Genomic DNA, 280440 nt, shown 5'->3' with positions numbered 1-280440 from the left:
CCTTCTTTGGAGGTCTTTAAGCAGAGGCTTGACAACCATATGTCAGGAGTGCTCTGATGGTGTTTCCTGCTTGGCAGGGGGTTGGACTCGATGGCCCTTGTGGTCTCTTCCAACTCTATGATTCTATGATTCTAAGGACACATGAAAGTAGAAGTTCTGTACTGTACTTGTGAGTTTTGTCCAGTGGGGGAGGAATTGGGTCAAGGGAACTTCTATGGGGAGAAAGGGTTCATCCGCTTGCCCAAGCACTGTGGCTCCAATCCAATCCGGCAGTGACAGCATTACACTTCCAGCAATTAAAAGCCATTGGCGAAATATCATTGCTACTATAGGATGGCAAACAGTCGAAAATGAGCCGGGGGGTGGGGAGGGAATGAAGATAAAGAGACAAGTATTTTGAAGAGTAAGAAGAAATACAATCTGTGCAGTTATAGAGCAGGGAGACATTGGATATGTGTTCAGAAGCAACAGTGATGAGCCCAGTATAAAAGCTAATCCCTAGAGAGCAGTTCAGACAGACACACATGCGAAAGGAGGGGTGTGTTTCTTAGTTCACAGTACATACATTGCAAACAGCAGCATGTGCTGGAACATATTGTTTCTATTTGAAGAACCTGAAAGTTGCGCCGCATAGAACATTGCTTCCTAGTATTGACTGAGTCATTTTATCAGGTGCTTAGTTACAGGGCAACTGTGAGATCATTGTTGTTGCTGTTTTCCTTTAAAAACATAAATATCTTAAAAGACAAGGAAACCCACTTCTCTTTTCAGTATGAGTAGGGGTGACTCCAGAAGCCTGACAAATCCAGAAGGGAGGTGGGAAACTAGAAAAATCTTTGAGCATTCCTTGAGGCAGTGCCTGGATATAATATATTTTACTATCACTCCAGGTCATATTTTTAACAAGTGTGTTTCTTTTCTGGGGGTACTCAAAGGTAGGCAATACTGGCACTAAAAAATGTAACCTGTCAAATGCCACAAATAGCCAAAAACTTAGTACAAATTGGTGGCTTAACACTAAGCAATTCCAAAATATGTCTGGAATAAAATGGGCTATTTAGAATAGATGTGCTTGTCAATGTGCATCATCGGGTACCAGAAATATCCCTCTCTGGCCTAGTTTTCACCTGTATCTGCGCTGTATAATTTCAGACTTTAGGTGCAGGATCATGTGACAAACAATTTTCCAAACATTTATTTTTCTGTGTACAAAGGAATATTTTTAGAGAAGGAACCCCCAGCTATCGTCTCTAAAGTGATGCAGCCCAGATACAGCTTTACTACCAGAACCAGATAGTGTGGCCCACCTGCACCATAAATTTTAGCCCACTTGAAATAGCCATGGCTCCCCTTCCCCCCGCAAAACAACCACAATTATGAGGGTGATGGAGATAGTAATAATATGCTTCTGAATACCAGCTGCTGGGGGCAAGCAGCGGAGGAGAGTTGTTGCCAACAAGTTGTTGCTTGTCATGAACACACCAGCTCCAAGTCTAATCTCACAGCCGGCTGCAGAATGCAGTCAGGAACAGGGAGGCTGGGCTTTTACGCCGGCACAGGAGAGCCTGCAGCTGCCAGCATCGACTCCCCCTGACCTAGGATGGCCGGCTGATAAGGGAGGAATGGAGAGCAGACTGGAACACAGCCAAAGCTCCCCAGAAGCCCAAACAGGCACGGAAAGCCACAGAGACAGCTTTTTGGACCAGGAAGGGGCTGCAGCTGACCAAATAAGTCTGAGGCATAGGCATATATGAAGGCTGCTAGAGAAAGGAACACGACAGGGATGCCCTATCTCCCCTCTACTTTTCATACTGGTCCTGGAGGTCTTGTTAAATATGATTAGAAAGGACCAGTTGGTTAAAGGAATTCAGCTCGGAGTGAAAGAGTATAAACTGAGGGCATTTGCAGATGACCTAGTTTTGACTCTACAGCAGCCAAACACTAGTACAAAAAGAGTTTTAGAACTGATTGAGATATTTGGTCAAGTTGCAGGATTTAAATTGAATAAACAAAAAACTAAAGTGCTGGAGAAAAACCTAACAAATGAGGAAAAAGAGACATTTCAGAATGAAACAGGTTTGGAGATAGCAAAAAAAGTGAAGTACTTGGGGGTGAACTTGACAGCAAAAAATGTGAACTTATTTAAAGACAATTACGATAAATGTTGGACAGAAGTCAAGAAAGATCTAGACATATGGTCAAGGCTGAAACTTTCCTTGTTAGGCAGAATTGCTGTTATCAAAATGAATGTATTGCCTAGAATGTTATTCCTGTTTCAGACACTACAAATAATAGACAAGATGGACTGTTTCAAGAGGTGGCAGAAAGACATATCGAAATTTGTTTGGCAGGGCAAAAAGCCAAGAATAAAATTTAAGACATTAACAGACGCAAAAGATAGAGGAGGTTTTGCCCTGCCGGACTTAAGACTTTACTATGAATCAGCAGCGTTTTGCTGGCTGAAAGACTGGCTGCTCCTCGAGAATACAGACATTTTGGATCTTGAAGGGTTTGATAATAGATTTGGTTGGCATGCATATATATGGTATGACAAGGTAAAAGTGCACAAAGGCTTTAAGAACCATATGGTAAGGAAAGCTCTGTATAATGTCTGGATAAGGTATAAAGATTTGTTTGAAAGCAGAACCCCTAGGTGGCTGTCACCAATGGAGGCAAAAGAGGTGAAAAAATTGAATATGGATTCTAATTGGCCTAAATATTTTGAAATGATAGAACAAGATGGTGAAAAAGTTAAATTGCAGAGTTTCGAGAAACTGAAGTTTAAGGTAAGAGATTGGCTACATTATCGACAGATAAATGAAGTATTCAAACAGGACAGAAAGAAAGGCTTCCAAGTGGAGAAGTCAAAACTAGAAACAGAACTGTTAGAACCCAATACTAAAAACTTGTCAAGAATGTACAATCTGCTGTTGAAATGGAATACTCAAGATGAAATGGTGAAATCTAGTATGATTAAATGGGCACAGGATATAGGGCATGACATTGAGCTTGCTGACTGGGAGCAGTTATGGACCACTGGTGTTAAATTTACGGCATGTAATGCCTTAAGAGAAAACATTATGAAAATGATCTACAGGTGGTACATGACTCCGGCTAAGTTAGCAAAGATTTATCATTTGCCCAATAACAAGTGTTGGAAGTGTAATGAAACGGAGGGAACCTTCTATCACCTTTGGTGGACCTGCCCGAAGATTAAGGCTTTCTGGGAAATGATCTATAATGAAATTAAAAAAGTTCTGAAGAGAACTTTTAATAAAAAGCCAGAAGCCTTTCTCCTGGGTATGGTGGGCCAAATGGTGCCAAAGAAGGATAGGACATTCTTTATGTATGCCACAACAGCAGCAAGAATCCTTCTAGCAAAGTATTGGAAGACACAAGATCTACCCACGTTGGAAGAATGGCAGACGAAGGTGATTGACTATATGGGACTGGCAGAGATGACTGGCAGAATCCGAGACCGAGGGAAAGAGGCGGTGGATGAAGACTGGAACAAATTTAAAGTTTACCTTAAAAACTGTTGTAATCTGGAAAATTAGAGGATCAGGGTTATAAGAGATAAAGAACTACAGTTGTTTTAAATATCTTATGGAAGTTAAATTTACGAAATAGAAATAAGTTTATTACAAAAGGGTTGCTGAAAAAATCTTGAAACAAGAATGCAGAAAAGGGGTGGTACGGGGAAGTCGTCTTTGTGTTTATTTATGTTTTTGCTTTGTTTTCTTTTTTACTTATGGAAAATCAATAAAAAATCTATATAAAAAAAATATATATGAAGGCTGCTAGACAGGAAGCAAAATAAGAAACATAAAGGTCGAAGGTTCAATCTCTTCTGTCGACACAGGAAGAACTCCTCAGAAGGGTCAACTGAGTGATGGGGGCTGGAGGCTTGCTAGAGTCGTCCGGAGATAATTGCTTGGTTTTTTGCAATAATTTCCCCTTTCTAATTAATATGCTTACTGTGTTATCAAGCTGGGAACCTGGACTCCTAACATTGCTTGTGGTTTCCTCAGAAGGATCTGGCTGGCTGTTGTGTTGTGTAGGAGCCTAGGCTAGAAGGACTCTTCGTCTGATCCAACAGAGCTCTTCTGACGCACAAACACCAATCCAGCATTCCGCCCCCTCAAGTCACTCTCTGAACTGTAGAGCATGTGGAGCCCGCTCCACACCTTGGGGGATAGAGGCCATTGAATTGCTGCTGGTGAAGCTCCCTTCCCAATACAGAGGCAGTGGCTGCTCTCCTTCATTCCTCTTACCTAGAAGCAGGCAGCAGCAGCAGCAGCAAGATAAAAAAGGCAGCCAAGCTGGCAGGCAGTGGTGTTGGTTCCTGGCATGGCCCCATACTAGGAATCCACAGATTTAGAAAGTCCTACAATAGTTCTCCTGAGGTGAAGATGAGTCCTCCACATGCCGGTCCACAGGCCCCAGAGCCTGCGTCTTGGCAGCTGCTTGAATTTCCGTTGCTCAAAAATGGAAGATGTTGCATAATTTACAACGGTCTTTGTGGTGCGATAATATCTGGAATTTGGCAACATCTGAGGAAGGGACACATGGTTTAAAAGCCTCGAAAGGATCCAAAGACGTGGAACCATTTGGTGGAGGATTTATCACTTACGTTACTGCAGATGATCTTTCGCTGCACCGGTGCGTGAAATTTGCACCTCATGACTGTGATTTATGAAAATTGAAGTCCTCTGTTGATCTCGCTCAACTGCTAACTCCAGATGAGTGTGTCTGTAATGTGACAATGAAAAGCAATTACTCTTTGATGTATATCCCCTAGTTGCGCTTTAACTGTATTGGTTACCTTCTTTTTCTTTTATAATTGAATGAAATCTTAAAATTTAAAGAAGGGAGAAAGAAAAAACAGAGCCAGAATCTTGTCCCCTGAACCTCAAGGTAACACTTCTGCCACCAGGTTCCTCCCTGGAAAATGTTGTTGTTGTTGTTGTTGTTGTTGTTGTTGTTGTTGTTGTTGTTGTTGTTGTTATGCCATCCGTCTGACTGGGTTGTAACTTCCCTATACAGGGCTGCCTTCAGATGTCTTCTCAAAGTCAGATCATTGTTTATTTCCTTGACATCTAATGAGAGTGTGTTCCGCTACCAAGTAGGCCCTCTGCCTGGTTCCCTGTAACCTCTTTTTTCACAGTGAGGGAACCACCAGAAGGCCCTCAGAGCTGGACCTCAGTGTCCAGGCTGAACGATGGGGGTGGAGACGCTCCTTCAGGAAACATCAGAAGCTTCCCTCCACACACACACAAAAAGTCCTTATGACTTGAAACTCCATTGACTAGAACAGAACAAAAGCAGACCCTCCAAATCTCCCTATTTTCATGACCGGCAGAATCCGAGATCTGGGAGAAGAGAGAGTTGAAGAAGACTGGAAGAAATTCAAGACTTATTTACAAAAATATTGTAATTTGGCTGAATGTTGACAGGGATGCCAGAATAGAAATAATTGTCTATCACTAAACTAGACTTGAGTTTAACTATATTTAAATGACTGAAACTAGAGATTACGAACAAAATGATAATTTGCTTGGGAATTACTCTATAACGATGCAAGTGTGTGGGGGAAGAGTGAGGGAGTCCAAAGATATGATGAAAAGATGTTAAATAATTAATGTTGTTTTACTAAATATGTCTTTTTATATTGAAAAACCTTAATAAATATATAATTTTTAAAAAAAACAAATCTCCCTATTTTCCAGGGACTTCACTGATTTAGAGAAGCCATCCCGGTTTCTGATCTGATCCCAGAATGTCCCACTTTTCCTTAGGATGTCCCTATTTTCATTGGAGAAATGTTGAAGGGTATGGAGTTATCTGACCCCTGAGCTGTCTGAAGGCAATCCTGTATAGGACATGTTTAATGTTTTATTGTGTTTTTATATATGTTGGAAGCTGCCCAGAGTGGCTAGGGCAACCCAGTAAGATGTGTGGGGTATAACTAGTAAAATTATCCTTATGGAATGGGATGTCCCTATTTCCATCGGAGAAATGTTGGAGGGTATGCAAAAGGGTGACAGACCCCTTTGAGAATCTGATGAAAGCTGTGGAGCATCTTTTCTGAAAAATGCACGTAATCACATGCATTCCGCAGTACATTGAGCTGCCGCTTGACATTCGAAAATAGGTTTTATATATAAAAATGAATTAGGATCACAGAACATTCTAATTCACTCCATGGATGGCTGAGGAGGAGGAGGTTCAGGTTGTATTTGAAAGATATGTTTTATATTGGTCTATGGAAGCATGGCAGCTTCCTAATGAAGTTCTCTTTCCATCATGTTGTCAGTTTTCTCTTCTTAATGCACAAATCTGCTTATTAGGTCAGGCTTACTGATGTACTTTGCATTTTGCTTGTTTCCTATTCCTACGCCCGGATGGAGGCGGACAAAGAAGAAGCAATGTTACAGAGTGCAGTTTTAATTTCCTGGAGGCATTATCTCCTGTGGGATTTCTTCTTCATCTCCGTTAGTGCTTTTAATTAAACAGATTGCTACGTTAACAATGCAAATTTTAATATAACATCAGAGACAGCGCCAGCTATCATTATGTTTCAAATGGTTTAAGCGCCTAAGGAGATTATTTAAACACTGAAAAGGGGGCTACGGTTGGCTATTTAGTTGGTGAAGCTAAAATGGATCCCCTTTCTCAGGCATTTGAGCCTAGACTAAAGCCCTGCCCCCTCCATTGTGTTTCCAGTGACCATCCCCCACTCTGGACTCAGCTACATTGGCAAAGAAAAAACGTTATATATGCATTCTTTATGCATTATGACACTGTGGCACCAGATGGCGCTGTGGAGTTCCGTTTTTGCCAACGCAATTTCTCATGCAAAGTTTGCAATGCTTTTAACTGAAATGCTTCTTTGATGTGCCTAGATGCAGCCATGTTTGGTCTGAACTTCTGACAGGAGTGGGCTTGTGTAATATGGCACCCTGTGCAAGGCCAACATTTGGCACCCCCAAACAGATCTTCTCCATTATGGATCTTCTCAATTTTGCGCCCCCTTGGTTCTGCACCTGGGGGGGGGACTGCCTGCACCACCCAAAACCCGGCATTGCTTCTGAAGTGGGAAGCCAGCTGTGGTTGTGGAAGGCCCACCATGCCATTTAGGACCCCACATTATTGTAGTAGTAGTAGTAGTAGTAGTAGTAGTAGTAATAAATTTTATTTATACCCCACCCTCTCCAGCCAAGACTGGGCTCAGCTTGGCTGTCAGCATCGCCCTTGAGTCAGTGCTACCAACTGGACTTATACACTTCAGCCCCGACTGGGCTAGGCGAGCTGGGTAGCACTTCCAGAGACCACCTTCTGCACAGGAACAGGTCAAAGTGCTGTGGACTCACAGCTTAGAGATTCACTCCAACAAGAAGACAGTCGTCGCACAGCAGAGTATAGCAGAGCATAAACGACTCGGAGAGCAGATCTGCAGAATATCTTCTTTATTCTATCTATAACTATAATACACAACTATATACAGAGCTAAATGAGGTCTAAACGAAAATGCTGAACTGCACTGAGTGTCTGCAGCTGCTCTTAGCAGCAACCTTATCTATACACACGATCTCTCTCTAACACTCAGTCTCTCTCTCTCTCTTTGATTTGAGGCTGGAGCTGAATAAGTAGAGAGCAGAAACCGCCCCCTCCTCTCTGGAGAATCAGCAGAGAACATCAGCAGATTCTTGGATATGGGAGGGGTGAAATCTCCTAAGTCTCCTCAGTGGCTAACACCCGATATAAAAACAAATTGATTGAAATACAACTTAAAAACAAGATTAAAATACAACATTAAAACATTAAAATGCAGCCTCGTTTCAATGGAAACTCAAATCAAAAACTTTTTGGGGGATGAAAACATCAAGTCTTCACCAAGGCTAACTTTCCAGACTGGTCCTACATGGGCCAGAAAACTTTTGAGAGGAGAAGTGGATTCTTGCTGCAAGCTGGCTACACTGACTATCAGGGCGTCGGCACGATTTCAGACAAGGTTCTCTCCCAGGCTCGCCTAAAGATACTGAGAATTGAATCTGGGACTTTCTGCATGCGGAACAGATGTTCTGCCATTGAGCTCCAGCTCTTCCCTAAGAATGGGAAGTGGCAGAGGCAAATAGCAGCCAGGGAGGAGTTTTAGATGGAAACCAGCATGGAGACAAAAGAGTTAACTCCCCCATGCCGACATGCCATGCACCCCAATCGCAGCCCTCAGCAGCTGCTTTTTCTTGAAAGGGAAATAAAAGAAAATAGCCTGGAAGGTTTTTTTGCTGTTAGCAAAATGTACTTTTACGCTGGAAGTTGCCGATGGTTCATCATTTCCTACTTGCTTACTAAGCTTTTCACAAGGAGTTGTCATTGTTGATGCTAAGCATGGGCAATTTTTGAAAGCACTGAGACTTGCAATGTTATCAAAATACAGGGTCTGTCTGGGTATGTTTCCAGTTAGTGGGAAAAGGTGAATAACAAAAAAAGGCAACATATTTCATATCCTGTGGCCTTAGTGAGTTGAAAAATATGTTCAAAAGGAGCTTTGCCCTCCACATAGAGGCCTAGCCTCATCAATTCTAATTTGGCGATATAAGAGGAGGCTTCATTTCTTAATTTGAAGCAGGCCTTTTGTTTGCATTCATAAACAAGGAAAACATGAGGTTCCTCTGTGTGATTATCTTCCTTGGCATGTTTTCATATTTTTTTAAAAGCCATGTCCCTTGGTTTAATAGTTTTATTTTACTTATCTAAATGATCTTCCTGGCTGAAAATCTATAAATGATGGATGTTGATGGATTGATCTCAATTCCTTTTCTTTCCAAGTGAAATAGTATATGCTGTCTTGAACAACGTCCAACAGCTCGTCTAAGGAACGCTGTTCGGGTGGAGTCCATCCTTTTTGCCAGTACTAAGTATCTTGAGAGAAAGATGGTTTCTGGCTCAGGCAGAGGTTAACTCTTTTCCTCAGTCATTACACAAACGCTCCTTGTTCTATTGTTCCAACAGACAGTTGGCTTCATCTGAACTAGGGAGGAAAGGTGGGGGGGAAAGTCTTGTTTGATTTAGGAGACCGGGAGTGGAACCAACAGACTCTCATCAGATCAAATCAGAGGCCTGTTTCAAGGAACACCTTCAGGAAACTGAAGAAGCTAAACCTTTTGGCATAACAGAGCGTAGGCGTAGGAATGCGGGACGATTTCATTTTGAGTCACAATTTGGGATGAACCTTACCAGTCAACATCCTAGATTGTGCTTGGATTGTGCATGGATACAATCCTTTCTGAGCACGGTTTGCCTATATATATATATATACACACACACACACACACACACACACACATACTGTGTGTGTGTGTGTGTATATATATATATATATATATATATATATATATATATATATATATGCTTTCGTAGATTTTCACGGGTACAGGAATGCAGGTTTAGGTGTCTTCGGGTGTCTTCCCGTGTAAGAGTTGGGGTGTCTAGGCGACGTTTCGACGAGGTCTCACTCGTCATCTTCAGGCTGGTGCTTTCGGCTTCTTGTTACTGGAACAGAGCAGGATCTCAGTGTTTGAGTTCCTATAAATACTGTTGAGGGGGTGTGGTGTATAGCCTCCAACGTTCTGGGCAGAGAGGAAGTTCCCAGGTTAGTGTGCCTTTTCTTCTTTTGTTCCTTAATTACTTGAGGGATATCTTGAGTGATTTCTTGAGTGATATTCTGAGTACCACTTAGGTGGGTCATTAGGTGTGGATTAGTTGCTAAAGCTTTCGTGTCTTGACCTCTTGAGCTTGTGAAGAGTTTTTCTGAGAAGATGGCTGTACTGCACTTAGTTGTGCTCTGGCTTGGCTTCGTGTATAGGGGCGAGCTGTGGTTTTGTGCCCTGTGCCAGCCAGATCTGTGTAGGGATTGCAGGGGGGTGCAGCATCCGGAGGTGCCACTATGGTTTGGCTACTGGATGGTGTCTGTAATTTATCTGTGGAGAGGGTCTGGGTTTGGGTCTGGTGTGGTTGATTGGTGATGGCGTTCTGTGTGCCTCTGGTTCTGGTGTCGGTTTTTGTGGGGAGGGCTAATTTCCAGATGTCTGGCAGGCGGGACGTGTCGTCACGCTTGTTCATGTTGTGAGGGTGTTTCTCTATCTCGATGGCTTCCATGATTATTCTCTTGTGGTGATGTTCCATGTTAAAGAGCAATTTGGAATCTGCAAAATTAATTTCGTGTCCTGTTTCTTTCATGTGTTGGAAAAGAGAGGAGGTTTTTTCTTCTTTTTTGACGGCATTCTTGTGTTCTGCGATACGTGCATTTATAGCCAATATCCTCAGAAACCCCAAAGATAAAATCCAGTTGGAAAACCAAGGGGTCTATGAAATACCCTGCAAAGTCTGCCCAGCCACGTACATTGGACAAACAAACAGACGAATAAATGCACGTATCGCAGAACACAAGAATGCCGTCAAAAAAGAAGAAAAAACCTCCTCTCTTTTCCAACACATGAAAGAAACAGGACACGAAATTAATTTTGCAGATTCCAAATTGCTCTTTAACATGGAACATCACCACAAGAGAATAATCATGGAAGCCATCGAGATAGAGAAACACCCTCACAACATGAACAAGCGTGACGACACGTCCCGCCTGCCAGACATCTGGAAATTAGCCCTCCCCACAAAAACCGACACCAGAACCAGAGGCACACAGAACGCCATCACCAATCAACCACACCAGACCCAAACCCAGACCCTCTCCACAGATAAATTACAGACACCATCCAGTAGCCAAACCATAGTGGCACCTCCGGATGCTGCACCCCCCTGCAATCCCTACACAGATCTGGCTGGCACAGGGCACAAAACCACAGCTCGCCCCTATACACGAAGCCAAGCCAGAGCACAACTAAGTGCAGTACAGCCATCTTCTCAGAAAAACTCTTCACAAGCTCAAGAGGTCAAGACACGAAAGCTTTAGCAACTAATCCACACCTAATGACCCACCTAAGTGGTACTCAGAATATCACTCAAGAAATCACTCAAGATATCCCTCAAGTAATTAAGGAACAAAAGAAGAAAAGGCACACTAACCTGGGAACTTCCTCTCTGCCCAGAACGTTGGAGGCTATACACCACACCCCCTCAACAGTATTTATAGGAACTCAAACACTGAGATCCTGCTCTGTTCCAGTAACAAGAAGCCGAAAGCACCAGCCTGAAGATGACGAGTGAGACCTCGTCGAAACGTCGCCTAGACACCCCAACTCTTACACGGGAAGACACCCGAAGACACCTAAACCTGCATATATATATATATATATATATATATATAGTGTGTGTGTGTGTGTGTGTGTGTGTGTGTGTATCTCGCCCCAACAAAAATAACATCCCCTAAGAATTACCCAGCTAGCTACATGTATGCAAGCAGAGTTGCTATTGAGTTTGGAGCCCCTTTTCTGGGGTTCAGGACTTTTTTTTCAGCCAGAACTTGCCACAATTCAATTCTGGCACCTCTCAGGTGGGCGCCATTGCCATTATAAAAGAACATCGTCAGTTCAGCACCTCTTTTTCTAGAAAAATAGCACTACTGGTGTTTCTGAACAACATGGACCTGCCAACAGTGTTCATAGTGTTCCTTCTCTTTACATAACCTCTTGTTTTGGCTTCATCATGTTGAAAGTGGCAGTACATTATAACATCCCTATGGAGGCAGCCATCTTTTTTTCCTTTGCAGTGACCCTCATAGGCTTACAGGGTCATTGTATGTCAGGGACATTTTGAGAAATTAAAAACCTAGCTGGCTGGCACGGCTGGGAGTGCTTTGGTCAGAATGTTTTTTAAGGGCAGTGCAGGGCAAGCATTAGCGCCAGGCTGCCAGGGTGCTGAGGACCAGGTTTGTACCCAAGGATGCCAGGTATTGACTCCAGCCCCATCCCAGTCCTGAGTGAGGAGCCGTGAAGCTGGCAAGGTGATATCATGTTGAAAGAGAAGGATTCATTCCTAAAATGGGTAGGGGAGAACATAGAGATGAGAAATTGCTGGAGTGGCCTATAGAGAAAAAAATTATGCACTCCAGACTCTGTGCAAAGTTGCAGGACTGTTGGGGAGACTGAAGAATTCTTCCATCTTTATTATTAAAGTAGCTGTAAATAAGCTAATTTCGAGTTCATCCACACTTCTGCTTCTCCCATACCTAGAAAGCATGGGTCCGAGGGGTTTCCCCCTTGCCACACTCCTTTCCCAGTGAAAACCCGCTCTTTAGTGCTAAATTGGAACAAACCTCAATCAGGAGAAAAGCCAAATTGCTGTTTGCTCCAACTGAGTGCTAAAGAGCAGTTTTCCCTAGAGGAAAGCAGCAGAACAAGAGGGAGTATGGATAAGGCCTTTATTTTCTGAGGTCTGAAAACACATAAGGAAACACAGATGGAGGGCAACTTGTTCAGAATGTCGTGCAGACGCCCCAAAAATAATGATTAAACTCTATTCCACAATAAATGCCCACTGTGGAAGCAGCCAAAATCAAGTTCTGACCTATTTTATTCAGTACTGTAGTTAACCATCTTTTGGTAGACGCATGAAGCATATAATGGCTGTTTCTGGAGATACTTTTTTCTGGCATAAGGAATGAGCTCTCTCTGCTGGAAATGCCAAATGGTCAATTTGCAATGTAATAAATGAAAAATAAAATAAAATAAATGTGATCACTCATCCGCAGTTTCCTTCCTGACAGAGAATTATTGTCCATTATCAACAAAAAGAAAGCCCCCCCACCCCACCCCAGCTTTGATTAACAATTTATCATGGTTATGACATTCACCTTAAGTCATGACGCTAACGTTTGATTGAGACTGAACATGCTGTTTTAGGTGCAAGAAGAGGTCCTTTGCAAAATGGCTTAGGCGAGCCCCACACCACTGTGGTATCACAGAAACTCTTGTGGGATTCTCATTGCTTTTTTGCTTTTTTTAAAAAAGTTTAGGGGTACTCTCATTTTCCTACTCATATTGAAATACTGCCCCTCAATAAGGCCAAACTTAGATTCCCAAAATGTTTAGGGGTATGCGTCCCCACCCCCCAGAAAAAAGCACTGGGGATTCTAGTTTGGAATGGGCCTCACGAAGAAAGCCGGAAGTGGGAGACTTGCAAAGATGGCAACTGAACACATTGCAATTGTTGCAGAAGATGCAGGTGCTTCACTGCAGCAAAAGTGCGCAGTGTGAAAGTAAAATGTGCGCGCATGTACATATCTTTAAGCACCCAGACACATGTGCATGTCTGTTTAAAGATGCACATGTACACATAATTTATTTCCACGCACTATCCATTTGCTGCAAACAGCACTAGTGTAACAGCTACCTTTCCTGCAGCTTCTGAAACATGCGGCACTGCCTTCAGTTACTAGTTGTGGAAAGGTAGGGGGAGAAATATATAAACAAGATTACTTATGCTGACATCACTCGTCTCTAAATTTATTAACATTCATTTGGTTGGCATCCGTCTGCCTTGGGAGACAATGGAGAAATGCACCTTTAAGAGCAAAGTCGAACTGTTGGAAGGTTACAGTGCCTGCTGTGGCTGTAGCGACCGATATGGGAGAGACATGTTTTGTTGCAGCTGGGGCAGATAAATGGGTTCAGTTGTGCTGACGCAGGTATACCATGGTGTTTCTTCTTTCTGCACTATCCACCTTTCCTCCAAGGAGCTCTAGGTGGTTCTCCCCATCACCATTTTACCCTCACAACAACCGGTGAGTTAAGTTTGGCTGAAAGACTGTGCCTGGCCCAAGGTCACACAGTGAGCTTAATGCCTGAGTAGAGATGTGGACGCTGGCTGTCTATGTCCTAGTCTAACACTCAAAGTAAGATGGCCTTCCGTTTCAAGAGATGGCAAAGGCAAAGTGTAAAAACAACCCTATTTGTCCCTGTTTCACTACTATCCAAATTCTTCAAAACAGAGACAGCAACAGCAATGTCACTGTAGCACTATTTTTATAAACGCATTAAGTGTTCCAACCAGAGAAAGTTTTTCATCAAATGTGTTTATTTAGATCAGCGTTTGGATTGCATTCCAGATATCTGAAATGTTATCCTTCCTTTAAGTCACTGTCTCCTTATCTTAGTCCTAATCATAAGCTTAATAAAAGATATATTTGCACAACTCATGAATGTCTGTTTCCTAGAATTACTGCTAAGTCTCTTGCTGACATCAGCTGCGAGGAATTTCTTATTTGGTTTGAATGATGTAAACTTAACTATGTCTCATTGGAAGAAACCTAGCTTGAATTACAGTAATGTAATGCTTTCTACATTTTTCCAGATAATTGCAGCCTTGGTTGTTTATATATTTAATAAGTGGAGTTGGCTATTGAATTAGTGATAGGAATTGCCTTTGTGCTTTATCAGTGACATCACTCTGAAGCAGGCAACAGGTGCCGCTGCCCTCAGGTTTCCTCTCAGCTCATGGACCCGGCAAGCGTAGGGTTAATTCTTGTGTTTGTACCTTTACTTGATCTCTCAGTGCTTGATAACTTGCAGGTGAATGTGTAAATTGAAAAGCATGTTATTAGGTGATATGGAAGTTGTGCCTGTATGTTCCATCCCAGGTGGTGTCCTCAGTCAAAGTGGGGGCTTCTTGGCAAGTTACAGCAAAAAAAGTTAGGCAAGCAAAACAAGGCAATTGGCTTGTTTGGCAAAGCAAAGTAAGGCAAAGCTTAGTTTCCAGTGTTGTTGTTGTTTAGTTGTTTAGTCGTGTCCAACTCTTTGTGACCCCATGGACCAGAGCACGCCAGGCACTCCTGTCTTCCACTGCCTCCTGCAGTTTGGTCAAACTCATGCTGGTAGCTTCGAGAACACTGTCCAACCATCTTGTCCTCTGTCGTCCCCTTCTCCTTGCGCCCTCCATCTTTCCCAGCATCAGGGTCTTTTCCAGGGAGTCTTCTCTTCTCATGAGGTGGCCAAAGTATTGGAGCCTCAGCTTCACAATCTGTCCTTCCAGTGAGCACTCAGGGCTGATTTACTTAAGAATGGAGAGGTCTGATCTTCTTGCAGTCCATGGGACTCTCGAGAGTCTCCTCCAGCACCATAATTCAAAAGCATCAATTCTTCAGCCATCAGCCTTCTTTATGGTCCAGCTCTCACTTCAATACATCACTACTGGGGAAACCATAGCTTTAACTATACAGACCTTTGTCAGCAAGGTGATGTCCCTGCTTTTTAAGATGCTGTCTAGGTTTGTCATTGCTTTTCTCCCAAGAAGCAGGCGTCTTTTAATTTCATGGCTGCTGTCACCATCTGCAGTGATCATGGAGCCCAAGAAGGTAAAATCTCTCACTGCCTCCATTAGTTTCCAGTAAGGCATGGCAAAATTCAGGTTCCACAAAGCACCCTGGATAGCTCCACGTGGACCCCAGATAGAGATTCATACAAGCAGGCTCAAACATTGCGTCAGCAGCAAACAATCCCAAACTAAGGACTTATCCTGCACTTGCCAAGCAAAGGTCTGTGCTTTAAAGTTCCATGTCCTAGTGCTCTCCCCCCCCCCCCACATTTTCCCACTAAAACCTGCTTTTTAAAGCTGCAGCACAACAAATTTTCTGTGGATTGCCATTTGTTCCAATTCAGCTGGAGAGAGAGAGAGAGAGAGAGAGAGAGAGCGCGCTTGGGCATAGAACTTTAAAGCATAGACTATCCCTGGAAAGGTAGGTAAAGGTAAAGGGACCCCTGACCATTAGGTCCAGTCGTGACCAACTCTGGGGTTGCAGCACTCATCTTGCTTTACTGGCCGAGGGAGCCGGCGTACAGCTTCCGGGTCATGTGGCCAGCATGACTAAGCTGCTTCTGGCGAACCAGAGCAGCGCACAGAAATGCCATTTACCTTCCCGCCGGAGTGGTACCTATTTATCTACTTGCACTTTTGACGTGCTTTCGAACTGCTAGGTTGGCAGGAGCAGGGACCGGGCAACGGGAGCTCACCCCGTCATGGGGATTCGAACCGTCGACCTTCTGATCGGCAAGTCCTAGGTTCTGTGGTTTAACCCCCAGCGCCACCCACGTCCCTCCCTGGAAAGGTAAAAGTGGATAAACCCTTAGATGTACATAGGACTTCAGCATATTTTGAGTGCTTAGCCCCTTCCAATTAAAGAAGCCACCTGCAGAAAACCATTGTACTGTTTGGCTGGAGAGAGTAGTATAACCTTCTTAGGCTGGGGAGTGAGAGGGGCTTTTTGCAAGAGGCCCACACTGAAGGCAATTCCCTCTCCAACTCAAATCCGTCCTTTGAGTCCATAAACATAGGGAGTCAGAGCCCAGGATATGACAATGTGCTGTGAGTTTTATGATGGCATATCAAAGGATGAAAATTATGTGTGTCTTATTGTGGAGTAGGCAGAGACCACAAGCAGCCTGGAAGATGAGCAGCAGAAGCTCTTAAAGAGGCAGCATTTTGCCTGTCCATATTGGACAGGCTGGTGCTGCAATTGCCTCTTATTCTGACAGCACCACAAAAACCAGATCTGAAGAAACATGGGAGAAAAGCACGAAAAATGCTAGGCTGTGGTGATTTGACAATAACATCGTCCAATGTGTCACAAAATGTGAGTGAACAACGGGTGGAAATTCCAGAGCAAAGGCAAAGCTGATATATTGTCTAAATAAGAGGCTAGGAAAGAAACATGGAGCTGTCATACTTTGAAACCATAGAAAGCCAAATGGCAATCATCTGGTCTGAATTTGTGAAAAATGCAGGCCATAAAATTTTGCTCACTAATTCCTGCATCAAGCCAAATAATCTCTTCAGATGAACCAGAAAGTCGCTCGCTATCCTTCATAAATTCAAGTATTTATTGTTCGCATTCCTCAAGTTAGACTACATAGCTCTAATGTGAATTTGCCTAGTTTAATCTCTTGCCCCCATTTGGTACGAATAGGGCAGGATAACATATGAACCAGCCCCAAGAAACACCCCATTATTAGATTCTCTCTCTTTCTCTGTGTGTGTCTGTCTGTACCTGTACATACAGGAGAAATTCCATTATTTGATATGCGTGTGTGCGTGTGTGTTTATTGGGCACATCATTTGCCAGCTCATTTCTGAGTCCAATTCAAGGGTTTCAGGCTTCTGCTTAAAGCCATAAGTGATTTAAGCTCCAAAAATCTGAAAGCCTCTCCTTCTTCCCTCTTGGGTGTTGCAACCGGCAGTGGCAGCCCTCTTTGTACTTCCTCTGGCCACAGACATTTGCAGGGGTGACCAAGGGGGGCCCCTCTCTGTGGCAGCTCTTGAGTTGTGAATTCCCTCCACAGAGAGGTGCATTTGGTGCCTACATTATATAGCTTCTCATTATATGCTGAAGGTGGACCTCTTTACTCTGGTTTTTAGCACTTGAGAGAGAGATCTTTGGGATGCAATCTAGTTGTGGCTGTAATTTGTTTTAAACTGTTTTCAAGGCTGCATTTTACATTAATCCAACCCGCCATGGGAACTTCTGGTGAAGGGTGGGCAATATATAAAAAATAAAATAATGATGATAAAATAATAATAATAATAATAATAATAATAATAATAATAATATAATGTTACAGCATTCACTTACTGCTACATTGGCAGTGCTACTAGAGTAACTGTGCAATTCTATGCATGATTATTCATTGGTAAGGCCCACTGTGTTCAATGTAAGTGTGTTTAGATTACAGCACAGTTACTCTTTCGCACAGTATACCTGTTTAAAGAGGAACAATGGACAAAAGGACAACCCAGTGCCAGGATCACATCTGATACGACACAGATGTGGACACCATTAGTGCAAGAACATGTGGGGGCCAATTGTGCTTCCAACCAGGAACTTGGCCTGCAATGCAGAGCAGATCAAGCAAGTTAGTGGAGCATGCAATGCACAGTTGACCCATGGATTTGCTTTGGTGAATAAACAGCAATTAATTTGTCTCTTTTAAGCCCTCTCCCTATACTACTATCAAGTAGAGAGAAACTATAATGGAGTGATGGAGAACCTCTGTTCAACACTTGCCTGTTGTCTGGGAAGCTGGTAAAGGAACAATTTGTAGGGAAGTGCAGGAAATAGATTTTGAAGAACGGTAGTGTGGGAAATTAGCAGCCAAATCTAAAGGGTTAACAGGGGTCAGCAAACTTTTTCAACAGGGGGCTGGTCCACTGTCCCTCAGACCTTGTGGGGGGGGCGGACTATATTTTTTGGAGGGAAAATGAATGAATCCCTATGCCCCACAAATAACCCAAAGATGCATTTTTTTAAAAAGCACACATTCTACTCATGTAAAAACACACTGATTCCTGGACCGTCCATGGGCTGGATTTAGAAGGCGATTGGGCCAGATCTGGCCCCCGGGCCTTAGTTTGCTTAGCCACGGGTTAAGACAACAGCATTTTATTGCTGATAGGCAGAGACTCAGACCGTAGAAATATAATTGGTAGAGAGGGTTCTATGTGATGTCATTTCCCCTCCTCTCTTGAGTAGGAATAATCAAGGAAGCAGCTCCTGTTCCTTCCCCGCCCCTCTTTCTCTTTGACCAGTGATGGGAGCAGAGGTATATCCAACTGCTCCAGTCTTAGGCACACGCCTGAGGCTGCTTATATTGTAAATGTAACTTTTGCCTGCATTTACTTTACTGCTGTTGTTGTTGGGAGTGAAGGCAAGACTACGAGTAAGTAAATAATTCTTTAAACTTACTTCTCAGTCTGTTGTCTGATTCTTTGCTAAATGGGATAAGGAAAGGAGGAGCCAGTTTGCTTCACAGCTGGACTTAATTGAAAGAAAGCTTCACAACCTTTTCCTATATGCTTTCCATTTTTCTGTTAAGGATGGGGCTTTAAACTCTGCTCAGTGTATGTTCAAACCACACGTAGGGGCCTGGCATCATAAACTGAAATTAAGGTAGCAGAGAAAAGAGAACAGAATTGTAAGAGGAATAAGAGGGTCTAAACAAATGGAAGTTGTCACAGCCTAATTAATGACTGCTGGCATGTGATAACACAGAAGCTGCCTTTATCACGGGTAACCCGAGCGCAGTGGAATGCAGTCACTGTTGAAATATGAGAGGCCGCATCTTTGCAAATTCCCTTCTCCTTTCACACACCAGAGATTAACATGCAGCAGCAATTTCTGCTTCCTTTTTCTGTTTTTGGTGGAATTCTTCAACATCCCTAGACAGAGACTTGTGCACCCAAAAACCACAGGCTAGCTTAGACAGGGCAGGGTAGGTCATGTGGCACAAGTCGCTCCACCCTCTACCATCTTCTTACTGTTCCCTACCCTGTAAAATCCGCTGCCTGAGGTGGTCGCCTCACTCTGCCTAATGGTAGGGCCAGCCACGTTCATGGCTCAATGGCTTAGTGACATTGTCCTTATATTAAAGCAGGGCCGGGTTGGATGAGACTGAAAAGATAGGTAGCTTGTCAAAGGCTGCCTAAAGAATCATATAAGCCAATATTTGATCTAGGGGTATCCTATTTTGCAGCTCAGTACCTTAATTACCATGCTATGCTAGCTCTCTCAAATCTTTTCTGAAAGCTCTTGAAGAAAATGAGCTGGAGAACATTTGCAGAGGGGTTTGCTCCCTCCACCAGTGACCAACACTTTGACTGTATTGTGTTATAGACACTTACCGTTATTTAATTTGTACAAATGGATTGCAAGCACAGCGAATGTAAACGATGTGTTTCCCAGCAGCGCCTCACAGCCCTTGACAGCATTTCAATCTTCCATCCAACAGGACTCGTAATGCCACTATAATTGAAAATTAATGTGTTTAAAAGGTAAACATGGTATGCTTCTAATCAGAATTCCTTGGTGGAAGTGTACAAGAAAGATTTTAATCTCAACAGTCCACAATTAAATAGATTAAAGCCTTCCTATTGTGATACACGGTGAAAGGGGGGGGGGGGAGAGAGAGACTTTTTATTTTAAAAAAATGGCTTCCCTAGGTCATAAATGCATCTTGGTACTGCCACTGAGACTGGAATTATGTGGTTGGCAGCAAACAGGACATTCCCAACCCTGTGTTTGCTGTTGATGAACAAAACATGTCTGTGTGATTGGAGGAGGGAATTTAAGAAGAAGAAGACGAGGAGGAGGAGGAGGAGGAGGAAGGTGGTAGAAGGAGAGGAGAGAGTGGCTGTGTTTGCCATCAAGGGACGACTGTTTCCACCAGCTATGCTTCCACCACCTGCTTTCCCATCAGCCAGGACATATAATGAGATATATTTGCTACTAAGTGTGAAGAAGTGCCTGGGAAAGCACAACCAGTTGGGCTCAACATTCTCAAGCCAGCCAAGTGACCCAGTGCTGGCTCAACACATTTTGCTGCCTGAGGCAAAAGACAAGATGATGGCCCCATTATACCTACAAAAGCCAACTGGCTCTTACTTCAATCCCAGCCATGAGATAGCGTCCTTCACAGCATCTGAGGCAGTAGGACAAAACAAGGAGGCAAGCAGAAGTCAGGCAGCAACAGAGGAAAATCTGGGAGCTGCTGCTGCTGTCCTCAATACTTGCTGCTTGAGGCGGCTGCTTCACTTGGCCTAATGGTAGGGCCGGTCCTGCAGCCACCTTGCCATTTGCAAGGGAGAGTAGCAGGAAGCACTTGAGATGGTGGCTTCACGAGTTAGTTGTTCGACAACAAACAAACAAACCCAAAACAGGTCAATAGATGCACGCACACACGAAGTAATTTCACATTGTTCTCAATATTACAACATAGTTACCAGTGCATGGGGAAACCTCCTGTGCAATCTTTACTTAGGCCTGTTCATTTTTTATTAATCTGATTTATGCAAAAATGTCAACAGCTTCCCAGGGTACCATCAAGTTGCAATCAAACTAATTGAGACAAAGAATAAGACACATCATTGCTTCCTCCCATTTTGCAAGAGGAGCTGTGTCGCCAAGTGAAGTTCCTCTTGTCCAAAGGATAAAAGGAAGGTAGCATTTATGCCCCTAACAAAAGTAATGCCAAAATAGACTGGGAACTTGCTTAGTACATTGGTGTACCCATTGGCTTGGCATTTTTGCTCCATTTCTTCTCATTGGGTGTGGCCCTAATATTTGTCTTCAGTTGTTAGGCAACCACCAAGTATCTGCTTCTGGTCTATATGCCAATAATATTGCTGTAGCTCGTTGCTCTCATAGGTATGTGACAATATATTTTTACATTTATTTATAACTGTTCATTGAAGAATACTTTTAGTACTTCCTGCCTTGCCAAGTGATCCCAGGGGACTGGGTGGGATACAGTAAAACCAGAATAATGATCCATCAACATGAAATAACATGGCAATAAATAGTTGAGTAAAGCATGTGAGAGGCCAGCAGTGGCTGCAGCCAGATTCCACACACCGGAACCAGCCTGACCAGATGTAAACACAGACAGGCAGGAAGTGACACTGGGTGACATATGGCTACTCAGGACACTCTTGCTTCCCGTGCCAGTTTTGGGGAAGGGCACAATATGGCCAAGAAGATCAAACGCATCCATTCTTAAGGAAATCAGCCCTGAGTGCTCACTGGAAGGACAGATCGTGAAGCTGAGGCTCCAATACTTTGGCCACCTCATGAGAAGAGAAGACTCCCTGGAAAAGACCCTGATGTTGGGAAAGATTGAGGGCACAAGGAAAGGGGACGACAGAGGACGAGATGGTTGGACAGTGTTCTCGAAGCTACCAGCATCAGTCTGACCAAACTGTGGGAGGCAGTGGAAAAGAGGAGTGCCTGGCATGCTTTGGTCCATGGGGTCATGAAGAGTCGAACACGACTAAACGACTAAACAACAACAACACAATATGGCCACGGGAAAAGCACTCAATCAATCAATCAATCAATCAATCATTTTATTTGTATGCCACCTTTCCCCAGTTCAAACCATCCTCTCCTCAAGGCAACTTGCAACTTATTAAAAATTGCATTACTAAAAACATTGCAAAAGTAGTAGAAAACAATAAACAAGACATCAAAAAGTACTCAACCAAATTGATCAATTTCCACATAAATCATGATACAAAATAATAATTATTTTTTTTAAAGCAGCTACAAAAACTGCTAAACAATAGCCCAGCCCAAGAGTCTGTTCAGCAGCCTCAGCTTTTGTAGCTGGAGTCAGTTCCACGGCAGGTGGGGGAAAGCCTGCAAGGCAAGGAGCAGGTCTTCCAGGACTCACAGCCAAGACGGACCAAAGGAATACCAAATAACACTATGGATCCATTTAGCTCAACAATGTCTGCACTGGCTGGCAGAAGCTTTGAGGGGTTTCACCCAGAGATTCTTTTACAGCCCCATCTAGAAATACCTGCAATTGGACCTGGGACCTTTTGCATGGAGGAACAGGGATGCTAGCTACCTCTCTCACACTACTGTTTTCAGAGGAAGGTTGTCAGGAGCCATGAAGGAAACCACCTGGAAACTTTTTCTGTGTTAAAGGATCTAGTGGTTTGAGCCAAGACCAGCGATCAGTAGGACTAAGAAGACATGGTTAGGATTCTGCAGTTAAGTAGGAACAAGGGGCTTACCAAGCTGCCTATGAAATAAGGTACAGGAGTGGAGTGCTGAGGGCATTCCTATCACCACCACCACCTTTGCTTAGAGGAGCACTTTGAGACACATTTTTTCCGAGCTAAATCTGGAGATATAATTTCCCCGTAGGAATCTGTAATTATGCAACAAATGCATTGTTGCTCACAGTGTGTATACTCATGCCATGATTGTCTCCATACATGACCTGTTCAGGTTTTTGTAGTGCTTAAAAAAATAGTGCAAGGCAAAATAAATGACTTTGACCACCATAGCCAACTATGGCTCTACTTTGTCTTCTTTAATTAGTTCTCTCTAGTGTACAAGTCTGCTTTATGCTGAGTGGGACTAATTGGCCTCATCTGTCTGCTTTGCCTTGCAATGGCTCTCCAGGGTCCAGGCAGAAGACGTCTTACTGCTTCTGATCTTTTTTAAACTGCAAATGAAAAGGTTTGAGCCTGGTACCCTCTGCATACAAAACATGTCCTCAACCACTGATCTCCTCTTAGAAAATTATTGTATGCATTTGCAGCTAATTTTGTATGAGGACATCCTAATCTCTGGCTCATAATTATAATTCAGTTTTGCTTGTAAATGGATTGTTGGCGATAGAATGAATGATCTTCATTGAGCAGCACGGAATATATACAATAAACACTGTAGCTCTTGTGCCCTTCCATCAATTTAGGCGAAGCCAGGCTTATTCAACCTGGTGTCTTCCAGATGTTCTAGACTACAACTCCCATGAGTCTGAGCCAATGTGGACTGGGGCCGGTGAGAGACGTGATTCAAAACATCTGGAGAGCAACAGGTAGTGAAAGGCTGGCCTAGACTCCCCCCCAGTTGTAAGTTAAGTTTAGCAAGGTGTTTAATGTTGAAATGAAGACACCTGAACTTCAAAGGAGTTGTGGAAGAAGCTACTCAAGTGTCAAAACACAGCAGCAGGCCAGAAGTCTAGACCTTTCCTGGATTATCTGTTGGCTATGTTAATACAGGCAAACATGGCTGCATAGCTCCTGTCTAAACAATGTGACTGAATCAACACCAGCATGGCTTCTTTCAATCTGTGCAAATACATTTGAATTCACTGACCGCAAAATTGGAAATAAATGTGTGAGTCTCAAAGATAACACAGCGCAGGTATGTTTTCATTTTCCCTGAGCAGTCTGACGGTGACCTACATACGAATGAAACAACTTTGTCTGAGCAGGGAGAGATCTGTCCATCTGTCCTATAACTTCCAACTTTTCACTGAAGAAAATAAAGATGTAATGGCACTCCTTATACTTGAATGGCTTTAGAAGAGAGTTTAGATGCATTCATGGAGAACAAGGCTATCAATGGCCACAATGTCTTCATGGAGGCAGTATGTTTCTGAATACAAGGGAACGGCAGAAGAGGAGAGTGCTGTTGTTCTCACATCCTACTTGTGGGTTTCCCTTACACATCTGGTTGCACACTGAGAACAGGATGCTCCAGGCTCCTCCAAGCTCTCCCTATGTTCTTATTAAGAAACCAGGGACAGGGCCTCTCCAGACATCCTTCTCATTATCGTCTACAAAGACATAACATGAAAGGAAAAAGGATTGGGGAGGTGGAGGGGTAATACCTCTGGTGGGGGGACACGTCATGCTCCTTCTGGAGTAGTTTGTCCACCTTTGGTCCTCACCTTGCACTCAACTCTCACCTGTGGCCACACCTGGGGAAACAGCTTTGACTGGCTGGCTAAACCAGGTGAGGGGACCCAATGGTTTCTGTGCATGCTGTAGCGGGAAGTGAGAGGCAGATGGGACTTGTCAACCTAAGAAGGTAGCCCATCAAGGAGAATGAAAACTCTAATCCTAAATGTCCACTGCCTTGTGGCTATGAGAAAGTATTTGGGAGTAAACCCTAAGGAAAAATGAAAACCCACTGCCTTGTTGAACATCTTCAGGAAAAGAAAAGGCTAAGGAGTAAACCCTACACAAATCTGGAGTGGAGTCCCTAAGATGGTTGGATGGCATCTTGTACACCTCCTTCCGGCAACTCCTGTAGCCAAGCTGGTGCCAAATGTATTGCTCTGCTTTCCTTTGGACCACAGCAGTGAGGCTGAGTCTTGTCATCTGGGCAGCCCAGGACTTCCATATAAACCGCCCATTCTTGCACCCTAGAGTCATCACTTCAGTGCTGCTAACACAACGAAAACAATGATGTAATCTCTCTTTCAGAGATGGGTGTTTTCTCATTTTCCCAAAGTTAAATTCAGTTCTCCACATTTCTGCAGCAATTTGCAGTTTGTTTTTTTAAAAAACCATCAACAGCATTTTAAGGCAAATTGCTCCTAACATACATATTTTGTATGAAGTTTTGATTAATACACAATTTTTACAAGCAATTTCTTGCTAATATGATTCATTTCCATATGCTATATTCACGAATGTATGCATTCTTATGCACACTTCCCCCTAATGTGTATATTTTTGTACACATTGTATAGAGAAGTGTATAACAAAATTCAGAGAAGTATGGATTTCAAAACGTATTCGTTCCAGAAGTGTGGATTAGGTAGATTTTCATTGAAATGCAAGAAAAGAAAGAAAGAAAGAAAGAAAGAAAGAAAGAAAGAAAGAAAGAAAGAAAGAAAGAAAGAAAGAAAGATGATTTCTTCCCCATAATGATTTTTCCCATCCCTCCTTTCTCCATCTCCCTCCCTCCCTCCCTCTCTCTCTCTTCACAATGGTGGCAGTTAAGAAGGAAATCAGTAGCTGCTTCATTTGGCAAGCCACCATGATAGACTGGAATGGCTCTGGATCTTAGCAACAGGGTCCCCAGTTTGTGATGCTTGGTGTATGATTTTAAAAGGAATGCACAAATGGAATTCTGCCTAAGCAACAGTGCAGCAGCAGGTTTCTGTGGAGCACTTTGTGCTGAATTTTGACTGGTACATTTTTTACCTACCTACTTTATCGCTCATTTAATGGCACAAATTCCAGCAACGTTTGTGTTTTGGGAAAACACAATGCGCGTTGGCATATTTGCAAGAAATTGGCAGCATCTCAACCCACTTCCTAAAATAGAAGTTGCTATTTCCAGAATGTCACTGCAGCATCCCTAGCCAATAACCCAATTAACTCTTTGAAATGTGACTTTGCTTCACAGCTGACCTTTCCGATCAAACATCTGGGCAAATATTGCAGAATATTAAAACCTTGTCCTGTAAATTGTGAAACCGGGTGTCTTGCGAATGAAAGCAACAACAGGATAGAGAGCTCTCTACTGAGAACACCTGCTCCCTGTTTCCAAATATAGGGTCTAAGAAGGCTTCTTAATGGAAGACATTTGGCTTAGAATGCAGCTGCCTCTTAGGCTTTAAAACTCTTGCTTTCAAACTGTGTGTATGAACCCTGGTATGTTGCAAGAACTTACCAGGGGGTTGATGATAAGGATCAGCTAATGGTCAGGATAGCCTTTGAAAGAGAGCACATCCAGTGGCATAGAGTGGGTTGCTAGTGCCCAGGGCTGAGTGGAGTGGCGAGAGGGAGGGAGGGAAATAGAGGGAGCAGGCAGGCATATTCAACTGCCTAATGGCATCCGCGTCACTCAGGAAATTCCAGCCACAAAGATAAGAAAAGAAGAGTCATTCTGTTGTCTGGAGAGGTCACTTCCTGGTTTGTATGGAGAAGCCATTTTCAGTGGAGCCCAGCAACGGAAGTGTTGAGGCAGCACTGTTGAAATGTTGTGTCCCTAACAATTTTGCACCTGGAGCAAATACCCTAGTGTCGTCGTCCCCCCACGCTACGCCACTGAGCACACCCACCCAATCTTGACCACTACCAGTCTTCCCTGGAATGCACAGCTGTAGGGCACACTCCCCACTACTTTAATCCATGCAAATAAAGGATTAAATGTGGAATAGTTATGTCAGGGTAAGTACAGTGGTACCTTGGGTTAAGAACTTAATTCATTCCGGAGGTCCGTTCTTAACCTGAAACTGTTCTTAACCTGAGGTACCACTTTAGCTAATGGGGCCTCCCGCTGCCGCCTCTCCACCGCCCCACGATTTCTGTTCTCATCCTGAAGCAAAGTTCTTAACCCGAGGTACTATTTCTGGGTTAGCGGAGTCTGTAACCTGAAGCGTCTGTAACCCGAGGTACCACTGTAGTCTGAACTCCAGCACTCAAGGCAAAGCTTCAGTTCCCAATTTAGATAATTAACATTTAGTTATACGCTTAAGAATGCATCACTTTATTTGCTTTGGTTTGTTTACAATCTCTCTATACCATCCAAAACCAAAAGGTTATTAGAATGGATTACAGGGGTTTATTATTATTATTATTATTATTAAAAGCATAATTTTAGGTAATCCTCCTATACCTATGGCCCACCATATTCCATATAAGCTAATGTCTGCATACAGGTGTACAGTAAAGTACTAGATATAAAACTCATGATAGAGTATCTTGAAATCCAAGTGTCAGGGAACTTTTGAATGTACAGGTCTTTACCATGGCTAGTAGTTGCAGTAGGAGTAGTATATATTTTTATCATTTGCAACAATGAATAAATTATGATAATGCTAAATTAATATAAATATTAGAGCAATCTTAACCTGATAAACTACTGGGAATGCCACCTGCACATATAAAATTGAACAAAGTTTCAGCTACTGCAGAAATATGTAAAGGGAACCACAACTTGTGCAGGAGTGTGGTTGTGCTGCTGCGCACAACCCATCCATTTCAGTGTGCTATGTGTTACTAACTGCGGGACTGCCAAGGATTTCGCCCACTGACCTGTCTCTTCCGCTTACAGAAGGACCAATCCAGCTGAGCCATGAAAGTCTAGACATTCAATTCTCAGCTCACCCCAGAATTCCGCCTCCCTTTCGTTCAGAAAGAGAGAGTCATTTGATAAGTATTATGTATTGAAGTTCTCATCCTGGCCACCAGGAGTATCATGTATATAGTTTTCACTCAGGTCCATGTCAGTTACTTTAGGCAGGAAACCCTGGGTTGTTGTTGCTACAATGTTGACAGCCGGTTGCCTATAAAAGCAGGCTGGCTGAGCTGTTTGCTGTTCAATTCAGTTCTGTTCCAGTTTACAAATAAAGAGCTGCTTTGGAGAAATCGCTGTGTCGTCTGCTATGTCTACCCACTATTCAACAATAAGTACAGTGGTACCTCGGGTTACATATGCTTCAGGTTACAAACTCCGCTAACCCAGAAATAGTACCTCGGGTTAAGAACTTTGCTTCAGGATGAGAACAAATCGTGCTCCGGCGGCGCAGTAGCAGCAGGAGGCCCCTTTAGCTAAAGTGGTGCTTCAGGTTAAGAACACTTTCAGGTTAAGAAACAAATTAAGTTCTTAACCCGAGGTACCACTGTACTATGAGATCCAATGTTGCCACTGGAGATTCAAATGACTAGAGCATTTTGCTGCCAGTTTAGGCTGAGGTGTCCGCTGCAACATCTCCAGGTCAGAAACAGCCCAGCTGTAAATTTCCCTGGACCAATAACTTCAAGGGCTTCAGACACCCACACATTGAAAGAACACACGAAGGGATTTGAGGGAAGGGCATGCATGGAAACCAGTCCTCACAATGGTCCTTGCAATATGTGCTGCATTTATGTGTCCAAGAACTGACAATGTATGAGCAATGGCATCGCCACCAGATCTCTATTCATTAGTGAGGTGTTGAAGGTGAGAGCATTCTCATTTATGCAAAGGTCACAGACTATATTAGCATTTGCAGTTTAACACATTTTGTATTGATCAAGAGGCTGCGCTTGTCAGACAAGATTGAAGAGAGACAAGTTAGCGTCGCTGCAGTTTCCTTTATTAAGAAATCATAAGGTGAGGAGGGGCAAGATAAAGGTGCAAACGTAAAAAGTGTCCTAAGGGTCAGATCCTGCTTGGTGGATCCCCACAGCAAACTGGCCACTGTGGCAGAGGGATTCTGGAGTAGATGGGACCTTCCGCCTGATCAGCTCTTCTTATGTTATTAAAAGAGAGCACCAAAGGCCTATGCTGCCTAACATTCCATCTGCTAGGGTGGCCAAGCATGAATGTGGAACTACTGAACAAACCCATTTATCTCATTCTATTTGTTGTTTGATTATTCTTTACTTGGTGGAATGTAGTTATGTCTTGTGACAGTTACAGGGAACTAGGCCTTCTTGGCAGTGGCGCCCGCCCTATGGAACACCCTCCCATCAGATGTCCAGGAAATAAAGAACTACCGTAATTGACTTTTTAGAAGACATCTGAAGGCAGCCCTGTGCAGTATAGGGAAGTTTTTCATGGTTGATGTTTTACTGTGTTTTGAATATTTTTTTGGGATCTGCCCAGAGTGGCTGGGGCAACCCAGTCAGATGGGTGGCATATAAATAGAAGAAGGAGGAGGAGGAGGAGGAGGATAAGGAGGAGAAGAATTAGTATTAGTACTAGTACTGTTATTAGTATTAGTATTAATACTACTATTAGTATTATTAATACTACTACTACTACTACTACTACTACTTTTGCCCCTTGCTGTACTTGTCGTTTTATGGGGTTATTAATCACTTGCATTGCATTTATGCCCCGTGCTTCTTTACTCTCCATTTTATCCTCAGAGCAACTCTGAAAAGTAGTGACATGCCCAGTGAGACCTTGATGGATGCACAGAGATTTGAACTGAGTCTCCCCAGTCCAAAACTCTTATCATTGTACCGTGTTTGCTCTCAAATGGATCTTGTGCTGGAAGTGATGGGATTTCAACTGGAAAACACCAGGAGGGGGAATGATAAAATACTTGTCTTCTAGCACTGCTGTTCTGATAACAATTGGACTGTGCAAATGTGCAAACAGTGGTACCTTGGGTTACAGACGCTTCAGGTTACAGACACTTCAGGTTACAGACTCCGCTAACCCAGAAATAATACCTTGGGTTAAGAACTTTGCTTCAGGATGAGAACAGAAATTGTGCGGCGGCGGTAGCGCGGAGGCAGCGCGAGGCCCCATTGGCTAAAGTGGTATGCTTTGCCTATAGAAAGTGCCAGCACTCCTGCCTGACCTGATACCCTGGAGAGACACTGGCACTAAGTCCAGACAGTACTGAGCTCGGTGGATCAATGGTCTGACTCAATATAGCATAGCTTCCTATGTTCCTGGCTGCTGCTTTAAAGTAAAAACAAAAGCATCATGAAACCCAGTCATAGATCTCAAGGACAATTTGTTCTTTGACCCTAAGGCATCATATGTCCTACTATAAATCTCTACAGCTGCTCCACACACATCAATGAAGTAATCTGAAGCAAGTAAGGATATTTCCAAAGTGTGCCTGAGAACCTGACAACGATCACCTTTAAATTCAGGTGCTTCTCAAAAATTGTTGTTGTTGTTGTGGTTTTAAAAAAGCTGGCTGTATTTTGAAAAGGTGTGCAAGCAACCCAGTGCAATTCCACATATGTCTTTAAAAGATCCTGCCTCTTACCTAATATTCATAGAAAGCACATGTCTGTAATATTAATCACTTGTTTTATCCTTGTGACTTTACATAGAAAGAAAACACGGGTGGAATTTTTTCATGCACATTAGGAAAAGGGGGGAGGGGAAATGTTGCTAAGTGATGAATGAAGGGTAGGAATTGGACAGGGTTTTTTGTTTTATAGTTCCTGATCTTTACAGATCTTTGCAGTCAAGGATGCTGACATTTAGATCTTGATAATAAGCATGACATTTTCAGAGTTACGTTAACATCATGAAATGTCAGAACAGAGTACCGCAGTCACAACAATCACAACAAAACGGCCAGTGAACCAGGTTGTGGGGGGCTGATAAGCTGCTGCCCTTTACACCAGTCTTTTGCCTGTGTGACCTTGTTGCATTTCATGGAAATAAAGTGATACTGAACTAGCATAACCAAAGATTAGTGAAATGGGTCCAGCATGATGAAAGTGTATTATTCTTGCTACAGGCTTGAAAATCTTTCCAGTGGTTATTACTGTACCACAAATTTGTCAGAAAATCACCCCAACTTTCCTGTGATGTTTTTAAACAGCAGTGTGTGTTTCTGGAGCACATTTCAAAATTTAAGAAAACATGGCTATTTTTCTGGTGTCTGGGACCTTATTGTATTGATGACCCTGAATCAGATAAGTGCTGGAGATACAATGAGGTTGAGGGTACATTCTTTCATATGTAGTGGACCTGTAAAAGCGTAAAAGGGAAATAGTTTATAATGAATTGGAAAAAAATTGTTTAAAATGCTTTCCCAAAAAACCCACAAAAAACAGTGTCCATTCTATTGGGGATAATTCAGACGGAAATTCCCAGGTGTCAAAAAAATGTTATTTATGTATGCTACTACTGCGGCCCGTGTTTCGTTAGCCGAAAAATGGAAAACGAGCGAGGTCCCAACCGAAGAAGAATGACAACTTAGACTGATGGAATATGTGCAGCTTGCGAACCTAACTTATAGAATAAGAGAACAAGAAGAACACCCGTTTAAAGAAGGTTGGAAAACGTTTATTGAATATATGGGGGGGAATGGCGTACATTTGAAAACGTTGTCAGCATTAAGATAAATTCAACAGTGTAAATAAGTTTTGATGGAAGTAATAATGAAATACTGAATGGTTAAGTTTATATAAAATATGCAGGGATTTATGTTATGCAAAATGAACTATGGAAAGAGAAAAAGGGAAGTCATTGACATTTTAAGGTTGTTTAAACGAATATTTTAAATTGTAAAACAGAAAATTTAATAAAAATATTAGAGAGGGGGGGGGGAATAAATAATAGTTTTCCCTCCTCTCTCTCGACACTATAACTAAGGAACCTGCTCCTACGGGAGGCAGTGATGGCCCCCAGCTTGGCTGGTTGTAAAGATTAGACAAATTCATGTGTGTGTGTGTGTGCAACAAATGTACGCAAATTAAGTACTTTTCACATTCTTAACCCTGAAAGAATCCCAGAGATGGACTCGGCCCATTGTTGAAATCTTAAAATAATGGAAATCTGAAATGATGGTCCTGAATCCAATAGTTATCCTGTTCAATGAGCAATTGAGGATCCAGGCTTCCAATTTTTTTCTCCAGCCTTTTGTATCTAACACATTTATGCCAGTGGTACAGCCAGGACTCTGTGTTTCAATTTGTCTGACACAGATTAGGCAAAGGCTCATTTCTAGCGTGAGCAAGGATGGATAGCTCCTGTGAGCAGCAGAAGTACTGACCTCCAAAAGCCCTAGTTGTTTAGCAAACTTTTCACCTTCCCCTGCAAAATGTAAGATGCTCCATTTGGAATTAATTTATTTCTGCTGATTCTATTAGTTAATGTTTCGCATGTACCATTAACAAGGGTTTCAACTGACTATCCATTTATTATTCTTTCTTTGGCTCAGTGCAGTGTTGATTTTTTCGGACCGCAAATTAAATAGTTACATATGAATTGTGTAAGATAACATATGACAATAATACGGGGGGGGGGTGTTTTGATACAACAGACAAATTTGATCTTGCGTGTTTCATTTTTTAAAAGTGTTGTCCCTCCTTCCCCCCCCCCCCCGAAAAATCTGGACACCTTAAAAATAATACATTAATTGTTTATTTTTCCACTATGTTTTCCTAGGATAAAATTAAACCTTCAGAGTGTAACCTTTTCATTTAAACACTGAGATTATGGGCCTCACAGCCTAAATCAGGTGTAGATGGACATAAATTGCATTCTCCTGGGTTCCATGAACTCTTTTTCCATTGGAGGGGTTGGAGATGCCTGGGGAGCAGCCTTAATCATTCCCATCATTATCAACTTTTGACCACATATGCAGCTGTCTCCATTAAGCACAGGCGTCCTAACTGCATTCATGCACATTGCTAAGAAGAAGAAGAAAAACCAACTACCGTGTGACTGTACAGCATTTAGCTCTTTCCTAAAATGTTTGCCTGTGTACTCGGTATACCAAACAGAAGATAAATAGCTTGTTTGAGCAGAACGACGCTTCCTCTACGACCAGCATGGAAATGTAGACTGCAGAAGGGTACAGAGTGGCACCTTCCTTCTTCTACCTGCCCACTTGATAGTCCTTTCTTGAGAGAGGAACAGGAGGAAAGAGACCCTGGGCAGTATTCAACTACTGATAACTGGTCCCAATGGGGCTTTCCCCCTAATCTCTATTGAGCTTATTAATTTTACGCATGTGGAAGCCACTGGATGAGCAAAACTGACTCTTGTATTGAGGGAAAAAATTATCCAGTTGAAAAATATGGTTCCAAAGCTTTATTCACAGAATTTAATTTCAAACAACTTAAAAACAAATGAAGTTACATTCACTTAGTTGCATGGCTCTTGCACAGCACTCAGCATACGGCATAATAACTTTGTTTATGCGTAACTGGAGACAGAGAAAAACACATCCATTCTCTTAAGTAGCTCAGAACAAAGATACACAGCACCCAACATGGATGCCTGCAAATTAACATATGCATAGGCTAAACTGCATGGAACTGCTTTCATGGGACTGCTGGAGTTGATGATCTTGTGACTAAGCCACAGAGATACAACCCCATGATACAGCTCCATTAATGATTCACCAGGTAGGCTTTTCTCTAACTTCATGGAAATTTCCATTCAGGCTTCACAGTCTACAAGATGAACACAATATATATTTCCCATTTCAATGTACATGAAACAATTATTCCATACCTTCAACATTTTGGAATGGCAATTCGGGGCACTCCCCCACCATCCCACTGACTCCATCGCTTGCCCCCTCCCTGCCGCCGCTTGCCCCTCTGCTTTTGTCCATTGTTTTTGGCTTTCATGAGGGAACATGTTGGAGGGTATGCCTTTGTGAAGCACTCATACCACTCTTTATTATCTGTTCAATGAGGCATTATCAGTGTTCAGGGACGCATTCCAGCTAGGCAAAATACTGACGAGAAAACTGTGCTGAAGACCAAAGACCCTCCCAGTCTCATTTGATCAGCAGAGTAGCAGTAATTTTCAGACGCGTGGATTCCAAAAACACACAGAAAGCCGAAGTTGTCTTTGGTAAAAGATCCACTAAGGTATAAAACATACAGTTTGTTGCTAGCTCCCTTGCAAGGCAAAACTTAGCTCATGTAGTGCAAATCCAATTTTCAGCAGTAGAAAAATCACACCACACAATATAAATATAAATACAAAAGCGAAAGTAAGAACAGTCCAGTCAGAAAGAAGAGAGGGAGAATAACAGAGTTCCCCAGTGGACAGTACATACAGGCTTTATCTGGAGGAAATAACCTCAAAGTATAGAGATAGCTCACAGCTTGGTAAACAGCAGCTGTACTCTCTCTGCTTTGGAGAAGACTTGAGATATTATAATAATCATAATTTATTATTTATGCCCCGCCCATCTGGCTGGGTTTCCCCAGCCACTATGGTCGGCTCCCGATAGAATTCAAAAACACAGTAAAACAGGCATAGGCAAACTCGGCCCTCTAGATGTTTTGGGACAACAACTCTCATCATCCCTGACCACTGGTCCTGTTAGCTAGGGGTGATGGGAGTTGTAGTCCCAAAACATCTGGAGGGCTGAGTTTGCCTATGCCTGCAGTAAAACATCAAACATTAAAAACTTCCCTAAACAGGGCTGCCTTCAGATGTCTTCTAAAAGTCAGATAGTTGTTTATTTCCTTGATGGGAAGATGTTCCAAAGAGCGGGCGCCACTACCAAGAAGGCCCTCTGCCTGGTTCCCTGTAACCTCACTTCTCGCAGGGAGGGAACCGCCAGAAGGCCCTCAGAGCTGGACCTCAGTATCAGGGCTGAACGATGGGGGTGGAGACGCTCCTTCAGGTATACTCGGCCATGGCCGTTTAGGGCTTTAAAGGTCAGCACCAACACTTTGAATTGTGCTTGGAAACATACTGGGAGCCAATGTAATTCGTTCAGGACTGGTGTTATGTGGTCTCAACTTTTAAAACCTTAGAATGCACCAGAACGTTCTGGTGACTTCTGTACTTCATAAGACGTATTCCTTGACTCAAGGAAGATGCAAAGCAAGTTAAGGATGTAGCCTGAGAAGAGTTCAAAGGGCCAGATAGAGAAGTCTGGAGGGTTGCATTTGGCCCTTGGGTATGATGTTCCCCATCCCTGGCTAACCTAGGCCTTGAGGAGGAAAAGAGAAACCAACTCCTTCAGTCCTTGAGACTGTATACATATATATGTCACTCTGTGAAAGAGTTAAGTTGTGGTGCATTTTTTGTTTTGGGCCAAGGAGGAATGTTTTCCAGGAGATCTGAAGCGACTGGCTGATTCCTAAGACAGGAAGGAAGGTAAGAAAACTAGCTCTCAGCTGAGTCTTTTCCTCACTCATAGCTAGGTTTTCTCCTGCTGGGGAAATACCAAATCAGTTCTTTACATTCTCTCGACAGGATAACATGATATGCGAATTAGATTGTTTATAATAAATGCCTATTGCACTGAGAGGCAATATAAAAAAAAGCTAGGGGGCTTAAGTTATTGTTTATTACTCACAGAATTGTTTCAAAGAGGAAAAGAAAATCCTAATTTGATTTTAAAACATTATGATTGGTAGTTTAGCTGAGGATATTACCAGCAGCCTCAGCCAAGGGTGTTTAAATCCCTTTGTTTACTAGAGCACTAGAATTTGTATAATATTGTTCTCCTTCCTGAAATGTGTCTGCCAATGATCTAAAATGAACGTAATGTAATATCATAAATGTTTTCATCATGTGTGATTACTGATTTCCATGCCATTTTGAAATCTTTGGTAGATTGCCGGCTTGATGATAATGCCTCCACACACACACACACACAAATATTAATAGAAAAGAGACCAAGGCCTTAAAAAGATCAGAAATTGAACTGTTTATGAAAACTGCTACTTGAACTATCTGTAGCGGAAGACTCATTTGCAATCAAGAAGCACAAACCAATTTTGCTAGCTGCTTTTGTCTATTATGTTTGCAGCAGGCTTTTGACAGTTGATTGCAGATGTATAATTATACCAAAAAAATCAAAGAAAACGAGCGAGCAAAAGGGAGGGGAAAGGGGGGAGAAGGCACCCCACCAATAAATGAGTCACAGCCTCATATATTGAGTTGACTTTTATTGAATTTGCCACAAAAATCTGACATCGACATAATTTTGTTAATGGTACTCATTCTTCCATCCAACAAACAGGCATGTGTCAACAACTTACAGAAGGATTCCTTTAGCAATACAGTAAGGCTCAGATATTGCATAATGCAATACAGTGGTACCTTGGGTTAAGAACTTAATTCGTTCCGGAGGTCCGTTCTTAACCTGAAACTGTTCTTAACCTGAGGTACCACTTTAGCTAATGGGGCCTCCCGCTGCCGCCGCCACACAATTTCTGTTCTCATCCTAAGGTAAAGTTCTTAACCCAAGGTACTACTTCCGGGTTAGCGGAGTCTGTAACCTGAAGCGTTTGTAACCTGAAGCATTTGTAACCCAAGGTACCACTGTACAGTATAGGACAATGTGGGGCATCTTTGCTGGTCTCATGCCCTCCATCATCTCCCTCTGGATAAGGTCCTAAAATAGTAAGGGAAAGTATGGATGCATGGAGGGTAAATTGTAAGCAAGCACAAGTTATGATATTACACATCAACAACCTGGATAAGTGCCCTGTATTGTTCCAGAAGTCAATTATATCACTTCTACACATTGTATTATAAGAGTCCTGCCATAGATTCCCATGCAGTGCAAGTTCTTTTGCAACTGCGTATTTATGACCCGTACAGAAATTAGGGGTGGTGTCAAAAGTGTATGTCTGATTATTTTGACACGCTTGAACTTGATGAGGTAACTTTTCCATCAAAGCCAAGTTGCAGAGTTGCTGCTGCCAGGCTGGCATCAGGGACTCGGCTATACAGCTACAAATGAAATGTTTTAAGTGTGTTTTAAGTTCAATATACAATGTGATATTAGATGGCGATGGCCTTATGGAAAATTCAATGTAGTTTTAAAAACGCTTTTATATGTGTGTAGATTCCACCCAGGTTCACTGTCCTCCAGTGTTTGGCTACAGTAAATGTTGCTGCTGTTAATATACATACCATTAAACTCACTGTGCTACACCATTAAGTTGCACAACATTTGGCCTAACAAAAATGTTTATTTTAAACTGCTAAACACAAAGCATCTCATTTTTAAGATGGGGGGGGGGGAGGAGGCCTTTAAATCCCATTATATTCAGTTTACAGGTCTAAACCAATCTGACCCAGATCTGGGAGCCACCTTCAAAAAGGCTATGACAAAAGTATTCTGCCTTCAGGATCGCCTGCTCTCTCTGGAATTGATATACAGATAGAGGTGATAGAGATAGAGATAGAGATTACCTCCAATATTGATAAAACAGCCCTACAGTATTTTCAACCTGTGAAATGATTCTGAGAAACACACACACACACACACACACACACACACACACACACACACACGTAACTACCTTTATTAATATGTGCATATGTATAGATGTGGCCCTTTTGCATTCTGAAAGATTACTTCTGAATTAACCTGCTTAGAACAATCCATTTTTAAAAGCTTAGTTTGAAGTTTCATCTATGCAGATATCCCTTTAATCTCACAATTGATTGCCTCATTCAGTAATAGTACTTGTCAAATTGCTGCATACATTTATTAACACAAAGCTCTAAAGACACCCCGTTCCTTCTGGTAAAACACTCAGAACAGCTTCCATGGTACAGGATTAATCTGTTAGCAATTACACTTACAGGGATCATTGTGTAATGTGCCACGGGGATTTGGTTTTGCTCCACTTAAAAAGCGTGACTTCCCCGCCACTGTGAAAAATACAAGCACAATAAATTATATTAAAACTAGAAATGTGTTGCGACAATGAGGACGGTATCAGGAGGTAGAGGAAACGAAGGACTCTCTCCTGGCATTTCCAGAATGTTTCTTAATTATCAAGGCTGTAAAACATAAAACATTTGTAAAGTTGCAAACCTATGCATCATTTCCTAGGAATAAATGACAGCATCTTAATGTGACTTAGCACTGAGTTGATATGTTTAGGATTCTGGGGAATGACTGTGAACTGCTTGTGAGAAACATTTATCTGCCTAGTGCTTTTGATCTGAGGTTCTGTCTTTTGACGTGTATGTTTCTACTGGCTTGTCTTTGGAAAAAATGGATAAATTCTGTATATAGGAGGCTTGTGCATTATTGAGTTAATTCCACAGAACCTTTGAGAACCAACTGTTACATGGTGTCAGAAGTTGGTGTGGATTTATTTTCTTCTTTTTGGGAGCTGAGAGTTTGTTGGTGCATTTTTGCACACATGCATTAGCTTCAGAGTATGCAGCCTCTTCCCTGCAATAGTTTTACAAGGCAAGTTGGCTGATAATTGGATGGGAGCAAGCTTTTCAGCTATATTTGACTGCAGCTGGAGTTGATAATGTCAGTAGTCCTTGAACAATTTAGTGGTTTTTAAAATATTTATTTATTTATAAGTTGCAGGGGGGTGGACCAGATGACCCTTGAGGTACCTTCCAAATCTACAATTCTATGATTTATACCCCATCTTTCTCCCTGACAGGAACTCAAAGCAGCCACAGAGCCTAGGGTTTGCCGATCAGAAGGTCGGCAGTTACAATTCCCGCGACGGGGTGAGTTCCTGTTGCTAGGTCCCTGCTCCTGCCAACCTAGCAGCTTGAAAGCACGTCAAAGTGCAAGTAGATAAATAGGTACTGCTCCGGCGGGAAAGGAAACGGTGTTTCCGTGCGCTGCTCTGGTTCACCAGAAGCAGCTTAGTCATGCTGGCCATATGACCTGGAAGCTGTCTGCGGGCAAACGCCGGCTCCCTCGGCCAATAAAGCGAGATGAGCACCGCAACCCCAGAGTCATCCACGACTGGACTTAACGGTCCTGGGTCCCTTTGCCTTTACCTTACTGTATATATACATTAAAAAATACGTTAAAACCATACAAATAATTACAGTAAAAACAGCACAGCACAGCCCTTTCGTTAAAAGCAATTAGTTATTCAAATAAGGTGGAATAAGGTGGTGGAATAAGCAGGAGGACTACAAGGAAGGAGCTAATCAAACTTATCTGGGAGCATGTTCCGAAGTCTGGGAGCAGCCACCAAGAAGGCCCTCTCCCTTGTTCCCACCAAGTATGCCTATGAGGGAGGCATGACTGAGAGAAGGGCCTTTCCTTAAGTTTCAAAACCCAGGGAGGTTCATATGAGGGAATATGGTGATTTAAATATATTCCTTTTTTAATCATTCAGCGATTCATGGAGGTGCCATTCAACAGTTTGTTACTGAACTCAAATTTAATCTGGTAAACTGTGAATTTGGTCCTGCAATTCATGACAGTGTGAGGGATAAAGTCCCATTCAACTCAGTGAGGCCTACTTCTGAGTAGGCATACTCAGATTGCACCATAAGCTACACATTGTATATATTAGCGGGTGTCCTCAGTGTTATCCTACGACTACATAGTTCTTGGGACTAAGAGCATTTACTTCACTGGGAAGCCTTTGGGAATGTCTCCTTTAGTTGCATATAATTTCCATTTCATGTCATCCACAGAATTTGCCTAGATGACTGCATGAGAAAAAGCTGGGTAATTTAGATTCAGGTGCTCCTTTTCCAGTAAATTTAACCCATCTGATAAAATACCTACCCACCTGTGCATTGATAGGATTCCTTCCAAACAGCTATTGGAAAGTTATATTGGTTCTTGCTTTGACTAATGAAACGTTTAGCATAGATATAATTTGTGTTGAGAACCACTGGGCTGAGAACACTGTAGAGTTTCTGTAAAACACACAAAGCCAAGAAAATGATGGGGGATATCGTTCCATCTTATTAGGTATGGCTATCCTCAGCCATTCTAATTCTAGCTAAACCTTGCTGCCATCTTGCGTCTGAAATCTGCAATTTATTTTTCTTATTAAAAACAGAAAACCCAATATCCTAGGGGCTTTCTGCCGCATAAGGTACTTATTAGCTTTGTGAGGTAAACATACCTGAAACAATGAGAGGGCTTCCCAGCACTGAGGCAACAAGATATGATGCAGCTGTGAGAGGAGGGGAAAGAAAGCAACTACAGTAATGCAGTAGTTAGAGCAAAGATGGGGAACCTGGCAGTCTTTGCTTCCCAGTTTTGAAGTAGTGTGTGTATGTGAATTTGCAGAGTGGTGGTGTTGGGGGGGGGGAATCAAAATGAAACAAAGCTTGTGGTACATATAGTGGTAAATTCTCACCTAAAGGACTAGCCACTACTGCAAATGCAAGTATAATAAAGCTCAACTCCATTGGACAAAGCATCACTGTCCAAAAGCAAAGAAAATGTTGCTGGGGGGGGAGGGAGCGCTTTGGGTGATTCTGCGGGAAAGATCTTGTCTACAGATGAGTTAATATTACTTTGTAGTTAATGCATTATAACAGATGGTACCTTTGCACTTGCAAACACCCAGTTTCAACCCAACCATCATCATCATCATCATCATCATCATCAATAATATTATTATCCTGCCTTTTTCCCTGACGGGACCCAAGGTAGCTTACAGATAAAAACAAGAACCACTAAAAACATAGGGAAAAAACATCCATTAAAACACAAGCAAATATTAACAGAAATAAAACCATATACATATATGAAATCCGCCTTAAAGGCATATCAATGATTACAATCAATTGTACAGTAGCGCCCTCCTGCGAATTCTCATCCTAGGTATAATACAGCAATTAATCATTATTATTACAGTATTTAAGTTGCCATGCTCACACTGAGGGTTCCCGCCCCCGCTCCATCCCGAGATGCAGCGATTGGCTGAGGAAAGGAGGTTAAGGAGTTTCCATTGGTCGGAACGCACGTGCCGGGGAAGGTGTGCGCAAACAAATACGGAGAAGAGCTGGAGCTTGCGCTGGCCGGTGACTCGGAACTTGGCCGGTTTGCGCCGCGCGGGGCAACGCGAGGTGCAGAAGGAGGGAGGGAAAAAGGGCGGAGAAGATGGCGGCGGCGGCGGCATCCTTCCCGGGCGCTTCCGCCAAGAGGCGAGGCAGGTTCCAGCAGAAAAGCCCGTTCGAGGGCGGCTGGCAGCGCGGAGCCCCGCCGCGACGGGTGTTGAGAGACGCCGGCTCAGGTGGAGTGTGCGAACAAGACGCTCCTTCTTCGGAGGAGAGGGTTTTGCAAGGGGCAGCGGGTTAGAGAACTGGGGGTTGCAAAAAAAACACCCACCACCTCGTTTAATCCGGGGCAGGCGGCTTGCTTGCTTCCGAGTAGGCGAGGCTGCGGCTCGGGACCCCGCGCGCGAGTAACCCGCGCAGCCGCATCCTAAACACTCGCAAACGGGACCTGTTGAGTTCGGGAAGGTTTGCGGTGGCGTTTTGTTGCTTGGTTCGAGCAAGCACGAAACTACGGTTCGTTTCCTCCCTGGAGGACAAAACTCTGCACAAAACACCCCTTGGGTGGGGATGCCCCGTCTTCCCTCCGCAGCAGCATTTGGCTGGAAAACCATCTCATTTCACGCCTCCTCCCGTTTCCCTGGAAGAAAAGCAGGCCATCTGGGTCCTCTTTTTTCCCTTTCCCCGACACGCGACGGGCATGTTCAGACGAGGAGCGAGAGGCCGCCTCAGTCGGCCGCCATCTTTCCAGCGGCGAGACCCGACTTTTTAATTATGAAGTTCTTTAGGTGACTTGACGCAAATGTAAAACCATATATTACCTCGGAGCTCTGCTTGGTCGCCACTGCCCCTTCGTTTGTGATGGAGCAGGATTTGTGTAGAAATCGAAACAATGAAAAAAAAGACTAATCTATAGTCGGAAAATTAGTATATTCTGTTAGGTTAGGCCCTCATCGCCCACAGTTGCTTTAGGTTTAGGTCCAGGTCCCAGCGCAGCGATTCTTAAAATACAGAAAGCTCTCAGGCTGTTAATTTGTTGTGGGGTTGGGGTTTTTTTTTGTTTTTTTTTTGGAGTTGGGTTTCTTATCAATTAACTTTCAGGGCCATCTGTAAATAATGCTAGGTGTTCCTTTAGACTTCTGGAAAACCTTACCTACAATGGAAGTTGGCCTTGACTTTTAATTTATAAGCATATGGCATATTATTTCCTGCCTTCCAAACCCTATCCTGTGCATTTTTACTCACAAGAAAGTGTGTTTTCAGTGGGATGCTCATGTAAGTAGCACAGGATTGCAGCTTTTGACTTTGGTAGAATGCAAACCCAGATGATTTATGTGAGGGAGAGTCAACCAAAGGCAAAACCTGTAATTTCTTACTCAACAATGCTTCCAGTTTGCTGTTGTTTTTTTTGGGAGACAGGGGGTCAGTATGTATAAGCTAAACAAGCTATAGCTTAGGGCCCCACTCTCTGGTGGGCCCCCAAAAAATTTAAAGGGAAAAAAGCTGGATGTACATTTCCAAAATATAAGATAAAAGACAAATAAAATAAAACCTACATACAGCAACACTGCTTTGTGTTGTGTAGGCTCCTATGATGTAAGTAATGGACCCCGCCCATTAGCCTGCTTCCTAAAATATCACTGGTTTGCTCATTTATATATAGGGTTCCTACATTCTGCGTGGACTGGTTGCATGGCAGCATGTGCAAATGTCTTTAGATACCTATTAGGTTCATAAATTACCATATAGCATATATTCAACGCAAAAAACAGCAGCAATTTGTTGTTGACAAAGGACAGCTGGACATATAAAGGGCCCCATTACCTTCAGTAGCTTAGGGCCTTATCAAACCTAAATCTGGCCCGAGGGGGGGGGTCTTTGGGCAAATTCAGGCTGTGCAGTTATTTGATTGGCAGTTCTTTCACAACAAACCTACTTCCCCAAGAGAGAAAACTTGTTGCAGTAAGGAACATGATGAGAAAATGCACTGGAAAGTGGGAAAACACTTAAAACAAATCTTGTGTGACTGTTTATTGAGTCTCCAAAATCATCTAATCTACCTGTGAACAGATAAGGTAGGATGAGTGCTCAATAAGTACATTTTCTGGAAGTGCCGTAACTATTCTGTCTCCTCCAATTCCTCCCTCATCTTGACCAGCCAAAGACCTATGGAAACATGGAAATTGCTGTTTTCAAACTTCAGTGCTTGTTGTGTTACTCTAATGTGTGTTAATTTGTTTCAAATAACAAGAGCATTCATATACTAACTTGTTTTTGCGTCTCTTTATTTTCTTCTTTTCAGACTTGCAGACTCAGAATTCCAACAGGGCTGGTGCATATGATAGCTATACTTCACAAGTAATTGATTTGCTTTCTTTGGGGATATATGGGATCAGGGCAGACTTAAAACTTTCAAATTTCAGCAGTGCCCTGTGCAAGGCCAAAATTTGGCACCTCACCTCTCTCCTTCCATTCTGCTCCACTCACTGTGTCATAGTTGTGACGCCTGCACTGCCCCCTAGGTTGCACTGCCCTAAATCGGCCTCTGATGGGATACTAACAAAATTAAACCTGCAGCCAAATGTTTTGTCGGAGAATAGCTTAAGAGTACATGGGTAGGACATTGTCAGTTCTCATGTTGTCTCTACTGTCTCCTTTCCTGTTCTGTTGCTGACCTGGAACAGAAATAAAAATATAAGCAGCAATCTAAGAAAGATTGGATCCAATAGTGTTGAGTACTGTATTGGAAATTGTATTAGGAAGTATTAAAATGAGTACTATGAACTTTTCCATTCCTTTCTTGTAGGTGACCTTAGATTTTGAACAAAAAGTCCGTCTTAGGAGTCTGCAAAAATATAAAAGGTAAATCTGAGGGTGTTTTGATGACTCGAAGCGAAGGGGGAGTTGGCATGTGGGGCTGAAACATATTTAAATAATAGCTTTTTTAGTAAACTTTTTTTATTTCATCATTTGGCTCTTAAAATGCTGTTGTTTACAAGGAAATCCATTAAGATTTTGTTCAGTTGGTGAAATATTTAACATTTAGTGCTGCTGGGTTCTGTGTACCGAAGAAACTAAGAAAATGACATTTTAGGCTGCTGCAACTTATTCATTCGTTTTTTCTTGACTCCCTATAAAATTCCAATCAACCCATTTTACCTTTTTAGGCTTTCATCAGGATTGTAATTCTATGTTCTATCTCTAAAAATGTGAGGGTAAATAGCTTGGTCTTGTTTAAAAAGAAAAAAAGTTTGAGGCGACAGTAAAAGGTTATTAGTTATTTTACAAAATTTATTTACTTCATTGCAGCAAAACTCTTAATTTTACAAGAAACAAAATTATAAGAAAAGTTTAAAACAATTAAAAACATTTATAGCTTATTAAAATTAGCAACAAAAAAGAATATTTCAGAAGAGCATGTGTCCTCCCCCAATAAGATTTTATTAAAGCTTTTTCATGATACAGTAAGATAAAATAAACCAGTCTAATTATAAACAAAAAGAGAAAGAGAAAAGAAAATAGTGTCCTCAAAGGTAGCTCTTAACCCTTGTCTCACACAGAAAGTAGTAAACCTGCCCACCTCTCACCAAGGAGCTTTCCTTTTTTCCTCCAGTCTCTCCCTCTGGGAGGTCTTCCCTGCCCTGCCCTGCCCTGCCCTGCCCTGCCTCTCACTCAGAGTCCATCCATCCACCCACCACTCTCATGTTTGTGTAATCCTTGGACCAATAATGGCCCAGAGCAAAGGACACAAAAGAAAGAGAAGAAAAAAGGAGCAAAAAGCAAAGAAAGGAAAAAAGGGCCGTTATAAATTATAACAATCTTAGAAATGATTAAGGGAGACTTTTGCGGATTCAATGCCCATCAGGGCTCTTACAAGGCTTTGGGGCAAGATGCTGATTCCTATGCTTAAAAGTCACTTGACCCCATCAGGGTTCTCAGGAGCTGACAGCTTCCTGTTCTCTTGATGCAGAAAACGGCTTTTTCAGAGCACCAGCGGTTAATCCCCTGTAAACACTTTTTTCCAGACTGAATTCAATAGCCAAGATTTATTTCTGGCTATCATCAATTGCCACATAATTTATCTGTCGGCAACGTTCTGACAAAAGAAGTGCAATCCACTGTGTTTCTCCCCTGGAAGTCGGAAGAGATGTGTTATTGAAGGTATTATTTTTATTAAGTAATATAACAATTTGATTTTTAGGTTTAATACTCAAAACATCAATCAGCCGATTAACTCTGCTGACTGGACTCCAGCTCACTATCTAAGATCAGAACCATCTACAGCAGATATGGTATGTAAACGATCTTACTCGGTTTTGTGTCTGCTTAGTAAAGTGTTTCAAATTAAGTGTAACTAAATTGGACTAGTGACAATGACATTTTATGAGTTGAAGAAATATTTGCTAAACTTCTGTGTTGTTGGACTGCTGGTAAAAAGCACAGCAACAAAGTGATGCCTTTTTTGGAAATCACTGGGGGCTAGAGAATTAAGAGACCGAATACTGATATTTTTCTCCATCAGTTTTGGCCATTTAATGTTCGCCACTACTGGTGACACCTGCAAGAATTTATTTTGCAGTGTGACAGCCTTCTCTGATTCTTGCCCCCCAAATGTGTTGTAGCATTTTTAGAAAACATTGCATTGTCTTTTTTAGCCATTTACATAAGTGGAGATCAATGATTATTCAAACTCATTGTACTCCATAATGTGTTCTGGGTTAAAATATGTCACCTTGAGAATATTTCTCATTCTCCTGAGAATAAAGCACCTACATTTAATAGTTATATTACCGTCACTAGATTTGGGGCAGTTCAGTGTCCTGTTTTAACTTGTTGTTTGGTGATTGTCGGTTGGCTGTAGTGAACTGAGATGTCAACTCCCAACAGTGGAGAAGAGGAGAGCAGAACCTTCAAAGAATTAAATGGATAAAGGAGCAAAATAATCCTGAAGAAAAGATGCCAAGGCTATGAAACAGCCGCCTTAGATGAGAGCGTTTCATAGTCTTGGCATCTCTTCAGAAATATGTCTGGATTTTTTGAAAGAAGTGATTAACAGCTCTGCATTCATGAATGAAAAAACAATTGTGTGGAAAGCTTACAGGGTGTTAGTTTTTTTTTTTTTTTTAAAGAAGAATGAAATATGAACTGTTAAAGAGATAACCTTGTAGTGACTATACCACATTATTAAATGATTAACCTGAGGGTATGGATTCTTGATTTCTACTCTTTTGAGATACTCCGGTTTTATTTTTAGAAACCCTGTCTGCTACTTGTTGAAAACAACATACACATGCATTAAAAAAAAAGATAATAATCAAAATTAATTGAATTACAGTGCTATGAGGGCCTTTGTTTAAAGCAGCTCTCTCTTCTAATTTTATTGTTATCCTTTTATTTTCCCCAGAATAGCAAAATTCGACAAGAGATAGAGAAAGCTTTGGAAGTAGCTAAAAACAATCTTGGGTGGTTAAAGAGTGCGAAGGAGGTAGGCCAAAAGAATTCTGTGTCTTGGCTTGAAGTATTTCAGATTTTAGTTTATACTGAGGTCTCTTCCCAGAAATTCTTTCTCTAACAATACTTCAGCAAGGTGCTATAAAATTTAATGTCAGCTCAGCTCCAGGTGTTTTTGGAGGATACCAGTTATTTTAGATCTTCACCCTGGCTTCTTTCTGGTTTTGAAACAACTTCATTGGTTGCCCTGAAACCCCCAGAGATCTTCGGATTATTACTAAAAATGCTTTGAAATGAGCAATGAGAGTGGGTCCCTGTGGCTCTCCTGGACTTTTCACTGGCTTTTGATCCCATCCATCATAGCATCCTCCTGGATCTCCTAGCTGGGAGGGGAGGCATTGTACTGCATTTGGTCCTGGTCCTTTGAAGGGTAGCACTCAGAAGGTGGTGTTTGGAGCTTGCAGTGGCAAGCCTAAGGTATCTGTATGAAACCACTGCAGAGGTCATCCAAAAATCTGGAATGCGATGTCAACAGTATGCTGATGATTGTTCTATGTCTCCTCTATCATTGGGAGGCTGGGAAAATTCTGGGACAGCATTTGCGATTGACTGGATGAGGGTGAATAAAATTGAACCTTAATGCAGACAGGATGGACGTACTGTTGAAAATTAGTCTGAAGAAGGATAGAGAGATACAGCATATATTGGAACAGAGTTTCATATACGCATAGGACTCTGTATTGTAGTCTTGGGCTTCAGGCTGCATCTTGATGTTCAGGTAGAGACTGTTGTGAAGAGTGTATTTTACCATTTTAGACGGGCTTAGCAGCTTTGCGTTTTTCTAGAGAAGACTGCAGCCACAATAATTTATACCCTAGTACAGTGGTGCCTCGCAAGACGAAAATAATTCGTTCTGCGAGACTTTTCGTCTTCCGATGTTTTTCGTCTTGCGAAGCACGGTCTGTCGCAACTGCGCCTCTTCAAGCGGCTTTAAAAAAAAGTGCAAGATGTTTTTGTCTTGCGAAGCAAGCCCATAGGGAAATTCGTCTAGCGAAGCAACGCAAAACCGAAAAACCCTTTCATCTAGCGAGTTTTTCGTCTTGCGAGGCATTCGTCTTGTGGGGCACCACTGTAGCATCCACATTAGTTCTAAATTACGATTATGTACAGTGGTGCCCCGTAAGACGAATGCCTCGCAAGACGGAAAACCCGCAAGACGAAAGGGTTTTCCGTTTTGGAGGTGCTTCGCAAAACGAATTTCCTATGGGCTTGCTTCGCAAGACAACAATGCCTTGCGAGTTCCTGCTGGTTTTTTTCCTTCCCCCCCTTTTTCTAAGCCGCTTATCAGCTGATCCGATCAGAAGATAAGCAGCTAAAAGCCGCTAATAGCGCTAATCCGCTAATCCGTCAATGGGCTTGCTTCACAAGACGAAAAACCGCTAGACGAAGAGAATCACAGAACGGATTCTTTTCATCTTGCGAGGCACCACTGTATTAATATTTTCTGCCTGCTCTTTACCATAAGGTTCCAGGGCCAGCTACAACAATATAGTATACATGTATAGTATACAATTATTAATGCAAATAAAATGGTTGCAATCAGTAGAGTACAGATTCAGGAAAAGAGATTGGGCCCCACAAAATAAACACCTTAATTGTCAAATGCCAGGGGGAGGTGGGCCTTCAGTATAGCTATGCAACAAAGATGTCTGATGCACCTCTATGGGGTGGAAGTTTCCCAGTTTATGGGTTGCCATAGATAAAAGGCCCTCATTTCCTGCACTCCTGTGGGTGGTAGAACTAACTACCTAGAGAGTCTGCAGGGATGGAGATGGTCTTTAAGATATTTGGGTCCTAAGTCATTTTAGGGCTTTAAACACCAATGTATAGATGGAAGCTGGGAACATGATGCACAGTGCCACTTGCCAGGGTGTTAAATAAGGAAGGCTGCTTTAACAATTGCACTGTGTTGGAGGGTTTTGTGTTTGTTTTAAAGGTTAAAACCATCCTATGCAGTGTTTCCCTTCTGGGCAGCATACTGATGGGTAGGACCAGAAACAAAAGTAGGCAAAAGAATTAAATTTTACTTTTGTGCAACAGCGTTCACACACCCTTCTCTAGCCTCCATTCAGACAAGCAAGGGCACATTCCAGCCAGGCAGAATCAGGGCTCATGGGATAGTTCCAAGGGCCAGATAGAGGGGCATGGGGGCCATATTCAGCCCCCAGGCCTTAGTTTCCCAACCATTACCTTAAACTGTCTGGGTCTGCAATACCTTATTTAATTTATATACTGCCCTATGCACAGAGGTCTTAGGGCGGTTCACAGGAAATATCACAATATATAAAATACAAACAAAAACAAGGGAGTACTGTCTTCCCATTTGAACAGACCTGCATATCATCATCATCTTCCATTGAAGCCCCGGATGCACTAGCCATAAAAAAAAAATTGGGATTGGACTTTCTCAGAGGTAGCACCAAACTTTGGACCTTCCTCCCTAAGAAAGTTTGTCTTGCTTCTTTGCTCTTCCAATATAGGGCTGTTCTGAAAAGAGATCTTGTCTTCATCATTGTATTAACTGTGACTGTACTGTAGTCCTGATCATTTTTTACCAGTTGTATTGTGACTTATATAATACTGTGAGCAGCCTTGCTGATTCCTGAATCCAAAGGCAGAATAGAAATCATTTCATAACATTAATAATTTCTACTGCATTGTGCACCATTAACTGATGTTTTTGTGTGTTGTCCAGTGATGAAGGAATACCTAAAAGTTGCTGGAGTACCTTTAAACAATTGGGTACTAATAGTTATTTGCTCGACCTTATATGTTATGTATCATCCATGTAGCCATTATAAAATATGAACCTCAACCTTGTATTCTTGTACATCACTACTTCTCAACTACTGCCACCATGTGAGAGAAAAGGGGGGAGGTTGTTCCTGAAAGTTATATGCTGCTTTTATTATTTGTAAATCTAGTTCTGCTGGCTATAGAGCACATACAGAATTACAGCTTGTTGTTTTGTCACTTCCCCCCTAAAATGAAAAAGATGCTTGAGGATTTGATCACCGAAGCAAAAGAAGAAGAAAGCAAGATTGCAAGTGTTATTAATGACACGTTTTCAGATATTATTGCTTCTGTAAATTCAAGGTAACCTAGTTTAAAGCTTTTACTTTGATGTTAATAATTTATCTGAAAAGTATTACATAACTATAATAATGCAGATTTCTGTGTGGCAAAATGTTTAGCAAAATGCCTGCTTCTGTGACGTGGGAGGGACTATATGTAGCAGGAGTCCTGGAAGGACACAGGGAATCTGTGAGCTCAGATCCATTGTTTACGCTACCATGGAGTTGCTATCGGCAAAGACCTGACCATCAAGTTTCAGGGTAGATTTATGCCCTTGCTGTATTTGTCCTTTTGTGCAATACTTCGCTATATGCCCATATGAATTAAAATGCAGTTGCATATTCAAAACAAGAATATTTCAAAACACCCACCTTCTAATTTTCCTCCTCTTGCACCTCTCTTTGTTCCCTATGATCTTTGCAGTTTCATTTCTACTACAGTAGTTGGTTGTTGTTTGGAGTGCTATGGATGCTTGCATGTCTTTTGCCCTTGAGCTTTTAGAATGTGTTCAGCATGAAGAGCTGGCTGTTAAGGATGCATTTTTGTGTGATGTATGCAGTATCAGTCAGTTGCTTGTTATGAGGACAATAGGTGATAGCTATCCAGCATTAATCATACTCAAGAAATCCATTGAGTGCACTCATTGTAGTAGATCTACTCTTGAGTATTTCTTAGTTGGTTATCACCAACTTAGTTGGTTATCACAGAGTAAATATAAATCTGGCGTTTTCTGTAGTTTGTAATTTTAACATCATCACCAAAACCTTATTTTTAACATGAGTACTGTATGTTTGTTTTGTATAGTTTACTATTCAGAGTTACTATTTGTAACGTGATCAACTTTTTCTGAGGTCTGATTTTCTTTGCATTCAATTAGGAAAAGGAAACTGGAGACAGAACTGATAATGAACACCAGTTACTATATAACTGATATACATAGTGTTCAGTTATCGGTTATGCAGAAAATAAACAGTTTGGATGGAGCCATAAAAATGGCAAGGGAGATTAAAGCAACCCATTCCTTAAAGCCTTGCCATACTTTAAATCAGGTAACTTTAATATTAAATCATTTGATTCCTTAACTTTCCTTCTGGGTATGTATGTATTTATTTATTTGAAAGTTTTATATCCTATTTTCAGGAAACATATCTTTTCAAAGCAGTTCTCAGTAATACAACCACAATTTTCAACAACCAGATGATAACAGTGCAGCTACTGCAGAGTTTGCAAGCATTGTTGGTAGCCAACATTTTACATTAGCTTTTTTTTATCAATTAAGCAGAGGAATTGAACTCATTTGCTTATTGTGGTAACTTGCAAGCCAGTGAAGTCTCCATATAGCTGACTGAAAACAAAAACAACATGTTTTAAAGCAAGTGGAAATAATGAACTTTCTCCATTAGTCTTTAATTTCTCATGTCAGAGCTATCATGAGAAGATTTTTCCTCTTTGGCTTGGTTTTTATTTTTACTGAATTGTTTTTTTACAGAAAGCATTGTCTTTTTGATGAAAAGTCACAGTAGTTTAGTGTGATAGAAGCATTCAAGGTAGGATCATTTGATTTAGGTCTGAAGCCTCAGCTAGTTTTTCAGGGTTCTTTTGGTTCCTTTATTCCTAAAGCCACTGCACATTTTCATAGATCTTAAGAGCTTACCATTTTTGTCCCAACCCTTTCCATCCCTCTGAGAAGGCATGGCAGAAGCTGGATGTGCACAGAGCACTTAAAATACATATACAGTGGTACCTCGGATTACATACGCTTCAGGTTACATACTTTTCAGGTTACAGACTCCACTAACCCAGAAATAGTACCTCGGGTTAAGAACTTTGCTTCAGGATGAGAACAGAAATTGTGCGGCAACTGCAAGAGGCCACATTAGCTAAAGTGGTACCTCAGGTTAAGAACAGTTTCAGGTTACAAACAGACCTCCAGAATGAATTAAGTTCTTAACCCAAGGTACCACTGTAGACAGATTTTAGGCATTCACCCCCTTTTACACCACATCCTCAAAGAAGTACAGTGGTACCTCGATTTATGAACAGCCCTGTTTACGAACAATTCGGTTTATGAACTCCACAAAACCGGAAGTAGTGTTCTGGTTTGTGAACTTTACCTTGTTCTACAAACGGCACTGATGGCAGGAGGCCTCATTAGGGAAAGCGTGCCTCGGTTTAAGAACGGGTGAAAGGAACGGATTAAGTTTGTAAACCAAGGTACCACTGTAGTTTCAAGGTTCATCCTAGCCAGTTCAAGACTTATTTCTCTATAGCATATTAGGCCTGGCATCTGCCTTCACCTTTCCTAAGTCATGCTTGACCAGAGCAACGGCTACTTCTGCAGCCTTTCCACAATCATCCTTTCTGAAATCTTTAGGGCAGCAATGTGGGCACTAGCCAGGACTTGTTGTTTCTTTTGAAATTGTTTCCTTTGAAATCAAATGGGACATCACTAACTTCACACAAGCAGTAGCTCTCCAGCATTCAAGACCACGTTCAGCTCCCATTGGTTGCTATATTTTACTGTAAATTAAATTAGGGTATTCTTATTCTAGGTACTCTGCAACTTAAAAATGACTTTGGAGGAAGATGTCTTAAAACTAGATCGTCTGAAAAAAAGAGCACTTCCAAGGTAAACATTCATAGAATTACTTAGTGTGGATAGCAGAGTTACTGCACCTTTTAAAAAAACTGTCTTTTCACCTTTAAAAAAACCCATACGGAATTTGTAGAACTGATAAATAAAATTAAGAGTTGCATATACTTCACTCGACCCTTTGCAGGAGGTCTGGAGTTCAGCATGCTATATGGCGGATCTATCAGCCTGGTGCAATAGAAATGTTTTGGACTACAACTCTCATTAACTCCCAGTGAGCATGCAGATCGCCCCCTCCTCAGCCCTTAAATTGATGGCTTGATAACTGGAAAATGGGTGCTCACCCTCCCATGTTAGTTGACGTGCATAGATTAACTGAGTGGGAGTGTCTCTGCATGCGCACACATGCACATACACTGGTGGCCACACCCACTGCTGGCATGCAGCTCCCAGAGGTTGAGCCAAAAAAAGGTTACCCACCATGCCTTATAGAGAACCTTCACCTATATACCCCCTCCTGGATTCTGAGAGCTTGGAGAGATGATCCCATCAGCTTTCCACCTTTTAGGGAATAAGTTCTACTTATGCACAGAGCAGGTCATTCTCGGTAGCGTCAGTTAATCTGTAAAATAGGACTCATTAGATATGCTTGGTAGTCACACAACACTGGCAATTCTGGCATTTCACTGGATGCTTTAAAACATTTTTAAAAAGCCAACCGGGAAGGCTTTTAGAGCAGGAGTTTCTTAAATGGTTTTTACTGTTAACACTTTTTATTGCTGTATTTACTTGTGGCATACATGGTGGTGGTTATCTCGTGTTTTTGTTTTTTGGGAGTAATTCTGATTGTGGGTTTTTGTAGTTTAAACCTGATTGTGATCTTGAGGAATTAACATAAAATTGTTCTATGAATGTAGTAGATTTATGGTGTTAATTATTGCTGTCCTGAATGAATTATTGTGGTTGCAAACGATTGAACTTCCTGTATACTTAATACAGGTTTCACATGGACTCTGAAAAGATTACCCCCATGTTAGAAAACCTGGGGAATTTTTTCCCTGATACACCTAACATGTAAGTACTTCTGTTGTGGTGTTAATTTTCCTATATATAAAAAAATGGCACCTGCAGGTTTATCAATTTTCTCAGCATTCATCATTGTGCCTCATCTTGTACTTCAGTAACACAGGATATTTTTTATTTGGAAATGTGCTGGGGTAGAAACTAAGCAGTTTACCTAGAAACAATACAGAAATAAACTGGAGAGTAATGCTCAAATAGTTCTGAGGTTCTGATAATGAATAGGATTTTTGATAGTTTCGATATAATTGGAAAATCTTAGGAGTTTTGTAGTCATGAATTATACTTATAAATTGCTGAGTTACTATGTAGTGTGCAAAAATAATAATTAAAAGCCTAGGACTTGCTTACTAATAATGCGCCATGTTTTAGGATGCTGTTTTTCTAAGATTGTGTGCAAGTAATATCAATGCATTAAAAAAACTAAAAAACAGTAAGTAATAATATCCAGCCAATCAAAATGATATCTTTTACTAGTCATTTAGTAGTAGATAGCCCTGTGATGGTGGGAAAGACATCCTAGCTGGAGCAGGCTATAGAAACTTACACATGCCAACAAGTACATCTTAAGATAAAACCTAATATCTGGGAAAGCAGCTGCATTCTCTTATGTGACAAGCAGGGTGGTGAGTTATCCCGCAGAAAACTTTGAAAATGTCCCATTAATATATTGAAAATACACTTTGGGAACAAAGTATTTTTAATATCTGTGGAACAGTATTTATCTTGGGTGTATTAACTTAACCCTGAATCCTAATAAGCAATGCTTATCTTTCCAAATCACTGGAAATCACATTTTTTCATCTGATTTAAATTCATTTTAATCATATGAGAAATATCTCTCGGAATCCAAATAACCTCTGAGTACCAACAAAATGAGCAGTCAGCACACAAAGTAGCATTCATTCAGATTCATTCAGTAATTGTATACCCTGAAATTCTACCCAAACTATTAATTATTTTTCATTAATTTCAGTGATGGTTATGATGATGTAGTTTCATGTCTCTCCACATGCAAAACTAGTTTAAATTCTTCTGGTTCATGAACAAAACTGTAAATGTCCCTTTTCTGTCTGACTGCACACGCCAACAGTTCCAACATCAATATAGAGAAAGGGCAGCCCTGTCTTGTACTCCTCTCCAAACCTAATGGATCTGAAATATTAATGGGTGTTATGTGTGCATCTTGAAACCCTATAGGCACTTTATTATTTCTACCGAGTGTTTGCTCTTCCATGTTAGTGATGGCTACTGTTTAAGATACGTTTTCTGAACAATTTGTCAACCTAGGTGCAGTTTTGAAGGCAGCCTTCTAAAACTGAGCAATATGGAAGAGGAATTCAGAACTGATGTTCCATCTCATATGAGTGTAAACCTTGAACCGCTTGTTGAAGACATTGGCACAGTTGCTCTTCTGCCAGAATCTGATGCATGTCTTGAAGGAAATTATACCCACCTCCAAGAAATGACTCCTCCATTCACTCAGAAATGCATTTCTGCTTTACCTCAGACAGCATCCACTCCAGATGTCATAATTGAAGAAATCATTGAAGATGACCAAGAAAGTGAGTAGAACTTTCCAACCGGTTGCCAGAGTTGTGTGGCTAATTCCCTTTGTTTTTAAAACTATATTCTTACAAGTACATAGCAACCTGCTCTTGATGCATTGTTTTTCTTACATAGCCTGCAGCTGGAAGGGATCTACCAATCAATCAATACTATATTAATGAAATCAGTTATTACATAATTGATTTCATTAATAAAGTATTGATCGATTAAGTGAAGAAGCATATTTTAAAGGCATGTTTGCACATTCATTGGTATGTTCAAATCCTTTTTCAGAAATGAGCACCAAATCATTTCAGAATGTGCATGTCACCCTTTCTGTAACAATACAAACTTATTAATTTGCACTGTCTCAAAATGTTGTTTTTCAGTAGTGTGCATAAATGTTCCCTGTGATCTTCCTTCACCTTACCTTCCTTCACATTACCTTTCTTACCCACTCTGTACCACACAGATGCTCCAGAATTAGTTTTTGTCAGCAGTGTTCTAAATCCTTGCCACTTCTACGTTCGAAAAGTTTCACAGAAGAAAGCAGCTGTTCGTTTGGAAAAAACTCTGAGGCAATTCTGCAATCATAAAAGGTCCTACCCTAGTGACATTTTGGAACTAGGTAACAACACTTCTCAAATCTTTTGTCTAATAATAATGTTTATATAATTTCAGGGTTTTTTTTTATTCCAGTGAGGGGGATATATATTGTGGGGGTTTACTAAGTAACCTTTTAATATTGTAGAGTAGAGGTCTGCAGTCATTTTGGACCCAGGGACTCATTTGGAAATCAGACTCTTGAGGATACCACCAAAAATGGCTGCTGTGATAGACTGCCTAATCTCAAATGTTCCTCTCAATGAGAATATTTTGCAACAAATTGTGTACTGAAACTTATTTCAGGTTCAAGAATCTATGTTAAAAGCAAGGAACATGGAATATGGTGTCGTGGAAAAATCATTGAACTGATGCCGTTGCAGAAGTCAAACGAGCTGAAGCCCCGTGGTCCAACAAAGTACAAAATTTGTGATATAGCAATGATGAAAATATTCCTTGTGGACTTTGGGCATATTGAAGCTTTGATTATTTCAAGGTATGCTTTTTTGCCTTTATTTGCCACATGGTGGTTTTGCCATATTGCTTTCTAGTGGCAATGTATAAGGTGCACCAATTTCTAGTGATGAAAAGGAGAGTGGATTTAAAGCCTCATTACCATTTCATTTGTTCATTGCCTTATGCAGGAGAATCTCAAGACAACCTGCTGTAAAAACAATCTTCATAAAGTAGAAATGAGCAACAATAAGAGTGCATAATTTGCTCAGTTAATTGCTGATGGGATTCAAATAGTGTTCAGACAGTAAATATAAAAAAAATCACAAGCTAGCTATCTCTTAACTGCATGTGGTGATGTGAATTTTGCATGTAGGTCCTCCGTGAACATGTGATTCTTCTACATCCATTCATGGTAGATGGATTATGTAATCTGGGTCTGTGCATAGAATCCAGTTCTTCCTCCCCCACCCAATTATTGATTAAAATATTTTAACTAGGGCCAGACCATCATAAAGCCAGGTATAGGGGAATTTTACAAATAGACCTTTCCTGCCTTCTTCACGTAGGCCCCAGTTCATATTCCAGATTGGGTGGTCCCATGCCTGTCAGTTTGCCACGCACAAATAATATCATGGTTTCTGCTTGTTGAGGGGACATGTATGCAGAACTACATTGGTGTGTAATGAGAGAAAATTGCAAATCCCCATCCCCACCCCAATGACTCCAGGATGAGTTCATTGGCTTCCCTTGGTTCTGACTTTTCCAAATTGTTTTTAACTTCACGTACAACATACTGCAGTAGTCTTAATCTAGGGGTTATCAGTTGTATGAGCCACCCAACAGCTTGATTATTTTGCACTTGGAAAACCTCGGGTTCAATTCCTGAACATCTCAAGGGTTATTACAGAGCTCTGTCCCATCATCTGATCCATTTAACTGAATTGCCGTTACAGATAGGTAGCCGTGTTGGTCTGCCATAGTCAAAATAAAAAAATTCCTTCCAGTAGCACCTTAAAGACCAACTAAGTTAGTTCTTGGTATGAGCTTTCGTGTGCATGTGTATCTGAAGAAGTGTGCATGCACACGAAAGCTCATACCAAGAACTAACTTAGTTGGTCTTTAAGGTGCTACTGGAAGGAATTTTTTTATTTTGAATTGCCGTTGTCAGAGTAGATTATAGTTGGAGCTGGTCTAAAACAACTTCTTATAAAACTATCTTAATTAGAGCAGATAGGAAATATTTTGCTGATTTGCTTTTTATGATCTCTTTTGAATAATACAGTTCAGTTGTTCCCAGTAAAGCATCTCTTAAACAGAAAACTTTTTAGACTTAAAAAATCTGCCTATTGATGTTGAAGCATTTTATTCCAAGCTTATATTGAGAAATAATATTTGTTATCTTCTCTTTCTGCCATCAAGCGTACCAAATAACCTTGGCATTAATCCAGAACATATCACTCTAGAATATATAGTGACTGAAGACTTTTGCTTGGTTGTGAAGAAACCTGACATACATATAGAGGCACAACTTAGTGGTATAAATCATTTAGCACTACAGTGCTCCCTGAAGGACATTGTTCCCAAAGATTCAGTAAGTAAGAACTATATTGTCTGGACTTCTGCATTCTTAGAGAAGTTAGATAATATCTTTTTTTAAAGAAACAATTGAATGTTCATATTCTGATTTTTCCTGATTGAGATGGCTTTCCCTTCCTTCGTAATGATGTAATTCTTACATTGTACTCAATAAAGATAATAACCTAATGTGCCTAACTTTTTAGAACAGTGGTCAGCAAACCTTTTCAGCAGGGGGCCAGTCCACTGTCCCTCAGACCTTGTGGGGGGCCAGACTATATTTTGGAGAGGGGGAAATGAATGAATTCCTGTGCCCCACAAATAACCCAAAGATGCATTTTAAATAAAAGGACACATTCTACTCATGTAAAAACATGCTGATTCCCGGACTGTCTACAGGCTGGATTTAGAAGGCGATTGGGCCGGATCCGGCCCCCGGGCCTTAGTTTGCCTACCCATGTTTTAGAAGATTCAAGCTGTCTTCTACACAGATCATTCCTATTTGTGATTGCACAAAATACCCATTCAAGGAATAGTTACGAGTAAACATTGCTAGTTCAGTTTGGAAAGAATTAATTGGTGTGGTATGGTGTCTGAATTATTATTTTAAAAGTCTTGATGTGTTTGGATGCCATGCAATGTACATAACAGTGTGGTTAAGTCCTGAGTTTTGTTACATATTGGGTATTTAGTAGTTCTTGATACTGTATTTAAATCCTAAAGTCTGCAGGTGGATAGGATTCTGAACTTCTTTCTCCCCCTGCAATAGGCTGAAGGTTGGAGCAGAAAAGCAAGGACAGAATTTTTGAAAATGGTAAAAAACAAAGCTGTTCTAATGAAAGTCTTCAGAGAAGAGGATGGTGTGCTTATTGTTGATCTGATGAAACCGCCAGCAAACAAAATAAGTAGTGACATGCCTGTATCTCTCAGAGATGCTTTAGTTTTTATGGACTTGGCAAGGTATATGCAATACAGAGCATTTCAGGGTTAGAGATAAAATAGGGTTATTTTAAAAAAAATGTACTTAATTAAAACTAATTCCTCTTGAAATCATGAAACACAGTTTAGGTGAGTGTGATTATGTGTCGGGGGAGGTTATGTCTGCTATAAAGACTAGATTAAGATGACAACATCTTATTTTTCTCTGCTGCTGGCATGATTAGCTACAAATGCTTAATTACTAAAATTCTAGATTGTTCTCTCCAGTTGGGCTTTCAGCCACTTTATTTTTCACATTCAAACTGAATACTAAAGCTGTTCGGGAGCCAAGGTACGACTGTATTCCTTTATAACAGAGAACAAGAATTGGCCACAAATTGACTAAAGCCTGCTAACTGTTAAATACCACTAACCTAAATATTTTTTTTAAAGATTTGGTGTAGTGAGGGTGAGAATGGAGAATCATAGAATTGTGGTACTGGAAGGGACCTAAAGTCAGTTTTTGCCATTTTTCCATCATCCTGTTTCTCTTAATCTGTTCAGTTTATTTCCCCACTTTCCAGAGTGGATAAATGTCTTATAATTCAATTTTTTATTTTAAAATGTAAATGCTATGTTTTTATTAAGATACAGTAATATGAAATCTGGATATAAGCATGCTAGCCCCATAGCTTATATCTTTGAACTGATCGGTGCCTCTACCAGAGACATGGAATTGAAGGAGGCTTCTCTGTGTAAATGAAGAATCAATCTGATCCTTCCCAATATCTGCATATCCTACTCTACCTGCCAAATATTGGCATTTCATTTCCATCTCATGAAATAAACTGCTTGGGCTTGCCCAGTAACTTTCAGACCTTGTTCCTACTTACTGGTCATGGGCATTTCGTTTTTGTTTGCTGATTTGTTCTTGTGAGGCTGCAACTGGGCAAAGGCGAAGCAGAAAAGGGCAACACTAGAAAGTCAGGAAAGAGGAAACTGTCGGCTGTGTGTGTTCCTATATTGTCACACTTTGCCTGCAGTCTTACACACAAATACCATATTTTTCCATCTATAAGACGCCCCCCCTGTACAAGACCTCTATTTTTTAACCCAAAATTAAGAAAATGCACTATGCACTACCCCCATGTATAAGACGACCTCTTATTTTAAACTTCAAAAATTTAGGAAAAAATACAGTCTTTATACAAGGGAAAATACAGTATGTCTTGCTCCTTCTCATGTGTTTCAAATGCAGGTCATTAAATTGGTTCTGTGGAATCCAGTGGAAGCCAGTCCTTTTTTTTCAAGGGGTGCTCAAGGGTACACAGTATCGGCACCTCTTTTTTTGTTTTGTTAAAAAATGTGGCACTTGCTGTAACAACTTCATCCTGAGTACTGGCATCTATTTTTCTAGAAAAAGGCAGTGGTGGGGGCCATAGAAAACTTCCTCTTGTGACTGACTTCAGCAGTTCATTCTAGATTCTTACTTTACTAGGTTTCGTGCTGAAGTTTCTGATCAACCTGAAAACATTGAATTCCTGCAGTACTGGGCACCTGCGATACCAGAGGAAAATACAGAAGTCACCATTGTTGTTAGTTATATTACTAGCCCAGGTGATTTCTACATTCAGCTAGTAAGTATTATTCAGTATATTTAATTTTTGTGTTGACATTATTGAAAAATGCTCCTGAGATTTGGTATGATATGATTTGATTTGTTATTAATTGGAATATTATTAATGGAAAATTGTTAAAAATTATTTTACAAAAAGAAAAGAAAAATGCTTTACACTTTCTATTTTGGAACATAAAAAGATAAGTTTATTGCTGGAAATTGGGAGTAGTGTGTTTTTCAAGTTACCATTTCAGATGTATAAAATACATTAATAGATCTTTTTCTAGTGCTTGTTTAATATACAGATCACTCAGAACCTAAATGGGGATTATGTTCCAGGGACTTGAAGCCACAGTTGCCTTAGGAACTACCCCTGCACAAGTAATCTTCCTTTCCGGAGCCAGCACACTAAAGGAATCTTGACCACCACCCTGAAGCAAAGCAGATACTTTTTTAGCTCTCTGCCTTGCTTTTATTGGGCTCTGAGAGGTTCTCGTGAGATGTTATGGGGCTGATGAGCCCATGTGAGACCCTCCCAAAGCCCAGTAAGCAAGGCAGCGAGCTTAAAAACTCTTGCCGTGCCAGAAAAACTCGGCATGGAAAGTGCTTAAGAGCTCTCCACCTTGCATGCGATTAATTTGCAATGTCAACTGAGCAAGTCTCCAATATCAGCTGCCTTTTCTCAGCTATCTGATATGCATCTTCACACATTAGTCTGGCTTCAGTGTTTCATGTGCTACTTTCCCCCATTTCTTCAGCAGATGTAAAATCGAGTTCTTTAGGTACAGAGTGCATCAGTTTGACTTTCTGTGTGATGTTACATTTAGTAAGAGTGTGTTGACTACAATCCATAGTGATTAATACTGTTTCCATTGCGTTAGGTAGAAGAAGGTCCAGAATTTGCAGCTTTTCTGAGCAAAGTTGAGGAAGTATATAAAAATGACAGCAGAGTTGGCTTGGAAATTCTCTGTCCGGTCCAGGGTCAGCCATGCATAGCAAAATTCGAAGAGGATGGAGTTTGGTACAGGGCACAGGTTGTTGGTAAGTAACTATAGTATTAAGTTAGAGGACTTTTGTTTTGACGCTTCCCCCGCCCCCAATCAAATCACCTATATATTTTCAAGGCACCTATTTAATTCATTTTCTGTTTTAAATGAATGCTGGTTTTTCCCATTTCATTCTCCCACTGTGATTTCTTTTTCTTATGTCCAAGTAATACACCCATCTTTCCTACAATGAAGCAGGGTTTAATAGCCACATGGCTCGACTTTTCTACTTTGCGCTAAACCGTAGGTAGGTTGAAGTTGCAGCAAAAACAGGCAAACGATGGTTCACAGTTGAGCTCCAAATGAGAATTTGAAACCCACTTCAAAATTTAGGTTTTAATTCTGATCTGTGGGGCAAGTGTTAAACCATGGTTTGCCATTTCTGATATGGGGTGCCGTAACTTGTTCATTAACATGCTACTGTTCTTAGTTTTTTAATATAACATATAAAACCTAACCTAACCTAAAAAGGCTAATGAATTCTCTTGGTTTAATAATGTAAAAGAGCATCTGACTCTTGTGTGTTGATATTGCCATTATTAAAAATTGTCATGTATGCAGTATTTGATGGATGGTTTTGAAGGAAGTGATGTTGATTTCAAAGTTTGTGTGTGGAGCTCGGAGGGCATTACATATATCTGCAGTAACATTGCTCTCCTTAACGCTGCACCTCAATCACCGAGGTACGGCTGGACTGAGGTGTACACAAATGTTTCCTATAATTTTATAATGTCCACGTATCATTGATTCCTAACCGCATAATGTTTTCTAAAGGATTGCCAGGCCACCAAGAAGTTGAGGTTAAATATGTTGACTTTGGGAACACTGCTAAAATAAATGTGCAAGACATGCGTAAAATCAAAGATGAGTTTTTAGCTCTCCCAGCAAAGGTAAGTTAGAGCTGCATCCCGCATGAGTTAAATCTAAATTTGCAGAATGCTGTGTATTCCTGACAAAGCACCTTCTGTGCAGCTTGAAATTCAGTTCCTAATGTTTCTGAATTATCTTCTCTTATAAAGTGTAATTCTGTGTCCACTAAATTCTAACAAGATGATAAATGTAATAGAAGTGAGCCGTGTGTCAAGCTTTTCTCTAAGAATCTATCTCCCCTCCAACACACGCAGAGCCAAAGAAATTTGCACACAAGTGCCATGTTTTAAGAGTGGGGCAAGTTGCTGTTGTGCGAAAGGTAGGCACCCTGCGGCTCAGCAGTGGGTCCGATAATAGTTGTGCTATAGCAAGAAAGCACTACAGGAGATGCGTACTTAATTGTTGCCTAGATTAGAGATTGCTGGGAGCCCTGTGTAAGCACACTGAAATTTCATTAAAGGAACGATGGCATTGAAACTAAATAAACAAATTGGGCTATGTTTTATAATTTAGGCCATCAGGTGCAAGCTGGCCCATATCATACCAAATAAAGGAGCAAATGAATGGAGTAGTAAATCAAAGGACAGATTTGAAGAACTAATTCAAGATAAATGTATGCTCTGCTTTATTATTGGTAAGTGTTTGCCTGTCTTGAGTAACTTACTCAGTAATTGAGAGCCAAATAGAGTTGCTGACTCAAAAATCAAATCATCCATTCTCACTCAGTGGACAGCAACTTGATAGGGACAGTGCCTCCCATCCAGCCTGTCAGGGAAATTCTCAATTTCTCCTTGGGATAAGTACCTTAATGTTGTTAGGACTGCTTGCTGCTCTTGTCATCGGTGTAGGACTATTTCCCTTTCCCTACCTAATTGGATTAGCTCGGTGCTCAGCTATGCCCAGCCAGAACACCAGGGCAGCTTATTCCCAACCCTGTCAATGGTTTTCCAGTTGGAAGGAGGGGCAGGTATTTGGAATTCAGCCATAAAACATGCTGGCTAACTCTTAAGTCACAAAATAAATAAATAAATTCCTTCCAGTGGCACCTTAGAGACCAACTAAGTTTGCTATTGGTATGAGTTTTCGTGTGCATGCACACATCTTCAGATACACGAAATGCACACGAAAGCTCATACCAATAACAAACTTAGTTGGTCTCTAAGGTGCTACTGGAAGGATTTTTTTTAATTTTGTTTCAACTATGGCAGACCAACACGGCTACCTACCTGTAATCTTAAGTCACAGTATCCTATTAACCTACATCACCTGACCATTTTGGTGACAAATGAGATAAAATTATTTGTAAGAATATGGAGCTTTGGAAATATCAGAGGCTTTCAGAACACTTTTTTTAAAAAAAAATCCAGTTTTTTAATGCAGAGACTTAAATTATCTGTCACATAAATACACAGGCACTACATTTTATTAAGTAATTGTCTCAAAGGAGCCTTCTGGTCTTAATAATTGGTTTTCTTTGTTCCTCACCTTTCTACGTAACTTTTTAAGGTAGCTTACAAAATGCAAAAGCAATTAAAAATCACAGTAGGTAAAAGCAATAAAATCCCAACATAATGAAGTAAAATAAAATGGTTCACAGCTAAGACCTTCATCATGCCGCCTCCTTTCCCCAACACTCGTAGCTAATTTCTTTCCTTTGACATTTTGAACTTAAACCTCTTTCAACTACCTCTAGAAAAATCTGAAGACAATATACTGTCTGTTGAGCTCTATGAAAGTGTATGTGTGCCACCAAAGGCATCTTGGAGTGTTAACAGCCTCTTGGTTAAAGAAGGTCTGGCATCTTATATATTAAGGTGAGTGTGCAGCTTCATTAACTTCAACACGCTCATAATCTTTTTGCAACTTCTGAATTTGAGCAGCCCAATATTTCTCAGTGAAGTGTATGTAATGTCATCTCAGGTAGGGCTTAAATGGCTTGGCTTAGTGTTGTGTACAAACCTAGACTCACGATTTTGTCTCATTCCAAACAAACTGAACACTAAGCCAAGAAACAAACCTTGGTTCACAGTTCATGGTTCATTTTGGAGCAAGACAAATCACACCACAAGCCCAAGTTTGTGCATAGCAAGGGTAGTGTGACATTGTGGTGATTTATTTTTTACAGTAAACCATCACTCTTGCTTGTTTACACTTAGCCATGGTTTGGCTTAATGTTAACATGCCAACCAGGTCTTTGTTTAAAACTTGTTGGTCATGTTTTGTGGAGGGCATTTCTTCTTCTATTTGTCTGATACTGGCAGATGAAACAAAAAACTAAATAAAACCAAATTCTACAGTGACACCAAAATGATTACCGAATCACATCATGAAGTTTGGGATCCTACTCCAGAAGAACTATTCAAAGCTCATGGAGATAATTTACAGCCTGGGAACGAAGAGCCGATACAGCTTGAAGGTACAAAATTAGATTGCAGCAAAGAACTGCAAGTGCGAATTAGTCACGTTGTGTCCCCAAGCAAGTTCTACGTGCATTTGATGTCATCAGAACAAATTCTGAAAAGGTAAGTTCCTTTTCCCACTTGGCCTGGGTCAGAGCACTTCATGCTTTTTGGTTCTTTTCATTTTTGACAATTGTTGTTGCTTAACTTTACATATTCTACAGCTCCTGCAGGATGATGAAAATAGCGATTAAACTAAGAAAGGAGTCTTTGCTGCCAGTGTGCCATGTTTTTTCCATAAAATAACCCCTGAGGTCCACAGAAAGTCATCAGAATGTTGTGTCATTCCAGGGACTTACTGTATTTGTGATTAAAGTGTACCAGTGGCAAGACACCCAGCATGTTGGCCACTTCCGATTGTGGGTAGCTGGCATGCCAGTGCTTGAAAGTTAAAGACAGAAAAATATTTTACATGGATGGATTAATAGATAAAATAGATAGACATACACATGTATGGGGACAGGAAAGACTTGGTCCTATCCTCATGCAGAACTGGGATGGACCAGATTTTTATGGTCCTTTCATCCCTTTACCTGACATAAATGGTGTAAGAAAGTAACCAACTCTTTCTGGCCTGCTCCTGCCTACTCTGCGAAGGGAACATTCAAGCTAAGTGCTCCATGTTCTGTTTGGACAACATGCTCAAGATAATGGTGGGAGTTCAGCTACAAGCATACTAGGAGCAAATTAATCTGGAAGAAAGGATGCAGGGAATGCAGCCCTGGTTATGGTTTATGAACTTTGTGGTTTTTTGTACCATTGGCCACAGTGTCCTGGAGAACCTCTGGTGGTTTAGGGCTGGAGGCATGGCTTTGTAGTGGATTCCACTCTACCTGCTGGGGGTGGTTTCTGAGAACAGTAATGGGGTTTTTTTTGCTCAGCCATGTGGAAACTGACCTGCAGGATTCTACATGGTTTGATCCCAACTCCCATGGTATTTAACATCTGTATGAAGCTGCTGACAAAAGTGAGTTGGAGTAAAGTATCATCAAATATGCAGGCGACATGAAAATTCCCCCTCTTCCATCTGACTCGGAACAGGCAGTATGGGCTGGTTGTGGGTCAGTTGAAACCATACAAAACAAAGTTGTTCTGGGTTCATGGATACTGGATTTGAAGAGGTACCTTGTTTTAGATGAGGTTGGACTCCTCTTGAAAGAGTAGGTACATAGGTTGAGTTGCTCCTAGAGGCTATATTGTCACTAGAAGCCTGGGTGGCTTCTGTAGCTAGGGATGCCTATTCTCTGCTTGAGCTGGTTCATTAGCTATAGGCTTTCCCAAACAGAGGGAGTCTAGCTGCAGTTAGGCACTTTATATGAACTAGAGTGGACGATAGTGTGGATGTGTTGTTAAGTGGTTCTGCCTTTGAAAAAGGTTCAGATGTTGCGAAATGCACCATTAGTTAATGGGCACCACTGTCTGGTTTCATATAACAGATTCTAAAAGAATTGCATTGGTTGCCAATTATTAGGTGCTTACGATGACATATAAAGAAAGCCCTGGTCAACTTGGGGTTTAAATATTTGAAATAATGTTTTGAGATGAGTCCCTTCTTGTGCTACTGCTGCTAATTAAGGTCCATGGGGTGGAATGGCATCCCATGTACAGTTTTATTGATGCTTCATCTATGATTTCATGTTTTATGTGTTCCCCTTTAGAAATATTGCTAATTCTTTTGTGTTAATGTCATATTTGTTAAAGTCCTTGGAACTAAATGATGAAGCGCGGGTTCGAAACGCACAACTGTGCATTATTTTCAAGACTAGAAAATAATGTACAGTTGTAATCTTAACAGTTAAATAAATTATTGACCCTACCGTATCTTTAGCCTTTAGAAAAGTATGTTTCTTTCAGAACAATACTGGCAATGTAGATTTGATTGTCTATTTGGCTACTTATAATATTAGTTTACAGGAAAAGATGGCAGCCACTTACTTGGAATCAGAAAGAGAAACAGTTGAATGGAAAATTGATATGAATTGTGCTGCTTATGTACATGATTTGAATCAGTGGCAGAGAGGCCAAATCCGCAGGATTGTTTCAGAAAGTAAACTTGAGGTAAATAAAATCACTGCTTTATGTAGATAAGTATCACTGCGTTCATTATGACTAGGAAGCACTCATTTAGTAATTTAATACGTGAAATTTAATGCATTCTTTATCCTACATAAAAACTTATTAATCAGTTAAACAGGCTAAATGATGTATTACTTCTTTTGAAAATGAATGCAAGATTTTTGCAGTATCATAATGAGGTTTGTACTCTGTAGCCGGCTAAGAGAAGTTTCCTAACAAAGCCAGCCAGAGTTTTGTAGGTCCGTGATAAGTCTAATTTGGGCCATTGAAGAACTGTATTTTTCTTACACCTGTCTTTTGCAGGTGTTCCTCATTGACTTTGGCATAACTAAAACTATAGATAGTGTCTCCCTAAGAGAACTTGAGCAGAATCTGAAGACGCACAAGCCTCTTGCAATAGAGTGCTCACTAACAGACATAAGGTAAAGTGTCCATTTCATTCGGTTCTAAAACATCCTTTCTCCCATTCTGCAAGTGTTGCAGCGGTGTTGGGATTTGAACTTGGGCCTGAAGCAGGGTGCCCAAACCTGTATCCGCTATACCATGTGTTCACATGCCATGTAGAAGCACTAGGAGTGGCCATTTCCAGTGCTCCTTGGGCAGCATTTGTATTTGTCAGCAAGACTTTGAAATTTCTCTATATTTTTAAAATAAGGAACAAGACTCACTGGGCAATTGAAAAATATAATGCTTAATCAAACTGATGCTGTTACAGATGTTCTGCCTGCTGGAAGATCTGTATCCTCTCCAGCAATTATATGAACAATAGGGGAGAGGGTATCATTTGAGATGAAATGATTTTTATTTCATTCCTCCCTATGTATCTTGTTTTAGACCAGCTGGTGGGACTGAGCAGTGGACAGGAACTGCCTGCGATGTTCTTGCACGTTACTTAACTGGAGCTGTGGTAAACCTAATAATACAGGTTAGTAGTGGTATAGGCCTAACTTTAATAGAGAGCTTTGTAGTAGTAAATGTCTGATTTACCAGTGCAAGTTTTTTGGGGGGAGAATTGTAACCTCTTTGTACAACTGAAACGTGGAGTATGTAGTTGGCTAAGATACTGGAACGTGTCCCTCTATTACTTCAGGCCCCCAGGATTCTGTCTGGATGAAGACTTGGAATATGCCTTAGCTCACACAACCTTGAACACTTCTCTCTAAGGAGGAAGTGACAAAATCTATGTGTGGTTCTGCTTTGTTAAAACTAGAATTGGCCAGTATTTTTACTAGCTTCTCCCTGTAGTGAAAAGAGCACAATCTGGCTGCTGTGATAGAATGCAGTTGGTTAAGTAATGACAGCGAATCAGGTAGTTGACTAAGAACACTTTGGCCAACATCAAAGTCTCCTTTGGAAACCATTGAGTTTAGTGAAAACTTGCCAGCTTATGTTGAGGGGGTGGGCAGATCATTTTAAGGAGACTTGGCTTGTCAGCAAGCACTTCCTGGCATAAAATTTTTGGCGTTTAATTTGTGATTTCAACCGGCCAGCCACCAAGCGTGTAAAGTTGAAATTGTGCAAGTAAAATCCACCTAAGTTATGAGCCTGCTCTACAAGCAAATACTTTGGTTGGCATCCATCTGTTTCAAGAGGCAATGGAGGAGTGTGCCTTTGGGGGTGAAGTAACACTGTTGGGAGGTTGCAGTTGATGTTCTGCATCCCAGAACCCTTCATTTGGGGTTGGTTGGTTGGTTGGTTGGTTGGTCACTCCCTCCTGTAAGGGAGGTTATGGCTGTATCCAAATATGCCAGATAGCTATTGATGATTATATCTGGTTTATCTGCAAACAGGATGACAACTAAGCCAGTGTTTGATATATAGCAAAGAGTATCGTGCAGAGATGTCAACAACATTCTCTTCAGTTGTTCTGTATGATGTATGTTAATGTCCTAGCTATAAAAACATCTGGGAATACAAATTATTGTCTTAAGTCTGCATGGCAGTACTTGGCTTTCTAATTGCCTATCCCATCGATTAGAATATGGAAGGTTCCCAAATTCTGTCGCTGTACTTGCTCAGGATGGTTTAAATCAGGCCTGGTGGTGAAGGGAACACATTTTAAATAAACAGAAGATGCCTCAGTTCTAAACATTTCTCACTAATCTTCACTCAATTGGCCTTTTAAGATCTAAAATTTGATCTTGTTTTGTTACATGTTTTGTGTTTTTATTTTACATTTTTATGCTGTGAACTACCCTGCAATTTACAGATGAAGGGCAGTATACTAATTTAATCATCATCATCTACCCAATTTCTCTCCCATTTATTCCTCAGTCTGGTAATCCAGTACTACTTCTGTCCAATCATAAATACATACTTTTGGAAAGTTAGCCATACTCTTCTCACAGAAGCTTGTGCCCATTTACAATTTCATTTACTAATATATAGAAGTTGTGAACTCAGCACAAATATCTAGGATTTGTTGCATTTCCTGACATATGTCAGTAAACTAGCAGTTCGCTGTATATTAATTTGATGGTATGGCCAGTTCCTGCACACTGAAGAACTTTGTTTCACTTTATAGTAGTAGTGCAAAACCAACAATATCTGCCTTTTCTTACAAGAAGTATGTTTTATCCCAGGAAAGTAACACGTCACCTTTACCTGTGAAAGTTTTTAGCAAAGATGGAGGGCTATATACTGACATTTCGGAATACATGATTAAAGAAGGTTTGGCATTTAGAAAAAGAAGGTATGCATTTTTCAGAATATTTATGCTCTCTTGGGTGCTGGATGTCTCCAAGTGAGTTTAGCGCTCCCTGTCGCTTGAAGGCAGGAAATAGTGTGACTTCAAAGGAAGTATTTAGCACTTCCTTCCTATTGAGCCTAAGTTCATTTCCTTCCTTTGTTCAGAGAAAACCACTTGGGCAAAGCTATCGCCTGTGGCTTTAGACAGTATAAGAGCATTGTAATAACGGAGATGCTTTATATAAAAAAGCTTTGAACATTTGAAATGAACTATATAAATGTGAAGTATTATTATTTGTTACTTGAATCAAGTTTAATGTTACTAATTCCTAACAAAGCCAACAGCTGCTAGCACCTCAGACAACCAGACTCGGTTTAGTTTATCAATAGTATTGAGGACTAATTAGCACTAGAACTCTTTAAGAAAGGTATTAGAGGGTATTTTTCACTAAGTGTCATCTAGCTCTTTAGAAAAGCCAGATGGAGATAATTTCTTCATGATGTTGGGTGAATGATAGGCAGGTGGTCTTACCCACATGTTAAAGTTGCCCCATGAGTAGGTAAGTTCCGGGTCAGGTCCCCTTAGTAACTTTCCTAAGCTGCAGAATTCAAGAAAAGAATTGGCCTGAAAAAGTCTTTGGGCTAGAAATAAAGCTTGAATGTTATTTGATTCCTTTACTTGCTGACATACTTTCTGTTGAAGCTCCCCTAGAGCACCTAGTACACCATCCCTTGAGAAGCTACCTGACACGCCCTTCCAGCAGGAGAATGTAGACGTAAGCCAATTGCTTGCAGACACAGAGTGTACACCAACCTCTTCCAAACCAGAGGAAGACATTGATCCTTCGATCACAGATCACAAAGAGCAAGAATTGAAGGTCTCTTTGACTTGCCCTGTAACGGTTGAAGCCTACAAACCACCAGCTGTTCCTACCTCGCTCGTCTTCAGTGCTGTAGTCAGCTGTGTTTCAGACACAGGAACTATTTATGTGATTCCAAAGTCACAAGGTAAAAGGGGAAATGTTGTACAGCAGTGATGATATGCAATTGCAGCATTAGTACACTGTTTTCTTAACACTTAAGAGAGCCAGTGTGGTGTAGTGGTTAAGAGCGGTAGTCACGTAATCTGGGAAACCGGGTTCGTGTCTCCGCTCCTCCACATGCAGCTGCTGGGTGACCTTGGGCCAGTCACACTTCTGTGAAGTCTCTCAGCCCCACTCACCTCACAGAGTGTTTGTTGTGGGGGAGGAAGGGAAAGGAGAATGTTAGCCGCTTTGAGACTCCTGAAGGGGAGTGAAAGGCGGGATATCAAATCCAAACTCTTCTTCTTCTTCTTCTTCTTCACTTGGTTGTTACTGATTTGTATCAATAAAATACAACACAAACCTTGCAAAACAACATAAACTGAGCTGTGTTCCACAGCTCTACAGCATAGCAGGAAAAGCAGCCAAAGTTGGATGCAAAAAAGGAAACAAACTTTGAGACCAGAAACCAGAGTCCCTCCAAAAGGAGATAGTGTTCGCTGGTCGGCAAAGCATTTTATCTCAGTACTTGCATATATAATAAATTGGAACCGTGTTGCTGAGAACTTGTCTGTGTGTATTTCTCCCCTAGCTTTTCTACATTGTTAATTTTTCAGCCAGAGCCAGTTGCCAGACCCTAGCACACAAACTATTAATTGAGCAGCCACTCAGATCCTCGAGTAAGCCATGATTTCAAGTCTGGCAGCCACTAGGAATTTGAGTATCAAATCTTTTATATGACACTATTCATTCTAAATAGAGAGCAGCGGAATAGGATCAAGTACTACAAATTGCTGGAAAATGAAACTAACAGAAGCAAAAATCGTGTGCCAGGAAATCTGCACCATTGCCTAGGCCAGTTTTCCCCAAACGTGGGTCTCCAGCTGTTTTTGGACTACAATTCCCATCATCCCTGACCTACTGGTTCTGCTAGCTAGGAATGATTTTCCCCAAGTTTGGGAAACTGGCCTATGCCTTCCATAAATGAGAGAGGGTGCCTTTAACTGCACCTGCTCCAGCAATAGTTGTGACAAATTTGGATTTGTATAATTGAATGTCACAGGAGTCCATTGCTAGCCATGTGTTAGCTGTAAACTGTAATTTCTGTTACGATGCCTATCGTAGTACTTTGCACAAACGTTCAGTTAGTTAACAGAGTCCTATTTTGTACATGTTGTTGTTGTTGTTATTTACAAAATAGGACTGTCTGTTAACCCTCCTCAGCCACTCTGGGCAGCTTCCAACAGAATATTAAAAACACGATAAAAAAATCAAACATAATAAACTTCTGTATACATGCAGTTTGCAAATGAGTACCTGCTTTTTTTAATAATAAAAAAAACCACAATGCCAGTATATCATGAAGTAATTTGTATTTAGAGGTAGCATTTTTACAGTAGCAGAAGCAGGTCTATTCCATGGAGAGTAAAAACAAAGAGGTCCCCCCAAAAAATCCTCCCCTGGGAGAAGGATTGCCTCTTTCTTGACTGTTTCTACTTTCTCTGAACTACAGCAGCCTCTCCTAAAGTGTAAATAATGCTGCCACTCATACCTCAAGGAAATTTAGCATTTTATTCAAATGCATTTTACGTTCCAACTCTTAAATTATTCCGTTAAGCCATTATATTGATATTCCACTATACGAATATATGGAACTTGGTTGAAAATGATCATATAAATAGCATTAACAAAGCTCCCTTCTTGGCATTTTTCTCCAGAGCAGCAGCTAAATACGCTGATGAGCGATATACAGAAGAACTTCAAATGTCTAGGTCTTTTGGAACCCTACAGTTGGAAAAAGGGAGAAGCTTGTGTTGTAAGAGCAGCAGATACATTGTGGTATCGAGGGGAAGTTTTGGAAGTTGGCTGTGGCATTACCAAGGTAAGACTGGTGTGACAAGAATTGCATTCCCTTGATGGGGAAGAACAAATGCTCAGGAGCTGAGTATCTGCTTGGCATGCAGAAGGACCCTAGCTCATTCCTAGAATCTCCAGGTAGCTCTGGGAATCTCTCTTGCCCGAAGGCCCGGCAGTCTGGTGTCTGTTGGTGTTGACAATACTAAGCCAGATGGATCAGTGGTCTGGTTTGGGATAAGGCATATTCATGTGTTCCTATCATGGCCTCTTAGTATGAGTTTTGATTAGAAGTAAGGGATGTTTGCTACCACCTTGGCAAGTGTAGGGGTGGTCATTATTATTTTCCTTAAGCCCAGGAGGAGTAAAGAACGTGGTAGAACGTTCTGCCTGTAAAGCTCTGAGCGTTGTTTAATGAGTGATTTAGAAATTCTATAGATGAAACAAAGGAAGCTAACAATTGGGAGATCCAGGAGATAACACTTGAGTACAGGCAAGCCCCCATTTACACAGGGGTTATGTTCCAAGGCAGCGCACGTTTAAGTGAAATTGTGTATATTTGAAACACCATTGAAAAAGCCTTCAAACGCCCTGCCCCTTTTTGTGACATTTTTTGGGTGACTTCCAAGATGGGCACGGTTGCACATACCTTACTTGCACACTAATATGGGGGGTGGTTGGACAGTGTTCTCGAAGCTACAAACATGAATCTGACCAAACTGCAGGAGGCAGTGGAAGACAGGAGTGCCTGGCGTGCTCTGGTCCATGGGGTCACGAAGAGTCAGACACGACTAAACAACTAAACAACAATATGGGGGGGAAGAAGGTTTTGCCTGTAATTCTTGCATGTGTCCTGATAAATTTGCGTGTTAATAAATAGCTTCACTAAACTACCACAGTTCATGATTTTGTAATCGAGGTACTTATTTCCTTTAAAGCAGAGGTTCCCAAACTGCGTGAGCTGAAGCATGTTTGTGAAAAATTCAAATTGTAATACAATAAAATATAATATGATAAAAGAAGCAAGAAAAATGCAATTAAGACTCATCCAGCATAGTGCTTTGTAATTTCTACAACAGACAGAAAAATAATTAAGCAGCCCAGCAGTTTTCAAGTAGTCCATGGTGCTGGGGTGGGTAGGTACCTTGTTGTTGTTGTTGTTTAGTCATGCCCGACTCTTCGTGACCCCCTGGACCAGAGCACGCCAGGCACTCCTGTCTTCCACTGCCTCCCACAGTTTGGCCAGACTCATGCTGGTAGCTTCGAGAACACTGTCCAACCATCTCGTCCTCTGTCGTCCCCTTCTCCTTGTGCCCTCCATCTTTCCCCAACATCAGGGTCTTTTCCAGGGAGTCTGACTACCTTAAAGAGACTCAATAGCTCCTCTTCCCCAGTTAGGTCATTCCTACTTCCCCAAACTACCTCTAGGGTAAAAAAGCGAAGGATGGGTCTGTTGTGCCTTGCTGGCATGCATTTAAAAACAGAATAGAATCACATCATGAAAGCTTGGGAAATAATCTACTGATTTTGTTGCTTTTTGTGTAGGTGCAGTACTTGGACTATGGCTATATTGAGAAGATTCCTCAATGTCATCTCTATCCAACTGTTTTGTATGCAGACATACCGCCATTTTCCATACCGTGTCAGCTCTATAAAACTATACCAGTGAGTGGAGGCTGCATTTTCAAATGTACTAAGCACCTGGTCTTGTGAACAGGGAGCAAAGAAACAATTACATATGCTACGCTTGTGCCTTCATAAGTTCCAGAACGCTTCTGGATTTTCTGCAAATGGAAAAAACTGCTCAAGAGAAAACTCTTAAAAGATTGCGCCAAAAGGGTGGCAGACTGTTCCACAAAGCAATATATTAAAGTCGACGTATCACTTTCCTGGCTTAGTCTAAGCCATGGCATCATGCTGTAGCATGGATGTAATAGTCACTGGACAATGTCCCAGGCCGTAGCAACATAAAGGGAAGTTTAGGGAAGTTTTTAATGTTTAATGCTGTATTGTGTTTTTAATATTCAGAGTGGGAAACCCAGCCAGATGGGCGGGGTATAAATAATAAATTATTACTATCATCATCACTACTACTACTACTACTACTACTACTACTAAAGTTGTGCTTCATGTAATGACTGAAGTGCCATTCACTAGCCTGAGGATACCGTATTTTTTGCTCTATAAGACTTACTTTTTCCCTCCTAAAAAGTAAGGGGAAATGTGTGTGCATCTTATGGAGCAAATGCAGGCTGCGCAGCTGTCCCAGAAGCCATAACAGCAAGAGGGATTGCTGCTTTCAGAATTTTTTTTTTGTTTTCCTCCTCCAGAAACTAGGTGTGTCTTGTGGTCTGGTGCGTCTTATAGAGCGAAAAATACAGTACACTTGCCTAAGGAGAATAGATAAACAGGAGCAACTATGAACATAACTGAACTTTGAGGAAGGCAGGAAACCAACAAGAGCATAATGGGAGCCCAACCCATTTCCTATAGTGTTTGTTCCTGCCTTGGTCAGAAGGTGGAGCAATAACCCAATATACCATTCCTGTTAGCAGAAAGGAAATTGAAGTCTTGTCTTCCATATACAGTACTTCCTATATAAACCTCAGGGCTTAGATCATACAGAACATGGCAGGTGCTTTGCACAAGACATTTAGGCATGTGAAGCAGAAACTAACGTTCGGTTAAAACAAACTTAATTTTTTTCCTTATAATGCTGAAACCATTCTAATCTCCAAGATAGGGCCAGTCCTGAGTGCTTTTACATAATTAGTGATGTGCTGGTGATTTTTCTACGTTGGTTATCCAGGTTGGAACTGTTTGGCAGCAGGATGCAGTTGAACTTCTTCAAGAACTACTTACAAAAAGGCTCGTTGAAATAAATATTATGGTAAGCATAAAAACAAATTGTGCAAGTCCTTCTTCTCTTGCAGTCAGTCCCCCACAAAAAAAATAAAATCATTTCTGCCAGTGGATTTTGTTGGATCATTCCCTTAGACTTCCAAGAGCAAGCTGCACATATTTTGGATTTATTTCACTTTCAAAACCAGTTATGATGCGGCAAGTGCATTCCTGTTTGTTCTCCCCTGTCCTGTTCATTTCTGAAATAAGGGATGGGGAGGACTTTACCATAATATGAAATGGGGCATGTAGGGGAGAAGAAGTCAAAACTTCACACTTAATGATTCAGGTATTCTTAATTTACTCCTGGTAATAGAACAGAGTCTTTGGAAGTAAAGTAAGATCCTGTGGTAACAGATGGTAAAGGGAGAGGGTTCAGTTCCCTTTTCTTTGTTCCTTTTTACAGTAAACCAGCATCATACACTTACTTTACTTACACATGGAGAATGGAGGAAACCAATTCCCTGTTTATTTATTAGCCCTCCCCCACACCTGCACAAAGCTGTGATCCACAGACTTACCTGGATTTGTGAAGGGGGTATGAGGGCTCTGGCAATGTCCCAGCTCCTGTCAACCTAGCAATTCAAAAGCACACTAGTGCAAGTAGATAAATTGGTACCACTGTGGCGGTAAGGTAAACGGCGTTTCCGTGCGCTCTGGTTTCCGTCACGGTGCTCCGTTGCACCAGAAGCAGTTTAGTCATGCTGGCCACATGACCCAGAAATCTGTCTGTGGGCAAACGCCAGCTCCCTCGGCCTGAACGAGATGAGTGCTGCACCCCATAGTTGCCTTTGACTGGACTTAACCGTCCAGGGGTCCTTTACCTTTACCCAGAGCCCTCCCTCCCAAAGCTGAACAAGCACTTAGGAGGCTTTGGGAAGGAGGTGCGGGGACTCTAGGACCCTGCTGGAGCTCTTGCACCGCCTTCCCAAACTGGACAAGAAGCATTGGGGGGTGTCCAAAGTTTCCTGGCTTACCTTGGAACTGAACCCTTGAAAAGATGCAAGCTTGCTGTATTGAAATGTGAATATTAATATGCTTTGAATCAAACTGCTGGGTTACTAATTATGAAATTAGGGGATGGGGTAAGACACAGAGCTGCAGAACAAGCCATGTTATTATCAAGAGTGATATCAGACAAATAACAGAACCATAAAATGTTAGAAACAAATATGAAAAACGTTAGGAGGGAATATTCAGAAGTAAGATACATTCCACTTAGTTAGAAATGGAATTGTACTGTGCCAGATGCTTTGCTTTTTCTATGCTTCCACTCAAGCATTGATACATAGAATCAAGAACCACAAACCTGTGGTGGTGGTTCTTGGTGTATCTGTTCTTCAGGGTTCTGTGAGTAGCTTTGTTCTGTTCAGCCATAGGCCCACTTTTTGAGGTTAAAAACAGTAGCAGAAATGATAATGCAGTAATCTTTTGCCTGGCTTTAACAGGAGCACTCGGACAACCCATGGGATAAAGTATCTGTTAAACTTTGTTTCTCTGGAATGTCGCTCTCATCTTTCATGGCATACCATAAACATTGCATTAGTGAAGATGATGACGGTCACATGCCAAAACTGGTAATCTTTCCTTTCAGCTCTTAAGATTTATATAAAGCTTAACATGGGTATGTTACTTAGTGTGGCTATTTTTCCTGCATTAGTTCTTCCATGTCATATCCAGTGTTTTCAGTTGGTAGTTAATACAGTCACAATGGCTGGCAAATCAAACAGTGTAATTCCTTATTATATCCAAAAGCAATTTGCTACCAAATGCAAGATGTATGTAAAAAGGTAACAAGCTCAAAATTAATGGTAGTACCTCCGGTGGGGGACACGTGCTCCTGGGGGTAGTTTGTCCACATTTGGTTCCCACCCTGCAGTTATAATAAGGTGTTAATGGTTTCATTTAAGGGCTTGTATTGTAGCTGCACAAGTGCATTATGCACCAGATTAGCCCTGATTTTTTGGCATGAATTTTTTCCCCAGAGTGCTAGATTGCAATTCAAGCGATTGAAAACATTTTGAGACAAACCACTGCTGCAGGCATTAGCTTGCAAGTCAGTTAATATACTTTTAGAAGTTAAAACAACTTCTTCCCTTCTCATATGTTCTAGGATATCACCTGTTGCAGTGAAGATCATTTGGAGCAAAACTGTGAAATCAGTCATGAGGTAAATGTTAAAATATGTCAATGGATTTCTTGGTTTTCAAGCTTGATAATGTGTTGAAGCCAGTTTGGTATCTACCAACTTTTGTGACTCCAGCCCAGCCACTAACATCCGTTATAGTTTGTTTTGAGTGGATCAAGTCTGTAAGGTTTTAGCGGTGGGAGAGACATTGGATCAGTTCTGATGCCTTTCCTGAAAGTGGGTTTTGGGATAGGGTGTACATTAAGTGTGCAGTGGTTGGTGATTAGCCCAAATTGGAAATCTTTAATGAAATGCATCATACTGCATTTTCCCAGCATTTTAAAACGGCACAAAGAAGCTCTATTCCTTGCTCCCCCAATAGCACACCAATCTGAATAGTGAGTCTTGCACAGAATAGTCTCCATGACATCACTGGCACCAACTTCATTCATGTGCACCCAGCTTGCATTCCTTGTCATTCTCTGTGCACAGCTCATATTGCTCCTGCTTGCATCTCTAGGCACATAAAGATTTCCTGCTTCCTCCTTTTTTTTAGGAGTTACTGATGTCTGAAGTAGATACTCCCCTGCTGCCACCCTATATCTCGCCATCACTGCCTGTTCTTGGAGAACTTTTTCCAATTAAAGTAACACATGTTGTGTCACCTAATGAGGTATCGTGGTGAAGTAAATATTTTTGCTGTTATCGGGTCTGTTGTAATTGCATCCTTTCACAGCAGCTCATCCTGTGTTTTAGAACCTGAACTTGTGAGAATTGGGATTCTTCATAAATAGTTACATCCATTGTTTGAGATGTATAATGATAGCTTTCGAAGCATGACATAAGACTTCCTAAGAAGCTGTCTATGGCTTATGGGCACTTGCCATGGGCAATTGCTAGTATTTCTAGTATTGATTCCATTCAGATAGTCAAAACTGGGAGACTGGTCCATCCTGTATGTTGGACGATGCTCTCACTTCAAGATCTTTGATATATATTTTTGATATATGACACCAATTACTGTGCCCTAGGTGTACATTACCATTGATCAGCGAGACAGTCCCAAGCATGAAGATGATACAGAAGTCAGTGGGGACGTTGAAACTCTAGACCAAGCCTTGAGACGGTGTAATCAGAACTTGGAGTCCATCCCTTTCCTAACTGATTTTCGGAAAGGTATACAGTCATACCTCGGGTTACAGACGCTTCAGGTTGCTTTTTTCAGGTTACGGACCGCCGAACCCCGGAAGTTACTTCCCGGTTTTGGCGGTCACGCATGCACAGAAGTGCCAGATCACAACCAGCGCATGCACAGATCCCGCACGGATCACGTTCACAACCCAAGCGTCCACTGTATTATTTCTTGGTAATTTGCATTTATACATTCTGTAATTGAAGGTGAAAAGTTACTTAACTACTTTAGAACAAAACTTCTCTACGGTCTCCTTGCATTCAGAATCAAATAAGAGAAAACAGACTTATTTATTAAATTTGTACCCTGTACCCATAGATCTCAGGGTGGTTCACAGCATATAAACCCCTGAAAGCTCTTCATTGATGCTTGTTGCTATAAAAAAACTATGCAATGAATTCTCCGAGTTTCTGCTGAACTTCAGATAGTGTAGTGATGCTAGTGCAGTGGTACCTCGGGTTACCTACGCTTCAGGTTACATACTCTTCAGGTTAAAGACTCCACTAACCCAGAAATAGTACCTTGGGTTAAGGATGAGAACAGAAATCGTGCTCCAGCGGTGCGGTGGCAGCAGGAGGCCCCATTAGCTATAGTGGTGCTTCAGGTTAAGAACAGTTTCAGGTTAAGAACGGACCTCCGGGACGAATTAAGTACTTAACCCGAGGTACTACTGTACCATGAGGTTGGAATAATTTAGCTGAGGCATCACTAATCATGAAAGTATCTCATGATAAATACTGGGCTCCATTAAACTATAGAAAGTATTTATTAAAATATAGTAGGGTGTTTTGATGTGTGTTATTCTGTTCTCCTTCGGGTGTTGGAAGTCTCTCAAGTGGGTTTAGCTGTCACTCCACTTCTTGCAGGACATCAAAAAAAACCCAGATCGTGATGACTGGGAAAGGGGGTGACAGCCATGGAGTGTTTCTGGCACACAGTAGCCATCTGCAAAACTTTATCTACAGTTTCTACTATTATGAGATGTGATAGCTAGGGAGCCATCCAATGAAGCTGAATGTTGGAAGATCAGTAGGACGTAGAACGCAAGCCTAAATCAATTCCTTTGGATGATTTTATTTAATGCCTTCCCAGTTTTGCAATATAAATGGTTATAGGAGGGGGTACCCTTTTTTCAGCTGGAGGACTTCACTCAACCATGATCAACCCTCTGCATATCAAAGTGGGCATGGTCAAAAACCCTTTTTAAAAAAAGAATTGGTAAACATTTGGGGGCACAGAACCTTTTGGTATCACAGTAGAGAACTTATGAGAGCAGTCAATTTAGAAAACCTCTGCAAATTAACATTATTTTAAAAAAGCAATGGGGGGGGTGCATAAAACTTGGGAGCCAGATGCAGGTTAACCCCCCATGTTGCAGCATTGGGTGCTGAAATTTAAACAGCTTTTCTCCCTTCGTTAGACATGCCTTGCCTTGCAAAGTACAGTGATGGCTTCTGGTATCGGGCAAAGCTCATCTCAATTCATGAATGCAATCCTCTTTCGATTATGGTGGAATTTGTTGACTATGGATCCAGCGAAACAGTGCCCACAAGCAGGTAAATCTATACATTGCTCATGTATTAGTGCAAATTGCTATTCAAGACAGGTGAAACTAAGATCGGACATTGGTCTGTACAGAATATACATATTAACATCATTTTACCACCACTTTGTAGCAGCTAACAAATTGCTTGTAGGCTGCCATCTTGAATAGGGTTATTCACTGACTTTAATTTTGCCTCAGGTTACGTCAGCTTCCTCCTGAGTTCATGCAGTACCCTGCTCAAGCGTTCAAAGTTCTGCTGGCTGGATTTAAACCAGCTTTGTGTGAGTCACACACAAAAATCCCGTATTGTTCCGAATGGAGCATGGAAGCATTGTGGACCATGATAGACTGCTTCCAAGGGAAAAATCTCTATGCTTCTTCACTGGTAAAGTCTTCCCTTATTTTATCCCAGCCAACTCTTCCCATCCACAGACTTAACTGTAAATTCCCTTTCCCACTTTCAGTATTCAGGTGGAATTTTAAAAGGTTCCTGTTCACCCGGCAACCTTGAAATTACTTGGCTGTCAGGATATTTGATCTTTTAAAATGTTTTAAAAAGAAAACAGTATTATTTTGCTGTTTCATTGTTTATCACCCTGGGATCCTTTGGGTGGGATAGGACTGCAATAAATAAATACAAGTAACTTGCAACTTACACATATTTAACTTGCACACATTCAGCTTTACGTTCTTGATTTTAAAAAAATTAAAAGGGGGAGGGTGTCTGGGGGAAAAGAACAGCACTCCCACCCTCCATTGAACCCATTGTGTTTCGACTATACAAAAGATTTTGGCTTTTCACACTATCCCTGGAACGCAGCCCCCATGTAAGTTGAGGGTCTCCTGTACACAAATTAAGTTCCAAGGCCAGTTTGAACCAGCACTTTAATTCTTGCTATCTCATTCATATGATTTCCTTTGAATGAATTTAGAGGACTGGGGGGGGGGGCAAGCTTTAGCCCAGTCCTGTTCTTTCATTCATAAGGCTTATTATTCTGCAACTTGCTGTCCACACCACTGAATGTATCACAGCTGCGCTTTCCTGTCCCCTCCTCACTCACTCTCCCCCCCCCCCATCCTCCACTACCTTTTCCCATTCTCGACAGGTATTTATTTATGTAACTTTAAAAAAGCTGCAGGCACTGCACTACGCATAAAAGTTTACTTTATACAGCCAGTCATTCATGTTTCACATTAGACAAAACGAAGGTTTGTGCGGGCGGGGGGGGCTGTTATACCAATTTCTACTGGTTGTTTTTTAAATTAAATACTATAGTCTGTGCAAGAGTGACAAATGTTGCCTGTAAAACAACATTTCCATATTTGGGGCTTTTTGTGAGGCGGGGGGGTGTCAGTATCCTCTCAGAACACTCCTTAGTGAAAGCCTACAATTCTGTCTTGGAATGGTTTCATCAAACTCACTCCAACTGTGTGCCACCTCTCTATAATTGAGTTTTGCTTAGGAAGCAGACAAGATTTGGATAGCCAAGAACAGAAGTTTAGAACTCTTATCATTGTATAGTTTTGGAAACTGTACTGATTCTCAAAAGTTGCCTGTTGACGTTGGCCGTATATCTTACTTGCAGACGCATTCACCAGAGCATACCGTGTTTGTATATGAAGATGGGCACCTAGTTCACATGAAACTAGTAGAAATGGGATTTGCTGAATTAATTTAGTGACTGGTAAGCACACTCAATTTCATCTATTAAAAGCTTTTTTGTCCTACTCTTCGACTTTAAAGGGTCACAAGGGAGCTTGCAGATCAGTAGAAACACAAAGACTGCCCTTGTCCTCAAGGTTACAGTCTAAAAGATAAAAGGAAAAAGTAATGAGGGAAGGGAAAGGCTGGCACTTTTAGTAACGTTGCAGTTCTTACAATAACTGGCCAGGATGGAAACAATCCATGTAGTTTGGTGGAATGGCCTACTATTGGTTGTCAAATGCGAAGAACCAGAGATTAATAAAACAACTGCTAGAGAAGTATCTGAATTCCTACCCTTCACCGGAAGGTCTTGGGGGTAGGCATGTAAAGGCACCACTGAGTTAAAACATTGGGGATTGTGAGTGGCAGAGTTTTCAAACAGGAATTGCATAGACATATTTGTATTTTATCAGTTTTAAGATGGTTCAATAAGAAAATAAAGGCTTTAAAAAATGAAAGATTGTATTGAGAGGGCATTTTTAAAAACGTAGGAAGAGTCCTACTGGATCAGAACCCTCTCGTTCAGCACTCGGTTCTCACTGTAGACAGCCAGATTCTGAATGTGTGCTCTCCCCCCACCTGCAAATACCAGCAACTGGCATTTAGGGAAATACGTTCTGAAATAATTTTGGAAATTGTTGCAGATGCTGCTTAGAAGCAGTAGGCAAATTGTAATGAAAAACGGACTTCAACAGATGTCCAGATTTTAAAGTTATATACCTGCATTAGTAACTCAACCAAAAGAATTTTTGCATGCCAATTTGTCATAGAACAGAATAAGTATAACTAGCATTTTAATAAACAGAAGTTACCAACGTTTTTGGAGCGAAAGACACATTTTGAGAGTGCTCAAGGTGCCAGCCGCACAGTGGCTACTATGGGGTGTATGGCTAAACAAAATGAGAGTTTGGCCATGGTGAAGTTTTTCCTATAATTGTATTTCTGTACAAGGGTTAATGTGTTAAATTTCTGCTTAGAAAATAAAAGGAGGGAAAGTGCATTAAAGGGGCTGAGAAAACAAGCTCTTTAGGACCTCAAGCAATTCATCAGTCGCAGCTCTGACTTGACTTACTGGTGAAAAACAGACGAGCGGCAAGACTTGCTCATTTCATAGAAATTGTTTAGACAGGTGCTTGCAGATTTTGCTTCATATTTTGCTTAAGAGGGATAGACACTCTCCTTAAAATAAAAGCTTGGAGTCTGAGCCCCTGCTAGGAATAGGAGGGAAGAGATTTGAAAGTCTAAAAATGCAGCCAGGTAAAGGTTACCTTGAAAGAAATGTGACCCTCAGCCTCATCTCCTGTCAGAATTAGTGTAGCAAAGCATGCAGCAAGTGGTGATGCCAGTTGCCCACCTTGGCTTTTTTGCCATGGGAGAGCATGTAACATTTTAATACTACAACATCAAGGCAAGGGTTGCAGGCTTTGAAATTTTGTTTGTTTGTTTTTCAGATGCAGATCATTAGATGAAAACAATACCAGAATAAAGAGATTTCATTTGGATTTGTTTGTTTGTTCCCTGATAAGTGCAGTTACCTTTTTTGTTGCCAGTTGTAATACTTGCTTTGTGCAAGTACTAAAGGATGTTCATTAAAAATTGTTCTTGAAGCAGAAAACATCTTGCTTGTGTTGGTTTATTAGGTTAAATAAGTGTAAGATGTGGGCTTACTGTTAAAAGGAACAAAGTGTGCATGATTGCTTCAAAATGGTTATAACCTGCTTTGGCAACAAGTTGTTGTCTGAAAACAAGAAACAGAAAGTTTAAGTGTCATTTTTGAAATGTATTGCTATTTACATATTAGGACTTGTGTGAGTAGGAATGGCCTTAATCTTTAAAAACAAGTTTATTGACAAAACATTTTTACTATGTACAACCTTTACAAACATTTTCTCAGAAGAGAAAACATGGATAAATATTAAGACCTGAACAAAATATGAACTTTAGAGGATGGTGTCCACAATAATCTCACCATCCTTATCTTTAACTCTAACTCGACCCGAAGCATACTGCGTTTCTTGGCGTCCATCGGCATACATTGTCTTAACGGTACCGTCTGGATACTCCCGTCTCTTGAAATGGGCTGTATGCACTTCTTGCTGGCCATTACTGAACTCGATAACCTTACTTCCATCCCTTAAAATAGAAAGGCAACCTTTAAAACCAATGTAATGTTATAGCTAAATTCTGCTGGGAGGTACAATTAAGAATGCAGCTAATTGTTCTAACTGCCATACCTACTACAGCCTGCCTACTTAAAACGTAATTTTAAGCAGCATCTCTGCCTCATATCATTTGGGTTCTTCCCAATGTGTACTTTCAGCACAACAAATCTTGGCCTACACAGGAAGTATTCTTAAATTGCTGAGATTATCATCTTGTACTCCTGCAGCTGGCCAGACTGGGTAAGGGTAGCATAAAGACTGTCATAACACAGTCAGCACTTGATAGCCTTTCTCTTCCTCCACAGTCTTGTTTCCTCAAAAGGCATTCTTAATGTGAGTCACTACTTTTTCTATATAGGACACGGGTGGTGCTGTGGTCTAAACCACAGAGCCTAGGGCTTGCCGATCAGAAGGTTGGTGGTTCGAATCCCCACGATGGGGTGAGCTCCCGTTGCTCGGTCCCAGCTCTTGCCAACCTAGCAGTTTGAAAGCACGTCAAAATGCAAGTAGATAAATAGGTACTGCTCCAGCGGGAAGGTAAACAGCATTTCCGTGCACTGCCCTGGTTGGCCAGAAGCAGCTTAGTCCTGCTGGCCCCATGACCTGGAAGCTGTCTGCGGACAAACGCCAGCTCCCTCGGCCTATAGAGCGAGATGAGTGCCACAACCCCAGAGTTGTCTGCGATTGGACCTAATGGTCAGGGATACCTTTACCTTTACTTTTTCTATATGGCTGCAGTAAATGCAGGCCAAACTTAACACTTAAAATAGTTTTATGAAAATAAATCTTACTGCTGTGTGCGGACAATGGTGCCATCAGGGAAAATGGTCATTTCTCGCCCATCCGTGTACACATTCTTAATGGTTTGGTCAGGGAATACAATCTCTTTCCTTCCATCTGGAAAATGCTTTTCTGCAAGGAATGAACGAGCATACCTCACGTCAGAATACTGATACGCCTTGTAAGTACCGTATTTTTTGCCCTATAGGACGCACCAGCCCATAGGATGCACTTATTTGGGGGGGGGAATAAAGGGGGGGGAATTATCCCGCTCGCTGTCCTGGCTTCGTTTTTAGCCTCGGGGCTGCAACCTCGCCATCGCTCCTGGAGCTTGCTTGCTGGGGCTGGAGGCGGGGGAAGCCTGAGCTTCCCCAGCCCCCAGAACAGGCTGTTGCCCGCAAGCCTTGCGAGCCCGTGGGAACTCCCCCGGGTGCGCAAGGCTTGCGGATAGCTTCCTGAAGCCTGGAGAGCGAGAGGGGTCGGTGCGCACAGACGCCTCTCGCTCTCCAGGCTTCAGCAAAAGCCTGCATTCGCCCCATAAGACGCACACACATTTTCCCTTCATTTTTGAATGGGAAAAATTGCATCCTATAGGGCGAAAAATACGGTAGTTCTTGCAATTTAATACACACAAATACACAGCAATTTATAGAGCAGTACAATAAAAAAAATATTAATTTATTATTAATACCCCACCCATTGGCTGAGTTTCACCAGCCACTGTGGGCGGCTCCCAGTCGAGTGTTAAAAACAATGCAGCATTAAATATTAAAAACTTCCCTAAACGGCTACAAGAAAGACATCCAGGTCTCCGTTTACCTATTTGTCCATTTGAGAAATGTAGGACCTCTAAGCCTGTGGGGTAGGTGGTGTGCGTAGTCTTGGCATCTGCATAATAGTATATCTGTTGAGAAGAGGTAACAGATTTAGCATGAATAGAACCTTCTGTCCATATCTGAATGGCACATACTTCTTACTGGATACATACCACTCTCCGATCATCCAGAACTTGCTTTACATCCCCATTAAAGAAGGTTACAGTTGTAGTCTTCCCATCACAGCTCACTTCTTTCCGTGTGCCATTGGGGAAAATAATCAGGTGGGATCCATTTTTTAAAATCTTTTCAACCTGAAAGAAGTGAAATAAAAGCATATATCGTAACAATTCTGACTGAATTTCTATAGACTAAGCCAAGCAGAGAATAAGAAAGGGGAAGAGGCCAAAACAAACAAACCCAAACAGAGCTTATCTGATAATAAGGGATAGTATCCCTCCCACTTCTAAATACGGTGCCCTTAGAAATTCAAGAGTATGGGGCATGCTTCACAAATCCAGAGGCCCAGAAATTGGATGTAGGATTTTTCTTATTTATTTGATTGCAGCTTACATGAGTGGGCCACACACACTCAAAAGAATAATAATAATAAATTTTATTTATATCCCACCCTCCCCAGCGGAAGCTGGGCTCAGGGCGGCTAACAACAATAAAATAGTGCAACATTCTAAAAACATTTCATTATAAAAATTAATTAAAATCAAATTGATGGCAACCATTAAGCTAAAGTTCTGTGAAGATTGCCAAAGGAGGGAGTCAGGCTGTGCCCTGACCAAAGGCCTGGTGGAACAGCTCTGTCTTGCAGGCCCTGCAGAAAGATGTCAAGTCCCGCAGGGCCCTAGTCTCTTGTGACAGCGTTCCACCAGATTGGAGCCACAGCCGAAAAAGCCCTGGCTCTAGTTGAGGCCAGCCTAACCTCTCTGTGGCCTGGGACCTTCAGGATGTTTTTGTTTGAAGACCATAAGTTCCTCTGTAGGACATACCAGGAGAGGCGGTCGCGTAGCTATGAGGGTCCTAGGCCGTATAGGGCTTTAAAGATTAAAACCAGCACCTTAAACCTGATCCTGTACTCTACCGGGAGCCAGTGCAGCTGGTATAGCACCGGATGAATGTGATCTCGCAGCGAAGACCCCGTAAGGAGTCTCGCCGCGGCATTCTGCACCCGCTGGAGTTTCTGGGTCAGTCTCAAGGGCAGCCCCACGTAGAGTGAGTTACAATAATCCAGTCTGGAGGTGACCGTCGCGTGGATCACAGTGGCTAGGTCAGGGCGAGAGAGGTAAGGAGCCAACTGCTTAGCTTGGCGGAGATGAAAAAATGCCGCCTTTGTTATAGCTGTAATCTGCACCTCCATGGAGAGGGAGGTATCGAAGATTACACCCAAACCCTTAACGGACGGTGCTGGCACTAATTGCACCCCCGCAAGAGATGGGAGTTGCCCCCTCAATCCCATATTGTCCCGTCCCAGCCAGAGGACCTCTGTCTTTGAAGGAATTAACTTCAACTGGCTCCCACGTAACCATCCAGCCACAGCTTCCAAACATCTGGTCAGTGTGTCTGGGGCCGAGTCAGGATGGCCATCCATCAACAGATAGAGTTGGGTGTCATTGGCATACTGATGGCAGCCCAGCCCAAAACGCTGGACAAGCTGGGCGAGGGGGCGCATAAAGATGTTAAAAAGCATCAGGGAAAGTATCGCACCCTGAGGCACTCCACACACCAAGGATGACAATTCCCCCTCCCCCCAAGCGCCACCCTCTGTCCCTGGCCAGAGAGAAACGAGCGCAGCCATTGAAGGACTGTGCCCTGGATCCCCACTTCGGCAAGGCGGTGGTCCAGGAGTTCATGATCGACCATGTCGAAGGCTGCTGACAGGTCTAGAAGAATCAGCAGCCCCGACCTGCCACGATCCAGCTGCTTGCGGAGATCGTCTGTTAGGGCAACCAGAGCCGTCTCGGTCCCATGACCAGCGCGGAAGCCAGACTGGAATGGATCCAGAGCCATCCCACCCCCTTTCTGTAGGCAGATCACTCTCGAGTTAGGCCTTCACATAAGCACCAAGCGTTTCTCTGTGGACTGAGAAAGATCATACAAGCCTGAGGTTCATTCCCACATTTGCTGTGGGGCATAACCATTAACTGTGGCTGAGCATGACCCGGCCTTGAGTATTATGCAAATGCATGGGAAACAGCTGCAAGACTGTATAAAAGTAGGCTTTGGTTTGGCTGTATAAAAGTACATTGGTTTCCTCTGCATAATAGGGACTGGACCTAAATTCAGCATGAAATTCAGCAAAACTGTATTGAGAAGACTGTTTTTATTTACAGTGGTGCCTCGCAAGACGAAATTAATCTGTTCCGCGAGTCTCTTCGTCTTGCGGTTTTTTCGTCTTGCGAAGCACGGCTATTAGCGGCTTAGCGGCTATAAGAAAAAGGAAACAAACTCACAAGAACTCGCAAGACGTTTCATCTTGCGAAGCAAGCCCATAGGGAAATTCGTCTTGCGGAACGACTCAAAAAACGGAAAACTCTTTCGTCTTGCTCGTTTTTCGTCTTGCGAGGCATTCGTCTTGCGAGGTAGCACTGTACAAGGGCCTTGACAGGACCGCCTAATCCCTGCGGTCTTTGGCAGAGTCATTTTTAGTGGGTCTACTGTGGCAAAGATGGAAGCCATGCATTTAGTATTGCAGGCCCAATTTGGTGAAGCTCCCTGAACTTCCATACTTTTATTCCAGGACACTTTAAGTCTGGTTTTACAGTTTTAACCAATTTTCACCTTTTCTGATTTTTTATTTCTTGTACAGTACTTAGATACGATGGTAGTTAAGTGGTATATGAATATGAAAAATACATAAATAGTTACCACCTCTTATTTTTCCCTGCATTCTTTGGGCTCCATTCTGAAAATTAGGCAGAATGGCATAAACATCTAGTTCAGATCCAAAAAGGCTCCCAAGCCTAGCAGCAGCAGCAGCAGCACTGCACTTTCATAGGTGGTGCAGGTATGGAACTGGCCATCCTTTCTGAGGCAAGAAAGAGCAAGCATTTCCTTTACATAGCAATGTTCTCCCGGTATTACTTTCTGGAATCGCTTCAGAGCAGGGATGGGAAACCTGCTGCGCTCCTGATTTTGATGACAATTCCCATGGAACTTGACCATGTTGGCTGGCCCCAAAGGAAGTTTGAGTCCCGCAGCATCTGGAGAGCCACAGGTTCCCCCACCCATGTGCTAGAAAAAACAACAACTTACTACCTTTCCATCAGGATGATTGGCTTCACTCTCTATTTCGTCTTCACTGTCTGATGAATCAGGACTTAGTGATGGTGACGATTCAACAGTTCCATTACCAGGTAAATTCTGAAATGGGAGGTGGGCAAAACTGTATAAATTTGTCTTGAGAGGCAAATCATATTACTGGGGGCATTAAATGGTGACAATCTGGGAACTTCTCTACAAGACAAGCTTCATTCACGTAAACTGAAATCCTCTACTGAAATGGTCTTCAGACTATCATTACAGGACCCCTTCCACAATGATGTGTCTGCCATGGTTTAAATGTGCAAACCTAAATTTCCTGGACTGTGCTCATCCCACAAAATACTACCCCTGAAGGCATGCTCTATTCCTGTTCTGCAGAGAAAAGATGCCAATAGCAAAACGGGACTAAAATCTATTATACAGCTACAGTATCCTACATTCTTTAAATGAGAATGTAACACTGTTTTCCCTAGAATTTAATATCTATAACCTTTCATACCTTTATACTGAATATAAATTTAATCCATAAAAATTGGGTTATTTCTCAACCAAAGGAGCAGCACAAACAGTCAAGAAGAGCAAGAGGAGATTTAACATAGCAACCTCCCCAGCGTTTTCTTACTTCCTTGATGCTGCAATCATCCTTGGGTCAGTTTTGGCTATCTATTACACAGCTTAAACATTTCTATCCAAGGCCCTAGGCTGCCTTATGAAACCAGGAGCCAACATTCTTGTACTTTACTTACAGCCATAAATGCTTTGGAGGAATCTTCAAAAGTCACTGCCACATTGTTCAAGCAACTCTCTTCAGGTGCAGCTGCTAGTTTAAATTTTGCACAGGGTCTTCCTATTTCAAACAATAATAAAAATATCATTCTAATATTTTATATTTCCTAGGACATGGGGAGAAAGTAGGTACATCCCTCTCAAATTTTCTGCTACCTCTTATTTAATTTGAGGCCCACACTAAATATTTCAGTGTATCTGAAGAAGTGTGCATGCACACGAAAGCTCATACCAAGAACTAACTTAGTTGGTCTTTAAGGTGCTACTGGAAGGAATTTTTTTTATTATCAGTGGCATTACTGCTACTTGGGTAAATTACTGTAAAACATACCAGTAGTGTGGGGGGGGGGTTGGAGGTAGCTGAAGTGTTAGAATGACAAGGTATGTAACATGCAGACTTGCATATAAAATGTCATATTGCTGCTTACTAGAAATGGTACTGTATCCTAAGTATAGTTACCTTCTGATGACAGATCACTTTTGCCATTCATCTTGCTGCTCTTTTCTGCTTGAGGAATTGAAGGCAGAGTCTGGTTTTTTTGCAATATAGCTGGAGAGTGCTAGGGGGGGATGTAAAGCAGGGGCATATTGAGATTTTTTGTTGTTGTTAAAATGCTACAATGATAATATTCAGGAACACAAACCTTTTCCCCAAAAAGTAAAAGGTGATTATTTTACCATATTTATACACCACTTTTCAAAATTACTGTATTTTTTGCCCCATAGGACGCACCTAGTTTTTCTGGGGGGGGGGGATAAAGGGGGGAATTATTTCCCCCCCCCCCCCAGGCACAGGACTGGCGCGGGGGAAGCCCGAGCTTCCCCCGACCCCAGAACAGCCTGCTATCCGCAAGCCTAGGGAGCCGCGCCGGTCTCCCCAGGCTTGCGGAGAGCTGCGCGAAGCCCGGACGCGCTCTTCAGCGCACCCCAGGCTTCAGAATGCAGGCAGCTCTCCGGGAAGCCCGGGAGCGCAGGCAGCTCTGCGCAACCCTTGGGAGCCCGGCGCTAAGTCGCGTCGGTCTCCCGAGGGTTGCGCAGGGCTTCCTGAAGCCTGGAGAGCGAGAGGGGTCGGTGCGCACCGACTCCTCTCACTCTCCAGGCTTCAGCAAAAGCCTGTATTCGCCCCATAGGACGCACACACATTTCCCCTTCATTTTTGGAGGGGGGGAAATGCGTCCTATAGGGCGAAAAATACGGTATGTTCACAAAGCTATTTGCAACATAAAACTAAAGTCAATATGGTAGGAACCTGTTTACAACATGTATGCACTTTTGCTTATTCATACTTGGAACTGTGTGCCTGAGAGCTGTTCAGTAATATATAATATAGAGTGAAAGCCAACAGTGGCCACCTACCCAAGTGGACTTCTCACTCTTTTCCCCACAACCTGCCAACATGTGCCCTGAACAGTTGAGGAATCCTCCAGAGCAGATTTGGATTGGGGGAGCACTAGTGAGGAGGAAGTGTGCTCACATGACTCCGGATACTCGTTCAAACACTTTAGAAATGAAGGCAGCTTGTCAAATCAAAAAAAGTTGAAAAGTTCTGTCCCAGCAGTTCCACATTAATGATTCTACCTTAACAGCTGCACACACAAAACTCTCCTACCAAAAGAGACAGACTAATGCAGGCATAGAAAACTCCAGCCCTCCAGATGTTTGGGACTACAATTCTCATCCTGTCCACTGGTCCTGTTAGCTAGGGATGATGGGAACTGTAGTCCTAAACATCTGGAGGGCCGGAGTTTGCCTAGGCCAGGGCTCAAAAACATCAGCCTGACTCTCAATAATGACAAGTACGCAAATGTAAGTCAAATTTGTGCAACCTAAGGTGCCTGGGCAGTTTGTGTTTCCTTAATTCATCCTTTTCAGGCAAGTTTCATGTGTGTTTTTCCTCCACGCAACTCTTATTGTTACAGCAACCCTGGGAAATAGGTTAGGCAGAGAAAGTGTGAGCTTCATGACTGAGTGGGGATTTGAACCCGGGTCTCCCAGTCTGAGTGTGACACATTAACCACACTACCACTTTTACGCCTGAAAAGAGATAGAAGGGGGAAAGAAACCTTACTGCCGACTCTGCTTTCTTATCACAGCCAGTTTTCTTCTTGTTTATAGATGCCTCTTTTCTCTTCCAAGCATCCAAACGAAATCGTTCCATAATTTTGATCTCTTCCCGTAGTTGCACATTCTCCCTAGTTAAGGCCTCTATCTGGTCTCTAAGACGAATGTGGGTTGTTGACCATTTTGTCTCTCTTCTTTTTAAATCTTCCTGCAAGGTTGCCATTTGCTGCTTCAAAGCCTTGAGAAAACAACATGCAAGCAGGTCATTTGCTGCTATGTTAAAATACACAAACTGAAGAAAAAGACAAATCACTTTACACTGCAGTAATAAATGCAATACCTGTAATAAAATTACTCAGTGGACATTCTTCACCTTAAATCAACAACCAGTAAATCTGATCCCAATCAAAGTAACCATATAGGTTTTCCCCTGCATCCATACCTGAATTTCATCCCGTTCCTTTTTATCTGGAATAGCTCTAGCTGCCTGTGCATACTTCTCAAAAACTTTACGTTCTTTTTGCAGCTTTCTTGTTTCTTCTTTTTTAAATTCTTCTATTCGGGTAAGCTCTTTGGCTTTCTGTTGTTCAAAGTCAGCAACTTCTTTCCTGAAAATTTACAGTAATTATTTCAGAACAGCAAAAAATGCTGCTCCTTGAAAAATTGTATGTTTTACTGATAACATTATAACTTAGGACTGTTAGCTCCACAAGCTACCCCATATAGTATATTTTTAAAAAGCTCTCCTAGAACACAACCACCAGGCACTGTTGCTTTAACAAACCGCATGCTTTCTTACGTCATCCTTCTTGGCTCTCTACATAAATCCCAGTAAACCAACAGGCCATATCTTCAGAAATTCCACAATATTTCTTGGTTAGCAAAATCGGTAATTTCCAGCTGCCCAGTATAAATAGCTGCATGACTTAGTTTATTGTTTGCAAACTACCAAATTATATTAGCCCTGTATGATGCATTGTCTCTGGCATCTTTTACTGCAGCTGAATTAGTCAATTGCATTGTTATCAACTGTTATCTAGATGTCAGTATTTTTGAGATAAAAAAATTCCTTCCAGTAGCACCTTAAAGACCAACTAAGTTAGTTCTTGGTATGAGCTTTCGTGTGCATGCACACTTCTTCAGATACACTGAAACAGAAGTTGCCAGACCCTTCTATATAGTGAGAAGGTGGGGAGGGGTATTACTCAGAAGGGTGGTGGGAATGGGAGATTGGCAGATAGCTGAGATGAGCCTGTTGACGACTCTTAACGACTGTAATAGGTCTTATAGGAAAAGGCAAGGGGTGAGAAGGTGAGAAATGGCTTAGTCATGTATAATGAGGTAAGAATCCAATGTCTTTGTTCAGACCAGGTCTCTCCATGGTTTTAAGTTTGGTAATGAGTTGCAATTCAGCAGCTTCTCTTTCCAGTCTATTTCTGAAATTCCTTTGTAGTAAAACAGCTACTTTGAGATCTTGTATAGAATGTCCTGGGAGATTGAAGTGTTCTCCTACTGGTTTCTCTGTTTTGTGATTCTTGATGTCAGATTTATGTCCGTTTATTCTTTGGCGTAAGGTTTGGCCTGTTTGTCCAATATAGAGAGCTGAAGGACACTGTTGGCATTTGATGGTATTTTTGAGATTTAATATTAAGGGATGGTATTTCTAGGTACTATTCTGCCCCTGGGCTATGGGTCCCACTGGCTTGCACATTGTCCTGCATGCCATTTTAAACACATGCTGAACAGCTGGACTACTATGCCTTCTGCATACGGCCTCATTATTAAGAAAGTCCAGAAACCTGTAACTGGTACAAAACATGGCAGCTCAGTGGTTCACCAGAGTATGTGACTCTCTTATTGAAACAACTACTCTGGCTTCCAACTTGTATCTTGTCCCAATTCTAAGTGCTGGTGGCAACTTTAAAGCCCTTCATGGTTTGGGACCAGGATAACTGAAGGGCAACCTAGTCCTGTATGAACCCACTCGTCTGTTAATATCTTACGCCCTCTTGTGCATTCCCCCGAACTATGCTTAGTTGGCACCCGGAAGAGGGCCCCCAGTAGAACCAGGCCATAACCATTTCAGTGGCCTCCACCCAGGTTATGAAAGACCCCCGCAAAGAAAACTCTTCCCATCACTTCATTAAAACCTTCCTTCCTGCTTATTAGAGGGGTGTTTTTTTGGGGGGGGGGTCATTTTAAGCTTCTGCACCAGACTGTCTTAGCTGCATTGAAATGTTTTTATCACTTGAGAATATGCACTTGTTTTCAATAGCCGCCTTTTATCTTTTTGTTTCTTGCTGCTTCTAGTGATGTGGGTTTTATTTATTTTTTATACATTGTTAGCCACCTTGAGCTTTTTAACAGGAAAGGGTGGATTTATTTTAAATGAATGGGCTGTCACAGATGGCAGGTGGGTCCTAAGTGGCAAGCCTGCTCTAGGTTAAATCAGCTTCCCACCAACAGGATAGAAATCAGACAGGCTCTTTAAGTTACCTGAACTTCTCCAAAGCCTTCTCACGCTCTTCTCGAAGTTTTGTGAGGGACGCATTTTCTTCCCTAAACCGTTCGATTTCAACTTCCAATTCAACAAGTTTCTCTCTCAATAGCTGGGAACGAGCCGTGTCTCCTGACAAAGAACAGGTGCACAATGTTTGATGCACCAATGTCAATGTATGCACCATACTGTTGTGTGGTAACGTTTTACCAGTTTCCCGCCCTCTCTGATCTTTGCCATCTTTATAGGAGTTTTAAAGCCAACTCTGCTGACTTCCAGGTCAGCTTTTACACATACATATCCAGACTGAAACTATGAGCGAGTTGCTGTAAGACTGGATGAAATAAATGGGCTTAAAACACATAAAATTGTAGCCATTACAATAGAAACCAGTCTGAAAAGCAAATTGGCTCCAATAAATTGCTTGGCAATTTGTTTAAGAATCTAAAACCCTGAGAATGCAAGCTGAAGAGCAGGACAGAGGGATATAGGCTTTGAAGATTACTACTGCTATTGAGGAGATTTATGGGACTGATTATTACGCTCAATACTCATTTATCCCTCTTGCTTACCTCCTGATTCTTCCTGAGACACATTGGGTTTGGCATCATGTCTTTGCTGTGCCTCTACCTTCTGTTTGGGCCTCAGAGAAGGAAAGAGCTTCAGCATCAGATCTGTTGCGGGGGGTGCAATTGCCTCATTGTCTGCCACACTTTGCCTGAGCAGAACATCCCCTTTCTTTGCTACAGCAATCTTCCTCTTTATCCTTTTATCTGGAAAAAATGCCTCATTTGTAGCTGAACAGTCAGGGGACAATGGTCCTTTAATAACCAAGTCATCATTTGGTACTTGGGTACACCGACTCCCATTCTCGTCAAAGTCCGTCCACGATGTTTCGTCATCAAAATCAACTTGATTTCCATTTGCACAACACACAGTTTGAAATTCAGAACCCTTGTTTATCTTGCTACACTGGATACTACCAACATTTTTTTCCAGTAAGCCAAGGCTGGCATCTCTATTTGTGCCTTCTTTGTACTCTGAAAATTCAGGACTGTCACCTCTATGACTCAAATCAAACTTTTTAGCTCTCTCAGCAGGCTTTATGGTAGTCTCAAATTCCTCCTCAGACCCCAAAGTCACATCACTACTTTCACCAGATTTATCTTCGTCCCACTCAGTGTCTCCAAAACCTTGAAACTCAGTGGGGAAAGCTTGAAGTATTTTACTGTCAATTTTATTTTGATGATCCTTCAGCATTTCAGGTGCCTGGGATTCAGTGATCATCCCTCTGTCCTTCTCATTGTTTGCTGGTTGGGAAACACATGCGTCTCCATTTCTGTTCTCTACAGCTGTAGCGTCCTGCACATTTATCTGCTGTTGTTGCTGCCTTGATTTAATGGGAGTAGAAGACAGTCTGCGCCCTGTAGAAATCTGCTGGCCTTGATCCAAGATCCTTACAATAAGTGAGGAATTGCTGGCAAAGGAGATTTCATCAGCAGCCTGCTCTAGAAACAAAAATTCATCCAATTCAATTTCCTCTTTTTCCTTTTCAGTATCCCAGTTTTCCAATTTCTTCTGGAAAGAAAGTTCAAAAGAGAGGTCTAGGTCTTTTTCAGAGGAATTTGTAAGATGTTTGGTCACTTGTACTGGTTGCGCATACTTTTCTTTGGGTAACTCACAGCCAATTTCATCCAGCTTTGCAAGTGCCATTATATTATCTTTATTCTTTTCTCTTTCACCATTTATTTCTGACTTGGCAAACTCTCTGAGTTGTCCAGATTTCCTTTCACTGGGATTTCGTCTTGTAGATGAAGGGATGGCTTTCCCAGCACAAGTTCTGAGCACTGCTGTTTTTCGAGCGGGAAGAGCTGGAGCTTTCTTCATTTTACCATTCTGATTACCATTTTTAGACACAAAATTGTCAGAAGTTTGTTCTTTATTTGAAGTGGCTGTTTTCCGGTGAAGCTGTGGCTTGTCTGCTTTAACTGAGTTTTTTACTTCTGATGCATTAAGATGAGTTACTTTGCTTTCTTTCTGATTAGCTGCTTTGGATTTTGCACCAGCAAACCTCCTTAAACCTTCACCTCGTTTTAGAAAGGGTCGTTTTGCAACTGGTGTCTGGAATGTTGATTTTTCAGAGTCCTAAAAAACAAAAACAAAAAGACCTTTTCATTTTCTTATATTTCTATTTATGTGTTTTGCTTGCTCTATCAAAGTACTCATATAAAACTTTTTGGGAAGTCTGGAATTTCATGTGTTGCACCTACAAGAGTGAAACCAACATAAGTGAAGCAGGAACTTATTCTCACAGTTGTTATACATTTTATATATCACTGCAAGAAGCATTTCTAATTACTAACCTTTTTATTTCCTTTTTGGCTCAGCCGTTGTTCTTCTAGTTGTATCTGCTCTTCTAGGAACTCTTCAAATGTCTGTTTTCTTTCTTGAATACTAGCAGCAACAGGTCTATTGCAAGAGACTCACATTTTATTGTCAGATCTTATAAAATACAGGATATTGGTTCATCATAAAGGAATGGATCCCTTCGAAGTGTTGGTGTTGACTTTTAAAGCCCTAAACGGCCTCGGCCCAGTATACCTGAAGGAGCGTCTCCACCCCCATCATTCTGCCCAGACGCTGAGGTCCAGCACCGAGGGCCTTCTGGTGGTTCCCTCACTGCGAGAAGCAAAGCTACAGGGAACCAGGCAGAGGGCTTTCTCGGTAGTGGTGCCTGCCCTGTGGAACGCTCTCCCATCAGATGTCAAAGAGATAAACAACTACCTGGCATTTAGAAGACATCTGAAGGCAGCTCTGTTCAGGGAAGTTTTTAATGTGTGACATTTTAATGTATTTTTAATCTTTGTTGGAAGCCGCCCAGAGTTGCTGGTGAAACCCAGCCAGATGGGCAGGGTACAAATAATAAATTTATTATTATTATTATTATTAAAAGGAATCACATCCCTCTTTCTAAGAATGACAACCTCCTTCCCCATAGACCCTCATTCCCCATAACAGAAGAGGACCCTGATAATAAGGCACCTCAACTATGTCTCAAAGGCCTCTTTCATTTTCTCCAGGTTAGCTACCTTGGTCTCAAGGGGATAGAAATCTTGTGCAGTGTGCTCCTGACTCTCGGAGAACAAGCATACACCCACAACTTCTGTCCAACTTTCAGGTCATTGTACATATGACACTGGGTAGTTGCCACTGCTAGTTTTCTACCTTCACAACTGGGTTTCTTTTTTGGGAAGTGGGGGGTTGTTCACTGGGTATCAAGGCCATTTTGCATACAAACTCACCTTTCCTCAGCATTGGGTGTTTCCAAGCACTTCCCTCCAGTCCGGCTTTCAGAGGTCTCTGCATCCCTGGTGCTTTTACAACTAATGTCACCATCTGCATTTCCAAGTAGATTTTGCTCCAGAATCTGACTATTTTCTCCTGCAAAATAAAGAAAAAACTTGACATTTCAATCAGCTGGCATGAAGCCAGAGGAGATAAGCCCTCCCGCCCGCCCACCCTTCATTCAAGTTACAAACCTTGCTTTTCTTTGTTTGATCAAGTCCTTATTCAAGACACAGAAAGCCTCTTGAGCTATTTGTTGCAAAAAGCACTGCAGCTGATCAGCTAGCCAATTTCTACTCAAAGTACCAGTTTACTAGCTCACTAATATTTAAGATTTTTTTCTCAACTTCTAAGTTGAGCAGACATTAGAGTAGTTTACGTAAGAACACAGACATATATGTTGTATTGTATTGTAGGGATATTGTAGTTTAAAGTTTTATTTTTGTATATATGTAAGATGCCTTGGCACAGAAATAAAATAAAAACAGTGCCTGCCCACATGCTTACAATTCAAACACAACAAAAGGAAAGCACAGGGAATGAAGAGGAAAATAATCAAACTCAGGCACCAGTCCCGAAAGTTACACCTGCCTACATACACTTGTGTCACAATTGCAGCAGGAACCTGGAACTCAATTTTAATCAGTCCCTGTGTCATTGTCTAGCCAGTCAATTTATCTTTCAGCCATATCTTTACAACAACTGCAAATCCAGAAGCTCTTTTAATGAATAAAGTTCTTCACACTTTAAATAGGAAGGTCCGCTGGCTCTTGACAATATATATGATCTCCGATGCAAAACAACAATGTGTTTTATCTCCAACCGAATGGAGGTATTTGGTGTAGCTCAGTAGCTACAATTATGATCCAGAAAGTTAAATCTCAGCTCAGCTCACCCTCCAACTCAGTAGATGGTCTGAAATATACCATTAATTCGCCTAACAAGCCCTCACCCCATGTGCAATATTTACTTTACATGGCTATTTAAAATATTTCCGAGGTCACGATGTGAACATAAGAACTGCACCACTTTATATTGAACCCTGTTAGGTTTCCTGATTACACCTATAACATTTAATCATATCCTCTGTTTCCATGCTTACCAATGATTTTATGTATTTGCTTAGAATACGTCTACCCTACAAAAATTTCCCCTTCCCTATAAAGCCCGTGTTACTGCCTGTAACCTGGGGTGAGGTTATTGCTGAGCCCTGTTGGGCCTTCTGTGTCCATAGCATGAATGAATTGTGCCCAATGCATTTACTACTACTACTATTACAGAAGATGGCTGAAAAGTAGTATTAAAGTGATCTTAAAAAATTGATTGTCCTTAATAGCCAACCAAATAATTGCTTGCTAATGGACTGATACTCACCTCCCCCCCCCCAAAGGAGGACAGGAAGTGTCTTATTCTGTGTTACCACTATGAGCATCAAAGGTGCTCTGAGCTTCTCTGAGGCCCAGTGCTACTGTGGGGAAAGTCCCTCTCCTCCTCAGCTCTTAGCACTATAGAGTTAGGAGTGGGGAGAAATTTCATACGCCTTATGCCTTGAAAAGGCTCAGAAAGAAGCAAAATACAGTCATACCTCGGGTTGCGAACACTGCGGGTTGCACGTTTTCGGGTTATGGATGCGCCCATCCTGGAAGTACCAGAACGGGTTACTTCCAGGTTTTGGCACTCACACATGTGCAGAAGCACTAAATCGCGCTTTGCGCATGCGCAGAAGGGCCAAATCACGTCACACGCGTGTGCAGACGCAGCACTGTGGGTTGCGAACGTGCCTCCCGCACGGATCTCATTCGCAACCTGAGGTTCCACTGTATGATCTACCACTGATATTCAGTGGTGGGTCTGGAAGATTCCTTTGCACTGCTTGAAACCCTGGAGAAAAAGCAGCATCTCACCAGAATTAAAGAACATGCTCAGCAGCAGCAAGCACATTTCTGGACCTCAATATTTATATGTTCTCAGCAATCTTTACAAAAACCTCTGATATTAGTATTCATACAGGCAGTATTAATAATTAGTTTAGTTAGATGAATGTTTTACCTGAAATGTCATTTTGGTCTTCAACCTTCAATTCATTCTGCATTTTGAAAGACAAATCTAAAGTCTCTCTCTCACAAAAAGGATCTGCAGAGATGGTTCCCTTCAATATTTGGCCGTTCTTGGATTTTTGAAGAGAATCCTTTTGTTCAACAGGAGAAGGAATGCAAGGCCCACTGTTCCAATAAACACTGTCTCCACTGCGACGTGGTGGAAGAGACGGCACAGGAGGCGAGTGAGATGGATGATCACATCTTTGACTCAAGCAATCTTCCATTACACGAAAGCCTTACAGTTAAACAGAAAACCATAGCAGAGGATATTTGTATTACTTATGTGGAGAAATAGCAGAAAGGGTGTGGTTTTTCCTGTCTTTATGTATTCTGCGTGTGCCAGTAACATGATTTTTAGAACCATTATCAAGAAAGCCTGAAACCTCGCAATGCTTTAGGCATGCAGTTGCCAACTATCCATGTAGCAAAAGATGGATAAGAAGAAACAACTGCAAAACTTCTGGTTGAGGATTTTGTAATATCCACTGTATATTCCACTATTTGTCTACTTCATCTGTGATCAAGAAGCTCGTCAAAATAACTAGAACCTTCCATTTCTTGGTAGTCAGTAGTCAATATTGTCATCATGAGTATTGCATCTCTTTTTAGAACAGATTGGTGTATCTTGTGACCCGCTGAGCTAAGCACAATCACCAGCTATGCAGTGGCCCACTAAGGGCTCAGCAAGCCTCCTGTTTTTGCTGCCTATCTGGCCTTGCAAACACAAAACAGGGGCAAGAGGAGATGTCAGACCACTGGCAGGCCACAAAAAATGGCTTATGGACTGTGCTCAGCATGGTGGGTTGAAGATTAAAGAAAACTATTCTAAACAATATGATTTCCCAGCACCAGTGAAATCCCACAATGTTCATTCTGTCCTTAAAATGCAACTTGGGCATGTCAGTTTATACAAGCAAAAGAAAATGACCTGCAAACATTAGCAGAACCCAAATGGAGTCTGTCTCAGAGCTTGAGCAACATCCCAATAAATACTAATTTTAAAGATGCAAGAGGAACTTGCAAGGACAGATCCTTATTGGGAAGCTGTAATATGGAAAGCAGCCCCTGGTACCAATTCTGATTTGATACAAGAATTCCTGACCAAATAACTATTTGAATAAAGCAATGTTTATGTATTTTAGCACTGTCCAGGCATAAAAAACCTTATCTATTTCTGTCTGTTTTAACCATGCTACAGTTGTAAAGACAATTTCAGCATGTCCCCTTACCAGTATGTGTTTGCTGCTCAGAGACCATTGAAAGTAGTTTCTGTTGTTCTTCCATTAGCCTTTGAATTTGCTCCATTTGCTGTCTTTTCAGCTGTTCCTGCTTGTGCTGTTGCAGTCCTTTGAGCTAAGGAGCCAAATACATTATTAGAACTCGCATATTAGAGCAATTAATCTAATCTTTATTTGTAAGAAAATAGTTTACAGGCACATCAGAATACACTAAAGTGACCACAATTTACACTAGGGCCCAAGTCCAACAAGTGCCATTTGGACTGTACAAGTACATATTAGTACACAGCTACAATTAAAACAGACAAATAGGCATTGCAATACCATACTGAAATCCAATTCATCAGGAAAGCCTACCAGTCTCAAGCAAAACAACATTGTTTCATAAATGTACCTGCCAAAGGATAAGCTAAACTGCCTCCTTAGCAAAGCCAGAATATAGTAGTGAATAGCACAACTGCAACCATCATAGTTTCATGGGGTTCAGTATGCAAGTTCAGCTTATTGGGTCACAAATTGTGCAGTACTGACTTGTGAAAATACTGCTTTTTTTCTAGACAGAATAAATAATAGGTGTAAATAGTGGCACTTTTTTTTACCTGCTCAAGCTTTTGAAGAAGTAGATCAGTACAACATTCTTCATCCAGACCATCCAGCTGATCACATTCAGTATCACTTTGCAAGGCTACCCACTGACCTGGAGCATCTTTAACAATTAGCATTTGCTCCTCCTTAGCAAATGAAATTGGAGAAAGTGTTTGGGATACGTCCAACTTGTCCCCACAAGGACTGCTCAATGCAACAGCTTGCTGAATCTGTAGAGAGTTTTCACTTAAAGAAATGCTGCTTGAACTGTGTAGTGAATTACTTGAAATACCTGGTGAGGCATCGTCAATACTGAGCACTCTAGTGGTTTTCAAACTATGGAAAGCAGGATTTAATATAACTCCAGCACGGGGAGCATTAGACATCCAGTGTGCGATCAAGTTTTCTTCCCAATTCAAATCTGTAGAGGTGGCCATCTGGGAAATAATTGTAGTAGTCCAACCTTAACTAATCTATATCGCTGGCCAAGGTCTTTGATACCCAACTTCAGTACCTGTACAATAAAACAAAGATTTATCAAGTGGATACACAGAATCCATCATTCTTTGCATGACAGTGTTCACTTAGAGCCCAGATCTTGGTTACATGAAATATGAGGCAGGCTAGGCAATCATTAATTTGTATTATAACATTAATTCAGATTATAACAGCAAATAAAACTTAACAAAAAAAAAGACTAATACTACTCATTCATTCAGCCTTTCCCAGCATAATTTAAACAATTAAATCTATAAAAATTTATAATCCAGACATATTAAACACATAAAACATAAAAAACTCAGAGCCACCATTAAGAAGTTTTCAATTTGACTTTAAAATTCTCAACTAAGTTTCCTGAAACAATCTCAGTGGTTTTGGAAATATCAACCCTCATCAGATATTGGATTACAGAAAATAGAACTGTATAACATAGATAACTATATTAACACTGGTCCTAAAGGATCTTCACTGGCTCCCAGTACATTTCCGAGCACAATTCAAAGTGTTGGTGCTGACCTTTAAAACCCTAAATGGCCTCGGCCCAGTGTACCTGAAGGAGCGTCTCCACCCCTCATCAATTAGCCAGGACACTGAGGTCCTCCTCTGAAGGTCTGCTGGTTCCCTCAATGTGAGAACAGAAGTTACAGGGAACCAGGCAGAGGCCTTGGCAGTAACATCCTCTCTTCAGATGTCACGGAGATTAAGAAGTGCACAACTTTTAGAAGACATCTGATGTTTTTAACGTTTTATTATGTTTTTATATTCCGCTGGAAGCTGCTCAGAGTAGCTGGGGAAACCTAGCCAGATTTTTTTTGGAGGGGAGGGGATAAATAATAAAATTATTATTAAACTAAACAGGAAACAAAAAGTTTTAAGAATCAGGACTCACAGCTGGTATTGCTTCTAATTTTATTGCCATTTGTGATTTTTAATTGAAAGCCACCTCAGCTTTCGTTATCGCAAAGACGGGTGTGTGGGAAGTGTATAATTTTTGAAATAAATAAGCGTCTAGGCTTAACACAGGCAGAGACAAAACATTTAGTATATATATATCAGAGAAGCCACAACTGGGCTGAGCCTCAGCCAAGGTCACAGACGGCAACACCTCCTGTGCTCTCTCATATTAAAAGGCAACAACCCATAAATACAGAGTGTAGGGAAAGTGGAGAATAAAACACAACGGACAGACATACACAGAAGACAAAATTAAGAAAAGAAAGCGGCCTCTGGAGACCGACTAATCTAGTAAGACGATTTCCGCAGATATTTGGGGAGACCCCAAATTACCTCACAGCGGCGTAAGAAGAAACCTAAACTTCCACGAGTACCAACCTCCCCCCCCCGCCCTCCTATCGGGCTGCTACTCCGCAGCGAATACACCCGCCAGACCTTTTACAAACCTGCCGCCATCCTCCCTGCTCCCAGCGCCACAGGCTGGACAATGCCGGCCGCGGGGCTTGTTGGGAGTTGCAGTTCCTGGCGGCCGCGATCCTCGCTTTTGAGGAAAAGTCGGCCCGCTATCGACTGCATTTCCCATGAAGCACTGCAAAAAAGGACGTTACAATAGGCGTCGTTAGTAAATACTGCGCTCGTCTTTCCAAACCGGCGGCAGTTAAAGGGTGGGGCCTCTGTCTCTGAGGAGGCGAGGAGTAGCGCAGTGGTGTCGGGGCCCCCTCGGTTCCAGCTTGCGAAACCTATATTCTGTTTCCTTTTAAAAGGCATTTATTAAAGAAGAAAAACAGACATAATCAGGATAAATAAAATGTCGAAACAAAGATAAGCCAAGGGTTAAGATCACAATCCATTAAAAACCCCAAATAGTAAAGCAGTAGTAGTAGTCTTCTTTGGCGATCACTCATAGCCAAGTAAGATTGTCTTCCATAAACACGGTTTTAAGAATGAGTCCATAAGTGACTGTAGAGGCCAATTCTGGATCCATGCGTCCTTCCACAGTGAGGGCATTGGTTTCCAGGCGGGAGTTGATCGCGTGTGGATTTGCCAAGCATGGCTTCCTCTTGGCACGCTTCTCCCTTGTGGCCTGAGTTCGAGTGTCTTTAAAGTCCATGACACCTTTGGTAAAGGCTGTTCTCCAACTGGAGCGCTCGCAGGCCAGTGTTTCCCAGTTGTCAGTGTTTATACAACATTTTTTTAGATTTGCCTTGATACCATCTTTAAACCTCTTTTGTTGACCACCAGCATTACGCTTTCCATTTTTAAGTTCTGAATAGAGTAGTTGCTTTGGAAGACGATCATCAGGCATCCGCACAACATGACCAGTCCAACGAAGTTGATGTTGAAGAACCATTGCTTCAACACTGATGATCTTTGCTTCTTCCAGTACACTGATATTAGTTCGCCTGTCTTCCCAAGTGATCTGTTAAATTTTTCGGAGACACCGTTGATGGAATCTTTTGAGGAGTTGGAGATGGCATTTATAAGTGGTCCATGTTTTACAAGCATACAGTAAGGTTGGCAGTACAATAGCTTTGTAAACAAGCATCTTGGTTTCCCTGCGAATGTCCCGGTCCTCAAACACTCTGCACTTCAATCGGGAGAAAGCAGCACTTGCAGAGCTCAGGCGATGCTGGATTTCTGCATCAATGTTGGCCCTTGTGGAAAAATAACTACCTAGGTCGGAGAAGCGATTGACATTCTCCAACGTTACACCATTGAGTTGGAGTTGTGGCACTGCAGAGGGGTTATTTTGTTTTTTAAAGTAATATTTATTAAAGTTTCATAAACAATCAAAAGCTTCAAAATTTAAACATAAAATACAAAAACCAAGAAAAACTGCAAAAATGAGAAAATACAAAACAAAACACATAGAAATACACAATAAATAACAGTTAACAGAATAGAAAAAAGAAGAAAAAACACCAAAAAACAAAACAGAAAAAAGATTAATATTCTCATATATTATACTTCATTCACTAGTTTCTTGACCTCCTCACACCTCCCTTTTTGTATTCCAGTTCAGATATTTAGTTCAGCAAATCCTTACCATCTATCATTTATCCTTACTCAACATCTTAACCTATAGTATATATTTTCCACCGTTATCAATCCATATTCACATATTCTTGTTAATCTTTTAACCAATACCGCTTGTTTTCAATCCAACATCCCTTTAACATTTATTAATTTTACAGTATTTCTGTAGATAGTCTTTAAATTTTTTCCATTCTTCTTCCACCGCCTCTTCTCCCTGGTCTCGGATTCTGCCAGTCATTTCTGCCAATTCCATGTACTCTATCACCTTCATCTGCCATTCTTCCAGGGTGGGTAGATCTTGTGTCTTCCAATACTTTGCGATGAGTATTCTTGCTGCTGTTGTGGCATACATAAAGAAAGTTCTATCCTTCTTTGGCATCAATTGGCCGACCATGCCCAGGAGAAAGGCCTCTGGTTTCTTCAGGAAGGTATATTTAAATACCTTTTTCAGTTCATTATATATCATTTCCCAGAAAGCCTTAATCCTTGGGCACGTCCACCAAAGGTGAAAGAATGTACCTTCAGTTTCTTTACATTTCCAACATTTATTATCGGGCAAATGATAGATTTTTGCAAGCTTGACTGGTGTCATGTACCACCTGTAAATCATTTTCATAATATTCTCTCTTAGGACATTACATGCCGTAAATTTCATACCTGTGGTCCACAACTGTTCCCAGTCAGCAAACATAATATTATGTCCAACGTCTTGTGCCCATTGAATCATAGCAGATTTCATCCTGCGTATTCAACAGCAAGTTGAACAAAATCTTAGTTTTAGGTTCTAACAGTTCTGTTTCCAACTTTGATTTTTCCACCTGGAAGCCAATTTTTTTATCCAAATTATATGCAGAGGGGTTATTTTGTACTTGTTGGTGCAGCACTTTGGTTTTTTGGATGTTGAGTGATAGACCTAGCTTTTCATAAGCTTCTGCAAAGCACAATCTTCGCAGTAGGGCTCTGTTCTGATGGCACAAAGAAGTCACAACAAACTGGTAGATTCCCATCTGCTGCAGCCTTCATCCGCCTTCACAGCCGTTGTAACATACCCCTTGTTATCATCCGCCCGTTCTGCCGTTGAGGACTTCTTGGATCATTCTTTGTCTAGCTCCTTCCCTTTGACCTTACCGCCTTGTGTGACCCTGCTGGGAGTACGATATTCCCGACAGCTTCGTTCACAGGGGTCATAGGAACATGCAAGCCCACTCACCAAGACAAGGTGATGAGCCAGCAAGCGGAGACAGTGGTAGTAACGCTATCATGTAACCTTAAAATAAATTTCCATCGACCCTTTCCCCCCCCTTCCCCGTTTTGTTCTGTGGTGATTGTGTAATGTTTGGGATCTTTTCTAGATGCCCACCTTCAGCTGGTTCCCACTACTGTGCTATTCAATACCCCTCCCTTATTAAATAAATAGAGACCACATCTCCACCAAGCTGTAGTTGTTGAGAGGAGGGTGTGCACTAGCAACTAGGCTTGATCATCAATCATAATTTTTCTGAGCAACCTTCAGGAATGTGAATTAACTAAAAACAGATTGGGTGTTGTGGCACATTTAAAGATTCGGATTAATGGCACGAGCTTCCACAGCAGGGGGGCACAGAGAGATGGTAAGGCAACAACACCCCCCCCCCGTGCCTTTATATAGGGGTCCCCACATACTGGATCATAATATCTGAGGTTACTAGTGCAACAAACCAGATTGTGCCTGGAAACAGTCCCCTAGTCTTCACCCTTTGCCCACTCAGAATCCTGTTTCTCTTCATCCATTGCAAAAGTAAATAAATGAGTGAAAAATGTCCTAACCGTTCCTAGCATGTTTGTAAGGTGTTCACTTAATTTAGAATAAGCTCTAGCAAACATTAGGTACTAGCGGGGAGTGCCCAGCATTGCCCGGGAAGTCAATGGACAAAAAAAGATAGTGCAATAATGTGTGCTGGCTGTGCATGCATGCATGCATCCATCCATCCATCCATACCAACCCAGTATTCCAGCCTGACCTGAAGAGCATTTGACCTAGCCCTAAATAAATTCTTTTGGGAGGGGAGCTTGGTTCAAATGGCACAATGTCAGGGAAGGACTGGATGAGGAAGAGTGGTGGGAGCTGCCCACCATGGCTTAGATCCTGGATTGTGGTGTAGGACACTGCAGAGCAGTCTGCAGAAGCGACTGTGCTAGACTAGAGGCAGAGGGTTTGAGCAATCAGGGGGCATCAGGAGAAGGATCTGAGACTGAGAGTCAGACAGAGAGGAGTCAGAAGTTGCCCCTGCTACACAGAAAAGGTGTACAGCTTGACTGGCAGCAAGATGACGGTGTAGGCCAGTAGCTCTCTAGCCAGAATGGGAAAATCACTCCTGAAGGTTGTACTTTAGGAGTGCTGCAGGGTTCAAGACTTTATTTTAGAGCAGACTTTGCAGTCAGGGCTGAGCAGACCCAAGGACAATAGTATTCAACACTATTTTGTACACATGGTGAAAATTATGAAAAAATTAAGGTATGTACTTTAATTTAAGGCATATGTACTTTTTTCTATTCCATTGCTAGTATGTGATAATTCAATTAGTGCTTAAATGTATGCAAAGTGTCCTTTTCACAATAGCATATGAGCATTACTGAAATGACCCTGACAACTGATCATAATCACCATCCATCTGGTGGTCTTTCTAAGTCCTCAAAATCATATGGCAAAGCAAAAACTGTTAAGTCTATAAGGTGCTATTAGACTCTTTCTAACTTTTCTTCCTGCTGCCCTGTCAGCCAGCCACCTCCCAGAAGCCTTTTCCTTCCTATGCCATTCTATTCCATTTTTATATTCCAAGTTCCACCCACATTCCACAGGGGAATCTATTTACTGTTGCTATGTTCAGAATCCTCTGCCTCTTTTAAATGGCATACAGGCTCCCTCCCATCTATCTGCTAACCTGACAAAGGGCTTCCCTTTCCGAGATGAGGTGCCAGATTTGATGCTTCATGGTTCCTGCTCCATCTTTCTGGGAAGATGACTGGTACTATGGCATGGCTACTTGTGATGCTTTTAAATAATCTCCTGGCTGAGACTAGTGGCCAGACACCACCACAGGGCTTTAGGTATGCCTCTTATGAGGTGACCATCCCAAGGAGACTGAGCATCCGATATGGACAAGAGGAAATCCAGGATGTCAGCTACCTACTGCAGATTGAGGGGAAGAGCCAGGTGGTGCATCTCAGGCAGAAGAAGGGCATTGTTCCTAAACACTTTCCCATCTTCACCTACAATGAGGGGAACCTCGAGGTTGACTATCCTTTCATCAGGGACGATTGTTTCTACAGTGGCTTCATACAGGGCAATCCTAACTCTTCAGCCACCATCACCACTTGCTCAGGAGGACTCAAGGGCGTGTTCCAATTAGAAAACAAGACATTTGAAATTCACCCTGGCCAGGCATCTGCTACCTTTCAACATGTGGTGTATCAGCTGAGTGTAGACGAAGATGTCACGCGCATGAGGTGCGGGTTGACGGAGAAAGAGCAAAGTCATCAAGAGGCCATGATCCGGGAGGCAGAGCGTGTTGTAGTACAAAGTGCTCCGGCGGGGCGCTGGTGGCCACACATCAGATACGCAAAGGTGGCAATTGTGGTGTCACATGATCAATATGCTAAGTTTAATAATAACAAAACTGATACTGCTTTGACTATTTTCTACGTCGTCCATGCTGCAAATGGATTCTACGAGCCACTTGGTCTTCAGATCTCTCTTGTGGGGCTGGAGATATGGTCAGAAAGGGACCTAATAAATATTAGTGACAAAATGGGGGCCGCACTTCATGCTTTTAATACATGGAGACGGGACACGTTACTTAAACATTTAAAGAATGATGTTGCTCACTTATTTACGCACAAGGATTTTGGACATCGTATTGGATTGGCGTATGTAAACACTATTTGTACTTCTAGTTGGGCATCCGTTGTCCAAACATCAAGGTCTTCAGATTTGAACTTACTCTCTGTAACATTTGCCCATGAATTAGCCCATACTATTGGTTTGACACATGATGCAGCAAATTGTAAATGTGATAGGCATAGATGCATTATGTATGCTGCTGCGGTAAACACTGATAAGTTTAGCAATTGCAGTTATGAACAGTATTACACAAACAGGAACAAGGGTTGCTTGTTTATTCCTCCAGACCCTGATCAAATATACAAGTTTGAAATCTGTGGGAACAAAGTAGTGGAAAATGGAGAGCAATGTGATTGTGGTACCAATACTCAGTGTGAATTGGATCCCTGCTGCCAGCCTAATTGCATGTTGCGTCCAGGTGCCAATTGTGCTTCTGGACAGTGCTGTGTCAGGTGTCAGTACCGTGCAGCCGGATACACTTGCAGAGGGAATATCAGTGTCTGTGATCTTGCAGAGTACTGCAGTGGGGATTCAGAGCAGTGTCCTGAGGATGTTTATGTGCAAGATGGTGCCCCATGCAGTGATGGTGCCTATTGCTATCATGGTCATTGTACTACTCACAATGCACAGTGCAAAGCCATCTTTGGCAAGGATGCAACAGTTGCTGCAGAGAGTTGTTACAAAATACTGAATGCTCAAGGTGATCGCTTTGGAAACTGTGGTTTTAGGCGTGGTAGATATATTAAATGTAATGCTGATAATACTCTGTGTGGCCGAATCCATTGTGATAATATTCGTGGATTACCTTCTTTGGCGGAACACAGCACCCTAATTCAAACATCTGTTGGTGATACTCAGTGCTGGAGTACAGACTACCACAACGCACTGGGGAGAGGTGATATTGGAGCAGTGCAAAACGGGACTCCTTGTGGCATGGGTATGATGTGTATTGATGCAGAATGCAAGAACGTGTCCCTCTTGAAGTACGATTGTAATGTCTCAATGTGCAATAACAGGGGAATATGCAACAACCATAAGCACTGCCATTGCAATTATGGCTGGGCCCCTCCTGACTGCCTAAAGGAAGGTTATGGGGGCAGCATTGAAAGTGGACCAACTTCAAAAGACTGGAGTGGTATCGTTATGGGAACTTTTGTAGGAAGCGTATTATTTGTTTCTGTTGCAACTCTTGGTGTTAGTATGGCTTTGTATTACAGGATTGCGCTGAGAAACCACCTTCGAAGACTAAGTGCCAGAATCAGCGTTGGAGGAGAAACTTCAAGAGATCACAAAAGCTTGTAGAGTGTTGTATCTGAGAGTGTTATATAACATATAGTGGAATTCATAAGCTTTGAATAAAGGTGTTGTTTTTTGAGAAAACCTGCTTGTTAATTCAGTCTGTATCATACATAACTAATTCATCCACAAACAAAAAACGTTTGCTGTATGTTAGGTCTGTCTCTGTGCTTTAACAGAATTCTTTTTTTCTATCCTAGAGTGGGGGCAGGAGAAAATCTGTGCTGTAAAACGATTGACTATGCACTCTGAATGAAATCCACAAATTAAACAGGAGGACTCCATACCTATAGAAACCAATTTAAGCCATTGTATTTTTTAAAATGCTTCAGTTGTACAGGGATAGGATCATACCCAAATCCTCTAATTTTCACAGTTATTATGCTAGTAAAGGTAAGGGTACCCCTGACTGTTAGGTCCAGTCGCGGACGACTCTGGTATATACTGTACTGTATAGTAAATTCACCCTAGTCCAGCAAACAACATTGCAAAAGTGAAAGCGATAGCAGTGATAGCACTAAATGTTAGTGTTGAAATGAAACAGCCTACCATTATATTTAATGATCACAAACAACAGAGTTTAAGCACCGATTGTGCAAATACTAAAAACACAGCGTTCACGTAACTTGAAAAGTCCAGATATTCTGCCCCAAAGGCTTATTTATTCGGGTGTAAATCAAAAGCCCGGCAATAAAGCTGATAATGTCCAGTTTGCAAAATTGCATGCTTTTCTTAAGCCCTTAAATAAGAGGCAGTTGGGAGCCTTCTGATCTCTGCCTTAGCAGATTGTCCCAAAGTGATTAGCTCTTTCAGTGCAGCCCTGGTCAGCTGCCCGAGGCTCCCGCCACACAGCCTTAAGCTCCAGCTGCTGCTATCATCATGACCCAGCAGCGATGAAAACATCAATCCAAGTTCAGATCCTGGCCCTTCCATTGCTTTTGCTTCGCTGATGCGCGCCAGTGCTGACTCCTGATTGGAGGCCGGCTTTCCCCCTCCGGCAGCGAGGTTGCAGCGGCCCCTCCTGGTATCCGGCGCAACCTCGGGGGCGTGAGCCTCGTCGGAACCAGGAAGCGAGCTGATGCCAGGGCTGGGGCGACAGGCAGCAAGCAGGCAAGGTGCTCTTCGGGTTTCCTACCTCGTCCTGGTTTCTGATTTCCAGGCGGAGCAGATCAGTTAACGGTGCAGTCTGACAGAGGAGGAAGGGTTGCCAACTTTCCTGCCCGGCAAGGTTCTTGTGCCTTTTATTTACTGGTTGTTGCATGGCATCAGGCACCGCTTTCGCTTTCGCTGCAGGCCGGCGGGGGGGGCAGGGAAGGGGAAAGGAAAAAAAGCCCCACCCACGGAGATTTTGCTCCTTGTCCCGCATTTGTATTAAAGGCACAGGGATAAGGGCGCTGGCAACTTTGTGAACGGCTCCTGTTTTCCCTCTCGGGGTTGCATTTTCTTCTGTTTCGCTTCTCTTTGGGTTAGGCGGTAGCGCAGGGATAGGGAACCTGCCGACTTCCCGATCGTGGGCGTAGCCGGGATTTATGTTAGGAGGGGCTGAGCACCCATCTGTCATCATCCTCTCTCTGGCTCTGTCTAGCAGATTCGGAATGAAAAGTCTCACTCAACAGCAGTTGTTTTAAACCACTTCCTTTTGACTCCCGAGTGCTCAGAAAACCCTGTCAAAATCTTTCTACAATTTCTACTTTTAGTGGGGGCAGCTGCCCCCCCCCGCCCATGCTCACCATGTAGCTGAACTAGAACTCCCACCATACCTAACTTTGCAGCAGAACATATTCCTCCAAAATTTTACTGTAAACTGTATTTCATTAAAAAAATAATACTGCACATCTATCTATCTATCTATCTATCTATCTATCTATCTATCTATCCACACCCTGACCAAACTGCTGGAGGCAGTGGAAGACAGGAGTGCCTGGCGTGCTCTGGTCCATGGGGTCACGAAGAGTTGGACACGACTAAACAACAACAATACACACACAGACGCAGGTGGCGCTGTGGGTTAAACCACAGGGCCTAGGAGTTGCCAATCAGAAGGTCGGCGGTTCGAATCCCCGCGATGGGGTGAGCTCCCGTTGCTCGGTCCCCGCTCCTGCCAACCTAGCAGTTTGAAAGCACGTCAAAGTGCAAGTAGATAAATAGGTACCGTTCCGGCGGGAAGGTAAACGGCATTTCCGTGTGTTGCTCTGGTTTGCCAGAAGCTGCTTAGTCCTGCTGGCCACATGACCCGGAAGCTATACACCGGCTCTCTTGGCCAATAAAGCAAGATGAGCGCCGCAACCCCAGAGTCGGTCATGACTGGACCTTATGGTCAGGGGTCCCTTTACATTATATATATATATGTGTGTGTGTGTGTGTGTGTGTGTGTGTGTATATATACTGTGTGTGTCTGTGTGTGTATATATATATATCCCAACACCCTCGAAGCAGTTTACAAGAATGAAATCAGCACAAAAAAGTGCAACCATAATTTAAAACATACAAAAACTGAAAACCACAATAGAATAGTGTAAAACAAATTAAAATTCAGAAATTGACAGATTGTTGCTTTCTGCTTAGAAATGCATCTCTTTATGTTGCTTCCTTTGTAAGATGTATTTCAAAAACGTGGGTGTGATGCGGTTCTGGCTGGCCTGTGGGCTTGCTGAACTACAACCCCCGTCATTCCTGGTTATTAGCTCTGCTTGCTGGGGCTGATGGGAGCTGAAGTTCAGCTGCCCAAAGGTTTCCCATCCCTGATTTAAAGTACAGTAAATGACGTGTAGACAGTTTTACACCAGAAATGTTTAAGTCTTATGGGAGCAGACTGCAGCGTAAGTTTGTTCAGGGCTATTTCTAGAAACTTTGGGAGCTAATTAGCTCCAAGGAAATTTGTTCTAAATTGAATGTTTGTATTGTTCTGCTGTTTCGTTTGCTGCTTTAGGAGGAAGGGCAGGATAGAAAATAAATAATCTTTTTCTACAAATAAAGGTTGGTGCTCATACATTGAGATCCAAGGTATTTCTTTGAGCTACATGAAGCTACATGAGGATACATTATCTAGGGACAATCTCATTATAGGGCATTTTGGACTTTACTTACAGCCCAATTGTCTGCCTAGGTACTTGGAAAAAGCTGCACTTTATACTCCATTATAAAATAGCCTGTAAACCGGTTTTTGAAGGGGATGGCTCTTTTGGTTAGTTATATTAGAAAAATTGTTCACTGGTGCTCTCACAGTGTAAAACTGTATCTTAGCAACTGTAGTATGTGAATTGCTGTGGTCTGTGTCCTGCATGGAGCCTTTTGTGTAAAAGTGCATGCATTTATATGCATAGGTACTAGAAGCAAGAAGCACCCACAATTCTCCCACACACCTGTATATGCTTACCTGGAAGTAAGTTGCATTGAATTCAGTGTAGTTTACTTCTGAGTCAACATGTGTAGGACTGCATTACCAGGGGAAAAACCTGCTTTCCACCTATGGTTATATACCATAGTTATCAGAGGACTAGCTGGATTGCAGTGCAAGCATCAAAAAGTATTCTGGCACCACAAAGACTAGCACACTTACGTAAGTTTTCGTAGACCAGGATCTACTACGTGATTAGATCTCTGAGGCATTATCCTAAGCTGACAGGTATATCTGGTGGGGTTGGTTGCAAGCAGCGAAGTGAGAGAGAAATGAAATGCACACATGATCTACTGTGACAGTTATGGTAAGGCATGTAAAATAGGTTCGGTGACATCCACTATCTTGATTCAAGCCACAGGTGATAGATTTAAACTTCCTTGAATGTTGTAACTCAGCCACTTCATGCTGGGCTCCCCCTTTCCAGTTCCTTCGTGCAGCAATAGCCATTTGTCAGCTGTGTCCTGGGAGGTTTAAATATATTTCCATTAGTTTTTGAAAATTCTGGTTTCAACTGCATGTACATTTGTTTGTTTGTTTACAAAAGTATTTCTGTACCACCACATCATAAAATATCACGATTAAACCAATACAGATAATCATTAAATGACTGGCTGATCAAAATAAATAAAATTAAATGGCTGAAAATTCCTGTCGGCGTAATAAAGTATTAGAGAGATTCCTGAAAGTCCACAGTGAGGAAGATGCCTGAAGAATCTGTGCTGGAAGAGTGTTCCACAGCATGTGACCAGCAATACAGTGGTGCCTCGCAAGAGGAAATTAATTCGTTCCGCAAGTCTCTTCGTCTTGCGAGTTTTTCGTCTTGCGATGCACAGTTTCCCATAGGAATGCATTGAAAATCAATTAATGCGTTCCTAGGGAAACCGCCTTCAGACCAGGTCCGGGGACAGTCTGTCCCCGGACCTCTTCTGAAGGCTTGGGGGGGGGACAAGGGCTTTTCTTCCCACCCCCAGCATTTTAAAAAACCCCGGGACAGCGGAGGACTTCTCCGCTGTCCGGGGCGATCTTAAAATGCTGGCGGGCGGCATTTTAAAATCGCCCCGGGACAGCGGAGGACTTCTCCGCTGTCCGGGGCGATTTAAAAGCCCCTGGGAAGGCAGGCGGGGGGGGAAGACTTTCGCCCCCCGCTGGCCTTCAGAAGAGGTCCAGGACCTCTTCTGAAGGCCGGCGGGGGTGCGAAAGTCTTTCCCCCCCCTGCCTTCAAAAGCCGTCGGCGACAGCGGAGAAAGGCAGCGCCTTTCTCCGCTCTCCCGTGAAGGCAGGCAGGGGGGGCGAAAGACTTTCGCCCCCCGCCGGCCTTCAGAAGAGGTCCAGGACATCTTCTGAAGGCCGGCGGGGGCCGAAAGTCTTTGCTCCCCCCGCCTGCCTTCAAAAGCCGTCCGCAATAGCGGGAAGCGCTTCCCTGCTATGCCGGACTGCTTTTAAAATGCTGGCGGTGGGGAGCAAAGACTTTCGGCCCCTGTCGGCCTTCCTGGACCTCTTCTGAAGGCCGGAGGGGGGGAAAGGCTTTGCTCCCCACCACCAGCATTTATAACAGGTCCCCGGAGATTTCCCTATGGGCTTTCGTCTTGCGAAGCGCCTCCAAAACAGAAAACCCTTTCGTCTTGCGGGTTTTCCGTCTTGCGAGGCATTCGTCTTGCGGGGTACCACTGTACTAAATTTGTGTCCGTTTATTATTATGCCTTCTGTAGAACACAGAAGGGCTTTGCTGGGATGGATCACACTGGAATACCAGCAGGTGAACAAGACCTTGATGTTGTGGCTGACGCATTTAGGTTCTGTGATTAGGGCACAGATTTGACAGCTCAAATCTTCAGATTTTTACATTATGAGAAAAGCGGAGTGGTGGGAGGAGTATCTCCTCTTTTCTTCGCTTTGAGTAGGACCTCAGGATGCGGTGACTCTTTCCTGTGCAAACCAGGCTATTATCAGATTATGCTTTGGAGAGCAGGAGACTAATGTGGACTAGTAAAAAGCTTTAATTAATGTCAGGTTTGGATGTTTCCCATATAGAATTTCTATGATAAAGATGTCATGGAGGATAGGGACCTAGAAACAGATTAAGAGGAAATGACAGGTTCGTCATGAATGGGTGTTGCGGGTGTTGTTCGGTAACTTGAAAACCATACCTCCTTTACCTATATAAAGATTCTGGGACACTGAGGTCCAGTGCCGAGGGCCTTCTGGCAGTTCCCTCACTGTGTGAGGTGAGGTTACAGGGAACCAGGCAGAGGGCCTTCTCGGTAGTGGCGCCTGCCCTGTGGAACACCCTCCCATCTGATGTCAAGGCAATAAGCAACTATCTTACTTTTAAAAGACATCTGAAGGCAGCCATGTTTAGGGAAGTTTTTAATGTTTAATGCTGTACTGTGTTTTTAGTATTCGGTTGGGAGCCGCCCAGAGTGTCTAGGGAAACCCAGCCAGATGGGCAGGGTGTAAATAATAAATTATTATTATTAGTTTGCAGGATGACAGTGAAAATTTTTGCAAACTGCGTATTCTTCGTGAAAGTGAAAAAATTATCCGTTCTGGAAAAGAGCAGACTGAATGGCTGCATTAAAGAAAACGGTGGGCAGATTAAATTTGTTTTAAATCATGAGGTAAGTTTTAAATGTTTAGTTCTTTGTTGTAAACAGAGGTGTAAAGCAATGTAGCACTTTATGCTCTGGCTGCTACTGCATTATTGAAGGGATCTTATTGATCATTATTGATGCTATTATTGATGATCATTATTGATGGGATCTTATATATTTTGCTTATATGTGGCCTTAGGAGGATATGTTCCTCAACAGGGGGATTCTGAGGATTTCTCTATTCCTTGGGTTTGGTATGACACCGAGTAATGGCCTGTGACTGTTGCCTCAAGATTCTTTTTGTGTGTAGACCCACAATATGTTCCTTAGTATGAACAGTTCATTTTCTAAACTGAACCCCTCATTACATTTTAGTGTACTCATGTAGTCACTGACGACGCTACTGCACTCAGCTCCATTCATCTGAAAGCCATCAAGAAATATCAGCTGCCCATTGTAGGTGCTGATTTCATATGGAACTCGGTTAAAGAAAGAAGACTTTTACAGGCTGATGACTACGAAGCCCAGCAGTCATGGAGGGAAAATTCTCATGGACTAGAGTCCTCCTCAGAAGATGAGTTGCTGTCGGAACACTCCTCTGGAGGTAGAGCATTTTGAAGTCTATTAAACTAGAATAAGATTGTGCAAATTGGTTTCTGTTTGCTCAACTTATTCACATTGCAAAAAAAAAAAAAGGATTTTGGGGTGCAGAATTTCTGTACTAGTAAATAGAAAGCTGAAGCTGGGCAGGGGCCATAGCTCAGTGTTAAGAGTGCATGTTTTACGTGTAAAAGGTCTCAAGTTCCATCACTGGCATTTCCAGGTAAGGCTAGAATGATTGGAGGGTGGCAACATGAGAACGGGCCTTCTCTGCAGTGGCTCCCTGTCTGTGGAATGCTCTCCCCCTGGAAGTTCACCTGGCACCTTCATTATGCACCTTTAGGTGCCAGACAAAAACATTCCTTTTTAACCAGGCCTTTGGTTGATTCAATTTAAATCCTATGCCCTTTTAAAATGTGTTTTTTTGGGGGGGCTATTGGGTTGTTGTTTTTATTTTTATTGGGTATTTTGTGGTTTTATATCTTGATTTTATTCCGTGAACCTTCCTGAGACCTCTGGGTATAGGGCGGTATATATATTCAATAGATAATAATAGTAATCCTAGAGAGTCATTCAGTGTAAGCAACACTGAGCTTGATGGAATAGGGAAGTACCGTAAATTTCGCTCCATAACACGCAGATTTTTCCTCCTAGAAAGTAAGGGGAAATGTCTCTGCGTGTTATGGAGCGAATGCCTACAGATGGCGGGGGAATCTGCTGCAGTCGTGAGCAGTCCGTGGCTCACTTTGAAACAGCAAAGCGGGTGTAAGCGGCTCCTGTCAGCTAGCGGAGCCGGGGAGGAGGGAGAGAAGCAGAGCGGGGGTGGCTGCTTTAAAACAACCCCTGCTCTCTGTCCCTGCCTGCAGTTTTTTGCGGTCCGATTTTGGATTAGCCACTGTAGGGGCTGTGTGTGTGTGTGTGCTTGAGCTATCGTTCTCCTCCTCCTGCTTCCCCTTCATTCTCCCTGCGCCCCTGCGACTTTAGGATTGACACTCTGTGTGTCTGTGTGTGTGTGTGAGGGCTCCTTCTCCTTCTCTTGCTTCCCGTTCACTCTCCCTGCGACTTTAGAATCCACACTCTGTGTGTCTCTGTGTGTGTGAGGGCTCCTTTTCCTCTTGCTTCCCGTTCACTCTCCCTGCGACTTTAGAATTGACACTCTGTGTGTCTGTGTGTGTGTGTGTGAGGGCTCCTTCTCCCCTTGCTTCCCGTTCACTCTCCCTGCGACTTTAGAATTGACACTCTGTGTGTCTCTGTGTGTGTGAGGGCTCCTTCTCCTCCTGCTTCTCCTTCACTCTCCCTGCGACTTTAGAATCCACACTCTGTGTGTCTGTGTGTGTGTGAGGGCTCCTTTTCCTCTTGCTTCCCATTCACTCTCCCTGCGCCCCTGCGCTCTCCCAGTGCCCCTGCGACTTTAGAATTGACACTCTGTGTGTGTCTGTGTGTGTGTGAGGGATCGTTCTCCTTCTCTTGCTTCCCATTCACTCCCCCAACGCCCTGCGACTTTAGGGCCAGTTCTCTCTCTCTGTGTGTGTGTTTTGACCTCACTGCGCTTGTTGGGGGAGAGTGTTGGTCGCAATTTTTCTTGATTTGTCTCAGAGTGGTTAGTATCGTGGTTTCCTTGCTGGGGAGGAGGGAGAGACGCAGAGCCTGCTTGTTCTAAAGGAGCAAAGCCGGAGAGGAGCCTCTCCTGCATTATTAGCAGCATCCTTCTCCACACCCCCCACGCCTGCTCCTTGTCCCTTGAGTGCTTTTCCTTTCCTCCCCACTTAAAACGTGGTTACAAAGCACGGATCCACATGGATCCTCAGGATTTTTGCACTGGGTCACCCCAAATTCACCATCAGATCACATAGCATGTCCATGGCTACAGCCTGCACAAAAAACACACACGCACCCACTGTTTCATGGGGCCGCAATGGCGCAAAAACGTGGTTACAAAGCATGGATCCACATGGATCCTCAGGATTTTTGCATTGGGCTACCCCAAACTCACCGTCAGATCACATGTCTGTGGCCACAGCATGAACCACAAAAATCATACATCCACTGTTTTGTTTAGAATATTTTTTTCTTGTTTTCCTCCTCTAAAAACTACGTGCGTGTTATGGTCATGTGCGTGTTATAGAGCGAAAAATACGGTACCTTGATGTCAGGCTGTTTTCTTTGTTCCTAAGAGTACCCTGATAACAATTAGGCACCAGGCAGAAACATTCCTCTCCTCCCAGGCCTTTAGCTAATTCTGTAATATATGGCCTGTTGAACTGTGTGTGTGTGGATAATGCTTCTCTTTGTTATTACATTATGTATTTTTGTGTTTTTATACAGGCGGTGACCATTTTGTGCAGGGTTCTGTTTCCGGTCCCCATGCGCAGTGGAGTGCGCATAAGCCTGCTCCGCCCTACCCTCTTCCACCTCCAGTCTGGCCGACCCCTGTTCTGCCCTGCCCCACTTCTGCCCCTGTTCCGCCATCTTCTGGGTCCAAAAGGACCCAGGCATCAGCAGCCACACATCAATTGGACACACACAAAATGGCCACCGCTTGTATTTTAAACCGCCCTGTCATTCCCGGATGAAGGACAGTATAGAGATTTAATAAAATATTTAATATCTCTAGTGACAATAGGCTCAAACACGATACAGATGAAAAGCCAAGGAAATAAGAAGGTGGTCTAATCTTTTCCTTTGTTTGTGAAGTGGCATGGACAGCTGTTGTGTCTCATTGGAGGGCAAAAGGGAAAGAGTAGGTTTACTGCAAATGGCAGGATCTGTCTACTGTTGCAGGAAGATAATGTGTCTTGGCAGTGGTTGAGGGAAAATGGCAGCCCACCTCTAGTTAAACCCTAAAATTAGGTGGGATCCAAGCGCTGAGCTGTATGTTGGTGTCTGGAAACAAACCAAGCAGCTTGGTTTGGCTAGTTTGATGGGCTGAAGCGAAGCAAAATCATTTACCGTAATACATCTCTCAGCGAAAACTGCCTTTCAGATTCTTACTATCTTTCTTGATTTTTGAGATTTATTAGTTGCGGTTCATATACATGAATGCTAATTCAAAAAGCAGCTGGTGGGCATAAGAAAAATAACTACTGTCTTAATAAATACCGTACTTTTCGCACCATAACACGCAGTTTTCCCCCCCTAAAAGGTAAAGGGAAATGTGTGTGCGTGTTATGGAGCGAATGCAGGCAGGAGGAGCCGCTCTTGCTGGCTGTTCAGCAGCCTCTCTTCCTCCGCTTGGCTCGCTGAGAAGCAGGCAACAGCTGAGCAACAGCTGAGTGTCGGGAGACAGCCTCTCTCCCTCCTGTCTGCTTGCTCTATGGCTTTTTGGCGAGGTGGGAGAAGGGAGGCAGCTTGGAAGCCGGCAAGAGCTGCCTGCAGCGTGTAAAAGCCAAGGTGGGAGAAGGGAGACAGCCTCTCTTTCTCCTGTCTGCTTGCTCTATGGCTTTTTGGCGAGGTGGGAGAAGGGAGGCAGCTTGGAAGCCGGCAAGAGCTGCCTGCAGCGTGTAAAAGCCAAGGTGGGAGAAGGGAGACAGCCTCTCTTTCTCCTGTCTGCTTGCTCTATGGCTTTTTGGCGAGGTGGGAGAAGGGAGGCAGCTTGGAAGCCGGCAAGAGCTGCCTGCAGCGTGTAAAAGACAAGGTGGGGAAAGGGAGACAGTCTCTCTTCCTCCTGTCTGCCTGCTCTATGGCTTTTTGGTGAGGTGGGAGAAGGGAGGCAGCTTGGAAGCCGGCAAGAGCTGCCTGCAGCGTGTAAAAGCCAAGGTGGGAAAAGGGAGACAGCCTCTCTTTCTCAGTGTCTGTCTGCTCTATGGCTCTCCCTTACACACATGTAAGTGGCTCTTACTCTGCTTTCTTTACAATGAGCTGGAAGGAGGGACAAAGAGGGCATCCCCTTCCGTCCCTCCCCCAGCACCTCACCGGTAAATTCAAACAAAGCGGCTTACAAGGCTCGTGTCCCTGCGTCTCCTCTTTTTGCTTCGGTTCGAGGCAAGGCAGCTGCACAAATGTGAGCTCCCCCTCTCTCTTCCTTCCCTCCCTCCCTCCCTCTTCCAACTTCAAAAAATATTGGGGGGGCAGGTACAGGTAAGCCCCATCTCACAGACTGCAATGATCTCAAGACAAAGTGCATGCACACTGGTACCTTATATGAATGGCAATGCCCATCAGCATGGGGGGGAGGATGACTCCCTCAAATATTTAATGGAGGGGGTGAAGGCACCTAGGCCTATAGGAGTTGGCTGCTTTGCCTAGGACAAGTGTGAGCTCCCCCCCCCCTTCCTTCATCACTGTATTGGAGATACCATACATTACTGACAGTTCCTTCATTCACGTGGTTACAAAGCACGGATCCACATGGATCCTCAGGATTTTTGCACTGGGTCACCCCAAATTCACCATCAGATCACATAGCATGTCCATGGCTACAGCTTGCACCAAAAAAATCACGCACCCACTGTTGCCTGGGGCCGCAGTGGTGCAAAAACGTGGTTACAAAGCACGGATCCACATGGAACCTCAGGATTTTTGCATTGGCCTACCCCAAACTCACCGTCAGATCACATGTCTGTGGCCACAGCATGAACCACAAAAATCATACATCCACTGTTTTGTTTAGAATATTTTTTTTCTTCTTTTCCTCCTCTAAAAACTATGTGCGTGTTATGGTTGGGAGCGTGTTATAGAGCGAAAAATACGGTAGTTTACGAAGATGACCACTTAGAAAAGAGGACTCCTGGAAAGAATGAATGGAACAGCAGCAGGGCTCAGGACAACAATAGTGTGGGTGAGCTAAGGTAATTTTCTTGGCTTCTCTGGCTTCTATTTTTCTCACTTAAAGAAGAGCAGACATTCTCTCCCTTTGGAGAGGGATTCGGTGCTCAGGGGTAGAGCAAATGCTTTGGAGGGAGAACATCCAAGGTTCTCTACAGCTGCTCTGTTATTAGAATTGGCAGGATCAAACAGGTTTGCGACTGGCCCAAGATCACCTCCTGAGCTTCATGGCTGAGTTGGGATTTTAATCCTGGTCCTAGTTAAACACTCTAACCATGACACTACCCAGTATTAAGATACCGTACCTTTCATATGGAACCCTTGGCATATTTAAATAAGCAAGCAAAATGCAAAAAGAAACCTGCCTTTGTTTGTTAGCACTTTTAAGCAAAATAAAACTCAATCACACTCTTGTTCCTATGCAAGCCTTCACCACTGACTTTTGAAAGAGTTCAGAAGTCTTATATGTTTCCATTAGGTGGCTGACTTTAATACTGTAGGCTTACAGTTTACTCAGAAGTGAATCCTGGTGGGATGGACTGCAGCCTCAGTTGCATTCAGTAATAAAGAGTCTGGTCTTGCTGTTTTTTTTATTGGTTCCAGATCAAATAAGGACGAAAATGTTCCTTATTTCCCTGAAGGCTTTGTGGTTGCAAAGTATGATGTCCTTGAACAGGTAAGAACTTCAATATTGCTGATGGTGTTAAATGGCTTTTGTTTGACTTTTTAATTATTTTGTGAAGTTATGCTGCTTTGGTTAGTTTAGTCAGGTTAAAAACTTAATCAAATAAATGAGTCTGATAATGCCTACCAAATAGAAATGCACTTAAACACCTTTTTCCCCGCCCCAGGTTACGGCACCTGGCAGGTATGTGGTGGTTGAACTTCAGTGCTCTCAGCAGCACTGTGATTATCCTTTCTGCATAAGCACATGCTACAGTCAGTTGGATGGGAAAGAGGTAAGTTGGGGTGGTTGTTTATGATCATGCATTAGTTTGTTTCTTTGATGTTGTGAATGCTCTTGAATGAGAGAGGTTTCGTACGTTGTGTTATGCTCTTGCTTAATTTTCTGGATTTTCTTTCCCCCCTTCTTTTAAGTAATAATAATAATAATAATAATAATAATAATAAATGTTAATTTTATTTTACTCTGGGTGGCTTCCAAAGTATATAAAAGCACTAATAAAACATTGCATATTAAAAAGCTTCCCTGTCTTCAGATGACTTCTAAAGGTTATATAGTTACTCATCTCCTTGACAACTGATGGGAGGGTGTTCCACAGGGTGGGTGCTACTAGTGAGAAGGCCCCCTCTGAACTGATTCACTTCTCACAGTGAGAGAACTGCTAGAAGGGAACTGCCAAATCTCTGTGTCCCGGTTGAATGATGAGGTTGGAGGCGCTCCTTCAGGTATACAGGGTCGAGGTCATTCAGCACCAACACTTTGAATTGTGCTAGGAAATGTCGCCTTATACCAAGTCAGATCATTGGCCTGTCCAACACGGTATTGTCCACACTGACTGGCAATGGGTCTCCAGGATTTCACACGAGGGACCTTTCCAGTCAGGAGCATAAGCCTGACTAGCAGCCGATAGGTGACCCTGCTGGGAGTGCGATAGTCCCGACGGCTTCGTTCACAGGGGTCATAGGAACATGCAAGCCCACTCACCACAACAAGGTGATGATCCAGCAAGCGGAGACAGTGGTAGTAATGCTATCATGTAACCTTAAAATAAATTTCCATCGACCCTTTCCCCCCCTTCCCCGTTTTTTTCTGTGGTGATTGTGTAATGTTTGGGATCTTTTCTAGATGCCCACCTTCAGCTGGTTCCCACTACTGTGCTATTCAATACCCCTCCCTTATTAAATAAATAGAGACCACATCTCCACCAAGTTGTAGTTGTTGAGAGGAGGGTGTGCACTAGCAACTAGGCTTGATCATCAATCATAATTTTTCTGAGCAACCTTCAGGAATGTGAATTAACTAAAAACAGAATGGGTGTTGTGGCACATTTAAAGATTTGGATTAATGGCACGAGCTTCCACAGCAGGGGGGCACAGGGGGGCAACAACATCCCCCCGTGCCTTTATATAGGGGTCCCCACATACTGGATCATAATATCTGTTTTATATATATATATATATATATATATATATATATATATATATATATATATAAAATTTTTTATTGAATTTTACACAATTTAAAGACATACAATACACAACATAGACAAACAAACACAAACACAAACACAAACATGTATAATTTCAAATCCTTAACTTCTTAACCCTTTTTGCAGACTTCCCCTCCCCTCCCATTCTTGTATCCCAATTCCAATATCTAGTTCGGCAAATTCTTATTGAATTAGCTTATATGCTTAACTTTCAAAAATATATATACTTAGTTTTTAACCTTATGTATTTTACCTATATAATTCGTTTAAACACCCATCAGTACATCCTTTTCTAAGGTCGACCCAAGATCCCTTCCCACGGTTTCCCAACTTTCATAAAAATACCAAGTAACAAAGACATTAAATTCTAGTTATACCCCCTTTACAATCCCAGCTTTCCTCCCCCCATTCCCGGTTTGATCCCCAAAGAATGTCCATTGTCCTATCAGTTCTCAGCCCGGATCCCTCACATCCGAGGCCCTTAATTCTCTCTCGGACCCTCTCAGCCGGTTTTGTTGACAGACCTTTATCTTAAACTTCATGTCTCAGAGAATCTCTATCTCAATAGGATCTGCATTTCTTCCAGCCAAACCTCCAAACTCGAAAGCGGAGCCCAAGTGATGTTTCATATTCCTTTTAAGTCCAAAAGTCCCGAGTAATCCAAAGGCTCCATCTTTCACCTTGTACAAATTTATAATCCCAAGGTCTTCCAATCTTCCCATAAAGAAATCTCTGCGATCCTCCTTCTCAATTGCCAACCAGGTTTCTGTCATCCAATAATTATTTCCCTTATAATACATTTTTAAAGACTTCTGGTTATTCTCTTTCTCCGTCAATTTTCCAACACCTCCTTCTTCCTCCTCTGAAACAGTAACTTTATCTTCTTGTTCGACTGCCCGAGTATTTTGAGTCAATTCCTTTGTATGGTCAGCAAATTTATCTGCTTTGAGACTCAAGGCCATAACATCTGTTGCAAAAGCTTTTTGTTGATCTTGTAAATTTCCCACAAGAGAAAGCATTCTCTCAAGCTCTGCGTGTATTTTTCCATCTGCTGCCATTGTAATGTCTCTAATTCCCCTCTAGAGGGATTTAGTTACTTTGTATTTTCCTCCAACGGTCAGGTTACTTTGTTTAGTTTTGTTTCTTCTTTATTTCCAGTAACCCAGAGCCCAATTCGACACAAATAACCAGCCAAAATATCAATAAGCGACTTTTCCTTATTTGACAGCTCGTTTGACAGCTGTCAAATTTCTTATGTCTCCGGAGCCAGCTCTTTCACGGGTCCCTCCCGTGTTTCAGGGGGGGGTGTTACCAGTCAGTTTCTCTTCTTTTTCTTTAAAAAAGAAGGGCTGTTCTTAATTCTTTCAAAATCAAAATCGTGGAATTAATAACAATTAATTTCACAGGGAAACGAAAAGTTCTCTCGACCTTAGCTGTTTAATTCTTGCTTCAGATTATCTACATGAATGGGGGGGCGGACTTCCTTTTGACACCTCCCCCGGTCGTACCGAATTTCAAGAAATTGAAGAGAATTTTAAGTCCGGATTTCTTATTACTCACAGGTTGTTGTTTTGCAGTCCCAAATTCAAGGAAAAAAGTCAGCGCTCTCCAGCCATGGCTTGCGGCTTCACTCCGTAGAAGTAGCGATCTGCTCCCAGCACCGCGCCGCTCACCTTCCCCCACTCCAAAGCCTTTAAAAAGGCTTCTTCGCGGGTTGGGGGGGCGCAAATGGTGCCCACTGAGCCACCACGTCCACAGGCTTCAGTGCCTGTGATTTTTAAGGGTCCCCGCGTTGCTGTCACGACGGGACCCGTCTCCCACGGAGCCGATTCTCTCCGAAGCTCGGAGAGAATCCGCCATTTGCCGTTGGCGCTAACCCGGAAGTCCATAATATCTGAGGTTACTAGTGCAACAAACCAGATTGTGCCTGGAAACAGTCCCTTAGTCTTCACCCTTTGCCCACTCAGAATCCTGTTTCTCTTCATTCATTGCCAAAGTAAATAAATGAGTGAAAAATGTCCCAACCGTTCCTAGCATGTTTGTAAGGTGTTCACTTAATTTAGAATAAGCTGTAGCAAACATTAGGTACTAGCGGGCAGTGCCCAGCATTGCCCAGGAAGTCAATGGACAAAAAAAGAAAATAATGCATAGTGCAATTTGTGAAATTGTGGGCTGGCTGTGCATGCATGCATCCATCCATCCATACCAACCCAGTATTCCAGCCTGACCTGAAGAGCATTTGACCTAGCCCTAAATAAATTCTTTTGGGAGGGGAGCTACTATTTAATAATTAGGGTTAATTTGGTCTGCCATCTTGGTTCAAAATGGCACAATGTCAGGGAAGGACTGGATGAGGAAGAGTGGTGGGAGCTGCCCACCATGGCTTAGATCCTGGATTGTGGTGTAGGACACTGCAGAGCAGTCTGCAGAAGCGACTGTGCTAGACTAGAGGCAGAGGGTTTGAGCAATCAGGGGGGATCAGGAGAAGGATCTGAGACTGAGAGTCAGACAGAGAGGAGTCAGAAGTTGCCCCTGCTACACAGAAAAGGTGTACAGCTTGACTGGCAGCAAGATGACGGTGTAGGCCAGTAGCTCTCTAGCCAGAATGGGAAAATCACTCCTGAAGGTTGTACTTTAGGAGTGCTGCAGGGTTCAAGACTTTATTTTAGAGCAGACTTTGCAGTCAGGGCTGAGCAGACCCATGGACAATAGTATTCAACACTATTTTGTACACATGGTGAAAATTATGAAAAAATTAAGGTATGTACTTTAATTTAAGGCATATGTACTTTTTTCTATTCCATTGCTAGTATGTGATAATTCAATTAGTGCTTAAATGTATGCAAAGTGTCCTTTTCACAGTAGCATATGAGCATTACTGAAATGACCCTGACAACTGATCATAATCACCATCCATCTGGTGGTCTTTCTAAGTCCTCAAAATCATATGGCAAAGCAAAAACTGTTAAGTCTATAAGGTGCTATTAGACTCTTTCTAACTTTTCTTCCTGCTGCCCTGTCAGCCAGCCACCTCCCAGAAGCCTTTTCCCTCCTATGCCATTCTATTCCATTTTTATATTCCAAGTTCCACCCACATTCCACAGGGGAATCTATTTACTGTTGCTATGTTCAGAATCCTCTGCCTCTTTTAAATGGCATACAGGCTCCCTCCCATCTATCTGCTAACCTGACAAAGGGCTTCCCTTTCCGAGATGAGGTGCCAGATTTGATGCTTCATGGTTCCTGCTCCATCTTTCTGGGAAGATGACTGGTACTATGGCATGGCTACTTGTGATGCTTTTAAATAATCTCCTGGCTGAGACTAGTGGCCAGACACCACCACAGGGCTTTAGGTATGCCTCTTATGAGGTGACCATCCCAAGGAGACTGAGCATCCGATATGGACAAGAGGAAATCCAGGATGTCAGCTACCTACTGCAGATTGAGGGGAAGAGCCAGGTGGTGCATCTCAGGCAGAAGAAGGGCATTGTTCCTAAACACTTTCCCATCTTCACCTACAATGAGGGGAACCTCGAGGTTGACTATCCTTTCATCAGGGACGATTGTTTCTACAGTGGCTTCATACAGGGCAATCCTAACTCTTCAGCCACCATCACCACTTGCTCAGGAGGACTCAAGGGCGTGTTCCAATTAGAAAACAAGACGTTTGAAATTCACCCTGCCCAGGCATCTGCTACCTTTCAACATGTGGTGTATCAGCTGAGTGAGGACAAAGATGTCACGCGCATGAGGTGCGGGTTGACGGAGAAAGAGCAAAGTCATCAAGAGGCCATGATCCGGGAGGCAGAGCGTGTTGTAGTACAAAGTGCTCCGGCGGGGCGCTGGTGGCCACACATCAGATACGCAAAGGTGGCAATTGTGGTGTCACATGATCAATATGCTAAGTTTAATAATAACAAAACTGATACTGCTTTGACTATTTTCTACGTCGTCCATGCTGCAAATGGATTCTACGAGCCACTTGGTCTTCAGATCTCTCTTGTGGGGCTGGAGATATGGTCAGAAAGGGACCTAATAAATATTAGTGACCAAATGGGGGCCGCACTTCATGCTTTTAATACATACAGACGGGACACGTTACTTAAACATTTAAAGAATGATGTTGCTCACTTATTTACGCACAAGGATTTTGGATATCGTGTTGGATTGGCGTATGTAAACACTATTTGTACTTCTAGTTGGGCATCCGTTGTCCAAACATTAAGGTCTTCAGATTTGAACTTACTCTCTGTAACATTTGCCCATGAATTAGCCCATACTATTGGTTTGGATCATGATGCAGCAAATTGTAAATGTGACAGGCATAGATGCATTATGTATGCTGCTGCAGTAAACACTGATAAGTTTAGCAATTGCAGTTATGCAGAGTATTACGCATACAGGAACAAGGGTTGCATGTTTATTCCTCCAGACCCTGATCAAATATACAAGTTTGAAATCTGTGGGAACAAAGTAGTGGAAAAAGGAGAGCAATGTGATTGTGGTACCAATACTCAGTGTGAATTGGATCCCTGCTGCCAGCCTAACTGCATGTTGCGTCCAGGTGCCAATTGTGCTTCTGGACAGTGCTGTGTCAGGTGTCAGTACCGTGCAGCCGGATACACTTGCAGAGGGAATATCAGTGTCTGTGATCTTGCAGAGTACTGCAGTGGGGATTCAGAGCAGTGTCCTGAGGATGTTTATGTGCAAGATGGTGCCCCATGCAGTGATGGTGCCTATTGCTATCATGGTCATTGTACTACTCACAATGCACAGTGCAAAGCCATCTTTGGCAAGGATGCAACAGTTGCTGCAGAGAGTTGTTACAAAATACTGAATGCTCAAGGTGATCGCTTTGGAAACTGTGGTTTTAGGCGTGGTAGATATATTAAGTGTAATGCTGATAATACTCTGTGTGGCCGAATCCATTGTGATAATATTCGTGGATTACCTTCTTTGGCGGAACACAGCACCCTAATTCAAACATCTGTTGGTGATACTCAGTGCTGGAGTACAGACTACCACAACGCACTGGGGAGAGGTGATATTGGAGCAGTGCAAGACGGGACTCCTTGTGGCATGGGTATGATGTGTATTGATGCAGAATGCAAGAACGTGTCCCTCTTGAAGTACGATTGTAATGTCTCAATGTGCAATAACAGGGGAATATGCAACAACCATAAGCACTGCCATTGCAATTATGGCTGGGCCCCTCCTGACTGCCTAAAGGAAGGTTATGGGGGCAGCATTGAAAGTGGACCAACTTCAAAAGACTGGAGTGGTATCGTTATGGGAACTTTTGTAGGAAGCGTATTATTTGTTTCTGTTGCAACTCTTGGTGTTAGTATGGCTTTGTATTACAGGATTGCGCTGAGAAACCACCTTCGAAGACTAAGTGCCAGAATCAGCGCTGAAGGAGAAACCTCAAGAGATCACAAAAGCTTGTAGAGTGTTGTATCTGAGAGTGTTATATAACATATAGTGGAATTCATAAGCTTTGAATAAAGGTGTTGTTTTTTGAGAAAACCTGCTTGTTAATTCAGTCTGTATCATACATAAATAACTGATTCATCCACAAACAAAAAACGTTTGCTGTATGTTAGGTCTGTCTCTGTGCTTTAACAGAATTCTTTTTTTCTGTCCTAGAGTGGGGGCAGGAGAAAATCTGTGCTGTAAAACGATTGACTATGCACTCTGAATGAAATCCACAAATTAAACAGGAGGACTCCATACCTATAGAAACCAATTTAAGCCATTGTATTTTTTAAAATGCTTCAGTTGTACAGGGATAGGATCATACCCAAATCCTCTAATTTTCACAGTTATTATGCTAGTAAAGGTAAGGGTACCCCTGACTGTTAGGTCCAGTCGCGGACGACTCTGGTATATACAGTACTGTACTGTATAGTAAATTCACCCTAGTCCAGCAAACAACATTGCAAAAGTGAAAGCGATAGCAGTGATAGCACTAAATGTTAGGGTTGAAATGAAACAGCCTACCATTATATTTAACGATCACAAACAACAGAGTTTAAGCACCGATTGTGCAAATACTAAAAACACAGCGCTCACGTAACTTGAAAAGTCCAGATATTCTGCCCCAAAGGCTTATTTATTCGGGTGTAAATCAAAAGCCCGACAATAAAGCTGATAATGTCCAGTTTGCAAAATTGCATGCTTTTCTTAAGCCCTTAAATAAGAGGCAGTTGGGAGCCTTCTGATCTCTGCCTTAGCAGATTGTCCCAAAGTGATTAGCTCTTTCAGTGCAGCCCTGGTCAGCTGCCCGAGGCTTCCGCCACACAGCCTTAAGCTCCAGCTTCTGCTATCATCATGACCCAGCAGCGATGAAAACATTAATCCAAGTTCAGATCCTGGCCCTTCCATTGCTTTTGCTTCGCTGAGGCGGGCCAGTGCTGACTCCTGATTGGAGGCCGGCTTTCCCCCTCCGGCAGCGAGGTTGCAGCGGCCCCTCCTGGTATCCGGCGCAACCTCGGGGGCGTGAGCCTTGTCGGAACCAGGAAGCGAGCTGCTGCCAGGGCTGGGGCGGCAGGCAGCAAGCAGGCAAGGTGCTCTTCGGATTTCCTGCCTCGTCCTCGTTTCTGATTTCCAGGCGGAGCAGATCAGTTAACGGTGCCATCTGACAGAGGAGGAAGGGTTGCCAACTTTCCTGTCTGGCAAGGTTCTTGTGCCTTTTATTTACTGGTTGTTGCATGGCATCAGGCACCGCTTTCGCTTTCGCTGCAGGCCGGCGGGGGGGGCAGGGAAGGGGAAAGGAAAAAAAGCCCCACCCACGGAGATTTTGCTCCTTGTCCCGCATTTGTATTAAAGGCACAGGGATAAGGGCGCTGGCAACTTTGTGAACGGGTCCTGTTTTCCCTCTCGGGGTTGCATTTTCTTCTGTTTCGCTTCTCTTTGGGTCAGGCGGTAGCGCAGGGATAGGGAACCTGCCGACTTCCCGATCGTGGGCGTAGCCGGGATTTATGTTAGGAGGGGCTGAGCACCCATCTGTCATCATCCTCTCTCTGGCTCTGTCTAGCAGATTCGGAATGAAAAGTCTCACTCAACAGCAGTTGTTTTAAACCACTTCCCTTTGACTCCCGAGTGCTCAGAAAACCCTGTCAAAATCTTTCTACAATTTCTACTTTTAGTGGGGGCAGCTGCCCCCCCCCCGCCCATGCTCACCATGTAGCTGAACTAGAACTCCCACCATACCTAACTTTGCAGCAGAACATATTCCTCCAAAATTTTACTGTAAACTGTATTTCATTAAAAAAATAATACTGCACATATATCTATCTATCTATCTATCTATCTATCTATCTATCTATCTATCTATCTATCTATCCACACCCTGACCAAACTGCTGGAGGCAGTGGAAGACAGGAGTGCCTGGCGTGCTCTGGTCCATGGGGTCACGAAGAGTTGGACACGACTAAACAACAACAATATACACACAGACGCAGGTGGCGCTGTGGGTTAAACCACAGAGCCTAGGAGTTGCCAATCAGAAGGTCGGCGGTTCGAATCCCCGCGATGGGGTGAGCTCCCGTTGCTCGGTCCCCGCTCCTGCCAACCTAGCAGTTTGAAAGCACATCAAAGTGCAAGTAGATAAATAGGTACCGTTCCGGCGGGAAGGTAAACGGCATTTCCGTGTGTTGCTCTGGTTTGCCAGAAGCTGCTTAGTCATGCTGGCCACATGACCCGGAAGCTATACACCGGCTCTCTTGGCCAATAAAGCAAGATGAGCGCCGCAACCCCAGAGTCGGTCATGACTGGACCTTATGGTCAGGGGTCCCTTTACATTATATATATATATGTGTGTGTGTGTGTGTGTATATATATATATATATATAGGTTTTGGTGTCCTCGGGTGTCTTCCCGTGTAAAAGTTGGGGTGTCTAGGCGACGTTTCGACGAGGTCTCACTCGTCATCTTCAGGCTGGTGCTTTCGGCTTCTTGTTACTGGAACAGAGCGGGATCTCAGTGTTTGAGTTCCTATAAATACTGTAGAGGGGTGTGGTGTATTGCCTCAAAAGTTCTGGGCAGAGGGGAAGTTCCCAGGCTAGTGTTCTTTTCTTCTTTTGTTCCTTAATTACTTGAGGGATATCTTGAGTGATTTCTTGAGTGATATTCTGAGTACCACTTAGGTGGGTCATTAGGTGTGGATTAGTTGCTAAAGCCTTCGTGTCTTGACCTCTTGAATTTGTGAAGAGTTTTTCTGGGAAGATGGCTGTACTGCACTTAGTTGTGCTTTGGCTTGGCTTCGTGTATAGGGGCGAGCTGTATATATATATACTGTGTGTGTCTGTGTGTGTATATATATATATCCCAACACCCTCGAAGCAGTTTACAAGAATGAAATCAGCACAAAAAAGTGCAACCATAATTTAAAACATACAAAAACTGAAAACCACAATAGAATAGTGTAAAACAAATTAAAATTCAGAAATTGACAGAGTGTTGCTTTCTGCTCAGAAATGCATCTCTTTATGTTGCTTCCTTTGTAAGATGTATTTCAAAAACGTGGGTGTGATGCGGTTCTGGCTGGCCTGTGGGCTTGCTGAACTACAACCCCCGTCATTCCTGGTTATTAGCTCTGCTTGCTGGGGCTGATGGGAGCTGAAGTTCAGCTGCCCAAAGGTTTCCCATCCCTGATTTAAAGTACAGTAAATGACGTGTAGACAGTTTTACACCAGAAATGTTTAAGTCTTATGGGAGCAGACTGCAGCGTAAGTTTGTTCAGGGCTATTTCTAGAAACTTTGGGAGCTAATTAGCTCCAAGGAAATTTGTTCTAAATTGAATGTTTGTATTGTTCTGCTGTTTCGTTTGCTGCTTTAGGAGGAAGGGCAGGATAGAAAATAAATAATCTTTTTCTACAAATAAAGGTTGGTGCTCATACATTGAGATCCAAGGTATTTCTTTGAGCTACATGAAGCTACATGAGGATACATTATCTAGGGACAATCTCATTATAGGCCATTTTGGACTTTACTTACAGCCCAATTGTCTGCCTAGGTACTTGGAAAAAGCTGCACTTTATACTCCATTATAAAATAGCCTGTAAACCAGTTTTTGAAGGGGATGGCTCTTTTGGTTAGTTATATTAGAAAAATTGTTCACTGGTGCTCTCACAGTGTAAAACTGTATCTTAGCAACTGTAGTATGTGAATTGCTGTGGTCTGTGTCCTGCATGGAGCCTTTTGTGTAAAAGGTACTAGAAACAAGAAGCACCCACAATTCTCCCACACACCTGTATATGCTTACCTGGAAGTAAGTTGCATTGAATTCAGTGTAGTTTACTTCTGAGTCAACATGTGTAGGACTGCATTACCAGGGGAAAAACCTGCTTTCCACCTATGGTTATATACCGTAGTTATCAGAGGACTAGCTGGATTGCAGTGCAAGCATCAAAAAGTATTCTGGCACCACAAAGACTAGCACACTTACGTAAGTTTTCGTAGACCAGGATCTACTACGTGATTAGATATCTGAGGCATTATCCTAAGCTGACAGGTATATCTGGTGGGGTTGGTTGCAAGCAGCGAAGTGAGAGAGAAATGAAATGCACACATGATCTACTGTGACAGTTATGGTAAGGCATGTAAAATAGGTTCGGTGACATCCATTATCTTGATTCAAGCCACAGGTGATAGATTTAAACTTCCTTGAATGTTGTAACTCAGCCATTTCATGCTGGGCTCCCCCTTTCCAGTTCCTTTGTGCAGCGATAGCCATTTGTCAACAGTGTCCTGGGAGGTTTAAATATATTTCCATTAGTTTTTGAAAATTCTGGTTTCAACTGCATGTACATTTGTTTGTTTGTTTACAAAAGTATTTCTGTACCACCACATCATAAAATATCACGATTAAACCAATACAGATAATCATTAAATGACTGGCTGATCAAAATAAATAAAATTAAATGGCTGAAAATTCCTGTCGGCGTAATAAAGTATTAGAGAGATTCCTGACAGTCCACAGTGAGGAAGATGCCTGCAGAATCTGTGCTGGAAGAGTGTTCCACAGCATGTGACCAGCAATACTAAATTTGTGTCCGTTTATTATTATGCCTTCTGTAGAACACAGAAGGGCTTTGCTGGGATGGATCACACTGGAATACCAGCAGGTGAACAAGACCTTGATGTTGTGGCTGACGCATTTAGGTTCTGTGATTAGGGCACAGATTTGACAGCTGGGTTTGTTGAAGGGTCTGAACTCAAATCTTCAGATTTTTACATTATGAGAAAAGCGGAGTGGTGGGAGGAGGATCTCCTCTTTTCTTCGCTTTGAGTAGGACCTCAGGATGGGGTGACTTTTTCCTGTGCAAACCAGGCTATTATCAGATTATGCTTTGGAGAGCAGGAGACTAATGTGGACTAGTAAAAAGCTTTAATTAATGTCAGGTTTGGATGTTTCCCATATAGAATTTCTGTGATAAAGATGTCATGGAGGATAGGGACCTAGAAACAGATTAAGAGGAAATGACAGGTTCGTCATGAATGGGTGTTGCGGGTGTTGTTCGGTAACTTGAAAACCATACCTCCTTTACCTATATAAAGATTCTGGGACACTGAGGTCCAGTGCCAAGGGCCTTCTGGCAGTTCCCTCACTGTGTGAGGTGAGGTTACAGGGAACCAGGCAGAGGGCCTTCTCGGTAGTGGCACCTGCCCTGTGGAATACCCTCCCATCTGATGTCAAGGCAATAAGCAACTATCTTACTTTTAAAAGACACCTGAAGGCAGCCATGTTTAGGGAAGTTTTTAATGTTTAATGCTGTACTGTGTTTTTAGTATTCGGTTGGGAGCCGCCCAGAGTGGCTAGGGAAACCCAGCCAGATGGGCAGGGTGTAAATAATAAATTATTATTATTAGTTTGCAGGATGACAGTGAAAATTTTTGCAAACTGCGTATTCTTCGTGAAAGTGAAAAAATTATCCGTTCTGGAAAAGAGCAGACTGAATGGCTGCATTAAAGAAAACGGTGGGCAGATTAAATTTGTTTTAAATCATGAGGTAAGTTTTAAATGTTTAGTTCTTTGTTGTAAACAGAGGTGTAAAGCAATGTAGCACTTTATGCTCTGGCTGCTACTGCATTATTGAAGGGATCTTATTGATCATTATTGATGCTATTATTGATGATCATTATTGATGGGATCTTATATATTTGGCTTATATGTGGCCTTAGGAGGATATGTTCCTCAACAGGGGGATTCTGAGGATTTCTCTATTCCTTGGGTTTGGTATGACACCGAGTAATGGCCTGTGACTGTTGCCTCAAGATTCTTTTTGTGTGTAGACCCACAATATGTTCCTTAGTATGAACAGTTCATTTTCTAAACTGAACCCCTCATTACATTTTAGTGTACTCATGTAGTCACTGACGACGCTACTGCACTCAGCTCCATTCATCTGAAAGCCATCAAGAAATATCAGCTGCCCATTGTAGGTGCTGATTTCATATGGAACTCGGTTAAAGAAAGAAGGCTTTTACAGGCTGATGACTACGAAGCCCAGCAGTCATGGAGGGAAAATTCTCATGGACTAGAGTCCTCCTCAGAAGATGAGTTGCTGTCGGAACACTCCTCTGGAGGTAGAGCATTTTGAAGTCTATTAAACTAGAATAAGATTGTGCAAATTGGTTTCTGTTTGCTCAACTTATTCACATTGCAAAAAAAAAAAAAAAAAGGATTTTGGGGTGCAGAATTTCTGTACTAGTAAATAGAAAGCTGAAGCTGGGCAGGGGCCGTAGCTCAGTGTTAGAGTGCATGTTTTACGTGTAAAAGGTCTCAAGTTCCATCACTGGCATTTCCAGGTAAGGCTAGAATGATTGGAGGGTGGCAACATGAGAACGGGCCTTCTCTGCAGTGGCTCCCTGTCTGTGGAATGCTCTCCCCCTGGAAGTTCACCTGGCACCTTCATTATGCACCTTTAGGTGCCAGACAAAAACATTCCTTTTTAACCAGGCCTTTGGTTGATTCAATTTAAATCCTATGCCCTTTTAAAATGTGTTTTTTGGGGGGGGCTATTGGGTTGTTGTTTTTATTTTTATTGGGTATTTTGTGGTTTTATATCTTGGTTTTATTCCGTGAACCTTCCTGAGACCTCTGGGTATAGGGCGGTATATATATTCAATAGATAATAATAGTAATCCTAGAGAGTCATTCAGTGTAAGCAACACTGAGCTTGATGGAATAGGGAAGTTCCTTGATGTCAGGCTGTTTTCTTTGTTCCTAAGAGTACCCTGATAATAATTAGGCACCAGGCAGAAACATTCCTCTCCTCCTTTAGCTAATTCTGTAATATATGGCCTGTTGAACTGTGTGTGTGTGGATAATGCTTCTCTTTGTTATTACATTATGTATTTTTGTGTTTTTATACAGGCGGTGACCATTTTGCGCAGGGTTCTGTTTCCGGTCCCCATGGCAGTGGAGTGCGCATAAGCCTGCTCCGCCCTGCCCTCTTCCACCTCCAGTCTGGCCAACCCCTGTTCTGCCCTGCCCCACTTCTGCCCCTGTTCTGCCATCTTCTGGGTCCAAAAGGACCCAGGGATCAGCAGCCACACATCAATTGGACACACACAAAATGGCCACCGCTTGTATTTTAAACCGCCCTGTCATTCCCGGATGAAGGACAGTATAGAAATGTAATAAAATAAATATTTAATATGTCTAGTGACAATAGGCTCAAACACGATACAGATGAAAAGCCAAGGAAATAAGAAGGTGGTCTAATCTTTTCCTTTGTTTGTGAAGTGGCATGGACAGCTGTTGTGTCTCATTAGAGGGCAAAAGGGAAAGAGTAGGTTTACTGCAAATGGCAGGATCTGTCTACTGTTGCAGGAAGATAATGTGTCTTGGCAGTGGTTGAGGGAAAATGGCAGCCCACGTCTAGTTAAACCCTAAAATTAGGTGGGATCCAAGCGCTGAGCTGTATGTTGGTGTCTGGGAACAAACCAAGCAGCTTGCTTTCTACAGGGTAGTTTGGTGGGCTGAAGTGAAGCAAAATCATTTACCGTAATACATCTCTCACCGGAAACTGCCTTTCAGATTCTTACTATCTTTCTTGATTTTTGAGATTTATTAGTTGCGGTTCATATACATGAATGCTAATTCAAAAAGCAGCTGGTGGGCATAAGAAAAATAACTACTGTCTTAATAAATAGTTTACGAAGATGACCACTTAGAAAAGAGGACTCCTGGAAAGAATGAATGGAACAGCAGCAGGGCTCAGGACAACAGCAGTGTGGGTGAGCTAAGGTAATTTTCTTGGCTTTTCTGGCTTCTGTTTTTCTCACTTAAAGAAGGACAGACATTCTCTCCCTTTGGAGAGGGATTCGGTGCTCAGGGGTAGAGCAAATGCTTTGGAGGGAGAACATCCAAGGTTCTCTACAGCTGCTCTGTTATTAGAATTGGCAGGATCAAACAGGTTTGCGACTGGCCCAAGATCACCTCCTGAGCTTCATGGCTGAGTTGGGATTTTAATCCTGGTCCTAGTTAAACGCTTTAACCACGACACTACCCAGTATTAAGATACCGTACTTTTCATATGGAACCCTTGGCATATTTAAATAAGCAAGCAAAATGCAAAAAGAAACCTGCCTTTGTTTGTTAGCACTTTTAAGCAAAATAAAACTCAATCACACTCTTGTTCCTATGCAAGCCTTCACCACTGACTTTTGAAAGAGTTCAGAAGTCTTATATGTTTCCATTAGGTGGCTGACTTTAATACTGTAGGTTTACGGTTTACTCAGAAGTGAATCCTGGTGGTTTGGACTGCAGCCTCAGTTGCATTCAGTAATAAAGAGTCTGGTCTTGCTGTTGTTTTTTTTATTGGTTCCAGATCAAATAAGGATGAAAATGTTCCTTATTTCCCTGAAGGCTTTGTGGTTGCAAAGTATGATGTCCTTGAACAGGTAAGAACTTCAATATTGCTGATGGTGTTAAATGGCTTTTGTTTGACTTTTTAATTATTTTGTGAAGCTATGCTGCTTTGGTTAGTTTAGTCAGGTTAAAAACCTAATCGAATAAATGAGTCTGATAATGCCTACCAAATAGAAATGCACTTAAACACCTTTTTCCCCCACCCCAGGTTACGGCACCTGGCAGGTATGTGGTGGTTGAACTTCAGTGCTCTCAGCAGCACTGTGATTATCCTTTCTGCATAAGCACATGCTACAGTCAGTTGGATGGGAAAGAGGTAAGTTGGGGTGGTTGTTTATGATCATGCATTAGTTTGTTTCTTTGATGTTGTGAATGCTCTTGAATGAGAGAGGTTTCGTACGTTGTGTTATGCTCTTGCTTAATTTTCTGGATTTTCTTTCCCCCCTTCTTTTAAGTAATAATAATAATAATAATTAAAAAAAATGTTAATTTTATTTTACTCTGGGTGGCTTCCAAAGTATATAAAAGCACTAATAAAACATTGCACATTAAAAAGCTTCCCTGTACAGGGCTGTCTTCAGATGACTTCTAAAGGTTATATAGTTACTCATCTCCTTGACAACTGATGGGAGGGTGTTCCACAGGGTGGGTGCTACTAGTGAGAAGGCTCCCTCTGAACTGATTCACTTCTCACAGTGAGAGAACTGCTAGAAGGGAACTGCCAAATCTCTGTGTCCCGGTTGAATGATGAGGTTGGAGGCGCTCCTTCAGGTATACAGGGTCGAGGTTATTCAGCACCAACACTTTGAATTGTGCTAGGAAATGTCGCCTTATACCAAGTCAGATCATTGGCCTGTCCAACACTGTATTGTCCACACTGACTGGCAATGGGTCTCCAGGATTTCACACGAGGGACCTGTAGTGGTTGGGAGTTACTCGTGCGTAATCCTGCCCCGTTTGGACATTAGATTGCCTGGTTAAACCCTTCGGACTGCACAGCCCATCTCCGCGTGGCTGCCCTTAGTCACTCGTAGAATCTGTCTGTGGGCGTTTCTTAAAGCGCTGCCAACATAAGAGCTGTTTGACGCCCAAGCGTCTCCGCCTCTCACTGCGCGGGAGTCTCCTGCGCAGGGTGGGCGTGGGTAGCGGGGTGCCTGGGCTCTCCTCACTAACTTCCAGCGAAGAGTCCTGGAGCCCCTGCACCTCCTCGTCCCGTTGCTCTCCTGGATCCCTGGTGTTACACTTATTCCCTTCCCCTTCTTCCCAGCTGAGTCTCCCCCTAGCGCTGGGACCTTCTCCTGCAGAATCAGAGACCCTCTCCTTCTCCCGTGCCTCTGATGTCAGTTCCCTGACAGGACCTTTCCAGTCACGAGCATAAGCCTGTCTAGCAGCCGATAAGGCCGCCTTTTCTACCCTGTGACCTAAGAACTGTCGCAGAACAATTCCCAGGGTTCGCTGCTTGCAATCACATTTGGAGCAGGTTTGTGTGTCTTCTCAAACCCACAGCTGGATGCCTCACAGCACAAGGAAAACTAGAATTTAAGTTTGTCTCAATGCCAGGATAATTTATGAGAAATGTCTCTCTTATTGTGATTCTCTTCTCCCCTCCCCTTAAAAAACAATAATACTTGAATTGGGACACTCTTTTGTTCTCAGTTCAAGAAACGATCTATACCAGCAAGGACTTCTGAAGAGGCTAGAATGGTCTATGAGCTTTGTACTGCAAATCTGAAAAATCAGAATTACCAGTTCAAAGAAGGTTTTCCCCATGAAGCGGAATATTTAGCTTCAGAAAAGCTGCAAGAGGTTAGTGTAATTTTTTTAAGGATTCAGTTTTCTGTGTTTTTAGCAGTTCTGTAAGTCGCCTTGAGTCCCATCATGGAAAAAGGCAGAGTATAGATAAATATATAAGAAGAAGAAGAAGAAGAAGAAGAAGAAGAAGAAGAAGACAAAGTCAGATTCTGATTTGCTTCCCCCCTGATGTGGCAAAATCACATGAGGGGAAGGAGCCAAACAGGCCCTTAAGAGCAGCATGCAATCATTCATTTTAATTCATTTAATCATTCATTTTAAACCAAAAGTTATTGATAGTTAAGGTTTAATGTGGCATGTGAACTGGGACGTTAATTCATAGAATCATAGGCTTGGCTGCTTCTGTTCCTATTTTTAAAAATATTAATGCCGTTCTGAAGAGAAATGTCAGTTATTGAAATTCACGACATGTTCTCTGTTAGCTCTGTTTTTAAACTGCTATTTACCATTGAGCACTTCTGGGTGGCCTGATCGCAGTGGTATGTTTGCAGGTGCTTATAGCAGAAGCCACGAATTCCAGCTCTTTGCCTGAAACAGTCAGCAAGTTTGTGGAACTGATCTGGATTGAAGCACTTGGACACCTGACTCCGCTGCTGGCTAAACCAGTAACCGAACTCAGCCTCAACGATGTAAGGCAATCCCACTTGCAGACATTGGCTCACAGAGAGCCTTTAATTCCCTCGAACGCCAACAGAAATACAATGCCAAGCAAATGCGCTTTCTCTTTCTGGATTGTGACAGCTAGTGTTGCTGTGATAGGTTTGTCATTAAACGTGTTAATGGTTTATTTCTATGAAGGCAAGGGACGCACCTCTCTCTCTTTCCTTTCTGTTCTGGCTACAGCCTCCGTAAGTGCATGTCCTGCTATGTGGAAGTAATTCTCTTGTGGTGGAATCCCTTGTAGCTGTGCCCCCCCCCCAATCCTGCAAACTGTAGTGTAACCCCCACCAAGCTACAGTTCTCAGTACCCTTAATAAACTACAATTCCCAGCAGTGGCGTAGCGTGGGGGGTGCAGGGGGGGCCGGCCGCACCGGGCGCAACATCTGGGGGTTAGGGGGCGCAAATCCACGGGTTAGGGGGCGCAAATCCACGGGTTAGGGGGCGCAAATTACTTGCCTTGCCCTGGGTGCTGACAACCCACGCTACGCCACTGATTCCCAGGATTCTTTGAGGCAGGCAGGAATGTGCTTTAAATATATGGGGTGTATATGCACCCTTAGCCCTCCTTGTCTGTCTCTCTTCACATTTGTCTGAGCCTTTAAAAAAAAGAAGAAGGCAAGAAAGAAAATAACACATTTTTATACCACATTTTCTTAAAAGGTGAGCAGAGCAGAAGGTATTTTGCTCCGAGCAAGGATGGCACTGGATTTATTGGAATCGCCGAAAGAGAAAATGGAGATAATGTCAGAGTTTTATAAAATCATACCTCACAAAATTATGGATTATGACGTAACCAGAAAGTTGTTATCTACCAAGCACAGTCTCTGTCAGGTAACGTTGTTGAATCTGACCTTTCCTTTCAGTGTATCCTATGTATAACCAGAGTTTGAGTGTGTTGTGCTCAGGTGGGGAACCTGTAGCCCTCCAGATGTTTGTTTAATTGCATTATTTCAAAAATGTATGTACTGCTTAATTACAGTTGTCTCTAAGAGGTGCACGGATGACTCAGCAAAATTTAAAATGTGGTAAAACTATAAAATTTATTTTAAAAGCCTGATGGAATAAATTTCACCCCTCAAATGAGCAGAAAATATGATTCTATCCTCTTTGAACAATAGAGAGTTCTTATGCTCCAGAATTCCTGTGGGCTTTGGTCCAGAACACAGATTTGAAAGTATTTGCCAAGAGGGAAAACATTTATGCCATCATAATGGTGTTTGTCTGGTGCTCCTTTGAGCATTTCTTGGAGGGTCCTGTCGGCTTGTAATAATAATTTTTTTTTTTTACACCCTGCCCATCTGACTGGATTTCCCCAGCCACTCTGGGCAGCTTACAGCATATATGAAAACGTGTGTACATTTACACAGAAACAGTTCTGGCACTATATTTGGTGCCCAAGCATCATTTGGGGGAAGCCTAGTACAAATTTGCAGCAAAAAAAACCTTGCCACACATGAGTTCCATGATCCCATCCCATATATTCAGTCTTATGAGTTACAAAATGAAAATTTCTATTTTAATTATGAAATTTACATTTCTGAAATTTGCTCCGTGTTGTCACTGGGGATTTTCTCAGTTGAAGAAGAGTCCTATGAAGCTTGCTGACTATTTTGTGGGTGTTTGGTTGTTCAGTTGATGATTTGGTTTTTTCCACCCCCAAATGCAGAAGTGGACAAGTTTGACAGGTGGCCTCTTTTGCCCACAGGGATCTTCTGAAGCCCCTTTCAAAGTGTTGTCTTGCTCAGCACTTTGGGGAAGGGCTTTGCAGGTATTGATGATTGGTGGTGTCTATAAGTTGCCTCCATGTTTTGACTTGAGTTCATTAGCCCTGAGGGTCAGAGGCGCCCAATCCCTGGTCTTAACAGATTTAAAAAATATTATTTGTTGCATATATTTCCTCTGAGGTAAGCTGCTCTTGGGCCTACAGACAATGAGCAGAATGTAAATTATAATAAACAAATAAAAGCTTTGTTTTGGAAATACAAACACTGAATGTTGCTATATTATTTTTTTATAGCTAATCAGGGACATGCTGAACGTTCATGAAACAAACATGTCAATTCCTAACCCACCGTCCCTTTCCAAGTACCGAGCTCTGAGATGCAGGATATGTCCTGTCTTTGGAGAAGAGTTTCAGGATATTGAAGAAAAGATGGACCAGTATACTGGGTGAGTTTCAGTTGTGATGTGTAATTTCTGGGTTGTACTACCCAGATTCAGTAATCATTTTTTAATGCCGTAATATGATTTTGAAGGACCTCAAAGAATCTTTTCTTAAACACTGACATAGGTGGTAGATTCAAAACATTTATAAAAACCCATGTTAATAGGAAAACACACTTACTCTAAGAGCCTGGCTTCAAAGGCCTCTGCGTTTAACTTCAGAGAAAAGGTCTGTTCACACTAAACTTCACTAAATTTGTATAGAACTCTAAGACATGGTTTACAACAAACCGTGAGTCATCTCACAGACATGCAAACAAGCGATGGCTAGTATCTAATGCCTTGGTTGTGTGACAAATGTCTTGGTGCCCCCCTAAAACATAGTTAATCAGCCAAACCATAGTTAAAACAAACCATCATTCATTAAACCATCAACAAATTGGATTAGTGCATTCAAACAAATCAAGCTTTGACTAATAAACCATGGATTACTGTTTGTGTGAACCAGACCACCGTGAAGATCATTGGACTACTGGAAACAAATACAGACAGACAGAAACACACAAACATTCTGGGTGAGAACTATTGCTCTACGAAATCTTGTGAGACATGAAATATGTAACATGTATAAATCACATGTTCCTCTAAAGAGAACCTCGGGCATATTCAATGCATGTGGCAAAATGCTCAATCTCATTTAGTGACTCTGTGGCCAGAATAAATCTGGGGGCATAAACTGGGGGGGGGGGGGGAAATGCATTTTGTGAACATTCTATTCGTTTTAAATTTTCTTGCAGTGAACATCCCGTAGAAGTTTTGGAGATCTATAGAGTAGGCAGAATGACGGAAGTAGCAGCTTTCGAGAGCCACCTTGGCAATGTCCAGTCTTTATACCACGCTTCGTCTGTTCACAACTTTGTTGGAATCCTCTCCCGGTAAATGCATGCGTCATGGTCTGTCTCAGCTTTGCAGGTGGTTTTCTGCTGTGCATGAGAGGCGAGAAGGCAACAGAGCCATTTGGCCAAAGGCTCAGTTATCTTTCAGTGACAATGGCCGCATTTGGACAGTCCAGTTCTACCTTAATGTCAGGATATGCACAAACTGCATGCACCCACACACACACCCTTGTTACTGCTTCTTCTTCTGTTTGTGCAGGCCGTGAAGCAAACCCAAAAGCTTCCCATTAATGTCCAAAGCGGGAAGTGTGGTTTACTGACACCCCTGTGCAGGCAATGTGTGTCTGCAAGCTGTAAGTGGGAAAGTGTGGTGGAGTGAGGCAGCCCATCTCTCTACAGTCCTCATCCATTGATGGTGAAGAATGAGGGAGATAACTAGACTCCACACAACCTGGGCTCCTTTGTGTCTGTTTATCCCTTCCCCCTTCCCTTTCCCAATATTGATACACATATTATTAGTGTAGAAAAACTGTGTGTCAGTATGTCAAGGTGCTTTACCTCAGAGGTGGGGAACCTGAGGCCTAGGGGCTGAGTGCAGCTTTCCAGTTCTCCGTCTCTCTAGCCCTTGGAACTTTCTCCAGGCTGCATCCCTCCTCACTGAGCCAAACTCCTCACCATCCCTTCTCTGCACCCTCCGGCTTTTGCCTTGCCAGATTGTGTCCTTGCGCTGTGGCAATGCCTCTTGCTTGCCCGGACAGAGGATGGAGAAATTTGGGTATGTGCTTAGAAACCTCCCGGTTTTTGCATGGCTCGAATACATACAAGAGCTCTGTCGTCTTTTGCCTCTGGCCTTTCTGCCACTGCCTTGCGGCCTATGAGGGAATGCGTCCCTCAAGCGAAAAAGATTCTCCACCTTTACTGTGTAAATCTTCTGCTTTTCTAGGGGACTGCTCTTGCCAAAGATTGTCGTTGAAGAGCATGGCGTGGAAAGAACGGATTGTGGTCACTTGGGCAGCGGCATCTATTTCAGCGACTCCATAAGGTCTGCAGTTCTTTGGCAGCAATAACAGTTGAGATCTTATCATGCCTTGCCTGGTGGGGAGTGCTATGTGTGTTGCTCCTGTTGTTGTTGTTGTTATTACTATTAATTAATTAAATTTGAATACCGCCCTTCACCCGAGGATCACAGGGCAGTTCACAACATAAAAATACAAAATGAGGACACAGAATACATAACAAAACAAGCACAAACCAATAACAAACACATTTAAAAGGGCCTAGAATATTAATCAGCCAATGGCCCTTGTTGAAGAGAAACATTTTCATTTCTCCTAAAGATATGTAATGAAGGCGCCAGGTGAATTTCCCTGAGGAGACCATTCCACAAATAGGGAGCCGCCCCAGAAAAGGCCCGTCCTCACGATGTCTCCCTCTGGACCTCTTGCTTCTGTGTAAACTTAAGTGCCGCTTCACATGCTTTCCCCACAGAGAAATCCGTTTTGAGAACCAGAATGGAGTATCGGACTTGGGCTGCATACATAGCAAACATTGAAAGCGCATGATTTCCCCTAGAGATTCCTGGGAACTGTGGTTTGCTAAGGGTGCTGGGAATTGCAGCTCTGTGAGGGGCAGCGTGAGACCAGTGACATTAAATTTGCGTCCATTATTTTGCCTTATGTGGAATGCAGAGTGGCATATGTACCACACTGGAAGGTGCATTGATGAGTGAACCCTTGATGTTGTGACTAGCACTATAAAGTCCTGCAGATGAGTTGGCATTTGGGTTTGTTGTAGGGTCTGGACCATAATAAACATAGTGTCAGGGAACTGACATCGGAGCTAGAGGCGGAGGGAAGGCTCTCAAATGATGCTGGAGAAGGGCCCAGCAGGGAGAGAGGCAGCTCCGCAGATGGGGAAGCAAATCAGCGCAACACCAGGGATATAGAGGGGCTGATGGGGGAATCGGCGAGAGGGCTCCAGGACTCTTCACCGGACACCAGCGGGGAGAGCACGGGTCCTCCGCTACCCACGCCCTCCCTGCGCAGAAGACTTCCGCGCAGAGAGAGTAGGAGGAGACTGGGTGTCAAACAACTTTTATGTTGGAAAAGATTTAAGAAACGCCCACTGACGGATTCTGCTAGCAACTGAGGCAGCCACGAAGTGAAGGGCTGTCCAGACTGAAAGGTTTAGCAAGGCAACAAAGCCTGGAGAGGCGGCAACTTACGCACGAGCAACCCATACACATTACACATAGGCTACATACACATCATACACTTAAAGCATGTGTCTTCCACAAAGAATCCTGGGGACTGTAGTTCGTCAAAAGTGCTGGGTTCCCAGGATTATTTGGTGAAAGTTATGTGCTTTAAATGCTTGGTATGTGTGCATTTTTGGGCTGAAGTGGCAAGAGCCACAAACCCCACATGCCTTTTTCTGTTGGTTAAACTCAAGCAAGTACTTAAAATATTTGTCCGAGTATAACCAACCAGCTTCTTCTTCTTTGTTTAACAGTGCATGCATCAACTACTCTTGGCCAAACAGAACAGATGGAACCCGGTTACTGCTGATTTGCGATGTAGCCCTTGGAAAGTGTTTTGAAACAGGTCACATGGACAGTTCATTAACCGCAGCACCGGCAGGCTATGACAGCGTGCATGGACTTGCCAGGAAAAAGGGGAAACTGAGAAAGGGAAGAGACTTCAAGGTACCGGTTCGAGCTATGTTGTGGTGTTGCCCACTGTTGTCTTTTAAAGGCATAATATGCCTTGATAAGCTATGCCTCTGAAAATATTTATTGTTTATTGATTTAGAGCACTTGTGCCCTGCTCTTCAGCCAAAAAGGCTCCCTGAGCAGCTTACCCCGAGAGCCAGTGTGGTGTAGTGGTTAAGAGCGGTAGTCACGTAATCTGGGTAACCTGGTTCGTGTCTCCGCTCCTCCACATGCAGCTGCTGGGTGACCTTGGGCCAGTCACACTTCTTTGAAGTCTCTCAGCCCCACTCACCTCACAGAGTGTTTGTTGTGGGGGAGGAAGGGAAAGGAGATTGTTAGCCGCTTTGAGACACCTGAAGGGGAGTGAAAGGCGGGATATCAAATCCAAACTCTTCTTCTTCTTCTTCTTACATGCAATCAAAACGAGACAGTGTGTACCAACTATCTAAAAGAAAAAGAGGGGGGAAAAACACAACACAAAAGGGAAGAGGGACTGGGAGGGAAGAGGAAAATCAAAATCACAACTAAAGCACACCAGTTTCTAAACATCCCTGACATAAACCCTCCAGCCCAAGGGGTCGTATTTGATGTAATCCCTACTCAGAGGGAAATAAATAGACACAACCATCTGAGAGCCATTAATTTTAGATTTTGAGTAGAATGCAGTTGGATACAACCCTAGGCCTCAGCTCTGTGTCTTGTACATACCTCTCCACGATCCATCTTACCACCTAAGTCTGTTGCCTTTTTTGTATGTTCCTCAGTGACTTGTAAGTGGCTGCTGTGGAACTTTCTCTAGCTAAATTGACCTTTTGCCGCTGCCTGCTTTCAAAAGCTTCCTAAGTGAGGAGGCGACGTATCGGCTTCGCTCACTAATGCATCAGTTGCTCTTGTAAAGCTCTTAACGTTTACTTCTTGTTTTCTTTTGTTTTCATAAGGATGACGAATTTGTGGTGTACAGAGCTAGTCAGGTCAAAATAAAATACGTGGTTAAGTTTTCCCTCGCCGGTGACAAAGTGAAGGAGTTCCATCCCGAGATTCAGGATGTGCCGCCTTCCCTAGAGCATCAGCCACAGCCCGAAGGTGAGAAATTCTTACCTAAAATTGTCTGTTTCTTTGGTGTATTCTGCAAGTGGAGTTTGAAATTGAAGCCTAACCCATTTCCTTGGTGTGGAGCTATAAAGATTATGCCAAGGAAAACCCATGAAAGAATGAGGAGGCCAAGGTGACTCCTCTTCCCTTCATAAGATCACATCTTTTATTCCCATACAGATCATACCTATGCTCTACTTTTCTTTTCTCTGTTCCATATTTCAAAAAGTGAAAATCCAGACACAAAAGTTTTTGTGTAAACACCCAAGCCATAGGATTGCTTATCCCATGGGCTTTTGGTCTGATCTAGCAGGAATTGTTAATGCTTTTATTCTCTTTCTCCATTTTTATTACATGAATACAGGTGCATATGAGCATATTTAGTTTCTCTGTTACTTCTTTCTTTGCTTTTAAGTAGCAGAACTAACATTTGCCATCAAGGCCAGGCAAGATAGTTGCTTACAGAGAGTTATTTGTTTTCGTTTTTTTTACACTTTTAATGCTGAAAATTACTCTGAACCTTTACAATAAAGGGGGGTTGCCTTCAATAAATCATCTCTCTCCCCCACCCCACCCTGCCTCTTAATATTTCTTTAGATTATCAAATGCCAAGTAAAAATCTGCTGAATAATGTGACTGCTGGTCTTCTGGACAGATCTGGAAACCCAATTCCTCTCAAAGGTCTTCATATCAAGGGACGAATAGTAGACTTCGTAGCAGAGGTAATGCCAAGGCATTCATATTTCTTTTCTAGGGATGTTAAATATTTCCTTGTGGGATTTTATTTTATGTTTATTTATTTATTTATTTTTAAAAGTGTAAAACAAATCTGTATACAAATCCTAGCCGTGATTAATGTTGCTTTTAAATATTCAGTGAGTTAAGTGTGTTATATTAGCAGACTCTCAAATTTTTAATTAAAACTTTGATTTTTTTCAGGGGACGGTAGGGGCAACACAAATACATTTATTTGTTTCTTTGTTTATGTGTCTCTTCCTACACACCATACCTAAGGTGCTGAAGCAACTAAAAATCTGGTGGGAATCAATAAGTAGTGGGCCTTCTGGATGTCAAAGAAATAATGAAACCCTCAATACTGACTAGGATGCTGCCATTAAGGCTGTGTACACACTATACCTTTAAAGCACATTTGAAGCACATTCTTTCCCTCAAAGAATTCTGGGTACTGTAGTTCATTAAGGGTTGCTGGGAACTGTAACTCTATGAGGGGTGAACTACAGTGCCCAGAATTATTTGGGGGAAATAATGTATCTTGAATGTTCTTCAAAGCACATTTAAACGGTGTTTCTGTGCACTCTGGCTTCCATCACGGAGTTCTATTGCACCAGAAGCAGTTTAGTCATGTTGGCCACATGACCCAGAAAGCTGTCTGCGGACAAATGCCGGCTCCCTTGGCCTGAATAGTGAGATGAGTACCATACCCCATAGTCAAATTTGACTGGACTTAACCGTCCAGGGGTCCTTTACCTTTTTACTTTTTATATCAGCAAAGGAAGCAGACAACATTTTGAGTTTGTAGAAAGGCTGAGAAAGACAGCAGAACCACGTTTGAGCTCTTTGGGTATTAAATATTTCCCAGTGGACTTTGATTGCTGTTGGAGTGTTTTAAGTGTTGCCTCTATGTCTGCTCAACTTGTATATTTGTAAATAAATACAAATACTGTATTGCAAAACATCAATAATCTCCCAATGACCTCCTCCTAAAGGGAACCAAACCTGGGTATGTGCTGCATACCTGGAACTCAGAAAAGTGGAAAGTGTCAATCACTTCTACCTGGGCAGTTATCTTTCCCCAAGGGCTGACATTGATGCTGAAATCCAGCACTGCCTGAACTCTGCGAGTGCAGCGTTCTTCTGATTGAAGCACAGAGTGTTTGAGGACCAGGACATTTGCAGGGAAACCAAAATGCTTGTTTACAATCTATTGTACTACCAACCTTACTGTATGCTTCTGAAACGTGGACCACTTATAAACGCCATCTCCAACTCCTTGAAAGATTCCATCAATGGTGTCTCAAAAAAAATTAACATATCACTTGGGAAGACAGGTGAACTAATGCCAGTGTACTGGAAGAAGCAAAGATCACCAGTATCAAAGCAATGTTTCTTCAACATCAACTTCATTTGACTGGTCATGTTGTTTGGATGCCTGATTATCATCCTCCAAAGTAACTATTCTGAACTTAAAAATGGAAAGTGTAATTCTGGTGGTCAACAAAACAAATTTAAAGATTCTCTCAAGGTAAATCTTTAAAAATGTAATATAAACACTGACAATTGGGAAACACTGGTCTGTGAGCACTCTGGTTGGAGAACAGTCTTTACCAAAGGTGTCATGGACTTTGAAGTTGCTTGAACTCGGGACGAAAGGGAGAAATGTGCTAAGAGGAAGGCACGTTTGACAAACCCTCACCATGATCAACTCCCACCCGGAAACCTATGTTCTCACTGTGGAAGGACATGTGGATCCAGAATTGGCCTCTATAGTTACTTAGGGACTCACTGTTAAGACCATGTTCATGGAAGACAATCTTACTCGGCTACGAGTGATCGCCGAAGAAGAAGAAGTACATGAAACATTTCCCAGAGGGTGTTATTTAAAATGTTAATCTTGGGAAGGAAAGTGCTTCCATAAAAAATGTTTTTATTGGGATCCATGGCCTAGTGTTTACCTCATATCTATCCGCAATACATTCATGTATTTCTTTCAGGTTGTGGTGTTCCAGGTCTATGAAAATCAATCAGACAGCCCCATTGAAGCAAAATATGTATTTCCTTTGGACGACACAGCCGCTGTATGTGGATTTGAGGCTTTCATTAAAGGGAAGCATATAATAGGAAAGGTAAGATTATTCAGGGACGGGAGGAGGAGACAAGATATACGGCGGTGGGACTGCAGTAAATGTGACATTTCGAAAGAACCTATTTTTTAAAAAATCAGGATGATTTATTATATAATTTCAACAGGTTAAGGAAAAGGAGAAGGCACACAGAGAATACAGAGAAGCCATCAGTCAAGGACATGGAGCTTACTTGATGGATCAAGATGCACCGGTAGGTGTAGTAACAAAAAATACTTATGCCTTTATAAGAGATCAGCATACACTGGCCTTCGTTTGTTTTACTGATGAAACCAAGCAAGGTGCTCTGGCTTGAAAGCTGTACCCTGCATATGAAAAATGTCAATCAGCAGGTGAAGGTGGAGGAGACGGCCACCGTAGCAAACTCTGTTTTTTTTTCTCCACTTAGGGCTTAGTTTATTATTTGATCCTGACTTGATTTTAGGATGTAATTTAATTATTGTTTGATTTTATACCAATGTTATATATTTGATGTTAGCCTCCCTGAGCCCGGTTTCAGCCGGGGAGGGCTGGATACAAATAAAAGTTTATTATTATTTATTATTAGCCGCACCTTCTCTTCCACCTCTGCTTTCCCCCAGGGAAAACTTATTCTTCTTCTTATTGTTGTTATTATTATTAAAAATTTGTATACCGCCCTTCATTCATAGATAGCAGGACAGCTCACGACATAAGAATACAACATGTATAAAAAAATACAAAATACATCATAACAATGAGAACAAAAATGAACCAAGGATCTCCCCTCTCACAACACATGTGAAAGGGGATTGGATCTTGATCAGCCAAAGGCCTAGTTGAAGAGCAATTTGGGGTTTCTCCAGATTGGAAAAGGAGCAGAGCAAGGGGAAAACCACTCAGTCCCATGCTTTCTAGACATGGAACAAGCGGAAGTGTGGTCGAGCCCTTCTAGCCAGCAATTATTTGTGGTTATTGCCAACCACACTACCTTTCCCTCTTCCATGTGACATGAGGGAGACTCTCTCTCCCCAGTTGCTGGGGTCCCAGCAACACCTCCAGGGCCACAGACTAGTCACCTCTGGGACGTTTTCAGTATGCTATAAAAGAAAGCAGGCAATGTCATTGTTTTGTAAATGGCAATTTGCTTCTGTGGACATTTCAAATATCCTTTTGTAGGATATCTTCACTGTTTCTGTGGGAAACCTGCCTCCTTCAACCAAAGTCCTCATCAAAATCACCTACATCACGGAGCTCAGTTATGAGAACGAATGCCTTGCCTTCCACTTGCCGGCTGCTGTGGCGCCTTGGCAACAAGACAAAGCGCTGAATGAGAACACACAGGTGAGGACCTCTTTCCATCAGAAGGAAGGAAATCCTTCATTATAATGGTGCAAACACAATTGTTGCCGTTCTCCACCATTTCATATTTAATTGCACCCAGTGCTGTTTTTCTGGAAAGAGAGGTGCTGTAACTTTCCATGAACGCCACCCTTATATAATGGCTATGGCACCCACCTAATGGTGGGTTTCAGCCGGAAAAAGGCCTGATTGCACCCATACAGACCTCATTGTTTTTGTTTGTTAACTAGGACTCAGTAAGGAAAGTTTCCATTAGGCAAGTTGGAACCAAACCAGGGTAAGTAGGCTAAAATTGTAATGTGTCCTTTAAAAGATGTGTCTGTATTTTAAATAAATGCATGGGTTTTTTTCTTTAAAAAACAATATTGCAGATTGAAGCATTTGTTTTTCCTCACTTGCATTTATTCATCACTTTCTGACAGTAAGAGCTATTCAACAGTGGGACGGCTTCCCTCGGGAGGCTGGGGGCACTCCTTCCTTGAAAGTTTTAAAGCAGAGGTTGGGTGGCCATCTGTCACGGATGCTCTAGTTGAGATTTGTGCATTGCAGGGGGTTGGACTAGATGACCCTTGAGGTCTTTTCCAACTCTACAATTCTATGGTTTTTATAGCCATGAAAAAACAGATGTTCTGTGCTTTCTAAGCAATTTCATCAATTTATCTTTAAATTAAGGTTACCAGATTTTTCCCAAGGAATGCGGGGACACTTTTTTTTTTGAAAAGAGAAAAAAAGTTATTAAATTATTTTTTTAAAAAAAATTTAAAGCAAGAAGTAATATCTTCTCTTCTGTGGTTTCCTCTGTCACTCGGCCTTCCTCTGGGCCCCGGCCTGCTCTCTTGGAGCACTAGCTGCCGTGGAGTAGGCTCAGGTTGGGTCTGGGCTTGGCCACATGTTCTTGCCCTCCCAGTGCTCTCCTGCCTCTCCTCCTCAGCGGCGGCAGCAGCAGCAGCGGCGCGGCAAGGTCAGGGCTCCCCTCTTTTTTCTCCTTCCTCTTTCTCTCTCTTCCTTCTTCTCCTCTCCTCCTTCTCTCTGCATCGGCTCTGGGGTTTTCCTTGCCCCGGAGCGCCACTGGGCAGTTGGCTGAGTGGCTGGGCGCTCTCACTTCCGGCTCGATTTGGATCATGGGGGGAGGGTCAGTGGTTCCCCCAGTTGACATCCCCTTGGCGGCGGCAGCAGCAGTGGCAGTCTCAGCAGCCCGGAGCCAGCCTGGTAGCACAGTTGGCTCTGGCTGGCTTCAGGAGCTGCTCGGTGCTGTGGCACCCGCCATTTTGCCTCACCGGAAGTCCCCATATGATGTGTCTTGTGCCGTTGAACCAATCACGCAACATTCATTCCCTACTAATAAATCTACATCACTTAAAATATAAATCCGGGGACATTAAGTGAAATCTGGGGACATTCCAGGGATGGATTTTGTCCAGGGACGGATTTTGTCCGGGGACAGATTTGTAAATCTGGGGACTGTCCCTGGGAAATGGGGACGTCTGGTAACCATACTTTAAATGGGGTAAAAAGACCTCTTCAGTCAGGGAATATAACGTGTGAGGAGGAGCTTTGGGGACAAGTATGTTAGCTATGCCTTCTGACCCTGCCTCCCTCTGCAAGCTGAAGGGCGACAGTCCGAAATGGACTGCCTGTTTCTGCTCCCCACTGTGGCAGAGCTTATTTTAGGCTTGGACCCTCATTTGGTGTTATTCCCCCTCCTCTCCTAGCTGCCTCCATTGCCCTATCCCCTGCTGTGCAGAAGGGTCCCGGACCCTCTAAAGATGGTTTTCCTGGAGATTTGCAGTGAGGAGGAGTGGACAGGAATCTTACCTTCCATAAACGTCCTTTACCTTCCATTAATATACCTTAGGATCCAAGTCATAGTGAAATAGCATATTTTATGTATCATCTACAAAGCTGTTTTTCTGCTAGGTGGAAGTTTGATTAATTAGCACTTTGATTACAGTGAAATCTAGTGAATATGAAAGAAAACATGCTATGTTGTTCCTTATTGGGGGGAGCTGTTTGTGTGTGTATGTATCACACACCAATCCTGACCTATAACATATAACATATGGTTTCTCTATCTCAGTGGATTCTCTTTGGAAATGTCAGTTGAAATGCCCTTTGAAATTAAAAACATTAGCAGCTGGACACATCAGCTTGAAATAAAGGTAAGCAAATCTCCCTGGTACATCTGTTTTTCAGGGCAGGTCAGTTCGTAATTGGGGCGGGGGAAATAAGTGAACCGAATTGCACCTCCTGTTTTAAAAGGAACTATCTATATTTGTGCAGAAGTCAAGCTTGTAACATGGAAATGTGGATAGAGAGATAGAGAGAGGCAGATAGATAATTATACCGTGCCTTTCTAGATGTACAGCTGTAAGGTGCTTTACAAAGGAATCATGAATAAGACAACCCCTGCCACCCCACACTCTCAAACATCACAAGTACAGTGGTACCTTGGTTTGCATATTTCTTGGTCTGCATATGTTTTGGATTACAAACATGTCAAACCCAGAAGTTCATGTCCCGGTTTGCAACCTTTTTTTGGATTACAACCCATTTTTTTGGATTATGAACAAAAAAATTTTAGAGGCCCCATTGGCGAAAGTGCGTGTGGCGTTTGCCCTCCTATGTGTGTGACATCATACTGGGTTCATAGGGAAAGTGTTAACTAATTGTAAAATGACTTGTTAAGTTGTGGGTTGACATAGCAGCCGCACGGCACGGAGGCGCTCGAACAGCTGCTGGTGTGAGTCTGCAGACACCAAGACGTCATCAAAATATGGTACCACGCCCGGAAGCCCTTGCAGGAGACGCTCCATAAGGCTTTGGAAGATGCCAGGAGCCACACTCACCCCGAACTGCAACCGGCGGCAACGGAATGCCCCCCGGTGGGTGACGATCGTCTGGGCTTCAGCAGTGGCATCATCGACTGGCAGTTGTTGATAGGCTTGGGCAAGGTCCAGCTTAGCGAAGACCTTACCCTCACCCAGGGAATGCAGCAGGTGTTGGACAACAGGAACCGGATAAGCATGCTGCTGAAGTGCCCTGTTGATCGTGCACTTGTAGTCAGCGCAGATTCTCACCGACCCATCCGGCTTGACAGGCGTGACGATGGGGGTTTCCCACTTTGCGTGGTCAACCGGCTCCAAAACTCCTTGGGCGATCAGTTTGTCCAGTTGTTCGTCCACCTTAGCCTTGAGAGCAAAGGGAACCCGGCGTGGCTTTAGCTTGATGGGGGCGACTTGTGGATCAAGGCTAAAGGAGATGGGCGTACCTGTATATTGGCCCAAGGTGCCGTCAAAAACCTCGGCAAAGTCTTTGACCAGACCCTCAGTCTCTGTGTTAGAGATGCAGTTGATGCCGGTGACTTCCAGGCCGAGGGCATCAAACCAGTCTAGCCCTAGGAGGCTTGGCCGCTGACCTTCGACCACCACCAACCGGAGCAGGCCCGAAAAATCCTTGAAGGCGATCCGGAACCGGCCAACGCCTACCACGGGAATGTCGTTTCCCTGGTAGTCTCTCAGGTGTACGCGGTGAGAGTCGAGTTGCCTTTTGGACACTCTGGGTACCAGTCTTTTGATGGTGCTCCATGACACGATGGACAGGGCAGACCCGGTGTCGATCTCCATGTCACATGGAGCTCCTTCAATGAGCACCGTGACGTTCAGCTTGTGTCGCGTAGTCGAGTCGGTTTGGCCAATCGTGGTTCCAGATGGGCAGCGGCAGTTGGTGAGAGCGAAACAACTTTCCTTGGCAGACTGGAGTGAAGACTTGGACTTGCGAGTCGATGAAGGGGGGGTGTCAGACGGAGCCGATCGGCAGACCTTAGCGATGTGGCCCCTTCTGGAACACTTCCTACAGATGGCGTCTCTGAATCGACACTTGTCACGGGAATGGTTGCCTCCACAGCCAGCACATTCCGGTTGGCCCTTGGACTTCTGTTGGAACTTCCTGCGCTCCCGCTTTGTCTGGTGCACGTCATCGTCTTCACTGGAGGATGCCTCCTCACTGCTGGCCTCTTCATGATGCACCGGAACTGGCTCCCTAGCAAGACGCGGGCTGCTGGACTTGCGGATCTCCTGGGCGGAGCGTTCAGCAGCTTCTGAGGCCACAGCCTCCTCAATGGCTTTCTGTAGCGTGAGGTCTGGCTTGGCTAGGAGGCGCCGTTGCAGATGGATGTCCCGGACCCCGCAGACGATTCGATCCATCAGGGCATCGTCTAAGTCTCGGAACTCACAGTGCATTGCAGCCTGTCGCAGGGCGGTGGTGTAGTTGTTGATTGACTCCCCCTCTGCCTGGTTCCGGTGGTAGAACGCATGGCGGGCAGCAATCTTGGACGGCTTTGGTGCGTAGTGGTTGCGGAGCTTCTCTTGGATCGTGTCCCATGGTGTTGCCTGGACTGCTTCAGGCGCAACCAACGCTCGGGCCGTCTCAAACACCTCAGGCCCACAGAGGCTGAGGAATAGGCCCCGCTTCCGATCCTTTGATACTGCTGTCAGCTCGTTGGCTTGGAGGTAGCAGTCAAACCGAGCGAGGTAGGAGTCCCATGATTCAGAGGCTGGCGCAAACGGCGGTAGAGGCACAAGTGAAGCCATGATTCCGATGCCGGCGTGAAGGGCGATGGATGGAACACAGTGCTCTAGCCAGAACAGTCAGCTCTGAATTGGTTCTGCCCAGTGATTTCGCTCAGTGATTTCGCTCTGTGATTCAGCTCAGTGATTCGGCTCAGTTCAGAGGCTGGCCGCATCTGGCTGTGCTCTGATGTCCATCCATCCCACCTTCGTCGCCAGTGTTAAGTTGTGGGTTGACATAGCAGCCGGCACAGCGATTTCTTCAAGTAGCTCTTTATTGTGGTAAGCTGGAATAGAACTGACTGAGAACAGCTCAGCCGGCCTGTATTTATAGGCAGCCGGCTGTCAACATTGTAACCACCACAGCCCAGAGTTCCCGCCTAAAATAACTGCCGCGGACCTGAGTGAAAACTATCTACAGACCTGAGTGAAAACTATATACAGTATCCCCCTGTTGGCCCAGGGTGAAACTACACTACATAACATGACTAACCAATGGGAACCCAAGGGGCAGAGTTAACTGTGTATAAGGTTTAAGCACAGAGAGGAGTTAGAGTTAGAGTGGTTGAGAAGACAGTCTGGAGTTAGACTAGAGAGGGAAGATAAGTCTCAGGGTTGGGCTATTCTGGTGTGAGATAGTGAGAAAAATTGTTAAGAGGAGTCAGTCAAACAGTTGAGATAATCAATCAGAAGGTATTAGGAAGGTATAGGCCGGTAAAGAAACTAAAGTTAAGATACTGACAGGAATATTATCTGAAAAACCATAAACTTGTTATTGTTTGTAAAATAAACTTGTTTTTTGGTTCACTTTTAACAACCGACTGAACTCAGTGTTTTACCAGAGAGTAACTGGTTGGTGGCAGCGGGGAAGCGAGCACAGTGGTGGCACAGGGATCAATAGACCATTAAACGTCTGGGGATGTGATCGCCACAGTGCACCTTGGGTTACAACCTGCTTTGGTTTACAAACGGATCTTTGGAACGGATTATGGTTGTAAACCAAGGTACCACTGTACATCATATTTTTTTGTGGGGGAGCTAAATTGGGAGGGGACCTCTCAAAAGATTAGGATGCAAATTATTCAGGCCTTTTTGCAGCAACAGAGTCCCACCCCCCTTCTCTCTCCTCTCCCTTCCCACTTTCAGAAAACTGACTGTAAAGCTGTGGTTCGGACTGTTGACAACAGTTTCTTGGACACCAGTGGCTTTGCAATGGAAATCCTTATCGGTGATGTTCATTTGCCCAGAATGTGGGTAGAAAAGCACCCGGGCAATGAGACTGAGGTAACTCCTATTTTATTCTTTCTTTAAGATATTTTCTATTGCATGTTTGAATGACTCTTCCAGGGGCAGTTTACTTATAGTACATTGAAAGAAAACAATAAAAATGCAGCAGGTGTGAAAATAATAACTAAAAACAAACGTTTGAGCAGCATTAAAGAGATCAGCGTCTGTTCTTATAGAACAAACTAGACGTGATGTTAAGTTTTCATTTAATGTGCCGATTTCCTTTAAAAGCAAGCAGCATTAGCAAAAGAGGGGAGCTGATAATTAACAGGGCCCAGTTGGGAATTTTCTCTCAATGTAAAGACCAGCTTTAGAAAAGGACTTTTTCTCAAGACCACAATAGTTTTAAGGGGGGTAGGGAGGCTTAGATTTCCTCTCCATGCCTGCTTCTAACCCGGCATGTTATAAACAAAGACCAGGCCCTGCGCAGCCAGGCAGATCATAGAATTGTAGAGATGGAAGGGACCAGGAGGGTCATCTAGTCCAACCCCCCCTACAATGCAGGAATCTTTTTCCCAGCATGGGGCTCAAACCCACAGCCCTGTTGGGGCCCACGTGCTGCGGCCCAGCCCACGGGGGCTGACCCTGCGGCCATCCTTGTTTAGGGTCCCACCTGGCGTTGCAGCCACCATTGGTGCAAGCCCTCTGCTTGGCGCAACAGCCAGTTATGCCTTTCTCCCCCAGGTGTGCTTAACCTGTAGCAGCGCAGTACTCCCTCTTGGGTCCACTAAAGAAGCATCTTGTATGTATCTGGCTAGTTTCCTTTTTTTAAAAAAAATAAATGATGGTATTTGTGGCACTCAAAGAAGACTGGCAGGTCCTTTGCCAGTTTCTGGATCCCAGCAAATACACAGGTTTGCTGACCTTTCCAACTTCTGGCTGTGCCTTTCTCTCTTGTTTTGGCATTGTGGACATTTGCCTGACACCCCTGGTGAACTAAGGCTTCGTCGCTGTTGCCCATCTTCGTCCTTTTAGGCCTGCATGCTTGTGTTTCAACCGGAGTTCGAATCGGCACTTGACCCTCTGAGCACCAGCGGGGAGACCGTGCTCTGCCTCGATTGCTCCAATTCCATGGGAGGTTCGACATTCCAGCAAGCCAAGCAGATTGCCCTCTATGCTCTAGAGTTGTGTACTTTTACTTCGAGAAATATAAGCGTTATCAAATTCGGCACAAGTAAGAAAAGAGCTCTTGAACTATGACATGTTTCTCTCTTTGTATATTTCACTCTCCATGCAGTGTGTGATCTTTGGAACAGCCTAAGGCTCAGGGCTGATCTGTTGGCTTTATGCAGACATTTGCAATTGATTGATGCTGTTGTCTAAAATGCGTATTATATCTTTCATCAGGAGGCATCCCTCGGGAGGCTTATTGTTTTATTTAGCACCTTAAGGGTGCAATCCCACCCTCTGCTCAGGGTCGGCACAATGATCAGGTCCAGATCAGACCCAATGACAGGAATCCTGGGGCAGCTCATCCCTCTTTTCTTCCTTTCCTGATAATTTCTCAGGGCTTTCCACTGGCCCGTCAGCAGAAATAGCCCAGCAAGCTGCCTCCTTGCATTTTCGGCTGGCAGAAGGTCGGTGCCTGGCAGGAAGCCAACTCATCCAGCAGAGCTTAGAGGAAGGACACCTCTGCACAGTGCACACCCCCACAGCCTGACAAAAAGGGATGTTGATGTTGGATTTCTCTGCCAGTGTGCTATTTCTTTGCTATACACTGCTTAACCTGGGAGTAAGCTTCGTTTAATCCAGTGAGACGTACTTTGGCATAGATTTGCATAGGGCTCCACTGTAAAAATACAGAACTTCCTTTATTAATAAAGTTCTGTGTTGTTCTGGTTTTCCTGTACAGGTTTTGAAGAATTTCCTTTCCCTCCTAAACCCCACATGGCAGATCTTGCACCTCTGAAAAACTTTATTCTAGTAAGTGCATATGTTTTAGCATGTTTTTAATATTTTGTTAGGAGCTGCCCAGAGTGGCTGAGGAAACCCAGCCAGATGGGTGGGGTATGAATAATAAATTATTTATTTATTTATTCCTTCCTTCCTTCCTTCATTCATTCCATCTGTGCACTTAAGTCTTTTGTGGTCTGCCAAATATTATAATAAAGTGTTTTCCCTCATGTAACAAGATCTCTGTTGTTGGCTCTTATCCGTGAGCTTCATATTCCTTCATTCCCCACATTTCAGTATCACCCTTTTATGGATTATCTTGAATAAAAGCACATTAAAAAAAATACGCACATGAAGCTTTTAAAAATCCACAGGGTTCCCAGGCAGTTTCTCACCCCAATATTGACCCATTCCAGCTCGGCTTGGCTTCAGCCGGGTTATGAAGTTCCCTTATTTCTCTGCTGCTACAAGTCTCAGTAGACAGGTGGCATGATGGTGCAAAGCAGCTTCATCTGATTGTATCTTCAATGAATAACAGTGTGCTCATGTCTTTCAACACTGAGAAAATTTATTTGCACCCAAATTACAGTGTGGTTTCCCACAAGTGAAATGGGAGCCTGAACTAATACTGCAGCCACACACAATATCTGGTAAAGAATGTTAACCTATTTGATGGGTAAAACTTGAGTGGAGCAATTGACCACCCTTATCCACACCTGATCACTAGTTGGTTAAAAACAAGGGTCTAAAATGACTGTGTGTGTGTGTGTGTGTGTGTATAATCTCATGGACAAGAAATACCCACAACATACATATATTGCAATATTGCAATAACCGCCTCCTTATTATGTACTGTAAAATAAAACGTTTAGTATTTTGCCCTCCCCTAGTGCCCCATTTTTTCGTTAGTCATGTCATGTTTTATGATTTATATGTGTACAATTTTGCAACTAGAAAATAAATACCTTTTTTTTAAATTACCCTTTCTTGTTACCTTCCTCCTTCTTAGTCTGCCACAGCTTCAATGGGAAATTCCGATATCTGGAAGGTTTTGCATTACCTGAGTTTGCTGTACCCTTCTAAAAGCAGGCGCAACATTCTTCTTATATCTGATGGACATATTCAGAACGGAGGCACGACCTTGCAGATTTTGAAGAAAAATACACACCACACTAGAATATTCACATGCGGAGTGGGGTAGGTCCAAATTGACTGAACACTTTGTTTTGTGCTCTGGGAAAATTACAAAGTGTATTTAATATGCTAGGCTTTTAGGATGGTAGAGTGAGTCATTTGCTTTGGTTGGCAGACTTGGGGCATCAGTAGCGCTCAGCCCAGTAGTCAGGTATCTGGTTTTTTTTAATTATAATGTTTGCACATATTTTAAAAAATGTGTGTCCTTGAGCTCTCTTCTGTAAAGGATAATTATCTGGGATCATAATTGCATTTTGTATCAATGTTAAGATAAAGGGACAATAATGTAAGCAAATTGATAATATGGTTTGTCACCGCAGCACTTGGCAGTGTAAACTTGTGGGGAGAAACCAGGTTGTACCTGAGGGCGTGAAAGTGCACTATTTGGAACCCCCACCCCTAGAAGCTAAAATATGAAGCTTTCATATCCTAAGTCAAAGTCTTCGTTTATCTAGCTCAGTATTGTTCATTCCAACCATCTGTTTTCCTTGATATCCTTTTGAGTGGAGCCAGACCTACTCATTAGGCAAAATAACCTACTCATGACCTACTCATTAGGCAAAATGAGGCTATTGGCAGGGGCTGGGGGGGTGAATTTGCATCTTAGGCCTTAGAGTATTTTAAATACAACTTGGGTTTAAAGGGATTTCCATTAATAATTTTAAAAGATGTCCAACTACTCCGGAAGAGTGATGGAGGTGCTGGCTCCCTCCTAGGCCACTCCTCCTAGACTTGCTTCTTTCTGAGGAAGGACCTCTCCATTTCTCCGGAGGGAGCCAGTGTGGTGTAGTGGTTAAGAGCTGTAGACTCATAATCTGGTGAACCGGGTTCGCGTCTCCGCTCCTCCACATGCAGCTTGGGCTAGTCATACTTCTCTGAAGTCTCTCAGCCCCACTCACCTCACAGACTGTTTGTTGTGGAGGAGGAAGGGAAAGGAGAATGTTAGCCACTTTGAGACTCCTTAAAGGGAGTGATAAAGTGGGATATCAAATCCAAACTCTTCTTCTCAGAGCAAGGCAGGGAGTGGGGGCATGGAGCACAGCTAGCAGTGACAAAGCACTACGAGCCAGAAGCAGCAACAGTAGCTTAGCTTGACTGAACCTGTGATCTTCTTACTTGTTCGTTATACACGCAAAGTATGTCCTCAGCTACTGAGCTATGTGCCCTCCCAAATCTCTTGGCTAGCTTTGCCCAGCTTTCTGCTACAAGTAGAAGCAGGACAAAGGTTTATTATTTAAGATATGTGGTTCAATTGAAGTAGAGGGAACAACCATTTTGGGTGGGACCAAGGCATGTGCAATGGCTGATGTGCACAATGTTTCTGGCCCTGGAAGGGGGCAGTACAGGGCAGGTTTACACTTGCTCTGCCAATGCACACAATGACCCAGAACGCAACCCCGTGCAAGCAGGGAGTTAGTTGCTTCGAATGTCCAGGATATACTAAGCAAAATATTCAGTGTTGTCTGTTCAGGTTGATATTTTCCTGCAGTTTCCCCACCCTTTTAAATTCCACATCTCATTCAAACTGGCCATTAACTTAAACCTTTGCATTAGCCCCGCAGCAAATCGTCACATGCTGAGATCTTTAGCCCAGTATGGAGCTGGAGCCTTTGAATACTTTGATGCAAAATCCAAATATAACTGGGAGAGAAAGGCAAGTATATTTTAATATCTTTTTTTCTGTAGTCACAGAGGGGCCAGCTCCTTTTGTGAGATTGCTTTTGTAAGCTTCCTCTGTGGCAGTGGCGCTGTTTTGCCCCCCATTACTGCGGGTGCCCAGGGCCGTGTGCCCTTCCGGGAAGGGCATGCATGCCATGTGGTGTGTGCACTACATCATCATGCCCCTGCCACACATGTGCTACGTCATCACGCATCCCTAGCTGGGTGCAGTGATGTAGTGGGTGCACGCTGGAGCGGCGTGATGATGTAGCTCGCGCACTGGGGTGTGTTTGCATGCGGCTGCCCCAAACTTTGCATGTTCCCGGCCCCCTCACTTATAACGTTGTGGGATCCATGGCACCCAGGGCCTCTGGGGCCTGGCACCGGTGCTCTGTGGGAATATTTGGGGGAGGCTTTCATTTTTTTGTTTTACTGCGATGTTGAGATGAGGGAACCTGTGGCTTATGTGGGAAATATATGAAATCTTGTTGAGGCACTTCATGCTCAGATAAGAGGCCAATGTCTCTGTGTTTGTGGTATATCAAATGCTTCAACATTCACTGCTGTCTGTGAACCAGTCTAGAAGTACCCTGTCCATTTCTTTTTTATTTTGAGAGGACAGCTTATACGGGGAAAGTTTGCTAAGATTGCTACCCCGCAGAGAAACAGGATCTGTATTCCAGTGACTAGTATCTTCACATTGCTACATATTCCACATCCAGTGCACTCCCACTGCTAATTTTTGGATCCCCATTCACGTGACATTAGAAACAATCCACAAGCCTGTTGTTTATTGACAAATTCTGCTGTTTAATGCATTCTTTCTCAGCCCAGCTTCAATCTGGCTAGGAAACGAAAGCCGCGTTCATTTTGTACTTAAGAATGGTGTGAACGTTTGAGGCAGCACATATGCAGATGAGTGGACATGCACAGATGGCAGCTTCATGAATAGGAGTTTTTATTTTGGGGAGGTTGGGGGTGGGTTCAGGCACAGGTAAGCCAAAAGGCCATGCATTTCAGGTGAACATAGCCCTGCCCCCTGTCTGCCTGATGAAGTGTCGTACAAAAAAACTGTGTAGCTGTATAATTCTTGTGTCCTTTTAGCCTGTACGAAAGCAACAAATAATAAATTTCTGTTTCCTTCTCTGCATCCAGATGAAGAGTCAGACATCAAGAATGTCTTCTTTGGGGTGCAATGCCATTTCCATCAAATGGCAGCAGTTTGATTTTGATGCACCTGAGCTAATGTATGCACCTGCTCAGATACAGTCTCTCTTCAATCACGACCGACTTCTGATCTATGGATTCATCTCTCACTGTACTCAGGTAAATAAGCTTGTCGCCAACCTAATCTCACCACCTTGTGTAGTACAAGCAACTGCCAAATACTTTTAGCTCCATGCAAGTGCTTTGGAATTTTTTCCCCATCTAATGGCACAAATGGAAAGTTTAAGTGAGAGTGGAGAAACGCAAGAACGACAAACAAGCTGAAGGGTAGATCCAGAACAGTCCCTTTCTGCTGAAGTGAAAATGACTTTGCTAAGAATTGTGGAGCAGGCAAAACAATACTATAGCAGTAGTAAGCATGACAAATGCAGTTGTGCTGTAAGGCACAACTTTGGGGCAGTTGTCCACTTGGCACGAACAGAAGGCACCTCAAACACAGCTGAGCAGCCCGGCCATATTTTAGAGTATAGTGGTACCTCGCAAGACGAATGCCTCGCAAGACAAAAAACTCGCTAGACGAAAGGGTTTTTGGTTTTTTGAGTTGCTTCGCAAGACGATTTTCCCTATGGGCTTGCTTCGCAAGACAGAAACGTCTTGCAAGTTTGTTTCCTTTTTCTTAACACCGTTAATACAATTGCGACTTGACTTCGAGGAGCAACTCATAGAACGCGGTGTGGTAGCCTTTTTTGAGGTTTTTAAAGACTTTGGTATTTTTGAAGCTTTTCCAAAACTTTCCCGACACCGTGCTTCGCAAGACGAAGAAAATCGCAAGACGACAAAACTCGCGGAACGAATTACCGTATTTTTCGCCCCATAAGACGCACTTTTTCCTCTCCAAAAATGAAGAGGAAATCGGGGGTGCGTCTTATGGGGCGAATGCCTGCAAGCCTCGCGCCCTCGGCAGGAGGTCCCACCGGGTGCGCGAGGCTTGGGGCGGCAGCCTGTCGCCCGAAGCACGGGGAGCCCTCGGGAGGGCTCCCCCTGCTTCGGGCGAGTGTCTGCAAGCCTCCCGCACCCGGCAGGAGGTCCCACCGGGTGCGCGAGGCTTGGGGCAGCAGCGGACTTCTAGCTTCTAGGTGCGCGCAAGCAGTCCGCTGCCGCCCCAAGCCTGGCGCACCCGGCAGGAGGTCCCACCGGGTGCGCCAGGCTTGGGGCGGCAGCGGACTGCTTGCGCGCACCTAGAAGCTAGCAGTCCGCTGCCGCCCCAAGCCTGGCGCACCCGGCAGGAGGTCCCACCGGGTGCGCCAGGCTTGGGGCGGCAGCGGACTGCTAGCTTCTAGGTGCGCGCAAGCAGTCCGCTGCCGCCCCAAGCCTGGCGCACCCGGCAGGGGGTGCGCGAGGCTTGGGGCGGCAGCGGACTGCTTGCGCGCACCTAGAAGCTAGCAGTCCGCTGCCACCCCAAGCCTGGCGCACCCGCAGGAGGTCCCACCGGGTGCGCCAGGCTTGGGGCGGCAGCGGACTGCTAGCTTCTAGGTGCGCGCAAGCAGTCCGCTGCCGCCCCAAGCCTGGCGCACCCGGCAGGGGGTGCGCGAGGCTTGGGGCGGCAGCGGACTGCTTGCGCGCACCTAGAAGCTAGCAGTCCGCTGCCGCCCCAAGCCTGGCGCACCCGCAGGAGGTCCCACCGGGTGCGCCAGGCTTGGGGCGGCAGCAGACTGCTAGCTTCTAGGTGCGCGCAAGCAGTCCGCTGCCGCCCCAAGCCTGGCGCACCCGGTGGGACCTCCTGCCGGGTGCGCCAGGCTTGGGGCGGCAGCGGACTGCTTGCGCGCACCTAGAAGCTTGGGGCGCACTGAGCTCAGCACGCCCCAAGCTCCTGGTATAGCGCAGCGATCCGCTAGCCCTGGGAGAGCCCCGCGGCTCTCCCAGGGCTAGCGGACTGCTTGCCGGCACGCAGAAGCTTGGGGCGCGCTGACCTCAGCTTGCCCCAAGCTTCTGGATTAGCGCAGGAGTCCGCTAGCCCTGGGAGAGGCGCCCGGCTCTCCCACGCTAGCGGAGACCTTGCCTGCACGCAGAAGCTTGGGGCACGCTGAGCTCTGCACGCCCCAAGCTCCTGGTGTAGCGCAGCGCACCTGGGGGGGAAATAAAATTTTTTTCCTTTATTTCCCCCCCAAAAATCTAGGTGCGTCTTATGGGCCGGTGCGTCTTATGGGGCGAAAAATACGGTAATTTTGTCTTGCGAGGCACCACTGTAGAATTGTAGAGTTGCAACAGACTCTTGCAAGAGGCCATCCACCACATGCTAATGCAGATGATACATTATCACCTAAAAAGGACACTCCCCTTTCCCCCTGTAAGACCATTTAGTCTTAAATTCACAGCTGGACAAATATGCCCATTTTAGCAGCCACCATTTATATACTATATGCAGCATGTATTATTTAGTTATTTAAGGCATCTCCTTCATCTTCCCCAGATGCAACAAAACATGTTTCTCCCCTATCAGTCTGTACAGCCATAGCAGGCTCTGTAACCTTCCAACAGTTTGGCTCCACCTCCAAAGGCACTCTCCTCCATTGTCTCCCAAGGCAGACGGATGCCAACACACACTATATGCCGCTGAATCATTAGTATTTCTAAGTGGTGTGCTTAAAAACAAACCGTATGAAGAATAAAACTATGAATGGCCATCCTAAAACCAAGCAGAAACCCAAACATTAGTTTAAAGCACCTGTGGGAACAGGAAAGTGTTAGTGCCTGAGGGTGCCTGTCTAATCTCGGCTAGGAGGGAGTTGCATAGTCCTGGACCTGCAACACTGAATGCCCAGCTTTTGGAGCCATGGGGCTCAGTGATAGGGGAGGGGTATAAGGGGTCAGGTGGTCCTTAAGACCTACCTACAAGAGTAATTCATTTTATGAGACACTAAACAATTGTGCTGCACACTGTATTTATGTCACCGTACTCGCACGAAAAAGTAACACAGCACATTCTGTTACCATTAACAGTGAATATTCAGCATATTTAATTAAAATAAAAGGAATATTTCTGCTTGTTCTTCTTTCTTTCAGGCCACTTTAAATGCACTAATAGACGACAAAGAGCTGCAGACTGTGGTGTCCACAACTGAGCTGCAGAAGACAACGGGCACGGTGAGCGCATGCTTCTCTCATAAGCTACATCAGGGTCTAAAATAAGTCAGAATAGGGGATTAAGAAGCTGTTGTTTTAAACTACCACTTTCCCCCTCTCAGTGTTCATCCCTCCTCACTCCCATGCATGGCTGCTGCTGTTGTGCAACCCGCCTTCCTTCTCACACACCCCTATCCTGCCATCTAGAGAGATAAAAAGGTAAAGGTCCAGTCGTGACCGACTGTGGGGTTGCGGCGCTCATCTCGCTTTATTGGCCGAGGGAGCCGGCGTACAGCTTCTGGGTCATGTGGCCAGCATGACAAAGCCGCTTCTGGCAACCCAGAGCAGCGCACGGATGTGCTTTTGAACTGCTAGGTTGGCAGGAACAGGGACTAAGCAACGGGAGCTTATCCCGTCATGGGGATTCGAACCGCCAATCTTCTGATCGGCAAGTCCTAGGCTCTGTGGTTTAACCCACAGCGCCACCCGCGTCCCTATCTAGATAGATAGATAGATAGATATTATTATTGCAGGTGGCAGAAACAGGTGTGTTTGTCCAATCAAAGTCATCTAATCAGGTCCCCCCTCTGAAATGTTGGATAAATTGTGCCCCTCCCCCAAAAGCTGACATTTGCTCTGGGAGGGAAACTGCAATTGATCCCTGTGGGCAATTTTTGTTAGTAACATGGCACAGGAGGAAAAGGTTTTTTTCTTTAAAAAAATAAAACCCTTCCCAACGTATCATGGTATTGATCGTGACTGGGCGTAGTAATCCTATAAATGTCTACTCATAACTTCCTTTTAGGTCAGTGGGTCTAAGTATCTGGTAAGTGCATATGGGATTGGAGCCTAAATGTTGCTTAAATTGTAATAATTATTTTTAAAACTTGTTTTTTTGTATATACATACTGTATTTTGTTACTGCTACTAATTCTTGGTTCTCTCTCCCCCCCCCCGCCCCGCCTCCTTCCCCACTCCCCAATCTGTATAGATGCTGCACAAACTTGCAGCAAGAGCCTTCATTCGAGATTATGAACAAGGGATTCTTGATGAAGATGAAACAGAACATGAGGTACCTTGCCAAAAAAAAAGTAAAATGAAAAACATGGAACAATTTATTGGCCAGCCATTTTAGTTGCAGCTGCTGCTCATTTAGATACGACTTTTGATGAATTGTAGGAGGTTAGGGCCGCAATCATATACATTATACGTATCCCATTGAACGCAGCGTGGCTTATTTCTGAAGAGGCGTGTATAGAATTGCACTGTAATTGATTAAACCTGCACAAACCTGCACATTACAAAAATATCAGTTCTAAAGAATATAAGATTTACTTTGAAAAGATTATTGTGCAAGTTGATAAAAATAGTTGCGTATTTTCTGTAACCTACATAACTTGCGTTAAATAATGGATAGCAAGACAAATAGTGTAGTATTTGACGGAAACGGAACTGCAGTGGAACAGAAACAGCACTGATTGTAGTGGATACTGGCTGGAATGGAAATTGCTGCCTTTTTACATCCGTAGCCATGATGTGTCAAAGTAGTATAGTACTATGGATTCAGATGGGCATATCTGAAGTTCCAACAATATGTGGGGTCCCGGTGCCATGTGGTTATAGGATTGCTCTGCCCAGGACCTGAAATCCCTGCTCCTGTTTCGGCCCCTGGGCAAGAATAAATGCATTAGTATGTGGTTTTGTTTTCATTTGCACTTTGGGGAGGGAAGGAATCCCTTTCTGACAGGGAGGGGACATGGGGTCATTGTATGTGGAGCAAGACAGATGCCCTCAAATATAAAACCTCACAGCTTTTGTAGCCAGTTTTTCTTTTCAGCAGCCACAATATAGCCATACTGACCTTATTATTGTGGGAGTGGTTTGCCAATGCTTATTTGGTTCACCATTCGGAGAAGCATCTCTTCACTGTTTTCAGCCCTATACTTCCCCTGCTTTGATTAGAGCTCTTTGTGTTATTTTGAAATAACAATCTGCCTGTGTCTTACCTATTTAGATGAAGAAGCAGCTGTTGAAGTCCCAAATCATTGAGCTCAGTCTGAAGAACTCCATTGTGACCCAGTTTACAAGTTTTGTGGCAATTGAGAAAAGGGTACGTGTGTTCACTGAGGTACTTTGTACGCATGAGCTGTCACTTAATCCTTGTTCATACTTCATCAGTTCTCTTAAAGGTAAAGGTAAAGGGATCCCTGACCATTAGGTCCAGTCGCGGACGACTCTGGGGTTGCGGCGCTCATCTCGCTTCATTGGCTGAGGGAGCCGGCGTACAGCTTCCAGGTCATGTGGCCAGCATGACTAAGCCGCTTCTGGCGAACCAGAGCAGCGCACAGAAATGCCGTTTACCTTCCCACCGGAGTGGTACCTATTTATCTACTTGCACTTTGATGTGTTTTCGAACCTATTTATCTACTTGCACTGGCATGCTTTCGAACTGGTAGGTTGGCAGGAACTGGGACTGAGCAACAGGAGCTCACCCCGTCGCGGGGATTTGAATCGCCGACCTTCTGATTGGCAAGTTCTCTTATTGACCTAATATTAATAACTGAATTTATTATTACCGAGCATCAGAAGTATAGAAGGTGCTGGGAAGAAGATGCACCCAAAGATGGGTTGTATCCTTTTACCACTTGGGTCATGTAATCCATGAATCCTTTTATACTCCTGCTCAGGGGACTCCACCCAGATCCCCTTCATTCATTCCCCAGAATCAGTACTTTTCTTTCATCTCATCTCTTGAAAACCTTCGTGTCTAGTCTAAATACTATTTTTCTCCCTGGAATCTAAAGATGCTATTTCACTTGTTTTTCACCTTCACTTATTTTCTTCCCTTTTTTTCAAAACAGCTTTATCTTTGTTCTATTCTTCCTTCTGCTTCTCTGCTTACCCTTCTCTCTCTCTCTCTCCCTCTCTCCCTTGGCATTGTTTTCCTCAGAACAGCTGTAAAATGCATTGCATTTTCAACTGGTCTCCATTCTGGAGAACAAGCAGGGGAGTGTACTTGGTTACCCAGTTTTACTTGTTGACTGAGATGATTATTTTGCCATTGAACAATTGTTCAATGTAGCATAACTGTTAATCTCATGGCTTGGACACATTGCAAAATTGGGGCAGGCCAGGTGATGTAACACAGGTGTGGGAAACCTTTGGCCCTACAGATATTGTTAAACTACAGCTCACATCATCCCTTCCCATTGGCCATGCTTGCTGTGGCTGATGGGGACCATAGTTCAGCAACATATGGTGCGTCAAAGGTGTGGTGGGCAGCCCTGAAGGCAGCCCTGCTTAGGGAAGTTTTTAATATTTGATGCTTTATCATGTTTGTAGTATTCTGTTGGGAACCGCCCAGAGTGGCTGGGGAAACCCAGCCAGATGGGCAGGGTATAAATAAATGATGATGATGATGTAACATAATAAACTGGCTGCTCCATCCCATTGCACAGAGGGACTGCTCACATCATTTATGCCTGAGTGTGAAACACCAAACTTGCATGTCGCATCATCTGTGGGGTGAGGAGGCATCTTTCACCTGAAAGGAGCTCCACTCTGGGTTATGCATGGACCAATGCAAACTGAGGAAAACATTGTCTGAGGGGGCTTCCTACAGCCAAGCAGAGCGGCACATGATGGAGAACATGCTGAATCTGCTTAAAGCAGGTGTGGCTAACCTGCGGCCCTCTAGATGTTGTTAGACTCCAACTTCCATCAGGCTCATCCAGCATAGCCAATGGTTAGGTATGGTAGTTCAACAACAACAACAACGTATTTATACCCTGCCCATCTGGCTGGGTTTCCCCAGCCACTCTGGACAGCTACCAACAGAATATTTAAAATAGAATCAAACATTTAAAACTTTCCTAAACAGGGCTGCCTTCAGATGTCTTCTAAAAGTCAGATAGTTGTTTATTTCCTTGACATCTGGTGGGAGGGCGTTCCACAGGGCAGGCACCGCTACCAATAAGGCCCTCTGCCTGGTTCCCTGTAACTTCACTTCTCACAGTGAGGGAACTGCCAGAAGGCCCTCAGAGCTGGACCTCAATGTCCAGGCTGAACGATGGGAGTGGAGACGCTCCTTCAGGTATACAGATTCCCCACCTCTGGCTTAAAGCTTCTATGTTTTTCTTAGGACTTCCCCATCCCAGTTCAGATTAATTCCAGTGTTCATTTTTGTATCTTGAAGCATGCACATTATTTTACGTAATTTATAACCTTGCTTTTTAATACTTTTTTTGTGGTGCTTTTTATTCTACCCCCCCACTCCCCATATTCAGGATACAAATGAAGACCAGACTGCTGATACTCTGGATGTTTGGGAACTTGTAGCCAAGATGGATGTAGACATCTTACCCTACATGGAATATCAGTCAAAAGGACAGACGGCTCCTTGCAAGGCCCTAAGTTTTGTATGTATCCAACACTTTCTGGTCCTCGTCTCCCTTCATGCATTCCCCTTTATGCATCTCATGAAGTGGTCTGTGGTCCTTGGCACTTTTCATTATTACTAATTTTGCTTTCTTCCCTATTTTATCTCATTCCCCACCACCTCTATATATGTGTGTGTGTGTGTTTGTTCCAGTCATCAAGAGCCTCCATCGTTGAGGAGGAGGGAATAGGCCTTGAGGAGGAGGTAATAGACCGTGAAGTATGTTGCCAAAAAGATAAAATACTTGAAACCGCACTGTATGTTGGCCAGCCATTTTAATTAAGGTTGTTGTCTTTGCTTAATTGTATGAGGTTAAGGTTGGACTTTTACATGTCCTGACCTGTGAATTGCATTGAACTCAGTATTAAAATCCGTATTAATAAGTGTAATTATACTTAGATACAACCTTGACATTTCATTAGACGAAAACAAGAGCTATACTTCAGTGGGGAAGGCACATCTGATGGGTCAGTTGCCTCTTACTAACTTAGCAAACTGAAGTATTCCGTTTAATTTGCCTGTTCTGCGTTTGTTGATCTTCATTTGCAAATGTCTGGAACACTCAGACATTGGAATGTAATTTAATGAAATTAAAACAGTGGTAGCCAATGTGGTGCCCTCCAGATGTTTTGAACTCTCAACTCCCATCCGCCCCAGTCAGCATGGCCAGTGATCAGGGATGATGAAAGTTGCGATCCAAAATATATAGGTTGCACTACATTGGCTGGGTTGAAGACACCGTTCTGCATTTCAAATTCTAAGAGCTCTTCATCCTCCACAACTCTTTTCAAAGGTGGGGAAGGGGACACACTGTGGGAGAAATTGTGCCCCGCTCCCAAGAAGTTGCTGTTTGCTCAGTGGTACCTTGGTTGTCAAATGGCTTGGCTCCCAAACCTGGAAGTAAGTGTTCTGGATTGCAAACATTTTTCGGAAGCCTAATGTCCGAAGTGGCTTCTGCTTGACTGCAGGAAACTCCTGCAGCCAATTAGAAGTCATGCCTTGGTTTTCGAACTGTTTCAGGAGTCGAATGGACTCCTGGAACAGATTATGCTCATGAACCAAGGTACCGCTGTACAGTGGTGCCTCGCAAGACGAAAATAATTCGTTCCGCGAGTCTTTTCGTCTTCCGATGTTTTTCGTCTTGCGAAGCACAGCCCGTCGCAACTGTGCCTCTTCAAGCAGCTTTTAAAAAAAAGCGCAAGACGTTTTCGTCTTGTGAAGCAAGCCCATAGGGAAATTCGTCTAGCGAAGCAACGCAAAACCGCAAAACCCTTTCGTCTAGCGAGTTTTTCGTCTTGCGAAGCATTCGTCTTGCAGGGCACCACTGTACAGTGGTACCTCAGGTTACATACGCTTCAGGTTACAGACTCCGCTAACCCAGTCATAATGCTTCAGGTTAAGAACTTTGCTTCAGGATGAGAACAGAAATCGTGCTCCGGTGGCGCAGCAGCAGCAGGAGGCCCCATTAGCTAAAGTGGTGCTTCAGGTTAAGAACAGTTTCAGGTTAAGAACGGACCTCCAGAACGAATTAAGTACTTAACTCGAGGTACCACAGTACTGACATTTGAGGGCATTTTTTTGTCAAGGATATGGCACGGGGGGGGTGTGTAAAAGGTTTTTTTAAAAAAAAAACCTTCTCCTTGATCACAGTCTTGATCCCAACTATACTCCTGACATGTTTTATTATTACTAGTAGAATAATCATTACTAATTATGCTTTCTTCTATTGTACCCCCCCCCACCTCTCACCACCCATTTATAGGCAATGCTTGACTTTCATTTAGCAGAAGATTTTGGAGTTTATGAAGAATTGGCTATTGATAAGGAAGAAATAGAATTTGTGGCGAAAACGAAAAAGAAACGCAGAAAAATGGTAAGGGAACTTGAGGTACACTGGTGCAAAAAATACAAGAAAAAACATTAGCAGTTTATAGGTCAGCCATTTTAATTAGAGCTGTTGCACACTTAGTGATTTTTTAAAATTCATTGCACAAGATTAAGGATGGAGTCTGACCATTGGGTCCCATTGAAGTTAGTATTAAAATCCCTTTTAATAAGCGTAATAATTGATACAATCTTGGTGTTCATTAGCCAAGATCAAGAACTACCGTATTTTTCGCCCTATAGGACGCACCGGCCCATAGGACACACCTAGATTTTGGGGGGGGAAATAAAGGGAAAAAAATTATCCCCCCCCCCGGCGCGGGGCTGGGGAAGCTCGGGTGTTGGCAGCTTTGGCATCGCTCTGGGAGCTTGCGGGGCTGGAGGAGGGGAAAGCCCTCCGCCAGCCTTCTCCCACTGTCCCCCGAGTTTGCGGGGCTGGCGACGGGGAGGAGCAGGCTTCTCCCCCCGCCAGCCTTCTAGCCAAGTCGGGGGACAGTGCGAAAGGCGCGATGTGCCTCTCCTGCTGTCCCCCGAGTTTGCGGGGCTGGCGATGGGGAGGAGCAGGCTTCTCCCCCCGCCAGCCTTCTAGCCAAGTCGGGGGACAGTGGGAAAGGCGCGTCGCGCCTCTCCCGCTGTCCCCCGAGCTTGTGGGGCTGGCGGTGGGGCTCTCCTGAAGCCTGGAGATCAAGAGGGGTCGGTGCGCACCGACCCCTCTCGCTCTCCAGGCTTCAGCGAAAGCCTGCATTCGCCCCACAGGATGCACACACATTTCCCCTTCATTTTTGGAGGGGAAAAGGTGCGTCCCATAGGGCGAAAAATACGGTAATCTAACATAACTCAAAGGCCTCATTGATTCACTTCTAGAAAGCATTTTTTCCAAGATGAAACTTTTCAGTTAAACCTGTGTCATGAAAACACTCGCAAGCTTCAGTTAATCATACGTTGCACACACAACTGTTTGGAACATAGGAGCTGCCTCTGTATCCTAAGAAGCCTATCTGTATTAGCGGAGACAAATACATGTAAGGATGTAGTTATTTCGGGGGGGGGCACAGATTTTATCCATGCTAGCCCAGAACTAAGGTTTTCACTAAGTCAGCTTGAATTAAAATGGTAGCACTACACAGCACAGTATAGAGCAGAGTTTCTCAAACTCAGGTCTGCAGCTGTTTTTAGACTACAGTTCCCATCATCCCTGACTATTGAGTCTTGCTAGCTAGGGATGATGAGAGTTGTAGTCCCAAAACAGCTGAAGATCCAAGTTTGGGAAGCTCTGGTATAGAGCTTTATTATCCGACAATGCCTTCCTCCATTGTCATGATCCATTCGTGTTTACTTAGAAGTAACTTTGCTGAATGGGATCAATTAACGAATCAGTAACTTCCTGTGGCACTAGCATTAAAGCAATAAAAGTACTCAGTGCCTAGTCCCAGATTATATTATTTACAGTTTAGGTTGACTACAGATCTAGTATAGTTTTTTCCCTTTAAGTAAAAATGATTTTTAATGCTTGATGCCCATAGTATATACCGTATTTTTCGCTCTATAGGGCGCAGCGGACCATAGGGCGCACCTAGTTTTTTGGGGGGGGGGAAATAAAGAAAAAAAATATTCCCCCCCCCCAGCCCAAAAGAGCAAAGAGGCCAAAACAGCGAGCGGGATCTGCCCAAAGCCCGGGGCGCGCTGCATAGCGCTCCCCGGGCTTCGGGATGCAGGCTGCTATCCGCAAGCCTTTGGAGCCCGTTGGGAACTCCCGCCGGGCTCCCAAGGCTTGTGGATATCTGCCCGAAGCCTGGGGCGCGCTGCGCAGCGCTCCCCGGGCTTCGGGCTGCAGGCTGCTATCCGCAAGCCTTCAGAGCGCGGCGGGCACTCCCCGGATAGCTTCCTGAAGCCTGGAGAGCGAGAGGGGTCGGTGCGCACCGACCCATCTTGCTCTCCAGGCTTCAACGAAAGCCTGCATTCGTTCCATATGATGTGCACACATTTCCCCTTCATTTTTGGAGGGGAAAAAGTGCCTCCTATAGAGCGAAAAATACAGTATTTCCAGAATAAATCCTCTTAAGGAGGTTTCTTTCCGACAGATCATAGATTACTGTTGTTGTTGTTAACCCTATTAGTTGCTTGTCACCAAACAGCAAGTAATTTACATTGAAGAACATATGCATGAATACATCATAACGTAGAATGGGGGAAATTATATAAACATTGTGAATAATGATATATAAAAACAATGTGTGTTTTCCCAGCTGTGAGACTAAAAGAATAAATTTTACTCCGCAGAAGTCTGTGGTTTCCACGGCTGACCACTTGCCTGAAGCATTTCAAGATGAGAGCAGAGATGTGTCAGCTGCTCCTCCACTGCGGATGTCATTTCTTAAGAAGCAACCTAAGAAGGCAGTTCCACTTACTGAGGCAGAGAATTTGAGTATGTCACTGCCGGAGGAATTTACAGGTGGCACGCCGGCAGGTGACATGAGCAGTTGTCTTCTCAGTTCTGACTTGAAGGTAATCCCCAAAGCTGCCTAGCCGGGGCATATGCTAAGAGCATACCGCTTCCCCTGGGTCAGTACTACTTCACACAGGTGTCTTTTTTTGGAGGAAGAGCGCACTGGGCACTTAGAATACTTTTGTAATACTTGGTTTGTTTACACATATAGTAGAGCCAAAGCAGAGGCAGCCAGCATGTGTATGCCTGCCACACAGCCGATCCACTCCTTCACATCCAGTCCCCAGAGAAAGAGACCAAAAACTGCTTCCCTTTTTCCTTTATGTGCGCGTGCGCACGCGCGAGCGCACACACACACACACACACAGTTGTTTCTGGGGATTCATAGCTTCTCCATCTCAAACATTCCAAGGTGATCAAGAAACTGTTTCCTCACAATGCACTCTCAGAAAAGACACATTCACCGGCTGTGCTGAACTTCCAAGAAATATTAACATTATTTGGTGTGCGTTTCTAAAATTCCTCTAAGGAAATTCTCTTCAGACAGAAATTCTGAGGATCTTTTTGACCACTTGTATGACTCAGTGGGAGGCGCATCTAAACACTGAGGGGATTCAAAAACAGAATTTCAAGGGTTTTGAATGATAATTTAGCGAAAACATAACATGTGTAATTAGATAAAGCTAAAGGACCGCTGGACGGTTAAATCTAGTCAAAGGCGACTATGGGGTTGCGGCGCTAATCTCGCGTTCAGGTTGAGAGAGTCAGCGTTTGTCCACAGACAGCTTTCTGGGTCATGTGGCCAGCATGACTAAACTGCTTCTGGCAGAATGGAGTGCCATGACGGAAGCCAGAGCGCATGGAAACGCTGTTTACCTTCCCGCTGCAGCGGTACCTATTTATCCATGCTCACTCGCGCACTTTCGAACTGCTAGGTAGGCAGGAGCTGGGACCGAGCAACAGGAGCTCACCCCGTTGTGCAGATTCAAACCGCCAACCTTCTGATTGGCAAGCCCAAGAGGCTCAGTGGTTTAGAGCAGAGCGCCACCCGCATCCCTTATAATGTGTGTGAGCCATATTTGAGTCTAAATGAATTGATTTTTCTTCATAGTTGAGTGATACTTCCATACCTGACATCATGTCTGAATTAGCAGATGAGATTTCTTCTCTAGTAAACTTAACGAACAGAGCCTCCCGATTTCTTTCCCCTCACTGTTCGGCAGCTGCATTGCCATTAGCTGACATATCTCGTCCCAATCCCAGTTCGGATTTGCAGGTAATTCTGAAAGCCTCCTAGTCTGATCATATGTGGAATGCACACCGCTTTCCCAAGCAGCGAGAAATTCCAGGGGCAGCCGTGCTATTTGGATACCTACAGCATTTTTGTAATATTTGGATTGTTTACAAATATAGAAGTGGAGCACACAATTGGAGGCAACTGGTATATGCTGTCCTGCCATGCAGCTGATCTACCCCTTCGCATCCAGTCCCCAGAGAGAGATACCACCAATTGCCTTCAGATCACAGCTAACTCTGCTTCTTCCCCTTGCAAAACTTTCCGTTATGCATAAACACACACACACACACACACACACACTGTTGGGTGAGCCCCTTTTCCAAGCATTGCTTGCTTTTCCCACCCCAAATGTTCAAGAAGGATTAAGAAACTGCTGAACCACTAGGAAACATTCTTCTGTTAAATCCCAAGTTATGATCGAGGAATACTCCAAGGCAAGGGTGGCTTGTGCATGGCCCTCCAGATGTTGCTGTGCTACAAGTCCCATCATTTTTTACTGTTTACCATGCTGGGTGGTGGGAGTCTACTGATATCTCGTAGCCGCTGGTTAGACACCCCTGCTGCCATGCAATCCCATTAGACAGCAATCTCTCAACAATCCAAAAAGGTCCTTTGAGGAAGTTCTCCCAAGGCAGACATTCCAGGGATTTTTTTTAAATCAGTTGTACAACTTGGTGGGAGGCATACCTTAACATTACAAGAGTTTGTGTGAAGGGTTTCAGAAGCAGATTTTTCAAGGCTGTGGAAGTTAATGTAGGAAAATCAGAATGTGTGTGAACCAAATTTGAGTCTAAAATAACAACTTTTACCCCATAGGTGCCTTCTCCTCCTGTTGCTGGCAGCAAGCTTGAAGGTAGCTCCTTAGGCTTCGGTTTTGGAATCCAAAATAGTGCTCCGATAAGCGCCCTTCCTCCACCGCCTCCAATTCCTCTATATGGGAACATCCACAAGTTTGGATCACCTGCAACTGGTCTGTATGGTTCTGCTTTTGGATCACCTACTTTTGGATTACCTGCAGCTGTTCAGTTTGGTTCACAGGCAGTCCCCCAAGCTCCAATAGGCACTGCTTCACTACTGCCGCCTCTACCTGGAGGCATCCCCAACACGTTGGCTTTTGGGTCATCTGTAGCTGGTCTGTTTGGTTCTACTTCCAGTCCCAGTTTGGGTTCACAGGCAATTCCCCAAGCTCCGATAAGGACCGCTGCTGCTGCTGCTCCACCACCACCTCTGCCTAGAGGCAGCCTCAACACGTTTGCTTCGGGGTCACCTGCAACTGGTCCGTTTGGTTCTACTTTTGGATCACCTGCAACTGGTCCGTTTGGTTCTACTTTTGGATCACCCGCAACTGGTCCGTTTGATTCACAGACAATCCCCCAAGCCTTTAGCTTGAGGAAATTTGATATGCTTCAGCAGAAGGATCCGTTTCCACTTCCAGCGCTTCCACCTAAAAGAGTGTTTGCTCCTCTTAAGCTTTCTCTAGGACATGGAAAAGCATTTGCGCAAGGAAGTGCACAGGAGTCGGTCAGCCCTCTTTGCAGAGTGCCAGAAATGCAGCGCTCAAAGGTAACCTCTGAGGCTTCTCACAAGATGCACTATAGCTTGCAGGGGGTAAGATGTCTTTAACTATTTTTAAAACTGTATGATAATTGTAATCCACCCTGGGACATTCTGGTGAAGGTTGGGTGATTTTGTGTGTGTGTGTGTGTGTGTGTGTGTGTGTGTGTGTGTGTACACACAGTATATATGCTTATCTGTTCTTATTGCTTCTCTAGCCTATACTACTATTTTTGATGGAGCACACCTACCCTTAGAGAGCAGGGCTTTTAGATGTGCTGGGTTAGGTTGTGATTCTTCACATCCCTTGAGGACTAGCTCTGGGGGATATTTTTCACTCTACACTGTTGTCTGTTTCTCTCTTTAAAGGATACTCTCCTGGAGATGCACAAAATGAAAAAGTGCCAATCATTTCCTGCACAAAAGCCGCTAAGGGTTGTATCCTGGCCTCAACTCTTTAAACTCCAGAATCAGGTATGCGCCTTCTTTTTTTCTCTAGCTGTTGCAAGAAAAGAGGGGGGGAAACAGACAAATGGAGCTTACCCTTGGGTGTAGCCAGGAGGAGCAAAGGGGGCAGTTGCCCCCCCCTCGATAAAGTAAAACAATAGAAGTACTTAACTAACTGACCAATCACGTCGGTTCTGACCCCCTAACAAAAGTCCTGCCCCCCCCCCCAAATCCTGGTTACGCCCGTGACTCTACCGTTATTTTGCAGAAACAGAGGGCCTATCCCTCTGATACTGTGGGGAAGGGACATTTTGACAAATAGAGTTTGTTGTTGCAGCTTTATGATTGTCTTTATGTGTTTTCCTTTTATATTCCAGGATGGTTTTTGGCAGCTGATCCCTGAGCTTGGGACTCTTCTGGAGTTCGATGTGGATTATTTTGTCAATGTTTCACTTGCAAAAAAGGGAATTAATTCACTTGGTAAATCCCATTTTACTTCCTTTATACAGTGTACTCAAACTTCTGAAATGCTTATTCCCACTGTGAAAGTATTGTGAAAAGTCGGTAATGACTAACTTAAAGCCTATTGTTTTCAGTGGAACCTAGGCATAGTATTTATAAAGTTCATATACAGCTACCCAGAGTGGTTTTTGTGGCACGCTGGCAACAACTGTCCTACAAAAGTTATCATGAACAAAAAAGAAAAAGATTATTGCTGTTGTTTGCTTTATGGCTGTATACAGACTTCTTTCTGCTTCTGCCGCAGGGCAAGATAAGGAAACTGTGGGCCTGCCACTCAACAACAGTAAATGATCCAGTGGGAATCAAATTTTTTATATATATAATTAGACATTCTGGTTTTCAGAAATACTATTTACGGCTATAATAAAAGCTCAATGGAATGGATTTGGGAGTGAGGGTGTCATGGAATTCTACTCAATATGATCCAGAGCAGAACTCCCAATGTATAGTTAGCAGAGTAAAAACTTAAACATGTTGCAGGATTCCCCAAAAATAGACCAGAGGAAATTATATTTCATCCAGCAGAGCTTTACTGCTACTGAAGGCAAATGAGCATAATGGTCACAAATCCAATACATTCAGGAATAGGATTGGCACTGTCCATAAGAAATCCAGTTGCAGCAGACTTAACTTAAACTTACAATGACTTATAATAAGACTAAACCTCCACACTAAGCATATTATGTATAGAACGCCACACCAGAAGGAAGAGAGATAGAAAGAGAAACCCAAGCTCCTTCTGGCCTTATTATTATAGTCAGCACGACCTTGACTGAAAGAGATAACAGAACCAGTTTAAGCCAGCTGTACTCAGCTGCTCTGAAGGAATAACCCAAATATCATGAATTTTCTGCTTGTTTCTTTCAACCAGAGAAGCTTCCAGAACCCTCTTGAATTAATTAGAATAGGAAATATCTCTACACATCAGATCAATACTTTCTGTACTAAGAAATGCAAACTGGCAGAGGGAATGCATGCATTCTTAGGGGGGAAATCTTTTGATACTCAAGTTTTAGATATTCAGGGTACCACCAGTCTGCTTGACAACAGCACTAACACTTTAGTTAGGAGTACTTTTAAGAATTAATTCTTCAATATGAAACATAGACAGTTAAATGCTACTGCTTGTTTCTATTCATCCAGGCCCCAAAGGAAAAGAGAAGCTCTTGCGGTTGATTGCTACACTTCTGGTGCTACAGGTTATACGTTTCAAGCAACTGGAAGGCCTCGTCTTCAGATCTTTAACAACACTGAATGACTCTCCCCCATCGTGGTACGTTTTGTAAGCAGACTTAACATTTCAGGCAACTCTTCTCTAAAAGCTAAAGCGTTTAAATCAGTTGTAAGCATTAATCCGTAGTACTAGGACTTCCTTGAGTCAAAGCAAACTGAGGTTGTAAACACGGGGGGGGGGGGGGCTGGGGACCATTGAGACTTGTAGGTGGAAGTCAGGGAGACCAGAAATGTATCCTGCACCATTGAGAGGTAGAGCCACTCTTACTGCCTTTAAGTAAAGCAGGAAAGGTGGCGACTGGCTGAGGGCAGGCAGGTTGGTGCTCCATTTGCCATTTGCCCTCCTCTGGTTGTAAAACATATTCAGGGGGATGTTTCAGGATATGAGACTCCAAGCGGGTGACATCTGAGTGCAGCTGAAACAGTAACTTGAATTTCAAATAATAATAACTTGTTTAATATGAAACTTTAGGCTTTGGAAAAGAGGACTGACCATGTCCAACATTAGGAGAAGGCTAAGGGGATGCGGGTGGCGCTGCGGGGAAAACCACAGAGCCTAGGACTTGCCGATCAGAAGGTCGGTGGTTCGAATCCCTGCGACGGGGTGAGCTCCCGTTGCTCAGTCCCTGCTCCTGCCAACCTAGCAGTTAAAAAGCACGTCAAAGTGCAAGTAAATAAATAGGTACCGCTCCTGCGGGAAGGTAAACAGCGTTTCCGTGCACTGCTTTGGTTCACCAGAAGCAGCTTAGTCATGCTGGCCACATGACCCGGAAGCTGTACGCCGGCTCCCTCGGCCAATAAAACGAGATGAGCGCCGCAACCTCAGAGTCAGCCACGACTGGACCTAATGGTCAGGGGCCCCTTTACCTTTACCTAAGTTCATCAAGAGGTTCTAACCACCCAGTCTGTAACTAAATCCATTTCAAATGCTAACTTTAGAGATAAACCTTCTACCTGGGTTGATGCCATTGTAAAAACTTCAAAATGGGACCAGTGGCGCTTCCCACATAGCTGGCCGAATTAGCAGAGAAACGTAGCTTTCCAGGGTGAAGGATGCCCAGGCTGAGCTCAGAGAGAGAAGACGCAAATAAATCACAGATTTCCGGCTTCAGACAGAAAAGTAGTTTTACTGCCAGTCATAAAAAGCATGAAGGTTACAAACACTACAAAGAGTTCATTGCTTCTGCCTCTTCAGGCAGAGATCTCATTACATCCAGCCAGTTTGATGGCTCAGATCAGACTCCTTAAAAGAGTTCTCAAAGTCACTACCCAGAAGCTGCACATGCCCAGATTACCTCCTTCTTTGACCTTGTAGCTGTCCAAGCTAGCAGCATCTGGAAACTAGCTTCTCACAGATAACAGCAACACAGAATGTTCTTGCTTTCTGAGAACGAATGACACCAACCCCCAACAGATACCCATTCCCTGTATCATTGGGGGACTGTAGCAAGTTTTTTTTTCTTAGGTTTTCCTGAATTACAGTTTGTTGTAATTAGTTTGTGGTATAGATATGTAAGGGTACTCGCAATCCATTGGAAACCTCCACATAAATCTCACTGGAATAAGTTACAGGTAGGTAGCCGTAGTCGAAACAAAATAAAAAAGTTCCTTCCAGTAGCACCTTAGAGACCAACTAAGTTTGTTATTGGTATGAGCTTTCGTGCGTATCTGAAGAAGTGTGCATGCACACGAAAGCTCATACCAATAACAAACTTAGTTGGTCTCTAAGGTGCTACTGGAAGGATTTTTTTTCACTGGAATAAAAGAGGCTTAGGAATGTCAGTAGCTGCCTTACACAGATCAGATCATTGGTCCATCTAGCTCAGTATTTTCTAAGCTGACTGATAAGGAGCTTTTCAGAGTTTGTCAGAAATATTTTCCAGCTGTATTTGGAGATGTGAGGCATCGAACCGGGGGTCTTTTGCATGCAAGGCATGTGCTTTGCTACCACCGAGCCCATGGCCCTTCATGCGTACAAATCTGTACAATGTTGATTTCAGATGCCCTCTTTGTTTTAATGAAGGAAGAATCGGTAAAGTTGGTGGGAGTCTTCTAGGCCATCTAGTTCAACCCCCTCCTTGATGTGAAGAATCCAGAGCTAGAGCATCCAACCTCTAATTGAAAACCTCTGCCAAGGAAAATCTGCCAACTAGGCAATTGGTTCCATTTTCAGACTGGTCTGTTAATAGGTTTTTCCTAATGTGCAGCCAGAATCTACGCAATTGTAGTCACAGGGCCCATTAGGTACAGTCCTGTCATCTATGGGCAGCAGAACAAGTCTTTTCCCTCTTGACACTATGGTCAAGTTGCTGTTTCATTTTGACACAATCATTTCATTCATTCCTTTCTCCGCTGTTCACAGGGCATTTGAACCTGTAAAGAAAGCAGTTGAGTGGGCAAGGAGAACTGAACGAGAATTTCCAGCAATTTGCCAGCGTCTTGATCTGGGGAAAGACTGGGATTTTGCCACGAAGAAGCTGCTGCATATTGAAGAGATTGGGATCGGCATCAGTGTTGTTTCCCCACCTCATATCTAGTCAGACTAGCAGAAAAATGGCACCATCATCTATTTGCTTGTCTCTAATCATAATATGTTGATTTTATCTGATTAAGATTTTGGTTTTCGATCTATGTATTTGATCATGGAACTTTGATACTCCAGATTGTAACCAAGAATATAAAACACCAAAAAAATAGTATACAGTAAATATTATGACCTGTTTTCTCAGTGTTCATTTTGGGTTAGGGTTCATTTTGTTTTATAAAATGATTGTTTTCTGTTTTAGGAGATATTCTGACCAGGAGGTTCAGTACTATTCGTGTTAAAAGTTTAGCTGATGAACCTGGTAGTTATGGGGAAGTGAAATATAAAGATTGACAAGCAAAATGGTGGGGCAGAAGCTTAAACAAGTTTGTGGGAATGGAAACTGTTTGGAGATTGACTGCGTAGTATTTATTTTTTTTAACAGGTTTCCATCAGTGTAACAGATTCAATGAAAATGTTCCCGAATCTTATTGCCTCTGGTAGTTAATGCTGGCAAAAGAATGAATGCCACATAGTAGCTAAGTATAAAGCAGAAAAAGGTTCATCCAGCCATAAGCTGATAAAGAAAGTGCTATCAGAGTGGATGAAAGAATGTATTGGGGTAGTTTGCATTTAGTTTGGATTTGTAAACACTGTCTCTTTAAAAATTAATAAGTAATCATTATAGACACATTAGCCCAACAGTTATTTTCTGAACTAAATCAATACATCTACTCAGCACAAATATTTTTCTGTGTAAACAACCATTCTGATAATTTTTCAAATATAATTGCACCTGATGAAAATAAACTGCGCTAAGCTGCTCTGTAACTATCCAGCCTTCTTTTCTACCTGCAAATCATGGGAATTTATTTGCTACTTTGTTTTTGTGAAGATTCAGCTAGGAAAAGCAATGCTGGAATGGGGAAAAGGAAAATGGTCCAGTGCATAGGTTCCTATATTCCCACACTTCAGAAAAGGTCATGTGTGTTAGCCATAAATAAGACCCTACAAAGTATAGACACTTTCTCTATAGGTTAATTGTGAAAATGCAGTACATCCAACAAAGAGATGCAAGACCTTCTTGTGTAAGAATAAAAGATTAAATAAATATGCAGGAGGAAGAGGATGTTTGTGGATGGGCATCATTAGATTTAACACTTAGCTGCAAATTAACATGGTTTGGTGGTCAGGTTTGCATCATTCTTTAGGAAATATATGAATATGAATATATGAAGAAGTATCGGTGATAAACTTCATTTGAACCAGACTCCTTTCCTTGCTGCTTCTAATTCATAGTGGATGCCATGCTTGATTGTATTAGAAGCCTCCCCTACTGGTCCCAATTATAAGTACTACTTCTCCACAAACACATATTTAGTACCATGAAGGTTGGGGTGGTGGTGGTGGGGGAGCCTAATACTAAACCAGAGCAAAAACAAATATAAATGCCATATAAGGCAAACACTGGCTTCGCCCTGTTTCTCTGGAGGTTCCTTTTTCAACTTCACTCCCACCTTAAGTTCTCCCACACTGATTCCTCCATCCCACCAGATGTCATTCTGCTACAGCACTGCTCCCTCGGGGGACATCCACCTGGGTTCGGTTTCATTCAAGAGCCTCATATATAGAATTGTAGAGGGACCCCGAGGGTCATCTAGTCCAACCCCTGCAATGCAGAAACCTTTTTTGTCTGACATTCGTCTAGAACCCACGACCCTAAGATTTAGAGTCTCATGCTGTATCGACTTAACTACTTTACATGCAGACTCATAGGAGCCAACTCCTAGGTGCCATGGACCCCCAACAATAAAATATTTGAGGGGAATCAGGCCCCCACAAAGTTGATGGGCATTCCCATTCAAATACTGTGTGTTGCACTGCATAATACAATCGATTATGCGGGGCGGGCTTAGCTGGGCCCCCACAATATTTTATTCATTTTTTTAAAATAATTTTTTATTAGATTTTCCACAGTGATAACACACACAATATTTTATTCAGGTTGGCACTCCTGTGCAGACAGGTTCTTTAAAAAAAACAAAAAGTTCAAAAACTGTCCCAGTCGGACAAACAGACACGCCGACACCTCAGAGAGCCATCAGTTTCCATGGAAACCCCCTCACATCCGCCTCACAGGATGGAACCGGAACACCGAAGGAAGGGATCCCGCCCCCTTCTCTGACTGGCTGCTTTCCGGAACCTGACTCGCATTGGCCGCTTCTCCCGAAAGCTGCCCTGATTGGCTGCAGCGGATGGCACCGACTGCGGATTGGCGGGCTGCCCTCGCCGCCCGCTAGGCCGCTTAGTTGCCTTTAGCCGTGAGGAGGGGGGAGAGGCGAACGCAGCAGCTTCTTCTCACAGACGCCGCTGGAACGTTCGGCTCCAACATGGCGGCGGCCGTCGTGAGTGGGGCTGAGGAGGAGGCGGCGGCGAGGAAGGAGAAGGCGGCTGCAGGAGGAGAAGGAGCGGGGACTACAGCGGGGGGAGACAGCGACGAAGATGATGAGGACGTCTATGAGGTGGAGAAGATCCTTGACGTGAAAACCGAAGACGTGAGTCCGGAGGGGGGTCGGGCCTTGAGAAGGCAGCGAAGGTCTTGGCAGGGCGCTTTCCCTTTGCCTTGCAGCAGGATGCTCTGCCTTGCAGCTGCCGGGCTGTTCCTGTTGATTTTTAGCGCACAGTTGGGACACAAACTGCCCCGGGATGTGTAGCTGCCACGGAAAGGGCGGGCATTTGATATATGTGGGGTTTTTTTAATCATTTAAAGCATAAACAGCGTCAGGGAGAAGTAGGCGCACCAACTTTGTGAGGGTTAGGATGCGCTCAGTTTCCGCCCTTAAAACTGCCCAATCCGTATTAAAACGCCTCCTTCTTTTCGGCGCGGACCTCTTTATCTTCCCCTTTCAAGAGGCCAACACTTCTTCATCGCATCCTTGTTAAATACCTCGTACCTATTTTCCTCTTTCTGCAGCCAATGCAAAACAGCTGGTCTGAGAGCCCCCCCCCCCCGCTAGTGGCAGTATGTTGTATTGGATGCAAATATTGTCTTGTTGTGTTTCCAGAGGTAGTCAGGCCCTGCTTTAAAAAAACAACAACCCACTTTTGAACACGGTGCTTACACTTTTGAGTTTCTATCCACATTGGCACTGCAGGATTTGGCAGCAAGTATGTGGGTGAGGATTGTGGCAATTTTACTTGCAGTTTGAGACCCTGTGAAGAATTGTATATTGCCCCTCAAATCCATGGTGTGTGCACACACTCAGCGCCCAACATTTCATCAATGAATGGATACATTCATTGTTCCCACCCCCCACAAAACACATGAGAGACAGAGAGAACTTTAGCCATATTTGAACCAGAGGAGATCCAGTCAGTGAGCCAGTGCATTCGTGGGTGCAGCCAGGGGTGGGAGGCAGCTCCCCCCATCAAGTAAATAAAAAATACTTAACTGATCAATTGCATCACAGATAACTCTGTTTGGCCCCCCCAGCATGAAGCCTGCCTCCCTAAAATAAATCCTGGCTATGCCCCATTATATTATTAATATCTGCTGAGTGTCGGACTTGTGTTCAACCTAGCTGGAAAAGTTCAACCTCCGGTCTGAGTCCTTCGGAATCGCCTCCGACGATGATTAACGACCTGAGCCTCTAATAAGACTCCAGGCATGTTCCCTCATTACACATAGTATCCAGCAACAGAGAAGGACGAGAAGTTTGAGCTGCATTGCAAAGATTTTTATTCCGAACTACGCAGACAGAAAAGAAATATACATGCTTTCTCTGAAAGCAGAGAGCAACTGAAACAAAGGAACAGGAAACCAGTAAAATCACATCCGTCTCCTGTCTTCAGTGAGACTTCCAACAGCCTGGAATCTCTGGAATGCAAAACAGAGTCTTGTGACTCCAAGAGCACAGTGGTAACACACAGAAACCAGTGCTTGCACACTGTCTCATCAGAGTGGTACACGCTCTGATTATCTCCCACTTGGAGTGCTGCAATACACTTTACATGGGGCTACCTTTAAGGGTGACTCAGAAATGACAAATAATCCAGAATGTGGCTGCCAGACGGGTGACTGGGAGCAGCTGCTGGGACCATAAGTGTTGGTGCTGAGCCCTAAATGGTCTTGGCCCTGTATACCTGAAGGGACATGTCCACCCCCATTGTTCATCCCGGACACTGAGGTCCAGTTCTGAGGGCCTTCTGACTGTTCCCTCACTGCAAGAAGTGAAGTGACAGGGAACCAGGTAGAGGGCCTTCTCGGTAGTGGCGCCCATCCTGCGGCATGCCCTCCTGTCAGATGTCAGAGATGACCAATTGCATGACTTTCCAAAGACATCTGAAGGCAACCTTGTACCAGGAAGCTTTTCATGCTTGTTGTTTAGTTGTATTTTTATATTGAGTTGGCACAACCCAGTCAGATGGACAGGGTATAAATAATAAGTTGTTGTTGTTAATACTACTACGTCATATGCTTACTAACTCTCTTTGCTTTCTTAGGGTAAAATACTATACAAAGTACGGTGGAAAGGATATTCCCCAGATGATGATACATGGGAACCTGAAGAACATTTAGAAGACTGTAGAGAAGTGCTGCTTGAGTTCCGAAAGAAAATAGTGGATTCTAAGCCTAAACCTGTTAAAAAAGAGATACAGGTATGTTTGATTTCATTTTTTATCTACCACTAAGGAATTTATTTTATACCCTCCCCCCCCCCATCATAAAGGGCACTACCCTTTTAACTGAAATTGGTCTTTTGGGGGGCTGTGTGGTTTTCTCCCTTCTGTTTTGGCAAATTGTGTAGTGAGATAACTGTTGTCTGTAATTACTGTCTTCAGGGTTAATCAGCTACCTGCTTAGGATGATTTATTATGATTGAAAATGCACCTATTGTTAATATAATATGGTCCTATTACTTTAGTTGTGAGAAAGCATTTCATTATTCAATGAACTATGGTGGTTCTTTTCCTGTACAGTGGTACCTGTTCTTAACCTGAGGTACCACTGTAGCGGTTTTTAAAATAGCCTTAGTTTATTATGTGCATATTTGATACCCTTGATGTTTGTACAGACCCCTTTGGTTAGATACTACTTACTGAAAATTCTATCAGCATCTGTTGTGAGGGGGAAGGAATCTTCAAACATAAATTTTGCTTGTTTGTTACAAAGGAAATTAGTTTGGTCATTTTGATCCTTGTGAAATCTGCACATTTTCACTGTGTTCCTAAGCAATTATCATTCGTTTTAATAAGGAAGAGGGTAGTGTTCATCATTACCTTTTTATTTAAGACTGCAATAATAAAACCACATTTAATAGAGAGTAAATTACTGAAGTCAATAGGACTTAGTTCTTTTTAGTAACATGTTCGTTTTTGTTAGCTGAGAATCACACAGTTTTTGAACATTTGTTAAATGCTTTTTAGGAGTTACAGTTTTAGGCTAAAGAACCATTCATCTTAGTTCTACACAGCACAGGGTGCCTGGGGTTTCTTGAAACAGGTTCCTTTTAGAGTTAATGTGTAGTATGCCTCGTCAAAGAGAAAATAGTAAAAAATGCTACTAGGAACATCTGAGCCCTTGGCTGTGCCTTCGATGGCCTTTGGATTCTGTCCTCTTGTAGGACAAGGATGAGCAAGAGGTAGATTGGGATCTACTAGTGGATCTCTGAGTGACAGGCAGTAGATCAGCAAGGATTTCTGACTTCCAGTTGTTTAACAATAGAGTGACTCCCCACTCTGCCCTAAACTATACTGCTGAAATTAAGAAAGTTTGGGGGAGTAACCAGGATTGGACTTTTGTATGAAAGGACCATGAGTTCAGTTCTTTTACTCAAAACAAAATCCTTGGAAGCAACAGTCAACTTTAGAGTGCCATTAATCCAGATTTGTCCATTTAATTAGGCACTAGATCACTAAATCAACTTTCCTTCTCTTCTCTAGAAGCTGCCTTTAAATGATGATCTTTTTGAAGCAGATTCTGAAGCAGACAGTGACTGGCAAAGTGATACAAAAGGAGACATGTCTCCAAAGAAGAAAAAGAAAAAATACAAAGACAAGGAGGACAAAAGCCAAGATGAAATGCAAAAGAAAAAGTCTAAATCATCAAAAGGTAAAGAAAAACCTGCACTAGAATGTGAGAATTCCTCTGATAGTTTGGCTTCAGATTCAAAACCAAAGAAAAGGACTTCAGATTCAAAGGAAGATACAAAAGATTCCAAAAAGCAGAGGAGAGAAGATCTAAAAGACACCAGTAAAAAAAAGGGAGAAATCAAAGATGGAAAGAAAAAAATGAAAGAGGAGCCTAAAGAGAATAAATCTTTGCAAAAGGGAAAATTCAGTACGCAACAGTTGGATGCTGAATCTAGCATGCTGGACGATTTATTTTCTGAAGTTGCAGATTTCAAAACTCCAGATTTCGATTCAGACAGCAGTGGGGAGAAACAGAAGACATCTGCTGGGAAAGACCCCTTGGAAGAAGAAAATGTGCCCAGGGTTTCAGCTTGGCAGCTAGACAGTTCAGCAAGCTCAGATGATAGTTCTGAAGTAAGGGTTAGGAGGAAAAAGAAGAAACACCTAAAGTCTGAAGAACTTGAGGACAGTAGAAAAGTGGACAAGAATTTGGAGAGAAAAAATGCACACAAAAAGCAGAAGATGGCAGATAAAGTAAAAGCTGAGGCTGACAATAAGAGGCCAGCTACCCCTTCTCCCTTGCAGAAAGGTGTGAAACTGTCTGCTGATGAACGAGGACGTAAGTCCACTGATTCAGCAGGGGAAGTAAGCAATAATTCAAAATTGAAAGTCAAAGAGACTAAGTCAAGTCCTTCCTATGCCAAGGATGTTTCTCTAAAGTCAACTGCTGTTGAAAGCAAAGAGAAGAATGTAAATACGAGAGCAGATGATGAGAAGGTGAAAGAGAGGTCTTTTCAGCATTCCATAGGTGAGAATGTGTTTGAAAAATTCATCCTGGATTCTGAATACAGTAAAGGAGGGAATACAGACAGCAAGAAGAATATCTTTAAAAGTGAGCCGAATACTGATGACATCCCAAAGGAAAGAAGCACTTTATCTAAGGTAATCTAAAGTGGATAATGCATAATCAAAGGTTTTATAGTTTACTTTGTGCCCTTTTCTGGACATCTTTTTGCCCCTTTCTGCTTTTCTTAATTAACTTCTCTAGGCACTTCAATTCCTGTTCAATTCTCTTTAGTGGTTTTAGAGCCAAACTAATGGCTTAAATGCAATTAATCTTTGGGAACGGAGTGGTTTTTAAGGAAAGGGCATTAATAGTGCTGTGCTGTTTTTATTGTTTTTTATCTTCTTCAATATGGCAAACCATTTTTAAAGCTAATGAATCTGTTCAAAAAAGATCAAAGATTCCCACTAAACAGGTCTAAACCCTCAAGTGCACCTAAGAGCAGCTTTTGGGATTGTGGTCGTTGCATGAATCCTTAAGCATCTTAAAATACATCTCAATTTTATTTTCAATGACTGCCAACTTTAGGTGGAACAGACTGGCCATTGAGAACATGTTTACTGCTTCTTAGACTATCTACAAGTTAATCTCCAAGCCTTGCTCTTTTTGTTACTAACAAAGCAGAAGGTTAAGTACAAAAGTTTCAAGGTTTCTTAGCTTCTGTTGCCATTAAGCATTTAAGAACCTGCTTTCTATATTTAGTGTTCTTTTCCAGGAAAAAGAAGCCAAAAAAAGTGAATCAAAAGAGAAGCTTCTGAAAAGGCTTGTCTCTGAAAAGGAGGAAAAAGGCAAAAAAGATGTAAAGGGATTGAAAAGTAAGTGTGTAATCTCTAAAGTCATTCTAGAACATCAGTGTAATCTACCCAGAATTATGTACAGTACAATACAGTGGTGCCTCGCAAGACGAAATTAATTCGTTCCGCAAGTCTCTTCGTCTTGCGGTTTTTTCGTCTTGCGATGCACGGTTTCCCATAGGAATGCATTGAAAATCAATTAATGCGTTCCTAGGGAAACCGCCTTCAGACCAGGTCTGGGGACAGTCTGTCCCCGGACCTCTTCTGAAGGCTGGGGGGACGACAAGGGCTTTTCTTCCCACCCCCAGCATTTTAAAAAACCCCGGGACAGCGGAGGACTTCTCCGCTGTCCGGGGCGATTTAAAAGCCCCTGGGAAGGCAGGCAGGGGGGACAAAGACTTTCGCCCCCCGCCAGCCTTCAGAAGAGGTCCTGGACCTCTTCTGAAGGCGGGCGGGGGGCGAAAGTCTTTGCTCCCCCCCGCCTGCCTTCAAAAGGTGTCCCCACGGCGGCGGGAGGTGTCCCCTGCCCCCCGCCCGGCTTCGGAGCACCGGGAGAAGCGATCTCCCCGCAGCCCCTTGCTGTAAAAGACGTCCGGGGGCAGCGGGGAAGTTCCATATGCGAAACTAGCGAATTATTTTTGTTATGCAATATTTTCTTACTGTCTTGCCCAGGTAATATTGTACAAATGCCTTGGTAATAGTCAGGGGAAACTGATTGTTCCCAACCTTAAATTTCCAAATAATGTATGCAGGCCGGGAGATCTAATCTGAAGACTCTAGCACATTGGTGCTATTATGTTCTAGTCAGTTTAGTAAAACAATGGAGAATATATTTTTGAAACTTGTAGGTGTGTACTAAAGTAATGTATCATTATAATTAAGCATCAGTCCTTGGGTGATATTTTTAAGCTTCATCAAGTTGCTCATAATAAATTTTGAAGGCCTTTCAAAAGCTAAAAAAGTTATGGTTGTTAAAATTAATGAGCATGACCAAGTTAGGGCCATTGATTTCAATGGGTCTACTCTGAGTACATCTTAATTGAATGCCACCCAATCTTTTTTCCATAGAATCAGATAATTGTAGAATTGGAACGGTCCTCAAGGGTCATCTAATCTAAGCCCCTGCAATGTAGGAATCTTAACTAAAGCATCCATGACAGATGGCCAAACTCCAATGAAGCACAATCAACCACCTTCTGAGAGCATCCGTTCCACTGTTGAACAGCTCTTACTGTCAGAAAATTCTGCCTGGTGTTTAGTTGGAATCTCCTTTCTTTTAACTTGAATCAGTTGTTTCAAATCCTACAGAGGAGGAGAAAACAAGCTTGCTCCATATTCCATGTGACATCCCTTGAAATATGGTCTTGAAATGTGGCTGTCATATCTCCTCTCAGTCTCCACTTTTGCAGGCTAAACATACCCAACTTCATCAACTGTTCCTCATAAAGCTTGGTTTCCAGACCCTTGATCATCTTGGTCGCCCTCCTCTGCATACATTCCAGCTTGTCAATATCCTTCTTAAATTGTGGTGCCCAGAACTGGACACAGTACTCTAGGTGAGGTCTGACTAAGGCAGAATAGAGCGGTATTATTACTTCCCTTTATCTGGACACTATACTTCTGTTGATGCAGCCTGGAATAACATTAGCCTTTTTTGCTGCTGTTTACACATGTTAAGATTGTGGTCTTCTAAGACCCCTAAATCCTTTTCACATGAACTATAAATTAAGGAGTTTCAAAATGTCTTGACTTTGAACAGCTTGAAAATCTATCTAATATCCCTGGAATGTAATTAGAAAGTGACTTTCACTTTTTGTTGAAGTAGCTTGTGCTGTGATACATAAAAAGATTTTGTTTATGGTAGGCTTTATACCCACTGAAACTGTGCCATTGGCAATAATCTTGCTAACTGTGTTCTAGGTTTGAAAGAGGTCAAGAGTGCACTTGGTGGGTTTAGCATTTCTTCAGAAGAAAAAAATGAATACTTGGAGAACCGGAAAAGAGAAGAATCGGGGCAGGACTACAGATTTTCAGAGGCATTCAAATCAAAAGACAAACAACCACACAGCAGAAGCACAAGGGATGAGACGGATACCTGGGCTTATATTGCAGCAGAGGGGGACCATGATGTCATTGAGGACAATTCTGGTATGTAGGAAGTGTGAAGTAGAGGATAAAAGATAAAAACAACAACAACATAGATCACTTGAGTTTGAGTTCTTTGCTAAGTACAGGTTCTAGTTATGTCCTCTGGCTTAAAGAACTTGTTTTGAACACTTGAAAAATCCCCACACACTTGGGCCTCAGATGGCTCAGAATTACATACTCTGCTTTACTTCCCTGTCATGCCCCATTTTACACTCTAACAGAGCCCATTCTCCAAAAGCAGGTGTATGTTGGTCTTTCTATTTCCTGCTGCCGAGACTTCTTAGTCTGAAGCCCCTTTGAATCTCAAAATCTACAACTTGAGCAGTTCAGTATTCCAGGGAATCCAGCGGTTTCTCCGATGTTCTCTCATAACTCAAAAGTGGCTAAGGGCAAAACTGCAATTATGAGTTGATGCTTTGGGTCTGATTATGGGATCATCTGCCAAGGAACGTGAACTTGGAATGCAGTTGTGATACCATTTCTGCTTGGATAATAAATGATCCACTGACTAAGATGGATCAGTGCCCCAGATTGCAAACGTTTATCGTCAGGAGTGCAGATCCATCCAGCAGAGGGTAAGCACCATCTGGGTGAACCCAGGCAGATGAGCCACCCATCAGGTTGGGTCAGTCTTGGATGAAGCTTCACTTTATTGGGCCTCCAGCCTACTGTGCACTGTGAATTATGGTTCTGTTTGACTTGGAGAAGGATAGGTGATAAAGAAAGGGTATAAAATGTCTGCAGAGGCTGTGATTTAGTTGGTGATGACAAAGTTGACTCTTCTCCCCCCTAAAAATTCAAACTTGGTAGATGCAAAGCAGCAAACTGTGAATTTGGGCATGGACATGCAGTTAGAGCGGCTGACGCTGGAGGACTTTCAAAAGCATCTTGATGGAGAAGATGAGAATGACTCGGCAGCTGAAGCTATATCACCTGGTCAGTAACAAATGCCTTGCCTGCAAAACTTTTAGATGGCGGATATAACAAAACCCTTGTAAATAACAGAGAGGTGGAGTCAGTGTTTCATGTTCTCTTTAAATGCAATTATTATCAGGAGGCTAAAGAAGCAATGGTATATCCCATTCCATAATCCCTTTTGAGACAACCTCCAGAGTCTCTGTTGGTTCTTTTATTGGAAGGTTCTAATTTTTTGATAATAAGTTGCTAGATTTTAGAAAATTGAACTTACCCTTAGATATTTTTTAATATATATTGCTGAATTTTTTTCTGTGTTAAAAATTTTATGTGTCTTATGTTCCTCAACTTTTTATTTGTGGTTGGTGGAGTGTAAATAGATAGTTAGATAGGCTAGTAGAGGGATACGTTTGTGTGGAGACAGAGAGAGCATCTTCATACCTCTAGTTTTGAAATTGAACTGTTGAACCTATTTACTTTCAGCTCAGCTGCGTGATGCTGTTAAAAATGGACAGTATGCTGTGGTGAAAATGGCGCTTAATTCAAATGAAGAATATAATCTTGATCAGGAGGTAAGCTTTTGTTAAATGGATAGTTTAATAATCTGTATAAAATACAGAAGGAATTTAATTATTTGAGTGTTCATTTCAATAGTTTAATTAACTCAACAAATTTCTTGTGCATACAGGTGACACAGTAGTGTTGTATTTAATGTAGATTGAACTACGTTGCCTTCTGCAGTCTTCCGCTAATGTAAAAATGAAACCAGAGTCCAAGTGTATGGTTTTTAATAAATGTTGTGAGCCATGCTGAAGATACCAATCAAAGAGAAGATTATAAATCTACAGTATAAAATTCTAAAATAAAGTATAAACATTAAAAATAATAACCTGGGGTATGAATTCCATCATCTCAGTAGTCTAATGAAGTATGAAAAAAATTGTCCCTGTTTTCTTTGCTGTAATGATAATAATTTTACTATACCCTGCCCATCTGTGGCTGCCTGAAGAAAAAGCTTAAGCATTGAAGAGGGAACATCAAGCAGCTTTGTGAATTACCTTTTGCTAATAGAACATTTGGTCCTGTTGTATCTTAGAAAAATGTCACCAAAACCCAAACAATAATATACCACTGTTTCAGGATGCTAGTGGAATGACTCTTGTGATGCTCGCTGCTGCAGGAGGTCATGATGACATCATCCGTCTTCTCATCAGGAAAGGAGCAAAAGTTAATTGTAAACAAAAAAATGGAACAACTGCATTGATTTTAGCAGCTGAAAAGGTGAGTTTCTTTTCTGTCTGCCCCTTCCCTTTAAATTGAGGACATTTCCTTTAAAAGAAGAGGAGGAGGAGGAGGAGTTTGGATTTGATGTCCCGCTTTATCACTACCCGAAGGATTCTCAAAGCGGCTAACATTCTCCTTTCCCTTCCTCCCCCACAACAAACACTCTGTGAGGTGAGTGGGGCTGAGAGACTTCAGAGAAGTGTGACTAGCCCAAGGTCACCCAGCAGCTGCATGTGGAGGAGCGGAGACATGAACCCGGTTCACCAGATTACGAGTCCACCGCTCTTAACCACTACACCACACTGGCTCTCATTTGTTTAATGTTGCTTGTTTGGAATAAGAAATTAAACGTTGGTCTGTAGCAGGATGATTGGACTGCTGAGGCTTCCAGACTCCAGGGTCTACTTGTTAGTCCCAGTATCTGGTTACTGTTTTTAAAGAAACTGAATTTCCAGTGTCTTGTTTGAATTTTCAGGGGACACGCACCCTAACATTATGAGATTATGTTACAAGTCTGTTGATCAGGCTTCTTGCTGGTTTGGACTGATGGAAATTATATTCCAAAACATCTGAAGGATGTTTTTAGAGATGTTTTTAAAATTATCACATTTTTATCTGGAGACATAGGTATCACTGGATGGCTATCATTGGCACTAGAGTTTGCTATAGACAGTCCGGCAGAATAGAACTGGCTTCTGAAAACTTTTATTTAAATATATCTAAGGAGCAATAATAGCCTATTACAGAACTGCCTTAAGTTAGTTTTTATGGCTCTTCGCTGTACTAAAATTCTCTGCTTTCAACGGTTTATCTAGGTTCAGACTATTCATACTTTAACCACTATTTTGTTTCTTACAGAACAACCTAACTACTGCAGCCATCCTTCTGGAAGCTGGAGCATATGTAAATTTGCAGCAAAATAATGGTGAAACAGCTTTAATGAAGGTATGTGCTATTTGCCTGACTTATGAGGAGTAAATTTGAAGAATTTTGGAAAAACTGGATATACTCAACTAAGTTTTACTCAGGGTTGACCTATTGACATTGATGGGACCAACTTCATCAGTATTGGGACTTGTTCTTTTTAACTTGTTCATGTCCAGTTCTGGTTGCCTGGCCTCAAAAAGAATACTGTAGAACTGGAAAGGGTCCAGAAAAAGGAAACCAAATTGATCAAGGGAATGAAACAATTATCCTTTGAGGAAAGATTGCAGCATTTGGGACTTTAGAGAAAAGGCAAGTAGGAGACTATAAGTTAGAAATTTGTAAAACTGTGCATGACAGGGACGAAAGTGGATAAAGCAGGGTTTCCCAAACTTGTGTCTTAGCTGTTTTTGGACTACAACTCCCATCATCTCTAGCTAGCAGAATCAATGGTAAGGGATGATGGGAATTGTAGTCCAAAAACAGCTGGAGACCCAAGTTTGGGAAACCCTGAGATAAAGAAAAGTTTTTCTCGCTCTCTTGTAACACTAGGACTTGTGGACGTCCCCTGAAACTGAATTAAGATAAAAGAATGCGCACAATACATAGTTAAACTGGGAACTTGCTCCCACAGGAGGTAGTGGTGGCCACCAACTTTGATGGCTTCAGAAGAGGATTACACAGATTCATGGAGGGCAAGACTACCAGCTGTTCTCACTCCACCCCAACCATCTAGTGTGAGGTTGCTTCTCAGTCACATTCTCTCTTCCCCTAAGATTGAGTGAAGGTTGACATAGGACTGGTGCTGTTATTTGTACTGTGTGGTCTCTATCTGAAAGGTGTTTAAAACCTCATAATTTCTTTGCATGAGAAGTCCTACTCCAGAATACTTGGTAAATAATGGTGCCTTTGCTGTTGCTTTCTCAACTTCCACTCGCAGGCTTGCAGGAGAGGGAACTACGATCTTGTGCGTCTCATGATTGAAAGTGGAGCAGACTGCAACATTTCATCAAAGCATCAGACCAGTGCCCTTCATTTTGCCAAACAGTATAATAACTTACAAGTACAAGAACTCCTCACAAGTCACCTGGCTACGTAAGTACTTGCTTGAGAGTTGATTCAATTTACCCAGTGAATCAAGGACTATAAGCTGATGTCTTGGTTTTTAAAGATGGGAAACTGGCAAGTCCTTTAGTTTGTTTAAAGTATTTACAGGCTTGCTTTCTGGACAGAATTCTCTCAGGACAGGTTAAAATATTAAAATTCAGAAATACAACAGTTGTATAGAGGTACGGATGGGATGGGAGTCATTCATTCCAAGAAACAACACTGTGTGAAGTTCCAGAAACTGTGCAAAGCGAAGTTTGTTTACAACAGGTGCAAGGTCACTCCAAGAATGTTCTACGCATGCGTGGCTTCTGGGCTGGACAGAGAGGTGTTTAGTCTGATCTGTGTTTTCAGTGTGAAGACGTGAGAGAAGGCCTTGAGCATTTAAGCTGAACCTCCATCAGGAATCTGATAGATGATTGTATAGTTTGCAACTTAAGAACGACAGTAAAAAAAACAACCACCTTCTGCCTGTTCTGAATTGTTTCCTGTGATTTATTTCTACATTCCATCTTAGACTTTGAACTACTACAAACTTGGAAGCTGCACGATACTCTGCTACAAAGGAGTCTTGTACTAGACCCAAGGGCATAGGAGTTTTGCCTAGAAAATTTGCAACAGGTTTCAGGGCCTAGCCAAAGGTTCTGGATAAACCCAGCAGATACAGCTAATGGAATTTGCTGAAGAATAAAATTTACACTTCAGTTTGAGGAGGTGCTATAGCACAGTTCTACAAAGGGCCTTACATTTTAATGCATAGGCTCCTCCAAGTCAGGCTGGGGAAGACTCCTGCTTAAAACCATAGGCATCAATTGCCAGCCTAGACATTATTCAGCTAAGTAGACTCCAAATAAGGCAGCATTGTACATTTGCAAGCCAGGTTGCCTTATTCATTAGCTAACGTAAGGGTGCAAAGTATCTAGGCTACGGCTGATGTCATCAGTATAAGTCAGGTGTGGGGGAGCTTTGTCCCTCCAGATGTTGCTCAACTGCATCTCCCATCAGCTCAGCAAGCATGGACTATAGCTGTGGATGATAGGAGTTGTAGTCCTCAACAGCTGGTGGGATAAAGGGCTCCGCACACTGGCTATAAAGTGAGATTTTTTCTCTCTTTCACTGTTCTTTAGTAGTTTGGAAGATGCTGCCCTGACTAACTATATTTTCCTTTGTTGATGGATTATTTGGGCTTTGCTCTTCCTGTATGAAGTTTTAAAAGCACAATGGAAGTGCATACACATAATGCCATAATATTTTAAAATCAAAACACTTGGTAATAAAAATCTGTCCAGAGCTTCTGTATGGCGTTGGATTTACGCTACTCAACTAGAAATGGTTGAGAACAAAATTGTGTCAACTGCTAGTTTGAAGTAGTAGTCAAGGTTTTGTGTTTATAATAGATATGATACTGAAAAAAGGGTAACTATAATTTATTTACATACATTATAATGTCGACAGCTTGACTTTGTCTTTCCTTGTTTAGACTCTCACGAGTGGCAGAAGACACAATCAAGGAATACTTTGAAGCCCGTCTTATTTTGATGGAACCTGTGCTTGATATTGCGTGTCATCGGCTTTGTGAGGGACCAGATTATTCTTCAGAGTTCACCTATAAACCCCCGCAGACTGTGCCTGAAGGTTGTATGAGAAGGCATTCTTTCTTCGAACATTGAACTGTGTGTGAGTGAGTGAGAGTCCACCCACCCTCTGGGCAGATCAGAAACAGACTAAGTTGTGCTTAATAGCAACATTTATGCTTTAATCTCTGGGTAGCTGAAACACTGAGATTACCTGATTCTTCTGGCAGTAGAGAGATTATGGTCTGAGAGAGAAAAAAGCATATCCAAATATTATGGTAAAATTATTGGAACCAAATGGTAAGGAATAAGAACTAGAGTCACCAAAATGAAATGCGGCTGTTTTATTTTGTTTGTTCCTTGTCTGGCAGTCATGTGCTTTTCAGGTTTGGCAATGGAAACAGATACTTAACATCTCAAAATTACCGTATTTTTTGCACCATAACACTCATTTTTCCCTCCTAGAAAGTAAGAGGAAATGTCTGTGCGTGTTATGGAGGGAATGCCTACGGGTGGCATGCCTACAGAGTTTCCTCCTCTAAAAACTACATGCGTGTTATGGTCGTGTGCGTGTTATAGAGCAAAAAATACGGTAATTTGAAACAGTTTGGGATTTGCTGTCCAGAGTGCCTCTTTCTGATTTGTAACAGGGATAGTTGTTTTACAAGGGCGGATGGAGGGAATTTGCCCAGCTAGTCAATAGATTAAGCCCACAATTTATGCACATTAAATATGTGCACATTAAGATTTACACACTTGGGAGGGGACTTAAAAGGGGGTAGGTGTCCAGGAAAAAAGACTTTGGCATTCCCACTCACCGTTGCACTATATGTTTTGACTAGGTGATTTTGGCTTTAGGTGCGATCCACAGAACATAACCTCTGCGTAAGTTGAGGGCTTAGTATAAGAACAATGTAATCTGGACTGTGTTGCCAGTTTATCCTCTTCCATGTGGATTTTTTGAGTCTGTCTTTCTCCAAACTTTTATTAGGTATTACAGATTCTTTGAGTCATCTGATCAGTTTTGATCAGACTGTTGGTATTTAAGTATGTTACCCACAGTTAATATCTCAGGCTTTTCAAACATTTGCTTGTCGAGACAGATTTTAAGCATTTCCTCATGTAAGTGGCAATTCATCATTTGGATTGTACTCTTTTAATGCATGATTGTTTCTTTTCCACAGGTTCTGGCATTCTTTTATTTATTTTCCATGCAAACTTCTGCGGTAAAGCTGTTGCTGCTCGGCTCTGTGGACCATGCGGTGTACAAGCTGTGGTTCTGAATGATAAATTCCAGTTCCCTGTCTTTTTGGTAAATGTTTCATGTTCTTCACTGACCATATAACAATTATTCAGAAATACAAAGTTGGGTAGCCATGTGTCATGGATGCTTTAGTTGAGATTCCTGCATTGCAGAAGGTTGGACTAGATAACCCTCGGGATCACTTCCAACTCTGTGATTCTATTATTTATACCAGACATATTTGCTTATAAAAATATATATCTATATATATCAACCATCTGTATACTGCTTAATCACAGTTATTTCTAACAAGTGTACAGGTGACTCAATACAGTAAGAGTAAAATGAATTAAATCCATTAAATTAATTAAAGAGTTTTAAACTAAAGCCTGATGGCTGGCATGATAGCTTTTGAGGGTATCAGAAAATTCTGAAAGCCCCATCATTCCTTATCAATGTTACTGTTCAGGTAAATCTTTAGACCTTGAATATAAACCTGTTCTCCAGAGTTTCGTACTTTGTGATGTCAAACAGAATGTGGCAGCGCACCTTAAATGCTGTTTTAGTATTGCTTACTGTTTTAATAAGCACTTTTAGCTCAGCAAAATGCCTTGGAAAATTTTCAAACCTGAGAGTTATCAGTTGAGGGTATAGATAATGCTGGCCCTCTTACTTGTAACATCTTGGTTCTGGATTCCTACCAATGTTGCCTGCAGTATTTGGCTGGCTTGCTGGGCAGTATAGCCTCCCACCCCCACCCCAGTGCAAACCCTGCAGGCCTCTCCTGAGGAAAAATACGAGAGGAAGTGTGCCAGCTTTGGCCCTGCTGCATAAAGGGCACCCCAAGCGCCTTTGCACAAGGAAATCTCTCCCTACTTCCTGACAGCCTTTGCTTAATAGGGAAATAGCCTTTGATGTTTTTATACCAGTTCTTGGTGTATCCTGAAATCTTTTTGCACCTAGCAGCTATTAATAGAAGTTGCCTAACATTTCCTGTATTAAGACAACTTCAAATAGTAAGATTTTTGTGTTTCAACATAATTCCCAGCTTTTTGTCCACCTCCCCAAAATTTTGATTTGCATATAGACGAATTGTTCTGGAGAACTTTAAAGCTTGCTTACTACCAGTGTGATGTAGTGGTTAAGAGCAGCGGACTCGTAATCTGGTGAACCAGGTTCGCATCTCTGCGCCTCCACATGCAGCTGCTGGGTGACCTTGGGCTAGTCACACTTTTCTGAAGTCTCTCAGCCCCACTCACCTCACAGAGTGTTTGTTGTGGGGGAGGAAGGGAAAGGAGATTGTTAGCCTCTTTGAGACTCCTTAGGGTAGTGATAAAGTGGGATATCAAATCCAAACTCCTCTTCTTCTACTTGGTAACATATTAGTTGGCCCTAATAAAAGTTGGCTTACTATACATTTTGGATTTTTTCCCCAAGGGACTAGTAGGATTACCTATGATTTTATGTAAAAGGGGAGCTTAACTTTTGTATATAGCATCAAGTAAACATTTCCCTAATACTAGCTTATCAAATGGGAGGGAAATAGCAGGCTCTGGAACATTTCCGTACTTCTTAAGAGTTCTGTTAACAACAGAGTTCCCCATTTAGTTTTTTTTCCTGGTTTTGAAGGCACAAGCAAATTAACTGGGGTTCAGATCTTCTTTCTACTTCATCCTAGGCACTTGGGGCACAGCTCTTAGTTGACCCTGTTGCTTACCCCAATAAGTGTATTTTGAAATAGGGGAAAATCTGCGGAGCTAAGCAGAGTCCACGGTGGGGTTTTTTAAAGCTGTATTTACTTCTAATATCAGATGGTGAGGTGGGCAGCAGACATCTGCAACTGCTTTGCAAGTGACATGTTGCAGGAAGATAAAAATCAGCTCTCTTCCTAGGACCCTGTTGCGTGCCAGTGTGGTTTAGTGGTTAGTATTGCACTAATGGGACGCGGGTGGCGCTATGGGTTAAATCACAGAGCCTAGGACTTGCCAATCAGAAGGTCGGCGGTTCGAATCCCCGCAGTGGGCTGACCTCCTGTTGCTCGGTCCCTGCTCCTGCCAACCTAGCAGTTTGAAAGCACGTCAAAGTGCAAGTAGATAAATAGGTACCGCTCCAGCGGGAAGGTAGACGGCGTTTCCGTGCGCTGCTCTGGTTCGCCAGAAGCGGCTTAGTCATGCTGGCCACATGACCCAGAAGCTGTCTGCGGACAAACATTGGCTCCCTTGGCCAATAAAGCGAGATGAGCGCCGCAACCCCAGAGTCGGTCACAACTGGACCTAATGGTCAGGGGTCCCTTTACCTATTGCACTAATGAGACCGTGATTCAGAGCCCCACTCAGCTGTGAAGCTTGCCTTGAGTCAGGCACAGTATCTCGGCATAAGCTACCTCACAGCATTGATGTGTGGATAAAATGGAGGTGGAGAACCATTTGTACCATCTTACGCTCCTTGGAGGAAAGGTGGGCTATAAATACTGTAATAGTAGTAGTAGTAAAATAATAATGAGCAGGATGTGGAGGTCTTGCTCCCTTCTGCCCTATAGCTCAATACCTAGAGTAGCCAAGTTACCCGTTGCCTCCTTCTCATCCTCTCACCCTCCCTCCCAGCCCCACAGAGCTTTTCATCCTTCGTGGAATGAGCATTTCTCTTCGCGGAAGTTCCAGGTGAGTGGCTAGGCTAATTAATATTACTCTGGCGTTGGTGCCAATTCTGCCCAGCCTCACGCCCTCCCTGTTCTGGGCTCCTTTAATGTGAGCAGCTACAAAGACAACCCTTCGCTAAGTCCCCTGCCAGTGTCTGCCCAACAGAATTGGCAGGGCTATAGACGAGCTCCACCTCTTCACAGAGACTTACGAAAGGAAGCTTTTAAGCTCATTCCACCCACGTTAAGAATTCCAGGGATCAAAACCAGTTAAGAATGCATCAGCTCTGTTGAACCAGACCAAAACTTCACCTCATCTAGCATCCGATTCCCACTGTGGCAAGATGCCTCAGAGAGCAGTTTATAAATAAGGCATGAAGGCAGTAGCCCTCTTCCTGTTGCTTCCCAGCTACCCACAGTGGGTAACATACACTGTCCCTGAGCTTTTATATTGCTGTTATGACTAAGAGCTAGCAATGGGTCTATCATTGTAGCTTGTTAAAGCCTAAGTCTGTAAGAACATGGTGAGACCCGAACCCATCTTCAGATGTCTCTCACGCTGCCACCCCTGCCAGATATCTGTCTCTGAAAACTTCTGTGTGCTCTCCATCGTGCCAGAGCTCCTAGCCTTGGCATTAGAGTTTGTTATTCAATTCAGTGTGAGGCTGCATAGGTGAACAAGCAGGGAGGGAAACATCCAAGAATGTGATGTTGCAGCAGCAGCAGAGTTCTTTGTTTCCCGTTAAACTTAAGGCCGTCATTGGGTCTTTGCTCAGCTTAGTCACACACACACGTTGTTCAAAAAGGGGTTGCAGGTGAAGAGTTGATGGTTCTCTTGCAGCTTGTCTAGCTAACCAGGAGCATAATATTGTGACATGTGGGCAAAGAATAATTTGTTCTTTTCTTTCTTTTTTATTTTTAGGACAGTCACTTCATTTATTCCTTCAGTCCTATTCCAGGCCTTAACAAACTCTTCATACGATTGGTGGAAGCTCCTACTGCCAAGGTGAGAAATGCAAGTCCGGTGCATGTACACAAACTGACATTCAGTAGAGCTAAGGAAATAAATCAGCTTAAGTTAGTCATCACCAATGAGGTCAGTAAATCTACTCAGTTCGTGAAGTGGTTGGAAACAATGCAGATACGTTTATTTATTAAATGTGTACCCTGCCCTTCATCCAAAGATCACGGGACGGTTCACAAAAATAAAAAAGCAGAACAAAGGCATAATAAAACAATAATACATAATACCTTCCTTTACTAAATTATCAAACTAATCTATATTTTAAAATAATTTCCCACCCTGCTTTTTGGCCCTGACAGGGTCCCCAAAGTGTATTGTGGTAACAAAATGCAAGAGCTACTGCTTGATGTAGTTTTCATAGGGTCCTCAGACTAGTTGTTGTTTCATCCATCAGAATGTTTTAATATACCTGTGTAAAATATGTTCATTGTGCAAAATAACTGAACCCATACTTTAATCACTGTTGAGAGTGAAGCTAGCAGCTCTTTGAGAACATGCATGTACTTGTGAGTATGTCATCCATGCCTTTTCAGCATTTAATTGGATGGATAGTCAATGGCATTTTTTTCCTTACAGGTGAAGCTGCTGATAGGTGCATACAGAGTGCAGCTGCCATAACCTAATGAACTTCATGCTGTTGATGCAGTTATTTTCTTGGAAGTATGTTTACTTCTTCCTTTTTGACTGATCAAGCAGTTTGGGAACTCCTGGTGCAGTCAGGACTCTGACAATTGGTTCAATCCGTTTCTTTTTTACCTGGTCTCCATTTTACTTGTGAATTCTAATGCAGGTTAGCAGCCATGTGCTGCTTAAGAAAGTGGACAAGATGGTTTTATTTTGTTTGTATATAGGTATTTGTGCCAATGATTGTAATTCTACATTTCAAAGTTCAGACTGCGTATTTCAGCATTTGCACAGTGTGAAGTGGTGCAAAACCCTTAAAATGATGAAGACTCTTTTAAAAGTCTGGTTCTTGATTGTAGATGCTAAATTTTGTCCTACTTCAGTGTTTGTATTTAAGCTAACGTTTTTTTAAAGCAGGCAGAGCTATATTTGCTATTGCAGTTTAAATACAGGAATATAGATAGGCTTTTGCCTTAATAAAAGATTGTGGCTTATCAATGGCGGTGGTTGTGGTTAAGCCTGAATAAAAAACCCTATAATTGTACTTCTTTCCATAACTAAACTTTTAACAGATACTTTCAAATTGGTTTTTTTAAGGCAGACCATATTTATAGACTTATTCTATCTCCTCACTCCCTAAAGGATTCATCTGGTGTCCTAATAAATGGACACAATTTTATTGGCTAGCAGCATTTCTGTACAAATGAAATGTAAGCTATATGAATTATAAAACTTATTTGTAAGATGAAATATTGTTAAAAGATAAAACTTCATATTGAAACTCTTCCTACTGTATATCAAGCAATGTGTCAGTGAAAATGTAGAAAAATTATAGGAAGTAGTGCAACTTTTAAATGAGAAATGAAATTTGTGTGAAATATGTAAGTCCCAAAAGGCAGCTTCAATCTGGCATGTGTTGTGGAACATAAAAATTGGGTTTTCCCATATTTATTCAAAGCATTACCATCTATAAATACTTTATCCGAAGGAAATTTCAGTTGATAACACCTTTGATAGTACTTATGTGTGTGTCTCACATTGGTGGTTACCTAACCACCTATCATTTGAAAATTGCTGAAGCTCCTGGTGGGCCACTTGATTGATTTGTCTACGTGTTGTAATAATTGTAAAGTGCTGCACTTTCTACTTTGGGTCCTTTTTGGCTGGAGAACGATCTTGATTACCACCAGGGCATGATCTGTGTTGCATTTGGCATTGTGATACGAAGCCATGTGATACGAATGCAGTTCAGTGTGGATGAACTTTCTGCACAAAGCAGAAAGTGCAGCCTCAAATCAAAACTGCTAGAACAACCGTACCTGAACTTTGAGCGCTTCTCATTCCCTCAAACAAGCTCTACTGAACTGCCCCAGAGGCATTTATGAAACAGGTGGGAAAGTAAGTATATGCAGTAGGTATATTTATCCCAGATGGATGCTGATTACTATAAACAAAGCAGTAGTACTTAGTAGTAGTACTTTTTTTGAAACAACAAATTCATTTGTTCCATTCATATAGACTGATAGGATATATTGTCCCCAAATAACTTACCAGAGAAAAACAGCAGTGAGCATGGGGAAATGAGGTAAAACAGGCCAGTTTTGTTTGAAAGCAGTTAATGAGAACATCCCGTAATGTTCTGGATACTGGATTTTTTTAGGTAAATGAGCAGATCAATATGGTACATGGAGTCAAATAGTTTCCGTTCAAATTTCCATGAAGTATTCTTCACACTTAAAGTTGAATGACATTTTTCAGCTTTATCCAGCCTGTTAAGAACAAAAATAACCCCAAACGTTTGCACAATCATCTCTAGCAAGATAGGTATTTGCAAAACTTTTGGTGCAATGAATACACCTTACCTCTAGCTGGCCTTCTTTCATACCTCTGCCGAACTTTACACATTCTCGCCCCCACCCCAACCCCCAGTATCTGCTTTTTAAATGTTCACGCACAAACTTCAACCATTTCCAATCATATCAAAGTAGGGGGTTGAGTGCTTATTTATTTAGAAGTGCAACAATGTTACCCATGTAAATAGATGAAACTACTCAACTAAGTATCCAGAAGTATCTAAAGTTTATAAATTCAGCAAAAATAAAAATTTACAGTTTAAGGCTTTATTAGCTTTATTGTCTTTAAATACAGAAATGTTAAACAGATTCAATCTTCTAGAATCGTAAGAGTTCCAGGGTCCCAAGGGTCATCTGGTCCAATCCCCCGCAATGCTGGAATCTCAGCTAAAGCATCCATGACAGATGGTCATCCAAACTCTGTTTAAAAACCTCCAAGGAAGGAGAGTCCACAACCTCCCCAAGTAGTCCACAAGATGATAGAACAATAAAATCAAGATAAAAATTACAACTCTATTTTAAAACAGTGGTTCCCAATTGGTGATCTGCAGCCTCCCCCCGGATCTGTGGCACCATTCACATAACAAAAAACTACCAGAGATATCAAAATTTTCAAAAGTAGGGGGTCCATGGCTTTAAAAAACAGGGAGTTTACAGTACATAGCTAATTGTGAACCACTGCTTTAAAACACAAGATTTAAAATACAAAACAGATTTTAAACACTACACACCATGTATTTGTTCATAACTCAAGTGAAAACATAACGCGGCTGCCAGACTCGTGACTGGGAGCAGCTGCCAGGACCACATAAGTCCTAAGAGACCTACATTGGTTCCCAGGATTTCTGAGAACAATTCAAAGTGTTGGTGCTGACCTTTAAAGACCTAAACAGCCCTATAAACCTGAAGGAGCATTTCCTCCATCGTCCAGCCCAGACACTGAGATCCAGATCAGGAGGCCTTCTGGCGGTTCCCTCACTGAGAGAAGGGATGCTACAGAGGACCTTCTTGGCAGTGGCGCCCACCCAAGGGAATGCCCTCCCATCAGATGTTAAACAGATAAACATCTACAAAACTTTCTGAAGGCAGTCCTGTAATGGGATGTTTTTAATGTTTGATATTTTCTGTGCTTTTATTATGTTGGAAACCGCTCAGAATGCATTATTATTATCATTATTTATTGGTTTCATTTTAAATCTGTTAACAGTCTTATAATTTTTTCATCACATAGCACTCATGCTTGCACTATTAAGTCATGAGTTACATGGAATCCACACAGCACTTGTTATTCTATAAAGAAGAGCAGGTTCTATATCACAAGCACCCATTGACTGTCCAAGCACATCACAAAGAATACCCACACTCTAAATTTAAATGTCATTCTTGTTTTATCTCTGGCAGCTTTAAGCTACTTACCCTCCTCAAATAATTCCTTCTTTTGTATTCCCGACTACCTCTGGTACAGTAGTTGATTGCTTGCATCTCCACATAGTATAACTGTCCCAAAATATACCTTGCGTCCATTCACTAGGAAACAAGAAAAACACAAATCAATAGCACTTCTTCATACTGATTGGAATACAGAGCCTAGAAACAGTGGGTTGACTTCAATTGTGGTTTTTCCTTTGCAGCAACCACAAGAGTCTAGATATAGAATTTTGGTTGTGTTCCATTATTCCATTCTGCTATGGATCAGCCTTTGGGAAGGAAAATTACAGGCAAAACAACAAAACTGGGTACCCCAATTTGCATAAGCAGAATTGCTTTCTGTTCTAACTAAGGCAAAACCACTGGATACAACCCAGAACTGCAAATTACATGACAGCAGATCTGTTTTACATATGATAAACTCACGGTAATAAACTTGAAGTTTGCCAATCTAATATTAATGCTAAAGCATAAAGGGAGAGTAAATAAGCAGCATCAAGAACATTCATGTTTCTTCAAGCAGTCATGCCATCATCCCCTGAAAGAAGTCATAGAACACCCAAAGTTCATAGGTCCATATTGAGATCAATGTGCATCTGCCCCTCTCAGTTTCTACAGGCCCACAGCTCATCACAGCATAATCTACCCATTAGAGATCAAAAACAGAAAGATATCTTCAGACATGTGTCTTGAAAACCCTTTGAAATTTTCCTCTCCCCTTTACAAAAATGTAAAACAATCAGAAATAAGTCATCATGAATCTGGAAACCCAAAGAAGACTGGGGAATGCTGGAAGAAAGATACCTGAAACTGAAGAAAGGATTCAACTTCCTCTGCTATATTCCTTGGACAAAGCACTCATGAAGTACATCTTCAACTGCACTTCAGCATCATAACCATTTCCTAGAAGAAGAAAAACAATTAAAGCTTATTAAATGATCATCTACTCTTAATTTGGCATGTCAGAGTGTTTCCCTGCATCAGGGACATTCATCAAAAGGGACAGTTCACATGGTGCTACACGGTACCCCATTTAATAAAGATGATGCGATGAGACCTCCCTCCTTTAGTTATATCAATGCATCAGATTGGAGTCTACGTTTGTTCCACTAAGGTTGCTCAGGAACCTAGCACATGCTATAGGGGGTATAGATAATTCTTCACTCCCTCCCAGCCAGAGGAGGGCAATGAGAGGCAGAGAAATTTCCTCTACAGTTTTCAGAACATCCTTCAGGCTAATGCACCCCTAGTAACTAGGGCTTTCCTTCTGCAAGCGGCTGGCAATGCTCTTCTCTCTAGAAACACATATGAAAAGACTGATGTGCCTCACATTTCCTGCTGAGGAACATTCAACAATGGGTGTGACTTTGTAAAGACAAGTAGTAAGGCAAAAATATTAATGTTTCTGGGAATGTGGTGGCCGCAAAGGGCATAGCTAAAGCCAATTCATAACCATCCATTATTTTAACTAAATATGCTCAAATGGAAGAAGCCAAACAATTTCATCCATTGCAGAATCCACTAATTTAGTTAACTGATCCTCTACTTCTGGTCTATGTCTGCAGAAGGCCAATCCGTGTTGGAAATGGAAGGTGAAATCTAAAAGGTCAGGGTAGTGACAGAAGGTTCAGATCCTGAATAGGGTTTCAGGCACCAGGAGGTGGGACACTGCCCATACCCAGGGTCTAGCAGAAGCAGAATGAGATGCAGCATGCAAATTTAAACACATTTCTATGTGTACTTAAACATATATAAGGCCATTGAATCCAGCTTTACAAAACACAGGTAAGATTTTGTGGTGGTCCCAGATCAAAGAGCACATTTCTTTCATCGTGTCTCCAAGGTGATATTTCTACAATCAACACTTCTTCATTTACTCAGCTACATATCATGAAATGTGGTGGTGTCATATCCAGAAAGCTATAAAGTCTAACTGTTGAGAAAGTGCTTTCTAATTTCAGTTTCTCAGAATGGCGTTAGACTTTGGTCAAATATTGTCAAATAACAATCACACATGTTAAGTATTAATTTTAGAGATTATACATACACCTATTTTCAAAAAAATAAATCTGAATGAATTATTATAATATTTAACAACATTATTTAAGAATTCTTACAAATGTGGTCATTTCACTGGACAGGTCTACTCTGGCTTTTATCCTGGGAACACTAGTGTCAGCCCATAATCACAAGATTTTAGAAAACCAATTCAAAACAAAGTGAACTAAGAGCAGAACACAAGCCAGTTTTTAAACTGTTGTGGAAAGTAGAAAACATGTCAATGCTTTACTCAGTATCACTTTCAGTTGGCTCTGTACCTCCATCAGCGTCAAAGTCCCAAGCAGCAATGGTAAGCACCCCCAATGCCTGTCACTACTAATCAATGGCAGCATAATAAAAGAAAAGCTTCCACCTAAATAGCATTCTTGACTCCATGTAACATTTGACAATATTTGATCAAATAGGCAGCCAACTGGCAGGGCTTGACTAGTCAAACTGACCAACACGCCAACCCTGACCACACACTTCCTGACCACATTAACAGGCTTCCAAACACCAGTTAATCCAGGGTTTCAATCTCGTATTCCAAAGCATTGCAGCTTAGCCAAATACACCCAGACAGCCTAGCAAAAGGACAAATTATCCTTCTTGATCTGGTGCTGCTACCAAACTCCATCACCAAGAGTATTGCGCAGCTTATTTTTCAGTGTGTTTGTGGCATGGAGGAGGGTATCGGACCTCCCAACAGCTATCACAAACGTAAACTCGGAAAAAGCCTTTTGAGTGACCTTACCTCTCTGGCACCTGCATAATGCTCTTCAGGTGACTTGGAGCTTTTAGGCGCATGCAAGCTGAAAGTAAAGGAAGGTGCAAGTTTCTACCCCACTTGCATAAGTCCTGGAAGTGCTTCGGTTGCATATAGGATTGTGACTCCTGACATTTAGGGTAAGCAGCTGCCCAGTGCAGAATTCTGTACTTTGACTTGCTGGCAACAGATACCTATGCATTCTTCCCTTACTAAACTTCAAAAAGAGATTTTACAATCAACAGGCTTTCTCCATCTTGTAATCAGAACATTTCCCATCTTTTCAAACATCTGAGATGATCTAAACTTTTTTTTGCCTCGCAATTTTACCGTTTACAGCCTTTAATCTGCAGCAGTTGTACCTAAGTCCTTGCCAGCCATTATGGAGTAGCCCTATTTCTCAACTCTTGGATAAGATGCTTGTCTTACTGAAATCTAAGTGATATTTGGCTGTTCATATTGGTGCCATGACACATTTGTAATTTGGGGAAAAGTAAAAAGTAAAAGTAAAAAATTGCAATGTTTCATACTAGTGTTTGTTTTTCTTACAATATTTGGAACTTACCATTAAAAAAATTATCACTGCCTACCATGATCTCTGGTGCAGAGTAAGAGGCTAGAGCAAGCCCCTGTACACATCTTGCATTAGTCACAAATTCACTGAAGGTACCACCTAGCTGTGAGTCCTCCAAGGCCCAGTTTCTGCTGGCTGGCACATTTCCACTTGACTTGAGATGGCAGGGTCCTGACTGACTCCAACCCAAAGACTGCTCCTGCTGCTCCATGTGCACTAAGACAATCAGGGTGAGGTCTAGTTTAGGAGGTTGTTGCTGAGGGGAACAGTTTGTCTCATATTTACAATGCTAAATACTATCTTAACTTATTAATGGATTGTTTACCGTATTTTTCTGTGTATAAGATGCCCCCTTTTTGGGGGGACTCAAATTTAACAAAATTTGCACTATGCACTCTCCATGTATAAGACGACCCCACTTTTTAACATAATTTTTAAAGGAAAAAACCTGGTCTTACACACGGAAAAGTACAGTATATTTGAGACGTTTTGATTAGCCTGTTAACTTTATAGAACCACAGATTTCTACAGGTGGCAGGGACCTCAGGGGTCATCTATTCCAACCCTCTGCAATGCAGGAATCTCAACTAAAGAATCTATGATTCTGCTTAAAAACCTCCAAGGAAGGACAGTCCACAACCTCCTGGGGAAGTCCATTTCCACTGTCAAACAGACCTTACTGTTAGAAAGTACTGTTGGAATCTCTTCTCTTAACTTTGAAGTCATTGGTTCAGGTCCTACCTTCCAATGCAGGAGAAAACAAGCTTGTTCCATTCTCCATGTGACCTTTAGATATTTAAAATCATAGAATTGCAGAGTTGGAAAGGACCATGTGAGAGCTTATCCAACCACCTGCAATGCAGGAATCTTTTGCCCAATGTGGGGCGCGAACCCATGACCCCAACTGAGCCAATTTGAAGGTGGCTATTGAATCTCTTCTCTTTTCCAGGCTAAACACACCCAACTCCCTCAACTGTTTCTCATAAAACTTGTTTTCTAGACCCTTGGATCATCTTGGTTGCCCTCCTCTGCACACGTTCCAGCTTGTCAATATCCTCCTTTGTATGGTTATTTAAATTTTGTTATGTTCTTTAATCTCATTATCGCAAGATGTAATTTTTAGATATATACATTGTTTGATCTTTTGAGCCACTAGAAGAATGTTTTGCTCCCGACTGCAGAAGTAAAAGCATCATAAACGATGGCAAGTATATTGGGTTGCCTTACACCAGATAATCCTCTTAAAACCTCAACAGCCCATCTGCAATATGTGGATAATACTGACCGAACAAGGTTTTGATAAAACTGTTGAGAAACTTTAGAAGTGTTGTGAACTCAGTACTGCTCAGTAATGTGGATCAGTATAATTTCCCGAATCAGAACTAAATTGTCATGTTCACTTTATCCCCCAAAAGTTTGGCAAGATGTTTATTCCTTCCTTAGGTATAGAAATGATGCTGAAATCAAGATCGACTCCTGGAATTGAAGCTTTTCAATATCAACTTACATTCGCTTTATCAATCCATTAAAATGATTACCTTTTATGTGAGTTTTTCAAGCAACTTTGTAGCCCCATTATGTCCTTTCCAATCCGTATTTCTCAAGTTTATTTAGGAAGATGTCATGTGTGAGTAAGTCAAAAGTTTTGCTGAAAGAGAGATATATAGTCTGTTGACGGTATTCCCTTTTAAACTAAACCAGGGTTGCTGCTTTTAATCAAGAATGGGAATTGGATAGGTAAAAGCATTGCTGCTTCTCATTTTTTCCAGCTCCCCTCAACCCCAATCCTAATAGCTACTTCAATTTTACAACTGGGTAATAGTTTTAAAATGAATGCTTGAACTAAAATCCAAAAGAGGTATAACTCACATTCCAGTCACATTTTTATAACACCCACTGAAGAGTCTTAGCTAGCTGTTTAGCTTTGTATGCATAATGAATGGTGCAGAATATAGTTTGCTTGATCTCAACTCAGAAAACTAAAACTAGAAGTACACCATCCCATCCACCACTTTCCGCTGGTATTTTCGCCATTGATCATATATATGTAGGAACAGAACAGCCTGCACAATAAGCAAGCATTTGCTCTGAATAGTGAGCAAGGCACAATGGCCTGCCCTTGCGGACAGGTCATCTCACTTTGGATATGGGGAATGATAATGAGCAACAGGGAGATAGGTTGTCCCCAGATGGAATGAAAAATCGTGCTGAAGTAAGCCTACCACACATTAAATGCACAACAATGTGAAACAGCCTTTGCAAATTGCCAAAAATCTGAGAAAATTTAATCCTATTTTTCATTACATTTGGTGTTGTTTTATTCTTTGAAAGCCACCTATTGCAGAAAGGTGGCCTAAATCTCTTTCAAAAAACTAAGTTACCCCAAACACGCAATGCCAGTTTTAAGGGATGCACTATCAGACAACCTTCCATTTTCTGTGCAATTGGCTTCATTATGCAATATCTTCCCTACCAACCTGCCAGTTCTTTGCCCGCTCCCCACCCAAAGGCACTTAGTAATTGCATGGAAATGTATCAATTGTTTTGTTACACATATCTGCCCCAGTGTGAATTGTGCTCCATGCAATTACAGAATACACACTGCATCGCTAAGCCAGAACAGATTGCAGAAGTACGTTGATCAGGAGTTTCCAACTTTTACACACTGGTTACAATGGAGCGCTTCTTTCAAACCAGAGGGGAGGGAGAGTAAAGCACCTTGTAGGCACCAAGGCAGGCCAGGGGGTGGGGAGGGATGTGTGCTTGTGGGTTCAGTATTGGCAACCACTGGCATTTATAGCCCCTCCTAAAATGACAAGTAGTGAGAATATAAATTTCTGTGTTAAAGGTATATTATACTTATAGTGTCTGTGGACACCATGGTGCCCTTAGGAACTGTGTCCCCACCATTTTAAAAAATAAATAAAGTTTTGATTCGGTTGGGTGTAGCCTGTTTTTTCCAGGGGGTGTTGCCTGCTTTTTCAGGTGTGTAGGCGGTTTGCTTTGTTTCAGGTTGTGCTTTGAGCATCACCAGTTTGTCTTATGTGAAACGGGTATCACATGCTACCTACCATCTGTTTCTTATGCCTGCTGGCCCAAAAAACGTGAGGAAGCTCTCATTTTTAAACACAATATTGGTATATTTTTGATCTTCTAAACATTCTATCTCCGTTGTTCTTTAAAAGGTTTTCTGAAACAAATTTTGAATGCTTCGGTACTCAGTAAAAAGCTAACTAAGTTACAATTCTGATTTGTCCAGTGTGTAAATATGTTTGATATACCATCAAGGAAGGGAAGGTTTAAGCCTCTATCTTTCTGGTCATTTCTGCCGGCCTCACAGTCTGAACTTTCAGTATGAATGTATATTCATATACTTATCAACAGATTACCTTCTAAGACATTTAAGAAGTTAAAACCCAAGCCTCTTGTGATTTACATATTTAATGCTTTGGACTTAGCTATGTCCTAATACAACAAAATCCTCAATTTTTAGGCTGTAATCCCCCTTCTACTGTCTATTTTCCCTAATAAATTACAGCGAGACAGAAGTATACACGGAAGTGGTGATACACCAGACTTTAAAAGAGGAGTTTCTTTATGCAAAGCTCTTTCAGTATCAGGCCCCTATCTTTAATTCACAAGATTTCAGTGAAAAAAGTCACTCTACCTTCAATACTATATAAAAAGAGTTTCTTGATTTTCATATTTTCTCTCATCCCTCATTTTAGTTTCAGTACTATTATTTTAGAAAAAAAATGACTCCTTTATATTTGTCTCAAAATACTCAATTAAATGTTTTTAATTTCAGAACCCACCCACTTCGATATTATAAAAATTGCAAAAAAATTACCTAACACAATAGTTGATCAGAAAAGGACGTTCCACTGCTGTGGACTCAATGGCCAGGATTAGGAATTGCTTTACAATCAGAGCATATCCACAATCGTCCAGAGAAATGGGGGGAAATCCACTTCTGAGAAGAAATGTACGTCGCCTGTCTTAGTTTTTTTTTGGGGGGGACACACATAAGTAAAAACAAACAAACCAAGATAAAAGTTATCCTAGATGTGCATCCACGGACTGTACACTGGTTTAACCTGACAAACAGTAACAGATAACAGCATTCACTGTAGGTGTGTAGGTAAAACCACATACTTTTTCAAATTTACCTCATGGGTAACCGCCACCACAAGTGACAGAGAGAGCATAGGTTTCAAGCAACTGGGAAATGGCAACAGTGTCAGGCATTTATTTCTCCTTGACTGTGCTGATGCATTGTTTGTCAGCCCAGAAATTTCTACACACACACACACACCCTCAGTAAATGGGAAGGGCCCACATGTGTATATACAAAGGAGAACACTAGACTGGTACTATTTCATTCTTTTAGACTTCCTGTGGGTTACAGCTGACAGGAAGGCTGACCACCACCGAAGCATACAGAACTGTCTTCCATTTTGAATAGTTATCCTTCAGGATCAAATTCTACATACAGTGGTACCTCGGGTTACATACGCTTCAGGTTACACACTCTGCTAACCCAGAAATAGTACCTCGGGTTAAGAACTTTGCTTCAGGATGAGAACAGAAATTGTGCTCCAGCGGCGCGGCGGCAGCAGGAGGCCCCATTAGCTAAAGTGGTGCTTCAGGTTAAGAACGGACCTCTGGAACGAATTACGTACTTAACCCGAGGTACCACTGTACATGGCGAATGTACATGAACAAGACAGGCAATTTCAGCAAACATCTTCAGGGATCTGAAGTATAATGAAACATGGTTCGTTCTGAGTATTTAAAATATTGCCATTTTTAAAAAATAAAAAATGGCCAAGGCAGCAACAGACACAAAGCAAAAAATTAAACATTATGGGAAAACCGACTCATAAACTGACTTCTTAGAACCCAAGGATGGCTCTGCTAGATCAGACCAAAGGCTCATCTAGTCCAGTATCCTGCATCACACAGAGCTGCCAAATAGATGTCCATGTGCCCATAAGCGCAACACCAGTGTCTTCCTCAACCATATGTAGCAACCAACTGAGTTTGGGTGGACAGAGACACTGGTGCTAATATGTTCAATTACATGTAATCTGAAAGACACGTTACCCCATTTTGTGTTGGCTGGACGTTAGCAGTTCTGTGCTTGCAGAATACGTTATTCTTTGTGGATTTAGCTGCTGTTGGGCCAAATAAGGATATGTGAATGCAATACAATGTGCCTTTTTAAAATAAATTTTCATTATTGATGTTTGGATTTTCTGAAGTTTTGTCTGAATAATTTTTTTTTTAAAGTCCCATGTAAAGCCTTAGGTGTTAGGGGCAAAAACCCAAAATATTTTAACCCATTGGCCTTCAACTGGTGCATTGCAGCCACTACAGGCTTGCAGCTTAATAAAAGGTGGGCTTTAATACCAACATGACTGCCATATTCAATATTCAAATTCATGTTTGGGTTAAGAGTGGATCCCAGGTCCGAAAAGGCTGAAGATTTACATTTTAAATAAACATATAAATCAAGGGTGGGAGGGAATGCTGCCTTTCCAAACAGTAGTATAATGGATCTTCCATCTTCTTTGAGCTGGGTTTAGCTGAGCGATTTAGCAGGAAGCAGCACAATGAGTCCTGACAGTACAACAGGAACCGTGTGTGCAGGGGGAGGTCAGGGGAGATTGTTTCCTCTGACAATCTGAAATGCTGCAAGAACAGTTCAAGGAGTACGACTTTGAATTCCGCCCTGCATCTGTCACAAGTCCAATTTCCCAAAACTGAGTAAAATTTAAAGCAATACTTTACCAAGCAATTTTGCTAAAAAAATACTTGTGAACTCAAAAGCAGAGGTCTAAATTAAATCCAATTCAGCATCTGAAATGGACAGCAAACGCACTGGCAAAAATGAAAGTACCTGACCATAGCAACTAAGGTATTCACTTGTAGTCTTTCTTTTTTCTTTTTACTTGCAACCATTAGGAAAAAACCATGGGGTATTCTTTAAGGACTAATTACAAGTGTGCTGGAGCTGATGGAAATATACCTGAAGGTCCAAGAGACTTTTGGGTTGGATCCACAAATTGCCTTGCATGAGACAGTTCACACCCACCCCCCAAATCACTTCTACAATTTCTCAACTCAAGCCCCTCAGAGCCCATTTCCCACAATTCTACCCTTCAAAAGCAGCTTTTCAAAGGAGATGCAGTGGACTTTCGTTGCAGAAGTGAACTTTTGCTTGCACTTCTCTGGTTTCAACTCTGTAGATTTAGTTGATAAACTGGAAGAACAAAGCACTGCTTGTTGCATATGTCATTTTCATATCTACTACATGAGCAAACAAAGTTTCTATGTTCATATGATGTGTCTTTTTGGTTTTAATCTTCTATAAGGTCCCAATAAACATGACACAAACTTTTGTGAAAGTTTAGGAATCATCAAGAGTAATCAGCATATTTGTGTTGCAAAATTCTCAAGTCTGTTTGGATTCTTCTGAATAGTAGTACAGAAAATGTTACATTCCTATGAAACAATTAATTTGGAAAATCATGTTAACAAAAAATCCTAATTCTGACAAATGATCATAATATAATAGACAGAATAGGGATTCCCATATAGTATCTGCATTTTGTAAATATTTTTTAAAAGTGGGTGGTTTGGGGGCATGAAATCACCCTTTCAACACACAAATTTCCTACAAATTAATAGATTTATTCTTTGACCCATTCTTTGATAATCCTAAAAGTACAGAGATATGAGGAAGCTATGAAGAAGGCAACCCACTCTTTGAGGGAGAATATCCATACTCCCCTAATAACGTTCACCCCAATTCAGATGCAAATAAATCTAGTTAAGAGGATTGTTAGAAAGTTATGAACAGAAGTGTCTGTTCTGGTTTTTTCAAAAGCACACAGCAGAATCCTAAATATTTGATTGGCTTGGTATATTTTTCCCTGAACAAAGAGCTGTGTAGGGGGAGGCCTCTGCCATCTAGTGGCTGAGGACAGAAAATACACCAGTAGGTACTCTTTTGTTTCCAGCAACTCCATTCAGAATCTCTCCGGCTTAGCGCCTTTTTCATTTCTCCTGTGAGTGCCCTCTTCCATTCTTTTCTGTTTTCCAAGTGTATTTAACTACATTGGCTTGATGGCTCAGAGGTTGCATTTCTCCTGCTTATGAGACTGTTATTTTTGTACTTATCCTGTTCTCTGGGATTTGTTGTTACTTAGGTTTTTGTCTAAGCTTGTGTTTCCTGCATGCACCATGTTATGTTACGCCGTTTGACACTGGCCAGTTTGTTTGCTTATTCTCTGAGGAAGAAGTCGGCTTGATTGCCCCCTTTCCATTATGTGCTGTTTTCCCTTTGCCTGAAGCTGGACTTGTTAGAATATGGATTAAGGTCACTGGCAATGAAACACGCCTACTTTCCCACCCTTGACCACTAGATGGCCCTTTGTCCAATAAAAACACCTTACAGGTGAGTACAAAATGCCCATGATAATAGGCACACCCCTTTGGGCTGCCATATTTTCAACATTAGATCACATCCCTACAGGATGATTTTCAGAATTCTTCCACAATGCAAAATTACACACAATGTCTTTGGCATCACCCTTTCTGTGTCTAATCTTACCTTTGACTGAAGGCACCAGGATAAGGCCAGTGTCCTAGTTCCACTTCCAAAACAGTGTCTTTCTGAAGATCTAACTTCTTAAGCCACATCATGCATGTGCACGAATGACAGGGAAAGGAGAGGAAGTTTGCCACAACACATATATACGGCCTAGTTCTTTTCATATGCTCCTATATTTTATAAAACATCTAATAAGGACAAATTTATGGTTTAATCAACAGGTTTATGCACATAATATGACACCAAATGAGCATTTTTACTGAACATCTCCTCACATAATACATGAAGAACAAAGGTCACAAGAGCATGCTACTGTATGTCTGAACAATTAGTTTTCCAAAATGATCAGCAAGAATTTGTAAAAATGAAATAGAGTCCAATGTTTGTTGTTGCCTTATGCTGTCTTCTGCTAAACCAATATTAAACTGCTGAATAGCACATTTAAAAACCTGTGTTATAACGTTCTTGAATTCCAGGACCCATTTGTGATCCAGGTTCATATAATGCTAATCCCTGGTTAACATTATCAAGGTTTATCCAATTACCCATGGCTTCTGAACATAGTTTATTAATAGTTAATAAACTATGCTTAAGTCACAGGGCCCAGCTCAAATGACCAAATACACCATGGTTTAATAAACTATGCCTTACCATGTGTTTATCTAATTAGTCATTCAAACAAAACCACTTCCAATGTATATTAATGAGGTAAAAAATCATTCTTAAATAAAGAAACCTTTAACCTATATTCATTACAAGGTATTGCAAAAATACTTTTGAGTAGCTATAAATGAACAGTTCATTTTAAGTAATGGAAGAGTACCTGTAGGTTGACTATATACACAACTTTAGTCCCACCTAAATTAAGATCTATTCAATGGGATCAGTACTCATAGATTCACTGTTTCAAGAAATCTAATTTAGGTAAATTATATAAGGGCTTAATGAAGACTTAAATGAAGCACTAAAAGAACCCCAAGCACAGAATATTATAGTACCACATTTTCCATAAAAGTATGAATTCTAGTTGTAAAGATTAAAATCTGAAGGGAAAGGAAATCTGATTTCACCAAGTGTTCAACAGCATCCACTATTCTGCAAATTTACTATAGATAGGATAGGAAATATATTTAATCTGAGACAGTCAGTCCATGTACTATATTAATGAAATCCGTTTGTCATTTTCTTTATGGGAAGTGTCTATTTCAGAAAGCATTGTCAATATAATTTCAAACCCTACATTTTAAAATGTGTTTTCCAGATCCACATACAACAGGAAATTATGGTTTCCCATTAAAAGCACAGGCCTGCCATGCACACACAAATACGTATTTTTCTTTCACACACCACAGCAGAAGACTGCAAGCTTACCTTCCAATTTCATACTAGACACAGTTTTCTGTGACAAGTTCAGATGAAAAGGGGGAGGAGAATGTGAACCAGAGACTATTGCATGTAATAGTAAGCCCAAGTTTCCTGTTGAATCTAAACACGACTATTGTCTTATTTCATGTTTTTGCCTCATTGTGATGGTTAGACACTGAAATCTCAAAAGCCCTTCATCTTCCCACAGAAAAGCATCACCTTGCTTTGATAAAAAAACAACTGACATTGAATCCATCTTGCCAACAGAACATCTCGATCAGACTTTTTCCATGGTAAAGTGTTTCCTGTTCATTTTCTTATGTTATTTATAAATCTCTTCCTATAAAGTATATCAAAGTGATTTAAACATGAGAACATCAAGAATAAATTACTTAATCAATTTATAGACCCCCCCATACACACTTTTCTAAGCAGTGTAAAAATTATAACATCATGACAATGATGTAAATAAAATGAAAACACATACTGTCAATAAAAATCCAGAATCAAAATATTAGAACAAAATACTGAGCAGTGCAATCTAAATATTGAAGTTTTCAAAAGGTGTCTAAAGCACATCACGCTTGACACCTCTCAGAGGAGGAGGTAAAGGAGGCGGTGTTCCAGGAAATCAGCACCACTGCAGAAAAGAACCAGTTTCTTCATGCCACAAACCATGCTGATCTTATCGCTATGTAATGTCTCAACTGATCTGGATTAGTTCTCAGTTCTTTTTACATCTTTTCACATGCTAAAGCTGGCCAGTCACTCAAGTGGCTTTTATTACAATTTATTATAAAGTCCTTTTCACACCAAACACAAGGTTTTAAACAAAACCCTTCTCCAGAGTCATACAGAATTACAAGCTTCCCGGATTTTCCCCCTACAGGTGGAAGCAGCTACTAGTTGGGTGGAGAAAAGGATACTTAACCCTCTCCTTCCTTCACTGTTTGTGTCCACCTAAAATTATCCCACTCCCATATGCTTTTCTCCCCAAGAGATATAGTTACCACAAGCTTAAATAAATCCAAGAGTTTAAAAAGCCACTGCAGACACACTACAGAAGAAAAGCAATGTGACTGGTTAAATTGGTATACTGTAGCTGGATTTACTCCAATAGCCACTGGTGACTAAAACCCTCCTTACCTTCAGTTATATATCTAGCTATATGGAATGTTTGGTGCAGTAATATTAGGTATTAAAGAGTTTCTGAATACTTATTCCTTGTTCAACAGTGGAATTTCAGATCTGTCCCCCAGGTGAGATGCTCAAGATGTAGAACAGTAACATTTGCTAACATTCTAAATAATTTCCAGTAAAACAATGTGGAAAGTTCATTCCAGGAGTTACTCACTCTTTGTTTATAAGCAGTGAGAAAGTATGGATGACAATAGCAATGGGGAAAGTGAATGTGGACACTGTAACAAATGGCTTAACTGTAACGAAACGTTTCAAATACCTTTTTGAAAACATCACTTTTACAGAACAGACCAAGAACCAGCTTTTATCCAAATGATAACTAAATTAAAAGATATCTGAAGGGGCAATAGCAAAGATCAAAGGGGCAATAGCAAATATCAATAGTTGTACAGTACCCCAAAGGTAACAAAGAATCAAATCATTTTCAAACTCGTTAGCACAATTTCTGGTTCTCAATTGATGAACTAGAAATGTACGTATATTAGCAATAAACCTTGGCATATGCAGTTTTCACTCATGATGTTGCAGAAGCTTCCACGCTGGATTTACACACACACACACACACACACACACACACACACACACTGCTTTGAATAAAGATAAGTTTGAAGGGCCTTAACTGCAAAATCCTAGGTTCAATTCTCTATCTTTTTATGATGACAACTTAAACTTCCTGTATTAGTTCCCAATTTTTTAAAAAATCACAAAGTATGCAGCCAGTTTCATAGAAAGGAGAAAGATCAGGATATACAAGATGACTCACCTGTTTTTCTTGCTTCTAAAAGTATCGTAAAAGTGGTGATTTTTGTATGACCCATCAGAGGATGCTGCAGATACTTCCCTGGCTTTAGAAGCCGAAGCACTGTCTTTTAGTATATTTGCTGTAAACTAATCGTACTAGAGTCGGATACAATCAAAAATATTAAGTACATTAGTAGAAATTAATCTAATATAGATAGAAAGTTACAAGTTCCTTCTAGACAAGAGTTGCAGCGTGAAGGACTGTTCTGGTCCTTTCTGTTTGTTATCACTCATGGCACCTTGTGAATAACATTTAGAAGTACACATTTATTTTCCTTTGTTTTAAAAGACAAACACAGCTTTCTGGATTATATAAAATCAACAGGTCAAATGTAAAGTCACCTGAAGTATTTTCTAAGGACGACATCGAACCATGTCCTCCTACTTAAGCAATAGGACGTCCTGTTTCTTTTTTTCTTCCAGTCCCCACCACACCACCAAAATCTGCTCCAGGGGTCCCCCACCCCTCCAGAACTTATTTTTGGAGGCATGCTGGTAGCTGCAGGGGGGAGGGAAGAAGAGACGTTGCCTTGCATGTTGGATCTCACCCCAAATTTCTATAGTGCTCCAGTATATACTCCTCTAAATCCTTTATAACAAAAGATACCAAGCTGGAACAAACAAGCAAGAGAGATCAGTCAGTTCAAATAATGAACAGTCAGCCCAGATCAATGAACAATTTTCTAGCTTAACAAGCAAGTCTGATGACTACCTATTTATTTCACCTGCCCCCTAAGTCTGCATGGAGAAACATCAAGTGACCTGCCCTGAACACAGAGTTGCACGACTGGGGTGCTACCACCAAGGAGGAGCTAGAAGTTAGATAAAGAACACTAAGTTCTTTCAGATACGCAATAGGTCTTAAAATTCAAACCAAAATATTCTGAATTTGTCCTGTAAAACAAATGCGCCTGTCTTTAGGACAAGAGGTTGACAGAATTCAGTTATCTGATTCCAACAGGTGCGTTTTGTAACTGTTGTGATTTCCAAAGTAATTTTCAATGAATCCCCATATAAAATCCAGGGCGGTATCACCAAGCTGTGAGCTCATCTAGAGTTTACAAGTCACCAATCCCCACCTATTACTATCACCTCCAGTCAGGATTGAGTGCCAGTTTATTAATTCTTGCACAGCGTGTTAGGCATTCCAACTATGATTCCTAATTCCACTATCTCACTCGAATTTGAGGAAATGGAAATGCTTAATGGTGCCACTAGTATACTGGTAACACTGTAATACTCCAGTGTTATCAGTCTCACCCACGAGATCCTGAAGCTGGCTCAATGTCAGCAACTATCACATTCATAACTAAGATATACTGAAGAATGACCTATATCCTGCATCTAAAGGATCCAAGGAGGGGCTCTTGCTTGTTAGTTTTTTATCTATAAATTGCATCAAGTGAACTGGAGAACCATTCTCCTCAAGGAGATATTCAGTTTTATGGCTTCAACAAGCCTCACTTGACATCTTGAATCAACTAGGAAAAGGTAGGATCCACAACATGTGGGAAGGATTTGGCAAGACTCTTACAAGAACCTTGCAAAACATCCTCAGGCTGTTACAACTCAAATTTAGCCAGACCAGTTTTAACAGAGGAGACTTCTGATTTAGGTGCTGTTAAAGAAAAATCCAAGTTGGATAAGATGCAAGAGGTTTCGGTAACCACAGCAGGTTACCAAAAACATCATCAGATGGGCCAGTGGACAAGACAAGTATTACTCAAATCAATTCTACAGGATGGCTTTGCCATTTTCACTGCCACAGAGTAAGTTCTTCTAATTTGTGTCCTTGTCAGATTTCATTTCCACTTAAACTGGAAAAGTTGTCCCAACAACTTGATCATTGTATTTCTTCTTTATAGTACACCTAACCAGGAGAAAACAGAAAAATCTGACCATAAACATTATTTTATGTTGACTGCGTATCCATGAAATCTAAAGTATATTTTGAAGAACACAACCAGAATAAAAAACCATTGGTGTGTATTCTGAGATTCATATAATTTAAAAGTTCACAGGTTACAGACTCAAGTAGGAAGATATCCTTAGAGCAGAATCATAATCATGCTATAGAATTCTATGAAATTTTACTTTATTTCAATCCCCGTACAAGATATCCCAGTAAAATGATGTGACAGGATAACATTTCTGCAGTGTACCTACTAACTTAACTTTTAGTTATGTTCAATAAATGTTTTGCTTATTAAAACTTAACACAATGGCCTGGTTCCCATGTCACACAAAGCCAACCCATGGATTAGCATAAATGCATGAGTGTGTAGAATCTGGGAGAGGAGATCCCAGCTGCTTTGCTCTTTCCCTGGTTGTTCTACTGCTGTGCCACGCTAAGCCATAGTTTGGGCTCAGTGTGCCACCTGAACACAGGCTTACAGCTCATCCAACACTTTTGTTTTTATTTTGGATACCAAAATGCTTAAACTAGCTTTAAACAAAGTACTGAGTTCTAAAATTCAAATAAAGTTCACAGAAAACATTAGCTTTCGCTCCAACAGTAAAAGCGAAAACTGAGAAGTTTGACATTAATATTGAAAAACAATTCCAAAACAAAAAGTTATCAAGGAACATGTGGTAACTAAAGTAATAGCTGAACTGCTTTATCTTGCCCATTGTTATGTTAACTTGTGTGCTGTGGCTTTCTGAAACGGAAGTAGTCATTAGGTCACAAAGTTTACTTGAAGTTTACATGAACTATCACTGGCTTAAGTCGACACCACACTTTCAAAAAAAATATACATGACGTGACTTGTGGGGGGTGTTATTTTGTTTTTTAAAAAAACACATGCAAACTACCTTAGTAAATATATAGTGAATGCTGGAATTAGTAAAATCAATACAATTTTCTACACATTCAAAATTAAATATAGAAAAGTGTTAAATGTGTGTTCAATAAATGGGAAATTGCCTAAAATCTTGTAAACATCAGGAAATGTAGCTCATTGTTCCTCCAAGTGTGCTCCACTGAAGAAAATGGGGCTCAGAACACCAAGAGCTGTCTCAAGCCCTTTGAAGCATCATTTCACACATTTACCTAATGAAACCATTTTGTATGAGATCGGGTAGTAGCATTAAGGCAGGAATTCATCCATTAAACTGCATGAATAACTATTTCATCAATTAAAGCGTCCAACAGTCCTGTGGCACCTTAAAGACGAACAGAATTATTATGGCATAAGCCGCCATAGTCCACTTCACCAGGGGTTGAGTCACAGATAATACAAGTTGTTGTGGGGTGGGGTGACTGTAAACAGTGAAGTCAGAGGTCATCAGTTGCTTGTGAACCATTTAGTTATTAATATTTTTACTAACAAGGATTTACCTCCTACATCTATTGCTTGCATAGGGTAGAAGAGTAATCTAACATTCTCCAATATAGCCCATTCTCAAGTACCTCATTTTCTAGTGTTGCAAGTCTTGAGAAAGTATCAGAAAATGCACCAATAAAATTTTACGCATACAAGTCATTTCTCAAAGAAATTCATCCACATTATCTCTACCTTTCCTTTTTAGAAAGTTGAGAGTAAAATGAGGGCAGGAAAAAGCCATTTGCTCTTACGTTTAAATGGCTATCATCTTCCTGCATTATTTTACATTTCACACCTGCCATATGATGAGGATGGCTGCTTCTTCAGGATCCAAACAGCAGCATACAAATATAAATTCCTGGAACTGATAATCTAGATCAGATTTTATACAAATTTAGTTTATGCAGCACCCATGAAGAGTAAAACAAAACACCCACCCAAAACCAGTATTTCTAAAATGTTACACTGATGAAAATATGGTCACTAGTGTCCTGTCTTGGCCCAGGAATACAGGGTTTTCCTTCTAATTATTTAAAAAGTCCAATACTCATATTGATTTAGCAGAAATAGAAATAGGGGGACAGGGGTTGCCACATATTTTGCAAAACCATACTCCGCTCACGTAATATACCATACTTATTCAGAAGTACTGGTCTTCCATATAACTCCAACACACTGAGGTTTAATAGAATGTTCCCTAACAGTATTCATATGCAAACATGCAATATTTACATTAATGAAAAACATTTTGTAGTATAATCACAATATTGGTATATAAATATTGGTATATGTCAGTAACTTCTCATCCCTCTACTTAATATGAATTCCCAGTATTATTTTGGATATTATTATTATTTGGATAAGGATATTATTATTCCCAGTATTATTTTGTCCAAGCTTTTGTACATTGTATCTACTTTACACCATGCCTTTAAAAAGCTAGGTAAAGGTTGCACCAACAATCCTATTGAAAATGTGTGTACTTAAATGAAACAACCAAATGCACTCATTTTGCCCATGGCAAGAGCTAAACAGCAGCAGTTACGATCATTATCTGTATATATATAGTAAGCCAGCTCCCTATAACATGGAAGATATTTTTTCATGCTGTGAGATAAAAAAACGTATACAGTACTAATAATAAATAATAATAATAATAAATTTTATTTATATCCCACCCTCCCCAGCCGAAGCCGGGCTCAGGGCGGCTAACAACACTAAAATAGTGCAACATTATAAAACATCATAAGAATTAATTAAAATCAAAATTGATGGCAACCATAAACTAAGTATTGTAAAGATTGCCAAAGGAGGGAGTCAGGCTGTGCCCTAACCAAAGGCCTGGTGGAACAGCTCTGTCTTGCAGGCCCTAGTTAAGAGCATTGAAAAAAGTAACTTTATCAAGGAAGGAAAGGTCTTCAAACCTATACTGCCAACTCATATTCTTTATGAATCTTCTGCAAAGGCAACAGCCAACCTACACAATCCATTGAAACCCTTAACTACAGGGCAAAATACTGTTTTAACACACAATTACCAGCCAAGTTAACAAGATTTTGGTTTTCTTAAAGAATATTCAAGTTTTGTTTCCTGCGAAGAAATTATTATTCATAATCCGAAACCACAGGTGAATATTTACTACTTGGAGATTTTTCAAGACTTTTTCAAGTGTTTATTTGAAAGCTGAACACAGGATACATTATTATGACATTCCCATTGCAACTAGGTTTGTACATGTTGGTGAGAACAACTTAAAACAGATCTATAAAGTCTTACTGAATGTTTCAGATGTTCTAAAGTTGCACAAGCCTCAACATTTGCTCCATGAGTTGTAAGATGCACTTTCATTTCCATACAGTCACAATCTAGAAAGCATTTAATTTTCAGAAGATAGGCTTTTTGAAGAAAAACGAAAATCTATGCGTACAATTAGAAAGTTAAGGGAAAGAATTCATAACAATGTTTCAAAATCATTTAAGCAGATCTGTATTCTATTTTATTGTAAGTATGGAACTCACAAATTTCACAGCATGGTCACATTTTATTTTGCTGAAGTCACAAACATCAGACATGCAAAATGAAGCACATTATTTCTGCCCTACGTTAAAGCCTAAGACTGAATACAAAAAAGTAAGTTTTACTCCCCCACCCCCCAAAAAAGTTTGGTGACTACATTAACAATAAAACCGTTTTCAAGGTAACAGCTAAAATTATAAAGGCATAACACCAGATAGTCAATCAATTTTCTCAGAAGTAAGAAATAAATTTCAGTATCTGCGACGCTTGTTAGGTCCTTCAAAGCTGCCCCCAGGGTTTCCTCTACCAAAGCCACCGGGTCCACCACTGACGGCACCTACACCACCCATAGCCGGCTGAGGAGTTTCGGAGCCTGCCCTACTAACCATAGGAGCACCCATTTGTGGTGGGCCTCCTTGCGGGAATCTTTCAGAATGCTATTTTAAGTCCATTTAGAACCATTTTAGTTACAATAAAACCAAGGGGGGGAAACCAAGTGGTGTTTTCATGAAGATCGCAGATAGTCCAGCAGAATCAGGATGATACATAGAAGGAAGAAAGGAGTAATTAATTTTAGTCATTATTTTAATAATAAGCTGAAAAGTAAGTTAACTAATGTTGCGCCCTCCAGTATATTAAGGCAAAAGGGGAAGGGATCTAACATCCAAGTTTTTTTGTATTTTTTTAAAGAGAGATAAAAAATGCTATGAGAAACAGTTTCTAAGCCACCCAGAGTATTCAATATAAAGAGTGAGATAAAAGTATAATAAATATATTTTGCAGATTCTCCTGTACGGTATACGTGTAAAGTAGTATTTATTCTTGAAATAAAGTAAGCAGAAGCAAAATTCATTTTCTGTTGGAAGACATATCAATACTTTAAATGGTAAGTAAAAACCAGCTATAGCACATTTCAAGTTAGACTAATTTGAGTTAGAAGAGGAAATAAGTTTTAGAGAAGGAAAAAAAGGAGCCAGATGCCATTAGCTACCTGCTCATTCTACCGCCACATACTTCCCCAAATCCTTTAGGCATTTTTATTTAAACCTGTTGTCAGCTGAAAAACTAACAACAAAATGCGCTATTATAAAATTTGCAATATATTTTTTGCATTATGATATAGTTTGAGATTATACTCATTTTCAGATATACTCAGAAAACTTATATGTTCAAACTGAACTAATAAGTTAAGTTCTTACATGCTCTTTTGAATCTAGGAACATTAATTTAAATATATACATTTTTTAAAAGTCCCCATCTGACTTCACTGCTGTCTTTTTTCTAGTATTATCTGTGTATACCTTCCAAAAATCTGGGAAAGAGGCTCAGCCATTTAAGAAATTACAAAGAATTGGAGAGCTCAATTGAGCAAATAATGTAAGACAGTGTACTGCAGTTGACACCGAATGTTGGACTGGGGACCTAGGAAACTAGGCTTCAAATCCCCACGCAGCCATGAAGATCAGTGGGTGACATGGGACTAATCAAAGCTCCTCAACCCACAAAGAAAAACTGGAAGGGAGACGTCCATCTTAAGCTCCTTGGAGGAAAGACAGGGTATAAATACAGTAATAAACTTCCTTCACACTTGGATCCAAAAGGCTTTGTTGTATAGGCTGAAGACACTTCCACACACAAACACACACACAGAATTCCAACAATTCCTAATTTCTACTGCTGGTCCGAACACCAAAGAGCCCCCCCCCACCTCAAGAATGCGCTTTCTGGGGGCACCAGGGGCTGCATAGTAATGCGGAAGTACAGTAGTTGATTTTTTTTTAAGTGTGCTAGTTTTCTTTGAAAAGTTTACTAGTTCTTTGAAAAAATAACCAGCTTCAGAAAAACATTCCATTTTCAAACAGCACTGTCATAGCTCATTTCCAGAAGTCTTCATAAATGATTATGCTACAAAACATTCAGGGTATGTTGATAAACGCAAATTTCATCTCCTTTTAGAACACAATACAGTGGACCCTCTAGTTACGTACCGCTCTGGATACACAACTTTCGGGTTATGAACACAGCAAACCCAGAAGTGTATACTTCCGGGCTTCGCCGTGCGCACATGCGCAGAAACGCTAAATCGCGCTGCACACAGAAGCAGCGCCTCTGCCTACGGACTTTTCAGGTTGCGGACAGACCCCTAGAACGAATTTAATTCATATCCAGAGGGTTCACTGTATATTGTCCTTCCCTTTATTAGATGTTAACATAATATAGGCCAATTTCCTTTGGTTCCCTTATGAGAAGGGTTAGAGAAAAAGGCCCACTGCCTCTTTCAGTATTCTGCATGCTACATGGGACCTATTAAACTGACTATTCATGACTGTCATGAAAACAGTAAAGGTAAAGGGACCCCTGACCGTTAGGTCCAGTCGCAGAGGACTCTGGGGTTGCGGTGCTCATCTCGCTTTACTGGCCGAGGGAGCTAGTGTACAGCTTCCGGGTCATGTGGCCACCATGACTAAGCCACTTCTGGCAAACCAGAGCGGTGCATGGAGACACCGTTTACCTTCCCGCCGCGGGGATTCGAACAGCCAACCTTCTGATCGGCAAGCCCTAGGCTCTGTGGCCACATCCCTCATGAAAACAGTATTCTGAGTAAAATACATAGAAAAAACTGGTGCTGATATACTTCTCTTCAAAATCAGTATGAGCAGAAATAGCCCAGCTTTCAAGATATTGGAGAGTATCAGAGACAGCAAGAGCTTCATCTGTTGTTTCCACTGCAATCATTTTTACTGACAAAGTTTAAAAGTCACCTTGACTTTTCAGCAAAAATAAACTGATACAGGAAAACACAACAAACAAAGTTCTATCTGTTAACTTAAACCAGGAGTAGGCAACCATTTTCTCGCCAACGGCAACATTCATTTAGGGATAAACTGTCAGGGAGCACATGCTGACTGAATGGGGCACCCCTTTTCATTCTGGACCTGCAAGAAGGATGTTCTTGCCAGAGGTCTGGTCTGATCACACTGCAGATGGTTTTTAAAATTAAGCCAAGAACCAGATGCAGTTTGCCAACACAGCCTGCCCACCTGTGAATTATACCCAACCCATCTGAAGAAGCTATTCCGCATGTTGAGCCACACAGATGGTTCTATAATTGTAGCCTCACTTGTATAACACTAGCATGTTAACAAATTAAATTTGTACTTAAGATTGACTTAATCAAAGATATCTTCACACTATGTGTCATTTCAACAGCAATCATATTATAGGTTTACCTGCCCCAATACAGCAAAATAAGAATGACTAATTATATTTGTTGTCTATAAAATATCGTTTTGTTTTTGCATTCCTCTACTTTGATCATTGCAAAAGTGTGAAAAACAGCCTTCTAGCTGTAAAACAATTTTGGCAATTAATTCTGTGTACATAATTCTCAGGTATAATCACTTTTAATACAGTGTCAATAACAATATCAACAAGACTGCAGTTCAGTTTGTTTTTAAATTATTTTTCAATCTCAAAGGGTATTTATTAACTCAAAGGTCTATTCTAAACTAGTTTTAGCGTGAAGTTATCTTTGCAGCAAAGAGATCTGCCACAATGAAGAAGAGACAAAATTAAAATTTTGTGATACATTACCACAGTTCCATTATCTGGCATCATTGGGGCTCCAATGTTTGCAGCTCCTTCTGGTCCCAAGGCAGGACCAGGACCCATTGCAGGGCCGGGCATTGTTCCTCTGTTGTTCATATTCATACCCATCATTGGAGGTGGAGGAGGAGGACCTTGGTTTCCAGCAGGTGCTGGGCTAAAGGCATCTATGCAAAACAGTCTACACTTAGAGCTGTCCTAACTGAATTTTAAAATTTACAACAATAACAAACTATACAAAACATCAATTAAATGAACAAATTGCTTTTATCCTTTGAGACTGTACATTTACTTCCACCATAAGGTTTTAAGAAAAAGTTAGTTCCTGAAAGTTACTGCTGAAATTAAGTGTTTAAACTGTTTATAGGTTTCAGCTCTACTTATTTTCCATAAAGTTACCAATTCATACAGGTAACTGCAGTAACTTTCAAGTTGGCCCCAATCCAAAGAGGCCTGTTGCCAGCATTTGTGTGTAACACAGCTTTTTCATAGCTTCTCTCCCCCCCCCCCCCCGGTTTTTAGCAAATAAATTTGAATCACAAGACAAATAAAAGTAACTTAAGAGGTTTACGGTAGAAGATACTATCACATGTGCTATCACAAATAAGAATGAATGAAACTGAAAGCAGTTCAAGTAGTTTATGTTCAAGTAGTAGGCAACTTATTCAGCTTTACTAATCAGAGTATGACTCCACTTAACTTTGTGAACATATTGTACTTATTTATACTCAAGTAGTTAACCTCTTCATTTATAAGAACAGCTGCACATTGACTTGTAGTGGAAAATAGTAATACCCATGAGATAAGACGTGAACTGTACATTATAGAAATGCAGAAGGAATCATCATACTGTATTAAAAAATATTCGCGTGCACACAGGGAGAGATAGCAAGAGCGAGATCCATGATTTTAGGGACATGTTTGTATATTCAAGTCAGTGTCCCATTACATTTAAGGCAGGGGTTTATGTTCAATATGTTATAGAAAAAGAGGCATATGAATGAGACCTGAACCTTATACACACACAAACTATCTCCTGTACTTCTTTCCGATCTGTTAAACGAAGAAAGCTGGGCTGGCAGAAAAATGCCTAGGATTATAAGAGCACAGGGAGGTTAACGTGCATGATTTTTGGGTGGGAAAAAAATCAGCTTTACTCTACCACACCCGCTTCACATGACAGGAGGGCAGAAACATGAAGAAACAGAATATTGTTTCCACCACGATACCTACTTTGGCTCTGAAACATAGAATTTAGGATTCTAATTTTACCAGTGACAGGAAACAGAGATGAGTGACAAGAATGGTATGCTCTATGCATTTGGTTAAGGACAGCTATAAAATGATATTCAGCTGTCATTTTAATGCTTCAAATAAAGTATGTTCAATAAAGTCTACTTAGCTAGACTTCGTAACTCTTCAGCCACAACTGTGTTTTTTACACTTTTTTACACACACACACACACACTGTTTTGTTGGGGAAATTACTCAAGCTAATCTTGGCTAGAACAGTGATGAAGTAGTAGGATTTTTATATATTCAAACCAAGTGCATATTTCTTAAACATAAGTAAACAAAGAACTTAAACTAACAAGTAAAAGGAACTTTCATTCTATTCCATATAAGCCTAATATTTGAGCACATGTATGAATTATGAATTAATCTGGGTGCCAAAGCTGACAAAGCTTTTTGTATTTTATGTAGACAATTCGACTTAACTAGGCCTCTCCCTTTCTTTCCTAGTAATAGAGAGAGGAAAGACCTATGCTCCCACATTAAAGTGCTTGAAGCTCAATAAAGGCCTGAAGTTCAATATACCTGCCAGACGTGCACATCAAAATGCTGTGCCTCGGTTGTATACTTATGGGCAACAAGACATCTTGCCCACCATCTCTGTCCACAAATCTGGAAATTACAGCAAATTCACTGAGTAAACTACACATCTTTCCAGCAGGTTCAATGTGGGGGACACTCTTAAACATGTAGAGTCAAGCCCTATTTGAGTGTGTTGGTTGAGTGTAAAATTCCTGGATCTATTTCTAAAGACAGTGTTCATAGAAGTTTTGTTCACTGTAAGTGCACTAAGAACCTTAAAGAATTTTTTAAAGAATGTTTTCAATCAGACAGCTCATTTTAAAACACATGTTGTTTAATTAGCGCTTCCATTCACAAAAGGAAGCTTTTTGCTTTCAGAATTTATACTAACCAATACTAACCGGCTCAAATTAAACCATGGTTTAATTTTAAGCAGTGAGAATACGCACTCCCCCCTCCCCATTCTACCCAAATTTCTTCTTTATTATCCATTGTTTGTTTAGTTTGCCCAGGACATTCAGCAACTTCAGGGCTGCAATGGTAAAGGCCTCGCTTCTTCTGTAGGCCAGCCCAGTCTCCACACAAGGTGGAATCTGAAGCAAGGAGAAACAGGGTCACACATTCAGATTGAAAGGGCCAGGGAGGCTCATGCAGAAGGCAATATTCCGTAAGATAATCAGGACTGTTTAATGCTTTCTTAGTCAACAGAATCAGCAGCATCACTCTCCTCCTACACTCCTTCAGCACATTTCATCTCTGAAGACAACCGAAGCAGTTTCAGTTCCAAACCTAGGTCTGAAACTAGAATGAAATGAATCTGGGTAATCGGCTTCATCCAAGACTGACTGAAGCATGTGCAGCTACCACCCCTTTGAGCAGCTTGCCTCAACAAGGATAATTAGATAATGACTCTAGGTCCAAATATGGATTCTTCAGAATGGTCAGAAAATATAACTAGAAAGCAGTAATGGCCACAAAATCTTAGCCATGGTTAGAAGAGTGGGGGAATTCAAGCATGAAGGAGTGTAGCACATTCTCAATTGATAAACCATAGCAGACAATTGGGTGCTGCCCCATAATAAATCACTGTGGTGATACTGTATACATAGCGCTAAACTTAATAGAGCATGAAATTTTCACAAAGGTGATTCATTAATGCCAGTTACAATGAGGAGACTTTGATAAATGTTAACTGTACTTTGTTTCCAATCGTTTTCCAGAATCATCTTCCATAAATAGCAACATATTCAAAAACTTAAATAAGTGAATCTCAAGAAGTAATTTTTAAAAACCCACAACCTTTTCTTCTTGTATTAGATACAATTCGTATTTTGCTTTTCTTCAGAAACAGTCTTAAAATGAAAAAAGTAACAACCCACCAACCCATATTTACTATGTTCATTTGCTTTTTCCTAATTTTAAGATAACTCACATTTGAAACAAAAAATCCTGAAGAACAAGATTCACTACAGAAATAAATATTTCAAGAATACTTCTCAATGTATAATACTCATAAGTAACATGTACAGTCTCAAATAAATTTTGAAATAACAAGAGCCTTTTGCTTCAGATCCCTACCTCCCATGTTTAATGCTCCACGAGGACCCATATCACCCATTCTCATTTCCTGTTCTCTCTGAAAGTAAACATAATTTTAACAATCAACCTATCACTTATTACTTTAACATTCTCATCTTTTCAAGCAACAGCAAAACTTAATTTGTCACAGTTATTACAAAATAAATCTCATTTTCTGGTTTACATAAAATCAGAGGAATCCTGCAAAAAAGTTTTAAAACTTAGTAAATTATTGAAGTCCTACAATTTGGGGCTTGCTGAGAAAGCATAAGTACACAAGCTTCTTCCAACTGAGATATCTATAGATAGAGGATCTTGTGTAAATGTTATTTTTGCTCAAGGTCAAAGGAACAAGGAGGAGTAAATGAAGTTGAGACTCTCTTCTGATCACAAACCTGGCAGAATCAAAGAGGTGGGTAACAACTAAACAAGCCCCTAGAGGTTGACTACACATCTGGACTGCATACTCTCAACTCAAACTTGTACATTCTTGAGCTTTGGTGCACAGGCATCCAGTGCCACAGGGGCAATGTTCTGGTCCCCAAACAGACAATAGATAATAGCTTGAGAAATATTACTTCTGCACCAGGTCGTAGTGCACCCAGAGACAGTATAAAGAAACTACCATGATCGAGAAAAAGCAACAATTTAGATTAGTGTATAGGGATTTAATTTGTTTGTATGATTCTTCTCACAAACCTGAGATATTCAGAACAAACAGTATGTACTGACCCTAAGAGCATGAAAGTATGTAGTGTTTCTTATATTGCTCTTGTTTTTTAGTTATTATTCTTCTGAGCCTTAATAACAGCACACAATATAAAAAAATGGGCAGTTTGGAATGATATTGCTTGAAGTCTTAAAAATGTTTCAGACTGGAAGCGTTATGTGCAATGGCCATAAATTAAGAAAACTCACAATATAGAATACAATTAGGAGTAAAAAGTCATACCAGCAGTAGGTCACTGTCGTAAGGCAGGTGGGTAAATACTCATTCACCAGTAGCCTGTACTGAATTAAGAATGGTCTCGGCCAGTAAGAATCAGGCAAGCAAACTCAGAAAATTGAAAATGAAGGGGTTTTTTCAAGCCTTCAAATAACTAAAAGCTATGTGTAAGTGGAAGATTAAGTGTCTCTCTGTGTTATTGTACTTGTTTACAGTACTGCCATATGGGCTTAAAATCATACTACTTATCATTTGAGATCATTAATGTGCAAGTACACTGAACTGTGCCATTAAGAAAAGACACAACTATTAATATATTATCCCTTACAATCCAAATCATGCAAAACACAGGTGTTGAATTCATTACTAAAAAACAGGTCTATAGAAGAGATGGAACAATATTTATCAAAAGCAAAATTAGGACTTAATGGTAGTATTCATAAAATGGGGTGGGGAAGGGGGAGAAAGTTGACTTTTTAGTGAAGTAAAAAGGCTAGTAGAACAGATATTATTGGAGATTAGAAGTTTGTGTGGGTTTTCAAACAATCCCATTAATAGATAACTTGAAGAAATTCAGAATGGAGTAATTAAAAACTGCAACACAGAATAATAAAGGCAAGACAGACAGTTTTCCTCTTTCCCACCTTACAACCAGAGGCAACCTAAGGCAATGCACACAAGAAAACCATGAAAAGTCAAGCAGCTCTACAAAAATAAGATGTTCTGATAAATATATCCAACCATTACAAGATTAAAACCAAAAATATTAAAATTACTGTAAGACTAAAAGTGGTCAGTAACAGTATTAAACTTCCTAATACAATTTATAAATATTGAAGCATCAGAGTTCAAACAGCTTCAATACAATATGTTTTACAAGCCAGTTTAGAATACTGAGAGAAGCCATGTGCCCCTGACATCAATTGCAACTTAGTACAGACTGCAGACTTCACTGAAGACAGAAGAATGGAACTGTGCAAATATCATAGGTTAAATGAGAAAACCCATTTTCATAATTTTTTTAAGGTACTCCTTTCCCAAATATGATACATTTTCTCATGTGGAGAAAAAAAATTCAAGAAAATGCAGAAATATAAAGTGTTTAGTTCTACTTAAGTCATTAATAGACTCACAGAACCAAGTGTCATATGCTCTTTCAGGACAAGCAGTAGTATTGTTAGAACAAAGTACTAAAAGCCAGTATTCAGAAGTACAAATGAAAGTTAGCCATGCAGTCAAATATCCCATATTTGTATGTAATTATGTTCCAAGACAGTTTTAATAAAAATTTAGCAGAACATGAATACTTGTAATGTCAACATAAACGACACAGAATGGATAGAATACCACATAACCTCCAGGCTAATACAGCTGAAATATAAAATTTATACAGCTAAATGTGTGTACTATTATAGCAGAGAAGTAGGTTGTATGTACCTGGACAAATAACACATGCAAAACAATGGGCAGGAAGTTGTATGATTTAGAGGTGGGAAGGACTTTGAACTTTTGTCAACAGAAAATGGGGGGGGGGGGAGAGAGAGCTTTGTTGGAGTAATAAGGCAGCAGCTCACTGTGAAAACCGCTCAGCTGTATTTCATCCTGAAACCTCTGCAGCTCAAGAGAAAAATAGGCTCCAGTCAGGTCTGCCACCCAAGTACTGCCCACCAGCTTGGCTGTGATTCGCCATTTCAAATCTGAATGGCAAGGAGAGTCACAGTAGTGCAGGAAGAATCCCACCCCCCAGCTTAGAAACGGATGCATTGGGTCGTAATTGCCTCTGCCGCCGAAATACAAGTGTTCCTAAATGTATGGCTTATATTACGTTTCACATTAGGTACGATCATCATGTATTTAACATCACATTATATATGTACATCAAACTTATTTTCATCAGATTCACACTTAACTGGAGGAGTTACCCTTTGAAAAGCAAAAAATGGGTGGGTGATGTCTGGCAACAGCCCCAGAATTACTCTCTCAAATATCTTACCTTTTCCTTAGAGGAAGTAACTCTCATCATCCCTAGGTGTCAGTCCACAAAATCTTACACCCAGTAAGGGTCATCCTCAATCGGAGAGCACCCAAAATCTGTTTTGTTTTTCCCAGCTTCAGCAGCTTTTTCTGAGACAGCCATATCACACCACCATTAGCTGTCAGTTTTGTTAGCAAAAGGATTTACATTCCACCTATGATTTTTGCAGAAAGCTAAACTTTTGCAGAGGAAACACCAGCAGTGTTTCGTCAGGTTCGGTGAAGCCATTACACTAGCTTCCTAGCAGTTGGGCTGCTAGTGCTTGAGAGTAAGGTAGGGGTTGGCATACTGCAAACACATCACTGCAGTCAATCCTTTTCTTGCGCTAACCTCCTGACCTCTTCACCAACTTGCCCTTCCTCCTCTCAGTAAACAACAGCACCCGACCTCCCAGGAAGCTAGCACTGCAGTTGCACCTCAGATAGCAAGCCGCTTTTGGGAAACACCTGCAAACATAGCATTCTGTATTAGTTAGCAAAAGTAAAAATTCAATATATAGGGCAGATTACTGAAATGAAATGAAGGAACAAACCTAGCAATTGGTTCAGGGCCAAAAAATTATCTGCCAACACAAGATGGGGAAATATTTTGAATCCTTTTTTTTTTTTTTTTTTGCAAACACAAAAATAAATATTTCTTATCTTTGAGGCACAGGGGCAGCTCTGGATTACTCTAAAACTGGTATTTTACTGTTTCGTATAGTTTAAGGAGAACATCTAAATGAGAATAAAGTAATTTGAAACATTCACTCAGTATCAAACTGACAGTTTACAGCAAATGAAGGCTCCTTGGCAAACTGCACATCTTCTGAAGTTGTGACGGGTGATGTCTACCACAAATAAGCTCTCCACCGTATCGCTCCACGAGCAAGTGCAAAGCCACATTTTACCATTCCCTCTATACAGCCCCAAGCTATTATTGCTGGGATACTGCCCGAGTTTTCCTCTGTATCAAAGAAGCAAGAAGGAATTTCACATCATTTGTCCTATCATCATTAATCCTATAATAGCAGCAAATTCATTCTTCAAGTGTGGTCCTTATTACGCCAAAATGGCACCACTCATGCACAAATGTTTCCAAAGTTAAAAGTGAGAGCTGCCCAATTTAATCAATGGAGAAATCCAAGATTTTAATATAGTTGAAATTGGACACCAGATTGTTCACCCCACCCCAGAAAGACACCAAAAGGTAGTAGAAAAGTATCCAACAGAACTATTCTCTAGGCAACTCACAATGTGGTATACAATACAAATGAAAACAGGGTCATTAAAAAGAAAAGGCTGCATTAAAATTTCTAGCGTGGAGAAGAACAGAAGTAGACAACCCAAACATATAGAACTTATAAACTGTAGTTCAAAAGTTAAACCACACTCAGAATTACCATAGACTCTCTGGAGAGGACATTCTAAATCTGAAATACCACCACTGAGGCCATTAAGTAGCATTCACCAGCCTCACTTTGCTTGGTAGGGCCTCTGAAGAGCTTCTCACGGTTTGAGTAGGTTTATTTTGAAGAATGTAGTATTTCAGGAAGCCTGGTCCTACACTATTTAGAGCTTTAAGAGGCCAAGACCAGAAATCTGAATTAGGTCCAGAGTTGGAATGGTAATCTGAGCAACTGATAATAGTACTGGTACAATATGATTGAGTTCCTGCTCTAACTCAGACAGCAACCCCAATCCCATTTACTTGGGAGTAGGCCCCACTGAATTCAACCAGAATTGGTGAGGATTTAACACACTCCATAATATGTGAGAAAATATTTAAAACACAGGCCTACTAATGAGAATTCCAAAGCAAATGCAGTTCATATTGAAGGTTAGAAGGGGCTTCTGGCCAGAACAGTTTGGCTCTTAAGGTATACTGTCTGGGTATGATGATGTTTATGAAGTACAGAAACTAACAGAAGCTTATAGAAGCTAACAGAAGTGTTCTAGTATATTCTAGCGTTCAAAAGTTCTCTAGGGAGCAGGAATGCAGCTGCTGTTTTTAATACTGCATTATCTGTTTCCTCCAAGGTCATACAACCCCTGGACTAGCTATAATTGCTGTCTGGTGAGGACTCTCCTACTCACTCTCATTCTTTATTTCCTGTTAATGTACTTGCTTTGATTTATTCTCTCTGTGTATATAGTTTTTACGTTGGTGTGGAATTTTTATACTGTAACTAGATTACGCTCTGAATTGAGCTTGAGACTGCTGTACCAGGGACCTGGTACCCAAATGTAAAACTATTTTGCCTTAGTAAACTTTCTACTGATGGTTTTGCTGCGTTCTGTGTCTGTTTAAAGTCCACGAGTCACCAGAGTTCTGCTACTTCACTTCACTCAACATCCAGGCATGTCCCAATGCCTTTGGGGCACAAATCCTGATATATACTTCACACTAAGTATCAGAGGCTAGACTGCAGTGTCACACAAAGCAACTTCTGGCTTCTGCTTTGGCTGAAGCATTCTGACCTTTGATGCACCTTTGAATGCAATCATTTCAGGATCAAAGAAGTCCTTATCTCACTTCCGGGGTGGCGCCATCGGCAATGGCGGACTCCCTCTGAACAGGAGGGACTAGCTCCACGGGAAACGGGTCTTCTCCGCTACGGCGAAGCGGGGACCCTTTTAAAAATCACAGGCGGATGAAACCTGTGACCATGGGACTCGGCGGGCACCTTTAGAGCCCCCCCAACTCGCTAAGGAACCCACTAACGGGCTCCGAAGTGAAGAGGGGGAAGTGGCGCGGTGCTGTGAGTCAACTGCTATTTCCATGGAGCGAAGCCGCACAGCCATTGCCAGAGAGCGCTGCCTTTTTCCTAGGACAATTTGGAGTCTAAAATAAGCACCTGTGAGTACTTAGACTTTGAACAACTGGACAATAAATAAGGACTTGTGAGCAGAAAGGAATTGGATTTTAAAAACCTATTTTAATTTGGTACGGAACGGGAAGGTCTAAACAGGAAGTTAGCCTTCCGTTCTTCTGTAGACAGAATAAAGCAAAGACAATGTAAACTAGGGCTTAGAAAATCGCCTTTAAAGGATTGGATTTTATCATTTAAAATTGTGGAACCCCCCTTCGACAGCAGGAGAAGGAGGGGTTTTTTTTCCGGACTGTTTAAAGTGAGTTTAAAGTAAAGTATCTTTCCTCCGTCCTGATCCTGGAGCGGGGTGTCAGGACTGACGTTTGAAGTTCATTGATCATAGACAAGTGATTTTGACAGATAGCTAAAAGAAGAGAAACACAGCGATTCCATTGCTTCCCTTCGCATCTTTAACAAATATTGACAAAGTACTTTAAAAAGGGAAACTTTGTTGTAAGAACAAATAGAAGTTTTCCCCCTAGAGGGAGAATGTGTAACTGTAACCAACTCCAGGGAGCCGGCAGTTGTTACAGATTACAATCGTGGGAACAGGCATTTGACCTTGCTGGACAATGTATTCAGAAGCTTTAAAACAAATGCCCTACTGGAACAATTACATGAGAAGGTGAATTGGATGGCGACTTCGACTAGAAATTTTGAACAGGCAGTGGGAAATTTTGAACAGACAGTGGGAAAATAGGTGGAGCCCATTCAGGAATTAAATCAGGAGTGCGTCCTGACAGAACAGGCCCAACAGGAATATGAGTTTTCAGATTTGACAAATGAACTTGGAAAAAGCCAGATTTGGAAAGGAAAAATTTCGTTTGGCTTGGAAATGGGGGGCTGGATGACCCCCCCTATGCTGGGATGTTTGGACTTCTCAAATCTAGCAATGAGCCGTGAGATGTTTGGGATTGTGGGGGCTCTTAATTTTGGAGGGTCTTTGAAACATGCTTTTAAATACCATATGGAATTCAGTGTTGAATATGGAAAAGGGGCTGATCTGTCGAGAAGGGTTAAAAATATTGCCAAGCTGGAATTACCACAAGCAGGAGACAAGGGAAAATACAGCTACAAATATGAAGAAGAGCTGCGGAAGAGGCATGGAAGAGACTTGAGGGCCTTGGATATAAGGCTGCCAGGTTAATGGGCCAGATCGACGGGATAATAAGGACTGACAAAACCCAGAACCAGGAGGAAGGGACGTTGGATGAAGATTGGATCTGTTTGTATTTTTTTTCCTACCATTAGAATTGTTTTATAAAATTGATGAATGTTAGAAAAATGTTGGAATGAAATTACTTGGCTTTAGTAAATATGTTTAAAGAATTATGAAAGAATATTATGGTTATGAGAAGTGGGTAAGGATAAGATTTAAGTTTTAAGCTTTAAGGTTTATTTTATTATAGAAAGATAAGATTAAAACAGTTTAGGGTAATGTAATGACAGAATATTATGAAATATGGAAAGGATTTGCTGGGATAATTAATAACTAGGATACAAAGAAAGGGAGGAGAAGGTCAAAGAAAGAAAGTAATGACAGTTGAGGTTATGAGAATAATGAATTTGTTTTTAAATGTTTTTAATTGTTTGTGATGTATTTTTGTATTTTTTCCCCTGTCTTTTTTATTTTATTTTTTTAAATTTGTATTCATATGGTTGGAAGGAGTTTGTTTTGGGGTTTTTTTCTACCTGGTTAACTATTTTTATTTTGTATTTTCTATTGCTTTTATTTTATTTGGTAATACTTTGAAAATTTCAATAAATATCTTATTAAAAACACACACAAAGAAGTCCTTATCTCAGCCATGAATAAAGGTAAAGGGCCCCCTGACCATTAGGTCCAGTCGTGACCGACTCTGGGGTTGCGGCACTCATCTCGCTTTAATGGCAAACCAGAGTAGTGCACGGAAATGGCGTTTACCTTCCCGCCGGAGTGGTACCAATTTATCTACTTGCACTTTGACGTGCTTTCGAACTGCTAGGTTGACAGGAGCAGGGACCGAGCAACAGGAGCTCACCCCGTCACGGGGATTCGAACCACTGAGCTTCTGATCGGCATGTCCAGCCATGAATAATGAACGCCAATTTACTGGAGAATCCTGAACATAAGAAAGGACTGCCCTCAGGTCTTTGGGTATAAGGCACTATACAATTTAAATAAATAAATAATTACTGGCCATCCTCTAGCTGGGATAAGAGTCCTCTGCATCACTGGCAAAGAATGGGGAACTGGGGTCTAGCTAGTGAAGAACGGAGCTTCTGGACCAGGCTTAAGCCCTGCAGTAATCAAGTCTCCAAGTTACCAATGCATGCGCTTGATTTCTTTTACCACCCGCCGGTGCAAGGAAGGCATATTCAAACTTTCTGCACTATGCAGGAGCCTGTTTTACCTGCCCCTCAGTAGAACTTAACTCACTTTCAAAATGCAAAGTGTGGAGCGAATAGCCAAATAATTGGCAAGTGTTATCAACCCACCCTGTTACCTGTCAGTCAAAGGAGAACAGGGAATCACTTGCAAAGAAAAAAATACATATTGAGCTTAGGACTATTTCAGATGAATCTATATAAACTGTTAATTTCATTAAGGCTTGCGCCTTAATTTTTGCAGCTCTGTTTGAGGAGACAACCAGTGACCATGATTCAACTACTTCTACATACAGAAATCCACATAAATGCTTTGCTAAGGGAAAGCTCTCACTTGCCTATTCAAAGTGCAGGATAAATTGAGGACTTTTCTGCTTCAAAATTTCATTTTCCACATTACTCGAGTTACTTTTCTTGGTTAGCAAAACTGGCATATTAGCTGCTATTTCCAGCCATGTGTACAGAATCAAGTCTTCAGGGAAAGGCCATAAATATGTTCAAAGTTAAGGATGAAAATAGAAGCTATGACCAAAAAATTAAGTCTGTGGTCTCATTGAGCTAATCAGTCCTACCATTTTTATGTCTTTCAGATTTGTTAATCGCATCACAAATGCGGTTATTGACATAAATGAACATGTGCAAAGCCTCCAAGTGCAGTATCCCATTCCCGAGAAAAGATACTACTAGATTAGAAACCCCTTTGTGAGTGTTGATATTGCTGTACTCTCCGATCTGACTTCAAAAGAACAAGACAGAACTTTCCTAGAATGATTCTTCTGGCTGACTTAAAAAGCACCTGTCTTGACTTCTGTTCTAAATACCTGGAACGATCCAATAAAGCTGTGAAGCACATTGTGCCTGTTCCTACAATATTTCTATGAAGGGAGATTTTCTGCATCTGCAGCATTGAAATCAAAATATTGAACCAAGCTGGATATGGAACCAGATTTAAGGCTGAAACTTCCATTGCTTCAACCATAAATCCAATCTTTAAAAACTGCAAAACAGCACCAGCCATCTCAGTAAGTATCTCACTATAATACATAAGCAAATGTTCATTCTGTAGAATGACTATAATAAATCACATGTCTCGTACATACATGTTATTATTTATTTTCTCAATTAATGGAGCCTAACGGTTAAGCGTTAATGAACAGGAAGAAATGTATTCCTTCTAAAAACTATTTTCAAGGTTTCTGTTAAAATAAAAATATTCCCTCAAATATACATCCAGGTGTGGTTGCATAGCTCAGCAAATCATGTATTAAATCTAACCATGTTATTCTTAAATATATTTGACAGTACAGACTGGCAAAAAAGAATTAACCTTCAAGAATGGACTTATTGTCAGGTAAATATATGAATGTTTTGGACATAGTAATTCAATTGACATCGTGTGACATTTTTGTGTATTTTTAACCGTTAAGTACGATAATCACCAACCAATGTAAAACTATCACATCAATTTTAAAGGCATTTTTTCAGCTCATTCTTCAAGCAAGCTTATGTAGGAAGCTGGAACACCTATTCTGAAGTTTATTCCCACAAGAAAAATACTATTTGCTTCACTCAGCTAATTCTCTTAGAGAAATGAAAAATAAATAGATCAAGAATATTTCTAAATGCACTGAAACAATTGAAACAATTTCACGGTGCTGTCCCCAATGGTCAAGACTTTGTTTTCTAGACTTAATTCACAATACATACAGCAATCCTTTCCTTTCCTAGATGGTATTGGATCTAGGAAACCAGCAACCCAACAGAATGGGTGGCATTAATAACAACAACAACAACAACAACAATTATTGTCTTTATACAGTTCCAGCACAATCAGGTTCTTATTTAAAGTTGACCATGTCAGATTGTACCATAGTATAACTACTGTACATAAAATATTTTAAATGTATTTTTAAAATAGTAATTAAAAACTATGTGTATCACAATTAAATATATACACATTCCAATTGACCTCAGACGCAGCATGGATTTCGTGAACAACAAGCTGCCTGTCACCATAAAAACATATATGAGCTGCGGTGAGATCATTAATACTTCAAATACAACAGAGGGAGACAAGGGCCAATCATAACTGCAGAAAATTCAGTGCAACTGCTGTGAATGTCAGTTTGATTATCCATAACCTTATACAAGGCAGAAGGATGACCCATGAATACACTACAGAGGGTAACAGGAGAAAAAAACATTACAAGGCCTACTGACAAAAGAGGTTGGATCATTTGGTAGGTACATATAAGTACAAAGAGGTACAAGGAAGCATGAGGGGTACACATAACCACTCATGATAGACAATAATTTTATAACATTCCTACTGCATAGATGACATGTAATGTAGTTTCATATTACTTTTTATAATGCTGGCAATTGAAGATTATTAGGAACTGAGAATAGTAGCAAATTATAGCACATATTTGTTCTATTTAAAAATGCATTAAGTATACAGGCGTACTTCTAGTTAATATCCAAAAAGTTTATATCACTAACGAAGTCCTGACTGTAAAGAGTGCTTACCTATGAAAGGGAAATCTTCGGGAAAACAGCATTCACCATTGCCCTTTTATTGAGAAATACTAAGATTTTAAGCAATTAAACCCTTATCGGACATTTTCTTAGATCTATTCAGGGAACTGCTGAGAATACTGACAAGTAAAATAGGAGGGTGGGTGGTGGCTCAGCCTTATAAAACTTCAGTGCCTTAACATGATACTGAACAGATCCCCATTCTTCAAGCCAACAGAACTAAAAAGAAATGCTTCATATATGTTAATTTCCGACATGGATGCCACTTCTGTTTAGAATGTTTGTAAATTCCAACTCAATGAATGGTATAGAAACATTTGATGGCACAGCATGGTCAGATAAGCAGACATGGAGCTGATCAATAGCCTGGATGGAAGACAATCAGGAGCACCAAATAAATATAATCTTAATCACACATGTACCACAGCCAAATATATTCATCATGCATGAAAAGTAATATGCATATAGGAAATTCATCAGCTATGAAGTGATCTTCAGTCACCTACAGTTCATTTTCACAAGTTTAAGTGGCTAAAGATTTACATCATGCAATCATATCTTGAAGCATATCAAATTGAATGACAGAAGCCTTATCTTTCTCTCTGTAATAAATGTTCTAGAACCAAACTGAAAACAACATGCCATGGAAAAGAAAGTATAAGCATTCAAGGGGGTCAACGTTTGTATCTCTAACCTGCATGGAATCAGAAAATCTCACAAGTTATTTTAGCTGCAAATCCAGTTATCAAAAAACTACCATATTAAAAAACTGAAGGGATCAGTAGTACTGAATAAACTTTTTGTCCTTTTGTATAGTAAGTAAAGCAATTTGTATAGTGAGCAAGCACACTGCAAAGATCTACTACAGTGGTACCTTGGTTTACAAACTTAACCCGTTCTGGAAGTCCGTTCTTAAACCGAAACTGTTCTCAAACCAACCGCCACTGGTTCCCTTCCACCGTCCACTCTTAGACCGAGGTAAAGTTCGTAAACTGGGACACTATTTCCGGTTTTGCGGAGTTCGTAAACCAAATCGTTCTTAAACAGGACTGTTCTTAAACCGAGGTACCACTGTATATGCAAAACTGTGATCAAAGAAGCAAGAAAATAACAGAAACAGAGCAGTGGTTGCACATAAATGATACACTGGTTACTTACCTTGAAGATGCTTTCTCTCCTAGAGTGAACAAGGCACCCATCAACCCTCCACCCAGGGGACAAGCAAATAGTCATTTGACTAGCTTCAGTATGCATCCCAGTCCCTGGTGGCTCCTCCCCAGTTTCTGTCCATGGCACAGATATAGACAGAAACCTGTGGAGTTTATTTAACACATTTATAGAACACCTCACAGCATTAACACCATTTAAGCAGCGTAGAATAATGGAATAGGACATCAAAATACAAATTCTAAAAATAATGAAATCATTTCAACGAGCTATAAAATAAAAAACAATAAAACCATATTTACACATTCTAAAAACAATACAACTATTTCTGGGGCTCTACAATTTACATTCCCTAAATGACCGAGTTAGACCCCAGGAAAAGCCTTCTTAAACAAAATATATTCAGTAAGCAAGAGGTTTAGAGGCAAGAAGTGTGGGAGACTGCACTTAAATACAACCAGCATGCATGAATGCTAGCAAGTATATGAAGAGGTGAAGACAATACTGCTGGATTCCCAGACTCAACTTGGTCATGCTTCCTCTTCTCCGATGAGAGGAAGTAAAGCCTTCTCATCCTCTTCTCTCTCTCTATTTTTTCCACACATTTGGATTTTCCCATAAGAATCAGGTGAAAGAGAAAAACAGCAGAAAAAGCAGAGAATTGGGGAGAAGGGTTTAAAATGAGCAAAGGAGCAGAAAACCTCGATGAAAAACTAGAATTTAAGGTAACCAAAATATTGCCCAGACAATACTAACATTGTGAGGCTCAAAGAACTCTGTCCTGGGCAAAGCATGGAATGAGACTTGGGAAGAGTCACTCGGGCCTGGGAAACATTAAAAAGGGTGATGGGTCCCTTCTTCACCCCAAGCACAGAAATGTCAATCTCCTGGTATTCTCAACAATGAGAACATGGTGCTCTATATAAACCTGTGACACCAAGGCACAAGCCTGTTTCTCACTTACTTTCATTATTTCTATATATCCTGAGGCATAATGTTGTGGGGGGAAAATAGTAAATATATTTATCAGATGTAGGAATATCCTGAACTTTGGACATAGACCTAGCAATAAGAACCAGTCAGCCAGAATGAAAACTGATCCACAGATACTAATTTTCTCCGTTTTGACTAACTTGGATTGTGTTAATCCCCACTGTACATCCCTCAGTTAAGTATATTTTCACCCCTGTTATGTATTTGCCCCACTGCCCAGACAGTTAAGAAGTGTTAAGATGTCTTAACACATTTCCTCCAGATTCTTGATGCCCAAGCAAAAAAGCTCAGTTAAGAATGTAAGACCATAACTGCTGGATCAAATCAAAGGGACATCTAGTCCAGCATTCTGTTCTCACACCGGCCCACCTACTTGTGATATCCGGAAAATGGTTATTCTGAGGACTAGTGCCTCGGATATTTCAACATATCCAGCATTGCTAATTGACAGCTATATCCTACATGGATTTGTCTAATCCCCTTTTATAGCTTGTCCAAACCATCACAGCTTCCTGCATTAGAAAATTCTATATTCAACTATGCACTCACTGTGTGAAGTACTTCCTTTTGTATCACCCAACATTCAGCTTAACTGAATGAACCCTCATTCTATTACTGAGAGTTAGCTATTCACTTTACTGTAAGTGTTTTTGGTGACAGAGTGCTGGAGACACAATTTAATGGCTCACTTTTGGTTCTGAGGTAGGCATGGTTAAATATAAGCAAACTGTGATGTTGTTGGGACAAAAGAATTCATGAGCCCATAAAGAGCTAGACTGCAGTTGTCTTTCCAGCAGCCGATAGTCCTGCAGGGTATTCAGATGGAGCAAACCTTCATTGAACGTCCAACAGTTAAGCCAATGCATCTCTTCCCTCCTGCTCACCATCCCAAGCTGAGAATGGGAGAAGTATGGTTTTTGCATTATTTAATCAAATGTTTCTCTAACCTGGGTCTCCTACAGTTGTTGGACTGCAGTTCCCATCATCCCTGACCACTGCTCCTGCGAGGTAGGGATGATGGGAGTTGTAGTCCAACAACAGCTGGAGACGCAAAGTTTGAGAAACACTAATTTAATCTGTTGGAAAACTCTGCTGAAACTCAGTAGTCTGTAAATTTACTTGACAAAACTTTTTCTTATCTTGTCATTGCCCCTCTGAACTCCAATAAAACAATCCTTACAGTTTAAGTTAGAATCTCTTGTATTTTCATGTCACAAGCAAAGTGCTATGAAGTACATTTCTCAGATTAAAATTACATGTAATTAAGGGTGATCCACAACCACAACTGATTGGTAGTGGCATTCAAACACCAATAAGTCTCCTTTCTTATTTGATTTATGAATTGCACGGACAAAGGCAATTAGTGGCAGTTATATTAAAACTATTTAGACAAGGGTTGCAGATGATAGTAGCTGGAAAAGGAGGGAAATTATTCCATGTACACTATGCATCAAAAGGAACCTTTACTGAGAACAGCAGCCTTTAAAAACATTTCAGGAGAAGAAAAAACTCAAGTAAGAGTAATATATTCACTGCGTCTCTACTAATATGTACTAAGTTAATTAGGAAGTTTCCAATTTGAAATTATACATATATTAATAACTGCCTTTCACTTACTTCACATGCTCATTTCATCTAATCAAGTATGGTATGGCCTACTCTATCTGGCACCAGCACTCCAGGGTCTCAGTTAGTGGTCTTCACTTACTGTTTAATCCTTTTAAAAGAAGTTGATGGGGATAGAACCTGAACTTTTTGCAAGCAAAATACATGTTCTACCACAACTCTCTTACGATTCCATTTTATGATTGCTTTTACCTATGTAATGATTAAAGGCATTAAATTGCAAACATTTCATCAAAACTGCCCAGAAATGCTTTTTAAGGTAACTTTAGGAAGCTAATAGAAAAATGTTAATCTGCATCCTAAGTTATCAGTGATTTGCACTGTAGGCAAGTTAAATAACTTTTCCTCTGGTCAAAAGCACTATCCCAAACTATGTGAATAGTAAACTGTGGGTGGAATTCAACTAACTCTTACTCAGAGTACACATTGAAATTTATGAGCACAACTAATATAAGCCCATTCATTTCAATTAGTATTCTCTGAGTAAATGTCAGTTGAATTCTACCCTAAGTATCTACTGGGACACGACTGAAGGTTGGCAGAATTTTTATTTGTTTACTTCCATAGCAAAATAGCTTCGATAAAATTGTAAGCTGTTTTCTTTATTTAGCAACTTGTAATTAATATGCCGATATTGTCTATGAACTGCACACATGTCCCAAGCAGAAGCATCTGAAAATTAATTCTGTGTTAACTCTAAAAACAAGGACTCTTTTTGTGGTTCCAAATACACTTACCATTTATGCCTTCCTTTTAATTAAAAAATGTTGAAGATTACGTAAGTAGACTTATTTTCATAGTGCAAGAAAAAAAAGTTAAGTTGTTTATAAATACATACAAAAAATAGTTTCAAATTTAATTCTGCAATAAAGTGGCACCGTCAAAATAAATGGGGCAAACAACACAGATAAAACATTTTTATAATCAGTCAACCCCCCCCCCAGTGTGATTCACCAAAAGCAAAAAGATTATTATTAAAACAGAAGCTAAGTAATGCTGCCAAAAACTCTACACAAGCCAGTTTTGTTTTCCCTTCCCATTCATCTAAAAACACTTACATGCTGTTTGACAGAATAATAAGGTTCTACTGGTACTAACATAATAAAATTCAAAGATACAGGATCAATAAAATGCCTTTACCTTAACTCATCTCATTAAACAAAACATAATTTAAGGAGATGAGGCACAGGAAAAATGTATCACAACCAAAAAGTGTTACCAATTTAAAGATCAACTGACATAAACAGTGAAAAAAAGTCTCTCCACTACTGGCCAATCTCACTAACCAAAACAACAGAAAAATGGGGAGGGCCTCTGTTGTTAATCTTAAGAGTGCAGGTATGTAGATATAGGTGAAGGAAGTCCTTCAAGTAGTTCAGGCCCAAATTATTCAGAGACTTTAAAGAGTTAAAACTAGCCTGTTAAATTGGGCATGGAACTGCACCGGCAGCCAGTCGCATGAACTCTTCTACCCACCCAGTTCCCCACCCCCAACCCTCACACATGTCATCTTCCTTCCTCTTGCAGGTTCAAAACTCTATGAGAAGAAAATCTACCTAAGCTGAGGATGGGGCTCTCTTTAAGGTTCACAGAAGATTCTGAGATTAAAAGGGCTACAGCATGTATATGGCTGTGCCATGCGGACTTCGCATGGCATATAACTCTGTGCTAACTAGGGTTACACAAGCGAAGCTGTTTATTGCGCTCTCTTCCTTCTAACTTTTAAGAGGTAGCAATGGAGTCACCTGCCAAGTCACTTGGAGAGTTTTAGTTAAAATGTTTACAAAATTATAGAAAAGACGTTAGCATAAATGCTTAATTTAATATGCAACTTGTCCAGACTTCACATATGCAGGTTTTATCCACATTCATTGGAAGAGAGTAGACGATGTGCCCTTCTAACAAAGCAAAGAAAACATATGAGTGAAATTTTCCCCCTACTAGTATAGTTACATCACCCTCTTTTTTCACAAGAAAATGTTCAGAATGCATGAGCACCACCCATATTTTCCTCTGGAAGAGAGCAGAAAAAGCCCTGGACAAACAGGGCTCTCTACATAAAAGCTAACCCGCTGGACCAAGACCCACAACTACATAAAATGTTATAGAATCTTGCAGGTTTTGTAGTACTTTGAAAGGTTATTAAACTGTAGGCAAACATTAGCTAAGTAACTACACGCAGCTGGATGATACCACATTCCAACATAACATTAACTTACAGAGCAAAAATGTCATACCAGCTTTATGGAAAGTAGTCATGAAGTGTTGCTGCTGAAGCACATTAGCCTCAAGATAATTATTACTGCTACTTACAAGCAAGTGCAATTACATCTATCTTGCAACATCTTGAAAACAACTTCTTTTTCAAAGTAGATTTAGAAGCAAATTCTGGGGAATGAAGGCAAAATGAACATCTCTCCCCCACCCCAAACTTTCAGCTACCTGCTTCATTAAATGATTATCCTCTTTTGAACAGATTTCGTAAAATGTTCAGATCACCACTTCAAGAAGTCACACCCACTAGTTCACAGAAGATAGGCCTCCAAATGATAAAATTTATGGGTACATATTGGACAGTACCAATCAAATACAGTTTCAAAATTGTTAAGTTATAACTCAATAAATAGCATATTGTGAATTTACATATATATTCCACTTACTATAAATTAGTATGCCAGATTATGTAGATATTGTTTAAAACTTGCCCTATCCATTAGGTTAAAGGTGGGTTTTTTAAAAACTGCAACACATTTCACAACCTATCTTTCATATCCCCTCCCCATGCTAAATAAAATGAACAGCTAATATGTATCATTTAATCTTCATCATTAATAACATTTGCCTTACGAGGATTTCTCACAAACCAATTGATGGTTTGCATGTATGCACAGCAGTTTTCAAGCATCTCACAGCACCCTGAACACAATTCAGTGGAGGCGACTAATACATTCCGCTGGAGTAATTGAGTGCTGCACAATCATGCATTAATCAGATCTGCTACAGCATAAATGAGAAAAAATAAATGCATAAAAATTGTAATATAACACTATTTTTAAAATTCCAGGAAATGATCTGAAGAATTTTCTCCAATTAAAGTTAGAAACACTTGGGTGAAGAGCATGACATAAGTCTTTACAAATCATTCCACACGCCAGCTGACTGCTTTGCAGAAAAATCACCAGGCACAATAAAGGACCAAAGGTGCAACACAAATGAATAATCAGAGGAAAAACACACTTAAGAATGGTGCAGGCACAGCAGAATTTAAGACCCATATGAGGACATATAAGAGAACTGTGGGAACACAGCAAACTCTGGTTATTTTCTTTCAGCAAACCTCTCTAAGGAATTTCACCTCCATGTAAGTTTAAATGTGAGAGGTGAGTATAGTTATAAAACATACCATATAGCACCTTCCTAACCATTCATGCAGTTGAACTTTCAATATAGATATGAAAGTAGAGGGAAGCATTTTTCCAAAGATTTATTTAAAAATTCCATGGAAAACATGGAAACTGTCTTAGGAAGCATTTTCTCTTTTAAAATTATGCTTTTGTTGAGATTCCCTTCCAACTCTACAATTCTATCATTCTATGACTGGCTGTAGCTCTCTAGCATCTCAGACAGGGCTCTCTCATTACTTGCTGCCAGATTTCTTTTCTAACTTACAAGTGCCAGGGGCTGAATCTAGAAATTTCTGCTTCCCAAGTATGTGCTCTATCACACAAGTATGCTCCCCCTCGTTTACATAATATATTTTCTATTCTTAAAAGCAGTAATTTTAGATTAGATGCCTAAATATTGCAAACTTACATGTTTCCCCAAATTTCCAAGCAATTTCCCCCCTTGTATTCAAAAATTCTGGAAATTTTGCATCTTGACTCTAGGGTAGAAGTCCAGGCATCGGACCCATCTGCTACAGTGAATGACAGGAGAGGGATACCAATATGGCTATAGTTGTATTTCCTTCCTATGGACAAATACAACCTGCATTAAAAAACATATCCTCTTACAGATGAACCTGAAGGATGACTTCAACAGGGTCCAAATGACAATTCTGACCCTTCTCTGCTTTCAGGAAATGTTCTCCCCCCTCTCTTTGTACTACTTCCAATTTCATTTAATCATCTGTATTTCTTTTTTTGCCTTTGACAAAACCATTAGAAGCTGCTTGTTCCTGGAAACACATCTTTATATAGGTTATAGAAAATGTTCCCAGATTATTATTTTGTATGTATGATAACGTATAAGTACAGAGGACACTATCTAGCAATTCTGCATTGGAATAATTATTTGAGGTGATTTACAATAATTATTTCTTCATTTTTACTCGTACCATGTAGAAGAGGAAAGCAACAATGGAACAAAAATACTCCTTTATTTGAGTTTCCGTATACTAGCTTCTCATCATATCACACTTGCTTCATGTGTACCACAAAGTCTTCCATGGCAGACAAAATCAGAGTTGAATTAATGCCATTTTTGTGTGTAGAAATTTGACACAAAGGAAAATACAAGCAGTGCAGTCCTGGGAAAGCTGAAACACATGCTTTTTCTGAAAGTTGCTCTCAGTGCAAAGGATTGTACAGTAGTTTCTGTTCTATTAGTACTAATGCTTAGAATCTAAGCCATAGACAACATAAGTTAGAAATGAATATGAAAAGGAGGGGGTAATCATTTACATTATTAATCATTATTACTTTAGAGATGTGGCCACTGTTCTCTGTTATGGAGTTATGACAAATGTTAGACCATTACATTGGTTCCAGGAATAACTTTTAAAGAAAGTAAATTATAATGGAAAGTAAAGGCAGACAGGAAGATGATACTTGTATCACTAACAGGTTTAGGAAAAGCATGTGTCCATTTCAGTAAATAAGAGTTCTACTTACATTATCCATGAAATTGGACTTAAATCCTCCTTCCTGCTGTCTTCTCAATTCCTCTTGGCGCAACATCTCTTCTTCACGGCGCCTATGTTCTTCTTCATGTCTAATGGTTTTGCACAGAATGCATCTTCCTAAGACACTTATTACATCTTTTCATTCCAAAAACTCTAAAATCCTTCCCTTCCAATATCACAAAAACATGATTTTCAATCTTAGAAGAACTATAGCCCCCATATGAACCAACCCAGACCCTGCAATCATCATCTGAAGCTTTTCTTCGTGTGCCTCCTCCACAAGAGGTCTGGAACGGGCCTTTTCTGCAGTAGCTTTCTGTACCAGGCAGAAACATTTTTCTTCTCCCAAGCCTTCGGCTAATTAAACTATCTATGGCCCTATGTGGAAGGGTTATTGTTTTTGTTTGTTATTATGTTACATATTCTTGTGTTTTTATACTATAAACTGCCCTGTGATCTTCGGTTGAAGGGCAGTATACAAATTTAATTGATGATGATGCTGTCATCATCCATCTACTGTTCTCTGCTTTATTTATTGTCTTTTGACCACTTTCTCCATCAATAAGAACATAAGAGCCTGCTGGATCAGGTAATGGCCCTGTTCTTGCAGTGGCCAACCAGATGCCACAGTTTGTATTCTTTTTTGTTCTCTTCATTTGGACAAGACTTCCATTTTTTGAAGGATGCCTTCTTCCCTATAATAGCTTCTTTGTGTCTGCTCATTAACCATGCTGGCATCATCTTGGCCTTCATAATACCTTTCCTCATCTGTAGTATAGACTCCAATTGAGCTTCTAATATCCTATTTTTAAACAACTCACAAGCATTTTGGACTGATTTGATCCTCGCCCCATGTTACTTTTAGATACCTCAAGAACCTATGCAAACATTCAACATAGTAAAATATAAGCAATGGTTTTATAACAAGTTCTAAGGTTCCTGAAATACTATAATTCCTGTAACTAAAATGATGGAGAGAAGGCATCATAAGCGTTGCATCAAGAAAACAAGGCAGTAGCCCTGGCAGCTACTGACACAACCTCCCACATTTGTGTCACGGTCATGGGACTTTGTAGGCAATCTCTAAGTAGTCAATTCACTATGTATGTGTTTTAAAGGCTACAGAGGACTAGAGCTAGTTTTAAAATGGTATCTCTTGAGTTATGAAATCTCATCTCACACATCTAAGGGCTATTGCCCTCTAGCGTGGATTTATAGAATACCTCAATTGTATTTGCTTTCGTTTCTGTAGCTCCTGATTTCTAAGTTCTTCCAAACGTCTCAATTCTTCCTGACGCCTCATAAGATCTGTGAAAAGTCAAAGCAGCAGCTAGCAATTATCATTTTAACAGGAACAGTTATCAATATAAAAATAGACACTAAAAAGCACAATGAAAAGTTATGTTACCTATAAACTATGTCTCAGATTACACATGAACTTTAGACCCCAGTCACAGTATTATTATTTTGCTACTGTGATTTTTTTAAAAAGCAATGATACATGCTGCTTACATTAATAACAAAAGGAATAATGGTTGTTCACTCCTGACCTAGTGCATTAATAAAGGCTGGAGTAAAATATTTTAATGGAGGCAAGTTTGCATTTGTGGGTCATGGAGTAGAACATAGCATCAGAGCATATACAAAGTGTCAAATAAGTTTGGTCATAGTATGATTACCTACAGGTAGCTCTAGACATTGCACAAACTTCCTGAAAAATCCCTGCTTGTGGCTTGTAAAAATATGGAAATGTTCACAATGTATAGACACTTTAGATATATATTTCCTGCGACAGCACAGACCACTTTTACTAATTTTTCAGTTTATGCAATAAAAATTACAGAATAGGGATGCAGAATACCTTGTCTCATCAGCATTAACTGGTGCTCATGTCGAGCTGCTTCCATCTCTGCCTCCAGCTTCTCCTTAGCTTCTCTAATGTTTCTATCAACTTGTTCCCGCTGTTGCTTTTCCATTTCATCAAGAGCCTTCCATCGCGAAGCATACTCAAATTCAAATGTTCCAGGTTGAGCAAAACGTGGTGGCTGTTCTCTTTCCCTAGGAGCACATCACATTTGACATGAACAGGATGCATTCATAAATGGCACAGCAAAATGCAGTTAACTGACAAATTTCTCCATTATTTAATCAAGCCTTCCTTACGCATTCTAAATAAAAGAATTCGTTTCTTTACTTATATCTAGCTCATTTAAAGCCAAACAAGATGTGGAGGCAACACACCTGTGTGCTCAAAACACACATCTGCCTGAAACACATAGAAAGAGGAACAGTTCAGGGCAATTTTTTTAATCAAATGGGGCACATTGGTGCAGTAGCCAGAACCTTCTCCCAACAGCTTGCTACTGTGCAGCCCCTATTTCTCAGTCAGGGAACCTCTCATATAAGCAAATAAGGAGACACCAAGGGACAGTGCCCCTCACTACCTGCCACTGATCCCTTTGGACACAATCCTGAGAGGGAGGGAGAAACCGATTGGGCAAAGGGGAAAAGCGATCATGACACCCGTCAAAGCAGGGGAGGAGTTCAAAATCTTACCAAGAGCCCTCCAAAAGCTAGAGCTATCCCCATCTCTTGCACTATTTCTAATTCAGCCAGCTTTTTTTGGTGTGGAATGTGAGGATATTTCATAAGTTTTGTGATGGCTGAGGCCAGTGCGATGCATTCTAATTTTATGCATCCTTATCCATTAGCTTTCACTTCTGTTGTGGCAAAAAAAGAGCCCTTCAACCATGACAGTTTTTCCCTAGTTCATATTATATTTCACCAATCCATTTTAAATAAAGGTATATTGTCATGGCTAGCTTTACTGGTACCAACAATCAAGTTTTTGAATTAGACCCACACCTCTCAGGAGTTAAAGCTTTACTTCCCGTTTTTTAATATTCTATAATGTGACTGTATAAAACGTACTTATGATATTGTTGTGTTTTTTGCATTAATTTCTCAGGCAGCCCATCTTCATCATCAAATTGCTCCATAGGTTCAACAATTACTGGTCGAGGGGTTCTTAAAAAGAAAACAAGATTATAAATGAAACAAACTCCTGTAAAATGAAGCTACGACATAATCTAATATACCAATTATTAATATAATATGCCATAATATGCCAATGTCCCCAGTTCACTTATAAATAGCACAAATAAGCAAAATCTGCATGTTGATTTAAATGACTTAAGAAGGAATATTGCTTGCATATAAACACCAGGGTGCATACAAATTAATTGGATCAGAGTTGACAGTCATACATATTTATGACTAACGATGAAAGGACATGGACAGTTACCTTCCATCTCATAAAGAACACCAATATACCAAGTAACTACTGGCAGCTTTTGCTTCTTAGGGAGAGCATTTTATTTTGTGAGAGATGGTGCAAGATGACTATGCGACAAAAAGATTTTAAATAAAATTACACAATGTGCTGTTTACATGAAACAAGTCAATGTAATTCTAATGTAGCTTGGCATGATCCCAAGCATTAAGCTATAATTAAGTTTGACACGATCCAAAGCATTTTTATATACACAATGTCTATCATTTTTCTAAAATAGGCTATATAAAGGCATTGATCCACTTTAAATCAATGTGTTCTTTATGTTTATAGCAACTAATTAGTACATACTTGTTTAGGAAGTACCTAAATAATAAACAGAAAATGTTGATTTAATTTTGTTTGTTTTTTAATGACTAAAGTCACCATGAGTTATCAACCCGCTCTGTCAAACAACATTTATTTTTATTTAACAAAACCTATCAGAATCTATTGGCTCATGTAGTGGTCTTGCAAACATTTGTACTATACAAATTTTGGGAAAAGGTAATAAAATAATAGGTATACCAGTGTCTCTGACCTCCAAACTCTTGTCTTTTATCAATTTTTGATGAATTGAATAGAGTTATTATGTAAATCTATTAGAAGCTGATCATTTGACCATATCATATGGCTGAAAGGAGTCCTTGGGTTTTCTTTAAATATTTGGTTTAATAAGGTAATGTTTATTTTTATTTCTGAGAAACTGGCTTATAAATGAAGGGTATCTCAGGGTGCAGCTAAATTTATGGATTTTACTTCCATTTGGCAGCCATTTGTTGCTTACATGACAGCCAAACATGGAGCTGGAATATGCAATTATTCATAACATTAACTTTGTATTCTTTCTGCATCAATATGGTTTGTTGTTACATTTAATTCACCAAGTAGAGAATGTACTTTACAGTAGTACCTCAGATTAAGAACTTAATTCGTTCTGAAGGTCTGTTCTTAACCTGAAACTGTTCTTAACCTGAATCACCACTTTAGCTAATGTGGCCTCCTGCTGCCGCTGCGCTGCCAGAGCACAATTTCTGTTCTCATCCTGAAGCAAAGTTCTTAACCCGAGGTAATATTTCTGGGTTAGCGGAGTCTGTAACCTGAAGCGTATGTAACCCGAGGTACCACTGTATTTTGAAGTAATGGCTGTGAACCTGGCTGTTTTGTATTTTATTTCATATTCCTTACCGGATTGTTATTTTAACTTCATAGCATAGCCTTGAAATATTTTTTACATACCTCGAGTTTATAAAACCTCAAAGCTGGGCTCCACTGACTGCAGGCAACTGCTGAAGCCCTCACTGAGCTTACCAAAGGTATGGGCTGTTAAGGAGCTACCTGTGTTATTCCCACTGCCAGCACAATACTCCACAACAGGGTGTTTTGGGGGAAGAGCAGGCCAAGGCCAGCCCACTTGTTGAAGAAGTTTGATTTCTCCAAGCCTGCAGTCGATGCAGTAAGAAAATGGCTGATGCCACTCTGAGAAACTTCAGAGCAGATTTACGATAGCTCTGTAGCTTTATTATTGGCGACACATTCTTACTTCTAAAAGTATTCTCAAGTTTATTTAGCTCTCTGTGAATACTAACAATCTGAACACTAAAAGGGCCTAACTCAAAATTACATAGAATATGCACTGGAACCTCAACATCCACAGAAACCGGCAGCATTTTCTCCTGAGCAAAATGTATTTCAAGCCAACTGTTTTAAGGTCTGTTGCACCTAATACTTCATTACAGTTCAATGGCTGATTAAAATAATCCCATTTGCAACAAAAATTCCAGAAAGATTTACTACAGGGGAAGAGGCTTACCTAACTGGATACAAAGAAACATATCAAAGTGCCATGGTTATATATGTACCAAGCATGGAATTATAAAAGCAATTATTATTTTACAAAATATTATTTCAGGGTCAGTTCTTAGCCCAACAAACAGACAGAGTGATCACCTCAAAGTATTTGTGGCTAAAGCATACAAAGAACAGGAAATTATCATATTAAGTGAAGCGCCACCATCATTTTGACAGCCATCGTAAACAAAGTTTAAATTACAGTAACAACCTTTGGGAATTTTAACTGAACATGCCTTCCCACGCCATTATGTGTGTTCCTGGGTTTGGGGAATCGATAAAAGGTTAGGGGATTCTGCTGGTTTACTACCAGTCTTGCTGTCCAGCAATCTCACTGCCTGAGGTGACAGGAGCTGGTGTCTGAGATAGACTACTGCTGGTTTTGGGGACTTCTCATCCATGCTGAGGCAAGAGGCTCTAGGGTGGCTCAGGACTTCATAGCTGCCATGAGGATAATGGGGCTGTCCCAACATGTCATCAGCCAAACACATGTGGCAGGCCACAATCTGAACCTTGTTTTCTCAACTGGAGAGGTTATATGAAAGTTGTGAATATTGACATCCGCCACTTGTTATGGTCAGATCACTTCCTGCTGAGAACAATACCCTTTGGATACTTTTGCATCAACATCTCAGTGCCACTTAAATCTATTCCTTGGTTGCTTGCAGGTTCACGAAAAATGAAAAATTGTCAGCTACACTCCTATACAATGTTGGTCTTCTGTCTAGGTTGGCTTCAAGGATAAATGAATTTACCCTAAACTTGCCTCTGGGAGAAAGTTCATCTAAGGCTTCAGGTACTGCCCCATCATTGTATTGTGGGTTTTTTGGTACTCTCTGCCTTCTTCTTACAGTTTTGTACTCTACATTCGGTAGAGTAAGTTTTGCTTGCTGCTCAATTTCATCGAAATTAACCCTGGACCTTCTGCATATAAAGCAGATGGGCTTCATTTATTTCACAGAGTTGGGATTGACCCACAAATTCATGCTCACATAAACTAAGATTTTATTCCAGAGCAATGGATATGGGATTTTTGGGTACAACATTAGCTAAGCTGCAATGTGTCTAGAATCTACATTATATTTCAGGTATGCTGGAATCAGACTATCAAGGAGCAATGGGCAGAATAGTTAGACGGGTTAATACCATCTTGCTAAGATGGGAGTAATAACTAAATGTCTTAGATTAGGAGCAGGCTTTCTCCTATGTCTCTGCATAGTAACATTTTATCCAAGTGATAACTACCATATTTAATATTAATAAATAATAATTTTAGTATTTATATGCTGCCCATCTGGCTGTGCTTCCCCAGCCACTCTGGACAGTTTACGACATATGTGAAAACATAATAAAACATCAAACATTAAAAACCAACATCTTACACAATATCTTTCAAATATGCAGAGAAAGGACTACAAGTAGAAAAGCCAGCATGATACAGCAGATAAGTGCTGAATTTAGACTCATCATCATCTCTCAGACTAGACTGCTATGGTGCAAGACCCTTTAATGAAGGGCTGCAAAGTAGCATGAGGATTAAAATCATTCTCTTATACTTCCCCCTGCCTTGGATGCCTCTGAAATCTCTAATATATACTTGCTATAAAGTAGAGTCATAATCTTTCACGGAAGCAACTGTCACAATCAGCTTTTTTAGGCTGAAAAAGAAGAAATCTAAACTAGGTTCTGAGACCAGTTCAAATTTCCAAGAGTTTTGAGCAACTTCTATTGCTACTTTATTGGATAGTCCAATTACACAGTTTTCTTTATACATACACCACAATAAATTCAATCAGGAACTTACGTCGTCAGCAGGAATGCTCCATCATTGCATCTTTCTAGAGCTTTACGTGCTGGGGGTTTTGCAGCAAACTCTACGAAACCTTTCCCAGTTGCTCTACCACGATCATCTACTACAACAACAGCTCTTTCCACAGGGCCAAATTGAGAGAAAGCTTGTTCCAGGAGCTCATTGGAAACAACAGGTGAAAGATTCTTTACTGTTAAAGCAGCTCCATGAGTAGCAAAACGAATTCGAAGTGGTCTGCTCTTCAAAATAGTTCCATCGAGTTCTGCCTTTGCAATTTCAGCTAGTGTCCTGGATTCCTTTTCAGGAAAAAACATATACACATAATGCACAGTTGAATATAACACACCAATAACTCATTTCAACATTTTATGGGGGAATTCAACTTTGCGCTTTTCAAATTTTTCCAGCTGTGCAAGCATTCCAGCTTGCCAGATGGAACAATACCCGTCCCCCAGCACTGTTCTGGGGGTTCTTCCAACACACAACCCCAAGTCAATTTCAGAATGCATGTAAAGGGGAAGCCACATTATGCAAGCTGAAGTCCTTGTGCGGGGCTTCCATAGACAGGGCTGGTTAGGTGAATCCCACCCTATGTACTTAAAATCTGAAAGTACTGTATTCTGTTTCTGATTTTCTATGACCAGGCTTCAACAGTTCCACTCTCCAATTCTCTCTAGCGTACATGGTGAGCAACCTGTCTTCTTTATAACTTTGAATCAGTGTTAGAAACTGGGATAGAAAAGTTAGGGGTCAAATGGCTTCTAGGACCTGGGTTGTGGGCACCAAAACAGAATGTCTAGTCGCCGCTTATTTTTTTGATAAGCATGAATTAATACGCAATTCACATAAGTGACACATTGTTAATATCACATTTTAGCAGAAATTCTTAATATATGTTTAATAAAAATATTGGCACCCTACTTCAGTTTTCAAAACACCCTACTCCTTATTGTTAAACTCCTCAACATATTGCCTATGCGTAACATATACTTTGAGGCTTCAAAGCACATACATTTCTGTAATCCTTGAGTGTCAGCCAGGCACAAAAAAATGGCACCCAGTGCTTTTGAGATGCTCACAAATGGAGAATCTTTAGGTGCAAAATGCAACTGGTGCCGTGCTAATTCCAAGCCCTGCTTTGAATCTACAGAGGTGTTTGGGAATTATTATTATTATTAATTTGCATACCACCCTTCATCTGTAACTCATAGGGCACAACATAAAAATACATGATAAACACAAAATGCATGATAAAAATAAGAACAAAAACAAACCAATCATCTCCCTAGCAGCTGAACTGTGATCACTGCAATGTCCCCAGATCTGAAGATGGGAGGAAGGTTGGGTGTTGTTTTGGAGCTTGAATGCCTAGACCACACAAAGTCAAACCATCCACACATCCACACCTGAGCCAGCTTTTCTTCCTCCATAGAAACCCCTGACTATTATTTACGAGTGTCCCCCACCTTTTTAATCTATGAATGCCATGTAATTTTTACGCTGCTCACAGAACCTCAATTATTGGGCAGCAAATAAGTCCCATAAATATTCCAAAATAATCTGTTTGGTGTTGGGGAAGGAGGAATATCTTAAAGCTGAGGGAACCAATGTGGCACCTGGGGGCACTACAGTACCCTCAAACATCCCTAGGTGTTTGATGAGGTCTCTAGTCCCACTTATCATTAAGAAGCCACCGTGTCCCTCATAGAAATTCTGTTGGTGCAAGAAACAGGGGGACGGGTAAAAATAGCCCTTTATCATGAGGCAGCAAGAGAAGCCTAAATAGTTTTCAAAAAAGATGTGAATTGGTTCCAATATCCCGTCAATGTCTGCTTGCCAGAGCAAGTGGGGATAATACATGTTAATTATGATTAGAACTAAGTTTGAAGAGGAATGCCTGACCAATGTTGCTGCATTTCGGGCACAAAGAAAAGTTAGTCCCACTTTCTATCCAACCATGATGTTGGATTTGTGGAGCAGCCTGAATACAGACCAAGCAGTATAACACAATGTGTTTGTCTCCTCAACCACCTACTGTATTGCGGCATGCAACTGTTATAAAGAATGGTGGAACCAATTTGATGGGCAGATGATATATGATGGGGGGAAATGGGGGTGGCGGCTCACAGTCACACGAAGACATGTGAGACCACCCATTAAATACTTGAATGGGGTAACCATTTTGACACAAACTTGAGGAAAATAGTCATGGAACTTGGGAATATGGAACAGCTTTTTCTCTTTTTCAGGATTGGTGCGGACGTTTTAACTCTTGACCATGGGATAGCTCAACTGGCTACAGCATGGTGTTCTTATTGCAGCTGGTTTGATCCCGGTATGGGACATCTGCATACAGTCATACCTCATGACTGCTTCTGGTTATGTGTTTTCAGGTTGGCGCATCGCGGCAAACCCGGACGTACCAGAACAGGTTAACTCTGGGTTTCACCGCTCATGCATGCGCAGAAACGCTAAATCACGTCACACGCTTGCGCAGATGCGCTGCTTCTATTTGCAAACGCTGCGGGTTGCGGACATGCATTCGCCACAGATTACATCCACAACCTGAGGTTCCGCTGTATTCCTGCATTTGGGGGGGGGGGTTGGACTAGATGATCCTCGGGGTCCTTTCCAACTCTACAATTCTAAGAATCATCAATGGTATTTCTGCTGGGGGGACTTTCATCTGAACAACTTCATACAGGATCCACATCAGTTGCTCCTGGGGCGTCTGAAGGACAGAAAATCGGCTCTGTGGCTGCAAATGAACAAAGCCATTCATTCATCATCAAAACTGGGGTGTGAACGTGGGTTACGGAGGACAACGGCAAACGGAAGGAAAAGTCGTAGCCCTACGTAAAAGGAGGGGAGGAGGCCACCCGCGTGCACAGCGGCTTCGCGGAGTGGGGGCTTGTGTGAATGTGTGTGTGTACGCGCGTCTATCGGGAGAAGGAGTGTCGCTCTCTCGTGCGCGCGCGCTCGGTTTCTGCTGCAGAGCCGTTCGCGAGTGAGGGGGCGAGCAGGGATATGTACACGTTACGGCCTCGTTCACACGTGAGCGGGGTGCGGGGAGAGAAGTAGAGCGAGGACGGGCAAGGGAACATTTCCCTCTCATTCTTCATTCATTCTCTCTCACTTACACTCTCTCTCTCTCTCTCTCTCTCTCACACACACACACACACCCCATTTCCAAGGGAAACCCCGGGCACTCTTCCTCACCAGCCGGATGAAGCCGAAGCCGCGGTCCCGGTTAATGAAGACCTCGCTGGGCTCCCCGTAGCGCTCGAAGAGGCGCTTGAAGTCCTCCTCGGTGATGTCGGTGGGCAGGTTCCCCACGAAGAGGCGGCACCGCTGCGTGTAGCTCTTCTCGCCGGGCTTCAGGAAGCTCTTGATGTCGACGGTGAAGCCGGCGCCGCCGCCCTGCTCCTCTTCCTCCTTCACCATCACCATGGCCGCCGCCGCTTCGTTGTCCGGCGGAGGCTCCAGACCGCGCAGCCCTTTCATGCTGCCGCCGCCCACCATGCTGATCGGCGGGGCGGCCGCCGGGGAGCTGTTCTCAATTCTCACTTGCTTCAGGTTCCTGTTCGCCGACATCGCGCCGAGGGAGGCGACGCTGCTGCGGAAAGGAGACGAGAGAAGGCGGGCGACGGAGAGCAGCTCTCGGGCGCCGAAGCCGTTTCTCTCGGCCACCGGCGACGGAGGGACGAGCCGCGCGCGCGCGCAAACACACGCGCACAAAAAAAGGAAAAAGAAACCCAACCCAAAATGGCGGCGGGAGCCCTAACTCGCTGACGCCTCGTAACGCCGCCCCGCCCCCTCCATCTCGCCTCCCGCTTTGTTAGTGCGCACGCGCGCGAGGTTTGAACTGCCGCTGGGCAGCGCGCTCGGCTTGGAAGCTCAGTGCGCCTGCGTGTCATCCTCGCGCCTGGACCATTGGCAGTGCGCGGAGACAAAAAGAAAACGTCCCCCGCGTTCGCTGACTCTCACAGTCCTGGAAAGGGATAGCGGAGGAAACCTTTCTGTTATGTAGTGTAGTTTCACCCTGGGCCAACAGGGGGATACTGTATATAGTTTTCACTCAGGTCTGTAGATAGTTTTCGCTCAGGTCCGCGGCAGTTATTTTAGGCGGGAACTCTGAGCTGTGGTGGTTACAATGTTGACAGCCGGCTGCCTATAAATACAGGCCGGCTGAGCTGTTCGCAAGTCAGTTCTGTTCCAGCTTACCATAATAAAGAGCTACTTGAAGAAATCGCTGTGCCGGCTGCTATGTCAACCCACGACTTAACACTGGCGACGAGGGTGGGATAGGTGGACATCAGAGCACAGCCAGATGCGGCCAGCCTCTGAACTGAGCTGAATCACTGAGCTGAATCACAGAGCGAAATCACTGAGCGAAATCACTGGGCAGAACCAATTCAGAGCTGACTGTTCTGGCTAGAGCACTGTGTTCCATCCATCGCCCTTCACGCCGGCATCGGAATCATGGCTTCACTTGTGCCTCTACCGCCGTTTGCGCCAGCCTCTGAATCATGGGACTCCTACCTCGCTCGGTTCGACTGCTACCTCCAAGCCAACGAGCTGACAGCAGTATCAAAGGATCGGAAGCGGGGCCTATTCCTCAGCCTCTGTGGGCCTGAGGTGTTTGAGACGGCCCGAGCGTTGGTTGCGCCTGAAGCAGTCCAGGCAACACCATGGGACACGATCCAAGAGAAGCTCCGCAACCACTACGCACCAAAGCCGTCCAAGATTGCTGCCCGCCATGCGTTCTACCACCGGAACCAGGCAGAGGGGGAGTCAATCAACAACTACACCACCGCCCTGCGACAGGCTGCAATGCACTGTGAGTTCCGAGACTTAGACGATGCCCTGATGGATCGAATCGTCTGCGGGGTCCGGGACATCCATCTGCAACGGCGCCTCCTAGCCAAGCCAGACCTCACGCTACAGAAAGCCATTGAGGAGGCTGTGGCCTCAGAAGCTGCTGAACGCTCCGCCCAGGAGATCCGCAAGTCCAGCAGCCCGCGTCTTGCTAGGGAGCCAGTTCCGGTGCATCATGAAGAGGCCAGCAGTGAGGAGGCATCCTCCAGTGAAGACGATGACGTGCACCAGACAAAGCGGGAGCGCAGGAAGTTCCAACAGAAGTCCAAGGGCCAACCGGAATGTGCTGGCTGCGGAGGCAACCATTCCCGTGCCAAGTGTCGATTCAGAGACGCCATCTGTAGGAAGTGTTCCAGGAGGGGCCACATCGCTAAGGTCTGCCGATCGGCTCCGTCTGACACCCCCCCTTCATCAACTCGCAAGTCCAAGTCTTCACTCCAGTCTGCCAAGGAAAGTTGTTTCGCTCTCACCAACTGCCGCTGCCCGTCTGGAACCACGATTGGCCAAACCGACTCGCCTACGCGACGCAAGCTGAACGTCACGGTGCTCATTGAAGGAGCTCCATGTGACATGGAGATCGACACCGGGTCTGCCCTGTCCATTGTGTCATGGAGCACCATCAAAAGACTGGTACCCAGAGTGTCCAAAAGGCAACTCGACTCTCACCGCGTACACCTGAGAGACTACCAGGGAAACGACATTCCCGTGGTAGGCGTTGGCCGGTTCCGGATCGCCTTCAAGGATTTTTCGGGCCTGCTCCGGTTGGTGGTGGTCGAAGGTCAGCGGCCAAGCCTCCTAGGGCTAGACTGGTTTGATGCCCTCGGCCTGGAAGTCACCGGCATCAACTGCATCTCTAACGCAGAGACTGAGGGTCTGGTCAAAGACTTTGCCGAGGTTTTTGACGGCACCTTGGGCCAATATACAGGTACGCCCATCTCCTTTAGCCTTGATCCACAAGTCGCCCCCATCAAGCTAAAGCCACGCCGGGTTCCCTTTGCTCTCAAGGCTAAGGTGGACGAACAACTGGACAAACTGATCGCCCAAGGAGTTTTGGAGCCGGTTGACCACGCACAGTGGGAAACCCCCATCGTCACGCCTGTCAAGCCAGATGGGTCGGTGAGAATCTGCGCTGACTACAAGTGCACGATCAACAAGGCACTTCAGCAGCACGCTTATCCGGTTCCTGTTGTCCAACACCTGCTGCATTCCCTGGGTGAGGGTAAGGTCTTTGCTAAGCTGGACCTTGCCCAAGCCTATCAACAACTGCCAGTCAATGATGCCACTGCTGAAGCCCAGACGATCGTCACCCACCGGGGGGCATTCCGTTGCCGCCGGTTGCAGTTCGGGGTGAGTGTGGCTCCTGGCATCTTCCAAAGCCTTATGGAGCGTCTCCTGCAAGGGCTTCCGGGCGTGGTACCATATTTTGATGACGTCTTGGTGTCTGCAGACTCACACCAGCAGCTGTTCGAGCGCCTCCGTGCCGTGCTGACCAGGTTCCAGGAGGCCGGGCTCAAGGTAAAGAGGGAGAAGTGCCAGATCGCCGTTCCACAGGTAGAGTTCCTGGGCTATCTTATCGATGCCTCCGGTCTTCATCCAACCACATCCAAGATCCGCGCTATCCAGCAGGCCCCCACCCCAAAGAACAAAACGGAGTTGCAGGCATTCCTGGGGCTGCTGAACTTTTATAACATGTTCCTGCCCCACAAAGCCACAGTGGCTGAGCCTCTTCACCGACTCCTTAGCACTAAGACGCCTTGGGCCTGGGGTCATCGAGAGACGGCGGCCTTCAACGCGGTCAAGGCTCTCCTTTCTTCAGACAGTGTGCTGGTACAGTACAGTGAATCCAGGCCGCTGGTCCTTGCCTGCGACGCCTCACCTTTTGGCATCGGTGCTGTCCTTAGTCACCGTTTTCCAGATGGAAGAGAAGCACCGCTCGCCTACTTTTCCAGGACACTATCTCCGACGGAACGGAATTACAGCCAGCTCGACAAGGAGGCATTGGCACTTGTGGCTGGAGTGAAGAGGTTCCATGAATACCTCTATGGCAGGACTTTTGACCTCATCACTGACCACAAGCCACTCCTGGGCCTCCTCGCCGGTGATCGTCCAACTCCACCGGTCCTCTCACCACGCATGCTGCGATGGACTGTTTTCCTGGCTGCCTACCACTACCGGCTCATCCATCGCCCGGGGAAATCGATGGGCCATGCCGACGCCCTCAGCCGTTGCCCTCTTCCAGCATTTGTGGAAGACCCGGCTCCAGCTTCATCGCTCCTTCTGATTGAGGATCTTCCGGCAGCGCCTGTATCGGCTGCCACTGTGGCCTCCACATCTGCCCAGGATCGCACCATCAGCCGGGTGCTCAACTGGGTGTGGAGGGGGTGGCCACAAGGGCCTTTTGCATCGGAGTTCCAGCCCTTCGCAACCAGACAACATGAACTCTCAGCTCATCGCGGCTGCCTGCTGTGGGGAGACCGCGTCGTGATTCCCCAGGGACTCCATCAGCGCGTCCTGGAGGCTCTGCACGTTGGCCACCCGGGAATTGTCAAAATGAAGGCGTTGGCTCGGTGTTACGTCTGGTGGCCTAATATGGACGATGCCATCACTGCCTGGGTGTCCGCCTGTCAAGCGTGCCAGGAGTCGAGGCCTGCACCACCGGCAGCTAAGGGACACACCTGGGAGACGCCAAAGACACCCTGGTCGAGGGTGCACATCGATCTGGCTGGCCCCTTTCACGGCCGGACCTTTATGGTAGTGGTGGACGCCTATTCCAAATGGCTGGAGGTCGCCCTGATGCCCTCCACCACTACCGAAGCTGTCATCCGGGTGCTGCGAGGCCTGTTTGCAACGCATGGGTGTCCTGATGTCCTTGTCTCTGACAACGGACCGCAGTTCACGTCAGGCACATTTGAGCGGTATTTTTTGGGACTGGGCATCCGCCATGCCCTAACGGCACCCTTTCATCCATCCAGCAACGGGCAAGCGGAAAGAATGGTGCGCTCGACAAAAGAGGCACTGGCGCGCCTGGACCGGGGAGACTGGCATGAGCGGGTCGCCGAATACTTGTTCGTGCAACACATCACCCCTCATGCGGCCACAGGGAGGAGTCCTGCTGAACTGCTTATGGGCCACCGCCTCAGGTCACCGCTCGACCGGCTACACCCAGACTTTGCCGTGGCTGAACCCCCAGGCTGTGCCAACGCACCACGGTCATTTGTCCCAGGAAACCAGGTCTTTGCCCGGAACTATGTGGGGGACATCCCTTGGGTGCCAGCCACAGTAGTGGGAGTCACTGGACCTCGCTCGTACCAGGTGGCACTCGAAGACGGACGCTTGTGGCGACGGCACATAGACCAGCTTAGGCGCAGGGTTGGGGACTTGGACACTACCGAGGTGCCCCCAACTGCGCTTGCGGCTCCAGAAGAGACACGTACAGATGGCGAGGCCCCACCTACACCTCCCTCGCAAACTGCCAGCGTGGAGCCGAACCAAGCCGTTTCAGAACAGACTCAGACCACTCCACTTGCGGAGGCTCCACCCACAGCAGCGGATCCAGGGGAGTTGGTTCCAACGCCACCTAGGGTCGCACCACAGCCTCAGCGAGAACTGTGTGGCCCTCCGGACTTGGCTACCAGTCCCCGGCGGTCTGGCAGAGTTTCCAAGCGCCCAACTTATTTAAAGGACTATGTTGTTGGACAGGTATCACTGTTGGTCTAAGTATGGGAAATGTAACCGATATGCTTTTGTGCTTAATTGAACCATTACGCGTAGTGCTGTATATAAGGAAACCATTACGATTGTAACTAACGCCTTATCTCGGTGGGGAGGGGTGTTATGTAGTGTAGTTTCACCCTGGGCCAACAGGGGGATACTGTATATAGTTTTCACTCAGGTCTGTAGATAGTTTTCGCTCAGGTCCGCGGCAGTTATTTTAGGCGGGAACTCTGAGCTGTGGTGGTTACAATGTTGACAGCCGGCTGCCTATAAATACAGGCCGGCTGAGCTGTTCGCAAGTCAGTTCTGTTCCAGCTTACCATAATAAAGAGCTACTTGAAGAAATCGCTGTGCCGGCTGCTATGTCAACCCACGACTTAACACTTTCTTTCTAAAGGAAGCACTTAGTTAATAATCATCCCTGCTCCAACCTTACTTGAAACGCAAAGTTTTTATCATTAGATGGCTGCCAATGTACCAATGTACTCAACAAATACTGTACTGTATTGTTTTCTGTTTGTAGATTTTCCCCGTTTTTCTTCCTTTTTATTTTTTTGTGGGCATTTGATTCTTAATAGTTAAAATATGGTGTCACAATAAGAAATGTCTCCTTTTTTGTATTTTGCAAATTGAGAATGCCCTACATTGTTAAACTTTTATTAAAATGGAATAAAAACTTTAAAAAACAAAACAAATTAATTCTGATTAAGAATTGGGGCCTGCACTTGCTTTTCCTCTTGTGCCATGTCTTTTAGAGTGTGAGCCTGAGGGCAGGGAATGCCTCTCCACAGATCCACTCTAAGCAGGGGCTTAGCATTGGGGGAGCCCTGCCAGGGAGATCCCCGTGGTCCATTTTTCAGGGGGTCGCATTGCTCCCGCTGCCCTCCCTGAGCCAGCCCTACACCACTTTGCGAGACCATTCAGGGAGGGGGCATGAAAGGGATGTGGCAGCCATGCACCCCTCGACCCCAGCCTCATCTGATTCCCACACCGCCCTCAAGAGGCCTTGCAAGGCTTGGATCTGGGGAGGGCAGCACAAAAAGGGTGCAACAGTCGCATGCCCCTCGATCCCAGACTCATGAGCAAAGGTGAGGCTGGGATTGAAGAGGGCACAGCTGCTGCGTCCCCATGCCATCGCGTGTGCCCCCCAGCAGTCTTGCAAGGCTGGGATGCGAGGAGGGTGGTGCAAAAAGGGTGCAACAGCCATGCCGCTCAGGACTGGTGTCATGGCGGCAGGGACTGGGCAGGCGCAGTGGGCTCCGTTCCTCCCCCAGGCAGAAGGCCTTCTCGGTAGTGGCACCCACCCTGTGGAACGCCCTCCCATCAGATGTCAAGGAGATAAGTTACTATACAACTAACTACAAGGTGACCCAAAAGTAGGATACTGCTTTAGAAACCACTTTCTTTGTTCTTGTCTCAAGTTCTCATCATTCACAATATCAGTAAAGAAAAATAAAGTTTTATTATTTGTTTGTTTGTTCATTTTTAAAAAGTATACCTACTTTGGGGACACCCTGTATAGTACGGTAAACAATATGAAAGCAGCCCTGTGTTGGGAAGTTTTTAATGTTCATTGTTTTACTGTGGTTTTATAATTTGTTGGAAGCTGCCCAGAATGCCTGGCTTTTTTTTCACCTTGAACTTGCTGAAACTCAGTTCCAGCTCCTCTCAGGTGGGCGCCATTGCCATTCTGAGAGAACAAGGGAGGTGTTCATGGAGAGTTTCAGCATCTCTTTTTCCAGAAAAATAGCTCTGCCCTAAGGCAGCTGCCTCATTGTACGGCCGGCCCTGCCTATTCCCCAGAATTGATCAATACAGTGGTACCTTGGGTTACAGACGCTTCAGGTTACAGACGCTTCAGGTTGCAGACTCGGCTAACCCAGAAATAGTACCTCGGGTTAAGAAATTTGCTTCAGGATGAGAACAGAAATTGCACAGCGGCAGCAGGAGGCCTCATTAGCTAAAGTGGTACCTCAGGTTAAGAACTGTTTCAGGTTAAGAACGGACCTCCAGCACAAATTAAGTTCTTAACCTGAGGTACCACTGTAGTGAGCAGAAAGATGGCCTTCTTGACAGTGACACTCTGTTGAAAAGCTTTCCTGGTGCCACCTCTGTTTCGTTTTCATGCCAAGCAAATTCTTCTGTGCCCATATATTTCAATGTGTTTTATAACTGTTAGTTTATGGGGTAGCTCAGCTGCCCAATCTTATTAGTTTTATGGCTGTCATTTATGATGCTTTTATGCCTTTTATTTTCATTTCATTGTTTATTGATGCATTAGCCATATTTGCTGCGTGCCTTTCACCACAGTGGATCCTGCGGTGGAATACAATATGCAAATGGCGAATGACCTATATCAGCTAAAAACATTTAAAAAATAAACAAACCTGTAGATCAGATTACTAATAAGAGCAGCAAATATACAATGTTAAAATGAATGGTATTAATAAATATGGAAAAGTTGTTTTAATGGAAGAAAACTATCCTAACAAATCAAAGACAGAAAACAATAACAATTAAGGACAAATGGTTCTGTTTTATTGCCTACATAGCACAAAGGGAACATGATTGGGGATCCCCAACCACCTATGGTTTATTGTGGAAAGACACATTGGGATAACTAATTTTGAAGGATGACATAAATGGACTTTGCTTGAAGGACAGTTTTGAACTCATGTAATATTCTATACTTGGTACTCTCTGGTAATGTGCTGATGATATTATTGAAAAATTAAATTAATTAATAACATTTGTAAGGAGCTAGTAAGCAGCATGGTGAGCTACTCAATATCTCATCTGTAAAAATTCTAACCTTTAAAGCTCAGGATAATAATAATAAAAAAGAGTACTTTACTGACATCAGTCATACTGGAACAGCCCTTCCATTCCAGGAATGAGAAAGTGTAAAATAAACTGTCATAAATAACTAAACTATATTGATAAATGATCTATTCTGAGCACGTCCACAAAAGCATTGTGCTAACATTTCCCCTCAATGCAGCAAAATCCCAAAAACTTGCCATGACATTTCTCTTTCCCCATACTATTTGCTCATTAATACATTGTTTCGTTTGTGTACCAACATTTTATATATTTATCGGCCCAATTAAACTGTTTCACAATGTGACATTTTTATGCATAACTGTTGTTTTCCCCAAAATTTTCAAAACAGAAAAGAGCAATAATATTTTTGTTGGGGAATGATTTATTCTGTCCTCAGAGCAGAAGGATTTATAGAGAGCTGCATTGTTTGGTAGGGACTGAGAGCTATTACTGCCTCCTAGTGGGCATGCATTATTGAACATTTATTTATTTATACTGTACTGTACGGTTGAAGCATTTTACCCTGCTCTTCATCTGAAAAAAGCTCCCAGAATGGCATAGAATGATAAATAATAATAATAGTTCAGGGTTTCCCAAATTCAGGTCTCCAGCTATTTTGGGATTACAATTCCCATAATCTCTGGCCACTGGTCCTGCTAGCTAGGCATGATGAGAGTTGTATGCCAACATTCAGACAAACAGACTAAAATACATGACACAAGAAGAATGTTGGATTGGGAGGGAAAAGGAAAAAGGCAAACTCAGGCAATAGTTCTTATTGGCGAGATGGAATAGAAATAGTTCAAAGAGGAAAGCAGGCACATAGGTCACCTGGTGGTCATGATGGTATGATGTATTTTATTTAGATAATAGCAAATATTTCTAAATTCACACCATACATACAAATTTGTATATGCAAATCTGTCTGTGATGATGCAGTTCCTTTTTTTTCTTTTTTTTTTTGCTGTGGGTTAATGTCAGGGTGGGTGTAGAGAGCAATTCAGCAATAATTGGCAAGGTATCAGTGAAGTTAACTCTTTATTCAAAGAAACAAAATAGCCCGGGCCTAGTGAACAAAGCAACTCTTCCCAGCAGATCTTGCCCCAATGAGGCAGTTGCGAGAAACTGAAGGTCCCCACCTTCCCACAGCTCTCTAAGTCACCTCCTCCCCTGGTTCCTTCCCATGCAATCTGAGGCTCCTTCGTCTTGTTTGTCGCTGCTCCACCATCTTCATACCTCCACGGGTTCTGGGCAACCAGGGTGAGGGGAGCTGGTCACCGCAGGAGGAGACAGCCTGGCTTCCTCACCCCCCTGACTCATTGCTGCCTCTTAGCCCCTCTCCTCTCCAGCCTCTGCTTCTGCCTCTTAATTCTGGACTGCTCTCTGCCACAGCTTCTTCCTGCTCACTTAATCCTCTTACCTCTTCAGCTTTTGGCACCTCCTCCCCGTCTGCTCCCTCTCCTCCCTCTAACCACACAATATTGTCCCACCACCAACCCGTTGCCTCTGCACCATCTTCCCCTGGGGGTTCCTTTGGGGGTTCCCCAGCTGGAGTCTCCCATAATTCCTCTGCATCCAGCCAGTCCATGACAGTTAAGCGGTCCTCCTATGCCAAAGTGTGGAGCTCCCTCCCAAGTCGTGAGGCACCCTCGTTGCTATGCATTTGTCACCTGATGAAATCTGACCTATTCCCACAAGCTTTTAATGGCACTTAATTGATTTTTATGGCATTGCTTCTCCCCCTGAATTAGAGTGGATGTTATGAAGACTGCTTTTATTTTTATTTTTTAATAGTCTATTGCACGGACAAAGCAATCCAATTCTCTAGTTGCAGCTGCCATATCCTAAAAGTCAAGCAAGCCTGGTTACTATAATAATTAATTGCCCGTGTTAGCTGTTTCATACACTAAAAAGAAATGTCTCAAAGGAACTTAAGAATGAAAGGAAATGCAAACAGACACAACAGATTAAAAGCCCATTTTTTTAAATGGCATACAATACAAAATTCCTAAAATGCTCATTCAGCAATACAGTAACAAAGACAAGTCCTACCTCACCTGAGTAAAAGATGAGCACCACAGTAGAAGCTAACTTAACCACCAAATGCCTGGGTTCATATAGAACTGGAACCACTGTGAAACAGGAGCCTTAACTGGGTCCCCTCCTCTGCTGTATGAGGAAAAAGAGTAAAATATAACTTGAAGTAAATAGTATTTGTGAGCTTTACCTCTTGAGTGTGTAAAGAACATGATGATACATGTCAGAATGCAAGGTCTGCTAAACAGATGCTTCCTGAACCTATGGTGAATATGGCATGCCTCCTCTCTCAACATTTCAGATGGTGGTCATATGGATCAAGAGATTATGCATGATATTATGAGGTGCTGACAATGTGTTGAGTGTGCTATACAATTTGAAGGAATTACCCACAACCAATAAGCAGCAGTGTGTTGTCCTCTTTGACTTGGAAAAAAGTGCTATATCCTAAGTGTTGTTGTTTTTACATTTTAGAGTAAGGAAGAGGGATGAAATTGCAGTGTTCATTGACTACACAGGGGATGAAAAGTGCTACTTTCGTTACTTTGATTGCCAGTATGCCTATTTCCTCTGTGGATAATATTGTCTGACTGTTCATTCACTGTTATTTTCAAGGACAAAAATGATGGACAGCCAAGCAGAAAGAAAGAAAAATAGTGACACGTTAAAAAGCATCTATCCATTCAAAGATGTACCAATGTGACAACCACTAAGGACATCTAAGCACCCATAAGAAGTCAAAGTACTTCCTAAAGACAAAGTAATCCCTAATCATGGGATACGAAAATACAACCATGTAAGCAGAAGCTTCAGTGATGTAGCTTCTTATGGAATATTGTCCATAAATATTATTATGCTTTGTAAGCCACTCACTAACATGTACACAAGTTTTTGCAAACCATGATGTCAGAGGGAATCTGGAGTTCTGGTTGTCGTTACTGGGCAGACCCAAACTTACTTCCATTTTATACCAGTTTACCAGTTATGGCTTCTGCAAATAGTCCTGAAAATTATAGTTTAGTGAGGATGCTTCTAATTCTCTTAAGACATTCCATAGCTCCCAGAACTGGAGTTCCCGGGATATGTTGGAGAGAGTAAAGGAGTTGTTAAACAGTCAATTGTATACATGCTCCTTTTGAATAACCCTACACTTTAAAGTCAATGCCAATTTGTTTAGTCTTTGTATTTTATAGATAGCAGTTTTGGCTGCAAAAGCATAATGGCTATGAATTACATCTGCGTAAATGTAAAGTTTTCTTTCTGCAGCTTTAAAACTGTTGTAGTTAAGACACCTGCTTTGTTCACTTATTATCCATGTCCTTTGATAAATATAATAGTTGCAAACGTTTCTGTCCTCAATTACTGTTATAACTTCTGATTCATAGTACTGGGAATAAAGAATTAAGACACTAATCTCTTTATTTTTAAAAAAATAAAAAGCTGGTTTCATATATATGCTAGAAATCGTGAGATAATGAATAAACTCTAAATGCTGTCATCCTATATCCCACAATGGATTTCAATTTAAGGAAATCTTAGTAAACTTGTTAAGTTTTCTGAAATTCTTCAAAATAGGTTTCAGTGTTAAGTCTTTCTTGCAACAAACGCAATAGATTGCTAGTTGTACTTTTCATGGGAAATATTTTAATCTTAATACCATCAGTTAAGGTTTGATTAATTAATTTATTTCCAGTCAATAAATTTGGACATCATACACTTCCTGACATCAGGGCTGACCCTGAAAAAAGGGTCAGCACATTGAATTGTGCTCAGAAATAAGCCAGTAGCCAGCAGAGTCGTTCTAGAAGGGGACTTGTATGCTCCCTAAAACCAGCCCCAGTCAACAATTTGGCTGCATCTCTTTGAGCCAGTGGAAGTTTCTCAGCCCTTTTCAAAGGCAGCCCCACGTAGAGCGCATTGCAGTAATCCAGATGGGATGTAACTAAGGCATGTGCCACTGTGGCTAAATCAGACATCTCGAGGAACGGGCGAAGCTGGTCCACTAGCTTTAACTGTGCAAATACACTCCTGGCCACTGCAGTGACCTGAACATCCATGCTCAGGGCTGAGTCTAGGAACATGCCCAAACTCTGAACTTCTGCATTCAAGGGGAGTGTTACCCCATTCAACACAGGCTGAATGACTATTCCCTGTTCTGCCTGCTGATAGACCAAAAAGCACCTCTGCCTTGTGTGGATTATGTAGCAGTTTGTTCACTTATAATTATCTGATAAAATTTATTAAAGTCAATTTATTTGTACATCCATAGGTAATGTAGATCCGTTTTAGATATTACTATGTCTTGGGTAACTATGTGTTCTGCTTTAAAGAAGGCAGACTTGGGTTTGTAGGTACAGTATTGTGACAAGAATTTTAAGGTCTTAGATGTATAATAAATGTTCATAAATGTACCGACCAAGCACGTACATAGATCAGCACAGGAAGACTGACCTAAAACCATTTTTGATTCCGAAACTGACCAAATGTTTTCTCTGCAAGGTTAAAGGAAAATGGAAAAGCCTCCCTATTGTCTTTTCCTTCACAAACCCTGTCTTCAGGGCACATTTAAAATATCAATAGGGTGTGAGCCTGTGACCTGGCTCAGGAAATAAGTATTTATCATTACAAAAGACTGGCCAGGCTCCCCAGGGTATCCAATCAAGTAAGCATTAACAGGTATCCTGCCAAACAGGAGATAAACAACAACAGGAGATAAACAATGCACTCAGATTTCTGCTGTAGACTGCCCTTTCTGTGATGTAGGTTTGATGTGTCTTTGGGGTGGTCTTGAGCTACACCCCTTCTGTGATGTATGTATGATGATTCTGGGGGTGGTCTTGAACTCCAGGGCGGGCAATTTAAAAGGTCTATATAAGGGCGGACACACCTGGGTCCTCTTCCTCTCGTGTGTGTGAGGGGAGCAGCCTGTTGCAACAGATCAATAAAGATCAGGCTTACTAGCTGCTTTGCTTCTCAGTATTCTCTGGTTGGCCTCTCTTATTTTTCTCTGACCGATGGAGAATCTGCAAAGGACTCTACAAGGGCTCTTTTGTAACCCATAAGGGAATAAGGGCAGATTTCTGTTTATTACAGTAGCCTGTATTCCAAGGCCACCCAGTCCAAGTTTTGTTTGAAGATAAATAAACAATAGAATCATAGAGTTGGAAGGGACCCCAAGGGTCATCTGGTCCAACCCCCTGCAATACAAGACTCTCAGCTAAAACATCCATGACAGATGTTTGCTCTGCTTAAAAACCTCCAAGGAAGAGATGGCTTGCACTCCCTACGTAGAAGTGTACTTGAAAATGTTTCTTTTTGAGCCTTTTTTTCCTTTGTATTTTTTTTTAGTTCTTTGTATATTGGATGTATGTATGTTTAAGAAATATCAAAAAACAAAACCAAAAACAAAACCCCCCCAAGGAAGTAGATGCCACAACCTCGCAAGTCCGCAACCACTGCTCTTACTAATAGAAAGTTCTTCCCGATGTTTTGTTGGAATCTCCTTTCTTGTAGCTTGAAGTCATTGGTTCATATCCTTGTCAGTTTGCATTTCTTGGTACAGAAAGTATTGATCTGATGTGATCTTTCCTATTCTAGTTGATTCAAGAGGGTTCTGGAAGCTTCTCTGTGTGAAAGAAACTGGTGCAAGCTGGAAGTTTCTAGCTGACAAGTAAGTTTCTATTCAGCCTAGAAACAAGCAGAAGGTTCACAGTGTTTGGATTTTTCCTTCAAAGAAGCCGAGTACAGCTGGCTTAAACTGGTTCTGTTATCTATCTGTCAAGGTCATCCTGACTATAGCAATAACACCAGAAGGAGCCAGGGTTTCACTTTCTACAGTGATACCTTTGGTTAAGAATTTAATTCATTCTGGAGGTCTGTTCCTAACCTGAAACTGTTCTTAACCTGAGGTACCACTTTAGCTAATGGGGCCTCCCGCTGCTGCCGCACTGCCACCGCACGATTTCTGTTCTCATCCTGCAGCAAAGTTCTTAACCCGAGGTACTATTTCTGGGTTAGTAGAGTCTGTAGCGTGAAGCGTCTGTAGCCTGAAGCATCTATAACCCGAGGTACCACTGTATCTCTCTTTCCTTCTGGTGTGACAGCCCTTTAGATATTTGAAGGTGGTTATCATATCTCCTCTCAGTCTCCTCTTTTCTAGGCTAAACATATCCAGCTCCTTCAAGCGCCCCTCAAAAGGCTGTTTCCAGACCCTTGATCATCTTGGTTGCCCTCCTTTGCACATGTTCCAGCTTGTCAACATCCTTCTTAAATTGTGGAGCCCAGAACCGGACACAGTATTCCACGTGTGGTCTGACCAAAGCAAAAAGACTGGTACTATTACTTTCCTTAATCTGGACACTATAGTTCTGTTGAAGCAGCCTAGAATAGCATTAGCTTTTTTTGCTGCTGCATCACACTGTTGACTCATGTTAAGCTTGTGGTCCACTATAACCCCTAGATCTTTTTCACATGTACTACTAATAAGCCAGGTGTCCCTCATCTTACATTTGTGCATCTTGTTCTTCCTGCCTAAGTGCAGAACCTTACATTTGTCCCTATTGAAATTCAGTTTGTTATCCAACTGTTATCCACAGTTCTCCAATCTATTAAGGTCATTTTAAATCCTGATTCTGTCTTCTGTGGCATTAGGTGTCATCTGCAGCATTAGGTGTCATCTGCAAATTTGATTAGCATACTCACAATTATTTCATCCAAGTCATTTATAAAGATATTGAACAACAATGGGCCCAGGACAGAACCCTGCAGCACCACACTTGTCATTTTTTTCCTGGATGCTGAGGAACCACTAATGAGTAGTCTTTGGCTTCGGTCAGTCAACCACCTACAAATCCACCTAACAGTTATCCTTGTTCAACCCACACTTTATCAGCTTCTCACAATAATGTCATGAGGGACTTTGTCAAAAGCCTTACTAAAGTCAATATACATTATGTCCACAGCATCCCCCTGATCCACCAAGCTTGTAACTCCATAAAAAAAGAGATTTATTTTGCATGACTTGTTTTTGAGGAAACCATCCTGGGTTTTACTAATCACAGCATCCTTTTCTAAGTGCTCACAGATCGACAGTTGAATTTTTTGTTCTAGGGCTTTTCCTTGTATCGATGTCAAGTTCACAGGTAGGTAATTACCTGGGTCTTCTTTTTCCCCCTTTTTGAAGATGGGGATAACATTTGCCCACCTCCAGTCTGCAGAGACCTCCCCTGTTCTCCAAGAATTCTGAAAGATTATAGACAGAGGCTCTGAGATTACACCCACATGTTCCTTTAGGATCCTTGGATGCAGCTCATCAGGCCCTGGAGATTTGAATTCATATATAATTGCTAGGTGTAGGGACCTTGAAGTTGCCCATCAACATTCAGCACCTAGATAACAAAAAGAGCTAGAGCAGTCTTCCCCACTATGTTGAGGTGTATTATATCTCTATTTGAATTATTATTGTTTTCTAAATTTGCACCTGGACATATAAATTAGAATGTGCAAATTTTATGCAAACCTGTACAGTCATTTTTCGGATTACGGACTGCCGAAACCCAGAAGTACCGGAACAGGTTACTTCTGGTGTTCGGTGGTCGCGCATGCGCAGGAGCGCCAAATTGCAACCCGCGCATACGCAGGTTGCGTACACTGCGGGTTGGGAACGTGCATCCCGCACGGATCACATTCGCAACCCAAGCGTCCACTGTATCTGCTTTTCTGGTGATACATTTCCTCTTTTTTGGAGATGCATCTGGCCAGTCTATGTCAGAAGTGAGCAGAAATACTTTAAGAAATGTCTGTATTTCTCAAATATACTTTTAGCTAGAAGACTGTTTTAATACCTTTAGGATTTGCAGGCATTTAAGCATGCTTACACTGTGTTCAATGGGTTTATGTCCTATGGAGTGTCCATAGGCTTACAATCTTTCTAAAATATATTTGTTTATTAGTTCATTTTCAAGAGTATAATGAATAATAATAATAATAATAATAACTTTATTGTCATTGTCCCCTTCGGGGACAACGAAATATAAAAATATTATAAAAATATAATATAAATAAACAAGAATTAAACTGATACACACTACCACCCAGATAATCCTTTGCCCTTAAGTGTCCAGATTTCTTGTTACCTGTGTAAGTAAATACAAATTACTTATTTGTTTGGATGTTCGTATAGTGTAACATTATATGCCTGTTGTCTTTGTCCATGGAGTTTTCCCAGTAGTGATGTATGGAAGTGAGAGCTGGACCATAAAGAAGGCTGATCGCCGAAGAATTGATGCTTTTGAATTATGGTGCTGGAGGACTCTTGAGAGTCCCATGGACTGCAAGAAGATCAAACGCATCCATTCTTAAAGAAATCAGCCCTGAGTGCTCACTGGAAGGACAGATCGTGAAGCTGAGACTCCAATACGTTGGCAACCTCATGAGAAGAGAAGACTCCCTGGAGAAAACCCTGATGATGGGAAAGATGGAGGGCACAAGGAGAAGGAAACGACAGAGGACGAGATGGTTGGACGGTGTTCTCAAAGCTACAAATATGAGTCTGACCAAACTGCGGGAAGCAGTGGAAGACAGGAGTGCCTGGCGTGCTCTGGTCCATGGAGTCATGAAGAGTCGGACACAACTAAACAACAACATAGTGTAACATAACTTATCCTATATCTAGCGAAACAGCGTAAGAACAGTTTTGGGTGGATCTGTTAAGACAGGTGCGGGGAACCTTTGATCCTCCAGATGTTGCTGAACTACAACTTCCATCATCCCTGGCCATCTGCCAGACATGCTGGGGCTGATGGGACTTGTAGCTCAGCCAAAGCTTCCCCACACTTGCATTAACAGATCCAACCATAATTGTCTGTCAATGTGTTGCTGGTTTGTTGCCGGTGAAACTTTTGCTCTTTCACTGTTTCAAATATACTGAATGAAATTGTACAGTTGTTCAACAAAATAATTGAAATCAGTGTTGTTATTTGTTTTTAGCTGTTATGTTAATTTTTCCAAAAGTGCTGTTTGCCACACTTTCTGCAGCTGTTGATTAAGAGTCAAATTAGAATTACAGAACTGTAGAGTTGGAAGGGACCACAAGGATCATACAGGAATCTTCTGCCCAATCATGACCCCAAACATAAGAGCCTTTTGCTCTACTGAATGAACTATCCCTGGCAGTTTTGTGGCACTACCTGATGAACAGGGATGAGCAAAAAAAAAACCCTAATCAAGTCTTTACATAAATAAAGGATTTATTTACAGATAGTTGATGTCAACACTCTGAAAGTATATAAAATTATTTAAGCTTTAAAGAAGCAGTATGTAGAAGAAAATGGTTAAGAATTGCATTTTCTTAAATGTAGTCTGGACAACAGAAAAAGATTTTTAATTGTTGAGGCAGTGAAACTATTTTGCTCAACCTAAAACAATTTTGTTATACCAATTCTGGATGATGGCACAGCTTTGGGTTGCATAAGTGTTTTAAATGCCTAAATTGACATGACCCCCTTTTTGTTTTATTTCTTTGGGGAAAGAGTTGTAGCTCAGCAGAAGAGCATTTGCCAATCGTACAGAAGGTCCAAGGTTCAGTCTCCAAGAAGGGGTGGGAATGGCTCGTCTGAAACTACCATCAATCAGAGTAGAGACAGTATTGACTTAGGTGGACCAATAGTCTGAATCAATAGAAGGCAGCTTTGTATGGCAGTGGGTGATATCCAATATAGTTACAGAAGCCGATTGATTTAATTGGGCCTACCCTGAGTATGACTAACATTGCACAACACCCAATGTATTTATTTATAATTTTCCTCACACTAATTTACATCTTCAGTATGATAAATATAGCCATGGAGTTAATATATGATTTAAAGGAAGGGATTACTTAATTCCAACGTCAGCGGTGCCATTTTTTTTGGGGGGGGGGGAGCAAACATCTGTATATATACTTCAGCATCTCTAGAAGTCACTGATGTGCATATGTGGATGTCATTGG

The 280440-nt window shown here is 42.1% G+C and overlaps 7 protein-coding genes across 25 annotated transcripts; 5 read left to right on the top strand and 2 right to left on the bottom strand.

Annotated features, from left to right (window-relative positions):
• Window positions 1-40349: 40349 nt before the first annotated feature.
• Window positions 40350-82472, top strand: RNF17 (ring finger protein 17). 4 transcript variants are annotated; one of them, XM_083499185.1, is made up of 36 exons: window positions 40350-40632; window positions 42696-42751; window positions 43200-43255; window positions 44595-44685; window positions 45798-45878; window positions 48900-49000; window positions 49857-50028; window positions 51532-51608; window positions 52572-52646; window positions 53943-54217; window positions 54673-54828; window positions 55110-55299; window positions 56679-56850; window positions 57604-57794; window positions 59251-59389; window positions 60252-60411; window positions 61191-61306; window positions 61800-61920; window positions 62980-63100; window positions 63584-63808; window positions 65653-65803; window positions 66125-66243; window positions 66656-66746; window positions 68404-68513; window positions 69213-69517; window positions 71250-71413; window positions 72931-73050; window positions 74195-74275; window positions 75735-75863; window positions 76400-76456; window positions 76971-77087; window positions 77446-77590; window positions 79027-79162; window positions 79351-79537; window positions 80739-80837; window positions 82309-82472. In XM_083499185.1, the coding sequence occupies exons 1-35, from the start codon at window positions 40500-40502 to the stop codon at window positions 80829-80831; spliced, it is 4713 nt and encodes a 1570-aa protein (XP_083355311.1). In that variant the 5' UTR covers window positions 40350-40499; the 3' UTR covers window positions 80832-80837; window positions 82309-82472. The 4 variants fall into 4 exon arrangements, with proteins under 4 accessions (XP_083355311.1, XP_083355312.1, XP_083355313.1 ...); XM_083499187.1 differs by having other exon boundaries at window positions 40486-40632; window positions 45255-45878; XM_083499188.1 differs by lacking the exon at window positions 40350-40632 and adding an exon at window positions 40860-40909.
• A 209-nt stretch (window positions 82473-82681) lies between these two features.
• CPAP (centrosome assembly and centriole elongation protein) lies at window positions 82682-102913 on the bottom strand. 3 transcript variants are annotated; one of them, XM_083499241.1, is made up of 17 exons: window positions 102403-102913; window positions 100516-101015; window positions 99908-100031; window positions 98629-98913; window positions 96537-96675; window positions 95598-95703; window positions 93807-95379; window positions 93234-93366; window positions 91180-91345; window positions 90745-90975; window positions 89137-89236; window positions 88637-88737; window positions 87885-87989; window positions 84788-84928; window positions 84619-84703; window positions 83811-83931; window positions 82682-82990 (listed from the first exon to the last, which is right to left on the bottom strand). In XM_083499241.1, exons 2-17 carry the CDS (start codon window positions 100936-100938, stop codon window positions 82798-82800), a joined length of 4026 nt encoding a protein of 1341 aa, XP_083355367.1. In that variant the 5' UTR covers window positions 100939-101015; window positions 102403-102913; the 3' UTR covers window positions 82682-82797. The 3 variants fall into 3 exon arrangements, with proteins under 3 accessions (XP_083355367.1, XP_083355368.1, XP_083355369.1); XM_083499242.1 differs by having other exon boundaries at window positions 102392-102805; XM_083499243.1 differs by having other exon boundaries at window positions 102290-102419.
• A 3939-nt stretch (window positions 102914-106852) lies between these two features.
• LOC310705762 (disintegrin and metalloproteinase domain-containing protein 20-like) lies at window positions 106853-109253 on the top strand. The gene has a single exon (XM_083500587.1). The coding sequence runs from the start codon at window positions 106992-106994 to the stop codon at window positions 109173-109175; it is 2184 nt and encodes a 727-aa protein (XP_083356713.1). The 5' UTR covers window positions 106853-106991; the 3' UTR covers window positions 109176-109253.
• A 972-nt stretch (window positions 109254-110225) lies between these two features.
• Window positions 110226-182172, top strand: PARP4 (poly(ADP-ribose) polymerase family member 4). 6 transcript variants are annotated; one of them, XM_083499164.1, is made up of 38 exons: window positions 110226-110397; window positions 115048-115187; window positions 115536-115764; window positions 135860-135953; window positions 136537-136609; window positions 136786-136893; window positions 138234-138383; window positions 138881-139018; window positions 139711-139881; window positions 141068-141219; window positions 142011-142148; window positions 143053-143151; window positions 144621-144813; window positions 145758-145902; window positions 146509-146633; window positions 148644-148775; window positions 148900-148986; window positions 149931-150095; window positions 150344-150390; window positions 152191-152272; window positions 155825-155962; window positions 156941-157139; window positions 157818-157888; window positions 158868-159055; window positions 160607-160706; window positions 161867-162037; window positions 164942-165022; window positions 165993-166073; window positions 167016-167111; window positions 169288-169419; window positions 169593-169643; window positions 171202-171312; window positions 173604-173828; window positions 175883-176674; window positions 176990-177094; window positions 177445-177547; window positions 178733-178862; window positions 181185-182172. In XM_083499164.1, exons 2-38 carry the CDS (start codon window positions 115056-115058, stop codon window positions 181357-181359), a joined length of 5409 nt encoding a protein of 1802 aa, XP_083355290.1. In that variant the 5' UTR covers window positions 110226-110397; window positions 115048-115055; the 3' UTR covers window positions 181360-182172. The 6 variants fall into 6 exon arrangements, with proteins under 6 accessions (XP_083355290.1, XP_083355288.1, XP_083355289.1 ...); XM_083499162.1 differs by having other exon boundaries at window positions 169593-169658; XM_083499163.1 differs by lacking the exons at window positions 110226-110397; window positions 115048-115187; window positions 115536-115764 and adding exons at window positions 128925-129377; window positions 133571-133710; window positions 134059-134287.
• Window positions 125826-128224, top strand: LOC310704841 (disintegrin and metalloproteinase domain-containing protein 20-like). Its single transcript, XM_083498812.1, has one exon. It carries the CDS (start codon window positions 125963-125965, stop codon window positions 128144-128146), a length of 2184 nt encoding a protein of 727 aa, XP_083354938.1. The 5' UTR covers window positions 125826-125962; the 3' UTR covers window positions 128147-128224.
• A 1448-nt stretch (window positions 182173-183620) lies between the features above and the next one.
• On the top strand, window positions 183621-241634 carry MPHOSPH8 (M-phase phosphoprotein 8). 6 transcript variants are annotated; one of them, XM_083499353.1, is made up of 15 exons: window positions 183621-183901; window positions 185850-186005; window positions 187290-188420; window positions 189038-189137; window positions 191037-191264; window positions 192075-192200; window positions 192663-192751; window positions 193320-193460; window positions 194322-194408; window positions 195328-195482; window positions 196975-197129; window positions 198253-198380; window positions 200915-200971; window positions 201872-201955; window positions 241373-241634. In XM_083499353.1, the coding sequence occupies exons 1-15, from the start codon at window positions 183737-183739 to the stop codon at window positions 241379-241381; spliced, it is 2811 nt and encodes a 936-aa protein (XP_083355479.1). In that variant the 5' UTR covers window positions 183621-183736; the 3' UTR covers window positions 241382-241634. The 6 variants fall into 6 exon arrangements, 5 of the variants coding, with proteins under 5 accessions (XP_083355479.1, XP_083355476.1, XP_083355478.1 ...); XM_083499350.1 differs by lacking the exon at window positions 241373-241634 and adding an exon at window positions 206082-206328; XM_083499352.1 differs by lacking the exon at window positions 241373-241634 and adding an exon at window positions 202550-204061.
• PSPC1 (paraspeckle component 1) lies at window positions 202068-263013 on the bottom strand. 4 transcript variants are annotated; one of them, XM_083499724.1, is made up of 10 exons: window positions 262221-263013; window positions 258996-259297; window positions 254941-255036; window positions 253871-254067; window positions 253233-253317; window positions 251999-252098; window positions 250920-251076; window positions 206683-206781; window positions 205867-205977; window positions 202068-204366 (listed from the first exon to the last, which is right to left on the bottom strand). In XM_083499724.1, the coding sequence occupies exons 1-7, from the start codon at window positions 262593-262595 to the stop codon at window positions 251023-251025; spliced, it is 1209 nt and encodes a 402-aa protein (XP_083355850.1). In that variant the 5' UTR covers window positions 262596-263013; the 3' UTR covers window positions 202068-204366; window positions 205867-205977; window positions 206683-206781; window positions 250920-251022. The 4 variants fall into 4 exon arrangements, with proteins under 4 accessions (XP_083355850.1, XP_083355852.1, XP_083355851.1 ...); XM_083499726.1 differs by lacking the exon at window positions 250920-251076 and adding an exon at window positions 208673-210906 and having other exon boundaries at window positions 262221-263012; XM_083499725.1 differs by lacking the exon at window positions 250920-251076 and having other exon boundaries at window positions 262221-263012.
• Between the last annotated feature and the right edge of the window lie 17427 nt (window positions 263014-280440).

Source organism: Podarcis liolepis (assembly GCF_965112155.1).
Source record: "Podarcis liolepis genome assembly, chromosome: 4".
NCBI classification, from domain to species: Eukaryota; Metazoa; Chordata; class Lepidosauria; order Squamata; family Lacertidae; genus Podarcis; species Podarcis liolepis.
This window is presented reverse-complemented; position numbering and strand designations above follow the sequence as displayed.

Excerpts from the sequence above, each read along its gene's own strand:
- PARP4 (XM_083499162.1), top strand. The coding sequence starts at position 115,056 with ATGACAGTGAAAATTTTTGCAAACTGCGTATTCTTCGTGAAAGTGAAA. Across the intron at positions 135,954-136,536 it reads AGCAGTGTGGGTGAGCTAAG|ATCAAATAAGGATGAAAATG; the intron begins GTAATTTTCTTG and ends TATTGGTTCCAG. Across the intron at positions 173,829-175,882 it reads TTCTCAGTTCTGACTTGAAG|GTGCCTTCTCCTCCTGTTGC; the intron begins GTAATCCCCAAA and ends TTTACCCCATAG.
- RNF17 (XM_083499185.1), top strand. The coding sequence starts at position 40,500 with ATGGCGGCGGCGGCGGCATCCTTCCCGGGCGCTTCCGCCAAGAGGCGA. Across the intron at positions 44,686-45,797 it reads AACCATCTACAGCAGATATG|AATAGCAAAATTCGACAAGA; the intron begins GTATGTAAACGA and ends TATTTTCCCCAG. Across the intron at positions 50,029-51,531 it reads CTTGCCATACTTTAAATCAG|GTACTCTGCAACTTAAAAAT; the intron begins GTAACTTTAATA and ends TTCTTATTCTAG.
- LOC310705762 (XM_083500587.1), top strand. The coding sequence starts at position 106,992 with ATGACTGGTACTATGGCATGGCTACTTGTGATGCTTTTAAATAATCTC.
- LOC310704841 (XM_083498812.1), top strand. The coding sequence starts at position 125,963 with ATGACTGGTACTATGGCATGGCTACTTGTGATGCTTTTAAATAATCTC.
- MPHOSPH8 (XM_083499350.1), top strand. The coding sequence starts at position 183,737 with ATGGCGGCGGCCGTCGTGAGTGGGGCTGAGGAGGAGGCGGCGGCGAGG. Across the intron at positions 186,006-187,289 it reads CTGTTAAAAAAGAGATACAG|AAGCTGCCTTTAAATGATGA; the intron begins GTATGTTTGATT and ends TCTCTTCTCTAG. Across the intron at positions 197,130-198,252 it reads CCCGCAGACTGTGCCTGAAG|GTTCTGGCATTCTTTTATTT; the intron begins GTTGTATGAGAA and ends TCTTTTCCACAG.
- PSPC1 (XM_083499723.1), bottom strand. The coding sequence starts at position 262,595 with ATGTCGGCGAACAGGAACCTGAAGCAAGTGAGAATTGAGAACAGCTCC. Across the intron at positions 254,068-254,940 it reads AAAACACAACAATATCATAA|GGAAAGAGAACAGCCACCAC; the intron begins GTACGTTTTATA and ends ATGTGCTCCTAG. Across the intron at positions 229,358-232,583 it reads TGGAGCATTAAACATGGGAG|ATGCCTTTAGCCCAGCACCT; the intron begins GTAGGGATCTGA and ends TGTTTTGCATAG.
- CPAP (XM_083499241.1), bottom strand. The coding sequence starts at position 100,938 with ATGGCCACCTCTACAGATTTGAATTGGGAAGAAAACTTGATCGCACAC. Across the intron at positions 93,367-93,806 it reads GTCTCAGGAAGAATCAGGAG|GAGACACGGCTCGTTCCCAG; the intron begins GTAAGCAAGAGG and ends GTTCTTTGTCAG. Across the intron at positions 90,976-91,179 it reads AGGAACGGGATGAAATTCAG|GCTTTGAAGCAGCAAATGGC; the intron begins GTATGGATGCAG and ends TGTTTTCTCAAG.